The sequence below is a fragment of the Manacus vitellinus genome, unplaced genomic scaffold (genome assembly GCF_001715985.3).
Source record: "Manacus vitellinus isolate BGI_N305 unplaced genomic scaffold, ASM171598v3 scaffold_6_pilon, whole genome shotgun sequence".
Taxonomy (NCBI): domain Eukaryota; kingdom Metazoa; phylum Chordata; class Aves; order Passeriformes; family Pipridae; genus Manacus; species Manacus vitellinus.
Window position 1 is genome coordinate 11,153,777 of NW_021940750.1, and position 288,358 is coordinate 11,442,134.

At 36.0% G+C, this 288,358-nt stretch overlaps 5 protein-coding genes across 7 annotated transcripts in view; 2 read left to right on the forward strand and 3 right to left on the reverse strand.

The window, feature by feature from the left end:
• RYR3 (ryanodine receptor 3) overlaps positions 1 to 29,455 on the reverse strand; it is a 212,879-nt gene extending 183,424 nt beyond the window's left edge. Inside the window, exon 1 of one of the 2 annotated variants that reach the window (XM_018082300.2) lies at positions 29,344 to 29,455. In XM_018082300.2, coding sequence (XP_017937789.1) covers positions 29,344 to 29,394 — 51 coding nt within the window. In that variant the 5' untranslated portion in view covers positions 29,395 to 29,455. The remainder of the gene's footprint in view (positions 1 to 29,343) is intronic. The other variant, XM_018082301.2, reaches the window with a different exon arrangement.
• Positions 29,456 to 56,718: 27,263 nt separating this feature from the next.
• LOC108641288 (formin-1-like) lies at positions 56,719 to 102,367 on the forward strand. Its single transcript, XM_018082120.1, has 4 exons — positions 56,719 to 56,798; positions 72,231 to 74,226; positions 100,603 to 100,778; positions 102,188 to 102,367. The coding sequence occupies exons 2-4, from the start codon at positions 72,333 to 72,335 to the stop codon at positions 102,365 to 102,367; spliced, it is 2,250 nt and encodes a 749-aa protein (XP_017937609.1). The 5' UTR covers positions 56,719 to 56,798; positions 72,231 to 72,332.
• A 6,433-nt stretch (positions 102,368 to 108,800) lies between these two features.
• Positions 108,801 to 235,353, forward strand: LOC103758800 (formin). The gene is made up of 17 exons (XM_008925092.2): positions 108,801 to 110,295; positions 112,365 to 112,482; positions 127,117 to 127,178; positions 148,942 to 149,720; positions 153,384 to 153,534; positions 163,811 to 163,898; positions 173,416 to 173,477; positions 175,962 to 176,050; positions 180,673 to 180,802; positions 182,189 to 182,335; positions 185,689 to 185,748; positions 187,593 to 187,713; positions 200,377 to 200,469; positions 221,186 to 221,237; positions 224,365 to 224,514; positions 233,290 to 233,374; positions 234,449 to 235,353. Exons 1-17 carry the CDS (start codon positions 108,835 to 108,837, stop codon positions 234,491 to 234,493), a joined length of 3,693 nt encoding a protein of 1,230 aa, XP_008923340.2. The 5' UTR covers positions 108,801 to 108,834; the 3' UTR covers positions 234,494 to 235,353.
• Positions 235,354 to 256,402: 21,049 nt separating this feature from the next.
• Positions 256,403 to 264,929, reverse strand: GREM1 (gremlin 1, DAN family BMP antagonist). Its single transcript, XM_018082240.1, has 2 exons — positions 264,652 to 264,929; positions 256,403 to 260,163 (listed from the first exon to the last, which is right to left on the reverse strand). Exon 2 carries the CDS (start codon positions 260,160 to 260,162, stop codon positions 259,608 to 259,610), a length of 555 nt encoding a protein of 184 aa, XP_017937729.1. The 5' UTR covers position 260,163; positions 264,652 to 264,929; the 3' UTR covers positions 256,403 to 259,607.
• Positions 264,930 to 281,500: 16,571 nt separating this feature from the next.
• The window catches only part of SCG5 (secretogranin V), a 31,264-nt gene continuing 24,406 nt past the window's right edge, over positions 281,501 to 288,358 (reverse strand). For both annotated transcript variants that reach the window (XM_029964193.1, XM_008925018.2), the window contains exons 5-6: positions 287,372 to 287,425; positions 281,501 to 283,751 (exon numbers count right to left, since the gene is read on the reverse strand). In XM_029964193.1, coding sequence (XP_029820053.1) covers positions 283,656 to 283,751; positions 287,372 to 287,425 — 150 coding nt within the window. In that variant the 3' untranslated portion in view covers positions 281,501 to 283,655. The remainder of the gene's footprint in view (positions 283,752 to 287,371; positions 287,426 to 288,358) is intronic.

A 288,358-nucleotide genomic window follows, 5' to 3' on the forward strand; every position in this document is an offset into this window, starting at 1 on the left:
TTTGCTTAAATTTTGCAGAGTCCTACAGGATCCTCAAATATTCAGAACCTTCATGTTTCCTGCCTTATCAGTTACAAAACCCAAATGGGTCTTCTCCAAATGCTGCCTGTAGGTTCTTAATGGGCCATCAGTTAACAGGTGAAGAGTTTTGGTCTTTGTCATTGTCTCCATGTTCCCATGTCTACTAGGTTTGTACCTCTGTGTGGTTTTGTTTATCTAGCAATCCCCCCCACTTCATCCCTTCTTCTCCACTTAGTCCTTGTTTTAAGAATAAAAGGAAAAATATTCAGCAACTATTTTAGTGCTGCTTGGGGATGGAAATTACATGGGAAAAACATTGAATGCTTGAAGTTTGTAATTTCAAAATCAGCAACAACAGGTACACTGCTTGATGAGCACTTTGTACAACAGAAAAAGGTAAGGGCTTCACAGCATGTTAGGTTTGCATATTATCAAAATGCATGACCAAGATGGATAGAACATGAGTGTGCTTTTAATACTACACCATAATAAACACCATTGGTTCAACTGATTGCCAATGCAAATACAATGCAGCACACACTTATAAGCGATGAAACAGAAGACATTTTTTGTTTTGATACCCTATTTCAAATGTATACACTCTTCTCTTTCAGAGAGTTACAGATTTTCTTCCTCAAGTTTACGAGTTACTGTGTCTGAACTTTCAAAATTCATGATAATAATTCTTATTTCCACAAAAGCTTAGTTACCAATGGAGAGCTAAATTAGATTTTCTCATCAGGAATACTGAGGTTTATTTAATGCTTGCACATATGCTAAGTTGGATTCATCTCTTTCTCAACATACAAAGAAAAAGAAAATTACAAAATTACAAAATCTATCACCACTTCAAGTTGTCTTGCAGGGAAACTTATATTCCCACTGTGAGTTTCTGCCACAAAAATTACTGCCTGACATCTATGATTTCAAAATGTTCATGTCTACAAAGCTCATCTGGGAAAAGAAAATTACTAGAGATATGAATCTTCAAGTATTTCATTACTTTTTTTTTTTTTTTAAATCTAGATCCACATTTTTCTTTATACAGAACTTCTGTTCCTCTAAACCTGCAGTGGATAACCAGCAAAACTTCTCACTTTATTTTTATTACCAGTAGATCAGTGAGTTGTCACATCAACAATTCCACTCATACTTCAGACAGAAGTATCAGTGAGATAGTCAGAGATTTAGAATGCATATGCTAGACCTCTTCGTAGTGAGTTTCACAAGAAAAATACAGGCTTTAAACCAAAATATAGAAAGATAAATAAATCTTCAGATTTTAACAGAATCATCTTAACAAATCAGACTGAAAACTAATTGAGTGGCAAAAGACATGTCTTATGTCAGACAACAGATGAGAACTAATTTTGTATAGATGAGTCCAGAGAGGACCAAAAACTTGGAAATTACTAGAACAACCGGTGTGACACAGCATTCTGTCATTTCTGAGCCACTCACATTTGCAACACTGAGATATTACCAGATCTAGGATGGGAAATCCCCAAAAATCACAACTGTTATAACCTCAGTGTTTCTATACATACTCAGATAATATATTTTTCTATTTCTATACCTTCTTTTTCATGTAGACACTAGCATGCTTTCAAATATGTCACAGAGCTTATTCAATGGGAGTACACCAATGGCAAAAACTTGAGTACAAACAAATCATCCATTTGTTGACAAGTTATGGAGAAAGAACACAACAGCAATTTCTGAAACATAAACAAGCTAGCAGGAATTCAAGCCACTGACTTAAACAATGAAGGCACAGTTATTCAACATAGCACGGAGAAAAACTCTTCAAACTAACATACCTGGTACTACTCCTGTAAAATCTGATATTTGCTTCCTTCACAGCTTATTCGGGATTAATAAATATTCTATCTCTGCTACAGCCTTCTTATTGTCTCCATATAAATGTCATCTAAAAATTATCACCTTGGATCCATAAAGAAGCCAGGAGGTTGAAGATAATTATAAACTGTATCACAGAATATAGCTGAAAAGAGGAACTTTAATTTCTGTAAAATTCAGTAGGGTTAAGTCCAAAGCATAGATCTTTAAAATTAGGTTATCAGATTTGGTTTTGGGGTTTTTTATGTTTTGTTTTGAGGTTTGTTTTGTTTGTTTCTTTTTCTTTTTTGTTTGGTTTTGTTTGTTGATTTTGTTTGGTTGGTATTTTAAAATAAGATCTGCACATCCACCTTCTGTTATCAGTTCTCCTGATTCAATCCTGACATACACTTTACCATCACGAGTCAACTGGGCTATAGGCAGAAACATGCAATGTCACTCCGAGAGCAAATGCAAAGGGCAACTCCTGTAGTAATCAAATTCACCAGAGGTTACAAAATTTGTTTTATATCATATCCCATTGAAAACAAAAGGTAAACAATTACTGTACCTAACACAAGCACTTCAAAGAACTGCTCTGTATAATTCTTTCTAATAGGGAAAGTTTTGGATGATACCTGAAAAGTTAGTCAGAGAAAAGTTGCTGAAAGTCAACAGTACCTTCAGAAAAGCACAGTTCATTCAAATTGACAAGATTTGCATTAGATTAGTCTACTATTACTTACAATACAGAGAACATTACAGAAGATTTACATTATCACCAGCAATAGGCTGGAAATACTTGGCAAGTGGCAATAACTCTGTCATTCTTGGCAGCCAGAATTATAATGATGACTCAACAATGATTGGATGATTGGGTATTAAAATGCAAAAAACAACCAAAAGAAAACAAAAACCACAACTCACCAAAAAACCCCCAAAACCATACAAAATTATGCAAGAGCATGCAAGAGCATATTCTGCCTATAGTCACAGAAGATACTACAGTGATATTAATAAGGTAGAAATTATTTGATATAATGTCACCAAGCCCTATTATCCTTACATTATTCTTCCTTCTCTGTAGTCAATAGTGCATTCTTACAAATGCCTTACAAAATATTTTTTTAACATCTGCAAGAAACTGTTATAGAGTCACAATGAAAGGATAAAATTGTACCTATTTCTCTTCATGTAAATTCTAGTTAAATTTTACATGTATACCTGTATGCATCGTGGTGAAAATTGGTTGTATATTGGAGACCTTTTGGAACATCTCTTTCTCCTCAGGCAAGATTTTTAGGCAGAAATAAAGAACAGAAGGATGACCAGGCAGAGAAAACCTTCTCACTTTGATTGCTTTGTAATTAGTTGAACATGTAAAGACATGTTCTTGTTAAATGATTACACCAAGATAATTACATGCACCAAGAAAATTGCAAGCATGCATAGGGCTGTTTAGCCCCTATACACACCTTTCATTAAGTTGTTTAAGTAAGTATATAGTGCTTAAGCATGTTTTCAGTGAGCATACTGTAAGAAGGAGTCTTTTTCCTTTTCAGTTATTTACTAAATAACTGAATAAATAACCACTAAATAACTTTTAACATAATTATTTACTAAATAACTAAATGCTGACTGATCATGCTGTCAGCTGGTAGATTTGAAATGAGAAAAATCTACCAATGAAACTGAAATTTCAGACCTCCATAGTAGGCTACATAGTGTCTTTAGTCAACTTCAGCAGCATGAAATCCCTTGAGTGTAGTTGTTATGATAAAAACCTAAGGATAAGCCTGACTTAATTACTAGGAATAACATTTCCTTTACAGAGATAAGAGCCAAATAATTGAATCATAAACACAGATGATAAATGCATAACAAGTATATAGGGCTGAATGTTAAAATCACGAAACCCCAAATTAGAATACAGACACTTTTGACAAGTAAGTGAATGAAACATATTAGAAACATATTTCTGCACTTTCATTCAAAAAGATTACAAATATACTGATCATCCTTAATGATTACTTCTCTGCAGTTTCATAGGAGAACTCAAAAAAAGAGGTTTTACTTAAAGCTTATCTGATAATCATTATTAAATAGTTTCCAAATACTTCTATCTATAAAATCTGAGGTAGATTTCATTCCTCTTATTTTATGGGCATCTACAGTTTATTACTGCAGTCAGACAATATATTATTTTTAGACATAATGTAAATAAATTACATACCCTTATGCTGCAGAAGAGGCAATTGCAAAAAGGCAAAAAGACACCACTCACTATCCTTTTCTTAAATGTTCAGATGAGACTGTTGATAAGATTTTAACTATAGCAAGAGAGAAAAAACTATTTCAAATAACACTGTTCCACAGACAAATATTTCAGACCTCTCTGCAGCTGAATTTAATCTCCTAAAAAGGGGATATGCTAAGGTATGAGAGAGTTATATACTCTGAGAAAGGCAGGCATGAAAATAATGATGTTAACAATCAAGTGTTTTATGCTGCCATCATAGTTTAAAAGGGCCCTCTGCCATGTTCAAGTGTCTCACATGCTCCCCTCCATTTTTAACAGAGCAGGGTTTTTAGTTCAAACTAAAACTGACTAGAATAATAGGAAACTTATACCCTACTACACCCAAAGTTAGCAAAACCTTCAATTCTACAATCTTGCTTCTGTATCTTCTCATTAGTATAGGGCTCAAAGACATCTGAAGCTCCAACACATCTCTTTTGTTCTTGTATTTTTCCACCATGTCCACTAAAGGAAAATATGCTTACGTGAACAGTAACACTCCTGAAATATCCTTCTATTTCTAGAGGAACTTTTCTGTGTTACTACTAACTTCAGCAATTTTTTCCTCTTTCCAAAGGTAGCACCACTAGCTACAAAGTTCACCAAACATCAACTGAAGGCCTACACCAATATTTTTTTCATGGTCTTTGTTTTAATGGGAATTCAAAAGGTGTCTCCAAAGATTCACTGCAACCTACCTGACAGAATTCCTATTCCTATACAGAATCTGCAAAACCTTAATGAATTTAGATGTATTTTTTGCAATTGTGCTTCAACATGAAGATCCTAAAAGAACACTTAAAAGAAGTTGAACCTACCTAGCCCAGCTATCAGTTCCTCTTTTTCAGTTTTGCACATCTCTCATGTCCCTACCCTTGTATCATTTCTCATCTCAGTCTTTGTCATAAATTGATTTCCTTTACTCTTCATTTAGCATATCAATCTTATAACCACTTCTCTCTGTTTGTGTATTCTGTCTGCCTTTTCTACCTCACACCCAATGTTTCTATTTCAGTTGAAGGAGAGTTCTGGCTACCTCTGATGTGCATGGGCATACCAAATGCCCAGCTACTGTTTTTAAAATTGTCTTTTACAATGGAGACACATCTTGCATGATAATTTTATACTCAGCTTAAAAGAAACCAGAAATGTAAACAACTTGTTTTAAAGTACACAATCAAAGAAGCTCCTGTAAACTCTAAATCACTGCTGTAAACTCTAAATCACTGTTAGTTTTGTGATTTGATGGTTGCCAAATCTCCCAGCCAAATCCAGTGCACCACATGAACAAATATGTCCAATTTACTATACAATAGAGCTATAAACAGTTTTCTTAAGCATGAGAAAATGTTGATCTGTGTGTTGCTAAACTGAGTCTCTACTGAAAAGAAATAACTGTGTTCAGTATTGGGTAGTGCTAACAGGGCTGCATTAATTGAATTAATCTGTTTCTTATTTGTAAATAGTCCCAAATGTAAGACAAAAATTCCTTTATCCCTACACTAAGTCTATTCTTTTAGGTATGCCATTATATATATTCCATTCAGAACTCACTTGACATGCTGAAGATGCTTGTTTGATAACTGATCGTCAGGATCAGCAAAATGTAGCAGGTTAGACTTGTCTACCACAAGCTTGTCTCAGCTAGTCTACAAGAGTCTGGGAGCATCTGGTAGACACCAATCAAAAGACCTACATGTGATACAAACATATCCAAACCAAAACAGCCTGTGTCATGGTCACCAGTGACAAAGATCAGTAATGTTGACTTTTACCACCTCTTCTATGCCCACTTCTCCAGCCCAAATGCCAAAATGAAAGAAATGTTCCAATTTTCTCTACTTCTCTGTCACTATGCCTCCTTCCACCTTACTATACAGCCCCTTACTGCTTAGCAAGGTCTTTATTTCCACTTGTCTTAAGTTCTGCATGGGAAGCAGAAAAAATGGTTGAATATGATCAATTTGCAAAATGGCAACGCCCTTTTTTTTTAATCTCAAAACCTACATATCTACCTCCTTCCTCATCAAGTCATTTGTCACACTGACACTTCCTACCCTACCTCTCCTTCTTAACCAAGATCCTCAGATTGAGGTTTCTGCCTCAGTCTTGTGGTTCTAATTTTTTTCCAGCAAAAGAAAATTGAAGAGAAAGGTGAAATTCCATCTCAATTTCTCAGAAATAAAATCAAAGCAGAAAAGCAGATAACGGAACCTGACAGGCAGCAAAGCACAATGAGATCAAACAAAAGTATTCTTAAGCAGTTATTTCACTAAATACATAGGACAAGCCATGGCTTCAATTAAATTTGAAGGGCTTGGATCACTGAGCTTTTCACTCTGTGCCTTTCCAGGACACAGATAATGGAGTCTAAGAAGTACTTCAAAAAAAGAAAGCACTTGCAGCACCTATACAACAAGCCAGATAGCATACTTTGTTTTCTTAGTATGTGAAATCTTAAGCCTGAGAAAGCTTCTAATCTATTTGTGAGACACAGCATATTAATTTCAGAGGTAAGTACTATTCCTTCCTATATCTTCTTGTTCACACAGTTTAAAATGCTTACAGAGTATTGTGTGCAATATTTTCCTGTCTGAAAAGACTAATGAAATATGAAGGAAAACTGTTGCAGTATCAAAGTTCTGCCTCAAAAGCATCAGATCAACTTATTGAATAATCTAAATTAAAACCCCAAAACACAGTCTACTTTTTTCCCCAAATCCCACTGAATATTGAAGAGCAGAGCATACATATAGGGCCGGGCAATGACCAGGTGTATGAAGTTTAACAAGATAAAGTGCTGAATTCTGCACCTGGGATGGGGCAACCCTGGGTGTTCATACAGACTGGGGAATGAGATGCTGAAAAGCAGTGACATGGAAAGACACCTGGGGGTCCTGGTCGATGGCAAGTTGAATATGAGTCAGCAGTGCTCTGACAACCAGGAGGGTCAACCCTGTCCTGGGGGGCATCAGGCAAAGCATCGCCAGCCGGTCAAGGGAGGGGATTGTCCCTCTCTGCTCTGCACTGGGGCGGCCTCACCTTGAATATTGTGTGCAGTTTTGGGCACTGCAATATAAGAAAGATTTTAAGCTATCAGAGAGTGTCCAGAGTAGGGCAGTGAAGATGGTGAAGGACCTTGAGAAGAAGCCATATGAGGAGTGGCTGAGATCACTTGGTCTGTTCAGTCTGGAGAAGAGGAGGCTGAGGGCAGACCTCATTGCAGTCTGCAACTTCCTCATGAGGGGAAGAGGAGGGGCAGGCATTGATCTCTTCTCTATGGTGACCAGTGACAGACCTGAGGGAATGGCCTCAGGTTAGGGGAGTTGTGTTAAGGGAGGTTTACATTAGATATTAGGAAAAGCTTCTCCATCCGAAGTGTAGTTGGAACAGGGAACAGGCTCCCCAGGGAAGCAGTGACAGCACCAAGCCTGCCAGAGTTCAAGAAGTATCTGGTGTGACTCTTAGGGATGGTCCTATGTAGGTCTAGGAGTTGGACTTTGATGATCCTAGTGGGTCCCTTCCAACAGAATATTATGTGATTCTGTTTTCTCTGATATGGTATTAGTGTTTTCTACTTTTTATCAGTAAGCTAATTTAAAAATTAATTTAAATAACAATTGAGGAATTTTGCTATACATAGCATTCTAATACAGTTTTGATTATACACAAGTGTACAAATAGCCTGCACTGACATAATAATAAATAATAAATAAAATAAATTATAAATCCAGCTCTCTAAAAGGGCACACTTGATTTGTAGCCACCAACAGAAACAAGGAATATTTTTAAGAGGTTGTTATATTATAACTTCCTAGTTCTTAATGCTTTCTCCATAGCTGAGTTGAGACATTTGTGAAACACTATGGTATGTCAAGACATAGAATCAAATACCTTCATCATATGATGAAGGTCAGGTATTACTAGCTTCTAATGAAACCAATCACAGGCTCGATGATTATCATTTGGTGCAAAACTGAGCCTTTATTCTGCACTTAGTGGAACTCCTGTACAGCATGTATACACAAAACCTCCAAGCATTTCTGGCTATATGGCAAGAATAGCTGGGATATCCATTAGCCAATAGACTGTTACATCATTTTCATATTAAACTAATTTTATTAGCAATAGTCTTTATAAGACAAATCAAAACAAAGTTGGGAAAGCAGTAGTTCTGTGCATGAAGCTCCACATTATACAGTAATTTATGTAATAAAGCATGAATAAAACGGTTTTTTACTGCAGAAAATTAGAAATGTTATAATAAAATTGGTGGTAAAGTTTTGCAGCCAAATGCAGTTCAGAATGCAGTGTACTTTACTAAGTGAATTAGGGAAACTGGTTTTTATGTGCAAAAAAATTCGAAAAGAGTTAGAGTTACACAGACAGTAAGGATAGGTAAACACTCCTGTAAGTTCCATTAAGGTTGGACATGAATTTATATGTAAAATCAACATAAATAAAGCACAGCTGTGAATGTTGGAAAGATCTGGACTAATCTTCTAATGCAAGCCTGAGATAACTCCCTTACAGAGACTTGTGGAACTTTCCAATTCCATATCATGCTAGTTGGGACATCAAATTTCTTTTAGTATGACTGTTTCATCGCTTGTTTAAAATCAAGTGTGAAAAACCCTCTGGTGGTTCTACTGCATGCTAGAAGAGTTTTGAGAGAATATTTTCTGAATATAATAATTACAGAATTATTCAGTAATTCCAAACAAAACTAATTTTAAACAAATGGAATAACACTCGTCTTTGACAAAAGACAAAATATTTAAGTAACTATAGAGTCATCTGCTACATCTAGCACTATAATCTCATGGCAATTATATGTCATTTATAGAATTAACTGACTCAAATTTCTAAAATAGGTCTTATTTTTAAACGTATTGCGTTAACTGGAGACCATTTATGACATAATGAAAAACTGACATTCGGGTTTGCTAAGCCTGAAATTACTTAACATATCTTACCATATTTTTAGTGTAGCATTCTTCAGGGAGACTACACCATTATTAGAAGTACAATCTACAGTTGCAGTATTTTATATGTATATCTAGTGAACATTATATGATTTTTAAGATAAACATTCACAACTAGTTTGTTCACATAAGCCTATTCTAAACCTCACATCTAGGAAAAATATATATTCCACAAACCTTAACCCATTCGGATTAATCAGTCATTTATGACTTCAGAAGCCTTCATGAGATAACCTTCATATTAATCTTTCTTCATTTAAAAGTATAAAACACTTTGTCCCAAGATAGATTTTACTCTGCACTGGATAACATATGATGAGAACTTAAAATAAAGCCCATCTCCTGAATAAAATGCTTTCCCTAAGAGTTCTTATTAAATATCTCAACTTCAGCATCACACAACTGAACTGGCTGTTCTCAATTTGACCAAATAACTTGGCAATGATAGAGGCCTGTACTGCTTTGCATTCAAAGAGACTCCTTTCCCTCTTGTTCCTACAGTCTTCTGTTCCTCTTTATCTTCTTCCTTGTAGAAAGACTTCACAATACATTTTAAATTTCTTTTATTTGTCTAAGAGCACAAGTTCAGTGACTTGATTGGCAATTTTCTGCTTTTTGTACCAAATGGACATAATTTTGTGTGTTTTCACATTTTAAATGCTAATCTCATATTTTGATGCCAATGCTTTTGTCTAAGTAGCTACATTATTTTAGTCAGTGTTCTTTATTACCAAAGCTCTTTTTTATATTGGAATTGGCCAAGCGTGCTAATGTACTTTTTTTTTCTGCTTCCTATCTTCCATGTAATATACTTCACAGACTTCAGTCTCCACTTGGCTTTCACAGACAACTTTCAAAAACAAACAAACAAATAAACTGATAATAAATATCCAAGATAATTTACTTAATAAATAAGGTAATGGTATTTGCATTATATTAAATTTTATCATATGGTGTATGTTTAATGTCACAAGAGCTATTTACTAGACAGATGTGAAAGACTGACTTTTTGAGTTAAAACTGTGTTTGTGATCTAAGATTCTAGCATACGAAACATAATCAAATGTTTGTCCAACATTTGATAACTCTTTGATATCATTACACATAAAAACAAATAAACAAACCAGTAAATAAACAGCTGACAAGATACATATGGAAAAGTGAACTGAATTTTCTGTTCTAAATTAGGAAATTGAGGTGAATTGAGATTGAGGTAGGAGGCAATGTGACTTGCAAATCTATTGTGGATTATGGGTTGTCTGAGACAGGAGAAGAATCATCTAATTCTACTGCTTTCTGTAGAAATAGTAATGTAGCTAGATAGAATATATACTTCATGCTTCAATTATTTAAAAAAACCCCCAAAATTTATCAAAGCTATCTTACTTAAGCAGAATCTCTTAAAGACATGTTTGGGTTTTTTTAAAGGAAATTCAGAAATTACTAAGGAAACTTCATATTCTACTTTTCTTCCCTCCTCTTCTTTGAGGCTCTAATAATCTTAATTTTAAATAAAATTCTTTGCTCACTGAACTTAAGAAGACACTGCAATAAATCAGATGTTAATTCTAGCATGTAAGAGATACCAAATTTGGGGATACAAAGAACAAGTCAACTTGCTAGTACCTCAAAAAAGGGAGGTAGTAAAAACACTGGTCTCAATTTCCTCCCTGAAAATATTTACAAATGATATTTTGTCTCACTGAAGAGTAGCAGTTCTGTGTTGTCACACACATTAAGATATGAAGAACTCCTCACACTATTAAAAGCCTGGATAAAGACTAATCACAGTGGCACAGAAGCAATTTCTGATTATGTTCATTTTTTAACCATTGAGATCTGCTTAGCAAGAGTTTACATTTAGAATAGAAAGGAAATGAAAAAATCAAATTCAAGTGTGCATATCATCAGCAGAAATAACAGTGTGACTAAAGGAGGCAAGAAAAATTTATAATTTGATTATTCATGTCATACTGAAATTTTAATCCAGAAAACAAGTTTTGGAAAAGGTTTGAAAGGATGGCCTAAAACCAGTTTAACATACCAAAATGTATAAAGGTCATAGCTATGAAACTTACATTGTCATTTGTACAGTGGTTTGAAAACATATTAATCAAATAAGCAATGAGCATTTATCATATAACTGTATATTACAGATAAGGAAAATACTTTCTTGGATCACCTGATGAGACCCTTGTCACTTACTATCAGTCTTTAAAATTGTGCTGTTCCCTGTTTTAGGGAAGAGAGGATACTCTGAGTATTTTGCACAAAAATATTTTAGGTAAGATAACAATGCATGACTTCAAGCACTTTGAGTCTTAAGATTCTGAAGATTTTTTAAAATTTAGAAAAAAAATGCCCCAGATGTATGGCTTGATACTCTGAAGTTATCCTGCATGTTTTGGTCAATGACGGCCACAGAGAGTATAAGCTAGAATCATAGAATCATAGAATCATAGAATCAGCTGGGTTGGAAGGGACCTCTGAGATCATCAAGTCCAACCCTTGATCCACTACCACCGTGGTTACCAGACCATGGCACTAAGTGCCACATCCAGTCTCATCTTAAAAACCTCCAGGGTCAGAGAATCCACCACTTCCCTGGGCAGCCCATTCCAATGCCTGATTACTCTCTCTGTAAAGAATTTCTTCCTAATATATAACCTAAACCTCCCCTGGCACAGCTTAAGACCGTGCCCTCTTGTCTTACTGATAGTTGCCTGGGAGAAGAGACCAACCCCCACCTGGCTACAACCTCCTGGCAGGGAGTTGTAGGGAGTGATGAGGTCTCCCCTGAGCCTCCTCTTCTCCAGGCTGAACAGCCCCAGCTCCCTCAGCCTCTCGTCTTAGGCCTTGTGCTCCAGTCCCTTCACCAGCCTTGTTGCTCTACTCTGGACCTGATCCAGCACCTCAATATCCTTCCTGAACTGAGGGGCCCAGAACTGGACACAGTACTCCAGGTGTGGCCTCACCAGCCCTGAGTACAGGGGAAGAATCACTTCCCTGGTCCTGTTGGCCACGCTGTTCCTGATACAGACCGGGATGTCATTGGCCTTCTTGGCCACCTGGGCACACTGCTGGCTCATGTTCAGCTTCTTGTCAATCCAAACTCCCAGGTCCCTGCATTTACATGTTGTGTTAAATATATATGTGTGTGTGTATATATATATATGTATGTATATATAAAAAATACTAGGACTACAACCACTTCCCTCAAATGTGCTACTCCTGACAAAAAGAAGTGAGTGGAGACTCTTCTTCTGCTCAACAGTTCATTCAGCTTGTGTGGTAGGACTTGATTTTGCTAACAAGATGGTTGGTACAACCATTCTGGGGGCATTGAATCTTGTGTTTTCTTAAGTTAAGAGTTTCAACTAGGAGGGGGATTCATCTCTCTGAATATATTATAAGCAACATGAGACAATGTCGTGGTTTGAATTTTGTGTTCCCCCAGGGGCTAAGAAAAGTGGTAGACCCCAAGGGGTGGAAACCCCTGGAAGTTTTGGAGTTCTGTCCAATGGGCGCTCCTGCAAAAATGTCAACATTCCACAAGCTCACCGGAAGAGATGAGTGGTAGTTGGGTTGTTGCAGGAGAGGTGGCCATGTTGTAGAGCCACGAGGAAGGGGCTCTGAGCCCCTTGGGCCCTCTGGGGCCTCCCAGCCCCTGGCTGGGGGGCTGCAGGGACCTGGAACAGCATAAAGCTGGGCTAGGTGCCTGTAGTTATGCCGGGAGATGTTTTCTCCATGGGCGCAGAGCAGCAGCCGGCACTGACCAGAGAAATGGTGGCAGAGAGCCAGAGATAAGAACTTGAACTGAAGGAGCAGCAGAAGCAACATGCAGCACCAGAGAAAGGACTTCTGGAAGGAGAGCCGGGAAAAAAGAGAGCCAGCAGCTGAGAGACAGAGTTCTGGGGGTAAGACTGTACCAGCCCCCCAAAACTCCTTTGAGACCCTCTTGGAGAAGAGGGAGATGGACTCCTATTAAGGAGAAGAGTTTTAGACATGCAGCACCGGAATGAGAGAGGAGCTGAGAAGCTCAGAGTGTCCCATAGCTGGACCTGGACGGCCAGATAGAATGCGGGGGGAGTTGACCTTGGCTCCCCCCTTGCACTGCTGCCACGGTGGCAGCCTGAGAGACGGGGCACAGAGGCCCTGCAAGGAGCTGAGTCTCCTGGAGATACCAGACCGTCACGAAGACCCCCCTGTGTCTTCGTGATATGACGTGGTGATACGACCTTGTCTGGGGTTACGAAGCCCACGGAAGACCCCTCGGTTGGAGGCGATGGGGCCGAGAGAGGTTGGATACCTCCCTCGTGAGTGCTGGCAGAAATCCAGCTATCAGCTGCTGCATGTGGAGAAGACAGACAGACTGCTGCCTCAGAAGATGCTGCTGCTTAAGGACTGGAAGGGATCTGTCCTTCTTTCCCTCCTGGACTTTTATTTGGAGGGGAGAAGAGATCTGATCATTGTAAATACATACGTCATGGTAGAGATAGTTGTGATCATGTGTATAATGTGATATGGTATTTATTTGTACAGTCATTGTAATATATTCCCTTTCCCCCACTTTGAGTCTGGTGTGTTTTGTCTGGAAAAACCCATCTTACATTAGGTTGAGATGTGGGAGGGGGAATGGAGCTAGGGGATTGGATTTTGGGACTATCTCAAACCATGACAGACAAAGACAACCAATAATTCAAAGAAATAGCTTTTGGTTTTAGTAAGATCCAGGTATATAGAAGTGAGACATATATTAAAAATTATGTATCCAGAGTACTACATATAGTACCATTAAAGGCTCTGGTGATGTAAGCAAATAACGAAACAATTTCAGCTGTAAGAAAATGTGTACAGTTTTCAAGCTATACTCGTATTTTATAGCTATGTTTTTGACTAAGCAGAAAAAACTAATTCTGAATAAAAATTACAAAAAAATTTGTCCATCTATTGTGTCCCCTATGGAAATAGTAGCACAGAGATTCATTTCAGCACAGAACAATGTGAAGGTCTCGGGCAAGTCATCAGGATTTCAGCATGGCTTCATTATAATGACTAAGCAATAGTACAATGACAGTAAAATGGAACTGTAGCCAGAAGAACCAATATGAGATAAATTTAATGTCCTTGTAGAATGCCGACACCTGATTTCCGCTTAAGAGAGAACAGGAATATAGAAAGAAAAACAGTAAAATATACATTTAGTATGCACCAGACATCAGACTTCAAGATGAGGCAAAATTTTCTTCCCCTGGTTATACATGGACAGCTGACTGCAAGTGGCTGAAATCCACAAAAATATATATCATTATATCTTTGGATAAAATAATTTCAGAAGAAAAATCAGTGGTCTAGCTTCTGCTATGTCACTGTGATTTAAAATGAACACTGTTGCTTTGGGGAAAGTAGTAAATATTCACATACAACCTTTCCCCTCCTTATACACTCCACAAATTACCACACAAATCTGATTAAGTCAGTTATCCTAAAATACTGTTCTGGAAACTTCCCCCTAAATCTTCAAATGTACAGAGGTTACTTTATATCTCTTGTACTAGGGTGGGGGGCAGAACTCCTTGCAAAATCCGTGTACATTTCTCATTAGAAAATTAATATTCCCTATTGTATTTATTCTTTCTGAACATGAGACTTTTACTTCATTATAATTTTTTAGAATTTTTCACCTTTCACCTTTAAAATTTATCTTATTATATGAAACAGAATGCAAGGCACTTCTATGTAACTTACAGAGCAACCCTGTCACAGTACTGTTTCTTTTCTAAAGGTCACTGTTATTTCAGCATCATTTCATGCAAGAATATTTCCATACTCATCATACTTTTTTTTCCCATATCCTGAACTTCAAAGGTGGCAATAGTACTGTTCCTGCAAATTGTTAGACTACAGTCTGACTCATTATCTTAGTATTCCTTTGTCCTCTACCCTATATTTCTCTGCTTGTTCAGGAAGAAAACATGAAGAATTATTCTGAAGTGATGATATCCTACACCAGAAGATCAGCTGCATTCACACTTAACAAAACCTTGCTTAGGGGAAGTTAGGAAGGAAAGGCAGACTGTTAAAAGGAGACTGCAGTAGATTTAATCATTAGATAAGAAGATTTCTCTACAGTGACAAGATTCCTTAAGAGTTAAACTGGATATGGTTACCATGGAGCTAAGACTCCCACAGAAAAAAATTACAGCATTTTGAAACACTTGTTGGAAGCACACAGGCAGAAAAATAAATGACACTGCACCACTTTCAGGCTTTATTAGGTCACTTAAATTCTACCTGCAAGTGGAAGCTTGAGGGAGGGATTTTTACAGGCTTTTACTGAATATTTCAGCTGTAGCCTTTTTAATTTAGAAATTTTTGCCTGAGAACTGCAGATAAGTTTCTTGGGCAATGCAAGACTTCACCATGTTAATCTAATTCCTTATTATCAATAATGGTTCTAAGTGAAGTGAGGGGCTTGGTTTAACTATAAATGCAAAAAAAAACCCCAAATCAAAACAACAACAGCCAGACAACAAAAACACAAGACAAAAGAATGCTGACTTCAATCTTTCCCCTCCTTTGTATTTCTACTTTTGAATTTGGTAATATAAAAGGTATTTCATGCCTGAGAGCATTGCAGCTATAAAAATTACCTCTCAGTAGCTGGGCAAAACACTGTTTTTAGCCAATGTGTTTGCATTTTGTCTCAGACCTAATTAATACATAGTCCAAGAAAAGAGAATTTGCCAGCTCTAAAACCATAGTAATAAGGGCAGAGTCAAGTTTTCTGGAATTTTTTTAACATAAACTATTCCATAATCTGCAAGTTAATTAACACACATTCATGGAGAAGGGTAGTACAGCAGTTAGCTCTAGTTCTACCCTAATGGTCAGTGATTCCCTATTCTATCTTAAATATAAGTTTTCACCATGGATGTCATGAGCACAAGTCATTTAACCTTAGGGCTACCACACTGTATTCTTCATAAACACCCAATGGTCAGGAATGCCATTCCTGCTAGTCGAGGGCAGTTCTCCCAGTGACAGAAATTCAGCTAAGACTATAAACCTGATTTAGGGAGTTTTGGTGTATACCACTACAATGCTATTCTTAAATTTTTCCTTCTGACTTGGCACTAAAGACTCTTTTGCCAGCTGATTCTGTCTCATGGCACACTTCTGATAAAGTCCTGTGCCTTATACAATAAAAAGCTGGGTGAGTAAAGATACTTAGATAAACTAAGTCACTCAGTGGTAACACATCTGTTAACAAACTGCTTGGAGAAGAGTGGCTGGAAAGTTGCCTGGTGGAAAAGGACCTGGGGGTGTTGGTGAACACCTGTCTTAACATGATGCAGCAGAGTGCTCAGATAGCCAAAACAGCCAATGGCACCTTGGCTTGTATCAGAAAAAGCGTGGCCAGCAGGATCGTCCCCCTGCACTCCGTGCTGATGAGACTGCACCCAGAATAGTGTTTGGTTTTGAGCCTCTCACTACAAGAAAGCCTAAGGTGCTGGAACATGCCCAAAGAAAACCAAAAAGATGGTGAAAGGACTAGAAGAGCAGCTGAGGGAGTTGGGGTTGTTTAGCTTGGAGAAGAGGAGGTTCAGGGGAAACTTTACTGCTCTCTACAGCTCCTTGAAAGGAGGTTGGTGTGGGGATCAGTCTCTACTCCCAAGTAATAAGCAATAGGACACTTTGTCTCAAGGCTAGAGAATTGATTGTGGCTATTTCATTTCCTAGCACAGTCAGAGACTTTGCAGACTTCAGAAAAGGTTTAGAAACATAGCCTTTTTTATTCAGGTTGGTGCTTAGGTTGAATTTATATTCTTTAATAAATGTCAATACGACCTTGCTTTAATAAATGTCAATATGACTTGCAAATCTTGGCCAAGGAAACAAGAACTTACTATGTCACTGTCCAAGAAGTGGTTGTCATCTATGTTTAAAGGAGAGTCAGGCAGCAGGAGTATAAACAAGAGATAACAAAATTGTAAGGAAACGAAACATCCAGTCATATGAAAGTAAGTTGAACAAACTCAACTTACTTATTCCAGAAAAGACAAACTGAAGAGGGAAATAGAATTCTTCTTTCTAGATATATTGATAAATTAAAGTTGGCACACATGAAAAATGTATATATTTATATATAAATATATATAATATAAATAAAAATATAAAAATATAAAAATATATAAATATATTTAAGCTGAAAAACTGAAGGAGGAGTACTACATCAGTGGATTGGTACCTTGATAAAAGCAGCAGGGGAAAACATATAATTAGCTTTAAAATTGAACTTCAGTTTAAAATGGCTTCAATTACTCAAAAAGTTCTTCCCAGTTTTCTGTTCCCATGATGCATAAATAAATGTTTCCATATTAAGTGAAAGCAAATGCAAGATTAATCTAAGCAAAGATACTTCAGATGGATACAATGTGGCAAAAATAAGGCAAACAAAAAGATTGGACAGTCTCAGTGACTCAACAAGTCTGAAAATGAACCTGTGAAACTGAACTTTGAGGAATAATGACAGAAGAATTTCAGCATTTTCAGCAAAGTATCTTTATTTGCTTTTTGTATTCCTTACATATTCAAGAATATGAGGCCTTGCCCATTTTTGACTGTAGATTCCACTTTGAAGTTTTTATTTTCCAGAAAAAAACCCTAACTATTTGCAATTTTCCATTAAAAACAAGCAAATTCCTTCTAGGACTTACAGTTTTGACAAGCCATGCATGTCAAAATGAATAAAAGGTCTGCCATTTCTTATAATTCCTTGATTTTTTTTGACCTCAAAAAACAAGAGACAGGAGGACAGTTGTTCTCACTCTGTTTTGTATACCCTCAGGTAGAGCTAAAGGGGAAATATGTATGAACTGTGTATTAGTCTCTCTCTTTTTCCAATCTCTCCCTGGGAATATTCACTACTAATGTGTACTCACAGTTGCTGAATATAGAGATTCTTTGTCTCCCTAGTCAAGTCTATCCCCATACTTCTTTTTTTAATGACAATGATATCATTAAACTTCTCATCAAAAAGAAAATCCATCTCTGTGGGATAATTGCACCTTAGTCGCTTCCTTCTTATCCCATTAAATAATTAAGTCTTTTAAAACTCATCCTTCTGTTTTCCACAAAAATTGGATTCATTACCCAGTGTCCAACAAGACAATAGTTACACACTCAAGAGAGAGATTATTTATTTCAGGGTTGCATGAGTCTCTGTGGTCAGTGGCATTCCACAAGTCAAGCCCCCAACTATCAAAATTTTTTACTATTATTATATCTTAGAAAATAAAGGAATTAGTGTTCATTGTCTATGAGTTCCATAATTCTCTTATTAAATATTAGTCTATCATTTATTGGTTAATGATTCTCTCTCTTCTTATGCTAATTAGTCTGCATGCTAAGTCTTTCCCTTATTTTGGGTCAGTGGGCTTCTTGGATCAGTGGCCTGTGAGTCAGTGGTCACAATTTCCACTTGCCAGAATTCCCTTTAACCCAGCTGGAGCTGATTTCAGCACAATTACTGAGTTGGCTTTGTTAGTTTCTTCCTGTCCTTGTTACACAAAATTCTGGTATCCACCTTTTCTTTTCTCTTTTCCCCAAAGGGAACCTGAGATAAGTATGGTACTACACAAGTGTGAAAGACTGGAATGCTGATGACTCAGACAATCCAGGTGCAAGCCAACAGTGTGCAAAGTAATGACCTAGGTGCTGAGGGTGTGCACTCCTGCTACCTCTGGCTACAAAGCTGGGTGTTGTTTCTTTGTCCTTACACAAATGACCAAGCTTCTGTAACTCTCCTCCAAGGAAGCCCTGTGATAATTCACACATGGCCTGAAGATATCCATCTCTGCTGATGAGCCATAATGCAACATAAGGAGTGGTTGTTCTACTTGTTTAATGCTGAATTATTCTTTCACAACCAAATCTTTATATAAACATAGAACTAAATTCGATTGGTTTTTATTGAACTGCAGATGCAGTAGATATCCCTTTTTGAATCTGCAGGCTTTCATATTTAGCATATTTACCTTCCAATTATTACTTAGCAACAGTATACTCTCATAACATATAACTACCAAGGACCGATTTGTACGCATAGCTGTAACATTTTATCAAGTTCTACATATGAATATTACACTAACTTTTAAATAGCTGAAGACAGGATCTGCAGCCAGTGATCCAAGTAGTAGTCACAAGAGCTACACAAACTATGCATGTATTAGACGAAAAGTAACCAGAGTGAATATGCATAGCTGAAATTGTAACAGGAGAAGAAATACTTGGGAAGAAGCAAGTGTTGCCATTGCTTCAGGCCTCTCTTTTAGGACAGCAGCACATTGTCCAACATTGGCTAAGGTAGCAGTTCTGCAAACATAACTCTTCACCTTACATAACCCCCCCCAAATGCTTACATGATCAATGTGCAGTTATCCTGTAATCAAACCACTAACTTAAAAAAAAAAACAAACAATGGTCATGTGTGCCAAGAACCCCAACTACATAAGTCTCTGATTGAATGTAAGGAGATAAAAGTTATTCTTGAGATGCCACTTCAGTCAAAGAAAACTGCACCTGGATGGTGATATAGTATGATGGGTCTAACTCAGCACTGCTAAAAGCTCACTGCTTCTGCCATGTTCATAAAATATTCCTACTTTCCAGAAAACAACAACTGTGTCTTTGCCTCTGTCCTCTGCAGCTGCACTTGAGACGAAGAGCTCAGTGACTTCTGTTGTAAAAACTGCAAGCTCCAGTTTACTGTGAAAACACCTGGCTTTAGAAACGACAGGAAGAGAAAATGGAATACACAGAAGCTGGTTCCGAAACGGCTACATTACACGGCTAGATGGTAGGGTGTTTCCCTACAGCAATGGATGTTGGAGATCTAAGGCATGCACAGAAATAATGGGACTGGATATTGTTAACTGATGATGCCAGAAAGTAGCCTGAGGTCAGGATAATCTTCCATTAGCTCCTGTGTTATCATTGGCTTCTGTTATTACTGTCTCTGTCTGGTTTGTTTTAGAAAAACAAAAAGACACAGATGTGAAAGATAAAAGTAGTAAATTAATTAGGATATAGTTAAGTTGCATGAACACATGATAGAACTATGCATTTACATGATTAATTTTTTAAATAGCACTAGAAACATTCTACTGATGTCACAGACTATAACAGAATATCACTTCTATCATCTTTTGTCCATCTTTTTTTTTACTTGCAAATTTCCCCACCCCTCACCCCTTTTTTTTTATGTTGTGGTGAACGCATTTTACCCTTTAGAATGCTGTGATTTATGATTCTAAATGGTCTTCATATTGGCAAGGATAAGAAAGGTCATATTACCACTCTAATTGGCAAGTTAAGCTTTATAAACAGGCCCTTATTTCGTCAATGATGTTATTTAAGCCTAAGGTCAACCTGGAGAGAAGCTGGCTTGGGAAGATCCCTGGCAGATAAAAACAGGTCTTTCTAACAAAAACAAACTATAAAGTCTATTGATTTTAATCTTTTGAAAAGTGCAACAAAAATGGATATGCACTTTAGAAGAAGGTTATGTTATTAACTTGGAGTTTAATACTGACAGTTGGGGAGGTAATTTTTAACACCAGCATGTTAACTAACTGTATCAATATTTCTACATATTACCAAACAACTTCTGAATTCTACAAACTACTGACATTAGGTATCTTTAGTGTGCATCAGGTGTATAGGTCTTCTGGGAATTTTCCATATATAAAAAAGATGGGGCAGTGCAGTCAATGAACTTGAGAAGTGGAAGTCATTTGGCCTTGAGCATTCTAGTGAATCATCTGTGACATTAGTACTAGTATATATTCTAAGCTTGATGAGCCTTGTACTCCCATTTGTACATGCTACCGCTGATGCAGTTTGAAACCTTATTAAACCTTCAGTGCTGCAAATTAGTTCTGTCTCCTGTTAAACAGGTGTTTTGATTTCCAAGTTGAAATTCTGTTTTTTGTACAAGTAATTTGGAAAGGATTTTATTTAAGTTGCAGTGCTTCTAGATTAAATTGTTATTGAAGAGATTTCAAATTGTTGCAATTGGGTCAAGGGAAGTTGGCTTTCTGGTACAAGGTATTAAGGAACATGGTCGAGTGCTGAAGTATCTGAAATACTCAAGATTGACAGAGATGTTTGTTGTGGACTAAAAACAGTTCAGGTGTGTGCTGACTACTCAGTTTACTGCACTTGCTTATTTGGATAAAAGCCCAGGAGAAGGAACAAACCTGATGTTACTATTGAATCTTTCACCTTATGTTGCTGTTGTCTCTGTCATTACTTCTACTGACAGTAACTGTCACTCCTCATCAGAGATGTGATGTGCCAGAAGAGGGAACTGGAAAAGGGAGGTTACCTGATCAACAGACTGTCCATCAGATCCTACTTACAGCTGAACCACATCTGTTGAGATTGAGAGTTGACTGACAGCAGGTGTGCAATGGCTGGCAAGTATGTATACATCATACTGCAGTGAGACACTGCCAAAGCAGATCCAGGAGGGGAAAAAAAATCAATTTTCCTGTAGGCTTTTACGACTCCCATGCATATCCCAATCTTAAACTACTTTAGACACACCCTGAGGTGTCACGTATTTGCCAATTGTGCTTCAGAACATTACTGTAATTTCCAGTAAATAAGTTTCCAAAAGTTACCCAAGCACAGTAAGTATTTAGGTGGAAAACATCTTCTGAAATTAGAACATAAATTCTTTTAAAGTAACATGTGGTACATAATTTTAAATTTTCCAGCACCAAAACCACTATATCCTACCAGACAGAAGGAATGGTCTGGTGATGTTTTAATGACATTAAAGGCAGAATATAAATTTAAAATTTCTACATTGAGCAAATAAACCAAAATAGTCACTGAGGCATACATTAATACCTCATGTTTTCTTTCTGAATCTTTTAAAGTGTGTATATGTTAGCAATTGTTTCCTTAAATTGAGATGATAATTTTATTGTCTATAGAGGTCTGTGCTTATTATATAGCTGCACTATTATTATGTGCCACTTGGGAAAATATGCATGTCATGTATGAAGTCAAGAAATACACGACTTTTAACTAGTGTCCTGTGTTTGAATTCAATATATTCAAAATAACTGCATGCCAGCTTTATTTTTCTTTTCCTCCATGCCTGCAACTGTTTTAATTTTTGGAATCTGTAGCTAATGCACCTGGCAGCATTTGGCTGTGTGGTCACAGCACTGCCATGGGAACTGAGAAGAGGCAGTATTCACTGCTGGATTTCAATATGAATCATACACAGTTAGCATGCATGGGATTAGAGATCAGACAACTCCCTTGCTGCATTCTATAAAAATGTAGGAACATCACTAACAAACTCACTGTTTATTACTGAAGATACTAATTCTTATTCAAACATCAAAAAGCAGGGTATGAGCAGAGGATAAATCCCTACAACAGCCACCAGTGAGGTTAGGGGAAAATAGGGAAGAATATGCCTGGAGTGTTACTTTAGGATTATTGCATGGTCACAAATCCTACCAAAAGGCTTTTCACTCACTAACATTCTAAGGCAAAATTGAAGAGTTTTGCCTGACTGTAACAAATTTGATGTTATTTCAGCAGAACTGCATCAACATCAATACCCCCAAAAATAAAACTGGGGGAAAAAAAAGGAAAATAAATTAATAAGGAGTTAGTTATATCTATCCTAGACATTAAATCTACTATGAATATGCTCAATCTCACAATTATTCTATAAGAATATACTACATTTATAATATGGTAATATATTTACAGATTTCTCTTTGAAATAGAATTTTTAAAATTTATTCTATAGAAAGAAACACTAGAAAAGCATGATACTGAGTTCATGTAGTGTAATGTTACTCTGATTTTAACTGGTGTAGGCTGGTCAATACGAAGCAGCTTGCAAAAGTGCAACTCATTACATATAATTACATATATCCCATATATACTTATGATATGATATATACATACATATATCATACACACACACATACTATGATTACATATTGTTGTACAACACATCTCTGAACTTTACTGCTCTCCACCCTTGTAGAAAAAAATAGGATTACAGTCTATTCTATAGATCCATGCTAAACAAAATGTAAGAAATACATCAGGGGAACGGACCAAACAGTGTGCCACCTCCAACACCAGCCTGTAATGTCAGGACCTTTGGAAGTGTGTTACTACCTCAACTACCTCTCATTTAATAGAGAGAAAACAGCCTTCACCTCTGACCAATCATGATGCGAGCCCTCATTATCCACCGGTTGTATCTGCAAAAACTGTACTTGCCTTTACTTCTTTCTGGCCCCTTTACTTGATGTAGTGTTTCAACAAATCATCACCCAGCAAATGCATTTTTTCCAGAATATTTATTACAGTTTTTCTTTAATTTACTCATTACACTAGTAAATCTACTTCATAATTGTGTCTGTAACTGGAATGCCAGAAATTACTACCTTATAACATGCTGGACATCATTTCACTGCCTTCTCATATTCTCTTTTTGCCTTCCTCTGTTATCTTTCCTCTTATTTTAATTGTAAACTTTTGACAGCAGAAACATTCCACTCACTCTGTGTTTGCACCACAAGCTGGGAACAGGATCCTAACTCAGAGAAAGACTGAAGTATATCAAGACAAATCATGTGATGTACTATGAAATTATAATGCAGTTGTGGCTATATCACCTTTTTTTTCCTCAACATCAGCTATAAAATTCCAACCATTAAATAAACCTCAAACAACTTTCATTAAATTAAACATAACAAATTGCCGAAGTGTTTCCCTTTCCGTCTAAACGTGGTGCAAAGAATCATTCAATGCCAGGAGCCTAAAATACAAACTTATATTAGATTATGTCACTCTAAAAGAGAAATTATTACAGATTAATTGAATGGCTGATATAGATATCAAGCAACTACTCCAGTACGTTTAGAGGTAGAAAACAAGACACACTATCCAGTCTGAAGGCATGACTGTTGTCTTTATAGTATGGTAGAGCATTTGTTAAAAATTCTGCCTTGAAAAGGGGTTGAAATTAATTGCAGATAGCTTGTTTAAGAAGCTAAAAGAAATCTGCTTGAAAGACATTTTATAAATGGAGAGGAAGAGATATGGTGTAGTTTTGGTTTTGTTTGTTGTACAATTTGTTATACTTCTTAAAAGACTTATAAATATTGTCTATTATACAATTGTTTAAAACTGTGCCAATAGGATCAGAAGGGAGAGATTTAACAGATAGAGATAAGTAGATACACAGACACAGAAATATTTAATTCAAAAAGTATTTAACTCATAATATGCACCAGCTCTCATAAACAATTCAAGTTTTATATAACATTATTCTTCCTTTACTTTTACCCTTTTCCTAGAAGGAATTTACTGACTACTGGACAACTGCTCTATCATGAATTGCAGTACATTTCAGTGACAATAGACAAAATGTTCTAATTAATTTGAAAACAATACCATGGAACACACAGAACTGTTCAAGAAGCACACAGAACCCGTGCCAGCTCCCTTAAAAAGGGCTTCAGGAAAATTCCACTGATTTGATCTAAAGGCATTTCTTATCATTTAGGACTTTTACTATACAGAAAATTCTATATCACTTTTCTATAATTTCATACACAACTCACTGAGGTAAATTTCCATATTTTCCCAGTTTTAAATTAACAACCACTAAAAACTTCTCCCTAGAAATATCTTTCATTATTGTCTGATATTTGGACATTTGTCCAATGTATTTGTTTGCAAGTATTTATCTGGTGAACATTATATAGGAGATATTCATGCTCTACTTAATCAAGCCATGGAGATCTGTGCTACAGAATGTCAGCATGCAGTTAGTACCATAACTATTAGATGTAAAGTTGGATTACTAAGGACAATTTATTTTCATATTTCCACTTCATACATTCTTTGTTATGTCACTAGGGATACACCACTAGAGACACAGATTTGATAAAACAACATGTATTAGATGCACCTAAAGAACTGGTTTTATGCTACACTAATCCTGGGTAAACGAAATAATTCAGTACCAGTCCTAAAATAAATTTTAAAAAAGATGATATAATCACTTTTTATATTTATATCTGGCAACAGTGAACATGATTGAAAAAAAGAAAATCTAATTCATGCTATACCTGTCAGTTCATATTGTAAAACTGAGATTACTTCTCATCTCATATGTAACATCTCAACAGTAGAAGAGCTTGTTTCCAAGCAATATAGATTGGAAAGTGTATCCACCTATATATCTCTGTGTAAGTCACTAAGTTGACTTGTTTCTGAGCAGCAATTTAATATACAAATGATCAAAAAAAATCTAAAAAAACAACTGTACACTCATCATGTAAATCTATGTACATGGACTAGATCCTGAAAAAAAAATTCCAGATATTCTATTCTAGGTCTTCGTAACAACAGTACTTTGCTATTTAACTACAGTCAGACTATAGAAGAAAACAATTTCCCACTTCTATGTGTAAATTTTTAGATAATGATTTGAGAGGTTTATCAGAACACTTAAAGTTAGGTCATTGAGACAAGCTGTTAAAAGAGCAGAAGTCAGAGAAAAATCAGCTGCTAAAGCCTTTGTCACTCAGAAAAATGAAGGACTTGTAACCAGCTGGGGAAATAATCATGGATACACAGAGACATGCACAAAGGCATGCACACACTATACTCATACATGCCAACACACACACACTATTTAGATCTGGAAAACAAGGCAAAACTTTCTTGACTAATGAACTATCTCAAAAAAACCCCAGTATTTCTATTAAAATTAATATGATGAATTTCAAGAAAAATAACAAAGCAATAGACCTATTAACTAATTTACCACCATAATTTGGACCGTAAGATGGCAAACCATTTTGATATGCTTCATTACAAGGACATTTATACTGCACAGGGCAGGGGTGGGACTTCCTCTCACCCCCAACCATGCTCTCTGTTAGCAAGTGACTATATAAATATTTCTGATGGAGAAAGACATAAGGTCTCTGATCCAAGACACCACCTCATATTTGATAAATTCAGCCGCAGTGAGAACTTGTGAATAATTTTGGAAGAGGAGAGGACTTTGGCTATTTATCATAGTACTAAAGTCCCAGTAGCTAGGAAAGTCTTGAAGGAGAATACTTTACAGTCACTCATCTACATTGCCAAGGGCTACAGGGTTCCTTCTGTATCCCTTAGTGCATTATCTCAAAACAACACAGGTTAACGTTTGTGCTCTCACCTAATGCTGCATAATGTCAGCTTCACTGATTTCTCATATATTCATACCTCAGGAAGGGCTAACAAATAAACAATAGGGGGAAATCACCTAAACAAACATTGCATGGCAGTATTGTATGTTACACACATGCAACAAGTGCTCTGCTTCTCTCTTCCATACACATACACTGAATACCCAGAGTGAAATCCAGAAAAAAGCCACCAACTAGAAAACTAGAGAAAAAATTCCAAGTATTATTACAAAAAACAAAACATCAAAGATTTCATAACAAAGACCAAACACTAAGTGCAAGAAAAAACTATCTGTGTTTATATATTTAATTTATATTCATACTGAACAAGTCGGGAAAAATCAGAAAGGAAATTACACTGTATTGGTAATACCTTCCTTGAAATGCTGTCATTGCATATAAAGGCTTCACACAAGCATTGGGGTGTACTTGAAATGAGTACTGAAGACACACTACTACTACTACTACTACTAGGACAATGATAGTGTTGTTATCCTCTCTGGAACTGGCTAAGGTCTTTGTCATTCCCATTGGTGCCAAACTAATCAAATACACCTTGAAACAAAAAGTGATGGTAAAAAACTTTCCATTATATGTTATACATGTGCCCACAAGTTTGCTACTCTCTAGAAACAAATACAGGCATCGTCATTCATTTCCAACCTTCTTAACCTTCTATAGGAGCAGAGAACCTAAAAGTGAGGCACAAAACTATACAACGACTTAGATCTGGAAGGGTAAAAAAGTCATAACCAATGAAAAATGGAGGACAAATGGAAATTTGTCTTTAAGATAGCAAACATTCATTTTAGTGGACTTTCAAGGGTTGATTCTCTTACTCTTTCAAAAAATACTGTATGATATCTTTGAATTAAAAAATATCTAATCTTATTTTATACCTAACCAAGAAAGAGCTATCTCTGAGAGCCTAAAACACCCTAGACCACTTCTCTCTAAAGACTCAAAAATAAGAAAATCGAGATCAACATTTTCAAAGGAAGATTCTGCTGCACAAGCCTGGGAAACATTCGCTAGCAATCCAAATTCCCAGAAAACGTTTTGATCTGGAGAAGATTCTAATTGATCAACAATTTCACTGGAAGAGTTCTAAAGGACTGCTGTAGTTTACGTTTGTATGTACAGTGTTTAGGCAACAATAAAAGCTGTAAGAAATCAGTACTGAAGGTGTACCTCACTGTAGCACCCAGTACCTCAGGAACCAGAAATGGTTCCTTTCTCAGTATATTAAGAAACAACAATTCATCCATTCCCCACGAATGTGAAGGCAGTTATTTATAATGGAGAGGAGACAGCAGTAACTGATATGATCATTGAGAGAAAGAAGTAGCTGGGACTTCTAAGACAGAAATCTAGTCCATTTTTTTTCTCTGTAAAAGATTTCTTAACACTAAGTAGAAGAAACATTTCTGCATAGCCTCACTTTTACTATTTCCATTTTAACCCACACCTCTACTTAGCACTTTATTTTAACCATTGGAAAGAAGTGCAATAGTTATTCTAGCACAAGAGTGGGTCACAGCAGCAGAAACTGCCATCTCATGTAGCACACGCAGGCTACCTATGAAAAGGCAAAGCTTCTGACTTCATCACTGAGGATGAGTGTCCAGCCAAGGCAACAACTTGGAACGTGAAAGGATGAAGGATATTCATTTAAAGCTCCTGTCTTGGATTAAAGCACCTTCTTCTAAAGGCTGAGTTATCTGTTAAACTATGTAATACAGGTACGTCTAGAAAGTGCAGTGGAGGGGAGGGATGTTGGAAAACATTCTTCTTTGTAATTATCCATTCCCCACCCCCTCCATGAAATTCTCCGAGGCTTAAAAAGTGCTAATGACACTTCATCACACCTAAACAGCAGGAGCCATCACCACTCTCCAACCTTTATCTCACATACATAAATTATCCCAGCCTCCCACAAATCAACCTTGTAATTTCTTACTTTGTGAACTTAGCATGTTTTATTTTAGTAACTTATCCTTTAAAGTTCAATCAACTCTAGAGGAGACTGTTTCTAGAACATTATTTGTGACAAATGAAAAGTAAAGATAGTATGGAAAGAGAATACACTTATTAATAGCAGTTTTTTCATGCTAGTTACACAACAACACAATCTTAGTCATGCAGAGTAAAAATAATGAGACACAAGATGACACATGAAAAGGATCTTATACTCTTCCCAAAAATTAATGCATGTACACTACTTGCCTAAAAGTCCAGATTAGTTGTCATACTAGATTTGTGTAAAGCTTTAGGAAAGAATGGTGTGAGGGCTCTCTACAGAAAACTACACTAAGTGAAGGCTATTTCACTAATTAACACCCCTTCCCAAAAAAATGCTTATCTCCTTTTAAGATAAGCTTCTTTTATGTAAAGACCCCAAACATTTCCAGAACCCTGACTTCAACATCTGATGGTATTCCTTACACAGAAGTGTGCTTCTGTGTGCATGTTTATCAGAAGAGGTCGTCAAGGGCTTGCTAGGTTTATTCATCATTTTAAGGCACTCCTATTTGCAAAGCTTCTGTTAATGTCACTGAAATCTAACCCAGACAGAAGTTTCAGAGGTCACATATTTGGCATGCTACATTTAGAAACCCAAGTACAAAGTTGACGAGGACGCTTCAAACACAGGGGATTACAGCGGAAATAGGTCTCCTTATACCAAACTGGCTATTGAGCAAATTCAAGAAAGAACACACCGAGACTGCCTGATGCTATTAAAGCTCATATTCTTGCTTTATTTTTTCCACCGACTAAATCAATTCTCCCATTTGGCAAAGCCCAGCACAGAAATAACACCTTTTTAATACAGCAGAAAAGAAATAGACATGAGACACAAAATCATGTACTACATGACCTATAAAAAGCAGATACTTACAGTTCGTAGGAACTGTATTTCATCTTCCCCTCCTTCACCCCCTTCAGCCATGGCTCTTGAGGAGTCAGCTCTGCTGAGACTGATCGCCTCCACCGTCAACTCACTGCGCTCTGTATCGCTCCTCTCCTATCAGTATTAGCATATAGCTAATCCACAGCCATATAGGGAGCTCAGCTAACTCCACTGCACTGCAGACTGTCAGTCAACCCCCTCACTGCCAGAGCCAACTGCGCTGCTTTTCCAGCTCATAGCAAGCAATTCTTTTCCTTTTCTCTCTAGCTTGGAGGCAAAACCCCCTACTGTTAAGCTATTGCAGGAAGCATTATATGCATCACTAGGTGTTGATTTTTTTTTCCCCTCCAGATGCTGTCTGGTCAAAACAGCAATAATGGTGAAGTGTTAATGAAAACAGAGCTTGTGCTTCCATTTTCACAGATCAGGGTTCCCAATTTTGCACTGATATGTATCAAATTCAGCAACTCTGAACCTACTAATTATGCAGCAGAAGGATGTAACTCTGATGATCACAGGACAAGCTGATTTTGACAGCAGGTATTTTCAGCTTGCTTACAATAATTTCCATTTCTTGCTTCTCTGCATAAGCAGCTGCAAATCTGATTTCCATCTGATCTGAACCAACTGTGTGTAGTTATTTGTGCTATCTTTTACATGGTATTTATAACTATATCCTAAGGACTTGAAGGGTTTTATCTGTACCTTTTCAGGACTGCACCTGAATATGTATAGAGGATGGTACATATTTACTTCACAGCCCATAAAACACAGTTAAAATAAATCTTAAAATAACCTTAAGTTTTAGTTCAATAATGAATAAATTTGTAATTGATGAAAATTGTTATTTATTACTTCAATATGAGCAAATGATCAAGGAAAAAACAGATCAACTCTAGAACAAAATTTAATTAAGTGAAGGGAGGAAAACAGAAAGGACACAAGGAAACAGAAGAAAGCACTGGGGAGGCTTAGCCAGCCAATTTACTATATGATCTTGAATTTTGTGGTAAGGTTGCAACCACAGCCTACCCATACATTCCACCCCTGAGAAGCATAACCCAAACTTTGTGCAATCCATATTTACATTGATACATTCCCTCACAGACTACCATATGTATACATCTTTTTTCTCAATAAGAGCATATTTATGTTTTACAAATGAAAAACATACGCATGAGAGTAAGGAAAGAATAATTTTCTTGGAGTCACAAGGACAAGTGTAGCACACTGAAAACTGAAACTATATACTCTGTGCCCACATGCAAATACATTTATACACAACTGTCCTCTGGACATGGAAGCCAATGCACTATGCCTTTCCACCCCCACCTCCCTACCCTCCACCACCAAAACTAATAGTATTCTGATTTTGCAGTAATTAAAGTAAACGTAGTCACAAGCCAAACTATGAAATGCCCAAGAGTTTCTCTCCTTGATGGGCAAAATGCTTTGAAAAATGTTTTATTTCACTCTCTCTTATTACCCTGAAAAACTCCGTCCAAAAAATAATGACAATGCCATTACTCAGCAACAGGCAACTTCAGGTCAAAAGCAACTCAGAAGCCTCTAGCTGACAAAGTCATACAGGCTCTCCTTCCAGTCTGTCCATCCCCATCCCCCATCCCGTAGTTTTGGTTGGATGTTGTGAGGAAGAAAAAGAGCTTTGTGCAAGACAAAGGCAATCTGATAGAAAATTATTTTTTGAAGTGCCAGAAAACTGATATGGTTGGTATTTGAGCATCCATTTTTGTGTTTGGCTTTTGTGATGTTTATCTTAAACTACAGCCATCTTTAGATGAATGCTTTATCTCTTTCCTCATCAATACAAAGAACATAGCCTAACAGATCTTCCTGACAGAATATTGTTATTCCAGAGGGAAAAATATAATCAGAGGAGTGAGGAAAATTTGCCTAAAGAAAAGGTATGCCACTCAGTGTTTTTACTAAGAAACAGATAAGACAGAGAGGCTTACTGTGATACATGTTTATCCATACCTTTATATTCTTCACTATTCTACATTCTAGTGGAAGATGTCCTTGACCAGGGAAGGGGCAGAGGGGAGAGGGAGAGTGTTGGAACTAGGTGATTTTTAAGGATCTTTCCAACCCAAGTCATTGTATGATTCTATTATATTCACAGTGGATTTGATACAGATATTTCATGACAAAATCTACACATGTAAGGACCATTTTATAAATGTTAGGACAACTTTACTGTAAATGAAACAACCTTTCAATCATACTACTTTACTTTGAAAGATTATAAACAAGAAATACCTGAAAACCTGAGAAAATAAGCACAAGATTCATGGAAACTACGAGTGTTTATTTCCTTCACAAATAGAAATCAACGTCATGCAGTACATTGCTGGTCAAATTTTATTTAAGTTATGCAGTGATATTTCTGGATAGTAACTTCTGAACATGCAAAGTTGAGGTGAATCCACCTGAATCAAATTAAAAGGGGGAAAAAATATAATCTTTCAAATGTTTTCCTCAGATATTGGAGTTTCCATTAAAATGCTCCTTATTAAACTGAGAAAATTCAGAGTAAAATACTAAATTTATATCAGTTAATATAGATAGCTATAGTTATCTATGTCTGCAACTCCTAATAAGGCAGATATAGAGGTTACCAATTTTTTTTTTTAAACAGACATCAACATGCTGAGATCTCACTTTGCATTTTTTAAACAACAGACAAAGCATACAGAAAGAGGAATATTGGGAACACCTCAAGCATTATAGCAGAGATTAAGTAAAATATCTAAAATTCTGATTCATGTCAAACCAGTAGGTATGTTTTTCTGTTTGTAAGTCCCTCTATTGTTTGATACTCAGCTTTACAAAGTAGCCTGTGAATTGTTTTGGGAAACAATTTCCTGTCATAATAGGCAAAATATTTTGTTTAGATTTCCTCTTTTTAAAATTAAGTTTAACGCAAAACCATTTCATAACACTTCTATTCCTTGGAGTATTGTTCTGCTTGGTGTTACACCTGCATATTTAAGGAGAAAAGTATTGAGCTGCTACAGCATAACGAAACGTACGTCTCCTCAAAACTTAGGTTTTTTCCTAGGACTTCCCATTGCTCCAAGACTGAGATTTGGCTGTTTATGGTACCACACTTAATCAGATGTCGCATTTAGATGAAGTATAATGCCTCGTATTTCTGATTTCTTAATACTAACTTGTTTTAAAAAAAATATGGTTCTAAAACCCCAAAATTTACTGAAGCTATGATTGAAAGAATATGACATCAGGTAACAACAGTAAATCAATCCAAAATGATCATATATTACACACACTATATATGTGTATATATATATACACACACATATGCAGTCACTCTCCTTTACTGGAGATGACGGTGGGGTGCAACATTCACAGGTCAAATAATCTGAATTTGGACCACGGTGTGTTTTATGATATCCTATTCATCCCAATCAAATCTGAATCTGTAATTTAGCTCTTTTGCTGCTGGCCACATTCTGGACGGAGTCCATGGTATTTTAGAGCTATCAAAAGAATTTGTCTACAAAACAAACTTAAGGAAAACTTCCTTTCAGTTTTCAGCACAAACATGCTGCCTGCTTATTCTTCAACATAAACTCTTCCTTCTTACTAAGGGATTCAGACTGACTCACTCTTCACAGAAGTTCTTGATTCTACGTTAGCTTTTGGCAGGCCTTCATGGCTGCTGCCACCAAACAATAACTCAGAATTTTTGTAGGGGCAGTAGCCTTGCAATAAAGTAGTAACACGGACTTTACAAAAGAAAATAAACAGTCATCCTGTTGTAATAAATGGATATCTGAAAAGTAAACAACTTTTTGTTGTGTGTATTTTACCTTTCTGAGGTTGACTCAACACCCCTAATCAAAGATGAATCAAATACCTAGTAGAAGATATTTACAAGACCTGCAACAGTAACTACATGCACACTCATATTTTCAAAAGCACAGGTAATACCAGTTACTTAAGTGTATGTTGGGTGAGGAGTCAAAATTGTATTCTCCACTGATAATTACAGGCCTTAGTGCTAAAATTTAGATGCTGCTTAAGACTGACATGTCTCTGCATTCTTTATGTGTCTCTTAAGAACATAAATATGCAAAAATACAGGATTTAAAATGTGATTAAAAGAAACAAATTGTTTTCTTTACAAAAACTTCACAAAAGTATTCAAATTCATTATGTTGGCTGTTTTTAGCAGTGAGCTCCTTGTTCAGTTCACAAACATTAGGCATTTAAAACAGGTGAATATTTCATTCACAGAAGAGAAAACTACTCCTGTGAATATGCAATGATCAAGTTTTTTGTTCACTTTTGGGGGTGGTTTTTTGTTGGTTTTGTTTTGTTTTGCTATTTCGGTTTTTCTGATTTTTTTTTTTTACTTATTTTTTCTAGAGGAATTGCATTACATTTTACTGTGGAAAATGTGGGATCTTGGTCAAATTGAGGAAAACCTTCATCAGAAGACTACCAGTTTGAGAATTTAGAGAGAGAATGATTTTATTAACTTACACATATTTCCAAACTTCATCTACACTTTTTCTGTCCTTTTAAAAATTTCTTTTGTTGGATTTTACGCACATCTTGTGTCACTGCTTTGTTATACATTGCAAAGTTTTATTTTGTTTTTAAAAGTTGAGGCAATCTTTGATGCAATTCTTTATGAATACAGAAAGAATTAAGTGTGTTATATAATATAACACAATCCATAGCACAATATCAGTACTGCTTGTAAGGCCTAATTCAGTGACTTTTCAAGCAAATTCAGCACTATTTAATTCAAAATGAGGAAAGGACAATATCTCAGAACAGATGCTGAAAAACTTGTTCTTCACCAATGATCAAAAGTTTATGTTAGATTGCCATCTGGTGGTATTAGATTAAAAAGAGTCTGTGTCTAGGTAGGCATAATCATTCAACATTATTTTAACTAAAGTCATTGGGAATCTCATTTCCAATTTTATTATAGACTATGCAGCACATTTTTTACTACAGTCTACACTAGGTACTCTGATACTGCACCTTCTTAAGTTTTCTCAAAAAGAAAAGAAAACAAAACAAAACCCACAAAGAAAAGGTATGCTCACATGTTTTTTCCTAAACTTAAAATGTCAGTACCTCAATAAGACAGAGTGATAGAAAGAAATAGGGAAAAGGGGTGTGTGTGGGGGGGATGCGTATAAGAAAGAAAGTGACAGTCAGAGATTAAAATGGAAAAAGTATCACCACTCTGTGTTACCCAGCATCATCCTGTTGGTCCAGTTCTTCTAGTCTTCTTGGTGGTGAGGGTTTCCCAAAAAACATAGTCTAGTGGATTAATACACATTCAGGAGATGCCAGGCACCTCCCTTTGGGGAGGGAAGCTTTGCAGACTCTCGTAACAGGTTTTCAGCCTCACATGCAGTCTTCTCATGGTGGAACAGATTAGGGGGGCGTTTTGGGGATCTTTGGTGGTTTATGACCTCTTCTCAGCTGCATCTCATGTGAATGTCCTGTGGTCTTCGGGGCGGGGGGGAGGGGCAGGGTGGGAGGGTGGTGTAGCAGGGAATTACTCCTTTGGTTTGGTGTGGAGAGATTTCACCATCACACACACAAACTCCTTCTCCCCCACCACCCTCTGAGTCCAGATAGGGCTGATTCTTAACACAGATACATTCTTCTTTCCTGAGCTTTGTTTACTTCTCCTCAGACTTGAGAGGATTAGACAATAGTCTTATTTCAAGTCCCCAGTCCCAGTCCAAATTCCAGTCAGGAGGCACTGACAGGAAGGGGTACTTTGGTGGCCACAGACAGACTATTGCTTCCTTGCAGTTTGACAAAAAGTCTTTCTATGATTTTGACAATGTTTAAGACATTACTGACATTTCAGTCCATCACAATAGTAAAGAAGTTCTTCCTCATATTAAGGTGGAACTTCCTGTGCATCTGTTTCTGCCCATTGCCTCTTGTCCTATTGCTTAGCACCACTTCCCCTTATTACCACAACCTTTCAAAGATGATTGTCAGCAGCCTAGCTATTGTGTCCACCAGCTTTCTCAGCATTTGTGGATGCATCCCATCAGGTGTTAGTTTTCCTTAGTTTTTCTTTTGTTGCTGATATATTTGAAGAAGCCCTTCTTGTTGTCTTTGACATTCTTGGCCAGATTTAATTCCAGATGGGTCTTTTCCATCCTTGTTTCATTTCTATTCACTCTGACAACATCCCTATATTCATTCCGAATTGCCTGACCCTTCTTCCATCTCCTATGTATTTCTTGCTTACACTTGAGTAATGACAGGAGTTCTTGCTCTTTGGGATGCACCATTCTTGAGCCTGGAAGAAGTGATCCTTGAATATCAACCAGTTCTCTTGGATCCCTCTTCCCTGAAGGGCCTGTTCCCATGGGATTCTCCCAAGAAGATCCCTGAAGAGGCTAAAGTTAGCTCTCCTGAAATCTGTAGTTGCAACCTTACTTGCTGCTCTGTTTCCTCCTCATCCGATACTGAACTCCACAATCTCATGGCCACCACAGCCAAGGTTGTCCCCAACCTTCACATCTCCAATGAGGCATTCCCTGTTAGTATAAGGTTGAGTAGCACACCCTGTGGGATCCTTCACTACCTGGGACAGGAAGTTGTCATCAATGTTTTTCACAAACTTCCTGGACTGTTTGTGCTTCAGTGTGGCTTCTCCAGCAGATGTCAGAGTAGTTAAAGTTGCAAGATACAGGGAGATTATCTCTGGGAAAATATAAAACATTCCTGGTCTCAAAATGATACCAATACCGAATTTCACATTTCTGCTCCAAACTATTATATATGATATGGACAAACTTGTATTTCTAAGCTTGCTTTATTCTTGAAATGCCTGTTTGTTCCTGTCATATATTCCCAAATCTTATCCAACTGGCATAGATGAAGCATGACTGTTTCAGCATAATCTATAAGCATATAAGTATAGATTGTTTTGATGAACAACCTGGAGTTACGCAAAAAAAAAAAAAATCAGCCTACCAGTCAACAGAGAACTAAGCTAATTGAGTTTGTTTGCAATAAAAGCATGACTAACCATTCCCAAAGAACTGAGACAGAATACAGTTCTGAACTAGCAATGCTGAGGAGCTGACTGTCTTCATGTGACACAGAATACTGACATAAGTCAAATGATGAATTTTCAAACTATAGCATGTCAGAATTAGGAGCTACCATGTAGTTAGTGTTTCTCTTGCATCTACCATGTAGTTCAAGAATTACCACCATAAAATGTCTAGATCGTATCAGCTAATCAGAGAGCTGCAGCTATAAAAGTAACCTCAATTCTGTCCAAATCTCAATGCTTTGTAATTGTTAACTGCCGGGGTTTGGAAATTGTTAACTCACTTGTCTACCATTGGTTTCTGTGTTGCCATAGTTATTATATTGTCTCCTTCCACTGGCTAGCCAAATGGTCAATCCCCTCTTTGGCCCAGCAGCCCTTATAAGCTGTGGGAAATTTGAATAAAGCTCTTCTTCGCTGCTGGATTCCCTGTGGGCTACGTGGTCTCTGTCTCCTGGCTTAAGTACCACGAGGGCAGGGGGGTGATTCCAGCCCTGAAAACCCTCACAGAGCAGCCAGCGGTGACCCCCCAGAAATCCCTCAAACTGTGACAGTTAACTTCCTGCAAGGCCATTGTAATTGCTGTCAATACAATTACTATAGTTTTTTTATAATCTGAACAGCTGAATTTTAATAGATTGCATATATACAGTGTTTTGTATTCAGCTGTGTTGTTCAGTTGTGATTGGTAAAGTAAGTCTCCCAGTAATGTTTTTGGACTGCCTCTGTGAAAATTGTACAAGAACTCTCCATTGGATTTACTTTAGTTTCTGATTTACCTTTATTTCTCAGAGCTTTTATACATAAATAATTACTGTATATAAAATTATTATAGAAAATTAATCCACATTATTAAACTCCATTATTAAACTATATCAATATTCACTCCTCTTCTAAACAGAATTAACAGAATGTCAATTTTCTCTGACTTAGAGAAAATTGCCTATGGACATTTATTGAAAACACTGAATATCTTTAATCATTTCATATTATCTCTGATGTGACTCCCTATAAAGTGAGATCTCACAGTAGCGCAGAAAGAAATAGAGTCTAAAAAAGGCATAGTTTCTATTGCAAGTACTTTTTAGTGTATCACAAATTAACCCCAGGCAAATACCAATTCCAGAAAAAGTGCTCAGAAGAAAGGATCGGGATAAAAATCAGAGAAACCTGCAATGTAAATTGATAGCATCCTACTCCTCAACAGTAACTTACCTTAGTATTTTGTTTTGTGGCTTGTGTTCTAAGCCCTTATACTTCTGTATCTCCTACTACCTATTTCAGAAACCTCCCTTTTATTAATTGATACTTGTATTTATGGCTGGCTTGCTTTCTTACAAATTGTATACTGTATAAGAGTCATCAGCACTGTAGTTTTGTTTTGCTTTTCCAAGGAGTTTCAGAAAACGTACTTTAAGTTCCACTTACAAATACTGCAACTTAATATCTTCTAACAATCCTGAAGTATTTCTGTTACTGAGAACTGAGTAGCACTGTGCCTCATACTAGGTTTGTTGTTTTTAATGACCAAAATTACAGACCAATTACTTATTATATAAACACTACTAATGGGATAAAATGAGCTTTAGAATGCTCAACATGAATGTCCTCTTTATTCCCTGTCAGTTGGCTTCAGATCTAACCCTTAGTGGTTTCCTGTCTTGCCTGGTTTCAACTTTCTCAGAACACCCTCTCACCAAAACCCAGCCATGAGGTTTGTATGTCATATTATATAATATGTTACCAAAGGGTACAACGTGACAAGCTGTAACCATTGAGAGGGATGTGAATAATTTGTGAAAGCAGATGGGTCTCTACTATTATTTCAACCATCTCTCAATGGTTATTTTTATTAACCTATTGTGTACCATCGACAAATTAGAGAATTTTCCAGGTATTTCAAGGAAAGATAGCATCAGAAAGCTTATTCCTTATACACAATATCTTATTTTACATAAAAATTAAGATATTTTAGGGGAAGAAATATCTTTATTTTATAAACCACAGTGCCTGGAAAAAATACACAATTTTGCATAAAAAGCAAAGCAAAACAAATAAATAAACCTTCAGAAACCCCCAACCTACCTTGTCTTTAAAACAAGAAAAATATGAACTATACAGTTTGTCATCAGGAGCATTCATCAGATTTTTCTTTTTTCGCGTGTGTGTGGTACAGAAAAAACATTCAAGACAACTTTCCTGGGAAGAAGACGGGGTGGGGAGCTGTAAAATAAAAACACACCTACCTACCCACACATAAGATCCTGGAACCATACATGACAGTCAGTGTGTTACTCTAACATGAGCCATGCTAGGTAAATAGTTTTAAATATAGAGAGGTGAGTTCTTACGAGTCAAGTCCACCATAACTGTGATCAACCATGCAACAGATACACAAGCCCAAAATAATATATATACACAAATATATAGATATATAGTTACACTCAGTAAGCACAGCACCTCCTGTAACAAATGACAACCTTGATATTAATAGTTAAATTTAAAAATCAGTAAAAGTGACAATAGAATTCTTACTGTTTAGAGTATATTTCTTCTATGAATTTATAGACTTGGATGATTATGAGCTAGTACTGATGGCCATGACTACTGACCATGGCAACTGATGCATAAAATAATTATTAAAGGAAATTATATGAAAAAAATTGTCAGTAATTAAAAAATTAATAGTTAGCATATTTGAGAAAGCAACCAGATGTAAGAGTGCCTTCTCAGTGTTAATTGTATACAGCAAATAGTAAAATCAATGATTCAAAGGTAGGCAACAGTGACATACCAAACACCCTTATTCCAGAGTCTAATCAATTAACTTTTCTAGTCAGGTCCCAAAATGAATTACAATCACTCACACATAATTTTAAAGTGAAGACTGTCTGCAAATGAAACTTTACCAGCTTGGTTCAATGGTTCTTTAGGAGGGGCACAGGAAGGGATTAAGAGTCAAAACCAATTTTGACTATACTGTATATTGAACTCCATTCTGAGTATTACTATACAAACAAAATTGCCTTATATAACATGCTGACAGTACAGTCTTACGGAGTTTATACACAGCCATTGTTTATTCAAGCCATAACGGTGTTTATCTTATCAGTTCTACTTAGATCTAATTTAAATTGGACAGACATATAAGTTAAAAATTTATATAAACATTTATATTGGACTTGCAAAGAAAACTAGAAAGTTATATAAGGACTGCTAAGTCAAAGGCATTTCAAACTGTTTCTAGTATTGCCCATTTGTGAATACTTCAGGAAAAAAGTAATAGAACTGTGTAAATCTGTTGCAATAGTCTCCTCACAAAATCTTCCACCTTCTGCAAATCTACATATAAAGGATTTCAAAATCCAATTGTATTTGAACAGTTGAATGTGGTAACTGAAAATCAGTTGAAGAAAATGGAACATGGCATAACTTATAAGATGTAAAATCAATAAAAATTCAACAGAATTTGTATTTCATTCAATAAAGAATTCCAACTTCTACTTTTTAAGGCACCAAACTTAAAAACAAAACCATCTTTTTTGACACTTTTTAATTATTAGAAATCAAGAAACCTAAAAAGAAGCTTCTCTCATAAAGTGATTTGTGCTCCACTGAGTGTCTTTTGGTGTAGTACAAACTTATTGGTAAATATTGCTGCATACTTTAGAAAGAAGTAGTTATTCTCACTTCTACTTTATGCACATTCCAATTTATGTCACCTCTTTGTTTACTTCGTATTACTTTCAAGTTTTGTTGTAATTTTGTACAGCTTTAAATAGGTAATTTAATATCCATATGTAAGACTTTTGTTACAACTTGTTAATCAAATGCTTTTTAACAACTGTAGCTTAGACATTTTGAATCTATTCATCTTGCTTGTGTTGCAGGAAACAAAAATGTGCTGGAGATGTTTTAATTAATCTTTGTAACAAGATTCTGAAAGTATTAGATCTGATCTCTTGAGAAAATGTAGAAACCAATTATGCGACTAACTCTTCCAAATATTCCCATGACAGAGGAGTCTAAATCTGAAAAAAAGACCATAAAATGCAATAAAAAAAATAAAATTCTGCTTTGGATTAACTTAGCCTCAAGTGCTCTTCTAGAAATGTGTATTTTAATTATTTGCCTTCATATATTGGATATGAGAAAAAGAATATATTAACTTCAATCAATGAGAATGAGACATTGTTCTCCAGATAAAGCAGTGCCTAGAAGCCTGACCTTAGGTAAGAACAGGTTTTAGCCCTGATAGAGAAGATCATGATCACTCAGACTATGAGGTGATCTAACCAGCTTTAACAAAGAAAACTGTTCAAAATTTATGTTAAGGCATCTAATAAAGAAGCAAAATTAAAAAATGGGACAAAGAAATGTTGTTCAATGCTGTTTCAGTTAGCGTGCTATTCTACCAAGTCCAGTCAATTCCTTTGGTTCAGTGTATCTCAACTTGAGCATAGAATGTTTTGAGATCCACTATACTGGATGTAGTTAAAAACAATGTTAAATTAAGAAGCCATAAAATAAGGCCAAAGATTTTTTTTTTTTGGTACAATTGATTAAACTATACTCAGGTAAAGGAAAGGGAGAGATCTCCAAATCATTTTATTGGCTAATAGCTAGAACAAAATCAGTCTATTTTCTAAGAGGGACATCTATCATTACATCATCCCTGGCAAAATTTGCAGTCTGATCTGCATTTAATTTTAAACCAGGATGTTCTAATACTCTTATGCTGTTTCAGGTCATGCTCCCATTACAGTACAGTTTCACAGAGGGTTCCACAAAATTTATCAGTCTAAGATTAATTTGACCACGCAAAATTCAAAGTATCTCCAAACTTAATTCCTATTTCTTAATTCTTAGTTTAAGTTGATACACAAAAATCTTCAAGGAAGCCACTTTTAAGAAGCTTATATATGCAGCACTTAATTTTTTAAAATGTTTCAAAGTGCAGACCCCAACCTTCCCACACACTACCTACCCCTTGGCTGCCTCAGCTTTGACAGCTGAACCTTGTTCTGCCTTTTTAAGACCCCTCACAGCTTCAGCAGACCCTGTGATGGGTTACAAGCAAACCTAACTGTTTTTGCAGTGGTCGTGAAGAAGGAACACACGTAATCCCATGATCTGAAGAGCAACGGGACTTGGTAGACCCTTCCCTGCTTTCCAAGAAGGCAGAAGAATCACCTCAGTTCCTAGATCAAGCATATAAAGGTCTTGACTACTCCTGCAAGCAGTAAGGGTTCCATGGCTGGGCTCGATGTGAGACAGCAGCCCTTTATCTGGGACAGAGCAGTGGAGGGGCTGAGGGAGCCTAGAGCCACACTCCCTCCTGCTTCCCATGCCATGAGCAGTGCCCAGGGGTGTTGTCTTGGGGGTGACCCCCAGCTGCAGTTAGACAACCCCCCAGTTGCTGAGGGACAGACTTCCAGGCCAGACTGCTCTGGGGCACTGTGGTTTCACAGGTAGTAGCCTGATTGCCATCTACAAATGTTTAAATTTAAAAAAAAAAGGGGAATTGTTTGTTATGTAACTCTTATAAGCATAGTTAAATGCCACCTTCCCCAGTGAATTGCTTAAGGGAACAGAGAAAGCAAATCTGGAGTAGCTGATACTGTGTTGCCTTCAGCAGACAAAAGACCTCAATCTTCTTAAATTTGCTTAGACATGTTCAAAACCACTACAGGCTGAAATGAGAGGTTGGTGGGAAATGATATATAGTCTTCGAAATGTCACAAACTCTTACCTAGACACTAATGAATCAGCTCTGCATCCAAAGAAAGGTTATGGCTTTTGTAGATGAAATAAAGACAGCGGCTGTAATCTGCAAAGATGTTAAAAGACTGTAGAGGTAAAGCTGACCATATGCCATGATTTGCCTCTATCTCCCCTTGGCAATTAATTGTATGTATTCTTTTCTGCTAGCATACAGAACACAACGTAACAATGGAGAGTTACTACACATGAAAGAGATCAGTCCAAATAACTTTAAAAAATTAAAAACCAAATTCAATCAAAATTTAGAATAATTTTCTCACCTCTCAACCTAAATTACAATAAGCCTTAACATATTTTCATACACTATTTGAGTAACTGAGTTATTTGGATTGAGGAATTAATTTTATAGCTCTGTGTTTACCTTTACAGATTCTCACTATTTTAACTAGCAGGTACTGAAGTTTCATGGAGTTCTGAAAAACAATACTGAGTTCATTTTGCGGGTTTTCATTAATTGTGTGTGAGTCATGATGCTGTATAGTGTGGGCAGAATGTTATAATAAATATCTCTTCTTCCCTAGACAGTGTTTCCTACAAATATTTCTAATAAAAATACAAAAAAAAAGTATTCCAAGTGTAAACTAAATATGGTTTCACAAAGGAAGGGAGTTACAATGAAATTCAAGAAACCTTTGATTAATGTTATCAGTGCTAAAACCCTATTGTGTCCAGTTGTCCTTGCAAATTCTAAAAAAAAAGTTAGTAATTTTGTGTTACCATTTAAAGTACAGTGGGTATTTAAACATGCTGTGAAAGAACAATAAAAGTTGAGAAAAGAGAATCAGTAGCAGATTTCTTCACGAGCAAAAATAAAACTAGTAGTAAATAAAGATAATGTTTCACCTAGACATTACACACTAATTGTATTCTTGAGATAATGAAAGTCATGGCTAAATACTGTAAACTGTCATGTTGAATTTACTTCAACTCACAGTCAAAGAAAGCAGTATTGGTCCTAATGTTTCTAATTATTCCCTCTTCAAAAATATATGTTCAGGAGAGTTGTATTTGCAAAAATGTGGACAATATCTAATTGCTTCTTGACCTGAATATGCATATATCTTTAAATTTACAAGCATCTGTGAATTTTTGGCACGTTCTCATAGTTATGTGTGCAGAGTCACGTATACCTGATCATGTGAATTTAGGCATTAAGATCTTTATGATATTTATATTTCTGTTTTGTCTTTGTCTGATATATCCTAATCTTAATATTTGCTGTTTTTCTTGATTACACTCATGCTAGATTTATACCTATTTCAGTTTTAGCATTATCACATCTTTTCATTGAGGGGCTAAGATTGATTTACTTTAATTTCCCCATTTCTAGATCAATATCCCTCTTTCTAGATTTATAATGTAAGAGAATTTCCAATTTATTTTTATAGAAGATTAAAATTTTTAGCCTCTTTTACAGCAGAAATATCCTTCTTCCCAATCTAAAAACAACTCAAAAAATCTCCTGTGGCACCATCAAATTACTTTTTTAGGCTGCAATTTTTTTAATATTTTCAATTACTTAAAAATTCTTAGGGTTGTCATCCTGTTTTTCCCAGGGATACTTGAACAAGTATCATTTGAAAATGTTTCAATTTTAATTGCCATTTTGTCTTTCAGATTTGTGTTAAAAATACATCTCTATTTATATGATTTGTATCTTGGTGGCCAGTTGCACTGAAACATTCATAACTTAGAAGAGAATAAAGAAATACTGAGTAATTATTTTCAAAGATGCATATTATTATTATTTTAACATATCTTCATTCTATGGTTACCTATTAAGAAATTCCTATTACATTAAAAAACGGGAAAAATGTAGGTAGTTGTGTGAGCCGCCACATGTAATCTATCATAGTTGTGTTTCAGTTTCTCTCTTTTGCCTTCTCTTTTATTCTATACCCACTTCATTTTCTAGAATTTGTTAACTTTGACCCCAGAATGCTGCTTTGTAGTAGTAACTGACAAAACATTATTAGAGCAGAATTGCTTCTCTTTGGCTTCCAGACAATGCAGGACATAAAATGAGAGACTGACTGTTATTATTCTGTTCAGATAGTGATAACACCACCTGCCTAGACTGGCTTTTGTCCCTTGTGTAACTTCTTCCAAGGATCATTAGAATATTTAAAGGAACCTCATTTCTACCTACAGCATACAATTTATTAACAAACCTGTTTCACCATGAATGAAAGACTTAAATAACATTTACATCTCTAGTATTACTTATTTTACATATACCCTTCAATAGATCACTTGAGTAAGAGATACCATGGTAGAATATCTGCTTTTTAACAGATACTAACAGGTTTATAGTCTGAGTACCACACCATCTGCACTTGTTTCCTGCTTGGGCTATGGTTGAGCTTATGCAGTCAGTTTTAATTCACAAAATCTTAAATGACTAAGACCTAGGTATTTGTAGTCACCTCTTGTTCAGTAGTACTGGAATGATATTCACCATATTTTATATTTATTTGAAGGCTACTGGAAGGTTCTTTCACTTTCTATACTTCACCTGTGTAACTTTAATAATACCAGACAAGGGTGTAAAAAGGCTAACAACCAGATTTGCATATTCTGCTACATTACAAAGTATTACAAAAAATTGCATATGAAGGTATACTTCCAACATGAGATTAAAAAAATAAAACAATTAAATGTCAATTTGAATGAACATATGCAAATCTTAAACTACATAAAGATTTATATACTATTAAAGCCATTTAAATATCATTTTTGGATACCCTAAATTATCTTAATTTGTTCCATAAATAATTTGATGGCTTTAAATGGAATTGTCATAAAATACGGATGTTTTGCTTTTTTCCCCCAGTCCTTTGTTTTCTGGACACATTTCTCTGTCTCAATACACATAAATATTATCAAAACTACGTTTAAATTATCTTGACAATGTTTTTGTGGGCAAAGTGTCACATTAAAAACACTTCTTTCCCCTTTACCACCACCCCCAGAAATCTATACATACATTATGGATCTTTCAGCAGGTGTCTTTTAAAAGGGTTTGGTAAAATATCAAGCAGGCTGAAAGAAGTTTCTAATGGGAAAGTATGAACACTGGTGTGCATTTATTTAACTTATACATTCATTTTGGCAATGAGATTAAATTTCTTATTAATATTCATAAATCATACTGAATTAGGATGAATATGAAGGAAAACATTGTCAGAAATAAGGTCAGTCTAACACTTGATTTGGAAAAGTGTAAACACATTCTTCGTGGTTTAAACAGAAAAGTGGCTTGGCAATTTATAAAGTTAAAACCTAATAATAATTTGTACTTCAATGAGACTACAAAATAGCTTGATCTGAACCTTCATAACCATGAACAATATCATGTCCTGAAGCTATAAAGTGTATTTTTTTTGTTACCTGTATTTACATACCATTGATAAGCATTATTTTAAGAACCTTGTTTCAATTCAAGCTTCAAATATGCTTCCTTAAGCCACAATTCAGCTTCACATATTCAATCACATTTTCTGCTTCAATTTTTTTTTTTTTTGATCATGAATATTTGTCAGTTTTGCATATATCTCTTTGCAGAAGGTGAATTGTTGTTTGAGTAGTTCTATTACAGGTCTTCCATAGTAAATTTGAAGGCAACACAACCACTTGTTGAGAATTAGTTCTGGGAGGATGAAAACTGCAGGTTTAAATTCTTCTACTTCTTAATTGTCCCAGTTGTACTTCTGATCAAATACATCACACAAGCTGGATTTACCTTACCCTTTTCTGAAAGTGTGTAGGGAAACTGTGTTTTCAAGCTCTTTAGTTTTATAAAGTTGCTAACTCTTTTACAGTGTATGTCTAAAGTTTGAAGTTTTATCTATTTTGTTTTAATAATATTATTGGTACTCCAATTTAAAGGGTTTTTCAACAGTAACTAGAGCAACTGAGCACCACAATTCTAAAAATTTGTTGTCCTCCTTCTCCTAACACTGTCTTTAAACAACTGGCCAGAGTTTTTTGAAAGTCATTCGTAATGGTCTTCTCCAAGTAGTAGCTCACTTTCTAGGCAGTTTGTTAATGTAATGTCCAAAGTCTACAAAATGTAACTCATTGAGAAATACTTGATAGCCAAATCGGTCCCTGCTTTCTTTGGATGATGCCTAACTAACTTTCAGAGAATGCCAAAGTCTCTGTAGAACATGAAAGCAGTGAATAGTATCTCAGTAATCTTCCCTGTATGTCCTTCTGCCTTGTGTCTTTTTCACAGTAAATTGTAAGGACCTTATTTATGCAGCCAGTCTAATGCCATGTACAACTTCCTTTTGAAAGATGCATGCAGAATTTTTTTGTGCAGGCAGCTGAAAAAAAATACATTCAAAATGTCAACGGCTTATTGTATTCTCCTAAAAGCTTCTGGCACATTTTGGAGAGGCATATTCCAATTTGTTTATTAATCTAGGAAGCTTGCCCATAGCTAACCTGGCATTTCCTGCAAAGTAGACTTCAGTGAAAACAAGTTACTAAGTTGTAGTTTTTAACAATAGAAGACATGTGTTGTACCTTTGCAAGTACTATGTGATCTGTCTTTCAGTGATTGTATGACATGCACAGTTTTGACATGTTTCTGCTTTATGCTGGGAAGTGACTTCAGATAACAAGTTAGATTGCTGTTATTACACAGATTGGTTTCAAATTCAATTTTCACGGGCCAAGTTGAATATTATAGCCATTAAGTTGTACATCTTGGCCCAAAATTTTGATATTCTAATATTTTTACATGATTAAACTACTGCTTATTAGATATACCTAATGACTAATCCCTCACTGTGATCTGCTTTTAAGTACATACATATTACACCATGAACTTTGAGGAGTTCATGGCCTGTGGGAGTAAAATACGTTCTTTTTCCCTTTCAGTGTGTGCCTTTTATCCCCGTGATCCATTGTGCTCTTTTAAAATTCTTAATAAAGAGCTACTATGAGGAATGTTTCTGAATGTGAGACCATTTGCTCATGACAATTAATTTCAAGAACTTCCAGTTTATTCTTTCAATTTTACTGCTCATAGATAAAGTATACCCTTACTAACCATCTACAGATTTAGCTTACCTCAAAGCTCAACAGTTAAATCCTGTTGCAGAAGCTAAATTTTACACTCATTATCTTTCCCCAGTCATCAAAGCAAGGCTTCTTAGAGTTTTTCCCACATGCAAACAGCATGTAAATAAACCTTTTAGCTTTTTAATATTTTTTTAAATCTGTTGATCACTGAGCATATTTCAAGATATGTCAGTCTCTTGTTTTTTAAGCAAGAGTTGAAATAGATAGGTGTAATATTGTTTATAAGCCTACATTTGAAATGTAGAAAAACTAGAAGACTGGTGTTTTTTTAATAAAAATGTTACTTAAATCACAAGTATACACTTTCAGTGCTTTCCACATCCAAAGATTAATATTACTTCAAAAAGATACAAAATTTATCAAAGTCTATAGATGGGGAAACGGGTAGTTTTGAATATTAGGAATGGCAACTGGAAGTCACATCAGGACATATAACTTCCATGAAAACTTTTTGGTAACAATTTAAAATAAAGTAAGAAGGTTTCAAGAAAAACATCAAAGAGGCTCTAAAGGAATATATAATAGAATGGAAAATAATACAGAGGAACATTTTCTAGGATTTTCCAGCATCAAAGAGCACAGGGAGTATGATATAATACACTTTGTTAGTTTCCATTGAGGACAAGAAAGCTTTCCAAGGAAGGGAGAGGACAGACCACTATTTCTGCAGAACTTTGTCTTTCATAGGATAAGGATAATATTTTGAAAGTAGTGTTCCAAATACAAGTCAATGCAAAGTCTTTTTGCATCTGCATACAAGTATCTCAAGTGACTGTAGAGTGCAGAGAAAAAATTTAATCTTAAATTCTCATGGTTTTGTCACTGAAGAGTTTGTGACAATGAGTGAAAAGTCAGTCTACTTAAGGAAAATCTGAGGAAGTTTTGGAAGAAGAATAATAATAGATTAGATTATTTACTTTGTGCATCCAATCTTTTAATCTTCATGCAGTTAGTGTGCTTTTGTCAGCTAAGAATCTAGTTTTGCCATTTCCTTTTTAAACTGAAAAGTCCAACACATACGAAGAACTTGTATAAAGAAACTGCTAGTCTGGTCTTGATCAACTTAGTTGACAGTAACATAATGAAATAAAGACATTGCGAAGACATATGTTTGCTGTCTCTTTTTCAACTTATAAAATATCTGGAAAAGATTCCACAGAGATGTATATTAGTCAGATTTAAACGTATTGTAAAATGAGTCTACACTGAAATAATGGAAATTAGAAACTTGATTACTTTTAAAAGCTCTAATTAATGTTATCAAACCTGTTGTATGCTTTCATGTGGTCATCAGAAAAGTACTAATACCACCAAATTCAAATTCCATTAGAAATTCTTTTGAATTGGAATGCTCTGCTGTTGGCATACATCTAGGCATACAGATGAAGGTATTGTAACTGATATAACGGAATGAAATGGGTCATTCAGTTGGAGGGTAGTGTTTTAATAAAATTATAGGAAAAAGAAAAACTCATTAGTAGCTTCAGTGACCAGCTTGTGATCAATTTGTGAAATGTTTGAACTTTGAGATACTTGAAGTCAGTTTTAGATTCTAGAATTTATTGTAGCATGGACTGATGGAAAATTTGTCAAGCAAACAGTATATAATCAAAGGTAGCAGTAGTAGTAGTTAAGAGTTCTTATTTTGTAAAGAATTTACTTGACTTAAAAATTTACAATTTTTCCATTTCTTTATGATAAGAATAATTGATATAAACCTAAAAAGGAAGAAAACCTTACAGGAAAGTATGGAGTGTAATGAATATTTATGTTTAAATTTTGCAGCTAAGACATTATATTCTTCTTTCTTTCTTGTAAACTAATTCATTCAGATATTGGTTTTCTTGCCCAGTGAAAAATTTAGGTAGCTTTTAAATTAATATTACTGAAAACATTCAACATCTTTTTAGGTACCTTGATACATGTTTGGATCATTTATTCACTCAGAATCAACCGTTTTGCAGTCCCCCAGAAAATTGGATATTCTTAGTACTTCACAAAATCATGATGTTTAGAAATCAGGATCAATCCCATTCCTACAGAAGAAAGTTTAGTGAATGTAAATATCACCATGTTTATTCCTGAAAATAGAAATGAAGCTACCTTTTGGGATGTGTAAAATTTTGTGTGCACTCCTGACATAGCTGAGCTGTGTTATGACATAGCTGAGAACAATTTTGAGTCTTGACACCAGGAAGCTTGAAAAGCTTCCCTCAAGGCAATATAAAAACTGAGCTAGTTTCAAATGGTTAAAATGGAACAAAGTTTACCATGATCAGCAGAAAAACATTCCCATGGTATCAGCCTACATGACAGAAAAAGAGCTGTAGTAAAAAGTGTTGAATCGTAGTTCTATATCCAGCCTGCAGTTCTAAAATGCAAACTTTTCTAGAGTTTTCAGTGCTGTTGAATAGGTAATGAACTGTGGATTTGGAGCAGTACAAAGACTTATTTTTAAAAAAAACGGCTTGCCAGTAAGTGTAAACAGATGCAAAGTTATGCACAAGTGACATGTGTGATGCATCTACAGCCATAGCTTTACAAATTGCTGCTTTGCTTCAGTTTGAATGAAGACTTCTTTATGGCAATTTTAAATGAAACTTTTTAACTGTGCAGCTTTCATATGCCAAGTTCACTGAGATTTCTGCTTTGAGACTAGTTCTCTTCAGTCTTGAGAAGTCAGATTCTAGGGCTACTCATATTACTGCTTTATATTTGTTTTTCCCAGCAAAGGAACAAATTTTTTTTTGTTAGTAGTAAGTGTTTTGACACTGCTATCTTATGTTTCCCTTTCTTTTCTCCTTCTGTGCCTCTTTTCTTTTCTACTTTTTCCTCCTTGATGCTGATAATTTCAAGAAGCAAATGAATAACCTTTTCTTCTGCCTTTGTTTGTGCTAGAAATCTAGCAGTAATTGGTGCACCTTTAAATGTTATCTCACTGCTGAAAATATAATGAACTTCCTCCTATGTAACACTTTCAGAAATTTAAAAAAAAATCTCATGACCAAATTATAATTACAGCAGTTTTTCTATTAAGAAGAAAAGCATCAATTAACCTCTGTATATTAAAAAAGAAATGTGCAGTTGGTGATTTTACTAATTACAGAGGATTGGGGCTCACCATATCTCATAAAAGCACTAGCAAGAAAATCAGTCAGTTAGGGCTAAGGGTAATTTCTCTATTTATTCCTATTTTTATATGCAAACAAAAAACAACCAACAAGCTAAGGCTAAATTAATTTTTTTAACAAAGTCAGTCTGATGACTGATCAGCAGATTATCCTATTTAACACTGTAACCGCTGCGTTCACATTTGTTAGGATTACAAAGCTTCCAGCTGCCTAGAATTTGAAGGTAAAATAAGTAGCATCTGAAAGACAAGTACCACTGCTACATGTGAGTCCTCTTCCTGGAATAATTGGGAGTATTAATTGTGTTGCTCTCTGTTGCCTTAGACTTGGCATGCTCTGCTTTTTTGTAGACAGTATGCATGCCAAGTCTGGTCAGCATCAGTCAGTCACAAAAACTTCAAATTAGAGACAAAATTTCAAGAAATACAGTTGTTAAATGTCTGAAGCATTTGAACTGGGATTTTGTTTTGGTGAGATTTCATAAATGGTTGTTGCAAATAAAATATTTCTTGTTAACTTTCAGAAAACAAAGATACTTTTGTTCTAAGCTAAAAATTCTTATGAGAAATGTCAAACTCACATGATCAATTTATGAAGTGATTAAATCACAAAAGGTTATCTGTGTTTTTCTCCTTCCAAATATTTAGAGTGTCTGCAGAGCAGCTGACTGTGACTTCTTTTTTTTTTTTCTGAATAAGTTGAGCAAAAAAGCCCAGAGACATAAAAAGAAATCTGTTTGAAATAAAGGTTTTTCTCATAAAGACTATATCTAGACTTAGTAGCTAATTGTGGTATAAAAGCACTACATTATGATCTACTCCTGTCACTGTTTGGAATAAGGTATTTTCTGCATCATATAGGAAGAAGTAAGAGTCCATCGTTGCAATATATGCAGATACTTGGATTTGTTTATCTCAGTCCCTTACTTGTGGTGACCCTAGACAAGCAACTTTCCCTTAGAATGCTCCTTGATTCATCAAAGTGGGAAACTGAGATTCTCACAAGGTAATGGTATAATCGAATTTTGCAAAGCACTTTCAGATTACCAAAAACAGTTGAAATAAGTTCATTTTTCTTCAGAGAGGTTTCAAGAGCCATTGTGTGGTTCTGAATTTATTTCATAATTATTTTCATACAACATCGCTCAACACATATATTTTATAAAAGGTATGACTGGTTTTTGTGCATATATTGCTTTTCTTCTTCTCCTCCAGCTTTTCTTTTAGACTACTAGCCCTGAGTAATTATAATTTTGCATCTAATTAATTTTACTGTTGCTTAACTGCATCCAGTTTAAATGTGTTTAAAATCTTTGATATAGGTAGAAAAAAATTGGCTGTTTTCCTGTGTTTTTATTTATTATGCAGAACCACTGTTATTTTGTATTAAAAACATTGATTCATTGAGTTTGTTTCTCTCTTTATACTTAAACACTTTAAGGAAACACTGTATCTGTTGAGTAAGGTTTTGTTATTGTTTTAGTCTCCTTATTTTTTCTCCTGACTTTTTAAATATTAAACTGTAGCATATACATCAAGTACAAAAATGCTACAGTGGATAATCGGTACAGAAGTTGAATTGCTTTATAACTGCTTTTATCAGCATATAGTTTAGTGTGCTGAGACTGACACGGAAACCAAGAGACTTTCCATTAGTGCTCTTCACTGTTTTCCATGTAGCCTGTATTTGAATGTTACCTTTCACCATACTGAAATTAGGCTTTTAGTTATAAGTTTTAACATCTCTACACAAACTGAATCCATTTCTGCTTGAGGAAATGCACCTGTGTTGTTGTGTTTGATCCTAGACTCACTTGTGAGTCAAATAGTAGAAGCACCTGGAAGAGAGAGAGAGAGAGAGACAGACAGACAGGGGCGTAGGCAGGGTGAGAGAGAGACAGGAGTGGTGATTTTCTGCTGTCCCAAGACTCTTTTATCCTTAAGACCATTTCTGAGGGCAGTTTGTCTTCACAATCTTTCAACCACATAAATGATATAAACCGTATAAATGATACATATATCTTATCATGATATGCTACACCATTTTTTGTTTTTATTTTTTGGCACAGAATTCTACTACTGGACTCAAATAAATGGCTGTATCTACAGTTGCTGTTAATCTTTCCCTGAAAGTATTTAATACCATACACACACACATACACACACACACTTTTCTCATAATCTGAGTGTTTAGTTTGCCTGAGAAGTCATGCCAACTTTATTGATTTTATAAGGATTTGATGGTGTAACAGCTTCATGTAAATCTGTTGGTATGCAGTATATGCCAAACAGTAAACTCCTCCTCTTTACAATACCATAACAGACAAATTGTCTATATTTATAATCATTAGAGAATACTTGAAATTTCTGTGCATTTGTTTTCAGATTACAGTATGTGAATGAAGCAAGTTTTTTCTTGTTATAATTCCTTTATTTTCAAATTTTAATTGGCACAGTTCCTTTAATTTTTTCTTGCACTCAAGTCCGTCACAGAATACCTCAATATTGATGCACTGATGAAACTGATCCTACTACTTCACCTTTATCAATGTTTTAGTCACTTAAATACATATTCAGATACATTTCCAGAGAGATCTTCTGCATTAAGTTTTCTGTAACATTTTGTCTGCTTTCTGTAACAATCCTGATTATGTTCCTTTCCCATAAATATAAGTCATTTTTCACCCTGCCCTCAGAATTTTGCAAACACACACTAGCCTTTTTTGTAAGATTGGCTTCCCTCCTGTCCAAAATCAGGTCATTTAATAACAAGAGTTGGCAGCATTTCAAAGTCTTATACTTTCAGGACTTTGAAGATTACAAAGATTCTCCTCTGCTGTCTTTTGGAGTTCCATTTTATTAATCAGACAGAAAGCCATTTTGGCCAAAGTTACTTAATCATTTGGATGATATGGTATAATTTGAAATGGGCAAATCCATATTTCTCATTAGGATAAAATCTTTGATATTGATGAATGATTAATGGACTGCCAATGTAAACTATAATATTTCTGTATTAGCTGGTTTTGGGTCAAAAATTCATGAATAAACCAAATGAACACAATGCAGTATATATTACTGAGACAGAAAAATGCAGTGCTCAAAAAACTCCCATCCAGTCCATTTAAAAAATGCATTCCAACATATTTTCATTTTTTGTTCATATAAATAGTACTATTGACTTTTTTCCATATGAAGATACAGATTAATCTAGGTCCTACAAGTCAAATTTTATTAATTTTAATAATTTCTAAGAAAACAGATGGTGTCTTACACTTAACTAGATGATTTATTTTTTTTGTCTATTGATTACTCCAGACAATTATGCCAGAATTGTAATTGGTCCTGTCAAGGATTCAATAAAATTTCACAATTTGTTTTCATTATTATTGAGCAAAGTCTCTACTGAGTTTTAGATATGAGAAAAAAAAAACTGGCAGTGGGGACAGAAGGAATCACAATCTGAAGTTGTAGTGCATGGGATTTCTGGAATGATGGTTCATGCTGCTGTTCCAAGGCACGGAATGTTAAGGATTAAAGAAGATGACACTAGGGAGATTTGACTGGGTGCAGAAGGAGGAACTGAAGAATAAAGAGTACTAGGCATATATGCTATGCCATAAATACATCTAATTCATGTTTCTAAACAAGTCAGGGACAGATTTAACTCTTTTGGGTTCAAAAGTGGCCATTCAAATATGCGTAGACAATGAATTGTTGCATTACAGAGTTGAATTTATTGAGAATTCAAAGTATTCATTTAAAGATGAAAATATTAAATCTTATATCCCTATTTTACTGAAGTAGCAGCTCTGATGTGCAATTTTAAGACAGGAAAATAAACATATCAAAAAATTGAAACACCTGTTCAGGGATGAGAATTTGCTGCGGGCATGGGAAAAAAAAGAAAAATAAAGCTGGCTTATGCATGATGAAAGCTTTTTGCTTTTAGTTCTTCAAGTGCAAATAGACTGGTAACAATTGCTTTGGCAGCAAGCTAAAATATATTTCCTACTCCCCTTTTCATATCAGACAGTTCATGTTTTCCTCATGTACCTCTAGGAGGTTACCCATACATTTTTATGAACATTCTTCTGACAACAGTACAGAAAAATATTCATCCTTTGAGAGAAGAGCAGAAAGAATTATAAATATGCAGCTGGTCAGCCTATATTCTCAGTGTTAGTCCTTAGGACCTATTTTACACTTAGGTTGCCAGGCATCAAAGTAAATCAGACATTGGTTCTGAGAACATTTTTGTTAAAGTGTTTCATCGATGATTGATGATTAGCTATGATTTCTGATGATACTTTTCAAAATAAAGGAGCAGCCTGAACAGGAGGCAGTTACTTATTCCTTTGTTCCATGATGGTCTTCACTTGTATGAGCCTTCCACACTCTGATGAACTAAGTGATAATAACACTAGCTCCACTCAACAGCTTATTTACTGGAAATTAGCAGTTTACAAAAGTTCCTGAAAGGTTTAAGCAAGAACTACCATTTATTACCATCCACAAAGTCATAGATTAAGAAATTAAAGGGTAGCTGAAAGTAAAGTTTCATCTAAAGCAGGGTCAGTTTGCATACTAGAGGCAGTGAATAGCTTTCAGTTCTAATTAGTGTATTAACTTAGCAAATAGATGACTTCCAACCTTTAATTTCCTTTTAAAAATGAATAGTTTCAAGTTCCTTTCCAAATACATTTCCACATAAACTCTTTAACACTTGTTTCATATATATCTATACTGCTGTTCTATATAGGGTAAATGAAGCAGAAGGCAGGTTGCATTTATCCTATGACAAGATGAAAAGCTGATTATGCAGATGAGTGCAGATGAAGTGGAAACCTCTCAGAGATTAGGTTTTGCTCTCAGTGTGCCCTACATTGCAGCCTGACATAATTGTTTCATGTTGGTTGCTTTCTGTGAATTCTGTCTCCATACAAACCACATGCTTGCAGAAAGGGGAGTTACTAACAAAGTAATTGTTAACCTTTGTTTGAAAATAATAAACATCAGAAGAGCAAGATGTACTTTCAGCCAAGGTTTTTTCCATTCTCTAGTCTGCAAACATGTCTCAATATGCAGAGTATGAGCTTGTATAGGTGCCCAATTGATGGTCAGAAAATCTCAGGTAAAAAAGAGAAAACCTCAATTTGCTAAAATTTCAAAAGGAAAGGAAGCTGTGAGAGGTCTAAAGTGATAGGAATCTAATGTTCCCTAATATTTCAAATAGAGGTTGATGTTTTCTGCTTAAGTTCAGCAAAATCATAACTGTTTATGAGAAATCAGCACCGTGAGCTAATAAAGAATAAACTAATTAATGAAGCAGAACCAATGTGACATTTTCAGGAGACTGGAGGTTACAGTGCAATGTCTGAATACTGAGAAGGGTCTTAAACACCAATGGTAATCAGAAGACCATTTCTTTCTCCCAATTGTATTGGTTACTAGAAATATTTTAACCCTAACTCTGTTACTTCTGAATTGTCTCTAATATTTTTACCTAAGTAAGTTGTTCCAAAGACCTTTTGCTTCTTTTATGGTGTCCTCTAGAATGGAAAACTTTCAGAGAACAGTAGAAGGAAGGTTACTTGTAGAAAAGTAACATTCAGACCAATAAACTGTCCTTGTTCCATCTAAAACTCTATTCTTTGAAATAGCTAGGTATTTTACGAGGTGGTTTAGGAATGCGGCTTGTATTTACCTCTCTAAGCAGTGCTAAGAGTAAAGGGAAGGATTCCTTGTCCTCTAATGTCGCAGCTGAGAGTTATGTCTGGCTTGCTTGAGGGCTGTATTGCAATCACTGGGGTGAGCGGCAGGGACAGGATTGGCAGCGATGCTCTTCCAGGAGCAGAACAGATTTGACGGATTATGCAACGGCTGTTAATGACAAAAATAAGCAGGCTGACGCCTTGATGCGTTCGCTCCCCGCAAGCCCCCGCTCTGCCGGAGAGCCCGCCTGGTGCCGCGGTGAGCGGCGCAGGAGCGGGCCCTCCCGCGAGGGCCGGGCCGCAGCGGCACCGCCCGCGCGCCCCGAGGGCCCCGTGCCCGCCGCCGTGGCCCCGCGCGGAGCGTCCGCGCGCCGCGCGCAGCCCCGCCGATTGGTCAGACGGCTGTCAGTCCTGACGCCCCCCGCCGGGAGCGAGCGGCGGGCGCGCGCACAGCGCGGGGCTCCGCGCCGGGAATTAGCCGGGACGCGGCAGCGGTCGGGGGCAGGAGGGGGGGGTGGCCGGGAATAGCGCGGGGCAGCTGCAGTCCTGCAGCTACTCGGCATCTTGTTTCCTCCCCTGCGCCTGAAACAGCAGCAGGAGCATCGCAGCCCGGGGCGCTGCTTCTCGCAAGGTAATACTCCTTCGTTCGCTTGCCCACCGCTCTGCCCGTCTGCTCCGTTCCCCGCAGTGGCTCTGTCGCAATCGAGTGGATTACAAAAGAAACCCACTAACTCAAGACTGCGGGAGGGGGTCTCTTTAGTCCTCCTTAGCATCTCGTCTGCTCTCTCGGTGGTTATTTTTAGATAGCTTCTGCGGGATCACGAGGGCTGGGATCTCTTAGTTTCTCTTGCAGTCCTAAGAAAGTCGGTAGCTTTCCTCCTTCCCTCTTTCCTGCCTGGGCTATTAGTGTAAATTATTACTGAATTACTTCCCCCCGCCACAAAATGACTCTTAAAACTCTTTTTCTTCTAGTCTGATGTGCGAGATACGTACAGATAAGCGGGGAATGCGGATTGTTATAATTCTGTAGCATTTGATGGGTGCAAATGCTATCAAATGCGCTCAGGAGGGCAGATGAGTGGGAAACACGTGATTAATATTTACAGCGTTCAGACAGTCTGTTACTCGATGTCGCAAAGCTTATCGGAGTCACCGCTGCAGATGAGGTTAATGAACTGTTACCCTGCGTTAGAATGCGTTTGTGTACTGACATCTGCTAATATCTTTTACATACAGGAGAAGGACACATACTGACGTTCTGGAGAAACCCTTCTCTTGCTGTTTTGCACACTCTCCTTTCTTCGAATGCAATATTAAATCGCATTATGATACAACAGAGAGTTGGTCTGGGAACTGTATATAATTAGTTCTTCCAGCTGTCCTATAGTCTTGTCTTGTGATACTTGTTTTCTCAAGAGTGTAGCAGGAATCATAATGAGTCCTTACTTTTCTTGTAGCTTCACAGAAAATCAATCGATTTTGAAAAGTAGCTGAGAAATTACGGAGAAGTTTTGGTTATGTTTCTGGTTTTAGTTATTTATTTTCACCCATCCTTTGAATTGTTCATGATGGTTTAATAATCATTTTACTTGTAGAAATGTCTTGTGCAAGTGTTATCATTAAACCATTCTGTACACATTTAAAGATATCTCTACAAGTATACCAGTAGTATTCCTATGAAGTTTAGGTAAATCGCACATAATATTCTGACACTTTCACCTTTCAGGTAGTTTGGACTGTACTTGCAGGTGAATTGGCTTGTTTGGGTTTAACTGTTTCAGCAGAAACAGTTAAACAATTTTGGATTAAATGGAGAGTGGAAGAAAGAATAACTGCTTTTTGCATTACTATGAAAAAGAAACTGTCAGCTCATAACATCATTAAATTAATTTGAAGGACTGTAGTCAGAATGTCTAGAGATAGAAAGTTGCAGTTTGGTATGAATCAAACTAACGTGTGAGCAATGGAAATTAGTTTTGAGTTCAGCCTATCTCACTAAAAGTCAAGTGCCATGAACACGCATGTTCCTGTATGGGTTTTTTAATAGATATATGTGTAAGGTGTACAGCTACATGGGCATGGGTGACTTAATCATGTAGTAAGTAGAGAACAGGACAATGTTTCCCTAACAATTTGCAACTTGTTAAGATTGAAATAGAGGCATGGGGAAAAGATTAGACTCTCTGTAGAGATTTTCTTACCTAGACAACTATTTCCAGAAAATTTGAAATTTTCCTTTCAGTTTCTGTTTACAGATTTTCCTATCTCTAAAGAGGAAGCGATAGGCAAATACCAAATAAAAATTGGGAAATATCTGTTTTTAAAAATAAATGCCAAGTAATGAGTGTCAACTTTATGCCGACATTTGTCAAGGTGTAAAAATATGGTGAAGAGACATTTCTGTCTGGGATATGAGGAACTGCAGGGTGGTTTTTTTTTGATTGGGTTTGGGTTTTTTTGTTTAACTAGGAAAAGGCCTAGGGCCTTTACGATATCGTTTAACAGGTTGATCTTTTCTTAAGCTTTGGTCCTGCTTTAACTTGCACAAATAACATGTTTGAAAATGGAACCAAAAGTCAAAAGCAGCCTATGCAAATAAACACAAATTATACTCTCTAGAGAGTGGTCAAGAGTAGGAAAAGAAAAGCAAGAACAATCATAGAGGTCTTTGTTAAGGCTTGAGGGTTGGATGGCTTTTTGCTTCTTGCTGTAGTATTTAGGAACTGAATGAGTTCAGTTCTTAAAAAAAATTTTCCATATGCCTTTGTGTTGCTGTTTTCAAAAATTAGCATCCCTTTCTCCACCCCATCTTCTTCGAATCTGAGAAAGTTAGTCAGCTTTTAATTTTTTTTTAGCTCTTTTGACATGAAATATATTGTTTTTCTACCTTTGATCTCGTATGACTTGAAAATATATATAATCTGAATGTATATTCCATTAGCTTTTAAGTATCAGGAAGAGTGCCAAAAACGCAAGAAACTGGCCATCTTGGAGTGATAAAATAGATATAACTCAGTGGACTCTGAACCTAAATCAAGTATAAATAGTTTCTAACATTTCAGCATGTTTTATATATTTAGACATTACTCCTTGATGACAGCCTCTCTTTTTATTAACATGTCACTGCTGTAGTTTGTAGTTGTGACTTGCACATATTTGGGTGACAGTAGGAGCAAAGACTGCATTAATATTGTAGTGACCAAGCAGAAGTTTGTTCTTGTCATTTTTTGTTGACTTTTTTAAAAATCTGATTTTATGTCTAATGATCAGAATAGTTCAACCCTCCTCCGTGGCAGTGGAGTCTGTAGAGCCTGAATCTGCCTGCAATCTGAGGGAGGTTTTTTCTTTTTGCCTTGATCACTTAGCAGTCTCATGCCATTTCATTACATCTTTCCAGATTAATGTTTGTGATTTTGCTTGCCTGTAAGTGTTGCCAGACTAGATATATGTGGGGATAATGGAGGGTTTAGTATCTCCACAAGACCATATATGTTTTGTTGATTTGGGCCCTTAGAAAATTACATAGGGCCTTTAAATTCTTATTATTGAATTGCTTCTGTCCTCCGTTTAGAGAGTCATTGAGTCTTACAGATTATTTTAAATGGCACTATTAAAATCTTGAAGTAAAATCAGTATTTATTATGTTAAGATTTAAGTTGACCATTTTCTCAAAGACATTCTTTTTATCCTGCAGTATTGTAAACTTATTACATTGAAATATTGTGTCTTCATGTGTTAATCTTATTGCTTTTTTTCCCCATGAGGGGTTTCATGTTGCTTAAGTTATAACCCCCTTGGGGGATCTATGCAACCTGTTTAATCTTAAAATAATTTGAGTTTTATAAACCCTTTAAAACATTATTATTGGTAAAAGTGCATTTGGTGTTGACAGACTTGATGAATTTAATAAAAATTCTGTGTTCCATGATAGGACACAGACCAAGAAAATTGCTATGACATATAAACAATTAACCATTTTCAAGACTTTTAAAAAGGTTAATTCATTTGCACTTAGGACTAGTAAAGCAGACTAAATGTATATCTAAACCCCAGTACTTAATATTCTTACTTGTTCAACGGGCCTTTGGAAAACCTATAATCTCTCCTAGCAGTTGGATTTACAATTTTTTTGTTAGTTGTAGTCATATGTCAAAACCATTTAACTATGGATGAAATTCTACTAGAAAGAAGTTGTGCTGAAGAAAACAAATGCAACCGTAGTTCTCTGATTTAACACTTTTTTGTTTGAAGTGTTAATATGATCATCTCAATTATATCCCATTTTATTTAGTACAGCCAAGGTTTTCAAAACTTGAATAATAGAATTTTTGAAACAACTCAAGATTCCTTAACAATAAAGTAATTTCAAGGCCAGTAAAATTTTTGAAGGGGGAAAAGTTAAAAATATTTCTGAATTTATTCTCAACCATTGCATTTTTTTTAAAATATGCATAGTTAAAAACAGGTTTGTTAACTTGTCAAATACATTATTCCAGAAAATTGTTCTTGATTCTTAAAAACTTACTAGGGGGCAGTGTTTTTGACCTTTAGTTACAGAAAAATATATTTAAAACCTGCTGGATTTTATGGAGAGGTTCTTTTAAGGGTATAAAATGTTGTTATGAGAAGTTTTTTTAATTGCTGTTATTATTCTTTAAATTCTATTTCTTTTTTGTCTTCAGCACTGAAGCCTCCTTAGCACTTGCACCTCCTTTTGCACCTGGAATTGCTTCCCTTGCTCATGAAATAGCTCAAACATTTGCTGTAACATAGCCTTTTAGTTTTCTTCTTTGCTTTCCTTAAATACTGTATTGACTTTAAACTTCGGAATATATGGGCCATGTATGTCTCTCAAAGTGATGTTTGGTGAAAGATCTTTGATCCGAAAGGCTGTGTACTAAATGCTTCATTTAAATATCATCATGACACTAACAAGCATAGGCATTCAATAATTAAACAAATAAAAATGTACTTTCTTGCTTTAGAGAACTTAAAGATATTAATACAATACAGAACAAGATGCAGTTCTTTTTGAAATGTTGGCTGTCTGGACAGGCAAAATTAAAGCTTTTGGATAAAGATTAACAAGACAACAATTGTTTTATTTAAAAAAGGTTTATTTAATTCATGTTGGTTTTCTGTAGAAATATCCTATACTTGCTACCAGAAGTGGAAACAAATTACTGTGTATCCTGTAAAACTTACTCATTGATAAAAAATGTTTTATTTTAGGGGGTGTATTTATCTAGGTTAAAACTGGAAAAAATCACGTGTGCAGTTTATGACCCAAGTCTAACATGTACAAATATGATATTGCAAGTTCATATCTTTCTTTCACTATTAGTATGATTTGGTTTTTGTTTTACTTTTCCTGATAGTATAGTATGTTTCTGTTGAAAGATTACGTTTTAGACACGTGAATAGAGGTCTGTACAAGCTTGTTTGGTCTAGTATAGTTTTTTGTTTGTTTGTTTATTACTCAAAAAGCAGCTGACTATTAATTAGTGCAACTTTTCATTAAGACCTCTGTAACATGAGACAAAAGATTTTTTCCTTTTGCCTGTAATTAATTTTTACATCACTATGAGAGTTCACCTGAGTATTAGCCACAATCCCCTGTATACATGGTTTTCTATTTTAAGTTACAAAATTTCATTGAGAGTATTCATCTTAGGTACAAAAAAGATGTAGGGAAGGTGTTAGTGATGTTGTAGGGGAGGCTTATTTGTCTGAATAAGGTATATATATTATATTAATGCAACATCAGTAAAGCCCAGAATATCATGTAATTCTGTTATTGAGGAGTGAACTCTGTCTTTATTTTAAGATAGATTAAGTAATTCTAAAATTTATTTTAATTTCCAGATTTGGCAAAATACTCTTTTCACAGAATATTCTGAGTTGGAAGAGACCCTCAAGGATCATTGAGTTCAGCTGTTAAGTGAGTGGCCTGTACAGGGACAGAACCCACATCCTTGGCATTATTAGCACCATGGTCTAACCAACTGAGCTAATCACAGGTTTTCTTAACAGCAAGGAGAGTTTGGGGTATTGTTTGTTTACTTCCTTGTTTATAAGTATCTTTTGAATCCCATTGAATCGTAACAGTTTGAGTACGTATCTTCTGCATAAGGTGAGAGTGTAAGTTCCAGTTGCCATGATAATATTGTACTTGATACCTTCTGAATTTTGGATAGATATGCTCAACAGATTTTCATTTTCTGTATGTGGTAAGAAATGAAGAAGACATGGTCTGGAATATGGTGAAGATGTCTTTGGTCTTCACTGAGGAAGGCAGAAATTAACTGCTGTGCTGGGTTGGACTGAGACCTAGGCCAGGAGGGCAGCCTCATTCTTGGAAGTGCTGTAATATCTGTTAGCTCCAGGAATCTTCTTTAGAAGAGAAGATATGGGAGTCAGTGTTGGTATTTGAAGCAGTCTGGCTTGTATTTCATTTATCATGCAAAATAGAGCTCCTTTCTGTTTAATCTGTCATGTAAAATAATCTTGTTTTTCTGAAGCTCAGTTAAAAAACCCAGCAAGACTGATTACTACCAGCTACATTAAAGTTGTTCAGGCGTTTTTCATTATAAGACTCTCAGTTATAACTTTGTGACACTTTGATTATTTCAGCTTCAATTGTCCATACCAAATACTGCCTCCTGAAATGTTTTTCCTTAGGAAATCTCAGTAAAATATTAAGATGGAGAGGTGGGGTGAGAAATGACAAATATAACTTTGTGCTATAAGCTACTAAACTCATTTAAAATCTTTAAATTCTATAAGAGTTGCTGTTGCTGTCACTTAAGAAAATCTCCCTTACTTATACGGCTGTGAATTTTGGTAATGACATTTTGCTTCAAATTCTATATGCTGGACGTATCTTTCTCTGGAATGTACTGTTTTTAGTGGTACTTTGCATTCCAGAGGCAAACTGAAAAGAATGTTTTTTGTGATATTTTCCTTTTAGTTTGCCTCTTCAGCAGTCAGAAAACTCTATTCTAGTCCAAAAGAACTGAAAGAAGGACAATAGACTCATCTGCTCCCTTGGTTTTTTTCCCTGCCAAATGCCTAGGAATGAGATGGAGAGTGTAAAAACCTGACCGAAGTGTAGAGGGATTTTATTTGTTTGTTTAAAAGCATTATTTCTTGAAATAGTCTGTTTCAAACTGGCTGTTGCTGTGTTGAGAGCTATTTCTTCAGGATATGTGTGCAGATCGCCTTTGCTCTTTCTCTCCTTTAATGTCTGCTGGTTTGCTAGTTAATGTACTTACTACATTAAAGACTTTTCATATTTATAATAGCCATTGCATTTTTTTTTATTAGCAACCTCTTAAACAGTGAAATCATTGAATTTGTGATGGAAATCTCATTTGGTAACTTCTTCTGAGTTAGTCATCTTTGTCAAACAGATTTTGGGCATTTTTGCAGTGTGTGGTTGAATTCTGCCAACACAGTTTCATGAAGACATGTTGTGTGACATCTTTGATTTTTTTTTTTTAACTTACTGACGCAGTTGTGCCAGGAAAAAAATACAGACTGCTTTGCTAAATTGAAGTAGGCTACACTGGATGAGAATTTTCATGTCAGTCTCCTTTGGGGAAGACAGGTCTGTTTGCTTTCTGAAACTAAAATTGCAAAAGGTGTATTAGCACAGATAAAAATTTAAAAGAGAAGAAAAAAATCCACTTGCACAAATTATATTGTATATTTCCAAATAATTGCAGGTTATATTCAGAAAGTACTGTGAGTAAGAAACAAATGTATTACTTGCTATCAGAGTTTCCATTAGCGTCTGCTGGTGCTTCCAGTGCACTTCCATTTCAGTTTCCTTAGTCATAATACTGTTTGCTTCTGCAGGGTTCAACTCATGCCCTGACAAAGCTCTTCAACAGAACAGAATTATGTCTTCCTTGAATCACTAGTTGTTCCAAGCCTTTATTTCCTTCTTTGTACTCAAGTTCAAATGTAGACCTGACAGGAAATTATTTTCTTCTGAAAGAAGAAATGATACATTACATTTCTTACTCAACCTGCAGTGTAGTAGTAAAACTCTTACCTGGATATTTAAAATAAATATTAAAAAAATAGAAACTTTAAGTATTACATGCCCTTTTTTTTTAAATTTCCCCTACTCTTTTTACTGTTCAAGAAAAGTGTTATCCAGAATTTTTTTAAAGATGTATTATTTATTTATTTATTTTCCATCAGTTTAATTTTTTCTAGTGTTGAAAAATTCAATAGCTGTTCCTAATTTTTTCCTTTTTTAAATTTTATACTTAAATATGTCAGAAAATGGGTTTGAGGAATTAGAGGAATAATCCTATAAATTTTTACATATTTCTTAGCAGTTTCTATGTGTGCTCCATGGTTCTCTCTTCTTTTGTTCGTTTTCCTTATTCCTGTTCTGTCTTTTGTAATAATGCATTAACAAGCCAAATTGAGTTTTAAGTCTTTGACCCTCTTAACATTTCTGTGAAATGATAATGTTCTGTTTCAACTGTAATCATAGGCAGAATATAGTGTTTTAAAAGAGCTTTCTCTACGTCATCTTCATTGCAGTCTCATTGTTAAAATGTACATCAGCTTTTAGATAAAATATAGATATTATAAAGCCTGTAATTATCACTCATTTCAACATTATGACTCTGTATAATCTCATGTGTAGCTTCCTCTTTTGTTAATGAACAGCAATGGATTGTTGTTCACAGAATGTGAAGAGAGTGATACAAATGACTTCCTTAACAAAATTATGAAAACTGCAATACATTTTCATGTTTTACAGGTCATGGGCAAAAAGTTGGGATATTATTTGTGTGTTATAAGAGATTTCAGTAAGATGCTTAATCTAGATGAAAGATGTATAAAATATTATGTGAACTCTGAGATGCATTAGGTGACAAAATTTAACAGGAAATCTAAAAGTGCATGTTATCTGGAGATTATAATTGCTTTTCATATGTGTTCCATCTATTCTCATCCAAGGTAGTTTTAATACAGAAAGGGTTCTTTTGTCATATGATTACCCTACATCCATTTCTTTGATTCCTGTTGTATAGACCAGCTCACCAGTTAGAAATTATTTACCAAGGCTGTCTTGTGGCCTCAGAGAGCCTTGAGAGCCTCTGAGAATCCAGAAGCATTTGTTTGTGGTGGTTCTTCACATATGTGGCTTTAATGGGGAAGTACTGGAGTGAAAATGAGACTTTGTGGTTGCAGAATTTAAATGTCCTGGTCTTGTCGTATGTTGATATTGCACTCAATATTGCACTCCAGTGTTGATATTGGAACTCAATAAGAAAGAAGATAGTTTACTTATTTATGCACTCAATTCTGTTGTTTTAAAGGCTATATAAACTACCTGGCCCATCTATACTATGCTAATGGCCATTTAAGTTTACCTTGGAAGGTGCATTTGGCTCTAATGCATCAGAAGTGCTGGGTAACCTGGAGTTTCTATTAGTGTTGCAGGAACACCATTAGTTCAGCTAATTTGCTGAAGCCTGTTAACAGTTTGTGAATCAAGGGATTCTGCCTAATATAATGTCCTACAGGTCTGAAATGTCATCTTATATTTGCATACCTTTTAATCATAAGCAATGGGAAATTTCCTTACAAAATATTAAAATCTGTACTTTCTAGTCAAGGCTGATCTAGCAGAAAGAAGTTCTTCATGCTGGTCCTGCCTAGGCTAACACACGTTACTTCAGAAGTGTTAGTCTGTAAAAGCTGTATTGAGTAATTTTTTTGTGTTGGAAGAAAGATCAAGAATTATTTGGCACAATATTTTGCTGGAAGTAGGTACAAAGAGTGATATGGTAACATATATTCTTTAAAGTTAGTTTCTGTTCTGGGGATTGGAATTTTTCCATTTTTCAGAAAGATGGGCATGCTAGAGGAGCACTTACAGGAAAATATCTTGCATTGTTGAGATGGACTATTGGTTTGTCACTAGAAAATGGGTAATGATTTGACTGCTCAAAGTTTTGTATTTGAGAAGAGAGGTTTCAAGCATGTATTTATGTCTTCAGAAATCTTTGATTAGCTTCTGGCATTTTACAATTAAAGGGGTGTTCTCCACATTCTGCTGGCCACTTTAACATCTTCCCTCCTTGTTTTTCTCTTTTCTATTTTGAGCTTCTATTTCCTGTCATTCTGTCTTTCAGATACAAAATCATATAGAAAAGGGTCAGCATTAAAAGATGGATATTAAGGAGTATAATTTAAATAGGGGTTTTTTAAGTTTGATAGTTGAATTTTAATAGGGATTACAACACAAATATCAGGAGAAACATTTTTACAGGAAGCATAATGCTGGAAATCCTCTTTTATTTTTTGGGGCCATGTATCTCCTGTAAAATGGAAGCTACTAACACAGGAGTATGTCAGCCTTTTCTGGAAGGAATACTGTGGAGAGCTAAGCTGTTTTACAAGCAACCCTTATTAAGAACTGCACTGCACAGGAAGGATCAGTTTCAAGGACACCATTGACATAATACACATCTCATCATAGGAGCAAAAATCTGAATAAAGGGACTTTCTTTGTACAACTGAAAATATTTGTCAGGAATTGTGATCTTTTCTAGAGAAGATCACTGTACTAAAAATATTTTATTACTCAGAAACAACACTCTTATTGACTTCAATAGAAGTCAATAATTTCTGTATAATTCTAGTTTTCCATTCGGGGCATCTTTTAAACATTTTTAAGGCCAGGTGGTGTGAGTAATATGTGTATTTTACGTTTGTTTTCCAACCTGACTAGTCAAACATAACACACATTTTTAATATAAATGGTGAGCATTAGTTCTAAACCCCAGAGTATCATCCCTGCTTTCTTCCGTCTCCTGTGCACTAAAAAGGTAATAAGCATATTTGCAGCTATTTCAAGGCAGACAGTGGTCTATAAAGCTCCAGAAACAAGTTTGGAGCAGTTTAGCTACTGACAATGTATTTGTTTCTAGTGAGGCACCATCATGTTATTCAGTCCACCATAAAATTTTAAACCAAATTTTAATTAACTTTACATGCCTTGTGTAGATTATCTTTTTGTTAAATTATGGCTTCATGTTTCAAGAATTTGGATGTCCTCATCTTCAGATCACAAAGATGATGTATTCGGAGAGCGGGGTTTCAGATTTTTTTGTTTCATGGACTTGGTTCTGAATTTCGTGGTTGTTGGTGTGGAAATAGTTTGAACAGAATGACACAGCCAAAGGTTGCATTTATGGTTAAAAATTGGTTTTGGTATAAAAAGCTCTGCATTGAGAATTAACTTAAAGACTTTCAACCCTGTGTTTTGTGTTACTGCTTTATGTTTCATCTGAATTTGTTGGCAAGGCTGTAATATGCTTTAATACTTCCCCTGTACCATTGCATGAGATCTGAAATTTAATAAAGCAGTTCTCTGTCTGGCATAGACTCTGTTTTGTATTCCTTAACACTCTCTTTGCTACTGTAGATCAGTATTGCAAAGTTGAGAAGAGCAGTATTTGCTATTGCTAACTATGCACACTATCATTCTAACCATTATACAAATACTTAAATGCTCTAATTTTGGTGGGATTTTTGCTTGTGGTGTTTGGGGTGTTTTTTTTGTTGTTGTTGTTTTGTTTTGTTGTTGCAACAATCTGGGAAATACAACGTAGGCTTAGAGTTGGAAACTTCATGTTATGAAATTTTTTTTATTTACGTCTAAACTGCTGCAAAGAGCTGTAATATTTTGTCCTTACGAAGAGATAATAACTTTTTATCTTTCTAATGATAATATTTGTAAGTCAAATGATAATTTGAAAGAACCTTGGAGAAACATGAGATTTTAAGCAGAAGAAGAAAATGATGGAGTTTGTCTCTACTTGTATCTATCAAACAAAAGAAATACTATGGTAGTTTCATTTCGGTTTCTTCGAGCTTGTGATGTAGAACAAGCTCTTCTGTTCAAATTTTTGCTACCTTTCCTGTACCACACTTTTTCTATCGTGATGTGTTAATTAGCTACATAACAGCACAGAAAGTTAGCCATGGTGTGCTCAGAAACAGGTTGTCACTTAATGACAATTAGATACTAGGGAGAGCTGGGAAATTTAGGAGTTTCAATTCTTGCTTAAGTATCAGGGAAAGGAGGAAGACTATCTGTCCTGCAGAGCAGTAAATGATGCATCCTCCTAGAGAAAGAACTGCAGCAGTGGACTCCTGGCTTTCTAAGAGAACATTTTGAACAGCAAAATGAATAGATGTGTTGCTGTTAGACTTTGAGGGCCACTAAATCTGGACATTTTTTGTTGTTACACTAAAAAAAAATCCATCAGCAGAGCAGGTTTGCTTCTCAGCTGCCTATTTAACACTCTCAGCTGTTCTTTCCAGTTTTTAAATATCTCTGAGTAGTTGATTTTCTCCTTGAAGCAGTATTTCTCACAAACCCATTGCTCTGCTACTACTCATTGGAAAGTTGCACGAGAGAAACAATTGGAAATTATGCTGAATATTGCTTTCATTGCTCCACACTGTGTGTTCTGTAGTTAAAATTTTACCTGTGTGTGCTTTGCCTGAATGTGGCTGTAATTTACAACAGTTCACTCCTTGTAGTGAGGTTTGCAATGGAAATAATTTTATAAACGGATTGCAAGGTGAACAGAGAAGTTGGGGGCAGGTATTGTAATTATGTTTGAAAGTCCTTAACCAGTTTTCTTCTTTGACATAATTCTTCTGATAGTTTCTTCTAGTGCTTCTGCTTCTATAGCAGGGAGTTCACTTCTTTGTTTTCTGATGGAAGATTAAAAAAGGTTGAATAAGGTGCTAAAGGCAGTGAAATTAAAAGGTTTTCTTAGTAATGAATGTATCTATTAATAGAAATAAGCTTCAAAATACCAGTAAACAGTGCAGCACATGGTATAACATTATCTTTTAAATCAACGGAAGTTTAGATACAGAATATGTCATTGCCCTAATAGTAAAAAAATCTTCTTTCTGTTATTACTATTGTTACTATTACAGTTTTTTTCTAAAAATTCACTTTTAATGCTTAATTTCATAGTCTATGTAAATCTTCTCATCATAAGGAGGTGAGTTATGTTCTATTCATGGTGATTTTACATTTTAATGTATCCATATGGGTGCACCAAATCCATTGTTTATTTTGGTGTAATTAAGAAGATATCTAATAGGATGTAGCCTTTAGACTAGGTTTAAACTGGCATAACAATTTGTTATCTTTAAAAAAAGAAAGTTCAAAAGATGTATTTATTTCTAACTGAAAAAGAGCTTTTAGTTGCAATATGTTTTAAGAAGAACTGTAGGTCTCATTTCAGTAACGTAATGATTCAGAATTCAGATTAGATTAGGGGAGCTGCTTGTGTTTTGGGAGGGGCATAGCTTAGCAAATCTGTGCAGCAGAGGCAAGGGCTAGCTAGTTCTCTCGTTTACACATACAGTCTTTTGTCCCAAAAATCCCCAAACCAAAAACATGCACTTTACCAAGAGTAATGTACTCTACAGAATGGATCTGACTTGGACCTGATAAAACTATAGATGTCATTTGAGGATATGAAATTTGATCATAATGTCTGGGTCTATAGCTACTGGGTCTGTAGTTTCCATGATGCTATTTCCTCGTAATCACTTAATCATATTTTAGTGAGAAATTACCATGCCAGTTGAGGTGAAAAAGAGGAACAGATAAAATAATTCAGACTACTTTAACGCTAAGGGTTTTCTCCTAGATAAGACTGTGAATACACATAATGCAGACTGTTTTATTCTGCATATTGATGTTCTGTGTATTGCATCTGTTATTTTCTGAATCAAATGCTTTGACAAATACTTTGATGTGATGCATCATCTTTCTTAAGTCAATATGAAACATACAGTTGGTCTCCTTGGGATATGCACCCTCACTTTGTCTAGTTTTTTGCCAGTTACCTATTTTTTCTTCTTCCTAGTTGAACAGCTCTATGTTGCCAGTGAACCAAACAGACTGTGCCATCCGTTTCCTTGCCTAGTAACTCCCTTGATATTCTTCTAAGTAATGTTCTCTAAGTAAAAAGTGACTCAGCATACGTTAGCTGTGACTACTGAGACATTTATGGAAATGTCCACAAGTTAAATAGCTCATATTTCATGGATGTCACCACAGTAGATTACTTAAGTGGCAATTTTGTGCTATGCTGAGCTGATGTACTGGCAACCTGCTGCCATAAAATATGTTCAGTACTTCTTGCCTGAAGAACTAGTAGGTTTAAGACTGCTCCTCTTACTTCTGTGTGTAGAACCACTCTTGGTTGCATCTGCCAGTGGCACACCCCCACTGTGGCTGCATCATCACTGTATCCTAGAAGAGCAGCAGGCCTGCACAGCTGGAGACAAAGAAGACTAGAGGTGAGGCTGCTCTTTTTGGCAGTACTCAGCCTTGTCCATATTCAAACTCCAGGCTCAGACAATGAGTTAAAACAAGAATACAAGACGAAACAAGATGGCATATTTTTCTCAGAAGCTTCTGTGGGTCTATGAAACAGCAATCTGGTCTTCAACAGAAGTGCTGACTAAAGGTTTTGCACCTTTCCTACCCCTTCCTGCAGGACTCTAAGGAATTCTAAGTAATTTTGCCAATGGCACTAAATTGGGAGGAGCTGTCAACTCCCTTTAGGGCAGAGAGGCCCTGAAGAGAGACCTTGACAAATTAGAGGGCTGGGCAATCACCAACGATATGAAGTTCAACAAGGGAAAGTGCCAGAATCTGCACCTGGGGTGGGGCAACCTTGGTTGTGTATATAGACTGGGGAATGAGGAGTTGGAGACCAGCACTGTCTAAAGGCACCTGGGGGGCCTGGTCAATGGCAAGTTGAATATGAGTCAGCAGTGCCCTGGCAGCCAGGAGGGCCAACCCTGTCCTGGGGGGCACCCAGAGCATAGCTGAACATTAGAACAGGCTCCCCAAGAAGTGGTCACAGCATCAAGCCTGAGTTCAAGAAGTATTTGGACAATGCTCTCAGGTACATGCTGTGACTCCTGGGCTGTCCTGTGTAGGGCAGCAGTTGTACTCAGTGATCTCAATGGGTCCCTTCCAACTCAGCATATTATATGATTCTCTGAAATGTGTTACATAGTAATATGGCAGCTTCCTTTTAATTATTGTTGCCTGAGGCTAAGTTTAACTGCTTTAAAATGATGAAAAGTTATGTTGTATTTATGCTTTTTAAGTTGAAAACTGAAATCCCTGCATTTTTCAATGTAGAAAAGCCTTGGAGCAGCTTTCTGTCCCCCTGGGCTTTAGGCCTTTCCCTGATCCTTATGCATTTCTTGGTGAACTTCAAATTTGTCCACTTTAATTGTGGTAGCAGAGTTCCTTCTGGATAAAAAAACAGTTTAGAGCTCAAAAGGAGTAAATGAACTTCTATGATGTATCAAAAGAATGTAAACATATCTCATCTGTAGCAAGAAAATACAATAACAAAGTTAAATAAATCTGCCCATAGTAGTACGATTACAGTATTGCATGTTGAATCAAAATACATTTATGTAGTACCTATATGCTAGAAAGTCAACAGAAACTTTTTTTTCCTTATTCCAAGTTTTCTTGATGTCATGGCACTTTCACAGAAAGAAAATCTTCAGCCTTGTTTATTTTTCACATTTCCCTAGCAAATAAAGCAGCAAGACCTAATTACATTGTGATGGTGTTATGTTGAGTAAAAGGACAACAGATATGCTTGAATGGTTCTTTTTACTAAATGTTCAACAGCAAGTTAACTTTTAACAGAGGGAGAGCAATAGATTCCACTGTTCAAAAGTAAAGTTTGTATGAAATGGGTGTTTAGTGAATATCTTGTGATCTTATTGAAGAACATTGGCTGAGAACCCTGGAGACAGAGGGATGATATATGACAGAAGGATTATGACTCCAACTATGAGTGTTAGCAATGTCATTCTTTTTGTGTCAGATTTTTCAAGGTAAAAGATTTGTATCAGAGGATAGTGAAAGAAGATTATGCTTCTGCAGGCTTGTTATTTGTCATATTAAATTTGCCATAATCAAGTTTGACAGGCTTCTCTCTATTTTTTCCAGCAGACAATATTATTGTTGAAGATTAGTCAGATGCCTTCCGTCCATTCCGGGCCTCACATGCTATGTCATGCAAGCTTTGAAACACTTAGCCCATAATTTAAATGAATGATTAATTTGGCAAGCATAATGGAAGGCACACATACTGTCCTTCAATTGCACAAACCCATTATGGAGCTTTGTTACATCAGCTTCTATCTTCCAGAGGGAAAAGTCAGAGGATTTACTTACAAGGGCTGTGTAACTCTGGATAGAACCAGTAAACGTTTCTGTAGCTGCTATCAAGTAAGGGAGAGGTTAGAGATGGAGCTGAGAGAACAGCCATATGAAAACTTTGGAGATATTATTTTCAAACAAACTACCACGAAAGACATTCTTGTTGAGCTGTACAAACTGACTACTGAAAAGGAAAAACTGTTATCCAGTGTTTTGAGATCACATCATGTTCCGGACCTTAAGACAGGACATCAGGACGGAAAGCGACAGGATGTTTCTGGAGTCACAAAACTTGAAGGTGATAATTACTCTAGTCTTACACATCAGCAGGAATTCTTTCTGGATTCCACAATAAGAGACAATTTGAATCACAAAAAAATGAGGAAATACAGAAGGAAAGAGAGTTTTGAAGAATTCAGACACCGGAAAGGGGGAAAAAAGATACATGAACATCTTTTTTTGCTGAGTGCACAAGACACGCAACAGGAAACTAAGATGCTCTCCACAAGGTTTCCTACCAGGAGTTATCACAGTTCCTTTTCTGCCTCCAATTGGCTAACAGTAAAAGGTAAGGAAAATTTGCCAGTAGACAGTAGAATACAACCAGAAAGGTGTATTCTCGGGAGCAACAAAGCTGTGAAACTGGATGCTGACTTACCAAGTTCTGGCTCCAAAGACAGCAACGATGTGGTCACAGTTGAACCAGTGGATAATGGAGAATGCATTCCTGAAGTTGCAAAGGTGCAACAGAGTAGCACTTCAGTGAAGCCATCTCACTACAGTCTATCTAATAAACTTGAGACATTAAGTAAACCAGCTGCTGCTAAAAGCTTGAAAGGTAGCAAGTATGCTGAGCCAATATGCAAGGAGAAACCAGGAATCACAGCTGTTGGTGAAATACAGGATTTAGATGCTTGTATTAAAAAAGTTACCAAACCCCCTGCAGAGTCTTTACCTGATTTTCACAGAGAGAAAGAAACCATTCCTCCTGTTCTCACAACAGTACATAATAAGTTTATATCAAGAACTGATGTATGCTCTGTAGATGAAGCTGCTGGAGACTGTAATAACACTGTGCTGCAGGAGAAGGAGGAAGACAGCTCTGGTTTGCAGTACAAAGCAGAGAGAGTGCACATTACTGATGAGTCACACAACCTTGTGGGAGCAGTCAATAAAGCTCTTCTGAAAGTTATACGGAGCGACAGTTTAGATGAAGCTGCAGAATGGAAGAGACTGCAACAAATTACAAGAGCAGACAGAAACCTACCGGGCTCTCTATATGAGAAAAGAGCCACGGTATCCCAGGGAAACAGCAAGCATTTATTTTTGAACCTGCCTATAAATGAAAGTCCTGATATTCCTCAGACAAGTAATAATCTTAAACTGGAAGAGAAAAGGCTGCATTCACCCCCTTTAGCAGCAGTGAGTAATGTTTTTAGTAGTTCATATCCACTATCTAATACACACAAACAAATGTCACCTGTTCCTTCTCCGTTATCTTCAAGACTGCCTAGCCCACAGCTGCATCATCGGATTCTCCCGTTACCAACACAGAACACCGAGGACGAATCTACGTTCAGTGACTATGGCTGTGGAAGACATGGTGCTATAAACTTCTCTTTCAGTGATCTGGAGCCACAGTTCTATCTGAAGTTTTCTGAACCTGGAGAATTGGGATTTGCCAACAGACAACAGGGCTCACATCAGAGTGCAACTGCAGAGCGTTTTGAAAAGCGTGCTGTGCAAGAAAAATTAACTACTCAGACACAGCAGAATTTCTGTCCAGGTCAGTCTTATTTCATAAATCTTTAATAGAATCAACCAACCATGAAAGTGTTGTAGTGTTTGGTTTGGGTTTTTTTTTTTTTTTAATACTAGCCTTTAATAATAAATTTGTTTGCAATTAAAGTATTTTTCACTACTTAAGGAGTGAAAATTGTTGACATTTTTAAACAAATGTTACAACTATATAAGAGTTCCTTGGAGATACATTTTTATGTCAGCTTATATTTCAGTCCTGTTGTTACTGAATGACCTCTTAACCAAAGTTAATGAAAGATTTTTCTATATAAAATGAAGAAAGTTTACGTGTTTATTTACCTGATTTTCCTGTGCTGTGTTCTAGTCTGTCAAAATGTTATGGTAACTGATTATCCAAAATGTTCTTTTTAGCTTGTTTAGCTTAACTGATAGAATGTTGTCTGAACAATATTCTAATATTTAACTAATTTACATTGCCTTGAGTATAGGACTCGTACTTTGACCATTTAAATACAAGAGGTTGATGCAAATTCTGTAACAAAAGGCTTGTTTTAAAAATGATTGCATGCAGGAATCATGTTACAATGTATTTGAGTGCAGTGCATGAGTTTATTTATAAATATATCCTGTGAATATAAAAATGCATAAATATATGACATACTGAATACTTTGTTAGCTAGAAAGAACATCAACATCTGTATCCTTTATTTCATCCTCAAGAAAAGAGCTGGATGACCTAATTCTGCAGTGGTGTAGGTGTGGTTCAGATTGGCCCCTGTGTGTTATAGGGAGGGCTGACAGTGCAGAGTGACATGAAAGGGGGATTCCAAAAGAGGAGGTGTGTAGGGATATGAAACCATTACCTTAGCCAGAGGGTGTTGAATACTACCTATGAGGCTTGCATTTATGACTGGTACTTCTAGAAGTAGCTTTAGTCCCATTCAAAACTAAATCAAGTTTAGAGTGTTGTTTGATGAATCGACAAAGCTGATGCAAACACTAATTGGCAGCAGAAAAGATGAGTGCTATGCTCTCGTTCTTCCATTACTTTCTTGGTTCTTGTTGTGCTCTGCTGTCCTAGGCCTCTCATTGCTGCTTGTACTCATCATACCTTTTGGTGAGCTGGTTTATCTGACAAGACTAGCAATTTCACCCTTTTATAAGACTAAAGTAGCACAACCAATCTTTTTCTCCTGTTTTCTGTTAGTATTTTTTAAATTAGAGTATTATTTAGAATTGTTAGATGTGGAACTGTACCTGTTGTGCTGTAATCTAGTAATGTGTTTGCCTGAGACAGCGGTAATTTTCTTTATAGTAGCTTGTATGGTGCTGTTTTTTGGATTTGTGATGAAAACAGTGTTGAAAACACAGGGATGTTCTAGCTTGTGCTGAGCAGTGTTTGCACAGCATCAATCTCTGTTTCCCACTCTGCATCCCCCCAGTGAATAGACTAGGGGCTTCACAATAGGCTGGGAGGGAACACACCCAGACAGATGACCCAGAATAACTAAAGAGAAATTCCCTGCCATATAATGTCATGCTCAGGAAAAAAGCAGAAAGAGGGGGCTTTGGAGGGGTTAGTCTTAGTCATCTTTTGCTTGGGATTTGGCAGGGCATCAGTCTACCTATGGGAGGCGGTGAGTGATTGCTTTAGTATCACTTGTTTCATTTATTTTCTTTCCTCTTCTTCCACTTATCCTTCATTTATTAAACAGTTTTGTTTGTTTTATCTTGACCCCTGAGTTGTTGGGGTTTTTTTCCATGCCTCTTTCCCTTGCCCCACCTAGAATTGGAGTGAGTGAGTGAGCCACTGTGTGGTGCTTATGTGCTCTCTGGGGTTAACCCACAATAGCTTTACAAGAAACAAAATAAGACACATACATACAAATGGCATCTGTTGGCTGAAAATCCTGGCTATTAAACAGAAACATCTTTGTGGAGAGTAGAAAAACAGACAAACCAGATCTTAGTTCTTGTTTACAGTTACCTTACAACATTAATATATATAAAAAAAATCACAGCAACTTTCTGAAAGACGTAATACTATTCTGTTGGGGTTTTTGTTCAGGGTTTTTTTTCATTTTCAAGTATGATTGTATGCCAGCATTATTACTGGTCAGAAAATCTGTAACTTTACGGAAAAATTTCTTACTTTACTGGCATATATAACACTGTAGGTATGTCTCTGGATCTGGGATGACTTTCCATTTTCTTCTGAACCAGGGGTGGAATCATTCATATTGACAGAGCATTTGGAATACTTCTCTTCTGTAAACTGACATGAGTAATAACTAACAAACTATAGTTCAGTGAGACAAATGATGTATCTCCAAATTTAGTCAATGTAAGTGATATTAAGATTTACAGTTATAAACTTGCACTCCAGGTTATGGAGAATTTTGGTTCACTTTTTATCAGTCAGGTTGATTGAAAGATTTGTTTCATGGCAAAAATGCTGATCTTATGAATGGCTTTTCAAAGTTCTATTGCTGTCACAGTATGCACTACTTATTTCTGCAAAACTTCCAGAGTCTTTAGTTACTTATGTAACTTTGTATTTGGAAAATGCCATGAATTAGTTAAATATTCTAATTTATTAGTTTAAATAACAAATTGGACTCATACAGCTCTACACATAGTTTTAATTCTCTTTTCTGATTGTTTTAAAATCATAATTCTTCACACATTTTCTTGATAATTGGAGAATATTCCTGCAGTCAAAATTGAAACATTTAGCTAAGGCAGAGTACCCTTACTTCTGTACTTCCACTTTTTCTGAAGTTCAGTTTCTTTATAGATATATAGATACATATTTATGGCACATATCTAGTAGTTTCATTGCTCAAAGTTCTATCAGGAATTCATTTGAAAGTACAGGTTTTGGGATCTTCCTGTTGAAGTGCAACTGTCGGCCATGGGAAGAGACCACAGCTTTCATCTTAGTGAGTTAATAGTTAACTGAGAATAATTTATAGTTCAACAATAATTATTTAGCAATTTTCTCTGTAGGCAGGACTGGGAATTAACATACTTATATTTACATGTAATAGTTTCATTTGAATTATCAAAATTCTAAGTAAAAGCTTTAGAATAACTTAAGGCTTTCAAGAAATAAATTGCTCTGCAAAACCAGAAGTACAAACACTAAAATTTCTCATAAAAAAGACATTTATTAAATAGTCAGAAACATACTTTCTGCATTTGTGTATGAAGTTCTTCCTACTCTAACATAAAATACATTATACTTTTGTAGCCCTGGAGAAGCCAAGCTTGGTTTTGAAATGATCTTCAATATACCTGAATATCTGCCTCAGGGAAGATTTTTCTGAGACCTTTTAGTTCCTAACAATGCTTCTCTCTCAAGTTGTTCACAGTGGTAGAAAAAAATAGGGAGAAAATTTTCAGAATTGTTAAATTAGTAAAGAATGACACCAATATGCCCTTTTACTAAGTATTATCTGAAAGAGAAGGAAGATTAGTGGTATTTTTAGCAGTTATTGAAGTGCATTTGATTCAGAGCAGGAAACTTAAAAATCTCTGGTTATGACGTAGCCTCTGTGACTTAGGGCAGTTCTAGAACAGTGACTGATGACCATGGTTCAAATCAGAATGAGACTTGGATGGGTCATTTACCCAACTTTCTTTTGTATATATTGGTGCTAATGTGGAAAAAAGAATAAAAATTTGACAAGGGGGAATGAGGGAAGTGAGAACAAATGAGAAAAATGGTGTTACCCACCCCCAGCCAATGAAGAATGCTCCTTTTTTGATATATAGTAGTTGTGAAAAAGACTATACCCTGAAAACACAGAAATCCAAAGTTAGTAGGACTGTAGAGAAGCTTAAACTAACTTGGAATAGAACTGAATGATTAAGGCTTGTGCCAGGTAAAATGGCTGAGCCTATGGGACTGAAAAGGACAGACCCATTCTCTTCTTACTCTCTTCCTTCTTCTAGCAAAGACCTCCTCTCTTCACTGTTCCTCCCTTTCTTTGGAACAACTTTGATGTTTTTTTTGCTTTTTGGTAATTTGTGTCAGATCACTAAGCAAGTTGAAAACTGAGCCAGCAAGGAGAGAGGTGAAGCCAGCAAGGAGAGAGGTGAGTAGCTTTTGCTGGTTTAGTGAGCTGAACAGTTCCCTAGTGGTCTGAAGAAAACCAAAGCTAAGATGAGGGAGGACATGCAAGTGTGCTACCAGGAGACAGAAGGGACAAATGAGCAGGACCACTCCTCGCAGTAGGGAATCACTTGATCTCCAGAATATCAGTTGTATCCCAAAACTGGAAACCAGAAGGTACTGGCTAAAATAGAAGTTATTAGGAGTGGGAAATGAGGTGAAAAAAGTTGGATGAAGATAGGGAGAGACTGTAATATTTGAGTGGATGCTCTTAATAGTGAAGGAAGAATAAGAGAGGGTGGACAATCGAGAAAGGGGAACTCCAAGACTGAGTAGGGAGTGTTACCTTGGCTAGGTTTGCTAACATGTATGAAGTTTTGAATTTGATTGGGTGTATTATGATTAACTACAAAAAAATGAACTTATTGTAGTGCCAGTGCTAGAAGACTTGTAATTGAAAAATGGCATACAGGCAATGTTTTATCCTAGATATTTAATGAAAGTAGCAAAAATAATGAATATAAAGTTACTATTTGAATATTATTTTGTATTTTCCTAACTTAACTGACTCTTTAAGCTGAAAAGGGACACAGTCAGTAACAAGACCTTATGATGTGTTCCTGAAATGAAGTTCATATAAGCAAAACTCTGTTTGAAGGCTCTTATAACAAACAGGAGACAGATTATATTATGTTGTTTGTGATGTTCCTTTTATAAGGAAGGGAAGGGTTTATAAATATATTCTCTAATTGAAGTGGTTCAGAGAATTGCTAATTAGCATTTTAAAAGCACTATAGCGTTCTGTCCACAGCAAGTATGCACTTCATGAGGTAATTTTGCATATGGATCACATGGAGACATGATGCATAGTTTCTCACAGGTAATTCACATGAAAGTAATATACATGAGTGTGTTGCTTCACAAAACCCATCTTATTCAGAATGCATGTTCTTTGAAGATTCTGTAAAGGAGTTAAGAAAAGAATTAAAATAAAAAAGAAGAGAGAATTAATCATAGAATCTCCAAATCATTTAGGTTTAAAGGGACCACTTGAGATAATCTAGTCTAACCCTCTGTTCAGTCAGGGTCACCTAGAGCAGGTTACCTGGGCCCATGTCCAACAGAGTTTTTTAATTTCTTCGAGAATGATGGCTGAACAATCTGTGTTAGTGCTTGGTCACTCTTACACTAAAAGAGTGTTTTCTTATGTTAAGGTGGAAGTATGTAAATTTTAATTTGTGCCCATGTTACTGTTAGCCTTTTTTTGTTCCTATGAAGGTTTATTGCTGGCCACCAGGACCCCAATGTCCATTTCTGCAAAGGTAACTTTCAGCTGATTGGTCCCCCAGCAAGTCCTGGTGCCTGGGGTTGTTCCTCTGTGGGTGCAAGAATTTGCACTTCCCCTTGTTGAACTTCATTAGGTTTCTGTCAGCCCATTGCTACTCCCCATAGAGGTCCATCTGGATGGTAGCACAACCCTCTGGTGTATCAACCACTCATCTCAGTTTTGTCTCAGCAGCAGATTTGTGAAGAGTTCACTCTGTCCAATTATGTGGGTCAGTAGTGAAGGTGTTGAACCACTAGTTTCAACAGCAATTAAAGCCACCAATCACAACCTTCCAGGCCTGGTTGTTCAGCCAGTTTTTAATTCATCTCAGTGCCCACTTGTCTAGCCCATACTTTGTCAGCATGATGATGTTATGGAAGACAGTGTCAAAGGGTTTAATAAAGTAAAGGTAATTGACACAGACTGTTCGTATCTCATCCACCAACCTAGTCACTTCATTGTGGAAGGCAATGAGGTTGATCAAGCATGCTTTCCCCATTGTAAAGGTGATTATTCCTGATCACCTTCTTGGCCTTCATGTGTTTGAAAATGTTTCCCAGGAGTATTTTCTCCATCACCATTACATGGTCTGTAATTCCTTGGAGTTTCTTCTTAAGGTAAGAGGGATCTTCCAGTCTTCAAGAACTTCTGCCAATTGCTCTGACCATTCAAAGAGTGGCCTCATAATGACAATGGTCAGCTCCCATGGCATTTGTGGGTGCAGCCTGTTTGGTTCTGTGGATTTATATACATCCAGGGTGTTTAAATGCCCCCTAACCTAGTCCTTCTCCATCAAGGGTAAGTTTTCCTCGCTCCAGAGTTTCCCTCTGATGTCAGGAGCATGGGATAACTGAAGGCATGTTGGACTTGTAAAGACTGAGGTGAAGAAGGCATTGAGTACTTTGATCTTCTCTATCATTTGTCACCAGTTCTCCTCTTCCATTCATCAGTTATTTAATTGATAATTTTTCATGGTTTTCCAAACCTGAATAGTCTTATCACAGTTTTTCTGAACAAAGAGAGAGCTCATTACCACATAAAATTTATGAGATTAATTATCATAGTGATGTTCAAAAGTTTTAATCCAAACTTGATTCATATAAATCCTATCAATCTATTTTTATTATTTAAAGTTATTGCCTTCCTTTTCTGACTATGAAATGATTCTGTAGATTACAGTCTGGATCAAAAAATAATGAAATTTTATGTTAAATCTGTTAATGTCTTAATAGAACCAATATAATTCAGTACTATACTTGCTTGTGGGGTAGCAGTCATAAGTTCTATTTCCTCTTAGTGTTTTTTCATGTGGATTGTCATCTCTGCAAAATTCAGTTTACCATCTCAGTGTTATAAATACCATTAACTTCTATATTTTTCCCCAATGTAAAACCTTGATGGTTCCATGGGAATTGTGTTACCTAAAGACTCAGTGTGGCTAAAATGGAGGTAATTATTTCTGAAGATCTTTCCAGATACTGGCTTTCTGAATCTTAGTGAGTAACACCACTATCCTGACTGCTACTTTGGTCTTGATGTAAGATACATATCCTCTTTGGTAAGGATTTCTGTTGCTCCTTCTGTAGACAGTTGCAGACTGTATCTAAAATTTTCCAGTTAAGCTTGTGTGTCCTTTCTAGATAGGTAATCTTGCAAAGTTTGCTAATATGTATAATATTTGCTAATAAGTATGTCCAACTAAAATTACAGTCACTGCATAGCTGTTTAATGGATCTTTGTTTTCCTGTTACATTGAATGCAGTTCCTCATCATACAGTATATTATGATTGTCTTTGAGGACATCATTGTGTGTTCTCTATTGAGTCTTATGACACATGTCAATGATAAAAGATCATTAATACTTCATCCCAGTGAAGCCAAAATCTTTTTGTACTAGTGTATACAAAACAGGGCAATGCTGCATTGAAACTATAGATGTATAGCAGTTTGAAATGAATCTAGACAGGACTGGAAGTTCAAGACATGGTCTCTGAGTTAAAAAGACCCTCTGAAGACTGCTCTTGGTAGACGCTGGGAACAAATAGCTCCTGTTTTAGTTGAATGACTTCCCAGCATGACACACTTAAGCAACAGTTATATTTTATTCTCTCTTTGTAACATGTGACTCTTCAGTCAAAGGCAGTCAGTGAGGGGAAACCAAGTGAATTAAATTGGCATGGAAAACCAGAGACAGCTTAATGTTTTATGCTGCTCATAGATTAACAATTTCATGGGGGGAGAAAAGGCCAGAACATTCCCTCTGGTTTACAGTTTGTGCATTCAGTTTAAGAAACTTACTGTAATGAAATGGACTTCTTTTTTCATCAGTATAAAAAGAATTTCTTGAAGTAAAGTACTGGGATATTGTGGAAGTTGCCGTTTTGTAAATCTCTATGTATTCTGTTGGCCATTTAAAACAAGTCAACAGAAATGGCTCAGCTGACATTTTTCTTTTAGGATCAGGATAATATATAAAGTGAGATCAAATTCAAGTATTTACCTCTGTAAGTATGATTTAATAATATATGGGAATTTTTAAAATCTCTAATAGCTACTCTTTGGTATTTTGACATAGCACCAAATCCAACTTGTGAAAGTGGTGAAAAAAAATGCATATTCCCTGCTAAAAATATACTTTAAAATAAATTTACTAAAAATGAATAAAGACACAATTTATGTGTTTGTGGTATCCCATATCAGTAAATAATTTTGAATATTATTTCATGACTCAGATGTGACATTAAATCTACAATAATACATTTAAATAATACCTATAAGTAGTGAATATTATTTATGAGTCATAGCATTAAAATACTGCACCTAGTGGTTTAATGACTTATTTAATTATTTGTGTCAGAATAATTTTTCTTGGGGTTTAGATTATGACTACCCTTACATTTAGATTATGGTGACTTCTCAATCGCTCCAATTGTTTATGATTTTCTAGATCATGTTCAAAGAACTCTTCAGGCTTGTGTGTTTCGTTGTGGGGATCTGCAAGGTAAAAATAGGACAGAGAAAATAGAGGTGAAATGTTGAGAACTGTGGGATGTGTTTTACTTGAGGAATTTTAAAGGCTGAGCAAAATTAGGCTTTACCAGAAAAAGTAAGTAAGGAAGGAAATAGAAATAAGTCACAGTCCCTCATCTGAGCGACATTCGCTATATACTGCCACTAGTAGTGTCATGTGTGATAAAGATTTAGATACTTTGTAATTTTCTAATTTTTTTTTTCATTTACATTTTGGACATGTTAAAAGGAAAAGTGCTATGTTTTTTTCTTGTAAGGTTTGCTGTTACAATGAAGGGGCATATGGGTCATTTCTGTATTCTCGACACAGGGAATCTCTCTGAAATTGTCTTAAGCAATCACTTAGCCTTTCTTTGCTACCACAATATAATATTTTTTTTACTTAGATAATTCAAAACCACAGAGATTAAGGGTATAAGTGATTAATAGTTTAGCGAACATATGACCGTATTTGCTGTCATTTTTTTTGAGTATGTTGGAAAATTAAGCAGGAAAATGTGTGTACTAAAAAAGTCTGACTTTATGGGAAAAGATATTCTGAGTTTCTATTCTATAACTTTTTCAGTGATTTTATATATGTATGTCTATCTTGTGAGTAGAAACTGTTTCCTGATTATCACCCCTGTAAATCTGAACCTCTTTCCTCACCAAAACCACTAAATATTTATGAATAGAAAATAATTCTTATTATGTGTACAAAATGAAGTAAATTGATTCTTGTTCTCTAAGCTTCAGTACTTCTGTTCCAGAAACATCAGTAAAAGTAACTTTAGTACAGGGGAGTTTGGCCATTAACAGGTTATTAGTTCGATGAATACATGAACTTACTAATTATTTTTGAGGGAGAAGTTGCAGAAAGGCTAAAAGTTGTTGTTCCTATTCCTTTTACCCCCTAACACTTCACATTTCTCAGCAGGTAGACTAGTAGCCCTGGGAGGCCCTTCCAGTTGGAAAGGCACACCCTCAGTTCCCAACCTGCTCCCAGCAGCTTTAACTGTTATTATCTGCAAAGTACCAGGTGCTTCTGTGTGACCTAAGATGTTAATCATGCTTACCTCGTATACATAATTTGTATATGGGATCTGGTTCATACTGCCAGTGTATTTATAACAAATAACTTGATTTCCATGTCCAGAGAAACCAAACACTACAGCCACTAAGGCAGACATATCTATAAGCTGCAGAATTTTCTCAAGCATATTGTGATAAATTTGGAGCGTTAGTCAGCAGAAGTCAAGATCTTTGGGGCAATTACTCAAAAACTGGCTTCTTTTATTTTATACGTCACTGAAACTCACTGTTTTTGCAGTCCCTTGACTAACATTTTGTTAACAATACTTGAGTCTGATAGTGTTATAATAGTGAAATTTAAAGCTTTGTTTAGTCACTTGGAGAGATTAAAAGTTTTGGGGTTTTTTTTCTTGAGTTAATTTTGTTTAGGATATGTATATATGACCTGAAAAACTGCTGGCATGGAGCCATTTCATCTCAAAAAGCTAAAATTTAGAGATTATTTTCTCTAAGTTTCTTCTAGAGTATATATATTCTTCTCATTATTGTAGTTGTCAGTATGTTGTAAACCTGAGCGTATGTTCACTAATTTCTGATTTTTCAAAATGAAATTTTTTTGTCTTAAGAAATTAAAATAGTTAAGTAAGTAAAATATATTAAAAATGTGATTAAAAAAAACTACTCAGTTTTGGAGAGTATATGTTTTCAAATAAATGTATATTAAAATGAAGTTACAGTTATATACAAATTTTTCAATAGACATTACAGTTTAAACTTGAGCATGTATTTGATAGCCTATACTAATTCATGTCAGTCAGATTTTTTTTTCTTTTTGGAAAACACCAACTTCCATAGAAATAAAACTAAAGATAGAGAAAACCTCAAACAAACATTTTTTTTCTTAGAAGTAGCAGCCTTCTGAAAATTATTTTCTCGGTGAATAATAAACTCCAACTAATATACCAAGAACAAAAGATGGTAATACATCTTTTTGCATAGGCAGAATAGTCTTGTACAAGATCTAAGTATTTATTTATAATGCTTTTGTACCCTAATTTCCTGTCATATCCTTCTTTCATAGAATATGGACCTAATAATTTTTGTGCTAGTTTACTAAAACAGATGATTCTTTAAATCTGACACACATTGAAACTACAGTTTTAAGTGTTACGAGTAAGATAAATACCACTATATAAATCCCCAGGAATTGTTTACATCTTTCTTTCCTGTGATTAATTTGTATTCTCCTTTTATACTTATTTATGCAAGTTATACTTAATTATGCAAAAATGAAAGACTTCTTCCTAATGTCTAATTATGCAAAAATCCAAAGATAGGAAGAAAAATGTTAGGACATACTTCTTCAGGTTTTCACATTTTTCAATAATCTCTTACTTTTTAGCCTTCAGTTTTCTATCTTGTCCTCTAATTTATAGTATGAAAGACAGTGTTCCATTTCAATATTTTCCTTATATTTTTGCAAGTCATGGGAAAAAAAATATTCCTAATTTCATTGCTTAGTTTGACAGTCTTAATCCATGTTGAGAGTTTTTTCTCCATTCTGTGGATTAGCAAAAGAGGCCAAGCGTAATTAGCCCAAAGAGCTCTATTTTTCATCTCATCAGGCATTGAACATCTGTCAAGTCCTTTTCATCAGGGTGGTTGGATAACATTTAAACCATTTCACCTTGCAATGTAAACAAAAGATTTGTTTCCATTCTATTCAGAATTTGGTTGCCTGTAAGAACTTCGAGTTTAAAGGCTTTATTCAAAGGTTAGCAGAAAATGGGCTGTAGTTGGAAGCTATTTCAGATTTCTAGGGTGACATGAACTTCACAAGAGATATCTCTTTTGTTAAAGATTTTGAGATAGCTAAGTACAGTGAGAACATTTTCTTTTATAACAGGTCCAAAGTGAAATGTTTTTTTATCTAGAACTGGCAGGAGTCTGGGTTTGGTTTTGTCTGTTTGTTTTTATTTTTTTAATTAAATTTAATAGGTGGGGTTTTTTCACCCCTGTCTTCCATGGTATTTCTAACCATACTAATTGACTTTCAGATCCTACTTTTTTACTCTCTGTGTAAGAGTATTTCAGTTACGTAAGGTGTGTTTGCATGGCATGCCTGGTCCGTGCTAGCCACCCACTGCTTTTCCAGTTTGGTGTATGAGACTCTTTGGATGGATACTCATGTAGTTCAAAGAGTAGCCTGAGCTTGAACAAATCTTGCATATAGTTGCTAAGATATGTCTGCACAGACTTCATACACCTCTCAAAATCTTCATGGCAGGGCTGACATTACACAGCTTCTCTCACACCAGTGAGTTACAGTCATTCCAGCCTTGTGGCACAGAGCTCAGACCTGAAACTTTCCTCATGTGGGTTAGGCGTGACTATAGGCTTAAAGGGGATTTCAGGCTACAAGCAAGGCTGTGACATAGCCTAGGCTTGAGGCATTAATAATGTGGATGGTCAATGAGACAGAGCATAAAAGCAGGTTCAATTAACTTTGTAAAGTAAGTTGCAGCTCTGTCATCAACGGGTTGAATTCTCTTATGTGTAACTCATTGACATTGATGTTAAATGTGCAAATTGGGCTGACAGCTGGGTGTTCCAGCAAAACAAATGAAAGGTTTCTTGGAATTCAGGTCTGCTTTAGCAGCTTTGGCTGCTAAAAACAACATCTAATGATACTAATATTTAAATAGTCATAGATTTGAATAGTTGTGGAAATACTTCCACCCATCTTCTCAGTGATGTAGAGTAGCATGCTGCTTTGCTTTCTTACTCAGCAGTCATCCCTACTACACTCCCGCAACCCCTTCATCGTGTCTCCTTTATTTCTACTACTTTTCTCCTTCATCTGACTTACACTTTCCTATCTGTACCCTTTGAAATAAGGAAGCTCGTGCTTTGCTTATTCACATGAAATTATCTCTGCCACCCATTTCAATGCCCTAGGCAATTACCTGTAAGGTCATTTCACAAATGAAAGGAAGGAATGCTGTATTTGTGTTACCTCCTTATTGCACAAGATCTTTGGAAGGGATGTAAAAGCGTACAGAATGGAGAAAGCAGTTTTAGGTGCACTAGGGTGTCTGAGGCACAGGCGTAGAGCTGGCAAATCTATGATAGATAGATCTATAATGATCCACATTTTTGTGGACCAGGATAAATTAATTTTAGTGTCTAACATTCACTTAGGTAACTGAATCCAAATAATTGTATTGTAAATGATGTGTCAGCTTTTTATTGAAGCCATGTTGGTAACTTCATCCAGCCAAATTATTAAAAAATTGATTCACTCCTTCAGAAAAAAAAATCTTTTTAAAAATACGTCTAGACTTTCATCATGCATTTTGGTGCTTTGTAGTCCGTCTTTGTTCGTTGTTCTAGAAATTGAATTCTATTTAATTCTGCATTTTTTTCTCCTAGGAACTACTTGTATTTCTGTATTACAATTCTAGTTAAGTATAATTCAGTCATTGTCTCTGTGTCAGTGCAGTAATGCACTTCATCTGACTTTCAACTATAAAACTTAATAGACTATGTTGGGATTTTCTGGAAAAAGATTTTAGAGTCCTCAGTTCACAGATATAGCATCCTCTTTTTTTAATCCTGGGAGGAAAATCGATGAAGTGAAACTAATTGTACTTCTCGGTGACACAAGTATAGGGCTCAGGAGGACAAACCTTAGAGGTCTTTGGCGAACATGCATAATTTGCATAACAGGTTTACTGTTACAACAGAACTGTGAGAATAAAAATAAAGGGAAGTTATGCTTTTCATTTGGTTCCTTTGGCATCTACATGCTGAAGATGAAAGAATTTTAAAATATAAAGAATATCTTCCGTATGAATCAGAAATATGACCAAGAGCGTTTTGCTCTCACATTCGTATAGTGGTAGGCTTCAGAATGGCGTATGTTATCACTGTGCCTTGAGAGAGAGAGAACCTCCCTTTTCAAGAACAGTACTGAATGCATGCTTAACTCAAAGTAAGACAGACAGCAGGTATGTGCTTATGAATGACTTTAAATAGAAATGCTTTCCAAAACAAAATTATATGCTAGATGGCCAGCACTTGTGAAGTTGTAATTTTATATTTAAAGTAAATGTAATAATACTGGCAGCTATAATACCAGTAGTGACTGGTATTTGTATCTGGTTCATTAGCATGCCAGTGAAAAATTTCATGTGACAAAAATCCATTTGGCTAATGAAGCACCTTTTAATTAGACTCTGAACTTTTAAAAGAATACAGCTTGTTTTTTTCCTCAGTAATGTAATATGACTACATTAAAAAGTTGCAAAAATGAATTGAATGACAGAAACATTTTTCTAGTGAATTAAGCAGACCACTTGTTAGGTACTTAGACATCTAAGGCTTTATTTTGCCAGACCTGACTGAGGCCAATAAAAAGGGCCATGTTACATAATGAAGAGTGTTTTCTTTTGTTTCATAATAGAACCCTTTGGGTTCAAGAAAGCCTTGATAAAGCTGAGATACTTGTGGCTTTTTTACAGTTATTTTCACATGCAAGTGTTATTGAACATGCATGTAGTATCTTGCAGATGTTATGCAATCAGCCATTCACTGAAAAAATGTTTCCAAAAAAAGCACTCTAGAGAAAATAAAAAGCTGTCTCCAAACTTGACTAGTTTTAACATGTCGATGTGTCAGAGCTGAGACTGTGAAATGCTGCTTGTCATTTTGGCAGGTACTTGTTAAAATATGGATAAATACAGACTGTATTAAAAAGAAATTTAGGCAGTAACTACTAAAGTAATGTATTAACACTTTTTTTGCATTGTTTCTGGTCTGCTGTTTTAAGATTGCTATAATTAGCCAGTCCTTTACTGAAGGACTGAAAACAAAAGAAATGAGTGGTGTTGAGAGGTAGCTGTTCTAAAGTAGCTTGTTTCCTCATGTCTTCTGAAGCCTGCTCCATTGTGCTGTTCTCCTTTGATTTCTCTCATTTTCACTATCCCAACAGTTAACCCAGGCATAGTCAGTCTTCATCACTAACTAAAATTGATATTGGTGTGCCTGAGGATGCATATCCTGATATCCAACCTGACCTCTCTGAGGTCTAGCCAATGCATATGATACCATGCTGTTTTGGGAGAAGTGCTGTGAAGAACTGGAGAAAGCATTTACTAAGTAATAGAAAGGCAGGTGAACTTAGAGGAAATAAAGAGGAAGCCATGCACAAAACCCCCACAATTTCACTTCATATATAAAATGAAACTGACTATTTCACAGAATCACAGATTCAACCAGGTTGGAAAAGACCTCCAAGATCATCAAGTCCAACGCTTGATCCACTACCACCATGGTTACTAAGTGCCACATCCAGTCTCTTCTTAAATACCTCCAGGGACAGTGACTCCACCACCTCTCTGGGCAGCCCATTCCAGTGTCTGATCACTCTCTCTGTAAAGAACTTTCTAATGTCTAACCTAAACCTCCCCTGGCACAGCTTAAGACCGTGCCCTCTTGTCCTACTGCTGGTTGTCTGGGAGAAGAGACCAACCCCCACCTGGATACAGCCTCCTTTCAGGTAGTTGTAGAGAGCAATAAGGTCTCCCCTGAGCCTCCTCTTCTCCAGGCTAAACAGCCCCAGCTCCCTCAGCCTCTCCTCATAGGGCCTGTGCCCCAGTCCCTTCACCAGCTCATTGCTCTTCTCTGGACCTGCTCCACCACCTCAATGTCCTTCCTGAACTGAGGGGCCCAGAACTGGACACAGCACTCCAGGTGTGGCCTCACCAGCCCTGAGTACAGGGGAAGAATCACTTCCCTGCTCCTGCTGGCCACACTGTTCCTGATCCAGGCCAGGATGCCATTGGCCTTCTTGGCCACCTGGGCACACTGTTGGCTCATGTTCACCTTCCTGTCAATCCAAACTCCCAGGTCCCTTTCTGCCTGGCTGCTCTCCAGCCACTCTGTCCCCAGCCTGCAGTGCTGCAGGGGTTGTTGTGGCCAAAGTACAGGACCTGGCACAATTTCCTTTCATGTATGAGATCTTTGAGTCTTGACAGAGAGTTCCATGTAAATATTTGTTGAAAACTCAATAGCTTTCCAAAAATCAGATTTGAAATTTTTAGAAAAGAAATAAACTCAAAAAACATTGTTCTACTTTACAAGATTTGGTGTTCCCAAACTTCAAATATCTCACAGTTCTCATTCTTTGTCTCAAAATGTATATGGTAAAACTGGCTTATGTTCAAGGAAGGACAACAGGATATTTTAAAGCACAAAAAAAAATTGTCTTTAACCTGGGAGAAAACCCCTAAAGATAACTGAAGTGCACCAAAATGTTGACAGTAGAATGAATATGATAAACATACACCATCTTGTTTGAATGCAGAATTTTCAGTTGGCAGCAGTTTTTAACAGTTGAAGAGAAGTCACTCATGGATGCCACTGTAAGTTATTCTTGAGCTCATATGTTATTCATGTAGAGTATGTCTCACTACATGTTTACAAAAAAAAATGGAGGTGCCAGGAAAACCATAAATCTAAAGAAATTAGTTCGAACCTTAATTTATTTTCTCAGTTTGAGACAATTTGGAGGGGTGGAGACCTCAGAAGTCTCCTCCCTCGGATTCAATAACCCTGGTTTCTCCAGTAGAGAGAGAGACCAAATACACCCGGATGTAAGTGAAAAAATAACTCTTTACTAAGAAGAAATGCTAATGACAATACTGATAAAACTGGATTAAACAAACTTATGAGGAGAAACTTCCCAAACCCTGTCCACTGGACCAAATTAGGATGGCAGCTGGCCTCCCTCACCTGGAAAAAACACATGTGGCCACAGGACAGAGATAAGATGACCACCCTTCCATGTGGTTTGCCTCCCATACCTGGAAAACCCGTCAGGAATGGTTGGAGAGTCAGCGGTGGTAGGAAATGGCAGATAGCTGGGATTTGTTACCAGCAGATGCTTGGTGCTGGAGTGAGGCTGCCTGTCACTGTCCTTTTGGGTCTTTGATGTACCTGTTTCTGAGGTAGTCAATGCCCAGCACACAGGGGGCATCTGGACCAGTCACAGTGGGATTTTTCTGCCATTCTTTCCTGATTAAGCTCAATTCAGCTTCTAACACTGTCAGCTAGTGGGAACACCCTGTCACCCCAGAAATGGAAATAGACTCTGCCCCCCATGTCCTGATGACATTAAGGTATATTGAGCACCAATGTCAACCAAAGCTTGAATTCTTGTGGTTCTGATGTGCCAGGCCACTGGATCCACGCAGTCCAGTAGACCCTATTGTCCCTTTCCTCCCCTACCTGGAGGCAAGGGCCTCTCTAATCTTGTTCATCCTAGCTGCTTCTACCTCCCTGTGAATACATCCGGAATTCACAGGCATATCCCACGTGACAACTAACAACATTATCATCACCATCATTAAGGTCCAGATAATTGAGACATGCTCTAGAATACAGACCTTCCCCACCACCTCTCCTTCCTTATCTATTTCTTCTGAAGAGTTTATGCAGCACTCCAATTGCGTGTCATCCCACCATGTTTGCACAGTTTTCCTAATGCATGGTGGCCTCCAACTCCTCCTCTTTGTTGTCCATGCTGCTTGCATTGATGTAGATGCACTTGAGTTGGGCTATTGATCCCACCACTTTTTTGAATGAAGAAGCCCTAATTTTTATATAACTGTTCTCAGGCACTTCCATTCTAACACATCAGTATCCGCTGGTTCTTTGCTGCTGCATGAATCTCCATCCCCTACCTCCTCTGAGATGGCAGACTGAAGTACCTCGCTAGGACACCATCTCTCAAACATTGATGTGCTGCCCCCAGGCTTATCTCTAACAAGCCTGATTTTATCCTTTTTCCCCTTCAAATCTAATTTATAGCTCTTTCAGTGAGCCCTGCTAACTCTTGTGCAAGGATCCTTTTCTCCTCTGAGGCAGGTGTATTCCTGCAGCAGGCTTGGTGGTGTGTAAACTGACCTGTGATTACATTTCAAATTGTACTGAGTGATAAGTGATATTCTTGTTGTCTTTGCACTTGCACACATTCAGTATTTACATGGTTAAATGTTTTGATGGTCAAATTCTTAATTTTAGGATTTATCTTTTATTGCTTCTGTCCTAAAGAACTTACCCTCCCAGATAAGTATAGCTGTTTAAGCTGTTTGATTATATTCTTTGCCAAGAAAATCTTTCTGACTGGTACTTGTGGTACTTCCAGTAGAATCTTTTCACAGCCTGTTTCTTCTCCTTAATCTCCATCACCTTTCTCTCTTACTTTTATATCGTAGCTCTCCCTCTCCTCCTTCCTCTCACCTTAATCCTTGACCCTAGGCAACTTTCAGCCTGCTCCTCCATTTATTACTTCCTCTGCTTTGACTCTGTGTTTGGCGTGTTGACTGGCTCAGACACTGCCCCATTTCCTTCTGCCTTAAATATCTCACATCTCTTACTCCTTACACCTCAGATATTTTGGGAAGTTTTGGTGTTGAGAAACAAATAGTACAAGTCCTTCCCCATTAAAAATAGATTATTATTCTCTGTCTCTTTCAGTAAGTAGTTGAGCCTGACCCATGTTATGTTGTTTGAAATATGTTACCTTTTTCTTTTTTAAAACTGTCAATTCTTGTGTGCTATGTTACTTTGTTTCTTTAGCATTAAGCACACTGCTAAGCACAAAATTTTAGTTGATTCTATAGCTTAAATCTGTCCAGTCTAGGAGTCTGACACAGCTGTACGTGCTAAGTTACAGGATTTGGACATATAAAAATAGATCTTTAAAAAAAGAGAAAGAAAATGAGAAAGGGAAAGAAAAAAATAAAAAGAAAAAGGAAAAAAAACCCCAATAATAATGCTTCAATTCAACAGATTTTTTTCTGCTTTGATTTTTTCTTGCCTTTGATTCTGCAGTTTCTATGTCAATATTTATTTTGCTTTTAAATATGTAAATGACCAGAAGAATTTCATAATTATAATTAATTCTGTATCTTCCTTTGGACTGTTACCACTTTCCAGGGAAACAACAAGCTAAAATGCAGTATATTTAGTACCTTTTCATTTATTCTAGATAGCTATTAATTTACCAGATCTGTAACTTAATAGATAACATTCTTGCAGATGTGAATTTGGGACTGTCTGTAGTAGGGAAAGGATAGATTTCACATTGGAATGAAGGCATGTAAGATGATATTTTATTATTTAATAGGTGTTAAGTATTGTTATAGACTACAGTTGAAGCTATTATTGCTGTCTGTCACATGAATTCAGTGCTTATGAATTCATCAAACTTTAATAATTTCAGATAAAAATATACATCTTGTGTGCTTATCTGAAACTGAGGGTTTTAAAATGTCAGCTGAATAGTTTACCTACGTGTGAGAAAAAAAATATTTTTACTACAACAACAACAGAAAATTGTTAGATTAAAAAATATTTGAAGGAAGGTATTAAATTTTTCTGGAGGATCATTTTTGTCAGGATTATATTTCTGCCAAGTGAGGCTAAATAACGGGACTTCAAAAAAAAATTCACATGTAATTGATTCTTATTCTTGATGTTTTTTGCAAAATACTACATCTCCATGGGCTATGCTCCATGCATCTTGCACTGGTTCTTCCCACTACCACAGGCCTAGGCAGTGTACAAGAAGCTGGTGGCTTTTCTTTGAATGAAAGACAAGAGCTGGAATAGAAGTAAGGAGAAGTTGACAAGAAAAGGAGCCAGTTGTTAAGCTCATTCTTGAGTTAACATCTTGATGAATAAGTCCCAGAGGATAGATTGACACCATGTAACAATGCAGAAATACCCCACTGGTGTGGAGTTCAGCTGCTGCACCTGTATGACATAGTCAGAATCAGGAAGAGATACTAATTTATGTCTGAAACTAGTATAGTTAACAGAATACAGGGCTACATCAAAAGCTGTCCTAGCAGTATTACTAAATAGTACTAATATTGATTAGTACTATTAGCTATTGGATTAGTAGTTTTTATGACACCGACTCAGACATCCTTCCAGTTGGATGGAGAAAATTAGTGTTACAAAACTTTTTGTGGGACTTTACAGAAGAAAATTATCTCAACAGATCTCTAGGTAAGTGAATTCTCTAAGTTGATTCTGCCCATTCACAGGATATTATGACTCTCACTCGAGATATTGCATATGTTAAAGCAGTCTGGACAGCATTGCTAATGAGGTTAGAGAGAAAAAGACACTAACTGTCAAATCCTCACTGCATCTCTTGGGTTCTGCTGAATTGGTAATAAAACAAATGATCCTTTTGCTTCAAAGTCTTGTGTATTTTGGTTTTCATGACTGTTAAGCAAGGTTGCTGTCTATTATCTTTGTTTCCTGATTGTCAGTATCTTTTGGGCTGTCATGTGGCTTCCTGTTGGATAAAGGCATAAGAATGTCACATGCAATGTGGTGTTATTCTATGAGGAGGAGGAGGAAGAGCACAGCTCATGTTATCATGTTAAAACAGTGCAGTTTTTCACTGATGAATCATATGCCCCATGGTCTAGATATAAATAACATACTCAGTGTTAATTAGTTTTCTTACTATCGGTAGTGTCCCTGGTTACCTGTACAGGCTGTTCTTTTAATTATTGCTTCTGGTGCTTTGGCACATTTCTATCCATACTTCAGTAAGTCAAATCTTAATATCTGCACTAAAATATTTATAAAATAACATTTATTCAATGTAGAAGTGACCTAAGTGATGTTTGCAAATAGATTCATCAATGTTAAAGCTTATTTTAGGCAGTTTTCAACATTTTGAAGTATAAGGTAAAAGATGTAGATTATTTAAAATCATTTATTGTCATGGATTTTTTATTAATCTATTGCAGAAACCAAATCTTTTTTGTGGTGACTTTTTCTTTCTAATAGGTGAGAGAAGAGTGAGAACCAATGTATAATAGGAAATATTCTAAACAGAATAATGTAAAATATGTGAGAAAAATAATGTAAACACTTAAAGTCATTAAATAGCTTCTTTCGTTTACTGAACCTGCTGACATTGTAGCCTCTATTCTAGCTTATGTTAGCTTTCCACTGTGTAGCTTTTTGTCTGGATTTTCTATATACTTCTTTATTCTCCTTATTGCACTAAACACAGGTTCCTAATCTTTTCAAAGACTATTGCTTGCAAGGACAAATCTTGCTAAACAAAATAACGAATAAAGAACTTAAATATCAGTCTCCTACTCCACATTCTTTTAGTTCACTGGCTAAGGCCACAGATTAGATAGAAAACCAGTTGTAAAAAGACACAGTGAAGCACACCCCATAGTAGACAGCAATTACAGTATTAGGCATGCTTCTGTTTTAAGTAGTTGCTTTGAGGGCAATCTATAAAAAATACGGTATGTGCTAGAAATTACTTCAGGTAATGAAAGAAACAGTTGTAAACTGTTTTTTGGAAAATCATAATTATGTATTTTAGAGCCCCACAAAACATTTAGCATATGCTTAATAACAAAAACGTATGTGAATTGTCAGGTAGTTCAAAAGTGTTCTATAGAATTTAATTTTTGTATGTCCACAAATGGCTAACTTGGGAAATGTTGTATAATTATATGCTGATTGGTTATTTAACTATATTACTCAGGGTGTTATCCCCATCTGGAATTACTGTGAGCAATGAAATTCTTTGGCATTAAAAAGGAACCTTTCAGTAAAAGTTCCTGGTATTGCAGCTCAGAACCTTGGCTTGAACACTGATTGTGGCATTTTGCTGTGGACACATGAAGCTTCTTTGGGAATAGTAAAAGATTCAGAATTTGCACTGAAGTGCCAACTGCTTCCTATGTTATGTCCTCTTGGGATTTTTAGTAATCTTTGTTTCTTTGCTTTTAATGCCAATTCTGAACACTTGGAGGGCATCCTGCTTGCATCTCTAAGCAAGATTGGGCTGGAAAGTGACAAGGCAGGTTTTGCTCATTATTTGCTCAGTGTAACTAAACTATTTAAATTTGAGTATGTGCTAAAATGATAGGCTTGAATGGGGTCAAGCTGCTCAGTACCTTCTGTACTTGTTATGAGAGTTCATGTTCCTCAGCTTTCTTGAGCACGTGTTGGATGATTGCACAGCATTGAAACTTGAATACAGTTCTCTCATCTTTCTGGTGATGATCCTGCTTTTTTTTTGTTGGTTTTGGTTTTGTTTGTTATTTTTTCTTCCTAAGACAAATACTACTAATTTTTTTACACTGAGTTAGTGATAAGTATTTTTAGTTTTGCTATTAGGGTTTGCTCTCTTAGGGATTTGGGATTTTTGTCTAGAATAAATTGACTGAGGTTAAGGAAAAAAGCAGTATAAAGGATATAAGTTACTGTAAATGTAAACCCTTAATACAGAAATTATAAAGCGCATTCAATATCAACATTCTAAATGAAAACTTATTTTAATGCAAAAGCATTAAATTTATAAAAGGAATTTATACTATTTGATAGTATAAATCAAATAGGGGCCCAGAACTGGACACAGTACTCCAGGTGTGGCCTCACCAGCCCTGAGTACAGGGGAAGAATCACTTCCCTGCTCCTGCTGGCCACACTGTTCCTGATCCAGGCCAGGATGCCATTGGCCTTCTTGGCCACCTGGGCACACTGTTGGCTCATGGTCTTCTTCCTGTCAATCCAAACTCCCAGGTCCCTTTCTGCCTGGCTGCTCTCCAGCCACTCTGTCCCCAGCCTGCAGTGCTGCAGGGGGTTGTTGTGGCCAAAGTGCAGGACCCGGCACTTGGCCTTGTTGAACCTCATCCCCTTGGAATCAGCCCAACTCTCCAGCCTGTCCAGGTCCCTCTGCAGAGCCCTCCCACCTGATCGACACTCTCACCAACTTCATGTCATCTGCAAATTTCTTTAACTTTAAAATACAATTTAACTGTAGAAAATCAAATCTTATTGTCCTCTGTGTCAGCTACTTACATGGGAACACTGAGTGCAAAATTTATGTTTATACAGAATTAATGTCTTTCTAGTAACAGATCTGAGATAACCACAGGTGGCATGTGGATGGAACTGCGCAATATCATCTAACTACAGAATTTGAAACTGCTGAGACTACTTCCAATGCTGTTTTTGAGATTTAATAAAATGGTGTGTGTAGTAACAAAGAGATATTTTAAACAGGAAAAATCAGAAAACAGGTTTTCTATAGAGAGAGACTCCCAGAGAAAACATACCATGTCCACAGAAACTGTAGAACTGTGTATTCCACAATGGTGAAATAACAGAAATGTATTACATGTTACCTAATGCACCTGTTTGCTAATTTAAGACTTCGTGTTTAAAAGACTTTGTATGACAAGAATTGTAATTTGTGCCAAGAAATTCAAACATATGAATAATTATGTAATTATGTAAGTTCAGCATAGGACTAGAGGTTTTAGGAAATCCTGGGTGTACTATTATCACAGTCTGATGATGTGACCCTGTCTGTTCCCCTGAGGTTTAAGTGCCTCATTTGTCTTACTTGTAAATGTGACAAGATAAAAAAGTGTTTGCTTATACTCACAAAGTCTGCATGGTAAAAATTGCCAAAGAAGCATTAAGTATTTAATCTTCCTGCATTTAGATTGCTGTCTTCCTTTCCCTAGGGACAATAGATAGCAACAGATCTGTATTTGGGCAGTCTTCTTTGTACATGTAATGCTCATAGGAGGCACTCCTAATTGGTATAAACTGTAAAATCTGGAACACAGTTTGAGTGGCCATTGGACTTGTTTGAAGCCTTATTTTTTCAGAGGAGGGAGAAAAAAGATGTCAAATCAGTTCAGCTGGCTAAAAGATAAGCATATGGATTTTAAAAGTTCCAAAATGTAGTCTATAATTGAATGATATATACATTTCTTTGTATATGCATGCATAAAATATATATGACTTTTTTTAAACACACAGTGCGTTGCCAATTTAAAAAAAAATTCTTTTCTGGGTAAGTGTAAGTAGCAGTAAAATCCTTCTGTTGGAACTGACAGAATGGTGAACTTCAGGAAAAAATATGACCAAGCATTTAAGATTTTGCTTAAAATAGAATACTTAGAGAGAGGGTTAAACTTCTCCTTTCGTATTCCACTGTCTGCTGAGGTGGATGGGTCCCTTACCATAGAAGTGGCTGTATGCTAATGGTGTGTGCAGGTGAGGACTGATTCAGGGCAGAATGGGGTCATCAGCTACCCAGATAAATGCATAGATAACAGAACATTAAGTTATAATTGGAATAGAGTGTGAAGCGTGGAGGCTTGGTAACAGACTTGGGAGCAGTCTGCCAACAGCAAAAAATGCCATAAATTAATATGATGGTGCATAAAATTAAATTTGGACAAAAACTGAATCTCTGCAGCAGAGGGAGGTACTAATCTTTCTAGAGGCCCAGAAAGCATTTGGCAGACTAACTGTTCTTAGCTGGGTCACAGGTAATTATGGGAAATACCAGCTGCTTCAAGAAGGAATTCTGATTGTGGCCTCTTGCTACAGCTCTGTATCACTTAATGAATCAATGAAAATTATTTCAGTGACCATATTATGGGTAAAATTCACTGCCACAAAGAAATTTTCTCTTTAGGTGTAGCTGCTGTAGAACAGATATCTTGAAAAATATAGATAAAAATTGATCCAAACATACTGCCAACTACAAGCTGTAATTAAGCTTTGAAGTATTGAAGGTAATGCTGAGCAAGATGGGGAACCAGTAATGGGGGATTAGAAAATTAAAATGAATTCCCGAAGAGCATTGCATTAAAAATAGTACTATTTCCTGGGTTTTACTATGTATATTTGCATTTTAATACTGTTTTAATACTACATTGTTTTATGAAAGCATGTATGGTTTTTATAGATTATATTACATTATTCCAATTTTTTGTGATGAAAAATCAGTAGATACAAAATTTGTAGCACTGATACATGACAGAAATCAAGAGAAACACCAAAAGCTGGCACGATAGATTTGCTAGCATGATACAAATAATGTTCAATTACCTTAAAAATGGTGATTTTTACTGTTTCTTCTCCACTTACTTGAAACTTTCTATTTTCCATATGTCATAATCACATAAAGTAGGGTGGCCGGAGATAACAGGGCTAATTGTACAGAGCAATAAAAATGAGGTCAAAATTCAACTGATACATTTTGTTCAGCTTATTATACTTCCAAGCATAGTATTTGCATTTCTGATCTTAAAGTTTTCTAAATATCAGAATGACTTATGTAATGACATATGGGCCAACAAGAAAAATATTTTATGAAATGTGTAGAAATATACAGAAAAGCAATGAGTCAGAAAGTCAGAAAGCAAGTCTCTTTTTAGATTCCTGATCTTAAAGATAGCACATCTGGACTTGAGAATGTCATAAAATGTTCTGTCTTGTGTTTGAGTATCTTGATACTCTTGATTCTTGATACTTGAATATCTTCATATTATACATAGTGCATAATTTCAAAATGTGTAAAAGTATGTGTAATACTCTTTACTCTTTTTGCAGAAATATTGTCTTTTGATAGGATCTCACTTTGAGATTTCATGTGAATAAGCAGATGAGTTTATTCACACAATAATAACTGATTTGTATTTTGAAGTGTTGGCCATCTTACCAGGTGTTCTACATTACTATGCTTACTGATACAGTGTGGCACCTGAATTTTTTGGAGCTGTAAGCTAACAGAAGTTTTGAAAATCAGCCTATATTTAAACCAACATTCTTACAGCCCTAGTGCTACTTTTTTAACGTGGTCTTTTAAAATTAGGGAAAAAGAAAAAATCCAACCTTTTAAAAATTACAAAATTGTAAGTGCAGTTCATAGAATCATAGAATGGCCCGAGTTGAAAGGGACCATAAAGATCATATAGTTCCAACCCCCACCCCATGGGCAGGGACACCTTTCACTAGATCAGCTGCTCAGAGCTCCTTCCAATCTGACCTTAAATACTTCCAGGGTTGCTTTTATAATGCTGAGCTACAATATGCAGCAGCCAGGAATTATGCTAGTGTCTGAAGTTTCCAGTGAAATGTTCTAGGATGGATGTGTCTGTGTATATGAAAGAGTGTATATGTCCTAGAGAATATAAAAGGAGGTGTATGTTTCCTATATCATATCCTATATCATATCAGACATTACACTTCAGAGAACACACTGACTTCATGGAATTCATTATTCTTCTCATTGTTAAAGTAGAGGCTATCATGCAGAAAAAGGCTTTTTTGGAGGGCACTAATAAACCAGCAATTCTATGAATGAGGGAGAGTGCTGAGTGGTTCTAGTGCATGACATAGAGGAGTATACTCTTGGCTATCAGGTTTTGTTACCTCTCCCACTAAATTCATGTCTGTTTGTAACTAAACAGTTCCAAAACCAGGTTGATACTATGTTTTAAGGTTAATGGAGCAAGGCAAAGTGTTAAGTATCACTTCAGATTGAAAAACTCTGCTTTTTATGCATTTGGTGTAAGGGACTTACATGGATTGGCACAGTGCCCACTAAGGCTGTGTTTAGCCAACGTCAAAAAGTTTGTCTAATCAGTCTGTGTAGTTTTTATACTTCACACCCACCTCTGAAATGCGTGTGTCTAATTAGCACATTCAGAAGGACGAGTAAGAGTTCCTTCGCAGAGCCGTTGAAAACTCAAGCATCTTACACACAGTCTGTGTCTGTGTATGGGGGAAAGACAAGCAGGCCACTTTTTTTTAATGCTACATCTATCCCACAAAATTAAGAACAAAAAGATTTTTTTTCTGAGTGAAAACAAAGTTTCTACCCCATTTATGCCATTCTGGTTTTTTTTAAACAAATAGGAGAACTGTAAATGCAAGTGTTGGTAGCGTGTACCAGAGTTTCAAAAAGATATATAATTTTCTGTATGCAGGGATTATCTGCAGATGCACAGAATTATTTTATTTAATTTCATTTTACTTGGGCCTTCCAGCAGAGTCTGCTTTAAAGGATGACATCACTGAAGGGCTGACTAATTTGGATGTGGCAAACAGAGATGAAGATACTTGGGTTCTGGATTGCAGATTGGGGCACTCCAACTCATTTACTCATTCAAGTGATAAAGAGAAGATCAACAGAAATGTGTTGCATTTGAGCCTGGAACTGAATGTAAGTACGACTCTATTCATGCTATATTGGGTTTCAACAAGCATTTATTATATATAATTACATTTTTGGTATGCATTTATTTCATGTCTGTCTAAAAATTTTGGATGGGATGCAGTTTTCCAGATGGTCTGTGAGTCCATGTATCTTTGTGCAGCTAAGCCTGAAAGCAATACATAAAGAAAACTTTTGGAACTATATAAGTAGATTAAGATACATGATGTGTCACTTCTAAAATCTCGATAGGTGTTTAGTTTAAATTAGTTGCTTCCTGGAAATGCATTGCAGGAGCTAGCAACTAGGAGACAGCAAGGGTAAGTACCAGGAAGATTCAGGTCAACAAGCTGTGTGTGTCTGTATGTGTGTGTGTGTGCGTGCATGTGCTTCTGTCCATGTGCACAGCCCAATACCCAGTTTTCGTGCAGCTGAACTGGTACTGGAGGCAGACGGCCCATGCGTTTGACAGGAAAAGTTTCTAAACTTCCTGGGATATAAACCTCTGAGGCTTCAGAAGGCAAAATGAGTTAATTACAATATGAGACACTTCAACATGGCCCAGCTTAATGTAGCTGGAAATACTTACATGCTCCCAGGGTGAGCAGTAAGCAGCCTACAGATAGACGTGTTTTGGCAGAAGGTTTCAAATTGGGAAAAGGAACAGAATGTAATAGAAGAGGAAAGAAACGTGGAAGGGATTGAAAAGGTTGAAAGGGTTGAAAGATATTGTTTTAAAGACTAGACTACCTAATACAGTTTGTTCAAAGAAACACTAACAAAATTTATGTAACAGTGACATCTATTGGTAGAAATACCAGAACTTAGAAGTACATTTAAAATGCTTTTAATGGTGTTTAAAATCACCATTGCTATTCTCTTGAGCTTGTTATAAAATTGATTTCTTGTCCTAATCTTCTTTTCCTAAAATAATTATTTAGAATACTGTTGTACTACTGTGAAAGTACAGATTTATTTATCCTTGTAGTAAAATGATGACAGTTAACTGGACTGAGAAGAATTGTGATGTAGCTATTATCACTGCTAGAAATATATACTACAACAGTCCATGAGGATACTTTGTCTGCATTTACAGTCCTTGTATAGAGCAGGAGGAGTTACAAATTAAAAGCCATTTAAGAACAACATTTTGAGTCAAGTAAGAGATATCTAAGATTGGTAAGCAGTTTATTTCAATTTTTCTTACTTTTTCTAAAGAGACATTTTATGTCTAAAAATCTAATTCATTACATTATGAAAAATTTAGTAACTTCAGCTTCTTGTAGTTAACAAGAAAGAATATTTATTCCACTATTTTTAAAAAAATCAGAACAAAAGCCTTAATTTCAGTTTAAAAAAGGGTGCTCAGCATGGCCTGATGGATTGTTAGGGACTCACTGAGACACTTTATCCTGCAGCTCACTCCCTGGGACTTTTCTGAAAATCTTTTAGAACAGAACTCTGGGTTGAATTACAGAACCCTTGTATCTCCAAGACGAGTCCATGGGATTGGAGGAGGAGCTGCCAAAAGAATTGTAATGAGAAGACTGCTGCAGTTGCTGCCATCGGAATCTGTTTGGACTGCAGCATTGCTATAAGCAGCCTGTAAGAAAGATAATGGCCAAAAACAGGCTGCATGAGTTGCTGTGGTGAGAGCAACCCCTGGGCGTTCCCTTCCCCTAAAGGGTGGGATGTCACACCCAGATACTGTCTTCCCTATGCAGTCATCACACTGGACAGCAAGACAACTTGGTAAAAAATGTGCCAATATCTAGAGGGCAAATCAGAAGCAAAAATGATGTTTCCAGGAAATAGCATCTGAAATGGACCTATTTATTTACACACAGTTGCACTACACACAGTTGTGTGATCTATGGCCCTTTCCTGCTGTTGGAAGAAAAACTTTAGTCTGACTGTTCAAAAGTTTGGCACTACCATTTTATAATTCAGTTTTATTCATAATAATGACGATGTGAAAAACAAAGCTATTTATTGAATTGTTCTGCTTTCTCTGGATTATGAGTATCCTAACATTAATGTATAATATACTTGTATATTTTAATATATAGATATACCAGTGTTTGCTTATAGAATCCCTTGGGTTGAAAGGGACCTTAAAGATCACCTAGTGCTAACCCCCCTGCCAATCTTTCACTAGACCAGATTGGTCAGAGCTCCATCCAACCTGGCCTTGAACACCTCCAGGGATGGGGCATCCACAGCTTCTCTGGGCAACTTGTTCCAGTGCCTCACCACCTTGCAGCAAAGAATTTCCTCCTAATATCTGATCTAAACCTACTCTTAGTTTCAGTTTGAATTTATTCTCCCTTGCCCTGTCACTACATGCCCTTGTAAATATTATCTCTCCATCTGTCTTGTAGGTTCCCTTCAGATACTGGAAGGCCACAATTAGATTACCCTAAAGCCTTCTCTTTTCCAGGCTGAACAAACCAAATTGTCTCAGCCTTTCCCCATAGGAGAGGTGCTTCATCGCTCTAATCATCTTGGTGGCTTCCTGTGGACTCACTCCAAAAGGTCCATGTCTTTCTTGTGCTGAGGACCCTAGAGCTGGATGCAGTACTCCAGGTGGGGTGTCACACAGGCAGAGGGGAGGAATTCCCTCCTTCAACTTACTGGCCACTCTGCTTTTGATGCAGCCCAGGACATGACTGGCTTTCTGGAAGTGCACGTTGCCGGCTCATGTCCAGCCTCTCATCCACCAGCACCCCGAAGTCCTTCTTGACAGGGCTGCTCTCAATCTGTTCATCCCCCAGGCTGTACTGATACTGGGGGTTGCCCCAATCCAGGGGCAGCACCTTGCACTTGGTCTTATTAAACTGCATGAGATTCCTACAGGCCCAGTTCTCAAGCTCTTTCATTATATTATTGAAAACATTTTTCTATGTTTCTATTCTACTGGAAAAAGGTAGGTAAAGTAGATGAGGGAGAGAGTGAATGAATTCTGCTCTAACAGGAATTTTAAATGCACAGTCTATAGCAGAAGCATGAAAAAATCCTGCATTAGATTTTAAATCTTACACATGGAGAAGATATAGAAATATGGAAGGTAATGAAGCAAAATGGAAATGCAAGTCCGCCCTATTTTTTATATGGCATTTCATCTCAGATAAAGAAATACATAAGTGAGATGTGAAAATTCAGCTAAAATTACTATTAATAGCTAGTAATTACTTAAAAAATTATGGTAAATTAATGTAACTCTGGATTTTATTTTATAAAGTTTTTTGTTTAATGTTTAAACTATTATATCATACTGTAGATGGGGAGCAAAAGGCCTGTTGAAAGGAGATGAAGACAGAGCAACCTAGAAAAGGAAAAAGATTAAAAATTCATCTCCATTCTTTGTTACACTGAGTACCAGTCTTTGTGCCTTAATGCACAAAGATCTTAATTAGTTTACTTACACAGTTTATAGTGATCTTCTGTTCTCTGTCTTTGTTACTTGTAAGTCTACTTGTATAACTAGATCAGCCAATACATCTTCCTACAAGTTCTGCCTCAGAACTACCACTGATTTTTCATATGATGGGTTTTACAGGCTAAATGTTTCATACATTTATTGATACATTATGCACTCCTTCAAAATAGTAAACTGACTTTCTTAATGTCCTTTCTGATTTTATAAGCATATAGGTATTAGTCTTTTTTCAAATTCTTTTAAGTAGTCCATATCTCAATGTCAAGCAGAATTTAGATGAAGATGTTACAAAAGACTTTGCAGTTATACAGACCTCTACACCAAACGTGTCTGGTGTCCATGCATTCTGTTAACATCATGTAATACAGAATTTTGATAAGAATTATCAATCTCTGTTTCTATTGCTATGTCTAAAATTAATTACTTAAATTTAAAGAAATTATGTCAGTAATACCCAGATCCTCCAAACTCAGGAAAATTGCTCACATGAAACTGAGAATAATGATCAGTCAAGGACTTAGAGGTTTTCTTCCATCTTCCATGCCTTTTCTCTCTTAGAGCATTTAAAGAGATACTAAGTATAAAACAAGATAAACAGCAAGAGAGAAAAACAGGAGAGCAGGAGAATATTAAGACCACTATCAATTCTGCACAGTAAATGTTGGGCTGGGGACAGCGCAGAGGGCAGGACTGTGTCAGCTGAGCTTCAGATTGGTTCAAACCACCCAAGCTACAGCCACAACCTGGTGCTTCATGTGGCTCTCCCAAAGCCTGACACAATTGCTGCATACTTGATTCTATTATTATTTTCAATAAATTATGCAAAATTTTCTTGATGTGAGGTTCTTTGTTCTGAAAAAGCAGTAGAAAGATTGTTTTCTATTCAGTTTAGGCACTTTGCTGTTTTGTAGAATGCGTCTTTTTGTCCTGTTCGTGTTTATCTAGTTTGTTACTACAGTCATCTGAAAAGGAAATATGAATAGATATGGGGTCAGGAAGTCTTGAGCCCTGCCATATGACAGTGATAGGAAATTAGATCACCTTATTCTGGCTTAATATGTGTTTTCTTCAAGGCTGGTTTTAAAACCTACTTCACAAGCTCTTAAACACCTTGAGAACAGAACTGGAGTGAGTTGTAGGTGTGACTTCTGTCTGTGATGAAATGTAGGTCAAAAAGGGTGTGGATTATTAAATGTGCTTTAAACTGTAAGGAATGGTTGTCCTTTTGTATAATTAGTGCACTGACTGCCCTGAAAGTTGCTATGACAGGTTTTAAGGGCTTTTCTGAGGCACCAGAGTGTTGTTGGTTTTATGAAGTAAAGAGGCTTGTAACATTATAATAGCTGATTTCTTCTAGAGATTTTGAAGTTGTTCCCTTAGATGCAGTGTTACAGCCTGTTGAGAGAGACTATCCTTATGAGATCCACCCAGCATTAAAACACTTCTGCCAGCAAACTGGCTGTCTCATTTGCACATCACAATATGATGATCCCTTTTTTGTATAAAAATATTAATGGGCACATATTGATGTATGTATTTTACCTAGAAACACTCTTGGGTAAATAACCAATATGCATTTAATTATCAGCTATCCAGTCCCTCAACAGGGGAATGTCCACTGGGCTGATCATCAGAAAGTAAGAAACAAGTCTTTACAAAAGCCTTATTTGAGACTGGGGGTTTATGGACCGTGTGGTGAATTTGAGAGACTGACTGACTTCCAGTTTTTGATCATTTCTCCAGGGGTAGATATCGAGATGAGTTTCTTTGCTCAAAAAGCTTGAAAGTTTCTTCACACTTCCTAGAGTTTACTACAAATATAGGTACATATAAAGCAGTATCATTTTCTGCAGGCTTGTGAGATTACCTCTGGTTTTATAAAGTATTATTTTTACTTCTGGAGTTTTAATTATTCAGTATTATTCCTAGCATCTCAATACATGGTCTAGCCTGACACCCAATGCACCATCCTTTTCCTATTAATTTGGTCCTTGTCTTCTAAATTTTTTTGGGATGTTGTTTAGAAGTAAAGTATGAGATTCCTGTTTTATGTTCACTTTAAAACTAAACTTTTCATATGTCCTATTAAAATCTTGAGTAATTAAATAGTAGCTATGATCAGTAACCTTATATTCATAGGACTGTTACAGCTTGGTGACCCTTGTTTATTACAGAGAAGTGTAAGTTGCTGTTAATATTAACAAATAAATAATTAGATAAATCTGATTAAGTATGTTTAGTTTAAAAGGTACCATGAAGCTGTTCATAATGGTATATTTTTTGTTAGTGACCAACAAAACTGTTCTTGAAAACATGGTTTCATGTTTATCCACCATATGTAGTTAACCAAATCTCAAATAAATACGCACATAAATAAATAAATAAAGAAGACATAACCATAGAAATTATTAGAACAATGACCAACTAGTCCTGTGATTGAACATAAAAATAGATGTAAATTTAAATGTAGGAAACTTTGGTTCAGTGTGATCACTTTGCCCCAGTTATTTTGTCATGAAATGAAATTTAGAATTGCTGTAGCTTTCAGCTTTCCCTTCGAGAAATTTTGTCTTGCTGGAAATCACCAGTGCTGAGGTAGCTTCCTTCCACCTGTTTTTTAAATCCTAGGATTATAAGAGCAGGTTGGTGTAGAGAGTCCTAAAGACTCCGTGTCTCTTTCCTTACGTAGATCTTCTTTTTATGATATTAATCTATATTAAGCCTAGAAAATCAGGGGAGCCATGACCCATCAGTTGCTTCTGACCTTTGCACCTGATGATTAAGCATAGCGGAGATGCAAGTCCGGAGCTCACTACGGGAAATGTCAGGCAGTAGGGCAGAAGACATTGCTCTGTGTTAAATCACAGATAAAGATGGGAATGATTGCAGTGCCCTTTGTCTACAGGTATGCACACAGCCCTGTAATTGAAAAGGTGTCTGTAAGCTTCATCTAAGCCCTTAGTATTACAATATGATTTTCAGGAAACTTTCTTCCTAGGGGAGATACCAGTGAGTTTGTTGTTGACTTTATGATATTTTATAATATATTGAAAAGATAAACAAATGCTTTTTGCGTGGTCTACATTTTTAAATATCAAACTGAAAGTTAAATGTGTTGGGATACTTTGTTGTTGCTTGTTGTCTGTAATAGTCAGCTTTTCAGTAAATGTTTTTGGAAATACACACAGTGATGTGATCTGCAGCTGATTTCCCTGTGAAGGACAACTTTCCCCATGGTGCTTGTTTAAGATTACTCATCACAGCTAAATGGCCAACTGTAGAATGACCCTTTAACTTGGGTGCAGAAAAAAAAAATGGTATCTTTGTATTTCTAAGGTAATTTGACTAAACAAACTTCTTAAAGGCTTGGGAATAAGAAGAATATAAACTCCTGCAGGTTTGCAGTCTCTGTAATTCCAAAAATAAGAAAAATAACAAAAGTGGGGACTTGTGATGGGAACCTGGCCTAAATGTTACTGACTTTCTGAATATCAAAGATGCTTAGAAGCATTTCATACTTTCTTTATATGTACTAGTAAAAATATATATAGTATTCCTTAACAAGTTAATAATGAGTTAGACAGTCTTGAAAATTTCCTTCAAGTGTTTTTGCCCGTATTACCTAAACAAATCTCACACATATAGCAGTACTGTCGCAATATATAGAGAGATGAAAATTATCCCAGAACACGTTAGCAGAGATTGTTCTGGTTTGGAACGATCCGAGGCTGGTGCGGTGCGAATGGACAGCCCGTCCGATTTCCAAACAGTTAACTCGGCCCTCCTGGGCGCGGGCCGTGCTCCCGCCGCCCAGCGCTCCCGGTCCCTGGGTGCGGCCGGAGTCTCTGATAAGTACCTGTGTGCACCTCACTGCAGTAGCTGTGCAGAGCAAGGACAGTGGTAATATGAAACCAGTCTCGTTGGTTTTTGTTCGTGGCCCTGGAGGCTGAAATCTGCATTCCAGATGAAACCTGCAGCAAATCGGAAGAGAGCCTCTTTTTTTCCTGCTTTCCTCGTCTTCAAGGGCGCTCACCCGAGTTGGCTCTGCCCGGCCGGGCACTGGGGGCTCTGAAGAACTTCAGGAGAAGGCATTGGAAACTTCAGATTCGTCACCTCGGGTTTCCATTTGACATATTTTGGTGGTTATGGATTTACAAAAGAAGTTCTTTTTCCGTATGGAAAGACTATGCAAAAGAATCCGTCAGGAGTTTTCTGCTGAAAGCCACTCGGCGCTGGCGCACCGGGACAAGGAAGTAGCGAGCGGCTGCGCGGCGCGGCCGGGCGGGCGGCTGCTGTAGGCCGACGGGCGCTGCGGGTCGCGCGTCGGGAGCGGGGGCGCGCAGCCCGTCGGGCGAGGAGCCCGCGGGGACCGTTGGCCGAGTTTCAGCTGAGACTGGCGCTGGGACAAACCCCTTTTTGCGAGAGAACAGGTTCCAGGCGCTGCCGAGAACTTTTTTTTTACGGTGGGTCTCTTTGCTGGTCCCGCGTAGAGTTCGGAACACCGACGGCCGCGGCCGGAAGGAGCGCGGGGCGGCGGGGCGGCCCGGCCGCGGGGCGGGCGGCTTGCGCGGGCCGGGCCGGGCCGGGCCGGGCCGCCTGTTGCAGCCGGTCCCACCGGCTGCCTGAATGCGCGTAGTGAGGGTTCAGCAGTCAGCAGCACTGCTAGAAGCGAACCTATTCTGCGCTTCACGCAGCATGGAAGAAGATAATGGCGTGCCCGATTGTAGCGAGCTTTTACACATGAAGAGTACAGCAGAAACTGAACTTGACCCTTTCACCACATTTTCTGTAAAAACACTGTTTGGATTTACAACAAAGTTTGAATCTACAGGTTCCAAAGAAGAAACAGTGCTTAAAGCATTTCAGCCTTTGCACAGCAATATAAACACTCATGCTAACACCTGGCATGAGAGGAATGATAATGGTTGTAATGACGACTCAGAAAATCAGCAGAGCATGAATAGTACCAGTGGCCGAGCTGACCCAATGTCTAGCAGGCAAGCAGGCCTGGAGCTGGAGTTAGCTGACCAAAACGAATTACTTCTTCAGCATTTAAGGTTTGTACAGACTTCTTTGTCTGAATCGGACAATGATGACAAGGATGCTATTCTCGTACAAGGTACTTTGGTTCATACAACAAGTGACACAGAATCGGACACAGAGAGTAAAGACCTAAACACGGATGAAAACAATACAAGCAAATATGGGCGAAATAATGCTGCTTTGTCTGCTGCGGCTTTGGACAGTAGCAGTCAAAATAAGGAAGATTCAGAATCAGAAGAGCACAGCAACAGTGATGACGCTGTGGATGCAGATGACATTGAGTTATATCCACAATTTTCTAAGCAGCTCCCGAACGAGCTGGATAGTATTTTAGAGCATGACTCCAATGGAAAAGACAAAATGTTAATGGATGAGCAATTCAGTTGCTTACTTGCTACAGGGGAATGCCCTCAAGAACTTTCAGATGAAGAACAAAGACCTTCAGTTGATAATATATCACTCCAAAAACCAGCACTGGCTGAAAAGACTTTCCAGCTGCCTGCCTTCTTTAGTGGACTACGTGTGAGGAAAAAGGGACTAACCACGGAAGATGTGGAAACTGTTACAGAAATAAAACCAAGGGAGAATGATTTAGCTCTGCTTAAATTACGACAGCCTGTTAAGAAATCCAGTATTGCATCAGGTTTGACCATTAAAAAAAAATCATCTGAACCTAAAGCAAATCCGACTTTCCTGGAACAGCTCTCGCACTTGTTAAACATAGATGTCTCCAAGAATGAAGGTAGAACTGAGGACTCTGGTGAGGCATCTGGGGAGACCGAGGACAGTGATGAAGCTCAAGAGAACAAAGCCTCCAGCAAAAGAGAACCACGATTTCCCTCTGAGGAGATAAAATCAAGCCCTGCTGAATCTGCACTGGATGTCTTTAAAGCTTTATTCACACGGCCTCCCAAGAAAGAAACAACTGCAGATACTTCAGAGCTGGAAGCCATAAAACGCAAAATGAGAAATGAAAAAGAGTCCTTGAAAGCTGTATTTGAAAGGTCAAAATCAAAACCTGGGGATGGACCGTCAGACAAATCTGTAGGTTGAATTGTTTTTCCTCCTTAGATCTGGAAGTAGAAGTATAAAAAAATAATGTCTTGTTTAAGTATTATTGGTGGAGATGTCAGGATTGCCCTCTTCTTTTGGCAGTCTCAGATTTTGAATTCCCAGCCGAGGAAATCTTGGGGCTAATTTGTCAAAGGTTTTGATGATCTACAGTTGTAGCAGAATTCGGCTGCAGCTGACAGTGACAGTTAAAGCCTTTCAGTTAGAAGTGAGAACTTAAAGATCAGTTTCTGATTTTAAAAAGTCTCTACGTAACAGTTCCCTAGATGTTAAGTATGGCTTTAAATTGGTTTGGTGCTGCAGATATTTACTGTAGTATTATTTAATAGTTTCTCAGTTCACTCAGTTTTCTTTCATTTAGTTTTTTAATTTTAAAAGTAATTCTTCATTTTACCTGTAGAAATAATTTTATGATAAGAGCTGATACAAGAGGTTGTCAGTGATTTGCAGCTCAGTTTGTTCAAGACATAGAATATGAAGTGGTTTTTTTTCTTGTTTACCTGCAAATACCTGGCTTTGCAAATATTGATAAGAATTTAACGTTATCCAAGTTTAATTTAGTGATTTCAATTCAGCAACTCAAGTTATGGATTAATATAAACATTTACAAGGTTAATGTTCTTAGGCATATGGAGATGTAGTTAGTATATTATTAAGAAATGAAAAAAATCTATGCTAAGTTTTCATACAGTCATAAATGAATTTGAATGTGATTTGAACTCTTTAATTAAATGAGTAGCCCTTGGATTGGCATTCCCCTAACCCAAAATTCTTACAGCTACATCTTTGGCAAATGTAATCAGCCGAGTAGACTGTTGTTGGTGAAGCGGGAATTACCTGAATGATTGAATTTGCAGGATTGTACCCTAAACCTGAAGCTCCTTAAGTTTAAATGCGGTGTTGGTTGTACTATCTTTTAAAATTTTTATTCTTACATAAAATTAAAAACATTTAAAAAATCTTGACTGACACTTGAGTAGACTGATAATACCAGTTTGTAGTAAATTACCTATGGGGAGTAGAAAAGAGGTACTCATTGGCTGTGGCATGTACAGCAATTGCAGTCTGAGTGTGCCCTTCCCACTCCTGACTTGCTTCTTCCTGCTTACACCAGTCCCTGTGCTGTGCTGGCGTCAGCGTTTGTGTGGCTCACAGCAAACCTATTTGGGAAGCTGTCATTGCACACACTGAGGGAAGAGGCACAGGAGTCAGCAGGAGTGGCTTTTATAAGTGTCTTCTTAATGTCCAGCCTAGTGCAAATATGTATTTTCTCAGGGCAAAGCCAGAGTCAAAGGATCTTGCCTTTCCTTTTCCTTACTCATGTGGGCCGTTTAAGGGGCCACTTCTGTACAGGGTTTCACTGTTGCTGCAGTTGTGTCTATGCAATTACTCCAAGTAACATGTTGTAAATCTGGTAACAGAAATGTTGGAGATGTAAAAAAACCCCACGAAACGTAAACCTGTAAAAGAACGCTTGTTTAGTGTGTTGTTCCCTTCCCCCCTTCTCCTTCCCCCCAAATTAAGGACTTATTTTAGCATTCCAGTTGACAGTGCAGTTCCATTAACAGCTGCAGGAGCACTTTGATGTGGCAATATTACCTGGTATGTGGACTGAGCACTCTGCTGGGGGTGGGGCAGGAATTTCATAAACTAGCTCTGGTTTCAGAAAATTATATTGTCAGATTACGTCTCAGGTGAATTGCACTAATGTTTGCTTCTAAGAGGAGCACAAATGGGTCTTTTCATTCTGGAATAAAGATACAGGAAAAAACCCTAGTATTCTTCACCACCTGTGTGGTTTGCCAAAGGATAGACAGCTCTCCACAGTGATGCGAACAGTTCCAACGTATCCTTGTATGTCACATGCATTGTTATTTTCCTCCTCAAAATTATCCCTTCCAACCAACTGAGCACTGTTTCAATTAGTAGAATGAGACAAATAACCATTCTGGAGTACGTGTGTAGAGCTGAGCATGGAAGTTGCTGTTTTGGAATCAATTGATATTGCAGACTTTAATTTTTTTCTTGCGTAATTTTAACAGCCTGACCTGAGTCCCTCAGAGCAAGATGACAAGACTCCAGGGAGACTCCAGACTGTCTGGCCACCACCAAAAGCAAAGCACGAAGAAGTAAAAGTAGGATTAAAGTACACAGAAGCAGGTAAAACAAAGAGGTGAAGCATCTGCAGAAATTAGTTTCTGACATTTTTAATCTTGTTTAATACAGAGATGGTGATAAGTCACAGTATTTTCTTATCTGGAAAAACAGACCTTATGTTTTGGATATGTGGCTTGCTGCTAATTTTTAAGCATCTGATTTTTAAATGTAAATGTCTAAATCTCTGTTGAAATCTACATACTTGCCTGTACAAATTCATGAGGAAAGAAGTGGTTTTTTTGATAAATTAGGTTATCCATTTCCTGTGGGATTTTGTTCAAGCACCAACAGATTAGTGCGTGCATGGAAACATGACTGCCTTTTCCAATGCCTTAGAACTGCTGAACTGTGGTCTGGCTGCCATGTTTTCTTCAGGTACTGTCCATAATGAAAACAATAAATACCATTGTTGCAACGTGTGCGTGAACAGATCACTTTTATAGCTAGTCACGTATATTGTCCTATAGAAATGTATGAAAGGGTATGTGTGAAGTGCAATGCTAATTATCAGGTAAGCTTTCCACAGAAAAATATTTACTGGTTTTTATGTTATTTAGATGCTTGCATAACATATTTAGAAGGCAGAAAGTGATTATTTTAGCCACCACAACTGTTTCCAATTTACATTCTTAAATATAAATCAGGAAGTTCTTGTTATTCAGAAATTAGCTGTAAACTGTGGAATTGTCTGAAATATTAAAGTGAAAGACAAGAGACCGTCTGTTCTTCATGTGCCTGGAGACTTTAGAAAATACTACCTAGGAAGGATTAAGTGGGATTAAAAAAAACCCTTTTATATACTACTTTGCTGTGAGAAATTGTACAGGGTAATGTTGTATGATTCTTTCCAATTCCTTCTGACCTTGTGTATGAGAAACTGTACTCCTATTTGCTCTGCTGCCTTGTTTGTTTAGTCTTTCTCCCTCTTCCTTCAGTTTTCTCTGCCTTAATCTTCCTCTTTTTGTAAAGTGGGCATAATACTGGAAATGTAAAAGTTGTTGGAAGATTGAGAAAACTTGGTTTTAACAAGAACAACATGGTTCTAATATAGACAGAATTGAATTTACAGTGCATCTGATTGGTCTGAAGTGTGGGAGTCTATCACTTAGATGACTAGGACAGGTATTCAGCTGTTGACAAGGAGCATTACAGGCTGTTCATGTTACTCTTAGATTCTTATTATAGGCTATATACTTGCTGTATTTAATTTTACCCAAATAAATATTTTTCCTCTTAATTACTGTAATCTTCTGTGGCAAAAACATACACTTAAAGAAAGAAAGAAAAAAACCCTGAATTAACAAAAGCTCCAGATTCTACTAGTAGAGAAATTAGGTCATGCTTTCTTGAAATATAAATAGGAAGGATAGGCTGGCTTAGAGCCCATGTAAATTGTTACTCTTGTTAACTGTGATATTTTGGGTGGCAGTGTCATCAACATGTTGATGGTTTGTTTGCTAAGTCAAATTTTTATAGACCAGATTCTGCAGTTCATTAGTTGCTCCAGCGTCTGGCAGATGGATTTGAATGAAAACAAACCGCTGGTGATTCAGCTGGGAGGAGACATGCTTTTAAAGAAAATAGACAAAGACTATGTTTGCAACGTATGTTAAGAGTGCAGTGAAGTTATAGGTTACCTCAGAGATTAGCAGGTGTGCTTCTTTCAGCTATTCGTGGATTCCCAGAAAGCAGTTGCGGCAGCGAGGACACTGCAAGCAGTTGGAAGTTGCGCGTGAAGGATCAGTTACATTGGCCTTTCTGAGTGGTTAGGTGACTGTTTTAAAGCACTGTAAAAACTGCAAGTAAAGAAAGGTGCTGGTTGTGAGTAGTGAACAGGTTTTGTATTCAATGTTGGTTTTATTGCTGGGGGTTTGTGGCGTTTTTCTGGTGAATATGAAAATGGCAATGCAGCAAAATTTCTGAATTCAGTGTCTTCTTTCTGACAGCAGTTGGTACCTTTGAAGTGCATGTGTATACTGGCATTTCCCTTCATGGCCCTTCCCATCCAGACACCAGTACTTTAGGAACTTCTTGACCCCTGAAGTGGACTTCTTAAAACTATGCAATAACGCAGCATTAAACTGACTGGTCTCAAACAGAAACCTTATTTCTTACCTCAGTGTCTTGTCTGGACAACTAAGATAAAATGAAAAGTTCTTGATCTCAGAAGAGAGTTCAAAAATTGTGTGTGGCAGGGATGTTTGTGATTCTAGTCTTTCTCCACTGATATTTCTGAATAGATGAATATCTGTAACATAAAAAATACCAAATTGGCTTCTTTTAACTTTCAGTCAACTCTGTATGTTACTGTTTTCATTTCTGTGGTTAAGAGTTTAATCTGCTGAAACAATAGGAATTTATATAAAAACAATAATAAGAGGATGAATTATTAGGTAAGTATTCATTTAGCACAGCTTTATTTTAGGCTTAGACAAAATATATGTCACAAATGTGATCACATCCAAGGATAAATCTGTTAATTTGTCTTTGTACTTCTAATAGGGTACAAGAATATGTACATATTTTATGAGGTAGCATAGATTTTTTTTTTCATTTGTCACAATAAAATAGGATTTAAGTAAGACTGAAAACTTGAAAGTTGGAATACTGTAATCTTTTTTGCAATTCTACATTGTGTCTGATTTGCTTCCTTCATCACCATGCACTATGACCACTATGGCAGGAAGGTAGGGATATTGAGGGAAAGGATTCCTGGCTTTTTGATCTTTTCTCACCTCCTTACCGTGTTTTTCCTCACTGTTCTTGTTGCCTAGTGGAAGCAAGAAATTCAGGCTTAATTTGGCCTACGCAGCAGACATAACAATGATTCATAGCAGCTTGGAGGAGTAGCTGACTCCCTCCTGAGGCTCGTAGTCTACCTTGATGTGTGGGAAACAAACTGAAAAGCAAATGGACATAGCAAGGAACAAGTGTGTGGGATAGCAAGGAACAAGTGTGTGGGGCTGACTAGGCCTGTTAGGAATATTAGAAGTGAAAGAAATTCATGAACAAATACAACTCTGCAACAGGTTTTTTCATGCATTTGATAAAACCTTGTGTAGTCATAGTTTTGTCACCTTCAACACCCGAATCCTGGGTTGTAAGTTTTGAATTAAAAGGATGATGTTACAGTATTTTGGTTTATCTTATGTTTTCTTAATCCTTTAATTCCTCTGTTTCCATAGAGCATAGACTGTGTTGTCAGCTGGCTCTCTAATTAAGACAAGCTGCTTACATGGTTCTTTAGAGAAACTGGAACTTGTTTGAAGTATGTCTAAAATAGCTGAAGTCCAGAAAGTCTGTAGTATATTTATATCCTGGAAGACTGAAAAAAAGGTTATTTTAATATATAGTTTTTCCATGAAAATCCATGTAATCCAAGACATCTCTCTGCATATTTTTCTGGTCGTAAAGTTTTGTTCATCCGCCTTCATTAAAAGTTTTTTTTTTTTTTCCTCCATAATTCTTAGAGAGATTTCTCTAATTTTAAAGCATTAAATCTGACAGAAGGGTAGATGTGTCAGTTCTTACATATGGTGAAAATATCAAGCCAGGTAGAGGAGGCAAATTCATGTCTATACTGAGCAAACTCATCTGCAATACTACATCACATGGAATCCATGTATATCTCAGCTGCTGTGTACACCCAGGTCAGCACTTGCTGACTCCCATGTCCAAGGAAAGGAATTTAGACATGGGTTCTGCTGCTCGTAAAACTACTTATGTTTGAAGAACTGTCTCCACATTAAGGTGGTGTACATATACAGATTCTGTGATTCCTATTAAAAATGTGTTTTTAGCCATCAGCATCAAACTAGTCCTCTTATATAAATAGAGAGTTTAGTCCTTTGCTTAGCAAAACAGAAGTGTAAAAAGTAATAAGAGAGAGAAAAGTATTTGACATTCCTCCTGGAGAAAATGTTTTTTTAAAAAGCCACTTGAAACATTAATTCCTTTAGTGTTTTTTTTCTACTACATGTTTTCTTGTTAATTCGTATGTCTGTATTTAACATTTAAAAACCTCTTTCTCTCACAGTCTGTATGTTCATCATCCTTAAATCTGCAGTGAGGTAATGGTGCCACAATGTCTATTACAGTCTGTGATGAAGTAAGCACAATTTTCAATTAATTTAAAAAAAATAAGAAAATCAGGAGGTGACTGAGAAAGCTCTTATTAAACAAAAAATGGCCAGGTAAATGGTGAATGAAATACAAAATAGTGGCAGAAGTTTATAGCTAAGTCTCAAATATATTAAATCCTTGGCTCCCTGTGCTCTTCATTCACAGCAAGAAAATCACTTTATGGTCATGATGTAAATGCAGGGAACAACCAGCTAATGTGAAAGAGAGGCATAATGGTCAGAACAAAGAGATGAAAGATACCAACATGATTTATCTTTCTTAACTAAACTTCCTTTGTGGCCTTGAACAGTTTGTGTTTGTCTCTAAAGATTAAAAAAAAAAATAGTAATTTATTTGATTTCATTGTGGTATTTGGGGTTTAGTTCCGGGATTCTACTATAAATTTTATTGTAATGAATGAGATAAAGTAGGGCTACAGCAAGCAGGGTATTATGCTTTGGTTGAAGATAGTGTTTTTACAATTTAATGGTGAGTGATCAATTTGATGTGATCTCAAAGTGCAGGTGAGCTGCATAAAGGTGTTGTAAATTATTTTACTGCCTATATTGTGTAGCATGACAGGTGTATTTGGCCATGTTATGTCAATGTTTCATATTCTGACAGATGCATCATCATGTTTTTGAGACGTTGAGGTTTTTATGACAAGCCAGACTGTTGTAGTCATACTATATTCCTCTGGAGTAACAATGACATTTGCTCTCCTTCTTTGTGCTAGCTAAAGCTGTAACTTTATGTATTTAGAAGGTATTGGGTATAGTGCTGCTTGGAAATCTCTACAGTCTCACACAAATGAGCTGTACACTGCATTACAGTACCTGTGCTGATCACTGCAGTAGCTGCTGTTCCAGATATCTTGCAGCACTGTCTGCTAAGATGTACTTTGAAAATATATAAAAAAAAACCAACTCAAAACCAAGCAAGCAACAAAAGTTGCCTTTGCTTTTCTTTCCCCACCTCTGCTGACATCGACATTCATACTGTGCCTCTTGAGACAGGAACAAAAAGATAGGCACCTGTTGATGAAGATTGCTGTTAAGATGCTCGTGTTCCATTTTCAGTCCTTTTGCTACTTTCTAGAATGACTTCAGGAAAGTTTTGAGACATTTTTTACAGTATACAAAATCATTCTGGATGCCTATATGTGTGTAGCCATAGGTACCAGCGAGCTTAAGGATTCACATACAGAACAGCTTTGGTCCACTCAAAGTAGCAACTTCATTCTAAGGTTAATTTTTTTCCTTATGAGAAGATTAATCTGTTACCTGAATATGAGGAGGGCAAGTTCTGTGAATTATTTCTTTTACTGTGGTTTTTATTTTGAAATGTAGACCCCACTATGGACGTGACCAATCTGATGTTGAAAAGGCCCAAAACAGTCAGAGGGTTTTACAAGATGATTCCTGTTATATAATTGAAACACAGTGAAAGAGCAATTGTGTACAGCACAAGAAGAATGACTTTGTATTTTATTTCCATGGTTCTATTTCAAAATATATGAGGCCCTTTGTGTAACAGAGATGCCTCTGAGTTTTACTGAATTCCCTTTCCTGTTCTCCAGTCTTGCTGTTCATGTGTTCTGAAGTACTGTTTGGCCCAGCATTTGAACATGAGAGATTTAGATACTATTCTAAATGAAACCCTGGATCTGAACACGCTAATGCTTTCTAAAAATTTGCACCTGCGTTTTTGACTGCCTTTTGGGTTTCTTTTTAGATAAATTCAATATCAGCCCTGCCAAGATTGCCCCCTCTGCTACAGCACAGACGTGTACTCTTATCTGTAAAAAAACAAACTCAATTTATTGTGCATTTCTTAGTTTTACATATGTCTGTGTTTTAAGTGTGATAGCAGTTCTAAACTTGAGAATTGCTGAGACTATATGGGGGAACCGGTGTGTCTCTGTGTGTGGATCTGTATTGTGCTTTCATTCACTCACATGCCCACCCCCATATGACTGAATATGCACGTATACTGTGTGTATGGTATACATGGACTCACAATGTATACTTACTATATATAGTATATAGTGATTGCGAAGGTGTTACAGTTCTAGAATAATAAGTACTTTGTATTTTAAATTTGTGCTTAATTAAGTCAGTAGAGTCTGTAATTCATCAAAGAAATTCTGTAATTAATCTGTTCCTCATGTTTCCTAATAAGGTGTTATTTGTTTACCATATTGCATTGGAGAATGTAATCGTGTAATAGATCAGATTTGTAAATACAAAGTAGGATGTTTATTGAGAAAGAATCAATGTTGACTGTCCGCGGCAGCAGTACCTCTGATGTGGCCTTCCTGGGAGGGTGAAAATGGCAACTGAATCTATTAGTTTCTACTGTCAGGTAAATGAACTGTAACTGTAACCTCTCACAGCTGAGGAATGGTCAAATAGATAAGTTACTCAGGTGATTGCTTCTGAATAGTGCTTCATACTTCTTTGTTGTCAGAAAGAGGAGTAACTGTTTTCTTCATTTCCATAACAGAGAATCAAGGGTGTTGGTTTTTCTGTAGGAAGCTGGTTTTCTGTGCATATAGTTCTGTTATTTTCAGGGAATTCAGTGAGTGTGGTGAAGAAAGTTCATTTCGTTTAGTAAGTTTACTCTAATATCCTCTGTATTATCTTAGCATCCAGACGGTATTTAGATACTGGACTATTGGCTTGTTTAGGGCTGTTTATTCTCCACAAGTCCCTCTCCATCTGTTTCCCTTCCTCACGTCTACCATATTTTCATTGTACCAGAATCTTAAAGGTGCTGAAAATATTTGAAATTTTAGGTTTGGAGGGTTCTTCCTTCTCTTAAAAGTAAAACAAAAACCAAACAAACAAGAACCCCCCCCTCCCCAAAATTGAAGATGTCTGCTCATTTCCCAGTCTACAGAATTGACATCCTTACATATGATGAATTATGGGGCTGTAAAAGAAAAGAGTTCAGGTTCAGTGGGAAGTAAAGAAAGGAGGACAGATAGGAGTAGATGGAGTGGAGTGGGGGAATAAGGATTAGAATCATATATTAAAACTACATGCAGTACTGTTTTAGCCAATCCCCTATCCCTAAAAAGTAGGTAATTCTGTGAATTTCTTCGAGCATAAATAAATTTTATTTTACTACTTATAAAAGGATTTTTAAATGCAGATATGCTTTATAAAGACCATTCCAGGAATGAACAAATTACATGTTTTAAAAGTTGCTCATGTCTATGTTTATTGGAAGAAAATTTGCTGCTGTTTATGACTGCAGCATGAAAAAGCCTGGAAGGTCCAATCAATGCATCTAAATAAAAAGTAATAAAGAAGATGTAGCTGTGGTGAGTAGATTCCTTTCTGACACCTGGTGGTTAAAGATGAGAACGACATGGGGAAATAATGGAGGAGGAAACAAAGACTTACAGGAAAAGAGAATATTGAAAATGATGGGACCAAGGGTTACCATACTGGAAGAAAACATTAAGGAACTCTCACTATTATGAAATTTAATGAATCGGCTCAATTATAAGTTTATGATTTCCTTTATGCTACAGGGTGAGGTACATCTCAAGAGAGGTAGATTGCACTCAAGTTTTCCAGCTTTTGTTCTCTAATTACTTTTAAATTGTCTTAACATTATTTTGCATGTTTCCACATACCGACTTTAATATATAAGGCTTTTTACAAAAATGAGGTCCTGACCAGAAGTGGCTATATAGGTCATTTAACTTCAAAGCTTCTGCTTTCTACTTGAAGTTTTGAGGTCATGGCAGAGAAGGTTACTAAATTGCTTATGTAAAGTTTGAGGAGTAACCCATCTATTTGAAGTGTAAGTTATGGAGATTTCTGTGGGAAAGGTTTTCATATAAGATTTTATTTAAAATTATTCAAGTAGTTAAGTTGTTTTATTACCAGAGAAGAAAAGGAAATTCTTGCACAGCACAGTTTTGAGCACAACTAGAATAATACTGCATAATATTTGAATGTGTATACTTGCTTTTCACAACAGTTTTGAAAATGAAAATTTCCATTCAAAACATTGTGACCCTCTACATTCAGTATTCCCAGGGATGTAGCTTGAATTTTTTCGGGTCACCAGATTTACCAGTGAATGTTTGTACCTTTTCTTTTAGAAAGGGTCATGAACAGTGCAACTTGCTCAATATGACAGCAAAGATTTTCATGAGCATGTATTGTGTCTGTTTATAAACATTGTTGCTGCTCTGTTTTCAGACAAATTCTGTGTGATGATAAAACTGAACATATATTCAGCATTTCCATAAATTACATAGGTTGTCCAAGACATCAGCATTTTGTTTCATGTTTGATTTTCTATGCATTAATGAAAAGCGTGCATGCTGTAGTGTTATTTTGTTTGCAAAATAGCAAAGCATACCTCATACTTTATTTATCATTAAGAATATTTTATATGTTTTATATCTACCACGTGGTGGCATTTGTCATCTGTCATATATGTGAGCAATGTCTTTCACTGTTATTGTACAGTTTGTAACTTTTTTTTAAAAAATGCATGTTTTGGAAACAAAAAGCAAAACAGGGAATTCTTGGAAGTGTTCCTACCCCAAGCTTCTGTCTTCTAATCAGATTGTGTGGAATGAATCTCTCAGAAGAGTCTAAGCTTTCTGATCTGCTTTGGTCTCCTTGCCTTAACAAATAGCATGAGAATACAATAATGAGTAAACATGGTTGTTATTTCCAATTGAAAATCTTGAGGAATGAACAAAATAAATTTTTTCATCATTCTGCAGTGTGTAATATGCAATTCTGTGTATATGTCAAGCTGAGAGCTTTAAAGAAATATTTGCAAGTTTGTTTTCGTAGTATTACTGCATGTGGCCCAAGGAATGTCCATGGGCTTTTTTACATGGTAGGAATTTTTTTAAGTACTTGCTATTTGATTTTGATTTGGTTTGATAGACAGTGCTAATGTCTAGCAGCACTTCAGAAATTAGGCAGTTCACAAGCAGTTGATAATTTTTTGCAAGACAAAATTATGTAAGCAGGAGCTGAAAATAGCGACTGAGTTATATGTTTGTAGTAATGAATAAAAAGCATGCGGTCCGCCAGGCTCCCTCCTAGCATATGTAATTCAGGACTGTAAAATATACATTCCCTATGTGAAGCTTAAATACAATCTTACTTATGCTTTTGTCTCTAGCTCACCTAAACGTTTACAAGGAGGGACCACCAGGTGGGTGGAACAGTGTATGTACAATGTTGTCCATCTGTATCTAGTCTTTGGTCTCTTTTGTTGCCATGAAGGTAGTATTTACTTTTCCTTGGTGGAGTAGAAGTGGTAAGTGCAGAGTCTGCTATACATGTTTAGTTCATTGTTTAGAACTAAAAATTTGATAAAAACTACAGAAGTTCCATAATACATCAGGAACTGTTTTAAGAATTCTAGCTTATGTTACTTCAGTTTCAGTGTCTGCCATCCCACTAAAGTGAGTGGAATTTAGGTTGACTTTCAGATCCATTTCACAGTGCTGAGTGTAAAATTTTACAAAGTTAAGATTTGAAGTCTGATTAGAAGAAGATCACAATTGAGAACTGGTGTATTACTTTCTCTTCCTCTTTTTCCCCCGCTCATTTATCTTGTCTACCTGGAGCAGACTCCAGGTAGATGTAACCAATTTTAGAGCTAATCTAATTTGCCTAATAATTAGACTTGTTATAATCTGGCAGTGTTTATTCTGAAAATCTTTGAAGCAAAGACCATAGTGAAAATTGAGCTAGTGAAGTTCTTTCTGAGTGGGTGGGCTGTGGTCCTTCATTCTGAGGTGTATGCTACATACAACTGAGGTAAATTGCTGAATTTAAGGAAAAAAACAAGGTGAAGCAAATTAATAAATGATGAGAAATATTGTGGCAATATAGTTTTATTGATTTGAATAAACATTGAATATAAATAGCAGGAACAGAAGCTCTTTGTACGAGAAATAAATTTGCACTGTTTAGTAGTGTAATACTAGTCAGTTTGAAAGAATTAAATTGATGATAGCTTTTTACTTTTCCATAACTCTGATGTAGTTGGTCATACACTGATCCTTATTCAAAACAGGAGCACATTTAAGACTGCCAAAAAATACAGTAAAATCTCACTAAAAACCGCGGGAGGGCTAATTAGATAGTAACTGATAATGCCATTAGTAATCATAAAATCACAGAATGTTAAGGGGTTGGAATGGACCTTAAAGATCATCCAGTCCCAATCCCCCCTACCATGGGCAGGGACACCTCCCAGTAATGAATCAGTACAGATGTCTTTTGAAGGAAAAGGAGATTTAATTGAGCTTTAAGAAAAAGCATGAACTGTATTAACCTGATTTTTGAAAGTTTATTTCAGTTATAGCCCCTGCTGCATCTTTCTGTGTTTTTTTGCTCAGTTTTGTATTCACCAAGAACAGGACACACAAAGCCTTGGCTGTTGGTGGATTTCAAGGGAAGCCTAAGAAACATATTTTGAACTGTCATGACTTGGAAGCTCCTTTTAAGCAGCTCTTTTGAATAATGGAATTACAGAATCATAGAATGATTTGGGTTGGAAGGGATCTTGAAGTTCATTTAGTCCCAACTCCCCTGCTGTAGGCAGGGACACCTCCCAGTAGACCAGGTTGCTCAGTGTCCCATCTAACCTGGCCTTGAGTGCTGCCAGGGATGAGGAATTATTGTCAAAATGTGTAATAACTAAATGAGGCTGAGTTGGAACCATTTTTAAAAAGAATTTTTTGATAGAATTCTTGTTTTTTCTAAAATAACTTGTCACTTCTGCAGTTGCTTGCTGAAGTAACTGACATTAGCTGAATAAGGCATGTTTCAAAACATTAGTATTTTTCTGTGTATATTTATTCATTAAGTAGTTTCCTGGTTTTATGCTTTTCATAGAATTACAGAATAGCAATCTGCTGACTTAAAACTTTGTAAGGATTAAGATTTGGTGTTTGGGTTTTTTTTCTTGATCCTTTTTCGTAGTTGAGTTAGTCTTACAAGACTTATAAACAAACCTTATGATCAGAATAAACTCTTGATGCATTATGTCACTGAAGAACAAATTAGTCCTTAATTCTACCATATAATACCATTTAGATAATGATGCAAGTGGACATCATATTAGAAGAAATAAATCCAAAGGAGTTTGAAGCCCTCTTATTTCCTTTGAAGTTTTGTAATGGGAGTCCAGTCATGTTTGTTACAGCTTCATGGATATTTCTTAGAAAGTAAGACAGGAGGGAGCACAAGGAAGTGAGAGGTTATACAGTTCAGTTGGAAACTTGTATCTCATCTGGATCTGAGAGCTGTCCACATATATTCATGTGTCTTTAATAAGGCTGGATGAGTTACAGTGATTATGTATGAATCAGGCTGGCTACACACAGAGCCATATCAGATCTATTAAGCTGTGGTGTTGTTAATTTTTAACCTATACAAATCACTCATCGATATGTTGGTATTTCTGGATTGTGCTATAATCTTCGTGAATCTTTTTTTGTGAGTTAAATGGAATTTGAGAACTCAGTAGTTTATAAAGCCTGACCTATATTTTATTCCAAATACAGACATCTTCTGTTAACATGTCCTTATTGTTTACTTTGCTGCTGTGATTTTACCGGTCTAAGCAGCATCCCAACACCATTGCATAAACTTTATTATTCTGTTGCCAATATATTAACAGACTTTTGGAGTTATTGGAATTCAATTATTCTTTCTAGTCAGATTCTTTACTGTTTTAGTGATTCAAATTGCCATCTCTGTGTGCAGGATATTTTCTTAAGAAGTTAACTATCCATGTAGAATTCTACTAAAGAAAGGTGACTTCACAAAACATAGAAAAGGAGTGGACATGAGTTACTTTATATAATGCAAAACTATAAACCAGAGTGAGATTTCTTTTTCATTATAATGTCTTGCACAGAAAAATAAATGTTTACTTGAGAAGAATTAAAAGGGTACTTTGCTGGGTGTGAGCTTCAATCCAGTAGATACTGTCTTCTAGTTAAAAAGAATATAATGGTAAAAAGAACGAAAAGAAGCTTATGCTCTAGTATGTCAGTTTATATCATAGTAGATAATCTATCAAATATGTTACAGTATGTCAATTTATGATGCACTGTTTTAAGTAGCAGTGTTTTAAGTAATTAATTAGGAGTATTAATTCTTATAATCTAGTACTTTATAAGCATATTTTTAAGGCATAAGTAAACAATAAAAGAATTGCTATTCTGTACCTTACATCTGCTTTAGAACAAAATTTAAACAAAACAATCTCTAGAACTTATTTTCAGAGCTTTCAGCTAGAAGTAATGAAAAACATGTGCTAAATTAAATACCTTTAAATGGTGGTATCTTGCAAAATGCCTGTCACAAAAATGACATACACTTAATATTTAAAAGATTTCTTAACTTTATGCTATGTTAGATTTCATTCGTGGGGGTTCTTCCATCTTTCTCTGACTGCACAAACATTTGTGCCAAAATAAAAGTCAGCAACAGAAGGCTGGGAATGGGTAGACGTGAAAAATCTGCTTCTGGTGCTAGTGCAGCTCTATGTCAGCATATGTGAATTATGAGTCACCCAAATCCCAAAGAATTTTAAGCATGTGGCAATCCTACACAGAAAGTTGACCTTTTGTTAAGATAGAGTTGTATCCTTCTGTTAGCCAAACTAAGAACTGATTGTTAGCAGCATTTTCAAAGCCTGTTGTTTGCTTCAGTTATCATGTGACCTTGAAGAGCTAAACTTCAAGTCAGGATGTTCGTGAGGTTCATGCCCTGCAAACTGAGTGCTTAAGCAGCTGAGGTGACAGAAGGGTCATAACTTTTTCTGGGGACCTGAGGCAACAGTTTGTTAAGTCCTGTTTAGGTGAATGGATATGCAGAGCCCATGTCCAGAGGGAATATCAACCAGTCAAAGGAATTAACAGCAGAAAATTTAAAAGTTTGTAGACCTAACTGGTTGTGATTCCAGCAGAGCGGTCAGGCAATTTTCTCTTGCTGGAAAGGTCTAAGTAGAGGCCTGTTAGAGATGAAGGAGAAGTTTAGATAGATACTGTTACTAACTGGAATCACCCAAGGTTTTTATTTCGTACCTTGTAAAATATCAATCCTTTTTCCTTCTGACTTTGTATATCAATTCAACTGCTTGCACATAGCTTCACCTGTGTTTGAAAAAAGTAGGTTTACATTAAAAGCTTTGATGTCATGCAGATTTCAGGGTGATGATGAGGTTATCTTTTCTTTCCTCTTTCCTTCATGTGCTCTGAAGAGAAAAAAAGGGAAAAAAAATGAAAAAAGAAAAAGCACCTAAGCATTGGAATATTTTACTGCCCTGGTACTTTGGTCCATGCTTTGATACTTTAATGTTCTGCTGCTGAATAAACCGTACAAACTCCTTAGTGTTAGAGAACATTGACAGTAAAATTTAAATTCTTTGGACTATTTTTAATCCTTGTTTAAGTTAGGATTTAATTCCTCTTTTAGTTGAGGAGGCAGAAGCCAAGCCAGGGAACTGGAAATACACTTCTGAATTTTTAATTTGGAAGCAGATAGAAGTGGGACTTTGATCATCTAAGAATGAACTCCAGTTGCTTGTTTAGGAGGGCTGTAGTTTCTGGACCAATGTGTTACAGAAGACAGGCTTCTCTCAAACCATTACACCAGTATATAAAAAGTACGTATTTTTCTTCATCTGGCCAAATGTTTGGATTGAGGGGAGCCATAGCATGAGACCCAGGTTCTAGAGATCCATTTGGTGAATCTACATCTTAACATTACAGCCATCACTAAACCTGCAGAATCAATGCCCAGCCTTCTCATTTTTCCACTGCTGATTTGAATTTTTCTGGCTTTAAGTTTCATGCTTTTAATTATAATACCTTTGGATTTTGTTATATTCTCACTAAATGGAAGAGCTATCCTGTATCCTATTCACAGTATCCTGTGAAGATACTTATACTCTGTAATTAATCTTAATCTGATAGAATTTAGACAAAGAATTCTTTGTATCTCTTGCTGTTGGGTACCTTTTCAGGTCTTCATTTGCATTTGTGATTGCTATTTTATCCAGTTTGACTGTGTATAGTGATTGTATGTTCACAGTTCCATTTAAATTGTTATATTTAATGCATGTTATTTTATCATTTGGGGGGGGTGCATTCATGTGTATGTCATAATATTCTATCAGTTCTACATTTATCTGCAGAACTCAACCAAACTAAAGTTTTTGTTGTTATTCCAGTCTGCCATATCTTCCCACAGTTTTCCCCTCTCAGCATGGAAGACCTCTTTTCTTTATCCTCTTCTCTCAGAAACACCATGGAAAATCTGGTCATGTGGTCATAGAAAAAAATGCTAATTACTGTGTTCAGATTTTCTTTTTCATCACCGCTGTAAAAGGTCATTTATTTGAGAGCCTACATCTGCCTTCTGGACTCAGTAGTGTTGTATGAAATATACTATGCTGAAGATGGCACATTGTTTTCTGACTCGAATGTACTTTTTATTTTTACAGAGTACCAAGCTGCCATTTTGCATTTAAAGAGGGAACACAAAGAAGAAATTGAAACATTAAAGGTATGCTTTTGTAATGATTTTTTTCTTTCCGCAACTCTGGTGCATTTTACAGATTTAAGTAGTGCAAACATACTTTCCATCAAATGTTAAGAATTAATTGTTTCTTTCTAGAAGTTGTTTTCAGTTGACTGCCAACTCAGGTAAAATTGATCTTAATCTATAAAATCTATACAAACACTCATATATGATGGGAAAAAGCAGTTTTACATGTTTTCTGTTTATAGTTTTCCTTATTGCTGTGCTCCTAAATTCTTCCCTCTAACTCAGCCGTGCAGTACTTCTACATTGGTACTGGCATTTAACTACTCGATCTTTCTCAGTGAAACATAGTTCTGTAGAAACAGTTTTCTGTAATTTTAGAATGAAAAATAAGCAATTGTGAGACTCTCTGAGGTTTTGCATTGAGCACTCTGTACTGATGTTTCCTTTTTTAAAGTGTAAACTCGACCAACTAATTGTCAAAATCAGAAATAACACAACTTAGTGTTAAAACTCAGTTTCCTTTGGCATGATTGACTGTGCTAAGCAAAGTGAAATATTAAAAGGAAACGTTTTTATCATAAAAGCAGGAACTTAGATGGCAGTATAAGTGAATTCAATGAACACCCCTGGTTTAAAATATATAGCACCTTCCTTTTCTCACCAGTTATAATATATTCTTGAGCATAGCTGCACAGTGTTCTAATACAGGTCCATATGCTAAATCCTTAGTATACAGGTCATCAGTTACAAAACATTCTGTATTTCCTTTGTCATCATTAAGGCAAATAGAATGGAAAACAAACATTTAAAAACACAGAGATTCTGATAATTGAGCACACTGATACAGTGCCTATGTCAGCAGATCATGTAAAGTAATCATCAGACTAGCACAAGTACAGTATTTGTATTACATAGCGTTTATGTCTTTGTGCCTGCACAAGGGCCAGGACCTAATGGACGTAAAACCTATGAAGTTGAGAAAGCTCAGTGAGGTCTTTGAGTAGGCAGGTGTGGAATAAGATAGCAGCTTGTGGAGTGTGCAGCATCTCTTAAAATTCAGCACAGGGAAATGCAAGCTAGCACTAAATACAGCAGTAACATACAATAAATATTATCAGTAATAACTGTTAAAAAGAAGAGTGTTACTTTCCCACACAAGAACAGTGGATGGATCCAAGGGTGATTTATTAATTTTGAGAGGATATTTCATAGAATACATAGTCTCAGTGAGAGAGTAAACTGCGTGCTTCTCCACCAACCCTGGAAATAGTAGCAGCAGAAGAGACGGGTATTGGTAGGCATCCATGAAAAATCACACATCTCTCCGATGACACCTTTCATGAAAATAATGTTCCTCTTGAGTATTTTGTCTTCCATAAAAGTACATTTGAAAAACACAGGAGGAGAAGTAGGTACTGTGATTTGCTGCTCATACCTTTGAATGACATAAATATTCACTTTATCTGGGTTATTTGATTTTTTTCTCAAATATCATGTCTTATTGATAATTGTGTTTATATATTGTCTTGTTTAGTAGTACAGAAATTGTGACTGGGTTGTTTCCAGAAGTGTGAAATCCCAGTGTAACATTCAACACCATAAAATCTCACCATTCTATATATGTATGTAAATACAATTAGAAAAGAGATAACATGCAAATATCTGCTGTCCATGATTAGTAGAAAATTTATGGAGTTTTAGCAGCTATGTCCTACAGATCATGTTCATCTTCTTATATTTCAGTTATTTGGCAATTATTTTATGTTGGAAACTACACTGTGTAGTTTCAAAGGCAAATTACAAGAGGTGATATAAATGTTTTGTAGGCCTTCAGGTAACGGCAGTGAAGCGAAAGGTCTGCATCATGATGATCAGAAAAATAATTTATTAAGAGAAAGAATACCTGTGTTTATTGTATATGAGACATAATTCTAACAGATTTTTTAATTTACATTTTGGAGTTACTCATAAGTTAATGGAGACTGTGCACTGTGTTTGTAAGTTTGTAAGATTGATCATTCCTGAGATACAAAGTGATCTTTCATTCTACAATACAGATAGACATAAAAACTTCCTGTACCAAAGACCAGTTGAATATCCTGTCCCCAGCAGTGACCAGCAGTGGGTGCTTAGAAAATATATAGAAGAAATGCTGACTGAAAGAGTAATGTCTTCTTCCTGTAGGGCGCTTTTTGTTTTGATTGGGGTTTTCTTTTGGCAGTTCTGAGTGTCTTCATTGTCTCTTCCTTGTTGCTTCTACTTCCACTGCCTTCATGCCCCTTCCTCATCACTGTATCCAGGAGGAAAACTATTATTTTCCATAATCTTGCCAGGCACAGATGTGAGACTGATTGGCCTGTAGTTCCCTGGGTCTTTTTTTTTTTCCTTTTTAAAAATGTGTTATGTTTCCCTTTTTCCAGTCCGTGGAAACTTCACCGGACTGTTGTGACTACTTAAATATAGCCACTTCCTCTGCCAGTTCCCTCAGGATCTGCAGATGCATCTCATCAGGTCCCATGGACTTGTGCACTGTCAGGTTGCTTAGATGGCCTCAAACCTGATCTTCTCCTACAGCAGGCGGTTCTTCATTCTCCCAGTTCCTGCCTTTGCCTTCTGCAATTTTGGGCATTGTGGCTGGAACACTTGCTGGTGTTCCAAAGCAAGAGTTGTTGAGGACTTCAGCCTTCTCCATATCCCAGGTAACCAAGTCTCCTGTTTCTTCCCAGAGAGGGCCCACATTTTCCCTAGTCTTCTTTCTTTTATCACCGATGTACCTATAGAAGCTTTTCTTGTTGCCTCTGATGACTGTGGCCAGATTTAATTCTATCAGGGCTTTATCTTTCCTTACCAGATCCCTGTTGGCTTGGACAGTTCCTTTACAGGAATTGTCCAAGTAAGCTCTGTAGGAGCCACCCTTGGTAGGCTTCCAATTTGTATTTGAGTTTGTCCAGGAGCTCCTTGTTCATTCACACAAGACTCCTGACATTTTTGCTCGACTTTGTTGGGATGCATCACTTCTGAGGTTGAAGGAGGAGATCCTTGAATATTGACCCACTTTCCTCTGCCCCACTTCCCTCCAGAGCTTTATCCCATGGTACTCTACCAGGCAGGTTTCTGAAGAGGTCAAAGTCTGCTCTCCTGAAATCCTTCCTGTTCTTCCTAAGAGCCTGTATCCTTCCATTCCCAACACTGCAGTCATAGGGGTCATCCTAGCACATATCCAAGATGCTGATAAGATGCAATGCCCTGCAGATGTGCACATGTCTCTGAACTCTTGTTCATTTCCCATGCTACCTGTAGAGTCATTTAAGTTGGGCCTCCAGTGAAGCTGACTTGCTGGCTGGAGTGGCTGGAATTCCTTTGTGCTGCTCTTAAGGTGCTCTTCTGCTGAACTGTGACCCCTCTCCAAGCTCTGGACATCAAACTGGTACATGTGGGATGATTTGAGGTTCCCCTCTCCCAACAACTTCAGTCTAAAGCCCTGTTCACCAGCTTGGCAAGGCTATAACAGCAAAGTTCATTCTTTATGTCACCAGCATTTGCACTGGAATGGAATGCATTAGAGAAGACTAAACTTTTTCTGTATACTGTCTTTCTTGTAGCTTTTCATTATTTGAAGGAAGGGAAGGAATTATTTCAATATAAAAAAATATTCATTACCATATACTGGTGTACAATATTGTATAATGTGAAGTATGGAACTTTACATTATAAAATTTCGTATGGGAACATATAATAGAGAAGGAGAATTGTGTTGTGATTTCATGTAAAAACTTGTTGCATTTTATTCTTTAGGGTATAACAGAAAAATGGTAGATACCCCAGTTATTGGAAATGCTTGGGTTAAATATATGTAGTGGCTTTTAAGTGAGAGATAATTCACTAACTAAAGTTTAGTAATAAGAAGTGTCCTATATCTTTGTACTGTTTCTTTTTGTAGTTATTTTCTTTCTTGAGTGTGTGAATGATAATTCCTAATGGATTTTATTTTTTAGGATTTGTTATCACTGTGTTCATTTCTTATAAACTTCATATGGAATATCCAGAGTGCAACTAGAGCTTTACCCATATCACTAGTTTGTAGAGGCTCATGCTGAATCTTTAAGACAGTGAAATTGCAGTGAATGTAGAAGTCCTGAAGGATGTACAATCACTGGATAGGGAGGATTTTGCCATCTTTGTGTTATCACCAAAACTTGGAAGTGTTCTTCCTTTTTTTGATGTCACTTGAAATCAATTTTAGTCATGTAATATGCATACTAATTAAGTTTACAACATGTATTACACCAAGTCAATTATTGATGAATCTCTACCGTCTCATATTGCATTAAGAATCTGCATAACTCATAACTTAAAGGTTTAGTTAATGTATATAATTCAACTGAATCATCCACATGAGATAATGTTTAGAAAGGGTAATGTAGTTGCTGCATTCAAAGGATTTCTTGAATTTTTCTTTAAAAATTTACAAAAAAATAAATAATATATTTTTAAGATATGAAACTACTTCTGTTCTCCAATGTTAAATGTTTTGCTTTTCCTGCTTGTGCCGCTAGATGTCAGCTAAGTGTTTCAGAAGCAGTTCCCAAAAGATGTCACAGTTTCTCTGTACATGTGCAAATTTCATACTTCTAAACTGTGAGAGTATGTGTGTTGGTGACATCCTGCCCACTGTTTGTGTATCTGACACAGTCTTAGTTTTAGGTCAGAAATTAACTTGCACGTTATGGAGCTAGAATTGAAGTTGCTCAATAGATAAGTAATCACCTTCATAGTATTTTCCCTACAGAACCAAGTCTTTAGTGTCTAATAACCAACTCAGAAAATGAGAACGATTTAACATTAAATCAAAATAATGTAAATAGACTACTGACTTCTGAAAGAAGGGAATGTAGTTGAAGGCAATATTCTGATTGCAGTGCTTAATATTTAACCCAACACATAGCTGCACAGGGGTGCAGCATACTTTTTTTTCTCTAAGTTTATTTCATAAAGTGAGTAAAAATTTAAGTTTTTTCCCTAGTATCTCCTTGTTCCCTTTAGCACAAGGGTACCAAATGTCCCTTCATCTTCAGTTCCATGGAAGTTTAACACTGCTTTTGGAAGATGGAATCAAAGTCCTAAGCTATTCTATAACCCTGTACGCTGTGCATGAGTCTTTTTCTCCGATACAGGTTGTTAGGCTTCCACCAACTCACTATATCTTTTACATATTTCCTAACTGAGAATAATAGCATCTTTAGCTATTAATCACAGGTTTTTATAATAATAATATTACATGATGCATGTCATATAATATACTGTAAGAAATAATAACTATAGATAACTTAAAAATGATGGGATAAACATTATATAATAAAATAATATTTCTATGTATCTCAAAGTATCTTATGACAAATTTTAGAAAGAAATACCTTTATGGTTACATCTAACACAGTTATGAACATACTTAAGAAATAGTGAATGGTAATGCAGCTGGTGTAAAACTGCCCATGACATTATGAAAAAACAAGCTGGCCTCATTTAGAGAAGAATGTATCATGAGGTGTTCATAGTGACCTCTGTGGCCTCCTTGGTAATGTTTGCATTTTTGCTTTTTTGTGAAGGTTCCAAGAGCTGAAATGTAGAAGTGGCTAGAAAGTAATTTCCTTTTCACAGAAGAACTTGTTAACTTTGAAAACAATTTCATATCATAAATTGAAATTAAAGACCAGTGCCTCAAAGAGACCCAGAAAATGTTGAAAAATGTGGAAGAAAAAGGAATGTGAAAGGGAAAGTCACAGACCAGTCAAAATGATCTGATAATTTAAAAATTATTTATTTTTGTACTGAGACCAAAAAGACATAAAAACATTTATGTTTTTATAAAGTAATAAACCTTTACCTTTGTGATGACCTTTTCATCCTTTTACAAAGCTGTTTTTCTGTGTCTTGTGTTTCATGAGTCCATTCCTGGCTCTGTGTCTTTTCACTTTCCCATTCATTTTTCCTCATGGTCAGTGTGCTTACATTTATGAATGCTTCCATTGCTCTTTAATTATAACATGAGTATAACAAAAGGTGTTGCATTTTGAAATTTGTAATTCAGCTGTGGGAGGCAATGGTGAATAGTGTTGAAAGCTGTTGTATGTCAGAATGCTTATGAAAATATCTGTTTTATAGAAGTGGGTGATTGCAGTTTTATTTTGACAATTTAAAATATCTTTTGCTTACATGTAAATGTAAAATTTCATTTCAGCTTCAGAAATTACATCAGAAACTAGATGTTTTAACACCAAATCAAAAAGTTTTACAGTATTTTAATTTGTCTAAATCTTCTCTTTTGTAGATAGTCTATTATGGCAAGTTCTCTTTGAGCAGATTGAATTGAAAAAAAGTCTGACCTTGGTACTCTCAGGGATCTTTAGTATTCCTTTGTGGAAAAAAGAAATTTTTAGAGGTTTTTTCCCCCCTTCTGGTTTGTGTGTACAAATTTGAATTCTTGCATGGGATAGGGATGTCATGATTTGTCAGCAGTCACTATGTTTAGAAATCTACTATTAAAATATGGGGGTCAGTGACAAATAGTGTTGAAAGCTTTATATGCCACAGTACCTAAAACATCTAACTAATGGATATATGCTGACTTTTGGTGATAAAATTTTGCTTTAGGATGCTGAGATTGTTGCTTTTAACTTCTGAAAGATGAAATGCATCCATAAGGTGGCTTGCTGCTTTTAGTGTTCTCTGCTGGATTTTCATATCCCAGTTTGCATGTGTAGAAGAAAACCTGTATCATGTATGCTGCTTGGTCTGGTGGAGTTGCAGCTCAAAGGAGCAGCCAAGGTCAGCAAGGGTTTATTAGTCTTTCCTAATGAGCTGTTCAGGCTTTTCAGCATTTCCATGTGGTGAACTGATGAAGGTCTCCCAGCTTGTGGTTAATTATTGATACTAATCTCGCCTAACTTGAAATGTTTCAGTCTTCTGTGTTTAGCTGCTAAATGTATGGTTTCACCACTGTGTGTGTACTGTGTGCCTTTATGAATCTTCTTCTTGGTTACTTTGTCCTGAAGGAATTTTCCCTGTTTGCTGCAGAGCCTTTCTGCAGTGCAAGAAAGGAAAACATAAAGATTGGAAAAAAACATAACATTTTTGAGAAAGAAGAGACTGAAGTCCTATTAAATTGTTGAGCTCCTAAGGCTCCCAGACAATGGCAGCAACATTATCTTTAAAGTATGTATTTCCTAAAATACTAAAATCCCAGCAGGAGAAAAATTTCCCTATAATGGAAAATCTGCATAGCCAGTGCTAGAGAAGGTGGAATTGCAGACTAGGAAATGATGGTAAAGGACAGGAGCAATAAAACAATAATTTTCTACAGAGTGCATAGCAGCATGCAAAGAACACTTAATCTCTTTGAAACTGCCTGTTGACAATTGCATCTTCATTCAGAAAGGAAGCTTGGAGCGATTTTTCTTGGTGTATGAAGATATTCCCCGGTTCAGTGCTTAATTTTGTTTTAAAAACTTGCACATTTTAATAGCTGTATTAATTTCATATTCTATAATCAATTTCTTGATGAAGTTTTAAGCATTTCTTCTGTGCTCAAATAGTTATATTAAGCAAAATTCTCCCGCTTCTCCTCCATTGACTTCCTATTTTTCGTATTTTTGATGAAGTGTGTGCTTTTCATCCTTATTTTCCTTTAATCATGTGTTTACATTATGATTACTTTTTTATCAGATAGCTTGAATATCGAGGAAGATTCTTCTTTTGTTATGTTGTGGGCTTTTTCACTGCTACTTGCCATACTGCCATTCTCATATTTTCAATGCAATTTCACTATGACAACTTCAAATGTTTAAACCTCATGTTAGCTGCAGAACGTTGTTAATTCCACATGTTGATCCGAGGATTCCCCTGATTATTTAAGAAGTTACCGCAGACCATATTCCCTGTATTGAAAACAGTGAAAGTCTCTGTAACTCTGTTTCAGCACATAGATATTGTATTATATAGTCAAAATGTGCATAGAGCAAGATAATTTATAGCCTTAAAACTTCAGAAAGACTGAGTTCCTGCTCAAATTTAGACACTTTGCAAAACACTCTGCTTAATTAGGGCTAAAATGAAACTTAAAAAAATTTCATTATAACTCGCTACATTTTTCATCATTTTTGAAACTTAATTTTTCTCGTCAACTTGAATAAATATGTTACACACACAGGAGAAGAAGTAGAACACATATTTTGAACTTTATGACATTATTTTGACAGACTTGGAAGACTTCTGTAACAAAGGAAAAATTGTCTGTAAGAGAAATTAAGTGAAATGATCATGGGATTATAAATGCCTATAAAAATTAAGTAGTATCAAAGTTACCATTTTGATTTCGAAAATATGTACCCCATACCTCTTTGCCAGAATTATCTGTGCTTTGAAGTTTACTACACCAGATATTTGTTTAAATCTAATAGTTTTAAACCATTTGTCTGAATGAAATATGTAATTGCATCTATTACATCATCATCTGGTGTTGAACAAACTGTTAATTGCCATTTCCACGGAGCCACCAAAGATGTTATAAAATAACACTGGAGCAAAACTAAGTTTCACTGATTAATGGGTGCCACAAGTTACTCTTAGTTGGGTGGGGATCACCCTTCCAACTATGCTTTCGAAAAGAAAACCTGTCTCCTGACCCTTCTATTGATAGTTAGGCAATGTGAAAGAAAACCCACTGGAAATCAAAGCAGACATTAAGAGCTGGACGTGTGTATGGAGATGTGAGAGCTAGAATTTTAGGAAAAATGGTGAGTAAGAATACTAGGACTGGCAGTCCTAGAGATCTGAGACAAGCAAACTAAAGGGCAAAAGAAGTAGCCTGGAAATTAAGATAGAAAACAGTAGGAGGTAGATTGCAGAGACTTGAGCCTGGGCATCACGATAAAGGTTTTACTTATATGTAAGCAATTTTCCCCAGAGTATTATCCTAGAATGAATACCTTCCATTCAGTATTTGATTTTATTTTTGTTGGTCAGTTAGTAATACCCTCTCTTGTTTATTAATCAAAATCTAATCTGAATATAGATAGTTTCACTGTGGTTTTTTCTAGTGTCCTAAGTTTTAATTTGTCAGGATGTTTTCTAAGTATAAACTGGACTTTATAATATGTGTCAAGGTAACCATGTTTTCCTGTTATTCATATTTTATGCACAGAGACCTAAGATGTAACAGATTTATTGGGATGCTTACAGTTGCATATATGTTCAATCACAGTTCATTTTTAATGTACATTGCAACTATAAATTGGATCCCAGAATCTCAAGATAGTTGCTTATTAAAGAAGGTGACCACTCGAGGACAACTGACTAAAGTGACTTGTGACTCTTATTGCATTTTGCAGTTTGAGAAAGTATAGAATCTACTTTTCCAGGTCAGCACTATCATGGCTTTACTACAATACTACTCACTCTCCCTGTGAGTCTGTGCATTGTTCTTATGTCTTTCAGCTTCAGCACACATAATGCAGAAGTCTTAAAATCTTGCTGCTATTTCCTTATACAGTTTTTAATTTTTGTCTGGAATAACTCCCATCTGAATGAGATACCGGCTCTGTCGAAGAGAAAGTTTCTGTGTGGCTGCATTACTTGGAAACTTGATGGAGAGGGATAAAATTATGGTTGTTCTGGTTGTTCCCGTTTGAGGAATGGACCAAAGTTGGGTTTTTTTAAGACATTTCTGTGTGTGCAATATTTTCCTCAAAGCCATGATGAGAAAGTCTAGAATAGTGTGATGATGCATAATTAGCACGTAGTATAAGTTAGTTTAAAGTAGGTATATTTTTTACACAGAGTCATTTCCGTAATTAATGTTATACTTCTCTTTATCCATGTAGAATCTCTGGAGTTCATAAGCTGTATCTTAGATAAGTGTACTAGTATCTTTATCTGCTAAGTGTAGCATAAACATTTCTACAAAGTTAAAAAGATTAGTAGTAAACACAGTGTTGGGTTTTCTTCTACCCGTTACCTGCTTGGTGAGTATTTAAAGACCATCTTCTGGTTTTACCACTGAAGTTCATGGTAGTATCTGCAGAACTGGAAGCTTCCTGGTCAAAGTAAGATAGAAGTCATGAAACATAAGCTTGTGTGGTGGGTATCTACTCATAGACTTTGCCTTTACAAGGATATTTGCAGTTTGCATTTTCTCTTTAATCATTGTAATTGAGGTGAGTATTGTCAATATGGAAAAAATCTTTTCTATAATGAACTTGCGAGGAAAGAAATGGTTTGTTTGGGTTATGTTACATTGTATGTTACACATTTTCCTTTCATAGAAAATGTGTAATGTAATGAAAACTGTTGGGTTTTGAATGTGAAGCCGAATGTGAAATTAACCTCTGCCTTAATTTCCTTTGCTATAGAAAAAGAGCTGGTAGTTTTTGTAGTATAGTATGTTTTAGGTTGAAGGAAGGACTGATTCACCAAGCAATCAAGTTTTTTTGACATGCAGAATTTGCTCTCTGTAACACGTGAGGAGTGTGATGATTGTAAGCATCAGAGAATTCATCTTTTAGGTATTTCTTAAAGTAAAATTGAATCTCTGTTGTTTTTTTGATATCTGGTTTCAAAAAGGCCCCAGAAAATAATTTCCCTCCATAGCTAGGAAGTGAATGGCTTGCTACACCTCAAAATCTTTTTGTTGTTTTGATTGCACATGTGAACTCTATATATCAGTGGAAAGGCTAGTCATCTCTAAAAATTCTTAGAACCTTTAGACAAAAATGATGTTCATTATGAAGAATAAAAATTATCTGTTTCTAAAAGTGTAGAGCTACTTTTTTATTATTCTCATAGCACTATTTGGCTGAATATTTCCCACTGAGAAGTATTCATTGCTGTCTGTTATCCTTCTATAAATATGTAAGTTTAACTTTGGTTACTGTTTTCCATGTGCTGTACTGATAATGCTTTTTGCTTCAACTTTTACTTAAACAAAATAATTGGTTGAAACTTAGCAAAATGTGATCTATATCATTGCTCTCCTATGTAGTTACAAGGCTTTGTTATAATGGCTTAATCTTGTAGTTTGGTTGCCAAAGAAATTAATTATTTATACTGTGAAGCAATGTTGACAGTAAACTCTCCTTTCCACCCCCTCTCAAAAAGAAAAGGAAGAAAAGAGAAGAAAAACAAGGTTGCATTACAATTCTGGCAACATCAGCCACACTAATAAAATCAAATTCAATGTTGGTTTACGACTTTGAATTTATGTGACTGCACAGGATCAAAGGATTTGTATCCCACTGGACTGCAAGGTCTGTAGTTCATGGCAAAAAAACTCATCAAAAAGAACATTTTAGTAGTAGGGCTTTTCATTTTAATCAGCCACAGTAATAAAAAAGCTGTTAGGTGTCCAAAAACATTCTCACAAGATCAGAGACAACTTGCTCTCTATTACAATCAGTTCTCTTATTGGATCCATACTGCCTCTGTAGTTTTTGTCACTGAAACTTCATCTTCAGCTTGTTTTCAGCCATTTTTTTACGTTGTTTTCACATTTTATATGCCAAAGCATTCTATGTGTTGGTAAAAATAATGATTCATGTAATTTCCCTGGCAATTGAGAAATACTATAACTTATTTAAAGTAAATTACCATCAAAACATATGATTAAATAATATATAATTTTAATAAGAGCTCTATATTTCTATGTATTGTATTTAAAAATATTCTAGTAGCAATATTAGGGGGTTTTTTCTCCTTGCATATAGTCTTCTGAACACCACCACAAAGAATTGGTATTAGTATTTTTGTATTTATACAGACGTGGTAACTGAGTGTGTCCTAAGACTAAGGTAGCAGCTGCAAGTGAGAAGCAGAGTAGGGAAGTAACTACAAAGTTTGTGATAGGAAATGAATGTTTGGATTTTGCATATTAATTGTTCGTGGTCCTAGTTCAACAAAAGTTTGAAATAAATTTTTAGCTGATGGCAAGGTTTCCTTCTTTTGTTAGCTTTGCCTCAGAGAAATTATATCCAATATATCATTTACATTTATTAGTGTGTTGCATACTGAGTTGCCTCATTCTATTCTGCAGAATTTAAATATTTAACAGAGCTTAACAATATTTAGAGATTTTACCAATTAAATTGTCCACAAAAATACCAGTTTTCATAGAAATTTATGGGTAGGTCTCAATTTAGCTGGATACCCCATTTTTACATATTAGGTAGGATTTATTTTTCCTAGCATAAGCTAGCTTACATTTAGAAAGAATCAACACAATCACTTTCTGCAAGGATCACTCCCTTTTGCATGGCACGACAGGTAGCTGCTGTACACTAATTTTTTGCAAATTCAAGTGGGTATAGTATTACTTTCTCTATTCTAATTCACTACAGCCTGAGATACATGCAGGCTTAAACTGGGTTTTGTCAGCTGAATATATTCATGGGCTTATTATTTTAAAAACAGTCGTTCAAATGAACAGAAACTTTAGTATTAGTGGGAATTTTATAAGTTACCTACCAAACATTTTAAATCTACATAGAATTCCAAATTATCTACTGTTAATATTTATTTATTAATAACCTGAAATTTGCCCCTTTAAACACATGTTAACAGTTGGCTTTATTAAGTCCTATTTAGTCTAGTTTTTAAGAGTTTTTTGATCATTTATCTCAAGGGAAGACATTGCTTTGCAAGTGTGTCTATGGTAAGAAGTTAGTGAATCCAAGCCATTAATAATTTTCGGTTTGATATATATCATAGAATCAACTGGGTTAGAAAAGACCTCCGAGACCATGAAGTCCAACCCTTGATCCAACATTGCCGTGGTTGCTAGACCATGGCACTAAGTGCCACATCCAGTCTGTTCTTAAAAACCTCCAGGGACAGAGACTCTACCGCTTCCCTGGGCAGCCCATTCCAATACCTGATTACTCTCTCTGTAAAGAATTTCTTCCTGATATCCAACCTAAAGCTCCCCTGGCACAGCTTAAGACCGTGCCCTCTTGTCCTACTGCTGGTTGTCTGGGAGAAGAGACCAACCCCCACCTGGCTACAACCTCCTGGCAGGGAGTTGTAGAGAATGATGAGGTCTACCCTGAGCCTCCTCCAGGCTAAACAACCCCAGCTCCCTCAGCCTCTCCTCATAGGGCCTGTGCCCCAGTCCCTTCACCAGCTCATTGCTCTTCTCTGGACCTGCTCCAGAACCTCAATATCCTTCCTGAACTGAGGGGCCCAGAATCTGACACAGTACTCCAGGTGTGGCCTCACCAACCCTGAGTACAGGGGAAGAATCACCTCCCTGGTTCTGTTGGCCACACTGTTCCTGATCCAGACCAGGATGCCCTTGGCTTTTTTGGCCGCCTGGGCACACTGCTGGATCATGTTCTGCTTCCTGTCAATCCAAACTCCCAGGTCCCTTTCTGCCTGGCTGCTCTCCAGCCACTCTGTCCCCAGCCTGTAGCGCTGCTTGGGGTTGTTGTGACCAAAGTGCAGGACCCGGCACTTGGCCTTGTTGAACCTCATCCCGTTGGAATCAGACCATCTATCCATGTCAGATACAATAATTTAGATTCCAGTGAGATTTCTCTGTGGACACTGAGGTTCCACAGTAAAGTACATAATGTAGCAGGTGCTGAAGTGGACACAGTCGGATCCATAACTGTGGAGTATGCTGTGGAGTACAATGGACATTATTAGAGATAGTTTTCCCTATATTTGGATTCATAATGTTTGCAGGATCTTGAGAGATTACCAAGAAATTTCAAGGGCACATCTAATTGTTTTGTTAGAAGTTATGGAGAGGAGGAGGGATGTACCCTTATTAAGGGGGTTGATCTGAATAAAGTGACGTGTATGTAGGACGGCTGTAGGAAAAGAACTGGAGATGAGCTGTTGTGAGCTATGCATTGTATAACAGAATTCTCCAAGTAAGTTAATTTGTGTAATCTAAAATGATTGGATGGTAGTTCTTAACAGGGAATGGACTGAAGGGAAGATAAGTATATGTGCAGGAAAGAAAACCTAGATTATTGTAAATTGATGAAAACATTTACAGGGCAGACACAAAGCAATTAGGATGAGGAAAGCAAACTTTAGGCAATCTGGGAATCACTCTGTGAGGAGAGAGGAAAAGACTGCAGAACACTGAGAGAATCGAAGGCCCACAAAGAGCTGGAGGAGGAAATGCTGGAACTTAGAAGAATATAGGACTTTGTGCAGTCTGTAATGTAAGGGGTGGTTTGTGTCTCATACAGAATAGTCTCTTGAAATGTGTAGTCCTGGTCAGAAAACATCTACAGTGTCCTTGTGCCATAGATCTGCTTTGCAGGGCTATTCATACTCCTCCAATAGTGATAAAAATGAAGGTATGTTTGTTACCTTTTGCTTACATGGTCACTGAAAGCTTAGCAGTAATGAGAAGGAATCGTAGAATATGCTGAATTGGAAGGGAACCATCAGGGTCATCGAGTCCAATTCGTGACCCTGAACAGGACACCCCAAGAATCACAGCGTGTGCCTGATTTAGTTCCCACTCCCACTGTATTCCACTGTCAGCAGACTTAATAAGTTCCAGTTGTGGATTTATTTGGGGTTTTTTTATACGCTCATGGAACATATATTAAAAAAAGCCAAACAAACAAACAAAACCCCCAGCTATTTCTTATTCATTGTCTTCATAGACCCACTAGACTCAATAAGTACAAATGCACTGGCCAAAAGCTTGCAAATCTTCTGAAAGGCACTTCATGTTGGAGACAGGCACACAGGCTTTGCAACTGAAAGGATGTTATGGCTATTGTAGATTCTGGGTCTTGAAAAATGGTAAAGAGGAGGAAGACAGATAAAGAATCAAACTGTTGAGAATGGCATTTAATTTAGGAGAAGAACAAATTTATAGTAATACAAAAAAGCAAAGGATGTCAACAAACCTCTAATGAATATGGTAATTTCAGTGACATTTTCTATGTAGTATACAGCTGAATATGCGTAGAAGATGAAATGGGAAAGACAGAGAAAAAAACAGCACTGGGGAAGAAGTTAAGGGAACAAAGCAAAGGGGTAATACAACTGACATACTAGGAGGAAGGAGACACACTAGGAGGGAGGAGAGTGAAGAATAGCTGAAAGTGTTAATAAATGTATTTTAAGATTGCAGGACCAAGTCTATATAAAAGAAGTATTCAAAATGTGTTATAAATGCAAACTAATTCGGAAATGGCATGAACGTGTTACTGGCTATATCCAGAATAGTTTTGACTGAAACTGGAACAGTGAATTGAAAGAATATTAGAAACATGTAATGAATTAGAAAATGTAAGGATATGTTAATTTAAACATTCACCATAAAAATGACGTGCTTGATTTGAATGTTCTTGCAGTAGAGAAAGCAGGAACTGTTAATACCTTCAGTTTCTCATTGATTTTTTGTATTCAGAGAAGGGCAGTTTGCTGGTTTTGAAGTTTTTCTAACAAAGGATAAGAGAACACTGGAAGTAAGAGCAGATGGAGTACGAAACAGGGCATTTCTCAAAAGTTATTTTTCCTTAGACTGCCTTTAAATGTCTACTTGTATTGAATGTATTTCTTTCTCGCACACTCATTCAGTTATTCATTTACCTGTTTTTTTTTTCTAAACATGATATGCATTTTCAGAGTAAATATTTAAATTATCAAGTGAATTAGTACTTAAAATGTTATGTGAATTTTAAGTCATTTGTAGGCCTATATATAAGAAATAAATCACATGATATTTAAAAAAACATGTCTATGTTGCAGTGCAATTAGGTATATTTTAATTACGTGCTATGCCAATAATTTTGTATTTCAAAATTGTTAACTACAATACTTTATTTCTTTTTCAACTGCATAAATGCCAATAGTTGTTAAATAACTAAATATTCAGAAATATATAGCAAAACAGTGTAGTGTATACCTGCCATGGTCAAATTTCCCACAACTACTTTTGCTACATTTCCTCTATATGTATTTAATATTTTTAAATTAGAGGACTGGACTCTGTATACATTGCCTACACAAATATTTACAGTTCTGTGAATGTTTGAGAATGGTCAGTTATTACTTTTTTACTGTGAGGTGTGAGAACAATCCTTACTGCATACCCTTGAAAATGGTAATATACCATATTTAACTGTTATGTTTGGTGAAGTATTTGTCAGAGAGGAATTTTGAATTTAAATATAAATTGGCATGGGCTTAACTTTTTTTTTTCCTGTGGAGAAATCCTTTGCTAAATCTCTGATTGTTGTTAAAATTTAAAACAAATGTATGTTTTTTCAAGGACAGAGATTTAACAAAAAAAGGACTTCTTTTCCTTTGTCAACACAATACAAGAATAAAAAGTGTGAGTTCTTCCAAAAACTGAAGATGAAATTACTTAGAGTGAACAAAACCAGAAAGTCAGAGGCTGTCTGTAAAAAATTTGGTTTTCCTCTCTTTTCTATGGACACTTCCTTGATTGCCAAAATACTATTAAGACAAAAAAACTGTGAACTCTATAAAAATACTTTTCATCGGCAACTCCATAATTCTTATCTTTTTTTTTTTCCTTTTTTTCTTTCTCCTTTTTTTAATATCCCTCCTCCCCCAAACATTTCCACTTCTGTAAAATATATCCTTAGATACTTCATGTCTTCTTTGTTCCCATTTTTTTCATTTTCTTGGCTTGGCATAAGTAACTAATTAGATGTAACAATCAGTGTATAAAAGTCAGAGAAGGGAATAAAATCAAGCTCGCTTTCTTCCTAATATGTTGTTTTTCCACACTAATTAGAGTAAAAACCTGTAAAAGTGTGTGTTTCTCAGTTAAAGAAGAGGTCTGTCTCTGATATACCTAGAATAGCTTTGTTCATTAAATATGTGTCATTTTTACACACTCACTTTTCAGAGTAGAATTACACTGTAAACACTAGTGAAAAAGTATTAGGCTTTGGCAGTGGAGCATTAACTTGCTAGTTTCAAAGTGAAGTTCTGCATATTGCTTGCTCTAGACAGTGTTTTAGAGATTTTTTTTTTTTTATGTTTTACTGTTAAACTGCTCAGGATTTTTTTAACATTTATGGTGAAAATAAGTCGTGACTAATTACAAGCCAGCAACTGATTTTTGAATGTAGATTGCTGTAGAGATTTATACTTTCCTCATATTCATACATACAAATTGTTTCGCAGCTTTTCATATCAGAACAATTCTGTGTTATGGTTGAAAAGTTTTTGTCGACGTAAAATCACATTATATAAATCAGTAACAAAACAAATATATTTGAGTGGATTGCATTTAATTGACTGTAATTGACTATATTGACTGTATTAAATGAGACTGTAATCTTTCTGTCACCTATCAGAGCACAGAGAAAAGCTGTCACATTGGTATTGAGATTTATCTGTGTCAATCCACATTATCATTTCAAAGACATTTAAACAACCTCTAGGTTACATTCTGAATGAGAGGATTTAGTCTTTTGCTTTTGTGATTAATTACATAATTTTTCGTCTCATACTGTAATGGTGCAGTGATTCAAATTTTGTACTTTATCTTCCTTTGAAGAAATTCTTAATTTCCTGGCTTTCGTAGAACCAAGGCTGAGCTGTTGACATTGTCTCAGAAAATATATCTTACATTTTTTTCTCTGTATTGTGTCAAGTTACGTAGTAGGTGCCAAAAGGAGGGCACTGGAATCATCGCAGAGAATGGGTGTAAGACAGGAAAACACTGGAAAGCCATTCCAAATGCTTTTCTTGTTTTCCAGGTTACAGTGTTTCAGTTTTTTTGAATATTTGCATAATCATCTTTGTACCATGACAGTATCATGTATTTTAGTAAGAGGGGTCTTTTTTTATTGTTGTTGATGGGGGGTTTTTCGTTGTTGATTGTTTTTTTCTTTTTGTTTAGGGGTGGCTTTTCTTTTACCCATTATTTTTTAGGAAGAGGATAATAGAGGCCTTCTGAGCTTATATATAAATGTTTGTGTCTAAGGGATCTGAGAAGTCCACTGGGATTATTTGCTCTCGTGAGTTGATTTTACTCAAGTAAAATGGATCATGCCTGTTTCAGTCGCAGATACCAGACAAACCTCGAGAAGTTAAACTGATTTTTGAGTGCAGCTGCACTGATGAGGCTTGAATAGCAAATAAAGCACAAAGATTACTTTTTTGTGTATGACAATTCTTTTAACATATTCTGATACAGAGTTGTTGACTCACGATCAGTCTGTGATATGCTGTCCTTTGCAGATCCTTTTCCCCTAGAATTGCCATACTACTGATCAATCCCTTCAGTACCTATGTGTGCTGCAGTTCTCTTTCTTGAATTGTAGCGTGTATTTTCAGACTGCTTCCTTGTCCGATAAAATTTTTATGAATTCTGAGTTTTAACAGTGTTCTTCAGCTTCCTAGCACAGTATTGTTTGCATATTTAATATTGGCAATGAATGCAAGAAAGATTGTACCAAAGTAAGGCAACTTTTTTCAGTAGTATACTGCTATGTGAATCAGGCTTAAGATGTTCAGGATGTACTTTCAAATATATGATTGAAAACTTATTCCAGCACATTAAGGCCTTAACAGTACGTTGGTTTACATACTTATATTTTCTTTTAAGCTAGCAATACGAAAATAGTAATAAGCTTTTATTGAAACATACCTACCTTTAATATGGTATTTGTAAAAGTAATCTGGAGAAAATACATCTCCGCTGTCATGGAAATTTAGGTGGCTGTATCAATCTTGTGTGCGTGAGTGTGTGCGCGCGCACGCGTGTGTGTACAGAAGAGGGAGTCATATCTAAAAAAAACTCGATAATGTTACTGGTGAGAGTCATTGATACAAAGAAAAGCCAGAGAAACTCAACAGGCCAAGTCTTGAGGGCTTAATTTGGTACATTCTCTGAAAGAGCAGATTCATGGTGCAAGGAAGTGAAATGGTCAGGGAGTAGAAATGTGTTCCTTGCACTAGTTTATTTGATGATGAATCTGGCCATACAATCCCAATTTTTTTTATGAGTGTTGCTGAGAAGCAAGCAACTAGGCATCTGTACAAGTCAGCAAAGTGGCAAATGCAGCTTTCATATGAAAACAACTGCTATCTTCTATGTCTAAAACATGCTGATGAACATCTCCCACATTGTTTTTTGTAATGTCTTCATTTCACACAGAAATTTATACAGACATTTTACTCTAATAGGTTTCAAAATCCTCTACCCTTCTTCAGAAATAAATCATTTTCATTCGTGCATAGGGTGGCTTTATAAGGTCTAGTTTTCAGCTGCCCTCTCATATCTTCTGTCCCTCCAGCCTTCTTCCCACACCTTACCTCCCTCAGACATCTTGTTATGTGCTGAAATTTTTTTCAATTTCATTCTGCTTAAAGTACCTGTGACCAAACTATTATATTCTAATCATGTTTGATCTCCATTTGATTCATTATATGATAATAGAGCATTTCCTCTCATTTTAAGAAATATTTGCCAGGAAGCAGACCTTTAGTAAGAATATATATGCATTATTTATGTGTATATATAAAAATAGTACATATTAATATACATATTCTAGAATTTTTGTCAAAAGTATTAGATATGCAAGCTGAAAAGGTGTCAATATTACTTAATCTTATCGTGAATAAGATAATTATTTTGAGATAAAAAGTAATTAAAAACTTGGTTTATTACTTATTGCTCTTTTTATTGCACTCAGTTGGATATGACTGATCTTTTACGTTGATGAGATGTTCAACACACATTTCCAATGTTTCATTTTTGCTAAACTTACATTTCTTTTTTGTGCTTGATAACTTTAGCTTTAATTCTTGTTAATATAAATTTTCTGTATTAACAGAAAATAATTTTGAAAATATGAAAGAATGAAAAGAAAAAGCATAAAACAATCACCTCAAATATAATTTTGAGTTTAAACCACCAATTTTATATTGTATTATAAAGACTGAAGATCTGTATTTGAAAAGGCTTATAATACTAATACAGTTGCTTTCATGCCCATTTAAATGTAATAAATAGTTTTGTTAGATACTGTGCTTGTTTTACAGTGTGTTTTTAAGGTGGCCTCAGATTTACTGCTGGGAAAATCTCTAATGTTCAAAGTAAATTGTTCTATTGGGGAGTTTTTGATGTCCAATAGGAGCAAAATACTATGATAAAAAAACAGTTAAATTCCCTAAGGCAAACTTACTTCATTACCTCATTTATGGGTCAGTATGCCAAGTTTAAAGAGACAGGTGATTTCTTTGGAACAATTCAAATGGCCAAAAATCTTGTGATAGTTGAACTGAACTAATAATAAAGCTGAGTGACAACAAACTTTGATAGAGTAACAGCAGGAAAATAAAAACCTAAGCAAATCTATTCTGTTGTACGTGTTCTTCCTAATTCTTCTATAAAACTAAAAGAAATTGGGTTGTTTCCAAAGCAAATCTCTGTTACATTATCTTTGCAAGACTTTAAACCTGATTTCTGACCTTTACACTTGCCAGTTGAGAAAAGGAGCATTTTGTACCCAGTATTTTCAGTGTGTTTACCTTGGATTTTATCTTAAGAAATTGATTAGAATACAAGCTGATCATACTGCTCTAAGAAATAATGTATATTGTTTGCATATCTAATCAAGCATTGTTGTACAATATAAAGTCCAATATATTACATTATACATGTATTACTTGAATGTATATTAATGCCATAAACTATGAACTCCGACCTAATAGCCAAGTTGGAATGGTAAGTAGGAAGTGCTGTGTTACCACTTCTGACAAGCACTGTGTGGGAATTTCAGAAGTGTAAATTGTTGTGCCTGCAGGAATTTGGGAAAATCGAAGCTCATTATGGCTTCTGTTGAAATGTTGGCTTCCCTTGGTAGAGGGATCCTGAAAGAACCATGCAAAGAAACAAGATAGCATCAGCCAGCTGCCTGATAGTAGTATCATGGCATAACAGAAAATAACTTGTAGAGATATAGTCATCTGGAATAGCAGGATTGGATTGAATTGTATTATTTAAAAGAGATCTTTCTATACCAAATGTTTTATATTTTTCTTATATGTGGTAACATAAATGGGGTTTTTTTTCTTCCTTCCTTAATTATTCAGTGAAATTATCGTGATCCTCTTAGTTCTAAGATTTATTTTCTTGAATTGTAGATTAAAGTATATCTGGTAGAAATGAAGTTTTAATCTAATAGTAAAGATAAACTTGAAGAATGTATGTATATCCCTGTGAATTTAATTGATGATAGCACTTAATAGATTAAGAAATTATTTTAATTTGTTATTTATTGTATTCTGGATAAATTTTTACTTCTGTTGTTTTTAATCTACTTTTTACTTCCTAAAATGGTAACTCTACATATGTATATGGCATATTTATGAAACGAAATAGTCAATAAAATCATGTCATTAAATATGATAACATTTGAAAAAGATACCTTTTTCCATAATATACCATTAATTGTTGCATTCAATTAAAAAAGAGTAAGTCTACTTAAAGACAGTGTACAACTTAGAATTTGCCCAAATTGATGTTCTGGATATGTACTTATAAAATATGGGTTTTTTGAAACACACCCTACTTACATTTCTTTAACAAGTAGTAATTGTCAAATTATGTAGTAGCTTGCAATAAAGGCATTTAGAACTAGGAAAGTGAAGTATTTCTCTCTTTGCTTTTAATATAAGAACACAGTCTAAATTTGAAGATTTTTAATTGCTACCAAATTAGCACTTCAGAAGAATATTTGCACTAAGGGATTTTTTTCTTGTTGCTCTGCAGTCTCAGTTTGAACTCAGGGTATTCCATATTCGTGGAGAACATGCTGTATCAACTGCTCAGCTTGAGGAAACCATTGCACATCTGAAAAATGAACTTGATAATAAGTTAAACAGAAGAAATGAAAAAGCAAAGGATATTGGTGTTTCTACTGAAGATGATAACCCACCAAAGGCATACCGAAATGTATGTATACAGACTGACAGAGAAACTTTCATAAAGCCTAGTGAAGAAGATAACAGAGCTGTGAAAAATAACCAAATAGTACCCAAAAAGCTTAATATTTCTTCTTTGTCACACAGTATTTCTGCCCAAAGTGAAAATAAGGACAATTACAATGTACAGTCTTCAGAAAGTGTCTTATCTTGTCAACCAAAACAAATGCTGCCTCCTCCACCACCACCACCTCCTCCTCCTCCTCCACCCCTTCCTGAATCTTCACTGTCAGGTTTAGTTCCTCCACCACCACCTTTGCCAATGGGTCCATCTTCACTGACATCTCAGTTTGGATCTGGTGCACCACTGTCACCTCCACTTTCTGAAGGCTGTAGGAATTTGCAAGCACCGCCACCACCGCCACCACCACCACTTCCAGGGCTGGGACCTCCTGTTCCACCTCCACTGCCTGGATCTGGGTTACCTCCACCTCTTCCACCTCCTGGGCCTGGGTTCTTTTTTAATAGCACTTTATCTTCAAACCAAGGTCCTCGAAAACCTGCCATTGAACCTAGCCGTCCCATGAAGCCTTTGTACTGGACACGGATACAATTGCAAGATAGCAGGTAAAATATATTTACTTGGACTTAGAATCACTACTTAGAATTGTCATGGTAGGTATGATATTTAAGGTATACTATTTAAGACCTAATAACAAAATGTAACAGTCTAGGAATGTGTAACAAAATCAGTGTAGAGGCATGGAATTGATATGCTTTAAGAAAAAAATTGAATCTAGAAAAAAAATCTAGAAAAAAATTGAAGTCTAGAAATAGATCATAGGAAGTTATTTTAAAATCTTATAGTTCAATTAAAATTGTATGCATTGTAAATGGAAATTTTGTGCATCATAACAAAACCATATTTTTTTGTGGTTTTTTTCACCCAGTCATCCAAGTACTCCATGGATAACGATAGTGACAGGGTCCTTCCTAGATTTTGCACTAAAAAGCAAAATGGTTCCCAAGAGATTAGAAAGATTTTAATTTTTTTAAATTAAATCTGAATTAGAATTAGAACCGAAGTTAAAGTTTGGTCACGTAAGAACTTAGTTTCATTTTTGCTTTCCAGTCACTTCATGTGATACTATCTTCAGAGAACTATGTTGTGTCATCCTCTATGATTTCAGTTCTAGAAAGAGTTAAACTGGAACCTAACGTCTCTGTATAATTCTGTCTGAGCAGGAAGAGTAAAGCATATATGTAAATATAGGCAGCTCAGGAACCTATAATATGAAGCATCTATTATGGACAAATCTCAGAACTGTAGTTTAAAAAAAAATAGATATAAAAAATAAAAAAATTACCCATCTTACTGTGATTTAGTGCGGGGATAAAATCTTACATATGCTTGAGGGAAGGGATGCCATCCAGAGTGGGCCCTCACAGGCTTGAGTAGTGGGTCTGTGTAAAGCTCAGGAAGTTCAAGGCCAAGTACAAGGTCTTGCACCTGAGGTGGGGCAACCTCCAATATCAGTAAAATCTAGGGGATAGAGGAGGTAGATTTAGATGGCATGTAAGAAAGAAATTCTTTACTATGAGGGTGGTGAGGCACTGAAACAGGTTGCCCAGAGGAGCTGCTGATGTCTCATTCCTGGAGTGTTCAAGGCCAGGTTGAATGGGGCTCTGAGTAGCCTGGTCTAGTGGAAGGTATCCCTGTCCATGGCAGGGGCATTGGAACTAGATGATCTTTAAGGTCCGTTCAACCCTGGCCATTCTATGATTCTATAATGACAGTCTAATAGTGTATTCTATTGTACCAAATCCAAAGTTACTGTGAAACATCTGTTTTATTGATTTGTTTATAAGTGATAATTTGGTGAACAGGCATAAGTAAACAATTTTTGGACAGGCTTTTTGAAATGATCCCACAATCTTTTGTTTATGCTACCCATTCATTTAGCTGACAGGAGAAAAGAAGTTCTCCCATTTACGCTTTCTGGGCCAGCATGCATACCTTACTGCCACAGTGGTATGTGGCTTCACATGCTGCTCAGCTGCTCTTTTGGATTTTGACTGATTCTAATTTTGGTTCTTGTGTTTATTAATGTAATACAGAGCTCCATTAGGAGAGATGACTCAAAAAGTGGTTTTGGGGGATGCTTAAATGACATCTACTATTTCTAGTTTAACAAGGACGTACTCGTTAATTCAGGTCCTGCATTGTGCAAGTAATGAAATTACATGATTTTTTGGATCTTTAAGTTCAAATAATTATCTGTGTTCAAAATTATTTTTAACATAACTGCAGTTGAAAGATGCTAAATTTAAACATTCTAATAAATGAAATTTTATTGTTATGTATGACTTACAGCCATAACGTCACAATATTATATACGCTGTAATATATATACACACAGTATATTGTATACTGTATTATACACTGACTATATTATATATTGTATTATGAATTATTAGAAATTATTTATTATAGTTTATGTATCATAGTAACAATTCTATGTAAATTAATAAAATTATTATCAATGATATTTTATTTTATTGTTCCATTACATTTAAACATCGTTAAAGTAAGTAATTGCAGTTAAGTGTAATTAAATATGAGTTTTATTTTACTTTACAGCTCTGAATTTATTTTGATGAGAAAGTGCCATTATTCTGGTATAATAAAGCATTGTAAGGTGTTAATATTTTATATAAAATAGTTGACAGGAACAAAATATTAATAAAATGTTAGTCGTATTTATTCAGTTTTTTAGAATTAAAAACATTGAAATACTTCGGAGCAGGAAGCTTGAACATTTTGGTTTTACTTTCCCAAAATTACTAGTGCATAATATTTTCACAGTGAATAAATAGTTGGTCCATAAATAAACCTTACTGTAATTCTTCCTATTGATTCCCTGAAATCAAATTGTTTTTTTCTGAAATATTTTTAGTTCATCAAGCTTTTGCAAGATAAGGTCTAAGCATTCTGATGAACTACTGGTCACCAGATGTAATGATTCAGCATTTTCATGATCTGTACTAGAAGTGGAAAATTCTTCAAGGGTTTGCTGCTCAGATCAGCAGCTCTTCAGGACTTCTTGTTACAGAAAGAATCCTTCATTCTTCTAGTGTCATAGCTGACACTATGGCTAATATCAGGGAGAGTGAAGCTGTGGAGCTCTAAGTGTCTCCTGTGACACAGAATATGCTGCATCAGCGGATGCTAATGGAAAAAAATAGGCATTCCTTAAAATTCACCATAGTAGACATACAGTTGAGTGTTAAAAAAATCTTAAATTTGAAACAAAAAAAAGGTACCTTTTGAATTCATAGGTATTCCATTTTGTTGCATATTACATCTGTTTAGTGACATCAACCATTTGTATTTTATAGTGGTTTTCATCACCTTTTTTAATTGCAAATAATTTCACTGCCTTTTAGTGACATCTGCTGGAAGAACTTGTTCCACCTTCTATTGATAAACAGGCAAGAGGAGCCCTCAGCAGTTTTGTTCCACATATTTTCCTGAAGCATTGAAATTTTGATACAAAACCCTTTCAGAATTGAAGTACGATGTTTGTAGCACTACACAGTATTTCCCCCAAATCCAGATAAAACTAGAGGATTGTTTAAACAAGCTTCAGACTGATCCAAAGCTAAATCTGGTCTTGGAAGGCAAAAAAAGAAGGAAAGATAATCCACATTTAAAATTTACAGTTGATTGTATGGAGAAGAATACTGGCCAGGCTCCCAAAATATAAGCCACGTAATTATTCAAGTTTGTCAGAGCTGCAACAAAGATAAATATGAGCATACAACATCTGCAGCTAACATGGAGTAAATCAAGTCCTATACAGATTACTCCAAATGCTCTTAAAATATGCTTGGATAAAGTTTGTTCACTATTTGTTGATTTTGTTTATTTTTGTAGATCTAAGTAGATTACTGGGAATTTCTCAAAAAAACTGCTGTTGAAATACTCCTAATCCTAGCTGAAGTGGCAGAAATCTCTTGAGATGTATTTGCACAAACTGCAGTTGTTGTACAACGAACTGTACAATTCAAATAATGCATTTCGTTAGTCTAGCAGGCATGGACTAAGTAGCTAAAACTAATAGCTAAAACAAATAGCAAAATATTTTGACTCCTTACAAGAGCAAGTTGTAGGGGTGGAATGCCCTTTGTGTTCCTTTGAGTTTAAATCTATCATGGATTTTCATCTATTATGGTTATATCTATTATCATAAATGTTTGGAAATTTTATTATTACTTTTCACTTTACAGGAAAACTGCTGTGCCAACTTTATGGGAATCACTAGAAGAACCTGATATACTTGATACTACTGAGTTTGAATATTTATTCTCCAAAGACACCACTCAGGAAAAAAGAAAACCATTATCAGAGACTTACGAAAAAAAAACTAAGGCCAAAAAGGTATTTACTGAGGGGGAGTTGTTTGTTGGGGGTTTTCTCTGTGTGTTATTGTTTAGTTTTTCATTTTGAGAAAACTACCTTTTAATTCTTTGGGGTCTTTTGGAGGATGAACAGACAAGCAAAATGGGTGGATGCTGATTCAACTCTTGCTTGAGAATGCGAGGTTATTCTTTACTTTGGAAGGTTTCTTGCCTTTGATAATGAAAGTTTCGTATTCCAGTGAGGTAGAAAAAGTACTGTGTAGGAGAACTGAATGGAAGTTCCAGTTCATATTGGAAAGTTCCGATATTTCAGGCCACTAGTCTGTCCTTGAACTGATTTATAATTAACACCTGTCATTAAGTTACTCTAGCAAACCTCTCTTTCACTGAGATTAATGTTATTGGAAAAATAAAGTATAAAGAGACATTTTGAATAAGGAATGCCAAATATTTTTTTTCTGGTATAGCTGAAGAGTTGTGTCAGGAAGGGACAGGACAATCATGTCTTTAATGGCCAAAGCTACATGCAGGAAGTATGTCATTGCTGTAGGGCAGGTATTGTCTGCCTCAGACATGATCCACTACAGAGAGAACGTGCAGATAGGAAAAAGAAATGGCATTACTAGTATTTGCTTCCAGAAAAATTCTAGGGTGAATAATAATCAATACAGTTTTCCTGAAACAGCATGGTTACATGTCAGAAACTATTTAAACATATCGTGTATCATAAATCTCTGAGTTTATCTGCTTGGAACCACAAGAGGGCACTTTGCATGTGAGCTGTGCTAGCTACCTTCGATTTTATAATACAGAGAATGTGAAACACGCACACACACACACACACATATATATATATATACACACACACAGGTTGGTGCAATCAGATCTGTCAAGACATCTTGATCATAAACTTCCTGTATTGCGTCTTAACACAATAGCTAATGAGAAGTGTAAGTAAGGCTATAGAACTTATAAAATTCAAACTCATGCGATGCAAGAAGTAAAAAATGAAAAATGGGGCCATGCTGGCATTTGTAAATACAGCCCAAAGAAATAATTGCTACAGTCCTTCAAATATTAGCTTGAAGTTGGACGGAAATATCTCTGTGAGAAATGTTTCAACATATTTTACTTGACAGACGCTTCAAGTGTATGTGATATTTTAGTAGCAGCTATATCCATAAATCCCATTAGTTCCCATCCCATTTCTGATGCTCTATTTCTAGTATTTATTTCATAAATTTACCTATTTTAGAAAGAAGTATTTAATAGAAAATACAGGTTTCTAAATAACTTAGAAGAATATAACCACTGTGAAGAATGTAACCAATGTAACTTTAATGGAGAATTAATATGTACAGATAAGTGCTTTTGTATTTTAAAATCTCAGCAATTAAGGAAGTAGACTCATTTCTCCAGATGAGCGGCAGCAAAGCAGGTACAGGATTAGGCCTGTATCCTGAAAGATCAAATTGCATTTTTCCTTGCTGCTTTGTAAACCAACCTACCTGTTACAGCAGCGTGATTTTTTAATGATCTCTCTTAGCTTTATTTAAAATTGAATTGGATACTAGTTACAGAAAATAATGATATAATAATAAATACCAATTTTTCGAGCAACCAGTGTATTGTATTGCAAAGATATCTTCATTATTCATGTCACTGTTTGAATGATTCTGCTTTTGTATTAAAGGTAAACTTACTGTTTTAAGACAAGGGATATATTTCCTGAAATTAATGAAATGAAAGAGATTCCTTTAAAGTACTGTGTGAAAATACAAAAACAAATTTTGTAAGAGATAAATTAAGATTAATATCTATTGCTGTGTCATATGGGATTATGATCATGGCGTTAACAAACTGTGGGCTTTCCGTGAGAGTTTAAAAACTTGGGGTTAGCAGTATTCAACTTTCCATCATTTGGTCAATTGAAAATTTAGAATTGGAACAAAATTTTAATTTTCTGAGTACAGAAGCATTTTCTTTTTGTATATCATGCCTCACAATCAAGTTCCTTATGCAACTGGAAGTAAAATTTTATCTTTTGAATTAGAGGAGAAGTTAAATTTCTCATTTAACTAGGCTTTATAAAATTAAGGAGACTAACAGTAGCCTGTTGAATTATTACATCTTTACCATTTATTTACATTTCTCTTGCAGTTCCACATAAAACAGTATTATTCAATTTATTCTCAGAATCATTGGTTTTGTGAAACTACTTGGAATGATCACGCTTAGGCCATGAAATGAATGCTTCTGTGAAAAACCTATAGAAATTTCACTTTGTTCCATTCTTACCCATATGTCGACATTGTAGGCACCTTATGGTGAAACAGATTAAAAAAATCATTGTAAACTGTGCTTTTTTTGCTTACGACTGATAGACATCTGCCATTTTCCTCCAGAAATATCTAAATGTTGTCCTGTATAAGCTGCAGCAGAGGAGGCTTAGTGTGGACATTAGGAGGAATTTCTGCACAGAAGGGGTGATTAGACGTTGGAATGGACTGCCCAGGGAGGTGGTAGAGTCACAGTCCCTGGAGATGTTTAAGAGAAGACTGGACATGGCACTCAGTGCCATGTGCTAGTTGACTGGGTGGTGTTCAGTCATAGGTTGGACTTGATGGTCTTAGAGGTCTTTTCCAACCTAATTGATTTTGTGATTCTGTTTAAATAGAACGGATGGTCTGTTTTCCATTACCATTTGGCAGGTTATGCTCAGAAGGGAAACTTCTGAGTATATATTCATGTTATATACACTCTTACATATATAATGTAATTACAATATAATATATAATTTCTAAAATAAATATTTATAATATAGACTATATTTATATTCGTACATATACGTGCAGTGTCAAAATGGGAGAAGATGTGAGGACTTGGTGTGCTTCTGTGCTGCTTGTTGTTACTTTGGTATTTTCACTTATTACTTCGATAATGAAATACTAACTCTGCAGCCACCACCTATTTGCAAAAGGCTTCAAATGTACTGAAGTACAAAAGCTTTCATGTATCTGAGATATGGTCTGAAAGACAAGGATAAGCACTAAGCTGATGCAGTTAACCACCAGGTTAATACAGTTAAGGATACTCAGCTACCTAAAAATAAGATGGGGTACAACCAGCTAACCGACTGGGTAATTATTTAGGAGAAAGGGTCTTGCCATTATAATGGCTCACAGGAGGAACACGAATTGTCAAATTGGGGTACTACCAAAAGGAAAAACAGAACTCGGATAGATCAGTAGAAGTATTGCTTGCAAGACAAAACACTCAGCCATGTCTCAGTTAGGAACTGCATCTAGATTTAGGCACTACAGTCCTTCATTTAGAAAGTTTGCTAACTGTAGAGAGTCAATAAGAGTGGTGAAAAGTGTAAAAGTAGTCCCTGAGAAAAGAATTGAATTATTATGATTATTTGGTCTAGAAAGGAGAAGGTTGATTGGGGCGCAGAGTAAGTGTAACCAAGTGCATGCAGCTGCTGCAAAGAAAAATTATGAAAAGGTTTCTTAACAGTAAGGATACCAATGGAATGCAGAAGAGTTTTGGCTAGGGAAATTGGGCTTCTGTATTGGGAGATCTTTAGGAAAGTTTGTTTAGAATGATACACATATAGTTTATACTGTCCTGAAGTGCAGAAATGCTATGGATGACATTTTGAGTGCCTTTTCAACATCTTGACACTGTTAATCAATTAAAAGGCATGAAGCCCACTTTCTGTCCATTGTCATATGGATGGAAACAGCTGGCTATCCTTTTTTCAAGAGAAGAAGCACTTTCATAATTCCCAAATTTGTTGCTTTTATGCCTGACAAAAAAATGACTCACTGAGTTACACAGTTTCTAGAGGCTTCTAAGTGGGGGAAAAAAGGAAGGGAAATTAAGAACCTTCCAGCAGCAATGGTGATATAAGTTCTTAAAGGACTGCATAGAGGGTTATTTAATTTATTTTTAGAAACATAATAACTTCTTTTGGAAAAATATAGCACATTCAAATGATAGTGATACAATGTAAACATAATACAGGTTAAATGGAAGTCAGATACTTTCTAGTACTTTCTAGTACTTTCTAGTAAACATATATACTTGTAGTTAGTTATGGTAATGCTTATTTGGATTTAGAAGCTCTGATAAGTGTGTCGCTGCTCATGCTTCTTTGATTATCCATCCATTTGGAAAATTTAGCAGCTTTGGAAGAACTTATTTTTTTCCAACTCTACATCCTCTGAAATAATTCATGAAACTCTTGTTTCTTGTGAATTTATCTTCTCTGCAAATATGCAATCTTTTATTCAAAGGTCTACAGCATTATGTAGATAATGATAAAAATTAATATTCTGGGTGTTTACATATGTCTTGAGAGCAGAATTTGTCTTTTCTGGCTTGAGCAAAATAATATGCAGTATATTTAAATATTAAAATTATAATTCTTCTCTCACAAAAATTTTTTGAATGGAAAGATTAAATTCATTATAATCTTATATGACGTAATGCAATGCAGTGATTTTTTGGAGGTGATGTGCATGAAATGGAAAAGAGATGATTGCTGACTTTCCCAGAGACTCTAGGTAGATAAATAATATATAGAAGGAGTGGGATTTATTTCACAGTTAGTTCTGAAGTGATTGAATCTATAGCAGGCAAATTTGCAATTTTTGGAAAAAGCAAAAGTTCATTAGCACCTAAATATGAATCAAATAAATTTCTTTCTGATTTTGGCTAATTCAGTTAGCTTAATATAAATGTGTAAGTTACTGGTATGGTTCATCTCGATAATATCCATTGGATTTAAAACTGTTTATGCCATGTAAAGTGTTGGAGTCTTTAGTTAACCTTTTTCAAATGCTTGTAGGTGGTCCCATTTTCAGTATTACTGAGAAGTTACAGCTTCTTGGAAATCAAGAAAAAGAAGGGCTAGATCCGCCAGTTTATTTTAGTTCATAACTTCAGTTTAGGTATTGATTCTGTTGGACATTTAGACTTTAATTGTCTTTTGAATATGACTCATATTTTGAACTCCTTTTTTTAAAGCATCGCTGACATGCTTGTGAAAGTGCATCTGTTAATCTAGACTGTGTTCATCGTAATTTCTTTATTTTCTTACGCTTTGATTTCAGATGGAGCATTCTGGGCATATGATTTCTGCATCTATTCTATTTTCCATTAACACTCAATTAAAAATATTTGTCTAGGAATGTATGATCTCTTTAGAAAATCAAATTTTAAGTTATATTTGCTAAAATGTAAATGGACTTAAACTATGAAGTTTTATGTACCAAAAATGTTCAACTGTAAGTAGATTCAGTACAGTACCATTAAGGTCCATAGCTGCTTATGAAAACAATGGAAAAAAAAAACAATTAGCATTAAACTGTAACCTATTTTTCTGGAAGATAAAACCAACCAAAAAACCAAACCTCATCGTTGTTTCTGGAAGAACTCTGCTTTTATAGATTTGAATATAATCTGAGTGATCTAACCTCTTTCTCAACCTCTGAAAGTCTTCTATAGATATTTTCATGTCAGATGAAGGACTGAAGTATTATATGCAGACAGTTTTGCTTTCACTCATTCCATGTTAATTTATCTTGTCCGTACATATCCATGCAAATTTTTAAGCTGATAGGCACGTTATTGTTTTCAAGCCATAGTTTCTCCCTTTCCTGTTAAATTTGCAGGACCAAAATTCTTATATTACCAAATAGAAGAAAGGCAGAATTAGGACATATATTTTGGGACTAAATAAAAGACACGATTCATTATGTATTAATTCTCTCTAATTCTGAAAAAGGGATTATTTAGAAAAGAACATTCCTTTGCTGCGATTTATTCCATATGCATTCTGTAGCTCCTTTGCTAAACTTAACACATATTTTGAGGTTGCGTTAGTTTTTCCAATATATTTGAGCACTTGTTAGTAATTTATCCTCAAAAACTCAAGATATTTTCTACATCTTTTCAAGAAACAGGATAGTTGGATGTTTGTGATGCCACTCTGTCTTCATCTTACAAAACAAAGAGTAAATGTCAAGTAATTTGTGTCAGGTGTATACTCCAAATGAAAGTCCATCAATCATTTTTGGCCCTTTAGTGCAACGATTATCATTTCAAAGACGCAGGAGGACATTAAAGATAATGGCTTTTCTGTTGTCTATTATCTCTAACAGACTTCACGTAATTATTAACATGTGTTCTCATTTAAGAAGAGTGTCAATATTTTGAGTGAATTGCATTTTTTCAACTGAAAGGGATATGTCTGTCAGCAAGTTTTTTGTCCATCTAACTAAATGAGGAATTACAATTAATGAATTTTGTGTTTCTGCAAGAAGGGCAGATATTGCAGAAAATGTTGGAAGCTTTGCAGCATTGAAACACAATGACTGTCTTCAGCTGTCTGCATAAGATAATAAACAGTGTTCAAACTAAAGCAGAAGTAGTAAAATGCTAGTGCATGCTTTTCCGATGCACTCTCACTTTCTTTTTATATTTTGTGGTGTGCTGAAAAAAATCACTGACATTTCCTTTTTATCACAAAGCTCTGCAGTCAAGTAGAATATAGAAAGTATCCATAAGGAGTAAATATCTATTTTGTGGTCTAATTTTCACAGTTTTGATAGGAATAAAGATACTGAAATTAGTTTCTTACTAGCTTATTTCATACCTCCTGTTTTAGCCTGAGGAATTGCCATCTGTGTGTCCTTTAGCAAAAGGCTAAAGATAGTGGGGTTTTTTTAAGCTAATAAAATTGTAAATAGAATTCTGTCTCCTAAAATATTTTAAAAATGGTTCATCCATGTGAAATAAGAAACAGTTAAACTTGGCACTCCTCTGAGTAGGAATAGAAAGATAATGTCTAGTCTTAAGCTTCTGAAATTTCATTGGTAACTCTTGGAGTATTTATGTAGAATGGCTTGAGGGGCATGATCTTTGGCTTCTTGTGCGTGATCTTCTGTTTGAACAGGGTTTCAGCAGTCTACTTATGGGCCCAGGCGGTTGACTCACTGTAAAAGTTAATGAGTGGGAATAGAGGGAAACACTGTGATATGCAGGACAGCTCTTTAGCTTATGGCTTCTCTCAGTAAATTTAAATATTGTGGAAAGAATCCATGCACCACCAGGAGGAAGGATTTAGCTTTTAATCACTAAAGTAAACTGAGTCTCTTCAGATTTCAGCACCAGTAAGTGTCCTGGACAGAATGTAGACATTGCAGTTAGACAAAACAGTGAAGTCTGGTTTATAGTATTCAATGAAATACATTTCTGCCTATGTTAGAGAAACACCTTTTAATGAAAATGACAGAATAATTTACGAATGTATTCAAGCTTCAGTATATCTTCACTTTTAAATTAGATGATAAATATTTGAAATATGTAGATGAGACACTTGTGTACAGCAAATCAACTAACTTAATAACATTAAAAAACAGGGAAAAACCACATAGAGCAAATAATGTTATGGATTACCGACGTAAATGAATTATCACCAGCAGTCACAATTTTGTCACTAAGCCAGAATGATACATTCATAGTCTGGAGAAGCAGCAGGCAGTTGGCAAACCCCACCTGCTGACATAGCAGCATCAGCTGGCATCAGCTGGATTTTAGCTGCTTACCTGTCACTGCCAGCTACAAACAACTCCCAATATGCTGAGGAGTGATCAGTGATTTGTCTTTTAAAAGCATAGACTAAATAGTTCAGTGCAGTCTTTACAAACTTTCCTTTTGATTGCTTTATGTTTTTATTGGACTAAAAAAGTGCTGATTTTTTTGTGTCTCCTTTCTATTTGGAATTCACGCACATATTTAATTCCCTCTCAGTGACTTTCCCAGAATAGCTGTAATTTGGGACAAAATTAGTATCTCTGAAAATTTGTTCTCTGTTTTACTACTGATTATATCTTTAGATGCAATATCTTACAAGGTACACATTGTTTCTAAAAATCTATGATAGAAGTCCTGTATAATACTTAACGTTATAACTATCGGTTTGGAATAGTTTTATGCCCAGTTTAAACTGTTCTGTTGTCTTTCTCCTCCATTTTTGCTCCCTAATGAATAAAGTATTAACCTTCAGTTACTTGGTTGAAGTTGTTTTAGGTAGTCTGTGTCTAGTTTGATGCCTGGTAATTGTGACCATGTGTACATTTGTCTAAAATGCATGTGAACATACAGTCAGTTGCCATTTTAAAACATGAATCTCTGGTTTAGTTTTAAAACATACATAGGGTCTTCTTTCATTTCTTTTTTCACTTTTTCTTTCCTTTTTTTCTTTTAAGGAGGAAGTCTTGCTTAGCAATGTGAGCTGGTTTGATTGTATTTGGAGAATATATTAACACTAAAAAAATACTTCAATAGAATGATTTCAAATGTCATATTATCTGCAATAGCTATAGTCTGGAAAGGTTTTGCCTCAAACTAGGCATGTCTAATGGGGTTTATGACAACCTATGAATTTCCCCTGAACAAGGTCAACTTGGAGGTCAGTGAATGCTATACAAATTGCATACTACACAACCCTGTAATTATCCCTGTAAGAAGTTAATGTGCTTCAGAGTTCAGCAAATTCATGTAAGCTTCAGAAATGACCATGATAAACCATGCGGTTAGTTACATTTGCTCAGTCAACAGGATGCGATGCTTCTGCAGTGTTCATTAAAGGTAACTTGTAGCCAAATCATCTTGTGTACTTGTGTACTCAGGAGATAAAGAACCTGAATTCTTTGTCATTGGAAGAAAACAATTTTAATAATATTACTTTCTTAATATCCAGCTTACGTGCCATACATATAGGCAGAGAAATCTCTCAGGATAGATTTTTCTTCAAATTTTGGCAGAAAATATACAATATCTATGTTAACATAAGTTTATTAAATTTTGATTCCCTACAAGAGGGGCATAAAATATCAGTCAAATCTTTGTTGAAATCAGCATGTGCTCCAACTTGTTATAAATAAGAACTATCATTTCTCTTTTTCCTGTATTTGTCAACAAATCTATTTTTGTATAGGTGAATGACTAAATAGTTGCACAGTTAAATATTCCTAAATCACATAAAACATGGGAAATGTTTGTATGAGTTAGTATAATTTTTTTTAATTAACCGTCTCTAATGTGAGCATCTATAAAAATATTACAGGAATAAGAGATAACTTATTTATACTTAAAGTTTTTAACATTATTAAATATCAAAATATTAGTGTCACACAAAAATTAAAATTAAATTTAGAAATAGATTAAATATTGTTCAGATACTAAGAATCTGAATTTTTGGAAAACATAGCTATTAGTTTTAATCTTTCATATGAGTTAGTATTTTTAATAGTTCTTGTTCATCAGCACTAGGAAGTAAGACGACTGCTTGGATCTGAACACTTCTAAGAACTTGTGTCTGTATTGCATTTTGTGATGTGCTGCTGTCATATCTTCCTTATGACAGAAATCAGAATCACAAATAACAACAGTCCAAACATTGTGGGAAATTTGTTTTTGACATTTCCAATATCGGAACTACACTTCCAAAAGTCTGATGGTTTATTTTACTTTATTTATGGACTGATCCACATCATTGTCACTAATTTCAACCAGCCAAAATAACTTCCTTAAGGTTTCCCTTTCTCCTTTTATTTCTTCTCCCCCAACTGACATCTGAAAATATTACAATCTGAATGTCAGTATATTATACTATCAAGTGTTGGTACCCAAACAAAATCCTCAAATCCCTGTGAAGTGTCAACAATGTGGGATAAGCACATTCAGACAAGAGTGAAAGAAATACTTTCAGTAGTGCCTAGTGTTCCAGAAAGAGTGTTGAGAGGGCACAAAAAGACAATTCTTCAATTCCTCTTGGTCAGGAGTTGATCCTTTGTTCAAAAAGAAGACATAAACGTGTTCACATTGAAATGTAAACTAGCAGACAAGCTAAGGAACTTGGGATGTAGAGTGTCTTAAATAATTCTTAAATTTCACCTTAAGAAGAAGGGGGAAAAACTATATTCCAGAATAAATATCCTATGTGCCTTTTTTTTCCCACCTGTTTAATAGCATCCTACAAGTAAGAAGTGATGTTCTTTACTAGACCTGGTGTTAATTCAGTCTTGTGTTTATAAGCTGTTTGTTAAGGTGCAGAGCATGAAGATAAGATGAAGGTCTTACTACCACATTTAGTTAATAAAATGGTTTGATGTTTGGAGAAACATTGAATTCAATTCACAAATTAGCTTCTGTTGTTAAAGTGAATGAATCCTTTGTAGGGTGTTCATTTGATCTCAGATCATTTTGCTTCATCTTTCTAGATTACCAAATTGTTGGATGGAAAACGGTCTCAAACCGTAGGAATTTTAATATCAAGTTTGCATCTGGAGATGAAGGATATTCAACAAGGTAGGTGTTTCTTACACTTAGTATATTGTACTTCCTTGGATATTTTCTCATAGCCCTCAGAGAATGTCTTACATTACAGATTGTGCTTTGAATATAGTCCTCTAAGCTATCAGAATAATAATTTTTCCAGTATATTCCACTGTATGTAAAAGTTCCACCTAATAATCAAAATTGAATTTAGGTACAGCTCCTTCTGTAGCATTCCAGTTAGCATATAATTTTCAGTTCAGTATTTTCATATTTCTCCCCTGCAGTTCCCTGCTTTTTCTAAAGCAAGTCCTCCACCAAAAAAATTAAATGGATGACTTATACATAAATCTTTAGGTCTTCAAACATGCAGTCATTATTTGTTTAATGTTTAAATTTTGCTTCATTAGCATCCCAAAATTATGTTACCACATAACAAGCAGAAAGAAAATTACTGGATGGCATTTTTCAAAGAGTAGAGCTACTCAGTGTGTAAATTCCATTACTGGTAGACATTATTTGAGTTTACTAGTACAACTGTAGAGAAATACAGATTTTTCAGAACACTGGGGTAGTTGAGAGTCTGCTTATGTTCTGGATTTAAAAAGATATTGTTTAAGGATATTGTTTATTTCTTTTTCACATTAAGAAAAGGAAAATATTCACCATTTAAAACAACTGCTGGAAGAACTCAAGTTGATGTCTCCTTTTTTGCTATTGTTTTCCCTCCATCACATGCAAATACTGGGTAGGGTGTTGAGATGCTGCTGGCATTGATTATTATTAATTTCAAAAGAGCCTTTGAGCATCTAGCACTTTAAAAGCAAAAGGGCTTACAGATGTCTCTTGGGATGCAAGGGAATAAGGAAAAGAAGGAATAACTTTATGCCTGCCAGTATTGTGTGAAAGGTATCAGAATGAGATGGAAAAAAACTGCTGTTACTAAAGGTCTGAATAATTTGCTGGCAGAAGTTACAGCAGCATAGGGATACGATAGAAGCTTCATTATAAAAACTGGGTGGTATTCTTTAGTATCTTCAGAGATGGTTTTTATTACTTTTTTTTTTCCATGCCATGATGTTCTACTAAAATAGAACATCTCTATCTCTCTCTTAGTTGTTTGCTATACTCCTATAGCTTTTGAAAACCTCTGACCAATTTATGCCAAATTTAAGAGAACATAATGACTCAAATATTTGGGTATGTATACATTAGCATTTTTAGCTTGAATCAGCAGTGCACTTTTGAATCATATTTACCAGTTATCCCCTTTGCTGTATTTGCATTGCAAAGCAATGCAGAGCAGTTTCAGAGTGCACAAACATCCTTCAGAATTAAATTGAGATTTGCTTTAGGAGAGTGCCAGTAGTGTCCACCTATAGCAGGCTCTAAATACCCCAGGATCAAATCAGAGATAGTTAAAACTCCCTGAAATGTGTATAGTGTGAACACTGAATCCTCAGCATCAGCTGTTGCTGTCTACAAATCTAAAAACTACACTACTTGCAGGTGCAGACATAGCTAATGTAGTCCTACAAGTTTAATGAAAATTAGGGTGTTGGGACGAGAAAGACAACAAAACAAGTGCTGTCACTGAAGAAAAGTTTATAACTCATCACCCTCTCTAGTCTGAGGTAGCAAATGACTGGCCTGTCACCACATGTGTTGCTCAAGGAGGCAATAGGATATGCTGTCTCTTGCTTATGGAAAGAGCTAGGAGTTACAAACACAATTTGGGAATACTGTTAGTGGAACTTTAAAAAAAAAATTACAAAGCAGGATGAGTGATTCTAATAAAAATCTGTGTTCAGTGACTACCTAGGGAAAAAACCCCAGTTCACAAGACTGAGGGAAAACATTGTTATATAGAGGGGACCTTTAGAAATGCATACGAATATGAAGACAAAAGTGGAATGATCTTGTTTCTCTTTTAGTGTCTGTTTTTCCCATAGCATTTTATGTAAATTAAATCTGTGTGCAGTCCTGCCTGTCAGCAGAAAAATTATTTGAAGCCTACTGTAGTCAATGCACTGGATGAAAAAAATTCGTAATAGGCTAAATGGCTCATGATAACACCTAACCAAAAAAGCATGTGATCATAGGGTCATGACTGTCAAGGATTGTGGGTTTTTTCATTACAAAGTGAAGTTACTAAGAGCTACCTCTAAGAAACATGCAAATTAAGCACTCATCTCTTTTTTCAAGCCAATTTTCATGGCCTAATTCAGTAGATGAAAAACAGGGAAAAGTTAGTGGTCTTTGACCACTTGCAATGGAGAATGGAGAAACTTGAGGCAAACGAAAGTAAAAAATTAAAAAAGTATATTTCAAGTTTTTCTGACAGTGTTTGTTGAAAAGTTATGTACAAATGAATTTACTGTCTATGTATAGTATACTGTTTGCTCTACTGTATGTAGCAGTTACAGAAATAAAGAGGAAAAACTCAAATAAACTGCCCTGTGCATACAGATGCATGCAAAGTTGTAGAGAAGACAAAACGAGAAATCACGAGAAAAATTACACGGTCCTTTAAAATAGTGAGAGATTTCTGCATCTATAGGATTATGCTCTCATATTAAAGCACATAACTTCACAGCATATTCTGTAGATAACTTGGCAGTGCAAAACAAGCAAGTGACCATATCTGGCACTCAGATGCTTCAGTTTGCATCTGATGATGAGCCAGCTGCCACACTTCAGGAAGGGAATCTTCCACACGTTTGGTTTGAGAGAGTGAAATGCATCCTTTGCAGATAAGTTTAAATTCATTCTGTGTCTGAGTACAGTCTAGGGAGAAGACAATGTAAAACTGAATTATTATTTTGAGTAGTGTTGGTATTATATGATGCAGAGGAAAAGTTGACACTGTCATGCTGCACCTGTCCTAATATCTTCTAGATAGGTGGGAGAGAAGAACAAATCCTAGGTCCTGCAATGTTCTGAGAACACTGGTGAATCTGGTACTTGTGAAAATAGTATAGTTTTTAGTTAGACCACTATTAATACTATTCATTTCCTGAGCAGAAGAAGCAGGCAGAAAACCTGTCTGACTCAGTATGCTATATTGGATCTTTATATTGAAAAGACAAATAGCAATAATCAGATTGTGCATAGGTTTGAGATTATTTTTAAGGCTCTTTCTCCATATTTTTTTAAAACCTCTAAAAAGAAGAGGTGAGGAATAGTGGAGATCATTTGTTAGGTAAGGGACATGCTTTAACAGTACACACTTAGAGAAGTAATCTCCATTTTGTATTAATCCACTTGTATCTTTTCCTGTCATTGTTCAGCTGAAATCTCACAGCTTGAGAGACAAACTTGTGGCTCAAGACTATTTGTGTGGCTTTGCTGTTGAAATATTATAACTCGCTCCACAGTGAGGTGATTCAGTTCTGTTTGTAATGGGAAATGCTGATTATAACTGTATATGAAAACCCTCTGTGGGCCCTTGGTCCAACTTTTTACAAGGCAATGTTCCACTTGCTGAGACAGTTCCAATATAGTAGCTACCAATAGTAGTGCACTGGAAAAACATAATAATGCTCTTTTCTGCAGTGTATGTCATCTGTGCTGGCTTTGCATGAGCTACTGAGATCTTTGTTCAAGACTTAACTGGCAAAATTGTGGGGAGGCCCACAAACTTTCAGTTTCAGAATATGGGATGTTAATAAAATGTAGATGCCTATGTTCAAAGGAGTAATTCCCCCAAATCCCTCCCTACCTCCACAGCACCTGCATTGTGCCACTAAAATTGTAGGGCATCAGAAGTTCCGCTTCTCTGTATTGCTGGAAATGTTTTAGTAATAACCCTGATTTCCATCAGGACACATTAACTAGGTGGTCTGCTGGTATACATGGTGGTATATTTTCCATGGGATTAATCTGTAAGATGCAGTAGATCACACCAGCTGCACACCTTATAGCTTATTGTACTCTTTGTGGTAGTAAAGTGCCATATTACTCCCCACAGAACAACTACAGGCTTTGCTGGTACCTTTGCCAAAGCAAGAGTAGCTGCGCTGTAGCACTACAATACTGACAGAATGTAGTCTATATAACAAAGAGGAAAATAACATTGATCCTTAGCATTGAGACTAATGCTAATTTAGTATTTTTTTTCCTAGATTTTAAACAATTAAATATATTGTCCAAGACTCCATTTATTACATCAGAGTAGCACTGGCCAAACTGTAATACCACATATGGGGACCTGGTATGTTTATTGGACATTTGGAACATTCCTGTGTTCACCAGCTCTGTAAATTATCTATGCAGAAGCACATTAAGATTTGAAAATGTTAGAGAAATGTATTTGATCACACTTAGATGGGATGGATTAGAGTGGAATTTGTTAAAAAGCCTAGATCATACCATCTGCTTTTGTAGATTCACCTTCATTGTTTTTTGTGGTGTTTTTGTCTCTCCCCAATAGCAGAATATATTTTTATTACAGTGTCACAGTAATAATATTCTGATGGTGAGCAATGCAAAGAACTATCATGCCACAGAAGGGGACAAACTGTCGAGAAAAAACATAGTTATGATAGTATTGTACAATGTCAGTCAACCAATTGAAAAATGTCTGACTGGTTTTCTTCAGCTTAATGATTTACCTTCCATTGTCAACATACTGAAGTAAATAATTGGAGGAATGTGAACTTCAGATTAACTCAGTCAGACTGATGATCAGTCTAATAATCATTTTAATTCAGTATTACATTTCTAATCATCCCATGATTGCTGTGTGATCTTCCTCTGATGAGAGATCATAGCAGTTATGCAAATAGGTTGCATTTTCTTAGTGCAGTTTATAGTTTACAGCACATCTGAACTTTAGAGACCAGTATCATTGTTAACCAGGCACTTTCTTAGCATCCTAAAGACTATGTGTTATATGCTAAAGCCAAACTCTTCCAAGACAGCTCCAATTTGTGTATTAGCCATACCATGCAGCAGTTTCTCTGCTATATTTTGGAAATACTTCTGGGTAAAGAGAATTGCTTTGGAATATTTCTTACTTGCACTATGTGCAAAGAGTTTTATGGGGTTTCAGCTGAAAGTGAAAGTGGAAGTATGGATTATAAGGGTTTAAAAACTGTTGTTCTAAAGTTGAGTGACTTTCCCACCTACACAGAACATGACATGTATGCATTCTATGTATACTGTATACTATGCATGAAGTATAGAGATAGCTGCATACCCACCTCAGAAGTTGGGAAACGGTTTTCTTTAAAATTAAATTTTCTTTAAAATTAAATTCTCTTTTTCGGGAAAATTCACAACATACATTTTTATGAATCTGCCTTGGGCATCCAACATGATGTGAGTAGGTTAACATTAGTGCTAGAATCTTTTACTCATGACTTCTTTCAGGAGTTGAGCTTTCTTAGTTTTCTAAACCCACACTGTGCCCATGGTGCTTCTTTGTTATGTGTATTTTTTTGTGTTGAATGACAGTTAAATAGTGGAGAAAACCTTTAAATAAGTTTATAACGTATCAATTTGTCAGAAGTAAACAAAAGTGATTTGGATATTTTAGGCAGTTTTGCCATGTAGGGATTTGTATTTAACAGTTGTTGTCATTGTCTAATTGACCAGATTGGTCACAATTTAATTTCAGTTTCCCAGTGATGGGCTGCATATTCCCATGAAATCAAGCCTTACTCAACAGAATGTAGAATATAAAACAATTAAATACTTCCAGGTCAAATACATGTACCTTTGGCAAGCTCTTTTTATTTAAATAATGTATTTTTGTTTTATCATTAGAGAACAGTTAAGGTGATTTCTTCATATTTCACAGTCTAATTGCCATATTAAGTGGTTTGATATTGCTGAGTATATGTAAGCTCTGTCAGCAGGACTTAAATCCTGATTTAACCAAAATGTGTTTAGTAGGAGTGAGGCTGTATATCAAAGTCAGACTTAAGACTGTTGGTATTTAAGCTTGTTAAGAGGAGATAAGTATATTTTTCATTTTAACTTCTAAGTTCTAAAGTTGTCTGTAGACTGCACACAGTATGCTTTAAATTCTCAGCTTTTCTTTGGTTTACATTTTTGAAGTGATCAGAGTATGAGAAATCTGTGCAGCAGGGAATCTGTTAGATTCATTTTTTAAAAGTGAATTATGTTAAATACCTTTGGTATAAGTTTATATTCAAAGCAATGCTTTGTATGGGAAATGTAGTTGGCAAGTATTTTTATGTGTGCCTGTTAGTTTGAATGCATGATGCTGATCTGTTTTTTGTCCTACTGACGGTTATTATAGCCTAATGGGTGCAACCCTGCACTAATGATCCTTGTGTATATAAATTCTTCTTCTTGTGAGCAGACACCATAGGCCACATAAAAATGTTTGCCTCAATTTCCCTGCAAAAAAGGATCTCAGAAACCAGACTTGGCCAAGTAACAGATTTTTTAAAGGTAGAGGAACCCAATAAAATTACCAGCTTTTCACAGCATGAGTCTACTTCCTTTTGACATATTGTGAGGTGTAGGTGAAATATTCTAACTAAACTGACAGTGTAAGGAAGACAGCTAACTAGAAAGCAAGATGAAAGTAAAAATCACCAATGATGATTGATATTGTAATAGCTATTAATTGTTTTGGAGCCTCTTTTGTAGATTTATGATACTTCACCTATATTACTTACACTTACGTAAGTCTCAATATAATGAGATTTAATGCAGTAACGTATTATGGTTAAGTTCACTGTATCAGGAAGAGCATTTTGAAAAACTTACCAAGGTTCATATTAATTTTGATAATATTAATATACATATCATTAAAAGTGGGGTTTGTTTTTCACAGAAAAATTAAGAAGCTTTTGTTCCTTTAAGTAGAAATCAAAATAATTAGTTTCTTTGATCTAGTGTAATGGGGTTTTATTCAGCTGTTGAAATTCAAGTTAATTTATTCAACATACCTTGAATGTATTGTTCATGCCATATTTTTAGAGTAAGAATACTAAGACACCTGTGAATTTGGAGGTTTCTTCCAGCTTTTCAAAATCAATGCTTCTTTTCAAAAAAATGGGCTAGTCTTCATAAAATTTACATGTTTTTGTCTTCTGCTCCAAATGTGTATGGCATAAAGTTCAATCAGTTTGAGTGAAAAAAATAGAGAAGGATGAAGATATTAAAATACATAAAGATGAAATAAAGGAGGCTATGTAGATTTTGGCAGTACTTCTGACTTCTTGGGAATGTGTCTCTACATACATTGGCATCCTAAGATGTCCAGCTATCATTAAATTGAGTAATATGGCCAGATTTTTAACTGCAGGTTGTCTGCATGGACATTGCCAATTTTAGCAGTGCAAGTTGTAAATCAGAAAATATTTTCCTGGAACTTTTATACAATCACATACTTGTTCAAAGAGAGAAAATAACTCAATATATGTTTCTTAACACTGATTATTATTAATTCTGTGATTTATGAGGTTGTATTTTGTTAGTTTAATCTCAGACGCTTTTTGTTTTATCATGTCACTTCAAAATGATGATTTGTTAGAACTGATGTTGAGTACAGAAACATGGATAAGATAATAGAGCATTAAAAACTGCTTTGTGATTCTGGGGCCTTTTTGGTGACAAATCTCTGGCTAAAAATTTCAGTTAGGTGTAAAACTCTTAATATTCTTATTAAAGTGCTCTTTTTGTTAAACTACTTCCTGTCATCATAATAGTTTTGTACCTAAAAAATTGACTATTAGTTACATGCTTTGCATTTCTAATAAAGGTTCAGTTTGTCTCCAATAAGTTACCTTTTCTACATAACTCTAGACAAATAAATTTCTCCTTGTAAGCAGATTTGAGAATATTCTAAAATAGGATGAATGTTGAACCACAAAGGAAGCTTCTGAACTCAATTAAATATTTTAAAATCTTCACAATTAAATATATTGAGCCGTGAAACCAATTTTCCAAGAGATTTTCCAATCTCTTAAGTTCTTTTGAAATTACATTGGATAATACAGAAGATAGTGCAACTCTTGAAACTGTCTTACAGGAGACATCTCTTAAATTCAATCCCTAATGACTTTTCTTTAAACAAAGATTTTTGTCAGTCTCAGTTGTTCAGGCTTTACATTTGGTTACACGCTTGAGCTTTTTTGAATCTTTGCAGTGGGACAAAAATAGTTGGAGATACTGCTTTTTTTCACTGATACTGTTTTCTCTATAATTCTTTACTTCTAACCAAGGTGTAATGTCAACAGACAGAATCATAATTGACAAGCAGAATTTTAAAGCATTCTAAATGTCACTGGACCTTTTAATAAAATTAATTAGCCTGCCACAGGGAAAATTTACTAGCCTGCTGGTAAATTTCACAATGTAAAATCATGGGGTAGGTGGTAGAGCAGGCGAAAGCTTATTACTTTTAAATAATTATTTAAAGATGTGTGCCTTGCCCCTTTCAAACATGGATTGCAAATGCAGCAAGAGCTTTTAAAATCTTCTAAATTCAGAAGCAGTCAAATTTCCTTTGAAGAAATGTAATAAAATTAAAATCAAAAGTTATCAGGTAGTAGCTAATGATGAGTCAGTGGTTACATGGAAAATTGGTAGAGGCCTTAAGCTTGATTTTTTTGGGATTAATGTTCTCAGTAATATTTAAACATAAGTCATGAGTTCAAAAATTGTGCCCAGTCCCATTATGGATCTCAAGGAAAAGCTGATTTCAAAAGATTTAAACATCCACAGTTATTTCCATTCCATTGTGCATCTCTTAGCTTCCTGGAATTTAACATTAGAGTGCATTAGAAAGCACAGTGAAATAATCCCATTTAGTTTTCAGAAGAGTACCAACACTTGCCTAAGAAATGGGATTTTCAAATGTTGGAAGCACCTAGTGTCATATTCCACATTTAGTAAAATCTGAAACTAAGATAGGAGAGATTTTGAGACTTCTCATTTTTGGTAATGAGGCATAATTAATCATCAGAGTGTACTTCATGTGTTTCTGTGTGATATTGAAAAGTATTTATCCAGAAATTGTCATGTAGGTAGTTTTCTAGTGGGTAAAGCTAACTTAAACATGAGACTGCTGAAGGTAATTTAAAAACTCTAGCACAGTCTTTTATACTTGCAAATTTGCAAGTTGCAAGTTTTGCAAGTTTGTTGACTTGTCTACTTCCCAAGATGGCTAACTCCAAGACAAGCATATCTCCCTGATCTCCTGTACACCTAGAGAGACCTAAATACCCTAACTCTCAATTCCTTCCTATCCAGCCTTCTAAGCTAACAGGAAATCTGTGCTGTTCATTTCACTGTACGCAATCAACTGAGTACTTGACTGGTCATATCTTTGACTGCTGAGTGTATTAGAGGGGGACAGTAGAACTCTATTCTCCTAAGACAGACTTTATAGAATGTTCTTCCATGAGTACTGTGATTTGAAGTTAGAACAAAAATAAAACACTGAAAATAGTAAAATACAAACTGGATACATATGTCCTTTAACTAGGTTAGTACATTTCTCAGGAAAAAGAATTGAACTCTTTAAGTATGTTTTCTAGCATCTAATTTGTGTTTGTATTCTATACAGCTATACTGTGCGTTGATGACTCTGTAGTAGATCTAGAAACACTGGAAGCACTATATGAAAATGTAAGTAAAGACGGGGCAACGATGTGGTTAATCACCATAGTATTTCAGACACAGAATAAATAAAGTTCTATTTTATGTTGTAATTTTAGACTACAGACCTTATGTAGAAAAATTCTGTAGGGAATTTACCACTAATAAAATAGGTAACATAGGGTGACATATGGAATGGAGGGACTGGAATATATGGAGCTTACAATTGGCAGTAGCAGAGATGAGAGCCTCTGGGTAAGAATTAAGGGACAAATTAAGCAGATGTCATCGTGGGAGTCTACTATGGACCTCTTGTCCAGGACAATGATGGTGACGAATTATTCTGTGAGGAACTTAGGGACATCTCCAAATCAACTGCCCTTGTTCTTGTGGGAGACTTCAACTTGCCAGATGTTAACTGAGAGCATCACACAGCTGGGACAAACAGGTCCAGAAGATTGCTGAAACACCTGTATAATAACTTCATGGTACAGGTAGTAAGGGAGCTGACCAGGAAAGATGCCCTCCTTGATTTGTTTCTTATTAACAGAGAAGGTTTTGTGAGTGAAGTGGTGATTGGTCTTGACCATGGCATGGCCACAGTGGCCACAAAGCAATTGAGTGAATTTAGGTTAATCAGTTGAATGAATTTAAAATCTCTGTTGACAGAAGGATAAGTGCCAACAAAACCTCAGCCCTGGGCAATGAGAACTGACTTCAGGGTGCTCAGGGAAGTAGTGAATAAGTCGACTGGGAAAACGCTTTTGAAGGTGCTCTGGTCCATCAGTGCTGATCACTTTTTAAATATCACCTCTTTAAGGGCACAGGAGCAGGCAGTTTCCAAAATGTCAGATATCAAGCAGACCAGGCAGAAGACTGGCTTGGCTGAACAGGGATCTTCTTTTGGAGCTAAGTCAAAAAAAAAAAAGGTGTATGCCCAGTAGAGGCAAACTCATGTGGGAGGAATATAGAGATGCTATTCACTGTTGTAGGGAGAAAATTTATGCAGCCAAAACTCAGCTGGAGTTGAAGCTGGCCAGAAATGTGGGGGACAATAAAAAAGAGTTTTTTAGAATATGTTAAAAGCAAAGGGCAGTGCATAAATAACATCAGGATGAGGATGGTCACCTCACAAACACGGACAGAGACAAGGCAGAGGTATTTGACACTTTCTTTGCCTCTGTTTTCAACACTGATGAATGACAGGCCAGGGGAGTTCCCATGCCCTGAGCTAGAGGACCATGACTGTGAGAATGATCAACTCCCAGTTGACCCTGAAATTGTGTGAGATCTGCTTCTGCAACTGGATCCCTACAAATCTGGGGCCTGATAGGATTCATCCCAGAATCCTCAAAGAGCTGGCTGATATCATCACGAGGCCTCTCTTGATGATTTTTGAATAGTCTTGGGAATCTGGAGATGTCTCAGTTGACTGGAAGCTGGCTAACGCTCTCCCAGTTTTCAAGAAGAGCAAGAAGCATGACCCTGGAAACTACAGGCCTGTCAGTCCCACTTCAGTGCATGGTAAAACTATAAAGACTATCATGGGAGGTGTTGAAAAACACCTGAAGGATAGTGCAGTTATCGGTCACGGCCAGCATGGCTTCGGGAGAGGACAGTCCTACTTGTCAAACATAATTTCCTTTTATGACCAGGGAACCCACCTGGTTGACCAACTACAGCTGAGTCGGGGGACATTTAGATTAGACGTAAAGGAAAAGATTTTTCACCCACAGGGTAGCACTGGAACAGGCTCTTTATGGAGGTGCTCACAGCACCAAGCCTGCCAGAGTTCCAGAAGTGTTTGGCATGTGCTCTCAGGCACATGGTGTGATTCTTGAGGCTGTCCTGTGCAGGGCCAGGAGTTGGATTTCAACAATCCTTGTAGGTCCCTTCCAACTCAGGATATTGTATAAACATAAAAAAAGGCACATTGAGATGTTTATTTCTCTTGATGACTTAGTTTTTAAATGTCAGAAATTTTAAACAGTGGAGTGCCTTTGGAATCAGATTAAAATGTAGAAAAAGGTGTAACACCTATCAGTGTTCTCTCCTGAGCTGCCTGAAAAATACTGTCCTCACTTTAGGCCTGTTTTGTGCTATCATGCTGAATTTATCTCATCAGACTCCTGGATTGTTGTAGTTACCCCAGCTTGCTGTATAGATTAAGGATATAGCATTCATGAACTGTGTGACTCTGAAGTTGCTTGAAAGCAAACTTGAAATCTCCACATTTACACTGGACTGTGGAGATGTCACAGATACCTTCCTGACCTAAACTTTGTGAAGCATCCTGTAGCAATATTTGCACAAGGATGCTGTACTCCATGGCCATTGGTAGTAAATGGCATGCAGGGAACTGAAGGAATTTTTCATGGATCTTTGTGCTTCACTCTTTTGCATAGACTAAATGTTTCCTAATAAAAAAATACAGTTGTTGCTTGCAAGCAAACAGGTAAAATTTATTAATTTCTTATTAATTAGTAACTAATTACTTTGTATTAATTCACTCAGAGAGCACAAAAGGATGAACTGGAGAAAATCAAGCAATATTATCAGACTTCAAAAGAGGAGGAACTGAAGCTTCTGGATAAACCAGAGCAGTAAGATTTGTTTCATAATATTTTATCATTATATAATGCAGTCCTTCGATGATATATTGAAAGCAATTTTGATACATAATTTTTGGTAAGTAATTATAAATTTTTTTGTGTATTTCAAGGCATGAGGTAAACTTTGCCTTTATTACGTAACTTTTTTCAGAAATGACATTTTATTACATGAACTTGGACCACAAGAACTGATAAAATATGTAGCCTTGAATCAATAAGAATTTCTGTTCCCATTCTCATGTTTGTAAAAGGGTTATCGTTCCATTAGGGCGTTTAGTGCTAAATTAACATGTCATAAAGCAGGGCCGGACTGATTTTTGTTGTTAATTATTTGAAAGAGCTGCATGAACAGAGGGTTTTGGTGAGTCTTGTGACAAAGACACAGTGTATGCTTACTAGTTCCACCATTCCTCTCCTGGGACCGTTGTGGCCAGTGACAACTGTTGGGATGAAAAACTTCTTAAGTGTTGCTCCTTCTGTTGTAATACACCTTAGACCACTGTGAGAGAATCCTCAAGATTCCACGGACTATTTAATTCGTCATATAATCCTGAATTTTATTTTAGAGTATACATTTGATTTTAGATTTTGGCCTACCAGTAGTATTTGCCTTCTGCTACTTCACTACTTTTCCCTTTTGTACTCTTACTCTCTTCTTCTGATCTTCCTGCACTGAGGCCTCTTTGTCATCTTGTTTCCTTTTCCATCTTGTCTTGTTTTATCTTTTCTGCTGTCTTTGATGTAAGAAAGGGTAGGGAGGGGAATAACTGAAATAGCAGAGATAGTATATGATTGTTTGATGTCAGAAGTATTACATTTTCATACCTTTTTCCCATTAAAATGTTAGTGCTGAAGAACAGATAATTTTTTCTATTTCTCCTACCATAAGCAGTTAAGTACTCAATTTGTGACAGCCCACTAGGGAATAGGCTAGTGTTAGGAGATAAGGCTATTATCTTACTCGAGTAAGAGTAACTGTTGTTCTTTAGTAAGACTTAATAGAACAAATATTTGTAAAGTTTATATACTGGCTTGTTTTTGCATCCCATTTCCATGGCTTTCATTGCATTGGCTTGGGGCATAAGAATACATTGTTTGACTAGCTGATGTTTTCCAGAGCTTGAATCTTTGGCAGTCTGTTTGCTGTATATCCGAGTTAAATAAATATGAATACATTTTGTCTTCTGAAGAATATGAATCTTGTAGACCTCTAGAGCTATCAGAGGTTGTCTTTTTTTGTAATTTATAGTGGAGAGAGGTTAATCTTCATTAAATACAAAGTTGAATTTATGCTATCATTGTTCCATAAGTAAAAATAAACTGTAAATAAAGCAGTAACCTCTGGTGGTTCAGAGTGAAATAGTAGTGTCAAAGAAAAAAGCTATTTTTTGTCAATTATTACTCTCTGTGTTCTCTCTGAAACTGTTAATTATCCCCTTTTTACCCTATTATTAAACTACATGGGTTAAGAGAATTAGCCTTTTTAAGTGTAACTTGAGGGGAAACAATTTACTTTATGCGCTTATGTAAATTTTGTTGGACCTTCAAAATAATGTCCTTTCTGAAAACTCAGTAGATCAGATGCCACTGGTTTTGTTGTCGAAGTCAACCTCTAAGTCAACCTAAATGCAGAACTGGAAATTTTTTGGAACTCTACTGTGCATATTAGTTCCATAAAAGGTTAAAGACAGAAGAATGTTAAATTTGCATGTGTGATTAAAAAATATATACAGGGCATAAGCCTCGTGTATTTTTTTTATGAGGATCAGAGCAAAAGTGTAAACTGAACCATTTATCAAATGGTTGCAAATACTAACAGTAGGCATTCATATAATGAAACCATTGATGTGAATTCACTGAAGTCTAAAGGAAACCATTACATGCATGGATTACCAGACAAATAAAAAGCTTTAGTGGTATCATTGATGTTCTCCTGCACGTGTGATTTTGATTTATCTTGCTGTCATGTTAAATTTGGCACAAACTGTAAGTATGACAGCAACATAACAATACCCTCCTAAATTATGCTTCATGATAATAGTTGTTAAATGCTAATATTCATTACCATGATAAAGATTTATATGCAAAATTGGCCACAATTTGGAGCTTTACTAACAGGATACAGATGCTTTAGCTAGTTTCCAAGACCCTTTTTAGTTGTAGAATATTCTCTGTAAAGTCCTTTCTACTGTGAAATAAGTACTAATGAAGGAAGTAGTAGCCAAATATGGTACTGAGCTTTCCTGTTTTGTATGTAGTTTGATTCAGGAAGTAGAGAGCAATTTATAATTGCTGTCCAAGCAATGCCCTTAGCTTCTCTTTGAAGACAGCTTTCCTTGGACTTCAGTTTAAATCCTTCTGGCTTACTTAGAAGCACATTTTTCTCAAAAAATTGTTTCTAAATTTTATATTCTTCAAATGTGGATAAATGTGATCTGAAAATTAGTTTACCTCTGTAGAACCAGGTTGCTTTGTCTATATTTGCAAGAATGTTCTCTTACACTAACAACATAGCAGTATGCCTGGCTTGAAAGTTCTCTCAAGGCCTTTACTACAAAATTCTGGTAGGATAAGTGTTCTCAAGTGAATGCATTTTTTATTTACTGTTTCTGAAAGAGAGGAGTACAATGGACCTCACAGAGATGAACAACATATTCTCTGTGTTTATTTTAGGCCATAAGAAGTGTGGTAATGAGAAACCCATCCAAAAACTGTCACACTCACATCATCATTACTTTAAGTCTTAATCATACTTCCCTCAGACTAATATTGCAAAAATGCCTGAACTAAGAATATTCTTTTCTCTCCTAAAGTTTTGTCCACCTGAATTGTGGTTTATCTGTGATAACCCTAGATTCAGGTTATGACTTTTTGTTTAGTAAGTACATTTGTAGTCACTAAGATTTTTGTGATGGATTTCAGTTATAAGTGTTCTGTCTGGATTTAACTTTGGATACTTTGAATTCCAAAATCTGGAGATATCTTCTTTTTACGCTGATGCTCTTTTAACTCTCAGCACAATTACACTGTATTCTGATGGGCAACCATGTGGGAGATAGTTCTCTTTTCAAGGAAAGGCAAGAATATGTGTCATTTGACTTTTCAAATTTAAGTTTTTTAATTGTGTGTATGTTAGAACTTTAATGGAGCAGTTTGGTTTTTCTTTCTTTTGTTTCTCTCACACAAAGTGCAAAATACCCTCTTTTTTTTTTCCTGGCAATACCGTTCATCCCCAATAGGAAGCATTTTTATTAATACCAGCTTGACATTTCTTTTTTCCCACTGCTTAAGTATAAGAGTCAAGCCAGGCCTCCCTGATCTTCTCTCACAATAGATTTTTTCATCAGGCAAGAAAGAAAAAAGAAGGAAAAAAATGTTATTCCAATTAAAACATAGTAGTTCACACCAGCCACAGGTGGATTGTGCTGATTTTTTTAGACAGTCACTATGTATTTGGCAAAGCCTTGCATACATGAGAAATCTGTAAAGCAGATTTAAATGCACTGATATTATTTATTATAGAAAAGAAATAATTTGGAGAAATCAGATGCATTGGCTTAAATAATTAAAGTAAATTTAAGGAGAATTCAAGCTAATAAATTGAATACTGAATTTCCCATAATTTGGTGAGATAGAAAAATCTTTATGGCACTGCATTAAGGGGATCTAAGGATATCTGTTGACAGGAGACTAGAAGAATATTTCCAAAGTGATACTGGAGCAAAAGACAGCTTGTTTTTGGATTTCAAGAAAGCATATGTGTCACTGAAATCCTCGACTGAAAACCCAAAAGCAAATCATTGTTTTTGTAAGAAATGCTAAAACTTCTTGTGTTATTTAGCCAAACTCTTACATTTTAAATTGATGAAGAGAAAAGGGAGGAATTACTCATGCTTTTGGGATGCTTTCGTTTTGTGAGATCCGAATTAGAGTTGTTGAATATGCCTCTATTTCTTTTTATTTACCAAAGAGTTAAAAGAAGAAAAGCTAGAATAGACTCATGAGAAAAATGTTTATATGAGGACAGGTATAGAGAAGGTAAAGACTTAGTAACTTTGCTGAACAGTGACCCAAGCCAGATACTCTCACAGCTAAATACACAGCTAGGTACATTTCCCATAAAACATGCTGCTCTATGATTGAAAATGTGGTGGAAATTAGTAAAATAGAATTGATGCTGAGAATCAGAATAAATTTTTTGGCAGACATTGTAGAAATAAACTTGTAGAAATATATTGAGTTCTGTATTTCTGGACGCATTTTTAAGGGAAGCAAAATCATATAAGTTGAAAGAGTACACAGATAGTGTTTGTCTGGCTTTTCCTTTTTTTTTTTTTAACCAATGATTTAGGTTTGACATTCTTCTGTTTATTACTATGCAGCTATGATAGTTAATGGATTGATGTGATAATGATTAATGTTGTGTGTTTTTAGTGATATTAATAGGATTTTTAGCATGTTCTTAATAGAAATAACAATTATAAATTCTGACAGACTTGATTCAAAGTAGGAAAGATTGCATATATATTTCATGATACTGCAGCTTGTCATTCATTATGTACCCCACAGATAAGAATTATAAAGATTCATGAATAGTCCTTTCTTCTCCACAGATTTTTATACGAGTTATCTCAGATCCCCAACTTTGCAGAACGAGCTCAGTGTATTATCTTTCAGTCAGTTTTCTCTGAAGGGATAACATCAGTGCGCCGGAAAGTAGATATCATAACTCGTGCTTCCAAGGTGAGTCCTAATGAAAGCTAAATTAAAACTTAAATATATATTAGAGTATTTATGCCTCTTTTTTACTGTAAGAGATGAACCTTGTTGCCTTTCCAGGAAAATAAAAATATATTAAATGTATAACTGCTTATAAGAACAAAAGGAAGAGGGAAAAGGGAAGGGAATTGCGTGTGATGCCCTGTGCAATACATAGAAATTTATTTTTATTTGAATGGTAGATTTTTATTACTTTCCATATTAAGTATGTAATAGATAATCTCCATAAACAAGAAATTAAATATCAGACAAGCTTAATACAGGGCCTTGCAAACTTTCTTTTTTTTGCATACCACTGTTGATACCAATAGATACTTGTCATCTATTAATTTCTGTTAACCCTGGTACAGCAGATTTTTTTAAGTGTCTGACAAAGCTCTGCCAAATATTTTTATGCTATGAAAGACTAAAGACAAGATTGTCAAATTATAACCAAATATGAGAAGTAGAATGAGAATTGAGAGAAACTGAAAGTGATCTGAAGGTCTAACATCTTAGGCAGAACGGTTAATTTTATTTTTTTCCAATTTGAAGATTAGCTTTTGATTAGCTTTGCTTCCACAAAGTACACATGGTCTACCGCTTTGGATTTGCTGTCAATAAAAATAGTTACTTGATGTTTCCTTTCCAAAGGAGACATAAAAAAGTGTTGTATGAGATAGGGAAAGTTGTATTGCCCTCAGTTTACTTCTCAGGAGTTTACACTGCAATTGATTTATCCAGTGTATAAGGCTACATAGTTAAAGATTAGTCCTATGGCCTTAGATTCTCAATTGACAAGACAGGTGTCCTTATATGTAACTGAAAATAATTTACTAGTTCTACACTTTGTTGCTAGAATTGTTTTCTGTTTTGAGACATAGTAATTAGTTAGCCCTGTTATATCTGCATTAAGTGTGGATCCAGGAGCCTGAATTTTAGAGTACCACAACCAGTGAGAAGCAGACTGAATGACAGTCTGAGTCTAAGCTAGTGACAGCAAAAATAGTACATTTGACTGTGCCTTATGCAAACAGATGATAAACTACCTCATCTGAAAGATTTTTAAAGGCTACTAAGGATGTTTAGTAATCTTCTTCCATTAATCTTTTTGTCATCAACATAGTATACGATGCCGTAGAATTTGTTTCATATAGATTAATTAACATAGTATCTTAGGGAGATACAGTCTAATAAATGTTTCTCTCAGTCTTGATTACTGTACTAGCTTCAGCTTCCCTTACCTACCAAGGTAAAAGCAGATAAGAAACAAAACCCTTAGCAAAAATAAAATTTTTAAAAAGGCTATCTTATATTAGCAATTAGAATTTTTTTCCCAGTGGAAGTTACAGACCAGTGTCCATTTTCCAGGCTTTGCTGAACATGACAAGCGTAAAGGAAATTTTGGGGTTGATTCTGGCTTTTGGAAATTATATGAATGGCGGGAATAGGACTCGAGGTCAAGCTGATGGATTTGGTTTGGAAATACTCCCCAAACTAAAGGACGTCAAAAGCAGAGTAAGTAGTAATTTTTAATTAAAGATAATTTTTCGCAAGTGATCTTTTTTCGTTTCGTCATCTGTTCAAAAGTTAATCTTTTATTTCCTATCATTCTTGTTGGAAAAAGCAAGGCACTTTGTACAGTTTTCATGTTTTTTTCTCCCAGCTTTTCACCTCCTTCTGCATATGTACATGTTTCCACAATCTCTTAGTTTCTCCTATTCAGTAATACTAGCATAATTATCTTATGTGAGAAAGAACATCTGTGTGTCTCTTTTACTAGCAGGGACTTAATTACAGTAGAGCAGAGAGAAATCAGAGAGCATAAACTGCTGAAATCTTCTGCAGTAAATGTCCCCATTGGTTTTTTGTGCTCTTAATTTAGGGTGAGTAAAAGTGTTTAAAAAATCATGTTCAAAATCAAAATATCAGTAAAGGTTCAGTGTAGCTTATACACTAACAAATTGTATATAAGGGATATAAATTCAAAACATGCAGGATTTTATTCTTCTTCAAAGAGGTGTCAGACCCAGCAAGATATTTTCAGTCTTTTTTTTAATTGTCTGTTAAATGGATGTAGGACACGAATTTTGAATGGCATGCATGAGAAAATGCTTATAAATGGCAGTATATTATTTTGTCAAAAATTGAGAACCACTAGCTGGTCTTTGATTAGTCATGCTAGGATCAAAGTCAGGATCAAACTCTAGACACCTTTTAAGATGAGGTTACTTTGTTTCTTACTAGTTCAGTAACGCTGAGGAGGAGGTGTTAAATAATGTAGGCAATGGAAACACTGGTCAAAGTAGTTCTTTTACCAAAACATTCTTAGACTCCACATGGATATAGAAAGCAGCAAAGAATAGGAGATATTTTCTGCTGTTGTTGTTACATATTTGTAGGATGAGAAAAAAACCTCTTCTTTCATGTTCTTCCTCCTTTCTTACATGAAGTGCTTTCTTTACTATAAGAAAGATAGATTTGAAGCATTTGTTCCTAGTTATGCTTCATGTACAGAAGAATGCATTTGGGAGACAAGCAACATCAGGAAAGTGGTATGTCTAGGGATCTTTTTGTTTTACTTGTGAATATCATCATTAATGAAGTGTAAAAACGTATTTAATGAATTGTTCAGTGAGCAACTGTATTAATGAAAGCTTTTCCAATGGATTTGAGTCCTTTATCTTCTAAAAACATTGAGGTGCTGGAGCATGCCCAAAGAGCAATGAAGCTGGTGTCAGTTCTGGAGCACAAGTCTTATGTAATAAAGAGCAGCTGAGGGAGCTGGGGTTGTTTATCCTGGAGGAAAGGCTCAGGGGAGACCTTATTGCTCTCTACAATTAACTGAAAGGAGGTTGTAGCTGAGGGGAGGTTGGTCTCTTCTCCCAAGTAACAAGTGATAGAATGAGAGGAAACAGTCTCAAATTGAGTCAGAGAAGATTTACATTGGATATTAGGAAAAATTTCTTTACCAAAAGGGCTATCGGGCATTGGAACAGGCTTCCCAGGGAAGTGGTGGAATGATCATCCCTGGAGGAATTTAAAAGATGTGTAAATGTGGCACTTAGGAACATGGTCTAGTGGTGGACTTGGCAGTGCTGAGTTTACGGTTGGACTCAACAATCGTAAAGGTGCTTTCCGACCCAAATGACTCTGTTTCTAATTCTTATTTTACTCTTCATTGTGGTGGTTCAGCTGTTCCATATGACCACTTTCATTCCAGTCTTGCTCTATGGACAAGACACAGTACAAGCTGCAGTTAAACTAGAACCAGTTTACCATTACTCAGGTGTTTGTTGTTTGGCTAGCTAACTTGAAGGAGAAAGTAAAACAATGGGGCTTTACCTGACTTTTCTCAGTACAAGTAATGGTTTTAGTCTAACTCTTCCATCTACTCGTAAACTTCTTAGAACTTAGTTATCTCTGGGACTTTCTGTGTGGCTGAATTTAGCCAGCTTGTTCCAAAATTGTGCATTATGAAAAGTAGTCAGTGATATACAGTGTAATTGAATAAAACTTGTTCCTTGGCAAAAAAATCTAAAAAAAAAAAAAAAAGATATAGTATTTACAGTTTCCTGATAGCAAAAAAAAATATATTATTAGTTTAGATTAGTCTCCAAAATGCAAAAAAACTCAAAGGGTCCAGCTGCTACGGGCAGACATGAAACCTCAGAGATAATTGGTAGACCATATTTGCGAGGAGAAAAAATGCATATTTGAACATTAAGATATTCTTCCTATGTCCCATTACTCCCTTCTTGTGAATTGCCAGCAAACAATATTATGTCTAAGTAAGCTGAATTCCATGAGCTAAGCTAAAGACTCAATTTTAAATCTCTTATTTTACATAAAAGTAATTTGTTTTCACATGATCTTAGAAAGTTACTTTTTATAGAGATTTTTTTGACCTACCAGCAGTGTCTTCTAAAACCATTATACATGCAGAGTGGCTCTGTCTGCATGACAGCACTGACTCAGTTAAAAGAATTTTGCTGGTGTATGATATTAATAAAATATAATGTGCTGCAGGCTCTAATATAAACGAGGCAGGCCTGTACAGGAAACCAGACATTGTTCATATAGAAATGTTTGTCCTGATAGCTGTCAATGTAGAATATGAAAACACATCCAAAAAATTTCAAAGACATTTCAGATATAATTCCATATAGGATGATTCTTTTATGTTGCTGAATGGTACTCTGTAATGTATAATTTTTCCTTTATTCATCTGGCCTATGCTGACCCAATGACATGTAGCAAAATAAAATATTGTGTACTGTTGTGTGGAGGAACATGGAAATGGTGATTCCATAAAGTGAGAATTAAAATTCGTATGGTAACAGGGCATGAAATATATTTCTTAGTATATTTTGTATCTGGAATAAAATATGAAAAGTATCTATGCCTCTTTCAGATCTACATTATAGATGATTGAGAGTAGAGGGAGTGAGAAATTCAGTCACCTTAATATATCTGAGATGACTTTAATATTTAGTTGATATTAAGTTCAAGAGTAATATTATTAAATAATATTATTATTTAAGTTAATATTATTATTCAAGTTAATATTATTATTCAGTAATGCCCTGTATTATTAAATAAAATATGGGGACAGTTTCTTCCAGTGCATGTATTTTTACCTGGTATCTAGAACCAAAAGAAACTCTAGATCCAGTGGTGGTGTGATCAAGCCAATATTGTAAAAGATCGATTTTTTTTTGGTCAGTAATGCTAAGGCTGAAAATACTGGGAGTCCTATTTCTTATAGCAATATAAAATAATACTACATTTATTTTGAAATAGAGTACATTTTTGCTTACTTGAATCAGTGTAAATCACACATTTTTAATATTTTTTTTATTTTTTCCCAGGATAGCGGTATTAATCTTGTGGATTATGTCGTCATATATTTCCTACGCCATTGTGATAAGGTAAAAGATTCATTTGCTGTATCAGCCTCTCCAAAAGTAGTTTTCTTTAACAAATTGTACAAGGGGTCATATTAGCTTTTTTGAAATCTGAACACAGTACCTCTAAGGAAAAACAAAATCCATTTCTTTTGCTTTCTTATAATAGTTGTGTACCTCAGTAGGTGTGAAATTTGCTTTGGAAAATTTTACACTGCAGGCCTGTGACTGTTGTAGATGGGACAGGTGGTCACTCCAACCCTGTCTTATTACATTCGGGTCACTGAAATGTTGTAAAATTTCCCATGATGTCATTACGTTGGAAGACAGAAGCATGATTTCACTCTTATGACAGAATACAAGGACAGCTTGGTATTTTAAGATAGGTCAGTCAGCTGATGGGGATGAAGTTAGGGATGGAAATGTAGGAGGTGAGTGAACTAATGGGGATGAAGTTAGGGATGGAAATGTAGGAGGAGATGTGGCTGCTGCTTTTGAGTGAGTTACATTTTTTGATATTAGCAGTGGCCAAACTTATTGAGTGGAAAATTTGAACTACTGTATTTTAAATAAAAGTGTTACTAATAATTGATTTTAAGTATGTGATGCCTTATTTTTTCTTCCTTTTTTTTTTTTTTAATTCTTACCTGAGGTGGTTGGATTGATGAGTTAGTAATCATGAGATATGTAGCTCTGTACTAGTGTTCTTTGTTTGTTTGGGTTTCTTTCTTTTTTGTTGTCTTTTGATTTTGTTTTTGTTGTTTTGGGTTTGGTGTTTGGGGGTTTTTTGGGGTTGGTTTGTGGGTTTTTTTGCTTTCTAACCAGTTTACTTAAATATATGGTTTTTAATATTTCTGCAGATTTTCTATTATATTGTAATTTTACTCCAAGGAATTCTGTAAAACAAAACAGTTTATCATCCTTGGGAGAAAATTAACACAGTGTAATTGTCATCCATTGCACTTCTCCCCCAAAAATGCTCATTTATAAAAATAAAATTATTTTTTCCCTGTTCAAAAAACAATTAGTTCTCCAACCTGGGAGTTTTCTTTTTTTACAGACTTGAAATCTATGCACAGGTATATGCATGTTTTAAACTCACTAGTGTATGCTTATACACAGCAATATCATATTAATACCATTTATATATATTTTACTTGTTAAACTTCCACTGGAGATACTGCTTTGAACCTTTTCAGAGGTTTGTGGGGTTTTTTATTTGGTTGGGATTTTTTGTTTGGTTTTGGGGTTTTATTTGTTTCTTTTTTGTATTTGTTTGTTTTGTTTTACTTCCAAATTTTTTTATTACTTTGCTAAAAATAAGGTATATACTTAGCAGTTCCATACAGACATTAACGCATGTGGTTTATTTAGCCACATAAATCTTCAACTGTATATTTTTATCTGTGTATAGTACTTCAGGCAATATATAAATATGGTTTTCAATTTATGCTTATAAAGCATTTGTATATTTAATGAATTGAGAGAGTGAAACCACAAACTTTTGGCATAAGAACACTTCTTAAAATAGGCATTCCTGTTATCTGTTTTTAAGAAACTTCTAATCCCTTATCTAAACCTGTATTGACATAAAATGAATTGAAATGTTGTCAGTTCAGTTTCGTTTCAAAGTTTGAATTGAGCACAGTTTGCTTTACAACATCTAAAAGGAGGTTTCAATACTCAGAATGGTCGGTATTTAATCTTGAATGAGATATATGTTGTTTTAACAAGAATGCTTTAAAATATGCTATTTCTATAGTTTTATAATACAGTTTCATAGATGAGAATTTTTAAAAAAAGTAATTTATTTCACTGCAAATGCTTTCAATTTTCATAGTGGCCTGTTTGTTTGTTTGTTTGTTTAGGAAGCAGGAACAGACAAGAGCATTTTTCCTTTACCAGAACCACAAGATTTTTTCCAGGCCTCCCAAGTTAAATTTGAAGACCTAATAAAAGACTTAAGGAAACTGAAGAGAGATCTAGAAGGTAGCTGGGAACTTTCACATTTGTTCTGCTAACAACAAAGTGCCATTTAAAATGTGATCTTTATGAGGTTTTCTTATTGCTAATTAGATTTATAGTGTTGATTCATTTAGAGTTTTTACACTGTGGCACAAATTACTCACATAAATTAGAAAGAAAAAAAAATTAAACTCCTGACTTAATAAAAATGAAAGTAGAGATCCTGAGAAGTAATTTTCCTTTTTACAATTGAAAGGCCCCTAAAAAATCTTTCTGAATATTTCTTCAGTTATCTGTGAATTTTCCTCTGACTTCTCCAGAACTATGTGTTTAACTGTAGATATCCATTAGTTCCATAACATAAATACTTTCTTCAGTACTTGTATAACAGCAATTTAAAAGCTACAAGAAAGAGTTGAATACTATTAATGTAGAAATAAAATACAGCTTGCCAAGGCACAGCAAAGGGAAATGGAAATCTCCAGTTCAAAATATTTTTACCCTGGGACATAAAATAAACATTTAAAAATGTTTATTAAAAAGAGAGGCTCAGAAACCCAAGTCATCTATCAATCAAGGTACTGACTGGAAATAAACTAGGAAGGGTTGTTCTCTTAACTATTCCAAGCAGTTTCCTTTTTATTTTGTGCTACACATGACTTTCTAAAATAAATTCAGCAAATGATGACTGAATATTTTAAGCCTGTCTTTCTTTGTTACAAAGAAGTTGCTCCTTCTAGTTACAATAGTTTTGTGTAGAAAATGGAGTTTAGGGAGAGAATTTGTGTAAAAGCCTACAAAAACTTTTACATTTAGATCTCTGCATCAGAATGAGAGAGTCCTTTTAGAATCAGAGTTGAACACAATGATTATTTTTTCAATGTAAGGTGATGAAAACCATTACAAAATAGTTTATCCTTACAGTTAGAAATTGCTGGATTAGGTCACTGCCATCTTTAAGATAGTTTCAAAGGTTAACAGTGGTAGGAAAGTATCAGTTGTTGTTTGTTCGACCCGGGCATAAGTGAGTGCTCTATCTCCTCTCATCGCTTGGCCCTGTAAGCCCCATGGCCTGCCCTCTTTTGGGCTAGTTTTTGCAGAAACATGATCTGTGTTTGATCTTGTACTTTTTTAGCATGTAGTCCTGCTGTCATGCATCTTAGTCGTGCAGGATCTGCATTGAGGCTGTGACATTCATATCATATTTGTTCCACATTGCAAAGACACAAGCAGCTAGGCACTTTAACTCTTAAAATAAAAACTCAAGCTTTCTTCTAATCACTGATTTATGTTTTCTAGAACAAATTTTTGTAGGTATTTATAGCAAATCTAGAAAAATTGTTATATTGTGGTTGTTTTCATAATTCTTCTTTGTAAAGATGTATTTGAAACCCAGCCAAAGCAATTAACTTATAAAGTTAATGACAGCACAGATTTGAAATGAAGAAGGTTGTGGAAGTGTTTTCAGATGTTGGTATTTTATCACTCAGAAATATGCAACAGAATTCTAACAAACATTCCTGTGATTAGTTTCTCTTACATTTAAACAAATCACACATATAAAAATTTATCTCTTTCAAACATTCCCTTTCAAATCTTTTTCTTCAGTTAATGCTCTAGTTAATTTTTAAATCAAAATTTTAATTGAAGAGGTTATAATTTTAACACGTACAACAAAGATTTGATGAGTCTCTGTAGTTTATTGTAGCCATTAAAAAGTTGTGGCTGCTGGCAGAATACCAGTGAAAGTCTAAAGCTGAAACAGATGTGAAAAGCAGAAACCAAGTCCGGAGAAGCGTCGGGCCCAGCTATCCAGACAGGCGCGGCCCTTCAGATGTGAATAATTTGAACAATATTAACTGGGGCTGCCTGTGTTATAGGGTACATTGGATTTATTTCACACTTTGTTGGCTGAGGTAGACTTAAACAGATTATCCTGTAAGTGAGATGAGACAAAGGTAGTAAATGAAAGAGGGGTTTTCTTGTGTGTCACTAGGGAATGAACTGATGTTCCTGTTAGTGACTTACTTTTTTTTCTGAAACTTGTATAGAGTGATTAAAAAAAAGGTAAATATCACCTCTTGCAACTGAAATGACAGTTTTGATAGACACTTTTCATAGTAGTTGTCATTTAGTATTTAAAAATATATTTTACTAGTTTATCAAGACACAGATTTGTCTTTTTAACGTGGATGTTAACATAGAAAAGATAAGAGTTATCGTGAGTGGTATCTCTTAGCGGTGTAAACTTCTAGTTTGAAATACCTAGACACTGTGGAACCAAAAGTTCAAATCAAGATGAAGCACAAATGCTTTCATCCGTTTCTGATAAACAGATTGAGTTCCATACAATTGTCTATTTTTATGTCTTCAGATTAGACTTTAAAGGGACAGACTAACTTTAGTTTAAAGGGATTAGACTAAAGTTCGACTCAAGAAGTCAAACAAATTTTTGGAGAACCTTAATCCAGCGGGGTTTTAACATGTATTCCAGAGCAAGCTTTGTAATCACAAGCATTTTAGGTTAAAAAGAATGAGAAACAAAAATATGCATTTAATATAGGCTTTTAAGGGGAAAGAAGTAAAAGAGAATTCAATATTAAACACTGAAATGAAAATTTTAGAGTGAAATCTGGTTCCACTTTAATGTCACAGAAAAAAGAAATGTTTTCTGTAAGTTCAGGCTTTCACTCCAGGTCTGGATAGCTGGTGTATTTCCAGGGTTTTAAAATACTACACAGTATCATTAGCAGATACATTTATTCATTTAACAGGTGTTAGCTTTCCAGTTAATCTGTATAGTTATGGAAAAAAAGGTTTTACTTTGCTTAAGATTGTAAGATATCTTATTCCTTGTCTAGGACAATGATTTTCACTCTTTCTTTTCCCTGGGACCAAACATGATTCCTCTTCTAATTTGCACAATGCCACTTGATGTTCTTGGTGTTGATATTCTTCTGGAATAAGCACAGAATATTTGAATTCTATAATCATAAGATTTTCAGAAAGAAAGCCACTTTGCTAAAGTTTGATAGACTTGTATAAGTTTTACCATGAACCTTTTACTATCTCTTTCCAAAGTTGAACAATTTTAATTATTCAAAATTAGTTGCACGGTAGATTGTTCCCATCTGTCATACTCATTCCTCTTCTTTGCAGTACAGTTCATAAATTTTTAAATGCTGCTCTATTACTCGAAGCAGTATTAGATGTCTTGTATCATTTAGTGCAATGTTGATTATAACTTCTTAGTATTCTTGACCTTAACAACCAAAAGAGCAAAGATATTTATTGAATGGTTAAAAATGGAAAGTAAGATAGGTCCACTCTGGGTACTTTCAAGAGTCACACTTTCATGTCTCACAGTTAGTAAATTCCTCTGAGATTGCTGCATTCAAATCCCATTGTAATACCACATACCTTTTACTTTCCCTTCCTTTCATGGCCACCAATAGAAATAGAAGCAAGACTTCATGGATCAGCTATATAAAAGTCAGTTGGATTTCAGTACTCCAGGAGATATGGTTTCACATTGGGTGCCTCTTTACCTAGCTGTTCACAGGTCTATGTCTTGCTTAAGTATGTTAGTCCCAACTTTTCCCCATTTAAATAGCAGAATTTCACCAAAACTTCAAGTTATGGACACCCCATTTTTTAAAATTGTACAAAAAGATTAAAAGTGAAGCAAATTTAAATCTGTGCATGAAAAGATGAGAAATTAAAATGTTCTGTTGGCTGTTTTCACATTGGTTTTTTATACAGAAGCATTACAAGTATCTTAAAATCATAGAGAAATGCAGGTTGGTGCGTTGCCATGTACCTCTGGAGGTCCCGTGGTCCAGAGTCTTTGAGCAGGAATAACTTCGTATTTAGATCAGGCTGTATAGGGCCTTAGCCAGCTCAGGTTTGAATCTAAGGATTGAAATCCCAGCACGTTTCTGGGCACCTGTTCCAGTGCTGAATCACTGTCTTGAGTATTTTTCCTTATCCCATGTGAGAATTTCCTGTGCTGAAACTTGTGACAATTGCTCCTGTTTCTTCAGATGTGCATTTCTAAGAAAAGTCTGGCTCTGTCTTCTCTGTAGTTATTTGTTAGATAGCTGAAGTGAAAAACTAAATCTCCAGTCAGCTGAACATATCTCTCCTCCCCTGCCTCTTCTTCAAGTGCTTCATTTTATTTTCATTCCTAAATGGCATGACAATCTATGTAGTTTTTGCAGTTATGAATATATATATGTATTTATATATAAATAAATATATTCTCGTTCATAGAAACAGATCCAGTGCACTGGATGTGACTAGCAAACACCGTGCTACTTACATCCATATCTCTTAACCCTGTCTCTTAGCATAGCTGATTAGACCAGACTAAACTTGCATCTACAGTGCTCTCATTCAGTGCCTCTTCTGGGAGCTATGTATCACAGTCTTTTGCAAAGCAGGGAAGAGAATTTAGAAATAAGAAAAGGATGGAAATTGAAAAGGGTCACTCATTCTCTATTCTTTCAGCCACTGTTACTATAAAAAGAGTCAAAGAGGAAACTGCTAAAAGAAAAAATAATCAGTTCATGCTCATTTAACTAAAACTCTGATTTTCCAGATTTAAAATACTGAACAATATCTGGATTTATGAAGGATTATAAGGGAATATATTTACCAATAGGAAAATGTACTAAGGCAGAAAAACTTAGTCATTATTATTCATAAGAAGTTAATTTAAAATTCTTAAATATGTGACTTGCCGTTATAGTCCTGAAACATAATGGAAGGTTTTTGCAACAAAATGTCCACTAGTTAACTATAGACTGATTGTGTTCTAGAGAATAATTGATGTTTTCAATTAATAAATCGAGACAATTTTAGCCTGTTTTGGATTTCTATGTATGCACGGATGGAAAAATTAATTTAATGTTACAATTTATTTAGATGGAATTATATATTTACGTCATTGATACCTCATACATAATACAGCCTTAGATAAAGTCTGTTTTATGGACTAGAGTTTTAGTATAATCATGATACAGTAATAATCAATAGGACAAGGATTACAATGTTGAGAGGTTTTATCTAATGTTTGATTTGCTTGATAGAAAGTAAGATTATGGGATTCCATGAAAATTCTAAATATTATATCAGTTTGAGTGTTAACTTCCTAAATAATTTGTTGGATCAATACATATTTCTTAATAAAAGGTGATTGTTTATTCATTACAGAAGACTAGTATTCAAAAAAGTTCCGAAGACCCTTTTCTAAAATATTTTCAACCAATTGAAGCCTTATTCTAATTTAAATGAAATGTTTTAAGTCAATTTAAAAGAGGAACTTAGATGTCTGACTAACATATATGTCTTCAAAAAATTTTCCCAGTAGGAGCAGAGAAGTTTACAGGAACAGTAATTTACAGGATCAGCTTACGTTAATTTTCATGTTAATTAGATGTTCTTTAAAATTTTGGAGGTGCAGGCAAGAAGAAATTTGAAGTTGGGGAACATGAGGAGCCAAATACATGCATGTGTTATTTCTTTAGGTAATAGCATAAAAGAAGCATAGTTTTTCGTATGTGGTTTCACTGTATTTTTGCACAGTACAACATTTATCTATTTTGAGGCAATGTAGAACGGTAAAAGAAAAAAAACAAAGGATGTCTTTGTAAAGGAGAAGTTATTTTGTTTGCAAGAGTTGACACTCTTTTACTTCTCAGAGTTTTCTGACTGCTTTTTGCCTCAGCAGTATGAGATGTATTTCAGTTTGTTTTGATTTAGAAAGATCCAACACAGGCATTAAAGACGTATTTTCTGTATGTGCATTAGATTCTATTTTACAATAAAACTTTTTGACAGTGTTCCACTGGTAATGTTCATATATGAATACATTTAGGAAATTTTCCTAAGTGGATCATTTCTTAAAATTTCATTAGATTTTCTAGTTTTTGATAATAAAGGATAGTATGGAATGGTTTTAATAACATTCAGAAATATAATAGAGGAGCAAAGCAATGATGTTTTAGAAGAGTTTATTCCCTGAAAGCAGATGTCTGCATGTGTGCACAAAGGCACAGGGAGAAAGCTTTCTGTTGGGTAAACAATGGCATGCTGTTCATTTTTTCTTTTATATTTTTTTCCTTTGGCTAAAGAATTCTCGGAAATTTCTTGTTAAAAAACATTCTGCAAATGTTAAGATTCTAAAATGAATCTAGCAAGTAGCACAGTTAAAATTTTCTGTGCACTTTTCTATGTGCCCTTTTAAACAAACAAATAAATAAATAAATAAAATATTTGTGTGTATGTTAAGCATTAGTTACATAACTATGTAGTATACATCTGGTGGCAGGTAGTGTACATCTGGGAACAGGAGGAGTATTGTCCCTATCAATGTGCATAATGGATAATGAATTATGTTGTTTGGAGAGTGTATAATACTAGCGTTGGGAGGAATGGCGACTTCATATTTATGGACCTCATCAGCTTTTCCTTTTTTAGAAGTATTCAGTAAAAGAAAAGGCAGATTTCTGCTAGGACTGAGACAGTCACTTACATATCAATGATTGAAAGTGCGTTAGTTTAGACAGTGTGATAAAAATTAGTAATAGTGAGGCTACTTAGCACTTTAAGAAGTGTTCCTGCTAATATTGCAGACAGTTTATGAATTTACATGATTTTAAATCTAAGGAGAATTCTCCAGCTGAACCAAAGCCTTGGTAGAAGAATTAATTAGGTGGAAGTTTATGATCTGTCTTGCACAGAAAATCAGAGGTCCAGCACTACAGAGGAAAACAAGAGATCACTTTTCTGACTTCTACAGTTTCAGCTCATAAACATACTGTTTCAGCCATTGCCCAGCAACTCCATCTGATCCCTTGTCCAGTACACTAAGTAATAAAATGTTTGTGTGTTTGAAAATTTGGGGGTTTTTTCTAAACAATGTAAAAATCCTAGCTCATCTGATAAAAATATTATTCTTCCTTCTTTAAAAATGTTGTCTCCCTCTCAATTAGCCAGACAAGACCCTTCAGTTTTAAAATACTCATTTTTTGTAGTGCTCAGACAGAAGGGAAATTTCTCAGCAGAATCTGCTAGTGCATGGTTCTACACTCCTGACAGAGCTTAATGATGTGTGGAGGTCTGTATGTTTGGATCTTGACACTTAACAAAAATTTTTTACTAATCATGTGTGCTGGAAGCACTTAAAGGAATCTTACAAAGACTCGACTGGAAAATTATGAGGCTTTAGTCATTATAATAATTTATATGTGCAGTATGCTGCACCACTGAAGGGTGCACTGAATGTAAACTACTATTTCAGAGGGAATACATTAACCAGAGGCTCAGATATGTTGCTATGGTGTGAAAAATATTTAGTTTTACTAGCAGTCTTCGTTCATTTTGCTAAATTTATTCTTGGAAAACAGTTTTAGCAGAAAGGTTTTTTAATTATTTATATATAATGTTGATGACCTTTGACAAAACAAGGAGCAAAAAAAATTTTTTTTAGGTTAGTTGAAACTAATATAGGCCTAAAAGCTCCTGTGCATGCCATCACCAACTGTAAAAGTTCAAAATGTTGTTAAACTTAAAATAAACAAACAAAGCCCCCTCAAAAGACAAAGCCAGAATATCTGATCAAACATTTAAGAATTGTGAAGATGTCTGACTCTTGACTTCAGAACAGGTGAACTTTACAGGATGTTTTGTGTGCCACTCATTCAATTATTTCACTTTCCACAGCTTAGGACTTGTCACTGAAATGTTTTTTTCTTTCTCATTGTGCATGAAATCTTGAGCACCTAAACAAATATTTGTTTCTATGTGTCACAAGGAAAATGTAGCTCAGACAAAGATTGGACTTTTAAAAGTTTTACATACTAACCTGTATCCTCTGAAATTGGTTTCTTTTAAGAAAACTGAATTCTAAATGTGTGAAGAAAATAATCTTATATAGAAACATGTTTCTTCTTCTAAATTAGCTGAAAATATCTTCAAAGAACTGTAACTATACAAGCGATTATTAGGTTAGAATGGTGTTTTTTGTTTCATGTGTGCTAACACTTTTTTGCATTAAATTGTTGACCTTTATTTAAGACAATAAAAATGAAGCTTCAGAATAGAGTACTACCAGAGTCTGATCTTCTTTTACATTGTTCTCAGATATTTTTTTCTCAGAAAATCTCCCACCCTGCTTCATGGCATTTCCCTGTCTCTCTACTTAGTCCAAAGGGTTCTGTATTAGTCAGCCCGGCTCTGGCTCTGGGATGTTAGTGCTTGAACCTTTGTATGTTGCCATCACTGAGATGTGTACTGATTATAAATGTGTTCAAAGAGCAAATAAAATACTTTCTCTGAAACTTTTCTGAGTTGGTAGCAGCATAACCTCTCGGAGTTAGAAGTTGTCAAAATTCTTACCATGTGCTTCTAAGGAATCAAGATAAATCTCTTCCCTTCTGCACATTTATTTAAAATTGTATCTGAAAAGAAACAGTTACATTCAAGTTTATAAATAAGTTGATAAATAAGTGCAAGAGCAGAAGATAGCAGAAATATAATGGATCATATGACGCTAAAATCTCATGTGCATAGCTCCACTAAATAAGTATCTAAGTGTATGTAATAAAAAGAGAATATAGCCAGATCCTGCAGCACTGTACAATGGGGAAACATGCATCTCCTGTAACTTTTTGTTTACCTTGCAAAGTTGTTTGCAAGTAAGACAATCTAATAAAACAAGTCCAAAGAAACTAAATCACAAGAAAGTTAGATAGCACTTGCTGAATAATTTAAATTTATGCATTTCATCTAAAATTTATTAGGTTTTTATTTGGGGGTGTAAGCCCAAGTAGTATAACAGACTTCTGAACTGTAAAAAATCAGGGATTCTCTCATACAGAAATTTGGGGTTGTTTAGCACTACGTTGAATTCATTTGAGCTCTTTGGAAGAGAAAAGGTAAGGGTTCTAAAAAAGAATTATCAAATAGTAAACCTTCTGTCAAAGACACGCCTGCATTATAACAAAATAAAATAGCGAGCTTGGCCATATAACCTGCCAGGCTCTGAACAAACAAAACCAGGGGGAGATTTAGCAGCTTTCACAGAGACATAACTCATAGGGGATAGCGTCAGTGACAGGTTTATAGGAATTCATGGTGTTGATACTTGGTTTTACTGTCAGGATGATTCCTGTAAATGCTACTGGTGGGTTCTGGTGATTAAATAGTTAGTAATTTACTGTTATCAACATTCAACTATTTTGGGTTTTGCATTTACTTTAAAAGTGGTGCTTAAAAAATTCCAAATCCTATCTGATTGACACTGAAATGCTCTTTACATGAAAGTTTGTTTATGGGCCATGATTCTTTTGACAGATTTACAAGTGTCTGTGGAGTTTTAAAAGACTATTGCCCAATAGGCATTAAGTGAGAGACATTCTATTTTGTAAATATTTTCACTTATATTTGGGATTTTTAAAGAACTTTTTGAGCCAACTACTGCATTAAATCTGAAGACAGTGGCAAACTGATAATCAGCAGTTTCCAGCTTTGTTTTAGTGTTTTGCTAATGCTTTCCATTTCTGTGGCCAAAATTTGTAGTGGGTGAAGCATGATGTACATCCAGTAATTTGTAAGGGCTTTCAAATACTGTTGCACATTTGTATTTTCTTTTTTTTTTTTTTTTGCAATGGCTCATTTAAAAATGAACAGTTTTCAAAGTAGCATATTACATTCAATTTCACTGACATACAGCGCATACCAAGAAAAAGAACCAGAAGTTTATTACATTAATGGAGAATTTGCATCTGTTTGAACTCAGTAATGCTGAAACAGGTTGTTTATTTTCCCAAATGATTATTTTGGAATGAGATGGTGAGAGGAGATGTGTACATGTGGTGTGCTAGCAGTCAGCTTCCTCAGAATTCCTTCAGACATTTTCCAGAAAGCGGCTTCTTAATATTTATTTCAAAGGGGGAATGCATAATAGGATCCTTTAGCTCAGAATCAGTCTAATAAAAACTTTGCTGACATAATTTTCTTTTGCGGTCCTAGCCACCATTTGCTTATAGATACTGGATAAGGAATCATTATTTGACATAGAACATTTCATCATTGAAGGGAATATTGAAACTGGAGAGATTTCAGTAGGAATATGACATTTTGGAGCCTGCAATTCCAGCTGAAGTTCATGACTGCCATCAGTTATTGCCTCTGTACCTATGGGATATGTCTTATTTTTAACATTAGCAAGTAAATAAATTCAGGTTTTAGTTAAATTTTTCAGTGCAGTTGACTTCAAACAGAATTAGTTGACCTTCAGTTGCCCAGATAAGTTTTTGTTTGTAGACCAAAAGTCTAGGTTATTGAGGGAAGTATAACCTAAATTCAGTCAGTTAAAGGAGGAATAAGCAGTGTAGGGCAAATACAATGCTTTTGTGATTGACAAATTTTCACTTCATCACCCTTGTCCTTGATTCCTGAGATAAAACATTCTCAGAGCCCTTCATTCTGTTTTGGAAATTATCTGCAAGAACTTCAGGAAGTAAATGGATTTTTAGATAGATATCATCTAGCTAAATATTGTCATCAGAGAATCATCCAAAGATCTCTTTTTAAGGCTTTCCAGTAATGTAAATTATTAGAGTCTGCCAGCCGTTACTTAACTTCTTCTGTCTCTTTCAGTTTCACTCTTTCAAGGTAACTTAAGCATTTGAAACTTGTATCTGCCCTCATTCCACTTCATTTCAAAATTTTAGAGTTTTAATCAGCACCCTAATTTCTTTATTCTACGTCACCCTAATTTCCTTATTCTACGTCATTTGTCTCATTTTCTCTTCATTTTTGTTCCTACCTTCTTACTCTCCCCTCATACCAAATGTTGATCTCCTTGTTAAGGATGTTAGGATTCTTCTTCAGAATTCACTACCCAAATCAGCTTTTTTTCTATATGCTCTATATGTTGGTACTTCTTGTCCATATTTTTGTCGTCTGATTAAGGTTAATGTTCATCATCTCAATTTAAAAAGAAATATTGAAGGTGGTTTATATGTGCTATCTTTTTAATTTAAAAACAATTCATTCTAGTCGTGGTCACTTCAATATTTAAATGGGGTATGTCTGAGTAACTTTTCTAAATCTTGGGTTATTAAAGCTTGTAGGAAACATCCAGGAAGCTTTCAATACTTCAGACAATACCATATGTTTGGGAAAATGCCTTTCTAGTGTATATTAGAGTATGTGTAGATACTACTGTTGCTACAAGCTTATTATTATAATATATATTCATATATATCTAATTCTGTATAGATTTATACAATTTAATTAGGTAAGAATATTGTAAAATAATTATTCTTATGCAATCATTGCAACCTTACATGACTGTAATAATCATGTACATTTACTGTTTCAAATGCCTGAACACATTATGTGTACTGTTACTTTTACAGTTGTCATTTTATATTCAAAATAATTTCCAAATATTGCCTCATATGATTTTCTGTAGATTTGTTTAAACAAAAAGGGAAAACACAAACCTGTAGCTGCTACTCTGTTCAGACTTAGTCAGAAATTTACAGTGCTGTCTCAGTTACTTTGCTAGATTTTTCCTACCTATAAAACTCTAATGTCTGTTGTCTTCCAAAGCAGTAACACAATTTGCTTGAACAAAATCCTATTTCAATAAGTGCATTGTAATAGTCACAGAAAGTTCAAATTTTTAATGGTAAGCATCATGTATCGTAAGGAAACAATCTTTAGATGTCATATAAACTCCCCTGATTTCTAATTTTTTTTTTGTTTAATTTAAATTATTAACTGAGCAGCTAATAAAAGACTTTCCCAATCCAGTATGTTTAACTTAATGCTCTGTTCTGCCTACTGTCTGGCATACAACAAATATCCGTTAATTTTACTCTGAACAGTTTGAAAGATTTGTCATATACTGCAGGTTGCAAGACTAAATTTAGGTTCTTGGGAATGAAGAGTTGTGGGGAAAAAATCTTGTAGTAATTCATAAAATCAGTTGCTAAATGGAAGGTAATTGTATTTTGATTTCTGTCTCCACCTTTAGTGTGGAATGCTGGAATCTACAAAGCTTACTAGAAGTTCTAGGCATGTTAAAATTCATTGGCAAAAACTGGAGTTTTTTTAGAAATTATCATGGCATCAGTTCTTAAAATAACAGATAGATTAAATAGTAAACAAGTTGTACTTCGATGTAAGTTAACTTTCTTACAGACTTCCACTATTTCATATCATGGTCTGGAGTTTGAATACTGAAGTAAAGCTGAATTCCTGCATCTGTTTTAGGAAAAATGGTTGAGTGTAGGCTGCCTGACACTGATTGGTTAAAATCAGCCCAGATACAAGGCATCCTCCACTCACCACAGAAACAAAGTTTGGAGCTTTAAGTATACCACCTAGAATTAGTGTTGAGTCTGGCTGTGTTAGTAGCAAACCTTAGCACATTGCAGGAGTTTTAGGACAAAATCATTACAAAAGACAAATTAAAAACATACAGAATTTTCTCTTTGGTATGCTAGACTAGTATTAGTATTTTTATTTTAATGTAGTTGCTGTATTCCTTAGTACTTATTTATTTCCTCTAAGTTCAGGTGACTAATTTAGATGTAGGCTTCTACAGTGCTGGATTCTACTTCTAGTAGATAACTTATGCCACAAATGTGTCTCAACTTCTTTTTGTAGCCTCTGAGAAGCAGATGAAGTTAGTTTGCAGAGAGTCTTCTGAAGAGCATCTCCAGCCATTCAAGGGGAAATTAGAGGAATTCTTCCAGAAAGGTAACCACATCAAAAAAAAAAAAAAACCATTGGCAAATAGTGTAGTGGTTTACAAAGTTATTCATAATGTAAGCTGCATTAAGTATCTGTTGCCTCTGAAAATTCCTGTGGATTATATTCCTAATGTACCTATTGTATTTTAATATATGTTATACAGATCTTGGACATCACTGGTCAAAGATAGTTGTTCCCTTGATCTCACACATTTCCCATTGATTATTTTGTGCTTTTAAAAAATTTATTATTTGTATGCAAAATGAAAAATATATTCATCATATATTCATTAATTTATCAGAGGGAATATAAAGCTTCAAGTTTATAAAAGACTAGAATGAAAGATACTCTTTTAGAGAAAGTTCACATATATACAGGATGTAATGGCATCTTTTATCAATAATGTGAGCTTATGAACTGATTTATTCAGATTTAAAGATTTTGTATTATGTGAGATAGAAACAAGTGATAAAAAGTTATAAAGTGATAAAAAAAAGTGATAAAAAAAGTTATTAAAAAAAAGTGATTTATCGGGGTAGAGTCTGGAGACAATGGCTGAAATCCAAGGTACAATTTGATCATCAATTCAAGACAATGTAAACTCAGGTTGCTGTTGAAAACAACAGTCCTGTTCCTTCCTGCTTCCCATCTATGTGTTTCCCATCACCTGCTTCTGCCAGCACCATTGCCTCTGTGGTTGTTCAAAATATGTAAAGGAATACATTTTCCCCCATCCCCTTGTAAGAGTACAGACTTTTTGGGTAAACAGTAGAAGTTCTGTATTTCTGACAACTGTATTAAGAATTGTTAAGAATTTAATTGTATTTCTCATAGAAATGGTGAACAGTTTAACAGTTTACTGTTTGAGAAGTCTTAATATCTTTTTAATAACTTTATTTCATAAGACTATTTTATGTAAATAATTTGACAAGTGAAAACAGAATGTTTCAAAAGTAGCCGTTCCTCTTAAATTGTACTGTTAAGTAAGCTAATATTCTCCTTTACTGTTCTCCCAGGCCATGAAGCTCACTGGATATATTTATTTGATATAATTTTTCTCTTAATTGCAAGTGTATTTGGATAGTGTTAAAGCAGGATATTTCTTGCCACAGAACTTCTGAAACAAAAAAATGTAATGGAAATATTTTTGTCACTGCAGGACAATTGTATTGTCTTTTTAACTTATTTGATTGGAAATTTTCACTTTACAGTTTAATAATAACATCAAGATTGAGATAGTGCTATATATATATATGTATATATATATATGTATATGTTTATATATATGTATTTCTACAGAGCCATTATGATCTCCAGCATGCTTCTTGATCTAACTTGCCAAATATTGTAATAATTCAATTTTACCCAAGTCTTGCCAAGACCCTAACCAAATAGTGTCTTTCACAATCATTTCACAGATTCTGTAATTTTTACTACATCCTGGTTCTCATGAGGACTGTTGTAGTTGGTCCAGTTTGGCAGCTAAGTACCACACAGCTGTTTGCTTGTTCCCCCTCCATGAGGAGGGAGAGAGGACTGGAAGGATAAATGAAAGAAAACTAATGGGTTGAGATAGAGACAGTTTAATAGGGAAAGCAAAAACTGTGTGCGCAAGCAGTGCAAAATAAGGAATTCATTCACTACTTCCCATCAGAAGGCAGGTGTTCAGCCATTTCATAGAATCATTAAGGTTGGAAAAGACCTCTAGGATCATCGAGTCCAACCACTAACCTAACGTTGCCAGTTCCACCACTAAACCTAAGCACAACATCTGCAAATTTTTTGAACTCTTGCAGGGCCATCCCTGTGGTGCTTCTGCCACTTCCCTGGGTAGCCTATTTCAATGCTTGATAACCCTTTCAGTGAAGAAATTTTACCTCATTCCCAACCTAAACCTCCCCTGGCACACTTGTCCTATCACTTGTTACCTGGAAGAAGAAGCCAACCGCCACCTCGCCATAACCCCCTTTCAGGTAATTGTAGTGAGCCATAACGTCCCTCCTGAGCCTCCTTTTCTCCAGGCTAAACAACCCCAGTTCCTCCAGCTGCTCCTCATCAGACTTATTCTCCAGACCTTTACCAGCTTCACTGCCCTTCTCTGGACATGCTCCAGCACCACAATGTCTTTGGGAGGAGCCCAGAACTGAACACAGGATTTGAGGTGTGGCTTCACCAGTGCCAAGTACAGGTGACAAGCACAAGTTTCATTTAGAAAAACGCATTTCTGAATTTCACATTTCCAGGGAAGCAGGACTTCATTACATGTAACCACTACTTGGGAAGACAAACACTGTAACTCTGAACTTCTCCCCTGCTTCCACCTTTTTTTTCCCAGTTTATTGCTGAGCATGTGATGTCATATGGTGTGAGTTATCCCTATGTTTGATTCAGCCAGCTGTCATAGTTTTGGCCGCTCCCAACTACTGTGCACCCCCAGCCTACTTTCTGGGGGTCAGCATTAGAAATAGAGAAGGCCTGGATGTTATGCAAGCCTGTTCAGCAATAGCTAAAACATAGATGTGTTATATAGTTATGTCACAAATCCAACCCACAGCACCATAGGAGCTGCTATGAAGAAAGTTAGCTCCATGTTAGCTAAAACTAGCAGAAGGAATAGCAAATCGTTTCACCACAGTCTCAAAAAATAAAGGCAACCCAGTACCTGGTTTCTTCTGCAGTGCTGAGCTACCCTACTTTCTGACGAGTGGAATATGACAAAAATACCCAGTTGATCTAGGAAGAAGATTAATTCTGCTTTAGATAAAATTGCATTTTGATTGTGCATTATCATTTCAAATAGAAAAACATTCTTCCAGATATTTGCCCTGTTTATGGCTATTGATGTGGAAATTGAGATCTATTTATCTTTAATGGTGTAATAGATAATTTTATCATTATGTGTGTGAATAATGTAAAAAAAAAAAAAAAAAAAAAAAAAAAAAAAAAAAAAAAAAAAAAAAAAAAAAAAAAAAAAAAAGGATACCTTCCTGTATGGTGGCCTGGGACAAGAAGTTCTTTATGTTAAATTTATTGGACACTTTTTAGTGTTTCAAGTCTTTTGCATTCTAGAAGAAGCAAAACCACTTGGATTACTTACTTGACCACTTTTTTCTTATGTTCTGTTGTTCTCCTTTTGCTTTATAATGTTATGCTTTATGGTATCTAATCATACACATTTAGTTTTGTATCATTTAACTTCTCATCTTTTGGTATCTTTGTTTCATCTACCTTATTCTGAGATGAGTTTTCAGTAGGTTGTCAGATTCCATAACTATTGATCCTATTTCTTCATCAATCACCTGATTGATTTGAATCTTTATAATGGTGGGTGATACTTTCTGTGGCATTAGAATGGAAATCCTATAAAATCCTGCAATGAAGACAGATAAAAATAACACAGAAACACATCTTGATTTGTGACACTAGAATAGGCATTGGACAAATGTCAGGCTCAGAGGCAAGTGTCTGTAAACTCCTGCTTCTCTGAAATTAGGAGTTAGCTGATAATACTGAGCATCCGATAAGCATCTGCTTTCAGTTTTGTTTGTTTAAAAAAGAGTTGCGGCTGGTTTGAGCAAATGTAAGAAAAAATTGTCTGTTATCTTTTTGCCAGCTGACAGCAAGTATCCAAAACTCAGATGATTTTCTGAAACTTCTGGATTGAAAATAAGGCTGGAAGTCATACACGCTAAAGTTTTTCTTACGCGCACAATTCCCATCATTTCTAGTCAATGCTAAATTGAAAATACTGTAAGGAAAAAAAATACTGATTTGCTTGAACTGAAATGTTTACATTTCCTAATGATAATTAATACCAATTAAATCTAATGCTTGCTCTGTTGTAACAAAAAACACTGTGAGTGTTATGGAGACTGACATTCTAAAATGCTAGAGGGGATAAACTGTACTTCTGCTGATGTCAGTGCTGTTTTGTATAGCTGGATGTAATGTAGCCCAGTGCCTTTGACAGGGAATTACGTGCCAGAAGCTTTAGATTCTATTCCCAGTTTAGGTACTTTGTGATTCTAGCAGAGTTGGTTAATATCCTTTTCAGAGAGCGTCTCACTTTTCTGTTACACAGAATGTTTAATAATGGTTCTTGCTGGTTTTTGTAGTGAAAGATAATCTTTGTCAAGTACTTTTTGAATCCCACATGAAAGATGTCTTGTGTAAACTGTCTTAATGCTTCATCAGATATATTTGATATGCACATGGTTTTTGAAAAAGGCTTAGATTATTCTCAAATTGGAAGTAATCTTTAGTAGATTTAAGTATATGCAATAAATTACACTAGTTTTACTATAATACGAAAAACTACTAATTAGTATAAATTAATATACACTTACTGTATTCCCACGGAATTACTGGGGGGGTGAGAAATGTGTTGGTAAGTATTTTCCATTTAAATTGCCATGATATGCAAGAAGACCTTTGAAATCATGAAATTAATGGGTGGTTTAAAATGCTCTTTAGGTCATGAAATTCTTGCTCAGAATTGCTTAGAATAAAACTCGTTTGATACCAAACTATCTCATTCAAAAAAAATCAGAAGGGTTAGATGACTATGACAAAGATGCAAAATACTCTCTTTTGAAAAGTAGAAAAGAAAAAGTTTGGTTACTGCAACTATGCAGCTCACTGGAAGGGATACTGGCCGGTGGCCATTGGCGTTAATTTTTCATAGTGTTTTTTATTTTCCTTGTGCATTCTCTCAAGAATAATAACAAACCAGAAAGTGAATGGCATAAAGGAGTAGGTGAATAACCTTAATTAAATTTATTTCTTATTTTGCCACTTAGCTACTTTTATTTTTTGTCTATTTTAATAAACGTGGAAATGCATAATACAGATTCATGCAGGATCTTGCAAAATGTGGTCCCAAATTCTTCTTCATTGGATCCAGGTCAGAAAGCATGTAAAAACTTTAATCTGGGTGTGGTTTCCTCCCTCATATTCTGGAATGTGCCCATCAAAAAGTCTTTATCATTCATAGCAATTAGCATAGGAAGAGCATAGCTGCTTCTCTTCATTTCTCTAAGAATAAAGCATCTTGATGATGAAGACTGTGCTATTAGAGGAATTAATTTATTTTACAGCAGCATCTGGGAAGCAAGTAGTCTGATGTCAAGACAGAACAGTTTTTGAAATTTATTAACAATGGAAAGCAAAGCTATTTGGGAAAGGCACATGATACACTGAAGCATCTAAGGTAACAAGCAAGATGGAGAGGGAGGGATTTGGCAAATAGATTAATCTGTTGAGATTAATCCTGAAGTGAAAGAAATTGTCCTATGTTTAGAATTCTAGCCTAGCACTTAGGAAACATTGGTTAAATTAATTGCTTTGCTACAGCTTTGCTACAACTGCTGTACTAGTAGTTTTATGTATACTACATGAAAGGTCAACACTATGCAGTCTTTGGGACTATACAATAGAAAAATAGAGTCATAGACCAAGCTAGTCACTGTAGCGTTATTTCAGGAGCTAGTGCATTCTTCAGACAAGTTTAACAATTAGATGGAAAAAGTCTGTAAATCAGATTTTAACTGCTGAGTAATTTCTTCTTAGTAATATCTTCTTAGGAGTAGTTTCTTCTTAGGCTGCAGTAGCTACCTTGGCATGCATCCAGTCTAACGCACTTTTTAATGTATTTCTGGTACAGAAGGGGACTTTTGATCCACGTTTCCTCATTTACCTTTTAGAGTGCACGACACAGGATTGTTGAGGTAGTCTATTGGGAAAGAAAATAAAAAATAAATTCTATTAGAAAGGCTATCAAGATGATCAGAGGGCTGGAGCTGAGCGTTGGGGCTGTTCAGCCTGGGGAAGAGAAGGCTCTCAGGAGACCTTACAGCAGCCTTCCAGTAACTAAATGGGGCTACAAGAGAGCTACATAGTGATCTACGCCCCCAGGGAAAGTAACCTTTTGTTAGTTATTAGCCTCGTACATATTTTGATGGTAGGAGGATGATAATTTATTCTATTACAGGAAAAAAAACATTTCCACTCAAACTTGCTGCTTTTCTATCAAAGCAGTCCATGCAGTAGAAAGCAGAATGTTAATATTATTTAGTAGTAGTGAATCAGAAGTCAACAATACTCCCAAGACACCATTTTCACAATACAATAACATTTCTTATTTCTCTCTTACTGTTAATGGGACATACCTTTATACATTTTAATACAGTCAAAGATTAGGAAGAAAATTACATTGGTACTCATTTCCTTTAATAGTGTGACAGTATTATAGTTGTTTTTAAGACAGATATAAAGATTATGTTTAAAGTCCTTACTCAAAGCAGTTTGGTAGAGCTTTTCTATAATGACTTCCCAAAATACCAGAAACCTCTGAGAACTATTTAAAATTCTTGCTTCTACGCAATAAATTTACATCTTTTTTCCCCAAGAAGAATATTAACAGAAAGAAAGAAAAATATTGTAAAACTGTATATGAAATTAAGTCACATACGTGTCTTCCCACTAGGGTTGTACTCCTCTGCTTTAATCTACATATTGGGTTATGGTACTTGTGTTCCCTTTTATTTGTAAAGCTCTTGAACATTTTAATGCTGAACAAATGAATAAGAAAATCAAGGATAATTTTTTAAAGCACTGAATTTCAGTACCAGCTGCCTGTTAAAATATTGCATGTAAACAACAGAAGAGCTATAGCACTTTTAAGGATCTTAGAGTTGTCCTGATTTTCTTACCTGCAGTTATGAAGCTGCTTCTGTCAACTGGAAAATATATCTCTGTACATATAACCAGTTCTACAAGGCATGAGACGCTCTTGTAGATTCCGTGACTATTCGGTCTGAATATCAAATACTGATTCTTCCTTTTGTGAATAAAATGTACAGATATGATGACTTTTAACTTCAAAGCTTTATTTTCTGTTCTACTTACCATAACTTTTTTTCTCCTCATTTGTTTTCACTGAGATGTTTTATTATCTCTGCCACGCATATGCAGTTCTCACATTAAACAGTGTGGGAGGATATTTATGTCCAGTGTCAAACATGAAAAATATGTCATACTTCCTTGCAGTGATAATGTTTGCTTAAAACTTTTTATCCTTCCCAGCAATGACATTACAGACCAGGCAAAGTTTGTGTTTAGATGTGGAACGCTGTTTTATAAGCCAGCAGCAGAATTACTTTTATCTTTCAAACTGTTTGTGACAGTCATAACTGTTTTCATCGCTCAAAGATCGTTGTATTTAAACAGATGAAAGAGTGATTTACATAAATTGGCATGAGTCTGCAAAGTACCAAACCTTATTGCTGTGTTACTCAGAGATTGTATAGTTAGACACTAGCCTCAGTCCATAAGACACCAAATAAGTTGTCCTGGAATGTGATTGCATCCATATGCCTCTTAACTAATGCAATATTGACACTGAACTGATTCAAAGAACAAGAATTTGCTCTGAAATTAATATTTCCTTCTACACTACCAGAAGAATTACCAGAATCAAAGTCTTTAAAATTGATGTTAATTACAGATATGACTTCTCAGGAAACTTTCAGTTTATTATTTTTGAAAAAGGTATACATCAAATTGCTATAATCAGTTCCACTATATCATGACTTACTATAAAAATTGGAAGTTTACACTCCATCAGAATGTGTAATATGAATGTAATTTAGAAGAACTGTTAATTAAAAAATGGAATGTCATCCTTTCTTGGAAGACAAGGAGAGAATCTCTTAGAGACAACAGTTCCTTCCAGCTTCTTTTCAATTTGATTGTTTTATACTGAATTACCATGGCTGCTACAAAGTCACTGGCATTCCATGATAGAGTAGGATTTCCTATTAATAGCAGCTGAGTGACATAATGAATATTACTGTTGATACCCTTGATTTAATACAAAAATATGATGTATATGATAGTTATAAAATTTATACCTAGAATTACTGATACCTTTACTATAACCACAATCTGGACTCTAGCTTTCACTTTGAATTCTCATTGTAACCTCTATTTTCTGTTCAATTCTACTGAATTTCTTCCAGTTTCTGTATCATAGACTTAGAGATAAACAGAACTGTAGGTTATGTGTGTTGGTTTTTCACAGGGATCCTATTAGGCTTTTCTTTTAATCCAGCTGCTTTCTTCTTTACTGTATTCTTATGAATTTCCTGCATGATTTCTTATTTATCTACTTTTTGTGTCATTATTCTCTCCAGCCAACTCCGCTAGCACACAGTTTATCTGGATTTGCTTTGCTGTGAACATCCTCGTCTTGCCCTATTTGTGCTGATATTCAAAGTCAGGGAACTAATAGCATTTAAATCCACGTCAAAGCTTTCCTTGCAGGAAGTCAGGATGCTCCCTGATTCATTACTTTAGCAAGCATTTACATATATGAAAGATACTACTGCAAGGAAAGAGCAGAGTCAAGAATTGGAAAGGATTGGATAGAAGAGGTTCATGCATTTAAATAATGAAAGGACCAAACACACTTTCTCTCAAAAGGCTCTAGTACCTACCATCACACTGGTCACTCTCAGTTTATGTTTGTCCCCTGTTCTCTATAATTTCACACCATAGTCTTTGTATTAAGCTTGGAAATACCCATCACTGCTACCATATAATACAAACTGATTATGACAATAACATGCTTAATCTGATATGCATTTGTGTGGAATTTCTCTGTGGACATTTGTAATTTTGGTATGTTAATACTTTTTCTCAATTACTTTTCGTACCTGTGCAAACATATGAATATCCTGTTTTAATGCTTTTGAGCATGATTGATAAAAATACTAGATGCTGAAAATTTCATCAAGAAATTGGAGCTCTCTGGATTAGATTCTCTTATGGTGTAAATTCTGATTTCCTTTTTAAGCAATGAGAACAGGTAAAATCTGCAGTGTTGTTGAAAAAGATGTAGCGGGACCCTTGTTTTGAGAACAAAAATAACAATCACAATGTTCCTAGGGCAGTTATCAGAAGCTTGAAGCTAGTTAAAAGTTAAAGTACCAGCTTGATACTAAGCTCTCAAAATTGAGGAATGACAGAGTAAAACCATATGGATAATACAGTGTTGTGAGATTACACCTGTGATTAAAGACAGACTTCTCCTAAATATAAAAAAAAAAAATCTAATTTCAGGTCATCATTCAACCTCTCCTGCAACTTCTGTGATATCTTTGAGCCTAAATACTTCAGATGCCAGGGCAAGATATTTAAAAATGTACCTTTGTCCTGCAAAGAGCCTTTACAGTGCTGCTTTTGAGCACCCTGACAGAGGTGGAGAAATCAGTAGTTTTATATCTCTTAAGAGATGTATGTATGAAATTTATTGCAACGGTACTTCTTTCATAGCATGTAAATCAATTGAAACTTTTTAGCATCAAGATTTTTCAACCATCTAAACCTTGTCCCAAGTCAGCTGTTTTGAAAGTGTCTAAAAAATATTTCTTGAAGGACTTCTTTTAAGCTTCTGCACAGCATATTTTAGGATATAACTGTTGGTACAAAGCATGTGTATGAAGTCTTTCATCTTGGGAATGTCTTACAGTCTGGAAGTTCCCTCCACAAAGTGTTGCCATCTCTGGAACAGAATGAGGAGGTATTATAGAGGATTGTGGTGCCCTAGGACAGGCAGGGATACCTGACTAAACACAACATTGTAGCTCTGTGGCCAAGCAGAAATCTTCAAACTGAAAGAGTATAATGCTAAGAGGAAAAAAATGCTCTATAAAATGTGTTTGGTTTGAATATCTATGGAGTTATCAGTACAGTTTTCAGTAACTGTTTACAATGCGATTCCTTAATTTCTGTTTTACACAAAGGGCCTGATCCAGCATTGAGTTACATGGGAGCTGGATAAAGCATATATATGTTAAAGATTATTAAGCTTTACACATCAGGGATTCTTTCCTTAAATGTAATCGAGCAGTTTGTAGGACAGAGAATCCTCAGGTTTAGTTAGGAGAGCTGATTCTGTGAATTCTATGTGAAATAATGGTAGGGGAACTTTGACTTTCCTGCCTTTTTAATTCCAGTCATTTTTCACTTGCCATAATTTGATATTGGTTTGGGTTTTGTGAGAATGAAGTAAATTTTCTCAGTATTTAAAATTTCTTTTCAAATTTAAAAATATTTTCAATAATTTTATGTATTTCCAAACATTTTTTAAAGTAAGTTGTTCTAATAAATATTTGATGTAAAGAATATTCTTCAGTTATAGTTGCAGATGAACCAAATTCCAAAGTATATTATTACTTTCACCTGCATATGATTTTTAAAGTTGATTCAAGACTTTCCTGTTCTAATAGAGAAAAACAATAAGAGGAATCAAGCTCATTATGACTATTTTATTACAGCATAATGAATTGAAATACAAATGATTTGTGTTAATTATATTTCTCAGAAATAGGTTTTGTGGTTTTTAAGGGATAATATCGATTCAAAATGGTAGTCGAATAAAACTTCAGCTATGACTGAATTATATTTAACTCTTCTACTAATGGGAAAATTGAAATTGCCTTTTGCACAGATCCACTAATATTATTCAGTAAAAACCATTTCCAAGACATAGGAGGTACCTCATAAACAATAAGGTAATAATAAAGCCCTAGAGGTTCAGTGAGCAGAAAGTCTGCAGTAACGGGCTTAGCTGCTGCAGTCACATTCCCTGGTCCTATTATCTAATACTCATATCCTCTTCTCTCCTTTTGTATGATGATAAATGTGAACATTATAAATGTTTAAATCTACTGTGGGAAGAAAATTCCAGATCCTCCCAGCATAGCATTAAACAGAAAATAAGCAAGCGGTAGAACACTAAAATAGATCAGGTAGATGCAATAATAACTCTTGTTATTTTCCTAGTCTTAAATCAAGCTAATGTGAATTTTTTTTCTTTTGTGTACACTCTCATTTCTCTCGTCATGATAGTATCTGAGTGCTTTCAATGACTGAATTAAATGGCCTGAATAATGTGTCACACATGCTTCATTTTTCCTGTCATCCTTCCCCCATAAGGAGAATAGTAGGATTCTTATTTAGAAATTGAGGGATCCTTTTTTTCCAATATATTCTTCTATGTGTTTATCACAAAGAAGGCAAGCTCAGGAAAAAAATCCTTGCTTTGTATTTGTATGCATTTTGGTGTTTCTTGTAAAAACATCAATTAAAAGAATCTGAACAAAATACTCTTTAATGTTAGTATCCTGTGTTTTATTTGTGGCAAGATGGAGAAATATTGCAGGTCAAAGTTTGCATCTATTTTTCCACATTTTTTTTTCATTTTATTTCAGATTACAGGCCTTCCAAACTAGTAGGTAGATAAATTTTCCTGCTTAAGTCAAGGTTGTAGAAAAACTTTGAGTTAAAAACAAAAATTAATTACATTGGAAGTATGAAATAATTAGACAAATACTTATGATTTTGTAGAGGAAATTACAATGTTTTTGTTTGGGAAAGTATTGAACCTATATTATAAGTATTTTTAACTATTTATCTTAACTATTTGTGTAGAATGTATGTAGTCCAACAGAAGTGATTTTTCTATTGTTGTATTCTCTAAGTAGAAGCTAAGTCATGCATGCTTTTTCACAGAGGCATTCGTGATTTTTGAGCAATATGTTTATTTTTGTAGTTGTTTCTTGTTTAATTCCAGCTATTTGAATTTCATATTTCTTAGGCTCAATCTTAGGGTTTCTTACTAAATATTAATCTTTATAAATAGTAATTTTATTGGTTAAAAATATAGAGTTTTATTGGAAGATTTTTTCTTTCTTATTTAAGGCATACAACTTTTTTCTTAAACAAGATCCTGCTAGGTGTTCTTCAAATTCAGTTTTGATTCAGGTTTGAAGAAGACTAAATCAATGAACTTCAGAGACCCAATTGTATCAGGTTCAGTGATATTAATAGACAAATATGGAAAAGTTTGCTGTAGATCTGCAGTTTTGTAAGAAATTTCTCATCACTAAAATGCAGTTATGGATGCTAAAAAAAGATAGGCAAAGTCTACCTTAATATTTCACCTTACTTTTATATGTGAATATCCGATATCAATACTTAGATTTGATTTTTCTTTTGATTTTCTTTACCCTTAAATATGGGTATTCCGCTTGAAGTTCTCCTCCCCCATCCTGTCTATATGGATGAACAAAAAGGGGAAGGTGACTGTCATAGTTCCAAGCAGCACCTTTTTAGAAGGTCAGAATTATTAAATTCATTCTAAATAATGTAGTTTTTCTGTTCATGCTTTTTATTGACAGTCTTTGTTTCTTAAAGAACCTTCATTGCTTTTTTTTTTATTTAAACAGAAAAGTAGCAAAGAAACAGATGTGTCCCATATAAAATATGCAATAAATCTTGTCTCACAAATTCTTTGCTCTGAACTTTCTGACAGAAACTGTCAAATATCCACTTTAATTCTAGTATAAAATGTTCACTTTGTGTCATGGCGCCAACCACCATATGCTGAAATAAAGTCAGTAACCAGCAATAAAAAAAGGCAACATACACACCTTTGAAACAGTACAAGCAATCAACAGTGAGAAAGGTCTATATAAATCTATGGAGAATTAATCTCAGCTTTGCCACTATCCTGCTGGGCATTTACAATGAGACTTTGCTCCCGACCACCAGAATTGGCTTACTTTGCAGGAGGAGCGTATCCTAATGAGGGAAAATGTAGGTAAAACAAAGCAGCAGCTTTTAAGCCCCCACCCCCATGCTTTCGATCACCTAGAAGAGCATATCCTAGTGAGTTCAACCTTTGGGGCCACTACACATCGAGCATTGCTGTACTTTAGCTGATCATGTGAAACCAATCTTGACTGAGCTCAATCAGCAGAAATTACTTTTGAGCTTCATAAATCACTGTTATCATTCCACAGGAGGAGGTATTGCTGTGGATTTTTTCTCCTAAAAGTTTTCAGGCCACAGATTTCACAAGCTTTTCTGAAATTATTTTAATTATATTTGTATAATTATTCTTTATCTGCCAGCTTGTCTGTTGGTTCACCATCAAATTAATTTTTTTAAATAATATTCTTTTGGTTTTGAGACCTCCTGCTTCTTATTGGTTTTTAATAATTATTCAACTATTTAAAAATATTGTCCTTGGTATAAAAGCATGTCAATCCTTAAAGTTTCTACTTCTGCTTACAAAAGGAGATTTTAGTTACAGATAATCTAGTTTTCCCGGACACAGAACAGATTTAACCTTATTATGTTTGAAAGGAGTAGAATTAATTTTTCAGTTCCATAAACTGTTTAGATACATTTAGTCAAAGATTAATCTTGGAATTAGACCACAACGTTATAGGAGTTTATTAGTAAGAAAGTAGAATTAGAATATATTTCTGTAGTGTTGAAGTACTAGTAGGCTTTAAAAAATATTTATTATGTGGAACACTGAGTGTGGGAGAATGAGGGATTAATGGCTTGATTACGTTTTAACAGAATGCAGTTTCAAATAATTTAATTGGAATAAATTGAAAAATGTAATGCTAAATCTTGTTTTGTAATTAGTACCTCCAGAACACAGGAAAGTAAGCCTAATGGTAGTCCTAATTCTGATGAAAAAATTAACATTTTATATGGAAGCCAATTGAAAAATAGCTTTAATTTAAAAATCTGCTCTCACAAAATACAATAAAATCGTACTAAGAAAAATATATTTTAAGAAATTTAGGACTTTATGAAAAATAACTTTTTTTTCTTCATAGTTAGTTTTAATGTTCTCTAAAATAACCTTCAACACTTTTTCTGGCACATTTATAGACAGCATTATCACTTCTAAAAGAAAACATGATTTCCTAGGTTGTTTTATTACCTCTGATAATAAACACTTTCTTGAATGTGTTGCTTGAGCATGTTCTGCTGGTGTTGTGTCTCTGTGTGTGTGTACAAATGTCTACAATTTGTTGTGGTTTTGTAACGTTAAAAATACTAAATCAGATATTTCACAATTTCTGTGTGGTAAATGTTAATTAATTAGTCCTTGACCCATACCTAAGGTATAGGTTGACAACTTACATTCCTTGTAACTTGTGGGAAGCTTGCTTGATGAGCAGCTTTCCAAGACTGCACAAACACTCTTTGTCCTATAGAATCATTTGTACATTTTCATCATTGGATTGGTAGTTTAAAAAAAAAATTTGCACCACTGCAGAGGAAAGTAAACTGTTTCAGGGAAGGATGATTAAGACCTCATGGCAGCAAGTGTTCTGAAGACTATTTTGAAAGGATTTAAGATGTCTATACCAGTATTTAAACCATCTAAAAAAAAGTTGTGTAGCCAAATTCCATGTTAAAATGTGCTGTTTTCTAATTTAATGACTAGGTGAAAGAAATAAGGCTTATGTGATTACACAGTCTGTTGATTGTTCCCCTGCTAATAATTTTTAATGCATTGGCCAATTTTAACCAAATGTGACAGGGTTAGAGATCCTAAGATATTAAGCTCTTAAAATCTCAATAAAAATATGTGGCTAGAAAGACAAGAGTGACCCTACTAGCCTTCCAGGGAGAGAAAGGCTGTATCAGGAACTCAACCCTTAATTAAACATTAATTAATCCATCTGGGAACCAACACTGAAATACAGATCTACAGTAGACCAAGTTTCATTGATTCGATTGCTCCCAGACCTTCTTTTTTATCTGATAGCGTAGAAGAAAGATCTCTTCATGGGCATGGGATTATGTGTTTTGGGGATTTTTTGCCTTCTAATATACTGTAATAGAAAACTGTGTTAGTCATACAATCAGATATTTACATATAATTTCCAGAGTGTCTGTTGAATTCCCTGAGTTCATAAAGCCTACCAATTAGAAGTTAGTAACTAGCTAAAAACAGTTTATCAAGTAATACATATTATAAAGTTACTAGGAAGCTGTATATAGAACACTTAAGCTTTCTAATGTTTCTGAAATATAAAACATTTATAAGACAAAAAAGCTCCTGCATGAGAATAATGGACTGTAGCCAAGTGAAGTAATTTGCAGTCATATGTTTTTTTCAGATTTGAAATTTAATACAGTACAACAAAACCCAAAATGAAACAGAAAATGTTTTCTACTATATGTATTCTCTCGCTTGTTATGTTTCTATAGGAAGTCTTCTAAGTAATAAGAATTCCTTTGTTCAAAACAAAATTAAAAGTAATATTATGTCTCAAAATATAGGGTTGTATTAAAAGTAACTCATATAAGAATGTAGAAATAGGAGAAAATTAAGCTTTTATGTACAGTTCTAGACAGATAGATGTTTCTTGAATATACCTCTTCTTAGATCAGGATACACAACTCCTCTAGGATTTTTGAAACATCATAATTGGCAAAAAACTTCAGACTATTCATTTTGTGATTTTACATTCTTTCGCATTCATATGAGTATTTTCATGAGTACTTGTTTATTTGCACTTGAAATTTGTTAATTTGTTTAAAAGATGCTATTAATTTTATTTCCATTCCTTTAAAATTCACATTTCAAGAAAGCAGATTCTGACAGTGTCAGGTATTGAAATGTATTTCATGTATTATATCATACAGATTATTCATTTATAACATTTACAATGTATTCTCTTCGTGGCCTTTTATGCAGAGCCCTGTGTTTTTCTAGACAGTCAGATAACAGTAAGAATAAAGAAATTAAATGGATGTTGGTGATTATTATGAACACTTCGTATGAATTGCTAGTTACATGCTGTTGGCATTGCTATCATCAACGAAACAATAAAGCCTCAATGCATTGAAAACTACAGATTGTTTCTTCTACTTTTCATAGTGCCCGATTAAACAGAGTTATTAAAAAGTTTCCCTTGCATGAAAATTGTACTTGAGAGTGGAGATGCATTTAGTGTACTTTTAGCCATAAAGTGTTCTGGGTTCAGCTTCTGATACCCAAATATAGCATCAGTGATAATATCCAAGAGATTTGGATCTCTGTTATCAAATGGTGGTATGTCTTCATGCTTTAAAAAGAGTGAGAAAATAAGGTCTATTGTTGTTTTGTTCTCCTTACTTGGCAAAGTCATAGAATGTGACTTTTGTCACTTTGGAAAATGATAACCCAGCTGAACCTCTCTGTAGATATACTCTTCTTCCTCAGCCCTTGATTGGGGGTTAGTGTGTTTCTAGGATGAGTTTCATGTTTTGACTACCTTTCAGCACGCCTACCTAAGAGGTTTTAGTCTTGACTAGTAAGGAATGTGGGCTCTCTAGAAATGTCCTAATAACCTTTTGTCACTGTTTTAGCAGTCTCTGTCCAAGCTTTAAAAAGATACAAAAGGAATGTCATTAGGGGTTTTCTTTTGGTTCGTTGTTGGTTGGTTTTGTCTATGTTTTATCCTAGATTCTATCTTAACTGGTCGGTTGGAAGACATGAGTCAGAAAAGACATATTTCCTTCCTCGAGGCAAAAACAAAAAAATCAAATACCTCGTTTTAGGGTTTTTCCCATGCAGAAAACTCTGTAATTTACCTGTCTCTAAAAGTTCATGAAGCATGTACTCAACCTTGGAATATAAGCTAAGAGTTCCAATGTCTCCATCCTGACTGCTACTTGTCTAGGTTTTCTTGTAATTTTGAAGATTATCATTGCTCCAAAATGCTTAGAAAATTTATAAAACTTTATGCATCAGATCTTTCAATTCTGAAGATAATAAGATACTGAAAAATAAAAAAAAAAAGCTGTGCCTTGGACACGCCTCCCACAAAAAGCTGCAATGGATACAACTAGATCAGTACACTTGTGTGAATTATCCTTCTTATATGTATTCCTATATTTAAGGTCAGAGAGAAATACCAGAAAGTTTATCCATCAGAATCAATGAGTATTCTCACTAGAGGGACAGAAGTAGCAGATTTTTGTGCAGTTGGGAGTACCCAAGAAAGAGTTTTTCTTTCTTCGTTTTCCCCTCAGTGCATCATCATTCTGTGCTTGCCTCTGTTAGTTACCGACCTTCTCCAGTTTTCAGTCTATGCTGGTATCCACTTTTTTCTTTCCTTCATTCTTTAGGGAACTATTTCATAGTAGCCTGATGCATGAAGAGGTATTCATTTTGTTGTAACTGGAAGCTGCTGTGCATATATTAGACCTATTAAAAATAAATATTTTCTGGTAATGTCTCATTTTCAATATAGTGTTTCACATGCTGTTCCATCCTCAGCAAGTAGAATATGTAGAAGAAATAAGCTGGGGGATTTTTTTACCATTTTACCATTTCACTTTTAAAACTGTTACAGGGTCATGAATCTTCAAATGCTCGCTTCTGCTTTTCAGTAGAAGGAAGTCTTAGAAACATCTTAGATTCATAAGGCAAATTCATAAGATCATAGTCCTTTTTTTGCTTATTCTCTGAGCTAGATACAGACAGCAAGATGAGTAAGACTCGTGGCTGGTCTTCAGAGTCTGCAGCTGTATTACAAATTACTTCTTACAGCAAATTAGAACTGTATATTTTATAAATACCTGTTTTCCTTTCAAAGCTCTTTTCTGTAGAAAGACACAGCAGTTCTTAGTTGATCCTGACTTTCATATCTGTATTCAGAGATGTTATATTGACTAAGATTGTCTGCTTCTTGTAGGACAGGATCTGATACTTCATTCAGGATATGGACTAATCCAACAGTAGAACTTATTAAGAACTTGCATTTAGATGCAAGACTAGACAGCAAACTTTACATTTGACAGTTTCCTTTCATCTTCAAAACTGGTCAAGACTAATGACTTGAAGACCAGACAGGAGGGTATCTCCATACCAAATGCAGCTTTGGGGAAGTAATTTTGAAGGACCCCTATATAATCTGTATACATGTAAGGTAGAACATCTGTGGTTACATCATGAGATGTGTTGGTGCAGTAGGATTGGCTCAGCAGTGTGTTTGCAGTACAGATTTAAACTCTGAACTAGATTTACTGTGAGGTGATCATCTCCACCTCTTGTTTCAAAGCTGTCTGAAGGCTCAAATGTTACTTCGGTCCCTTTGTCCCTATTAAGTACTGGAGTGTGTTTACTGTTGAGCTTCCTGTTTAGTTTCCTCGTAATGGAAATCAGTTTACAAGCACCAGAACTTATCTGCAAACCAAATCAATGCTCAATAAATGGGGACAGTGAGGATATTTGCTTTGAAAGCATCCTAATTAAAAACCTTATGCCAGTCATCACTGTATTTCAGTGTTCACTGCAGTCATGCTTTTCTCTAATACAAGAAATAGAATGTGATAGGAAATGTCCATTTCAAAACAAACAATATTTGCTGCACATAGTTAGGCTATAGTACTCCTGCCACAGCAAGTTTTTGGAAGCTAAAAAGCTTCTAAAAGCTTAGGCAGAGAATGAGCAAGTTCTTAGGAGGGAATCCATTGAGATTACACTAAAATGGCATCCAGTGCAGGAAACATTTTGTATGACCTACAGAATCTCAGAGGCAGAGAACACTCAGGGGAAGGATTGTGTGTTTGTCCTAGCCCATAAATCTAACTGAGCACCTGCTTCAGTGCCTGCCAGGGTCAGGATATTAGGTTGGATAAATCCCTGTGCCAGTCTGATATGGCTGTTAATATATTCTTAACTTTAGGAAAGTGAGGAAACTGAAATCAACCATGTGGCCTAATGGTGAAAGAATTACGTGATCCCACTTCTGCAAAAAGCAAATTCTGTGCAAGCAAGTGTGGTGTTGCCAGAGAAATAAAAAGAAATAAGTTTTTTCATTTATGTAATTCATTTTAATTGCCTTCAGTAATTCCACAAATTTAGATAAGGACTGATATCTTGATTATGGGTCTTTGAGGACTCCTGAAGAAAATACAGTGTTTCATGGAAACATTTGCTGACAGCATGGATTGTGTTAGTTATTGCAGTTGTGGAGAGGGAGGAAAAAAGCAGGATATTACAAATTCTGAGCGGAAAATCAGTTATAAATTTTATGGAAGATTAATGAATTGCTCTGGTTTCTTGTCCTACACATTATGTAATATTTATAACACCTATTTACATATAATTTGTTATATAGAGTTGCCAATTCATTTTCTTAACAAATCTCAACATCTGAATTTCCAATAAATGCTTTTAAACAATTCCTAAGTGGACATTTTTACAGTTAAAAATATGAAAAATACTGTTTGTCAGATAATAAAGTATTTTCTTCCTTCCTCTTTTCCCTCTTATTGGTACATAAACACATACACTGTTATATTAATGTAAACGTTGTGTGTTCCTTCCTAAAAGCCACATAGTTTTTTTTTACTTTCTCTAACAACTTAAAATTTCTTTCCACTATCTTTCCTTATTCTGTTCTTGCAAGATCAAAAGACAGTAGGTCAGGTCTTGCCACCTAACTATATTTGTATGAGCACGTTGTCCTTGTTAGTTACTGTGTTTTGTGTGCAGGGACCTGAAGATATTCAATTTCTGTTGTAGCTGAGAATGTAGTTATGTTGATAAATTTGCCCTACTGAATTTTTCATCTCCTTGACAAGCAGAAAGAAATTATTAATGTAATAATGAAGTGTAGAATTTTATACACAGTTCAGTTTATGCAGTTATTTTGTATCATTATGAATCATCAGAATTCCAACCTATGTTTTCTGCTTTTAATGATATAAAATGAAAGACCTGTCAGATAATGAATTAAGTTTAGTAGGTTTACTTTAGCTGAATTTTCAGGAGATTGAGATGAATGCAAACAAATCGAAACTGCCCTATCTATTTCAATTGCAACTGTCTTGCCACCAAGGTTTGAGGTGGAAAATCTAATGTTATAGAATTAATTGCTTTCCTTGCAAAGGTCACACAACATTGTTTCTGGCTATTGCCATACCGAAATAATCTGAGTATCTCCAACAGATTTGCCCAACATAGGGAAGCATATGAATTGAAATCAATTTGTTTTGTTAACAGCAAATGTGCTGAAATAATCCATTTTTTATTTTTATTTTTTTTTGACTGTCATAGTACAAACCTCTTTGTCAGTAGCCTTATAATGAAGTAGAGTCATTCGGGACCAATTTCTCGATGTCCTTGTCTGTGAACTCCAGTTTGTAGCTGTATTTCAACCAGCCACTCCTATAGACTGAGCAATAAAAAGATACACTTCTTTATCTTTGTATATGGAAGTGTCTGAATTCTGTTTATATTGACATTAGCACTTACAGAATTATTCTAATGTGGATTAGTAACAACTTTTCCACGATAGTATTGTGTTATATATGTAGTATTCTACTGCAGCTGAAGTTGCTCCATTGTATTAAGAAGACTTGATCAACAAAAACTAGTGCTTTTGCTTTGAGTATCCAGCTCAGGAAACATTTTCAACAGTAGAGAATGCCTGTCTTCTGAAAATCAAATCCTTTTAAGTAGTTCTTTTGAGCATTCTGTAGCAGAGAGACTCAGATTCACTAACCGTATTTCATACTCTTGACTGCTTTTTCAAAAAAAGTCATGTGCGTACCATACATTTAAAGTATTTTCACTTTACACCTTCCAGAATAAAATGTGGTAGCTATATGGATCTGTAACTATGTTCAGTACCTGTTCAACTCCAAATGAACTTCCAATTATTTGTCCATTAGAAGCATTCATTAGGTACAGGAAATAATTAAAAATTGAAAATTAGCAAGTGTTTATCACTTTTATTATATCTAGTATAGAAACTATCCAATTTTAAATGTAAGGGATGTTTAATCTCTGGGATCTCTAAAATGGTAAGGCAGTAATTTATATCTTTAAAATGTTTTTCATTGGCAGCTAAAGAAGAACGTAAAAAAGAAGAGAGCAATTTGGAAAATGCTCAGAAATGGTAAGTTTCTTGCTAGTGTTTTCTTACAGTTTATTTTGGTCAAAGATATTATTTAACTTGGGAATTGTATTAAATAGGAAAAAGGATCTGTACTTCAAAGAAGTAATATGTTTTCTGAAGAACTCTTATGTAGTCTTCCAGGAAAAAGTTCAGTTGAGTTTTTCTTCAAACAGTGTGCTGTGTTTGAGGTTTTATTTATTATCAGCATTGAACTGAATCAGTTTTACAGAATATTGAAATAACTGATTAGCTACTTAATGAGGTAAAATGTATTTCATCATCACTGAACACTTTCATTACTTAGTATACAGCATTCAGTTGCCTAAGAAACCAGTGAAATCCTAATGTTTTCATTGTGTGAATATCTGTGCCTTACACACTTGCCAAAGGAGGCAAAATATGGACAAAAGTGAGATAAATTGATTTGTAGATGGAGGGTAAAATATCCAATAAGTTAATATTTCTAATAAATTTTGTTTACCAAATTACAGTTTTGTGAGAGTGAAGGATCTACCTTTGCTATGGACCTGCTATAAATAAACTGGGGTAAATTAATTTTTAACTTCTTATCAATATTTTTTTCTTCATAGTCACTAAAGACAGATTTGTGGTAATCTGGATTTTAATTTTACTTTTGTCAGCCCAAAGTCACTCCACCTGAGACACCTAGGTTAGTTTTCCTAGGAAGACAGGAAAAGGAAGATAGGCACCTCCCAAATGCAGTTCAAGTCTTAGGTGGACTATTTCCATTTGCTTGCAGAAGGTGCCTAAATTGGCTGAAGGAGTAGCTGACATCAGCTGGGGCTTTACCTCCTAATTTCAAGGGTGGCTGACAGGCTCTACTTAGCTACAAACCTACCTTTTTTGGCACAGGGCTCTTTCATATTCTACCTGCTTTGAGTATCCAGCTCAGGAAACATTTTCATTCTGAGCATTGCCTTTCTTGAGTAGAGTAGACTCTCCAAGGTATGGAGCTGCACTTAATTTGCAGTGGACTTAGGGAATTAGTTGTCTGACACAGAGTTTCTATTTTTTAATTGCTAACTGAATACTCAATATTTTAAATTACTGCTTTTGAAAGGTAGAAAGCAGCCCAGGAAGCCAGGTTAAGCTGAGTGAAAACAAAGCAGTACTGCTGGGGGAAGGGCTGAAGAAGAAACACGAAGGGAGGATGAGAAGTGTCAGCATGAAGGCAGAGTGAGAGACAACGTGCAGGAATTCAGAATCCCACCTCTGTGTGCACCAACTGGGGTGGAGAGGGGTTCTATTAGGAAGAAGAGAATGATGTTACTGGGGCTGCTGTTAAATGAAGCAAACCTGAGAAGAGTTTATGGTCTTGCTGTTCCTAGCTCAGCTATCCCAGTTGAGGGCTATGAACATCTGAGCAGTATTTGACACAAGTGAATGCAGTGAAAATTAGATTGTCCAGTAGACATAAATGTTTTTAACCATGTAATTATGACTAAGGTGTTTTAGTATTTTTAGGGTTTGAAATACCAAAATGGTTTACACAGATATTTAAAGCTGTATTAGTTTTATTTATTTATTTTTCTCCTCACAATGTCACTATGAGACTCTTCAACTCTGAATATTATGTCTCATACATACTTATGTCACTGTGATTCTTTTACCATGCATCATCGATTAACTTGAATTATAATTACATCTCATATAAAACCTGTGTAAGAAATGTAAAAGGTTAAGGTTATATGGGGATTAAAAAAACTATTATATTAATAGCTCACCTGGAACAATATGAGATACTCTTCAACATGGTCTAGAATCTCTTTCTATCTTTAAAGAATAAAAAAACCCTAAACAAACCAGAGCATATTGGCTCATGTGGCTAAAATAAAAGTTTCTTTACTTTGTGAAGCAACTGGAGTATATATTCTTTTATTTTGGGGGGATAACTTCTCTATTTTTTGATCCTTACTTTATATTCTTCAAGCCTAGCTAAAAAACTTTAACATCAATCTAAGTCAAAAAACCTTGGCCCTAACCTTTACAATTTCATTTGAAAACATATGCAGACTATGCAAATATAAATTAAAAAAGAAATATTTGCTGAAGCTCTATCTGTTGTTCAGGTAGCATCTGTTGAATAGTTGGGGACTCATTACAGGTCTTTAAAGTGCCTCTTATTTATTTTACTTTCAAGGTTTACACTTCCCATGTTCTAGATTTAGGACCTATTGTCAACTCTAAAGAAGAATTTTACTTTCTTTTGATTAAATAAAGTTATTACTTCAAGAAAAACTAGTAGTTTTTAAATATGTTGCTAACTTTATAGCATTTTTAATAAGTATCACCAAATCTTTCAGGATTCTTATGCCTACTTTGCATAGAAAAGTGGTTCAACTTTTACAGTAGTGAACATACTTCTATTTATATCAGTACCTAGCCACGTGGATCATTCTATTTTATCTATACAAAGCAGTACCATAAAGGTTAAAAATGCACAGTCAGATAAAATGCTCTTGGAAATGCCATCTGTAATAAGAGACTACTTTGGAAATATCCAGCTGTATAGCAATTCAATAGCCACATTGTAAAAGAAATAAAAAACCATTAAAATATTGACAGTGTCTTTTTTTGTAAAATTAATCATTTGTTTATTGACACATGTGGAAGGAGATGATTTATTTTCAGTAAAAGCTTTGCAAACTGACCGTTGACACTGTCTGGGGCTTGTTTGTTGCTACTCACAGTTCTCCCTAAACACTAGATTATTTTTAACCAAGCCTGGAGATTTTTTCCTGACTTGGCATGTGAGTCTTCCATAGTCCTTTAATAAACATAAATGGGAGAATAATATCTTCGTGGAGTGTTGCAGAATAAAATTAAATAAATAGGTATAACATAGCATTTCCTGAAATGCAAGAAGTTAAATTTTTTGCATTATATGCCCATGATTTGCCAGTGTGACATATATCTATGATGGCTTGTGCATCTGTAAGTTATCCTCCTGGAAATGAGGTGGGTATTGGAAGATTAGTTATACTTAGCGTAAATTGCTGCTAAAATTTCCAAGGTTATGGGAAGTTACAGTAATTACCAGCTTTGACTACTGTTTCCCCAGTGGACTTACGTGTTGATAGTTTTTTTTCTTCCCCCTCCCTTGTAGCTTTGAAGAAACAGTGCAATACTTTGGGATAAAGCCAAAGCCTGGCGAGAAGGAGATCACACCAAACTACGTTTTCACGGTGTGGTACGAATTCTGCAGTGACTTCAAGACCATTTGGAAACGAGAGAGCAAAAGCATTTCCAAGGAACGGTAAGGTTCTAATAAAGTCATTAATACCATTTTAGATGTCTGGGAAACTGCTGCTTCTCAAACCCAACAAATTATCCTCCTATATTTCACAGGCGTCATTGTTTTCTTTCTGATCTAATGGACATCAAGGAAAGATTATTCCCTCAGGGTGCATAGGAAAATTCACCAAAGGCATGCTGTCCCCACAAAAAGATAAACACATATAATCTGATAAATTACACTTTTGTAACCCCTTCCAATTACTAGCTAGTAAAATGAAAGGGGAGCTGTGCTAATTTATAACAGATTGCTTCTCTGTGCATTTTCATGTTGAACTAGCCTAAATGAGGCGATATTGCTGTCGCAGACAGTACAGACAAATAAAAGCGAATGCTTTTCCAGTTAATATACTGCACTTGCATCAAAGGGAAGCCCCAGAGATTCAGGCCACACTTAGCACAGTGTCGAAGCCCCACACTGAATTTACAGCACTACTTCTGACTTTCGGTGTCCTGCTGAGGACATCAAACTACTTGCCATTAGATCTCACAACAGTCTCCTGATTTTATTAGTTAAAGAATGCAAAAACCTAAAACCTTCAATTATTTTCTTGATTTTCTTAAGAAGCTTAAAATCTTTTACACAAAAAAGCAACTCTACTACAAACTCAACATGCTCACCATATCATTTAAAAAGTCCTAGAGTGGTAATGTAGTCATACTTTGGAAAAAAAATGGAGCAATCACTTTCAGCATGAAATTTAAATTCAAGTGCTTGTTGCAAATTAACAGAGATTTAGATAAAAATGTCTCTAAAAGTATCAGCAAAAGTTGATTTACACTTGCATTTTCCATTTTGCTCCAAATCAGTGGGGGTTTTAGGTCCGTGTAAAGTATATTTTTTGAAGGGCAAGATGTAGAAATTATAAATTCCTGAATATCAATCTTATGAACATTGTTTTAAAGATATTGCAGTTTTAAACACATGAAAGTTGTAGCTTTTTCTGTTGTTTATTATTAGATTGATTTTGGAACCTGAAAACTATCAACATTTACAAAAAATCTTTTATTTCCTTGTGTCTAGATCAATATGCAAGTTTGGTTTACATGTTAAAAACTGTGTAAAATAAACAGTCCCTAGCACATTGCTATAGTCATGATAAAGATCATCTCAGGCATATGTTTTCTGCTGAATCATGACTTATTTTTATTCCAAAAGCAGTTAAGAGGAATAGAAATTAACTCCCCAAGGAAAAAGAAATCCAGACCATACATCCTTTCCTTTTTATGTAATTAGCATCTTGCCGATGGCATACAATGATCCCTTCAAAGAAATCTTTGTAAGTAGCCTGCTATATTTTGTGCTTTCCTGCTCAGGTGAGCTGAGAATGTCTCATGCTTTAATAGTTACATAAATACAATTTACAAATAAAAATACAGATCAAATATTTCATCAGTTTCTCTGATGGATGCCTTTATTCCTATTCAGTGTAAAGCAGTATCAGTTGAATGCAGATCAGCATTTACTGTAATACTTCAAAGTGCTGACACTTTCTGGATCACATAGACTTTTTCAGAGTTTACTTCAAAGTTTCATTAATCTCAAAAGGACAATTCATTGCCCTTTACATTCAAACTTTGCGTGATTCATCAAGACAATGAGCTGCTAAAATGAGGAACTTTGTGTAATAAGTAAATTAGAATGGCAGAACTGTTTTCATCATCCTAAATTGTTTTGTTGTGTGCTACTGAAAAGAAGAACATCAGTAAATTAGATGATATCAGTAGATTAGCATGATGGAAAATTTATTTTCATCACCTGAAAATGCCTTGTGAAGTCATGAACCATTTAAGGGTTCTGTTTTAAAAAATATGAAAATAACAGTTGATGAGCTGATGTCCAAAAAAATTTGAAAGCAAGCTAAGAGTCATTATGCACACTGGTAACTAAAAACCTTAGAATGACAGGAATGGACAGCTGTCTTCCTTAACTGGCTAATTAATTGGATGCACTATTCGTTGTGCATTTTTAAAGATTGCAATTTAATTTTAAAAAAGTACTGTTTATCATGAACCAATTATTTTGTTTTGAAGGAAATTTTATAGAGAAAGAATTGACAATGTAAGTCAGTATTGGTAGTTACTGTACTGGACTGAGTAATCTCTTTCAGATTGAACATACATACAAATTTTATAGGTCAGAATTCAGAAAACAAAACCAGATGTAATCGTTATTTAACAAATAGAATTACATACTTCATCTTCTATTTTAGAAGACCAAATTTATTTTATAGTTTGATTTTAAAAGTGAATTTCTCTTTCATCTATTGTATGTCATGTATATGTTACCTAAGAAAAAGAGTGAGTGAGAATCTAGGTTTCCAACTATGTTGAGCAGTTTGTGCTATTGTAAAACACTCTTTCCTGAGGATCCAGAAAGGGCATCATCCAGCTATCATACAATCTACCTGTATGATAAAAGCTAAAAGATGAATTTAACAGATTTATTTCATTTGATATTAAACTAATGGTCTAATAAGGCAAGTTGACATCACAACACAAATGACTTTTAAGAAAATATTTGAAATATGATCATTAGGATCATTGGTGACATTATCGATTTCTGCTGGGAGTTTCTTGTACACATAGTTGCAGCATCAGGAAAAGGCAAAATGTTTGTGAGAAAATTTGATCAATGAGCCCTAGAGCATTACCAGGCTGAAGGCTAATGGTTCGTGCCATACAGAAGCATTTGATGTGAGTTTAATTAAAAAAAAATAAATGGGAAGATTTTTGCATGTTTCTGAGGTTAAGGTATAGCTATGGAGCAAATTGAGGAGATAATTACAACTTACAGGCCTGTGCTGCAAAACAGAAATGGCTATTTCCCATAGAGCATACAACAGATCTGGCAAAGTGCTGTGTCAAGGTTCTTGCTCTTGGAAAGAAGAACAGTGTTTCTTTTTAGGTGTTATTAGGAAAGCACTATACAACAAAACAGAAAACATCACCGAATCATTACATGAATCTACAGTTACCCATATGTAGTTCTTTTCCCTTCCTCTCCAGAAGGATGTGGTAGAGCTAGGAGATGTAAGAATAAAAAAATTAGGTAGAGAATAGCTTCTGCATACAGAACCATTTAAATAAAGGGGAATTCTTTGTCTTGGAAAGGACTCTACTGAACAGGATATGATAGGGATCTGTACAAGCACAAAGGATTAATGGAAAATAGTCATTACATACCGCATCTAATACAACAGAATCAATTCAAATTAGGAAGTGTCTGGTACAAGCCAAATGCAGTGATGTCTCTTTGCAGTAGACATACTTAATCTGTTGAACACTTTACCACAAAATGTCACAGGTGGCAAAAGCTTGCATTGCTTCCAAATGGTGACAATACAAAATCATATTAGAAAAATCTATGAAGGTCTTACACAAGAAGAGAGTTTCCAGCTGCAAAACTGTTCTGGGCATTATCACTGTAGGGTAGGCTGTCTTTATATAGTCCTAGGTGTGCCAGTGGCCATCTCAGATGGTCTGAAGCATATTTTTGATCTGAACTGGTGTAGCCTTATATCGTTTTTAATTAGGCACTAGCTTTCCTAAAAACATAAAAACGGATTTTTGTTTCTTGTGACTACAGAGATAAAATTTCTCACTTGCTTTGTACAGATAAATGCTGTCAGTAGATCCAGAAAAAATGGAAGCATATCAAACATATTAGCAATTTGAGATTTGACAACAAAATCCACTGACAACATATATTTTACTGTATTTGTACTGGTTTAGTTAGTGAACATTTATTAAAACTGCAGTTTAAAGATTTGATCAGTAATGACCAAGTTCTTTCCAGAAGTTTTAAGCCTGAAAGCAATTGTATTGTACAACACAGTATTAGAATTGGACAGTGTTCAAACTTCATAGTCTGGTATAAAGTTCCTAATTTTGAAGCTAACCAAGAGCTCTCTAAAATCATCTGCCAGGCATCTGTCTTCTAAAATTTTAAGACTGAAATCTAATCTGTTATATTGCATGGGCTAACTGTTTTCAGGAAACAGTGCTGTTACTTAATGTTTATGGGCTGCATACAGAAATCACTATAGGACTTAGAGCAGAAAGGCGTGTAATGCATGAAAGGAATTTGAGCTATGGGGATATTTCTTAGTCTTTCAAGGGGAGTCACTGTTCAGCTGTGTTAAGGATCTGGGCTGGGTATACAGCTTGGCTCTAGATTGAACAGTTGATGCTCACTGTAGCTACCTCTGCTTGTTCATCTCGACCCATAGCTTTGTTTGCACAACAATTCCTTATGCCAAAACAGTCTCATGGGAGAAGTTTGAACTTCTAGTCACGGAACACTCAGGTGGCACAGAATTGTCATGTGGCTATTTCATAACCCACAGCTATCCACATAACCCACCAGCTGCATGGAAGGAGCTGTAGAAGCAAAAAGAATGGATTATTCCAGAGTATCAAGAAGCCGAGAGACAATCCAGATAATTTGGTCTCTGGCATCATACAATAGCAGAACCAGAACATTACATGAGTAGCAATTGGCTCATTTAGAAGAGATTCTAGTTTTTCTAACTGAGGGCTTCAGAGCATGGAGCATGCCAGTTCACTCCTCCTTCTGTCTGAATTGATTGGGAAGCAGGCGTGAAAATGATAATCAGTTTATCTGGTTAATCCCTGGCTTGATATCTTTTCCTGTAAGGAGAAAAAGTATTTTCATAAGCTTATGAAGGAAACTTTTAAAAAATACAGGCTTATGTTTAGATTTAGTTTCTGTGTCCCTAGTTACAAAATAAAAATAATTTTGAATAAAAATAATGTCTTTATTTTTCACTAATAACTTCTAATTTAAGAGGCCTGACTTGCATACAGGGTAAGACAACATCTGCCACATAAAGGCAGGAAAAAGCCAGTTATATTCCCGTTGCTTTTAGTAAGGATACATATGCAGTATTGGAGTCACGTGTCCTATTTAAAAATACATTGTTTTGATTATGTAATTCAATTTTTTCCTGTATCGTGTGCTAATGGGCAGTACTGCTCAGTTTGACACCACATTATCTTTATTCATTAAGGTATATTAATCTCTTTTGATCACTGTTGAAGGAGAATAACTTTTCTTTTGAACACGTCAGTGTTGCAGCTCATCAGATTTAAAGGCTTAACCGACCTGCATTCCACAATGTTGTGGCCTCATGTTGCTGCTTGCTAAGTTAGCACATCGGTCAGGTTGGAAGGACCCACAGTCGATCATCTGGTGCAACCTCCCTGCTCAACAGGGTCATCCTAGAGCACATTGCACAGAATTGTGTCCAGATGGTTCTTGATTATCGTCTGTGAGGGAGACTCCACAACCTCTCTGGGCAGTCTGTTCCAATGTGCAGTCACTGTTGTCTCTTGTGTTGTGATTCAGCTATTCTGCCATACTTTCTGGTCTCTTTGTCCTTTCCAGAACTCTCTGTCTGAAAGTGTCCTTGTCACTATTTTTCTATCATGTTTAACTGCACACTTTTATCCTTTCTTGCTTTTCTGCTTTAGATATACTTCCGTTGACTTTTCTATTCCCTTTCTTCCTCCTTGATTTCACATCTATTAGATTAAGTCCCAATTTCTCTTCAGTGCACTCTCTAAAACATAGCTAGACTATTGTATCCATCCACACTCTTTTATACTGGTATAGGAAGAAAATGAAATCTCTTCATTGAATCCATTTCTTTGCACATCTCTAAACTCTCCCTCATGGCCATGCCTCTTAAAATGTCCAGTTAGTGTGAACTGCTCACACAACAAAAAATCAGAAGAAAGAGGTGTAGAATGGTTGGTGGGATTCTTATTTAAATTGTGCTTTAAATGGCGAAGCTCCATCTCAGGGCTTGATTCTCTTTCAGCACCCTCATTGTAAAAAACTTCTTCCTCATACCTCATCTAAATTGACCTTCTTTTATTTTAAAAACATGACCCTTTTGTAACAGGCCCTGCTAAAAGTTCCTCCCCATCTTTCTTGTAAACCTTTAAATATTGGAAGACCACAGTAAGTTCTCCCTGGAGCCTTCTCTTCTCTGGGCTGAACAACCCCAGCTCTCTCAGCCTTTCCTCATAGAAGAGGTGTTTCAGCCCTCTGATCATTTTTGTGGCCCTCCTCAGGATGTGCTCCAACAGATTCATGTCTATCCTTTGCTAAGGATGTGGGTAAAGAACAGTGTGTGTGTAAGTTTTGTTGGAAGGCTGTCACAGCTTTTAATGGATGATATATCCGTTCGTATCTAGGGGGCTTTTTAATGACAATAAATTTTTAAAAAATTAAAGTTAGGCACTTTTATGATTTTGAATTTGATAGTTTTCATACCATTTCATTTTTGCATTTCAAGTATAGTGCTTCCAAACACATTAGCCAGTTCTAGTATTCTATCCATGTTTGACAAAAAGTTATTTTTATTTATAAGGCACCTTTACAGCATAGGCACCTTTACATCAGCTTTACTGAAGTAAATACTGCTAACAACTTTCTTAAAATTGAGCCACCTGATTTTTTAAAAATCCAAATAACTATCTTCCTTTTAAATTATGCAGTTACGTTTCTGATAGTGCCTGCTAATCTTATCAGTCATTTGTTAGCAAAGTGGTGGCTTTTTTCCCTAGGAGACCAAAGTGTAATACACATAATGTTTCTCATTGTTGTGAGCCAAATATTACATGATTCAAATCATGTTAGTGAGTTGGTTTAATTTTATTTTGTATTCCAGAATATTAATTCTCTTTTTTAAAATCCAGGTTTCCCAGAAATGGTGCAAATATGGTATAAAATGCACAGAGCTAGGCCTAAATCAGTAAGAGGCATAATTTTCTTTTTAAGTTCGAAAGTTTATAATCCCTGTAATTCTCCCTTCAGGTGAAAATATGGACTCCAGACATTTAAACTCTATTTGAAAACACTTCTAGCACCAAAGAGAGTGGGATAAGATAGAAAATGTGCTCAGAATAGGGAAGAGTTTAGAAGCTGATCACTTGGTGTGATTCTGCTGAATCTGAAGACTGTCTTGAAATATATTATTATCTTTGCATAAACTTTGTAGCTGTGAGAAATAGCATGCTGTCCAGTGGGTGCTTTCATTCATCATTAAGAAGTAAACTGTGCTGATTAACAAAGTTGTGAAAAGATGGAATGGTGTGTTTACTTGTAGGAACAGGGAACACGAATTAAGTTTTAAAAATAGGCCATCTGTATTTAAAAAATGTGCAGAATAATAATTTTATATTTGTGTATTTGAGGGTGTAGTTACAGCTTGAATCAATGCTGTAGCTAAATAGTGTTGAAAATTATTTTACTTTAAAGTAGTGCTAACTGTTTGCTCTTGTTCTTAAGCACTGGAAAGTGAGACCACCAATAACTACCAAGCAGATGGTTCTAAATACATAAAGAAGAAATTGTAATTTCCAGCACTGATAATATTTCCAAATTGATAAACACAGTAATTAAACTTATCACTGTGTTCTGTATTTTAAAAAGAATCTAGTTTGCTGCTACTGTTACAGCGAGGAAATACACATCAGTAATTGCAACTATAATCCACTTTCCTTTTTGCTTTTCTTCCAAAATTCCTCAAAAACTGAGTGTGTCGAAAGTGGTTTGAACTGGACATGGTATTTTAAATACTTTTTGACTGGCCATAACAATTATTTCTGCCAGTGAGAAAAGTTAAATAGTAGGACGAAGTAGAATTTTTCAGTTTCAAGAGTGCCAGGAAATTTGTTGCTTCTAGTAAAAGACTGACTTGGTGTGCATTACTAGTTTCCTATTTTGCTAGTTCTCCTTGCTAGTAAAAATTCATTCCGTACTTTTTTCCCTCTGCATTTTGCATATGAATTATAAGGTAGGTGTATGTAGCATCAGTATTACAAAGGCACTGGGCACTGGACAGATCCTGTATTAGGAATGCCAAGGATTTTCTTTCCTTTTTATCACTGTTTAGCACATAATTTCCCATGTGCTTTCCAGTCTGTAAGAGGAGAGTCCAGTCCCTTTTTTTTAATTCTGTGTTTCTCCTTTCTCTCCTGCTTAAATTTCTCATTGGGTTCTTCTTGTTAAATCCCCATAGAAACAAGGGATCTGTAGGCAAGACCATAAGAGCAAAAAGAAAGAAACAGAGGAATCAGATCTGTGTTCTTCTTTCCCCTTATCTCTGTAGTACTGTCAGTAGACTGGTCTGTAGCTGAACATAAGACAGCTTTAACTACCCCAAGACAAGAATACCTTCTGATTTGCTTCTCCAGTTACCCCATCAATGAGATTAGTCAGTCACTTCCATGTAAAGCAACACAGAAAACACAGAAAAAATGGCAGATGCTTTCATTTCAACATTTTCACGGGAAATATAATGTGTAGCCTGGCAAATGGCCTACTAAAATAGCATATTCTATACGTGCAACGGATTGAACTGGATAGTTTTTGTTTTTTTCAGAGGAGGATATTTTGCCCTTGATACTGCAGCTTTTTAGTGGGAAAGGTATTCCATAAAACCCAGCTATTGCAAGAACAGAAAAATCATTTGCCAGGTTACATTTTCAGTGAGCAATACAGACAGGCTGTCCCTTTGCAAATGTACTGTGATCTACTTTTGGTACTTTATTAAGTGCCTTTGAATAGAAATAGTAGTTTGTTGGGCTAACGTGCCAAAAAGAAAAGTTAGTGGTGAGGGTTCTTACAGATAAAGTAGATGCAAAGCAGAGCCAGAATACCTTTAATTTCTTTGAATCTAATGATGTCTTTTTTGTGTTTCAGAATTAAAGTGGCTCAGCAGTCAGTGAGCAAGTTAACTGCAGAGAAGAAAGTTGAAACGAAGAAGATCAATCCTACAGCTAGCCTGGTATGATCTGGTTTCCAGTATGACATTGCAAACGGGTTTTGTGACACTATCCTTGTCATTCAGAATGATGGTTGGTTTCTGTGTTATTGAAGGGTGATGTGGTATGCTTAGTTTGAACGTAGCAGAGTGATTTTCTTCCCAAGGAGAAACGTTAAAGCTTATGCCCTATGGTAGTCCAACAGTTATATTTAAAACTTAGTTGAGTTGTGTGAAAGCATGGCCCTGCTGTTTTAGATAACAAAATATGAGAAGAGCTGCTTTTGTGGTTTCTTCTTCCCTTCCACTGAAGTCTCTTGTATTTTTTTCCATGCTTCATAGTGCATTGAAACTCACTGCATACATTTGTCCAGTGGCTGTTTTTTTCAAAACCTTAAAAATCTTATTTGCTCTGTCAAATAACTGTAGAAGAGATCAAACCCATATTTTGTTCCTTGCTGTATACCAGTGTTTTCAATACAACACAAAAAGAGGACTAATAATTTGCACTGTAAAGAAAACCTTTTTTGTCTTTGTGAAAGACAGATAGGTTAGACTGGCATTTCTCAAACTCTAGTAAGAAAGAGACTAAGGGAAGGAAATGCACATGAAGGAGTGAGTATATTACTTCCATTCCCAGCAGAGCATATCAGTTGCAGTATCAGGCGTCAGAGATAAGAATGACTACACTCACCTGGGAAGAAGTCATTAAGCAAGATAACCTAGCTGATGCTAAATTAGAGCCTTTATGTCAGCAGAAACCATTCCAGACAAGAGGAGGTATTAAGAGTCACATGAATTTGAAATGTATCTGATTTTCTCTGGCTGCACTGTTCTTCACGGAGATGTGTATTTTTACTGTACACAGTATTTGACAAGTGTGTAGCTAAAGCAAACTCAGCTTTTCCACAGTGAGTAAGAACTGGTTCTGGGCCTTCTTTGAGTGCTCTAGGCATTTTTAAATTAAAGAAAACTTTAATCTACTGTGACTTGTTTAGTACTTCTCCATCTTCAAGACCAAGTGCTCGTGGCAACTTGAGAAGAGGTGGAAAATTATAGACAAGAATGATAATAAAACTCTTTCTTTTTCTTTTACAGAAAGAAAGACTGCGTCAGAAGGAAGCCAATGTGACTGCCAACTGAAAGAAGAAAGATGAAAATGATGGAGTTATTTCATATCTCGCATGATGCTTTATTACACCCATGGCCCAGAGAGCACCTTATGTTAAATACTGAATTCTGCTTTGCTAATCTGTTCCCAGACAATCCACTAAAGACTTTTGAGTTCCTTCAGAGGGGTTTGTATGTTTAATGGAGGGAATTCTAAGAAGGTTTTTATATGGGAAGTCGAAACTATTTTCTGTAACTCTTCCTTACATTGCTTAAAATGCATCTTGTTGTTAATCGTTATTTAAAATACTCTGTGCATAATGCATTAATACAGAACAACTAAAATGAGCACTTTGGATGCTGAGTTAAGTAATGACTAACAACATGTAGGTTATATTTACAGGGTTTTGTGTAGATGAGAGCAAATATGCCACTCCATTCACAAAAGACGATTGCATCATAGCTTTTGTTACTTCAGCAGTAACTGAGGTAAAATTGACTGATTCTAAATAATTTTACAATGTCTAAGTATTGGATGCATCTTTCTAAAACTGATTAAATGTAACTATAGATTTATGCTGTATTTTACTATATTTTTAAAAAAGCTTCAGCTTATGCCATACATTGAAATGGAAATAATATTTTGCACATGGAAAGGAATAGTTTCAAATTCTTTAGTTTTATGATTGATGGCATAACTGATTCGTTATTTTTATGGCTTTAACCTAACATTTCCTAAATTTTAAGCTTCAAAAGAAAAAAGGATAAATTGTATATTTTTATTTCAGTATATATTTAAAATATCAATTCCACAAAGTGATGATCTTATTAGTCGTTATTCATTGAGATAAAGTACAGTAATATGTCTCTATGAAGTTACGCATTTGCCATTAAATCTCACTCTAGAATATATAATGCAGCCTGCTCTTCTCCACCTATGTTTGTATGAAGAATGTGTCCAGCATACATTATGTGTGTGCGTATATATATATATTTATATATTTATATATATATATATATATAACTGAATATCCACTTCCTTGAAGATTTTTTAAGGATTTTGATTCTTAGGAGGAGAAATCTTGAAGCAGAAGTTAATTTAAGGTAAAATAGAAAAGTGACTCTGCTTGCTGTCCACAAGAGAGAAACCTTCTTTATGATAATGGTGTATGAAGTTGGTTACAAAGAGAAATTAGGTGAAGCAAAAAGGTGCAAAAAGGTAACAGGGGAAAGGTGTTAGTCCTTTGCTTAGAAACTGGAAGGAATATACATGAAACAGGGATCAGTTATCATACACCAAATTTAGTAGAGAAACTGTGATGAAACCTAAGGCAAAGTCATCCCTAGAGGTGATATTAAGGAAATATTAAGGGAAACAGCAGTTGTAGAGACCCCATCCATAAATTAACTTGAGGATTTCACTGCAGGTTTCTTAAATAGTCTCTCTCTCATTCCTGCATAAATAAAAATAAAGGACTTAAGATTCTCTTGTATGTTTTTGAGTTTCTAGCTGCTACAGATATACTCAAGATGTGTGAGCATAATTCTTATGAAAGCAGTCAACAATAGGCCAGCAAAAATAATCTGATTTGTAGGTTGACTAGTCCCATTGCAGAGAAAAAAATTCCAAAGTTTTAAGTTTTCTATCTTCCACTAAATAGGCAAAGTACATTTGTTTCCAATACTGTTAGTGATAAGCAAGAGGAGCAATAACGCTTATAAAAGCCAAAGAACAATAGCAAGCAAGGCAATTCTGCTGAGTGTTTAAGCAAATGAGTGTTGATTTTGGTATAGTTTTCTATCTGTAATGAAGATAGTGTATATTGTCATTTGACTTGATCGAGAATTTTTCAATGAAATGTTTTACTTGAAATATTATTCAGCAAGAATAGCACTGTTTATGAACAACGATTTGTCTTGCAAATTCTCATTAGAAGTGTATTGTGGAAAAAAGGTTTTAAATTATTGAAATATCCTGTTGCAAAATTTATAAATGTGAATTTTCATTTTTCAGTTCAGATTCACTCTTAATTTTGAAATGTTTAAAAATGTATATAAAAAGGGATTAAAATTAAAATTATTAATGTAATGCATTCCTTGATCATATTTATAATTCTTTTTTCAGATTATCAATTTGCCAAAATTTTGAGAATTAAGGCTATTTTTTCCGAAGATCAAAAACTTACATAGCACAGGGACCTCGTTTCTTCCTAACTTTCATTTGTACTGATTTTCCTCTCAGGCTTCACCCATGAACTTCACCCATGACCCATGACTACTAATTAAACTATTTTTAAATGAAAAGAAGAATTTACCCAGATTATTTGATTCATTTTTTTAATCAAGACTTTAAGACCGTTGGATGGAATTCGTCATCTAAATATCACATTTACAACCCTAGTGATAACCAGAAGTGTCTTCAGACAGTAATTATAGTCACAATGGTACACCTGCTGGCTTTAACTAAAATGTTGCATTGGAGAGGAGATATTAAGAGATATATCTGTGTAAGGTGTTTTATTTATGAAATGTTTAGACACTACAGACATAAAAAATAGGCATCAGCCAGCATTCATCTTGGGATCACCAAGTGTCACCAAAAAGTTATGATTTAAGCTTACAGTTAGTTTTGATGCCTCACTTAACCCTGAGCTTTCTAGTTTGGGGAGAATAAAAGGAGAAAAGAAAGAATATATAAATATGGAATGGAACAGAAGTCTGTGGTATGTCTACATTACTGTCAAGGAAGTAAAAGTAAAGAGTGGACTCAATTAATTCAAGCAGCAATAGATAGACAGTTAAAACTTTCGGGTCTATGTAATTTAAAATACCTCAACAATTTGTAGAAGTTGCTTCTGTGACGATGAAGTAGAGGTGGCTTCAGAAGGGGGGTTTGTGTTTTGTTTTGATTTCATCTCTTCTGTTATTGCCAAGCTTCTCAAAGTCTGTAAAGCAAGGGCCATGTTACTCAGTAGGTGCTTATGACCCAGAAAAATTATATGCATTACTGATTTATAAATTGAATTATTAGCAAGAATTTAGTATAGATAAGTAGATATGAATAATTTTTGAAGTGCTCTTTACCTTACTTACAACATTATCACTTGCAGATTTTAAAATGGAAGACCTTTTAGTGTTTTTGAGATCTGACGATATAGATTATATTTTCATTATGTTTTTATTAACCTATGAAAACTACCCAGGAGTTTTGCCATGACTAACCCATGCAAATGTTTTATCATATATTTTATCACAGGGTTGTAAATGTATAGATTGAATGTTACACTTTTGTATTTAACTTAGAATTTTTTGCATCAAAACAGAAACTGTATGATCCTCAGTCTCTGTATATGTAGAAAATTAAAGTAGAATGGATGGAATATGCAGTAAGCAGAGAGAAAAATAATTGAACATCTTAAGCAGTTCTAGGAAGGATAATGTTTTCATAAGATTTCAAACTTTCTGAATTGTTGAGTGTGTCTTCTCCAACCAGATATAAACAGCCAGAGTATCTGACCAGTCTAATTTTTTTTCTACATGAAACATGAATTAAATATTTTGTTTTCCATATGGTATAGAGGTTTCTTATTGCCCGTATTTTCCAGTAAATTGATACCATTTACTTTCTTAGATTTAAACATCTTTCCTGGCTGAACATGGGGTAGCGGAAGACTGTGTAGTTACTTTTTTAATAATACTGTTTCTTCATTGCTTCAGGTCAGTATGTTAAAAATGTATGCCTTAATCTTGTCTGGGTGTGGAATTTCAGAAACACCCAACAAGTTAGAAATATTCATCTCTTCAATCTGTGTTTAGGCACCCATCTAGGCTTATAGTTTCAGAAAATCATGTCCACTTAGTTTTTTCTAATTCTTGGCCTTCTCTCTGTCTCATTCAGTATTTTTATGCACCTTGCTCTTTCTTTTTTTTTTCTTTTTTTTTTTCCTTTTACGCCTTTGGAATTTCTTAATGCCAGTTAGTGAATTTCAGAATTTGCAATCTGGAGAGTTCTCTTTGTCATTCTTCTTTTGAAGATAAACCTGTGTATTTGCATATAACTGTAAAGAAAATAAAAAAGAAAGTTAAGCAGTAACTTGATTACAGTCAATAAGTTGCTTCAAAGAGAGAAAAATACCAGGAGCAACATGGTTCCTTGAGCCAGCAAGGAAAAATGTAACAAAACAGTATAAAAATTAAGTCAGATAAACTAGAATTACCAATAAATTACAGACTATTAGTAGTGAGGCTAGTTAACCACTGGAAGAAGTTACCAAAGAACAATATAAGGCAGGAAAACATTGTCGAATTATAAATATTTATATTTCAAAAAATTAATTCATATCTGTTGGATGCGTCTTGTGGTATTTACAAGGTAGCAAATTTATATGCTATGAAATTCAATTCTGATTTGGAGATTCCCAAGCTAGATCTGAGAAAACTGGCATTTTGGATTGCATAGTGAGAAATCCCAAAATCACAGAAGCCCTAGTTCCTTAGTCAAAGGTTTTATCATATACAAGGGCCTTTACCTTGGGTACAACTCGCGTGGTGCCAAATTTAAATAATTGTCTCTCCTTTTAGTGAATTATTAGATATAACCTGTTAGTATCATTAGCAAACATTTCCACTGCTCAGTACGGTTTAAACCGTATGAATTTTATACAATTTTTTTAGCTATCTAAAGTTCAGAAGTTGTGCAAGCAAAATTGCTAGAACTCTTCAAAAATACTTGGGTTTGCAGATTTTCTTCAAAATACCTGCAAGACCTTTTCTTGGGTTTTTTTTTAACAATTTTCTCAATCTAAAAAATATTCTTGAGGACATTACTAAAATGGATGTTTTTTCCACTTGTTGAAGATTTACTACACCTAAACTGTACTATTTTATGAAATTTGGCAAGCTTCAACTGACTTTAAATGATTTTGCTTTGATACCTCATAGAATTCAAGATTTTAAATTAGGACCTGTTTGTAAATTGCAAGCACAGGACATAAGAGACTATATATTTTAAGAAACATTGAAGTAAAAATGCTGAACTGATAAATAGCTGAGGCAGAATGCTCCACCTATGCAGGGGCATTATTAAGTATAAGCTTTTGCATAATGTAGAACAGCATTGCATTTCCTGTGATTTCTTTCTACCAGGTGTCAGAGTAAATTAAAGGCTGCACTTTTTTTTTCCCCTTAGATATTTCTGGTTAATTTCATTTCATACATTTTCACCTCAATTTCCCCTTCAACAGTTTACTATTGAGTTAATAAGAAGCCTTTTTCTAGAGGCTGATAGTGCCTATAGATGCATGTACTTTTACTTATGTATGTATTCCTCTGGCCCACACAGTAAAAAACATCCATAGAGAACAGTATGGGGTTGTGAAACTGAATAAAATCTCTTTTAGAATCCTGTTATTAACTATGCCAGTATGGGACCTTTCCTTGCCTTCCTTTGCCTTGCCTTTGCCTTTGCCTTTGCCTTGCCTCGCCTTGCCTTTGCCTTCCCAAGCCTTCCCAAACCTTCCCTTCCCAAACCTTCCCTTCCCAAACCTTACCTTCCCTTCCCAAACCTTCCCTTCCCAAACCTTCCCAAACCTTCCAAAACCTTCCCTTCCCTAACCTTCCCAAACCTTCCCTTCCCTTTTCCTTCCTTTTCCCTTCCCTTTCCCTTCCCTTTCCCTTTTCCCTTTCCCTTTTCCCTTTCCCTTTTCCCTTTCCCTTTTCCCTTTCCCCTTTCCTTTTTCTTTCTTCTTCCTCAAAAGTTTTTGGAGTTCTGGGAACTTTTGGAGGATGGAAAACAATGCTGTTGGCATGGCATCTTTGCTTTGGCCATCAGTTTCTAGAAGTACCTTTCTCAGGAGGTACACTGCAGTTGAATTCCCTGAGCCAAGATTGCCCCAGGGACTCCTGGAAGGGAGACTGGAAAATAATGTCAATTGCCATAGATTTTCAAGAGGGAAAGAGATCATAGCCGTATTTCCAGATTAAGATAAAAGCTAGCACACTCTTCCAAAATAGCAATTTTGTACAGTTGTCTGTGTCTTTCATTTAGGTTCCACAGATTTCAGAAATGCTGCAGTCATATATATGAGCATCATTCTGTGCCTGTGTTCTGGTATTTATTGCTTGTATGATTGTTTAATATGAACAGAATCGCTTATATATTCTTACTCTTCTATTGTACTGTGACTACCAAAGTGTTGACTGCAAAAACTGTTGAAAGAGTGATCCATCATCAGAGTCTGGACAGACAGATTTTCCAGTGTTGTCCTGACAGGAACATTCTTATTTTGCTAGAGGTAAGGTGAGTTTAGCTGTCATGCCATCTGCATTCTCAACCATTCCTAATCATAAACAAATACTTGTAGCATAGGGCCAAATGACAGGGCCAAATTCAATCGTCATTGATAACTATTGTCTTCACTACAATTAAAAGTTAACTGGGGCACAGATAAAGATATCAGGTGGGATGTTTTTGTGATAGCCATTAAACTGTTATATATTTGGTAAGCTCAAAGATCTGAAGAGTTTGAGTCTGTGATTCATGTATTATATTGATACTGACACACAGCATCCTTATAGGTTAAGCTCAAGTGACTTTAGAAAGAGGAGCTGTAATATCTCCTCACTGGTTGATAGTGTTTCTTTGGTTTTTTTTCTAACTTCCACCAGATGATTTCGTCAATCTCTGAATTATGCATTTGAATACTTTAAATGGTACATTTTCTCCCTGACTTCTCCCAGAGAGATCAAACTTGTAGTTCAGTACTTTTACCTTTTCATTTTACATGCTGTAAATATATTCCAGTGTAATTGAACGAATGGTCATCCTGAGTAACTATTCACAAACCATATTATAGAAACTGCAGAAACGGAGTAGTGATCAAAGACCATAGCACTGTTTCCTACAGCTTGGAGCATCAATAGTCAGCAAATAACATATATATTGTATAATGCCTGATACTTACTTCTTAGTTGTAAAGTAGTTTTAGGGATGTATTGCCATTAGCAGCTAATCACTATAAACTGGATAAAAGCCATGTTCTCCTTCTTATAATTCTTTTTTTCTATCTACTGGAATTATTTTTTGTGGTGTGGGTATCTTCTAGGTTTTATGAGGGAGGATACCATTTTGTAATGAATCAAAACAGAACAAGCTCTGAGTTCGATTCCAGACTTCTTTCTTATCTGCAGGAAGATGAACAAATAAAATTGATTTCATTCCACATAAAAATAATACTTTTTTCTCATTTCTTTTTATTCAGTTGTACTACTACAGCCCATTGTGTTTAGAAGGGCTGTAAAGAAACAAGAAGGTCTATGTGTGAATCTCATTGCTTCAAGATTCCCTGTAATATTCAAATTCAGCCAACTGGCAGGAATTTGCTTCTCACCATTTTTACTCAGCAATTCATCTAATTTCCCTCTGTTTCTTTTAATAAAAGCAAAGTCACATGGCTCCTAAACATCCAAGAAAAAAAATCAACTATTGGATGAGGTCAGTTAAATTCCAAACCAAAATAAAGACTTGAATGCTTTACTGCGCAGGAGTTAAACCTTCATAATTCACCTAGGTTGAACACAACTCCATCTAATGGAGTTAGACAATCAATACAGTGTTTTCCTGCATTTCTGTAGCTTACCATTTTACATCAAGAAAACCCATCTCTCTGAGTTGGGGACAGAACTTATTTAGTAACATAATCAACTTCTGCTTGATTCAAGCCCAGATGTGTTATGTGGGAGATGTATCTGAGTGTTTAAGCATTAAGTTTCACACATACTTTCCATCACTTATGCAGGGGCCAAGTAAAGAGACTCAGAAACATACCTAGAATGAAAATGTTGGTAAAAAGTACCACTGCAACAATATAAAGCTCACTATATCTTCCTCGTGGGTTTTCTTTTGGGGAAGTCCATCCTCATGTAACTTCCTATTGAAGTCTTTGATTGGGTTTGTTTGAGGTTTTTTAATAAAAAGATGATACTATATTAGACAAGCCAGCTTGATCTTGGACAAGTTTCTGTGGAGGCCTGAGTGCTATGCTAGTCAAGCAAAATAATCTGTGTGCATGCTTGTCAGGCATGTAGCCTGAACAACACACTTTCATTTCCATATAGCTCAGAAAAGGGAAATACTTGAGAGGGAAATTTCACAGATTTTTAGGTGTCAAGTTCAGAAAAGCTGTGTCAAATTAAATGCATTCTTGTCACGTTGCACTGGTTTTGAAATGCCAGTGATAACTGATGCAAAGGAAAACTCATGCTCCATGTCAGATGGGACTGGATAAGGACTTTTGACAGTTGATAAAAGCACTGTTTCTTGTAGGTGCTTTCTGCAAAGCTGTGAATGCCCAGCTGATGACTGACATGCTGCTCAGGAATAATGGAATTATTTTTATATTTTTTGAAAACATAGTTGTATTATAGCGACACTGTATTTTTGGGGGGTATATCTGCCTCAAGAAGAAAAGCTGTGCTCAGCTATTCTTCTCTGTACTAAAAGCTTCGCCATATTCAGAAGTTATAGGAAGCAAAAATTGAGAAATATTTTTTTGTGGTGAATCAGACTTGACCACTAGACAGTGTTTTTAGTAAGATTATAGTATGATTTTCAACCTTCATTTAGTGATTTTAATTTTTTCTTCCATTTCAGTCATTTTTATTTGAATAGTTGCACTTTTGAACATTATTTTTTTTGGTACTCTTTCCTCTCTTCTCTCCATATGACTCAAAATCATCAAAATAAAGCCCTCTTTGGCTGGTTAACTTCTCTTTGAAGATGTAGCAAAATGGTAAATTCTCTCACAATGCTATTAATGTTCTCTGTGTACCGAGCAAGTTTCAGAGACATAATAGTATTTAAGACTTTCATGTCCATATGGTATTTGCTTTGGTAAATTCATAGCTTTACTTGAATGTTCGCACATACACTCAACAGTTATATATTTGCTGCCCTTTGAATTGAAAAATTGCATTTTTCATCCTACAATATATAAAGCAGAACTAATGGAATATTAGTATGGTTTAGGGTTTTTTGCTTTTCAGGAATTAAACTCATTTGGGTAGTTCTTGACTAAATATGTTATAAATGTCTTAAAAGAATAAGCTCAATAGATTCAGGTACTTTTTTCCCCCTTCACATTGTAACTGTGTGTGTGTGTTTACGTCTGTATGTGTTTCTACTATGTATGTGAAAGTTTAATTTTCTCAAAAACCAAGATGTGCATATGATTAATTTTGTAAAAGTTACTGTTGTGGAATGGAGTATTTATTTTTAAACTAAATTCTTAAGGAGACATTGACTGTAAATAAAAGACTATATTTTCCTCCTCAGTACTTTTGATCATTGTATCAGTTGTCTTTTTTGTATGCGAAATACATTGTTGAGATACTGTAGGTTTCTCTGTTTGAAAAATTTTGTCTAAATAACTTTTTATTTCCACTGTTTTACTGATACGTGTAATATGCCAGGTTCAGTGTGCTTGTTAAAAAGACACACAATATTTCACAGATCTGCAAGGAATTCAAATACCTGGCTTACTGATGTCAATGTCTTGAAGGTGTTTTTTGGTGGGTGCATCTGAAATGATTTGCACAGCTATGAAGATGTAGATTTCCTTTAGTTCTCATCCCTCTTTTTGCAACTTGTCACATTTCCAGATGCATAATATGGAAAAACTTTTCAGTAACTTGGAGCATGCTGCCCACAAAATTATAATAAAATGGCATCTCAGAGGTATGTGTTATCTGTGTGTCCAGACATTTGGGCTCTATTTTCTAAGGGGGGGAAAAAGATCTATAAATTGAATTATAATTTTATATGTATTTTACCATTACTTATATATTGATAGTGTAAGAAACCTTAATGTCATGAGTGTATTTTTTTCCTGTTTTCCTATAGTCAGAATAGAAAACAATTACAATTTAAGTATAAAATTGTGTTGTGATTTCATCTAGCAGCTGACCATTTTGGGGAGTACAGAAACTGGAAGCATCTTCACCAGGATGCTCAACAACGCTCCGAAGATAGCTGGCTATATTTTAACCAGTTTTGAGGGGGATTTTAGCATCACACATCACAAATTTAAAACTGAAAGACTGTGATTTGGTTTTAGATGTTTCTGAGAACATTATTAGTGTGTTTGCTTGAAAAATCATTATCCTTAGCCAAGAGAAGCTGGAGTGATCATGTCAACAGAGAGTAAGAGCAAATGCATACTATGAAGGACCTTGAATATCATAACTACTCAGGTTAAAAGAGGGAGAAACCCAACAAATCTACAGAAGCATGATCAAGCCAATGGATTTTGGTTTGAAAGGCTGCATTTCTCCTCACAGAAGAGACTAATGCATTGAGGCTGGAGAAAACAAGAACCTGAGCAAGATTTCAGCTACGTAAATTAATTGGAGATATATTGTCACATAGAAATAATCACCAAGATGTAAACATTAACCAAATATGAAGTGTTTGCAATCAATTTTCTGTAGAAGGGAGGGAGACACAGATATTGGGACCAGCCTGGTCTAATGGAAGGTGTCTGCACCCATGGCAGGGGGGTTGGAATGAGATGGTCTTCACAGGGTCCCTTCCAACCCAAACCATTATAAGATTCCATAAAGACATACTACATGCTTAAGTACCACAATGCTGAGCATGTTAGAAATATCTAGATAGACACTGAACAGCTACACAAGGATGTAATTAGTTACATCATCCTAATTAAAAATACTTGAGCAAATCAATCCAACTTGCAGACATTTGCTCTCTGTTCCTCATATTTACTGTCTAGTTTCTTGATACTCTGACACAAAAAAATGGTGTGCTTCTGAAAAGATGGACATTATAAACTTTTTTCTTGGAATTCTATTGATATGCCAAGACATCAGATGACAGATTGTTTATCCACATTAACAATTGATTTACTGTTCATTAAGAACCTAAATTTGACCCTTCTGTCCAAAAGGAGTGCTGGACTCCTGTAGTTCATGAACTGTCCTTATGCTTCTTGGAATGCAACACACAGGATCTAGCCAAAGAGCAGTATTTGCTATAGTGCTGTGCCTCTGTTATTCTGAGAGAGAAATGCCACATGCAGGGAAGCAAGTACAACAGATAAAATTATTTTACTTTCTAGAATAAGGCTACATGATAACATCATGTTGAAAAGAAATCCAAAATTGAGAGACCAATTCTGAAGGTGAAAAATAAATCCTACTCTTCTGAACATACAAAACACTCATCAGACACAAAGCCTGTTTTCTGTAACGTGGAATTCTTTATTATTTCTTAATGTATTTCAGCTCTGGGGTTATTGAAAAGTGTTATTTCATAAATACAGAGCGAATTTACGATATACTGATTTTAAATACTATAATACAACTGTCTGCTTCTAATTAATAGGCATATTAGATCTATACAATTAAATAATTTCAGAGATGCATTGGTTCATTTCTGTAAATATCACAACTATTTATTCAGGGGTTAAAGCTGGAGATAAAAGCAGGCAGTTGTTAAGTTACTTTATTTATAAATATGCAGATACATATGTATGCATACATATATTTTTAAAAATATGTGTGCCTACATCTGTAATACAAGCTATGCTATTGATATGGCAAAAGAAATTGATCCATTCATAGATCTGTTATCTATTTCAGTAATATATATAATGAAATTTTCATATATTCATTAGTTCAGGAAATGATAGTTCGTGCAAAATCAGTAGTAAAAGCTGGAATACTGTACTTACTGAAATAATTTAAAAGCAAATGAGCATTTGAGACGCATTTGTCAGAAAACTTTATTCAAAGCAGACTGGGGATTTCTATGTGTAACCTCTTTCATGAGACAAATCCCAAGGTCCTTTACAAAATAATGAAATTAGCAATACAAATATTGATAAATACACTAGGTCAAACAAAGCAGTCTTGAAAGGGCTACTACCGTGAGTCAATAAACCAAGGGATTCCAGTGCAAAAAAAATAGAAGCCCCTAAGACAGCCTAACTGGGAGATCTGCCTTTCAAGGCATGCTGGGTTCTTGGGAGGGATGAAAAAAAAAAGTGCAGAACAGTTTGTACGTCCTGTCCTGTTTTTGTTTTCTACATAATTGTTACGTTTCATTGTGTCTAGTTGCTCTGGGTTTCTTGCATCTTACAAGCAATCTTTGATGCATTCATGAATATGCCAGATCTTTTCTGTAGGATGGTGGATGAACAGATATATGGGCTTCAGAAGTTCCTAGTTTGCATATAGGTCATCTACTGTATGGACTGGGGCTGGAAGAAATACTGTTCTTATATATGTTCTTATATTTCCCAGACACTTCGGAAAAGTTAAGGGTTTTCAAGTTTGGTCTTATAGTACTGTTTTATCTACCCTTGACAAGAGAAGCTAAAGCTCCACAGATCACAGCTGAAGACAGGCTCAAAAGAAATGAGTGGTGATTTAACTTTTACAACTTATTCTTTCTGAGTGAAACTTGTTTAGGCATGCTGAGCCTTCATGAAAACCCTCTGCAGCTTTGTAAAAAGAATGTGAGGGGTGAGTGAGGAATAATATTTTCAGTCACAGTGTGTTATAAGACTTCTAAGACTTCTTTCGTTTTTTTTCCTTTTGCATTGTTTCCTCTTTGTAAATTTTTCTGTCTTCCTCTTTCTCCTCCCTGTTTAAGAAACCATTGCTAGCTTCATGTGCATTTATCCAGCTCCAGCATTTGTTCATTGCTAATAATGAAATTTATTCCAACTGCAAATTCCAGGACTGCAATGATTAAGCTATTTGAAATAGCTCCAGTAATTGATCCCTAAATTTCTCAGCCAAATTGTTGGACATACTTGTAAGTATTTGTATTAATATTTACAAGTTTTCATTTCAGATTCAATTAGTCACAGAGTCAGGCCCAAAAACCTACCATACCATTTATAACTAATCAAGATAGTGTCAATAAACACTTTGATTCAATTGAGAATTCTCCAATTATGTAATTAGCTGAGCAGTAATATTTGAAATTAACTTGTTATGAAAAGCTTAACCCACAAATGGCCATATAAAATGAGCTGCAAGGGACCATGCATGTGAGTTAAGAGGAAAATTTTAAATTTTGATGTCTATGTTTTTTATCTTTTGCTTCTCTTATTAACCTCAAAAATGGAAACATGATGATGTTTTGAAGCTTTCTTTGCTAATCTCACTTGCAGCGTCTATAGCAGTATTTTGGGCTGTTGACTGGCTGTGAATATGACAGAAGTGTGTTATGCCCTTTTTTTTTTCACTTTGAGCATCTTTGATTTCTATTAAAGTGTTGATGAAGGCTGACAATGCTAGTTTTATATGTGATAATGCTGGTTTTATATATGATTCAGAGTAGCCATAACAATCCTGTCTTTCAGAGGTGCAATGGTACAGGGCAAATGTTCTCAGGAGGCTATGCGTTCATGATAGGGTTTTAATTACAGATCGCATTGCTACCGTTAGGTTCTGAATTTCAGTGATATTAAAGATTTGAAAGAATTTTAATGACCTCAGAATTTTAAAGGAAAGCACAATGTGAGATGGATTCTCTGATTACAGGAATTATTTTCTATAGGATGAATAAGAGACAAGGCTGGGGCAGGGGGAGGAGAAGGTGTTCCACCATTTAAATTTTGCCCTCTCTTCCAAATTTGAAATCATCATCAGAAACTCTCATATAATGATTTTTCCTACCATACCCCTTGAATGATACATTCCAACACTCCAAAATGGTGATGCAGATCCAAGATGGTTTTCTGCTTCATGCACACACTATTGAAATTGTCATCTTAATTGCTTACATACAGTAGTATCTTTTTGGAAGTTTTCACAATATCACAAGAATACTTCTTTCTACTCATTACTCTCTAGTGGCACTGACACAGAAAGCAAGTTGTGGGACCCAACACTATGTCCCAGCAAAAAGAACACCTTGAGATTTTAAAAGAAGTTTCCCATCTCTTCTGGTCTTAAGTGTCTTCTAAAATATCAAACCAAATTGACCTGCAAGCCTATTGTGAAACTAATATATTAAGAAAAAACGTGAAGGGAATACAGTTTCCAGAAGCTGAGAAAAGAGTTTAGATTCTTAAAAAGAGAGCAACTTACATATGAATCTAAAGATCCTATTCGCAGTCAGGCAGATAATCAGGATATTTTCCAAAAGCAAGAGTCTATGTAAACTTGCATCACACTGATGCTAGTGTGTCCTTTCCTTAAAGCAGCATTGAACAGCTAAGAAGTATTCACCTTACTTTAGCAGATTTTTTTAGAGAACAGAGGCAAAGTATATTAATTTTAAGTAGTGTGAGCACAAGAAACCTGATGCCAAACTGCCCTTTTTGCTCCTGGGATTTTGTAGAGCTAATTCCCAAGGCATCTTTCTGAAAATGTATCCTTTGGACTGAAAAAACAAAAAGGGAAAACCCACCCTCTTGGACCCTAGTATTTTAGTTCCCTGTATGAGTCTTCTGGTTTGATTTAGGAATGTGCTGCTTGGTTCCCATGTGCATTGTTGTTGTAGTATTTACTTTGGAAGGAAAAGTGAGCATACGGTTCACGCCTTAACCTTGTCAAGCATTCCCCTTACCAGCTTGAACTGACACCATACAAATTCTGAAAGGAAAGGCCACAGCCAAAATTAATCATAAACATTATCCATAAAATATTACTCTTGACCCTACCAAGGGGCAGACCTCTAGGAATAACATCCTGCTCCTTAAGAAAATAACATCCCTCTCCAACCGAGAGGTGCAGACGGTCTCATCTATGCATGACGGACATGCTGACCTGTGCCTCAGGGTGTAACATCCGATTCCAACTCAGAGGGAATGTGCACTCCAGGTCTTACATTGTGAAAGTCAAACACAGCCCTAGGTATAAGCTTTGGCAGCTTGCATCCTCTGCATAAAACTAGTCCTGTCTGAGGTTGCGCTGTAAGGTTAGGGTTTTGTGCAAAGCCAAACAGACTAAGGCTGAAGCTGGAACATTTAGAGCTGCCACCCCAGCTTCCAGGCTATTTTGACCTGAATGAATACTGTAGATATAGTTCACATCATTGTACCAACAATGAGTCCTGAGGAAAGGCTGCAGTCTTTAGCTGCTATGTAGCATTTCACTTGAATGGACTCTATGATTAGTTTATTCTTAGAGGCACAATCCACAGACTGGAGATCCTATTTCCATAGCTATCAGGCAGTATGTTGTTCAGCAGTAAATTGAATTAATTAAACCTTTGAAATCTGAAAAATCCAGAACTGAAACTAATCAGTATTGCTCAATACTAGTTTCATTTGGAAAAGAAATAATAAATCAAAGAAAAACGTACTTACTGCAAATCACTGATGAAACATAGGAGTTTAAATCAAGCAAGACCTGCAACATCAAATGAAGCATTCCTTAAGCATCACAAAAAAATCTTGCATGTAGCAATAAACCAGATTGCTTCCCAGGAGACGTTGGTTGTACTGGCATTGATAGTGAGACATTTCACCAGCAAGCTGTTGACCGTGTGTCAAGGGTGCCCTGCAGACATATCTCTGATATTGCATGCCTCTCTGAATCCATTCTCTTGCAAGCAAGATGCAAGTAGCACCAAACCTCACTTTGCAGGGGTTCCCCTGAGCATAAACTCTCTCCTCAGTGTCACCTCACCAAGTAATTTTGGTCTTCCTTTCCCCAATGTACCAGCCCCAGATGGAAGCTAAGCTGCTGTTGGGACTGACAGGTTAAGTGGAAGAGAACCGGGGAAAGAATAGGACATCATCCTCAGTGTTGGTGTGCTTAGCAATGATGTGGTATAATTGTTACAGAAGATTGAAAGATTTCCCTGGTAACTGTTTTTCCCTGTGGGAGAAAGCAGAGTTTGTTTCACCCATCGACTGATGCTAATTAAAGGATAAACTTCCAGCTTTTGAAATTAAATTATTACTTGTAAAAAAGTTCATGAGGTTAAAACTTCTCTGGGATTTCTATGTCATGCTGATGTACAGCTATGCCCCCCTGTAAGTGAATGTAACAGATTTGATAATGATAGTAGAGATTACTGCAGTGTCATCTGCTGGATAAATGCCTTGAAGTAAGTGAATATTTTTACAAGAATTGATCTGTGCTGGATTTCTACTGATGTAGTCTATTTATATCTAACAAATATAAACTGTACTCTACCCAGATGGCTTACTTCTGACAATGCAATACAAACTGACTACACTCCTTTCACACTAATGCCAATACATCTCTCCTGTTATTAATAAGCTATTTATATACATTCTGACAGCAGACTAGACCTCATCTTTGAGATCAGTACTTGATGCTCATATTTCTTTCCCCTTGCCCTCTATTTCTTTCCACCATCCATCACACTGACTGTTACTTCCTATCCTCTCCTGTGAAATAGACACTACCTTCTTTTTTCACCAACAGTAAAACAGATCAAGGGGGTTCCGTGTGTTGGTAAAGATAAATGTTGAGGCTAAAATCTTTCCTTGTATGGCTTCCATTAAATTTCATTGGGTAGCATTTGTACACTTTTCAACTATGATGCACAAAAGCTAGTGTTGCAAAAGATTTTCAGTCCCAAAACATCACACCTTTTTAGGAAACCAGTGCCTTTTTAGGAAATCACTGCTTCTGCAATGATTTGAAATCAAATCAAATTTGGAATTATGCAAACAGTATTCCAATGTAATAGTGATAAACAAAGATGTTTTTACTCTGGAGATATAGCAAAGATAAGGAAGAAAAGATGTGAAGATGCATTTGAACAATTCTCATGGGAAGAGTCTTTTGCTTTACCCAGCTTCTCTCTTGAGGTGAAGTGATTGCAAGTCTTCTCACTTATCATGCTTATGTGATAGAAAGAGAATATTTACTTCTATGCATGTGTGCATAATATTTTGTCCCTGGTAATAAACTAAAATATTTGGCTCTGAAGGAAGGAATTTTTCTTTTGGTTTGCAAAGGAGTTTGTTGAAAGAACTAAACTTGGTGGTACAGGAGTAAGGAGGCTGCCAACTTCTGATAGTCCATCAATGCTGACTGTTTAAGAAGACCTGTCAGAGTAGCTCTTCTCTCAGTTGGCTGAGTGATGGGAGTTTCATCACCAGATAAAATTCAGAGTTTCCTTCAGAGGAAAACTGACTCTGACTTTTTGAACTTTCAGACTACTGGGCTGAGCAGAATAAAAGCAATTGTTCAGACATCATGCATGGATCTAAGGGACAGATGGCTCCGAACTGTGCCAGAGAATCATGATAAGACATTCAGGGTGTACACCAGGATTTTTTTATTTGTTTCTTTTTAATCATTGTTCTTGCTCTACTGTTTGTTCTGTCTCACTTGCTTTTCATCATTTCTCAGTAATAGTGAATATACAAGATACTCTGCTAGAAACCTGACACCACTTAAAAAACAGCTGTAAGATGAGTTCAGTACACATTCACAGAGCAATGGCCTCCTTGAATGTGAAGATGCAAACTGAAGGCAAGTTGAACACCTCTTGGATGTTATGATTTCTCAGAGGCTTTTACTAGTGTCTTCAGCAGCAGCTCTCCTTTTAAAAAGCATATTCTGTACAATAGAATCCTAAAAGCAACTCAATGGTGAAATTAGAGATCCACACAGATTATACTCCCAGTGCAAAGGAATGGATTAGCTTAACTTTCAACTCCTGCTGCTTAATGTTGATTTAATATATTGTCTTGACTTTTAATAAGGTTATTGAAAGATAAAAGCATAAGGAGCTGTGGCACAGATGCGACAGTCAGAACATCATATGCAAAATAAAAAGAGACATTATAATAAAATGAAAATTGAATGTTGCTTGTATAAAATCTGGCTTTGTTTTGATGCATAAAACAGCAAACACTGTTCCATACTGAGGTTTTCAAGAATGTCTTAAGTATACAGTGCTTCTGATGCCACCCGAGTTGCCTATATATAGATCTGTCTTGTGTAAAGAATTTAAAAAGCATTAGAATGAAGAAATCAAAGAGACAATAAATTTTAAACCAATCTTATTGTCTGCAGCCTAAAGTGTTATTAAGATCAAAGTGGAGCAAACATCTGGCATTTGCCTTTCTGCAAAAATTAGATCAAATTACCTACCATAGGATTTAGATCCATTCAATAAGTCCGTTCCATTGTACACATAGTTTTCTTTCTCCTTTTTATTTGCTAAATCTAATTTAACACCCGAATTCTAGCCGCTTCATTCATTTGAAGTTGAAACAAATTAACAACAAAAATAGAAATCATGTTCCTCTTGAACATCTGTTTCCGAAGGAACATTCAAGGTCCTTCAGGTCTTAAAGAAAGAAGTTCAGCAAGACTTTATCTTTGCCATTAAGTGTAATTCTCTAGAAATAAACTTTACCAAGTACACACAACTCTGTCTCCATCCTTGAAAAATAAATTCTTCTTGACTACTATTGTAACTAGTGTCATTGTTGGCTTTATTCCATATTAATCACTCTTAAAGTGTGTAGTTAAGAAGCTTGGCTCAGTGGCCAATACTTTTATGTATAATCTTATCCAATATACATTTTTCAGACTTTTAAATATATCTAATGTGAACCTAGGGTTTTGATACCTTTGTTTAAAGAGATAAATACATTTATGTTACATCTATTTAGCACAATTTTTTAATTGTCTCTATATAAGTATACATTAATACAGAGCTAAGATTGAGAATATGTCTTTTTTCTTAAATACAGAAAATACAAAAGTTGAATTTAAAGAAAAACAATATTAAGGTCTGCAAATTCGTCATTATATGAATCAAACAATCTCAACAGTGCTCAGTAGTGATGCCCTGCAATAACTATAAAATTATGATTAATGAATTGGGGTGTTCTGTCCCAGATGAGCTGTAACCGACACATTAATTTTTCCAATTGCTTTATTGCTGGAAACTTTATGGATATTACTAGGCAGAAGGATAAGATATAGCTCTCAAATATTCTAGAGAGAGATATTTTTTAACCATTTTTCTTTTGCTCTCTTGTAATATGAATTAGAATATGACTTTTTCCACGAGGCATTCTTTAAAAAAGAAATGCAAACATAGGAATTCAAATTTTCTTTGCAGAACATTAATTGTGAGTCAGTGTAATTTCTCTATTTGATCCATCCCCAAGCTATGTGATTTACTTTTGTATCACAGCAAGAAGTTATTACTTATCACAACCTAGAAGTTTGGGGGGTTTTAATGTGATCTCAAACAAGCATATTTTATGTCAGTATAGAATTTAATCCTTGTATCTTTCTCTTTGATCATTCAAAAAAAGCCAATTATAAATTTTATTTTCAAGACTCTTAGAAAATATTAAGAAAGGGAGCAAGTGACAGTTAAAATTTCTGTACTCCTCCATCCAGACCCACGAAAGCTAGAGAAGGAATTCAGGCAGCCAGAAGTCACACATTGTCAAAGAGCACCTTAGAGTCATCAGCTACATTTTCAGGCAGGCAGTGAAGACAGGCTTCAGATGTTTTTCTGAAGCTACATTACAAGGTAGTATCAAAAATCTGCGCTGGGATGCCTTGTGATATCTGTGCATTGCTGTGAAGTTCTGGTTTCGGTCTCAGCTGATTAAAAAAATAAAACAAGGTGTCTGAATCTTATTATGATTAATATTTTTGATACCTTAAGGCCAAGAGCTGATGGGTATTAAAAATATCTTAATTGTTTTGCCTAAATCCAAATACACATTAATTTTTCACTCCATGAAATTTTAAATGATGCAACTATCACCTTCAGAAGTATTCAGAACTTTAGTTAGTGCAACCATCCAAGCAAGCAGCATGACTCAGAAAAAATATTGGGCCTTCTTCTGCCGATATTGACTGTTGTATCTCAGTAATTAATGAAGTAATTTCTAAGGCAGGTTTGAGTTATTTGGAGTGAATAGGATCTAAGTGTTTTAAAATGCAAAGGAAGAGTGTGCAAAGGCATAATTTTGTTAAGCAAACAGGACTTCTCAGTCTTCTGCCACTGACTTGGTTGTTCTCCTTCAGGAAACCTTTTGAAACTAAAAACTCTGTTTACTCCTGTACGCTGGAAAAGGAACATCAGTCCCCAAGGGTGCAATTCTAATTGCTCTCATTTTTTTATTTTTTTCCTCTACTCAGAAGAAGGTAAATTACAAGGTGAAGTTACCACGTTGTTTTTGCAAATGCAATGTCCCTCTTCCCAGCCAGGAACCACTGCTGACAGGCAGCTGGAGCAGAGCCACGATGCCATCTGTCCCACTGACCCATCCAGGCCACACTATACCTACTGTGTGCATCTGCTGCTCAGATGTGCACACGTGCTTAGCAAATCTAACATTCTCCTGATGCCTCAGTCCTACAACGCATGTGTGAATCAACTGCATGGCACACACAGAAATCTAGCCTATCTCACTGGGGAGAGAGAGAAGAATAGTCATTTCTATCTGCATCCCTAGAAGCAGATTAAGGTGTGTGAATTCTCTCTCTGTTATCTTCTTTGGATCAGCGTAATTATCTGTAAAGCCCATGGGACTTCACAGTGGAAGTATCATTAATTCAAAGCTGGTATGTAGGACAAATATGAAATTTAATGAATGTCTGAGCTTGTTAGCGTGTAAATAATAAGACCATGGTACTACAGAGTACTACAAAGGTAAGGCCACAAGGTTTTTCTCTGTTTAAAATATTCAGATAAAGATATATATGCACATCTTTTCAAGGAAACATTCTACTCAGCTGTGCCTATATCTCAACCAGAAAAAGTCAATCACCTTCTAAAAATAATGAGTATTAGCTAATGTTATTATCTTTTCAGTAAGTTTTAGAAGCACAAAAATACTAGAAGAGAAGGAAGACTAAACTAAAAAACCTTTAGAAGTCCCCAGACAAGCAGTACTACTGGACTGTTCAGCTCCTTTGTTGTGTCAGGGAAGAACACACTGGATCTTACCAGCACCCAGCTTTTCAGAGCTGGAAATGGGGCATCTGACCTTTTTTCTCTAGTTGTTGCTTTTTGTGTCACAGGAAAACACTGCATGTTGTTCCCCCATATAACTGTGTATCTGACTATGTCACTCATTTTTTTGAACTAAAAGGTGTAAGTCTGAAAATTACTAGGCCTGTATCACTGCTCAGAGGTTCACATGAAATCAGAGGAGGTTCTCAGCCTGGTTCAACAGGATGGCAGTCCCTAGCAAAGCAGCTGGCATCACAAGGGCAGCCAATGCCACCGCTACTGGAGATGGCAGCACTGCATCGAGCTCTGCCCTGCCCCAACCCAGTCCATCACAGGTCTGGCAAGGTGGCAGGCTGGAGAGTTAAAATTTATATCACTACTGCCTGTTTCCCACCGGTGATATAGAAAGTTTGAAGAAACCTGTTCTCTCTAGTTGCAGTCCTTCCTCAACCCTGGCCTTGTGCCAATGCTGCCAGCAGGGGCAAATCTTCCTGTTCTCTTTTATAATTGTTTTTCATCTCCTCTGTCCCTATTTGCAACTTGTAACGTGCTGTATTGTAAAGGTGTTCCTTACTCTTTTTCCTAAAGGTAGGACTAAACTGCTAGCTAGACATAAAACTGAGATGTGGTGTAAGGCAGGCATGCCGACTCCAACTTACACTCCAACAATTCAAGACTGATTTATATTTTGAACTGTCACTATATGGTTTACAAGGGGGAAAGTGTGAGTTAAGATTGAGATTTTCCTTCTATAAACTGTGGAAGGGTGAGGGGGAAGTGACAGATCTCATTTAAAAACCTCATTGAAGTAGCCATATTGAATGATGGTGCCATTGCTTGTCTCTGTGTCTCGCTGTCATAATGTAAACCCCTTTATAATTAGAAGAAACCACAGAAGTCAGAGTAAAGTACAACAGATCCAGAAAGAGCTGGAAACTTAAGGAAGAAAGAAAAAAAAAAAAACAACAATAGACACGGGCTAGAGAAGATATTTTATTTATTTGTTACTAGTAGTTAAAATGACGTACAAAATGCTGGGAAAAAAAACCTCCAATTCTATTCAGTTACAAAATAATTAAAACTTCATTTAAACCAAGTTTTGCTTTGTGAGACTGAGCATGAAAATACTCCAGCCTTAGGTTATATAGTCCATTGTTTTTAGAATAAAGCAGACATTTAAATACATATTGTGGTTGATATTAAATATCTAGTATAATTGTAAGTTAGCAGAACTTTCTTACTCTCAGGCAATAACTAGCAATTCATAAAAGTTCTTTGTATAAAATTTACATGGGGGAGGGAAGGATCTGCCTCAAGGGGAGTTCTGTCATGATCTATGCACAGGCGGTTTTGGAGCATAAGGATTTTGAATACTTTTATCAATTTTCCTTCAGAATGCTAGCCTAATCTTAAATAAAGGAGACAATAATGTTTGAAGCTTTGCTTAACAGCTAAGAGTATAGGGACATAGCCGTCCCTGTCAAAGACAATGGGAATTCTGCTGTCAAATTTACATGAAGAAAAAATTCATTCTTAAGGTGTTCCCATTTCTTGGACAGAAACCTAAGCTACTCCAAAACTTTCAGCCATGACTGAGGTTGGCCCTTTCCTCTGAAAAAAAATAAAAATCAAACAAGTAATTTAAAGGAAAACAATCCCTGCCTATTATCAGTGAAAGAGAATTTGTATTAATAATAACATTAAATATCTGTATCTTTCTGTTTAACTATTCACATTCCACACAGTGGAAATCTACCTCCTATAATTCCAGATTTTAAAATTGGATTCTAAAATCCATGAAGAAATGTGTCAAACCTGCTGAGTGAGAGTACACCGAATGAAATGCATTTTTATAATATCAATCAGTGAGTTGCAATCTCTTCATCTTACAAACGCAGCCTACACAGCAGTGGATTTTAAAGTAAAAATAGATTAATTCTAGAGATGCAGGATATCACCTGATGCACTGTATAACAGGTGGGACAACTAATATAATGAGTCCAAACAGGATGAATCTGTGACTTGTGACTCATTGTATATTTTTCCCTTTGGACATGTTACTAAGGGTGGAATTGTCTTCCTCAGCATTCAATGGCAAGAAATGGTGTCAAAATAATCACCTTGTGGCTGAGAGAGAGGCATCTGATGTGAGAGAGAACAGTTATGCAGATAGTGGATACTGGAAAATGTTGCTACTGGGTGGGGAAACCTAGTTCTGAACTATCAATGACTCTTCATACAGTAAGTGAGGACCTAACTCCCATTTCACTCATATCAGTGAGGTCAGGGTTGCTTTCAGGCCCGGTGCTGACTCTCACACAGGAACACTCCTTTACTTCGGCACCCACTGGACAGGATCAGCTGCCGAGGCCCTGCAGGCACAGGCACAGGGACAGGCACAGCACAGGCAGGGAGGTTGCAGCACCCTGTAAGCTCTTCAGCACCTGGCCTGAAAGTGCCCTTGCAAAGGCAGCACCCAGGACAGCAGGAGCAGTCTGCACACCATGTGGTGTGAGATGCTGCCAGGGAGACAACTGCCAGGCTTCCCATTAAGCACATGGGAAAGCAAGGGCTACATGCATGGAAGGGCTGCCTTTCTGGTCCAATGGCCCAGAACACACCCCGCTAAACCAACTTCTTTTGCAGGGCCTTCTGTGCTCTTACAAAACCCCCTGATCAAGTTTAAGCTTCTAATCCTGAAGGAAAGAAAAGGCAGGATAACCTCACAGGTGAGAGTCATCGAGCTGTCGGAAGCAGTGCATCCCCTTCTATGTTTTCTTTCCCCCAAATGAGAGGGTCAGTTAGCCCTCAATTTTCAGGAAATTTTCTGTACTTACTCCAAATCCAGTTTAAATGCAAGTCTGTGGCAAAAGATATAAAAAGAAAATTATTGCTGGCAAAGTTCTGCATCTCTGTTTCAACAAACTGCATGCCTGTGGCAAAGCTAAAATAACAATAACAATGCAATGTTTACTAGTCATGAATGTCGTGTCTTTTGTCTCTTGTGTGGTTATTGCATTTGAAGTCACATGATGCTTGTTTTAATTTTTGCTTTGCTCTTTATGTATTAAATTACTGCCATTCTGTACTTGATCTGGGTTAGCAAGATTTTTGTGCTGTGGTTATGTGTTTTTTATGTCTGTGTGTGAAAAAGAGAAGGAGTTTGGATACACACACTGAAGTATGCATACTCATTGCATGTATGTATAGATATCACTGACTAAAAGATACTGCATATACATATATATGTAGATATGAAGAATAACTGATATCAGAAATACAAGACATCAAATGAATCTAGTAGCATAAGAGTGGGGTTTGATTGGTTTAGAGAACCATTAGAATTCAGAAGTATATTTATAGCCTTGTATATAGTTTCTTTTTAATTTATGTAATATATGACTAGGTATATAAATTAAAGCAAAACATAAACAGAAGACAATATCTCTTCCTCTGTGTCTTCCTATTTGTGTATCTTTCCTTTTTCTACTCCCTTTTGTACTCTCCCTGACTACTTGCTTTGGCCTTTTTCTTTCTAAGCTGATGTAGCTCTGTTTTCCATCCACCTATAGTGACTTTTCAACACTACCACATCCCCCCATTGTTCCCCAGACATGGCTTTTGGATTACAGCTATTTTTCTGAAGAAGCATGTTACAAACTCTTGACATGGCTGCTATTTTCAGTGATGGCTTTGCTACACTTTAAACTGCATTTTGTCTATTTTGTATATAAGAATAGATTCATGCTTTCAAACGTATTGTCCTCTCACTTTGATGTTTCATGTAATACAGTAAAAGCAAATAGCACAAAAGGTGAACATTCACAAAACCCACAGCTCCACTTTCCCAGCAAGCCACAAAAATGTGGATATACGCTAGGAACCCTAATTCATGATTGTGAGTAAATAGCATTTTTTCAATATTTCATACCCCTGTTAATTTTTTTTTTTTTTAGTGAACATTGAGATATTTGCTTATACATATCCATTTTCTCCCTTACACACACACACATGCATGCCCTTTCCTTACATCAATTTTTTCTTTCTCTTTGGAGGGTTTTTGCTGGTTTTAGGTAATTCACTAGGTCCCTTTCAGTTTTGTCCAGCCTTGAAGGTATGCTAGTTCATGCCACTCACTCTCACGCTGGCAATGATTGAGTACAGTTAGAGTGCAATTGCAACTTTTGTCTCAGTTTAGTCCAGGTCAATAGATATACACCGGCATTCCTTGACTCGGGTGATTCTTTTCTTCTTTCTTGGGGGCTGAAGCTCAGGGCAATTGAGTGTAACAGTCATGGTGGTGAATTTCTTGGGCTTACAGAAGGAACAAGACTGGAAGGAACCTTCTTCTTTACGGACATGCCTGGGGATGTAGAAGGAATTGCACTGGCCATAGCAGAACCTGTTGATAATGGTACGACTGTTGCAGCCTTCCTCGTGGATAGTTTGTTTGAGGGGTTGAGTTTTACACCAATCCCGCTTTAAGTATTTGCGCTCAGTGATGTGCAAAGCCTCCTGACTGGATTCCAGCACCTCTTCAGCAGGCATTGAGGTGCCTTTTCCTCGTTCTCGATGCCTGGAACCTGACTGCTGTTGTGTCTGCATTTGCTCTGAATCATTGGGCTGATCTTTGTCAGGAGGAGGGATAGCACCTTGAGATCCACGATTCCTCTTTCTCCCTTCCACTGCTGGAAGCAGAAATCCCATCAAAAGAAACAAGGCACCGATGGCATACAGTGTGCGGACCATCCTGTATGAAGGAAGTTGAGGAAATAAAGCACAGTTGTGGATTTCATATATCAACAGAAGCCAGATATGCAGTAAATTTTCAGTTCCATAAAAGAACTGTGTGTACACACACACTTATAAAAAGATAAGCATTCAGACTCAACCAGCTGGACAGATGTTTCCAAATTACCAAGTGATAAAAGCTTTCAAATAGTGATTAAAAGTCAGAGGCTAAAGTAAGTCCAAACATAATTTTATTTTGTGTACCCTCCATCTTTTTCCAGATCTTTTCCCCATGTATATTACCCTAGTTCTCTTTCCCTTCTTATAGCTCACTGACATTAGGAAGATTGCTCCTGACTTATAATGGTGGAAGAATAAATTTTACATTACACAAGGATTTATTATTATGACACAGCTATCTACTATATCAGAGGACTAAAGTTTTTGACTCAGCAGACCTAGTCTAGCTATGTGTTCCTTAGTTGGACTTGCTTTGTACAGCTTCTTGCATAGTATACATCCAGTATATAATGTGTATGCTGTATCCACATGTTGCCTGAATTACACCATCCCAAGATCTGTCACTCTGCACCTCTAAAGGGGACCGATGCACCTGCGTGTAATAATGCTTAAGCTGAGATATGCAATAAGTGAGGTAACTAAAATGAAAGAATATTTAGGTATAGTTTAAAACAGATGCATCAATAATTTCAAACTACACCTTCTCGCACATTACCCTGAATCCTTGACAGAAGTAATACAGATGCAATCCAAGTGTTAAGAATTTTTAAGACCTCTGAGTTTTATTCATTATATGCAGGATGATATTGAAAGGACATAGGATGACAGAGTTTCATATATGAGCTTAAATATCATAGAGTTTGTGCACACAATAAAAAGACCACTTCAAGAAGTGCTGTTAAGTGGAGATGATCAGATCCTTCAAAGCTGCATGCCTGCTCCAACCTAATTAATAGCATAGCAACAACCTTTTTTACCTCCCTTATTCCACTTTTGTCCTCTTCCCAAAGCTCTGAGTTCTTTAGGCTGTTCAGTCAGCTCAAGACAGCAGTCAGCCCAGCAGTCAGCTGTTACACTTCCCCCTTCAAAATGTATTGTGGTCTCTGAGTTTTTCTGAAAGCCAGGGATATGGTAGCAAGACAGACAGATGAAGGAATCTCTGAGGGACCCTCCCCATGGGAGCTTGGAAAAAGCCACTAGAAAAGAGCAACTACTTACAAAAACACCCCAACCTGTAAAACTCTAAAACTGTGAAGGAGTACAGGCATTAAAAAGGCGAAGAACTGTGGAAAAAACCCTGAGGGAGTCAGTGTCTTCTACCTGCTTGGAATGCTGCAGTTGTATCCCTTATTAGACTCATTTTATCTGTATGGAAAAAATTAGTTTTTGAGCTGAAGAATCCTGCTTGTGTTACTACCCAGGAAACATACAAAACCAAGGGCACTGTCCTGGACGGCTTTATCCGCTCTGCCTGAGACCACACAACTAGGCAGGAAAGCAGCCAAATGCCAGTGCTGTGAGGGCCACCTAGAGACTCAGCAGAGGCTCAGGGTCAGTACCATTTGCTATAAAAGATAACCGCTAATTTCTCATTTACTAGATCTTTCCAGTCGCATGGAGAAAATAAATGTTATGCTGTTCGAAAAGCATTTCTCATCAAATGGATTGGGAAAGGAATTTCTGAAGTGGAAATGTATCATAGGGGTGTTCCATTATACTCAGGGAGTTGCTTTTAAGTCTTTGTCTACAGATTTTTAGAGCTCCTAGAGCTCACAATATGTATCATAAATATATGCATTCATTTTATTCATTTATATTTATGTACCAGCATGTCCTATGCTTGTCAGAAGCTTCAGGCTTCAAGCAAGGGGTGTAAGAATGACACTATTGCTGACTCCAACAGACAATTTGGAAGGGTTGCTTTTAATATCTAAATGAAATATGATATGGAACACACAATTTTAATAACCAGACTTCACAAATATCTGCCCAGACTTCACATTTGCTGCTTTTTCCTCATTTCTATTACAGCCTGAATGTTATTTAAACATGTTTCATTTTAATTTTGCTTTAAAAATATTTTTTAAAAAGGCTTATAAACCAGTGCTTATTTTCTCAGGAGACTAGAATGATTTCTTTCAAAACTATTCCTACTTCTCTGGTGACTGTATACCCATGCTCTATTATACGGTATTATAATATGTACTTATTTGCTCAACATGGTGCCAGAGCCATAAAAGAAAAAAAGAAAGTAATTGCATGCAAATGAAAATAAATTGCTAGTTAATAAGCAGTGCCAGAAAACTTCAGGTGTTTGTTTAGTGTCCCACAACTTAGTTGAGGTTTCATGAGCATGCATATTCCTGGACTACTTTTACTTTTAAAACTGATGAGGTGCACGATGCTTCACCTTTTTTTCCCCCATAGATGTGCAATTGATGGCACAAGTAAGGTCTAGTCATATGAAAATGAAGTGTACTTTGGGATGGGAATTTGGGGAGAATTTCATGATAATATTTACAACTGAAAGGTCTGTATCCCAGATTCATGCATCTTTATTAACCACGTGCTTAACCCTAAGGAAACACAAGCATGTGTTTCAATGTAATCCTAAACTGGGGGGGGTGAAAGTAATTTTTCACTGATTTGATTTCCAGCCTGAAAGGAAGCTACATTACATTCTCATAAAAGAAGTTGTGATTCAAATGAAAATTAGCCACTCAGCAGAAACATTTGTTATGGTCACTTCCAAAAAACACTTCTAAAAGTAAAATTAATCCAGTCATTTAGGGATAAATACAGGTTAAATACAGAAGAGGCTGTGTGAACTTCAAGATCCCCACAGCAGTTCAAGCTTTTCTAATAATAAGCTATTAAACATTTATTAAAAGCTTAAAGGATAGGGTTTTAAATGCAAAATACAAAGGAACATGAGGTGGTATGCCTCAGGAAGGAAAGCAGTCAAAATGCAATGCAAGCACCCTACATCACCTTTGGTCCCAGGGCAATGCATTCGCTTATGAGAGAAGATGACACCTTTGCTTACATTAGGAAGTGAAGTGGTTCATCTATCTATGAGTTAGAAGTTGTGAATGTTTCTTAAACAAGGTCTTTTTATTACTGAAAAAAAAAAAGGAGCACAGAAGAGGACAGTAGAAGTAACTAAAATCAACGTCACCATACACGAAGTTTTACTGAAGAGAAATCTCTCTGAAGTAAATGTTTTTTCTCCTCACTACTGTCATAATTCTGCAGAAATAATAGCCCTAGAGCTTGGGTAGAAGCTGTGAGAATCAGGCTGTAAAAGCTTATATTCCAAATTTCTGCAAAATTTTTATTACTTGACACTGTACTGGATGTTACACTGGCATAACCAGAAATCCTTTTGACAATTCATTTGAGAATCCTTTGAACAAACAGATGACCACAACCAACATAGTCAATTCCCACTTATTTCATTCAGTTCCAGAGAGATACAATAGAATTAATATTTTTTTTAATAGTAACTCAATACTCAAAAAATCTATTCTTTCCATATTTCACTGCTGAGTTCCACTTTTCATCATCTGTAAAGTCTTAATCACAAAGCCAAAAGAAATTTTATTTTTGACTTCAAATAGGAGCAGAATTGTGCCCTAACATTGATATCACTTCATATGGGGATTATCTAGAGCTGAGATCTCATCATCTAAAACAGATTAAGAAATTTGTGGATCAGTATTAGCAACCATTGATAGGGAAATGTATATGCTTTCAAGTTTATTATTTCATACAAATAAGATGTAATTTTTAATTTATACATTTTCTGCTGCAAATTAAGGACCTCCACATGTCAGTTCATAGACAGAATTTCCCTGTGAGTTCCCAGACAGAGTCAGAAAGTTACTACTGAAATTTTTAGCACAAAGCAACTTGTTTAAAACAACTAGATGGAAACCTGGTTCTGTTGAAATATACAGCAAAATTCTCACAGACCTCAGCAGGCCTATAATTTCATCTGTGAACCATATTTACTAGGATAATATCATGATGAGCCATGGGCTCCTGTGCTTCACAGAAAACATGAAAGATAATCTGATGAAGACCTAAAAGAAAAATGTATTTGGCGGGTTTCAAATACTAGCCAAAGAAAGAGGAAAAACACAATCCCTCTGACTATTTAGAAAATTGAAGTGGTTTATGTCCCAAAGGATCAGAATAATTTTATGGCTCACTTATTGCATATGAATTACAGAAATAGTCTTATGTAATGTTTTTATAGTTCATAGATCTGTATTTTTAAATATAAAAAAAGGCATGGCAACTGCAGTTCCCAGAGAACTGCAATTTTTTTTTCTGAGATCAAGACAGTTTGGTAGAATTTGGATACATTTACATTTCAGATAATTTCTTCTTGAGGGTCATAGAGATGGCCCTTTTTGAGACATGTAATGAGTATAGGCAGCAATTTAAAAACAAAGAAACCAAAATAAACAAAAAAAAAAACCTTGAAACTTTGAGAATTCCCCCTTTAAGTGAGCATTTTTCTGCAGGACGTCCTACAAGACTCCAGGGAAGCTGAAGATCATGGTGGGCATGGCTGGCACCAAACCCGAATTAGCCTTGCCTGAAGACGTCCACGCAGCCCGACAGCTCCATTTCCCAGCACAAAACTCCCTTCCGACAGATTTGCTCACGGAGCCCTAAAACAACCGGAATAGCCTTGCTCCCGTGCACAGCCACGCGTGCTGAAAAGGAGAGAGTATTCAGCAGAGGTTACGCACTTCTGGGTGGCATTGGCAACAGAAAAAGAAAATGCTTTAGGACAGCTTGGCATTGGATGCTAAATAGAAGCAGAGAGCTACGGGCATCAGTGCTCCTTATAATTCATATACAGCCTCACCGCACGCTGCTTGGTTACTGTGGGGCCTGTCGGGGCAGCGAGAGTGGGGCAGGAGCGGAGCGCTTCTCCAGCTCCCGGCTCACCGGGCTGGGCTCAGGGGCAGCTGGGGTTGGGGGCCAACTGGCGCTGCACCCGAAAGTCGCCGCTCACAAAACAGATGACCAAACCCTGTGTCCTGTCAGCAGCAGGGAGAGCCAAACGCACACTGGTGTTTCAGAACCTCCGTCTATGGAAAAGGAAGTTTTCCCAACGCTGGAATCTCAGCCCTGATGACCGAAACGGGCTTCGCTTGCGATCCTGTCACCGAAAGGAGCCACAAGCGGGACACTAGGAGCGAGGCCGTAGCTGATGGCCGGAGAGGGACGCTGCGGCTCAGAACAGCGGGCCGGGGGCCGCACACCTTCCCGGGACGCGGGGACAGCACACCCTCCCAGCCCACTGCCGCCGCGGCACTCCCCGCGTCGGACAGAACGGCCCCGGCCGGGGCAGGACAGCCCCGCCGCACCGCCCAAGCCGACGAGGTAAGACGTAGCTGTGGCTGAGCACAGCCTGGCTGCGGCGCCGGGACTGTCGGCGGCCTTCAGAGGGGAGAGGCCGCAGGCTTGGTTGGCTTGGCTTGTCCGGGAGCGGCTCGGCCCGATACCCCGCGGGTGCGGGCGCTCCTCACGGCGGCTGGGAACACCGCCCCGCTCGTTCCCCGGGCCGCCGTCTAGGTTTACCTCACGGAGGACGAACTCCCTAAGGTGACTGCTGACCCCCCGGGGGCGGTCGCAGTGGAAAGGACAGGGCAAGTAAGAAGCCTCCTCCGGGAGGGAAAAGCCCTGCTCCAAGTCGCGCCACTAGCCCGGGGCCGAGAGGGGAGCGGCACGTCCGCGTCGGCGGGGCCGGCTGCGGTCACTCTGGCCTGGCTGAGAGGCCTGTCAGGGCAGGGAAGGGGAGCGGTGGTCGACAGATACATAGAACCGTCGGGCGATAAAAAGCCCTTGGCTCCGACTCAGGTGGGAGGGCAGGGCGAGGAGGCAGCGGGAGGCGCCGAGCGCAGCGGTGAGCCGCGTCCCGTCCCGCCCGACGGCGCCCGAGGCCGCGCGATGACGAACGCGCGGCGCTGCCCACGGTCACTGCCGGTGCAGACCCTTCCCTTCAAGGCCCCCGATCCCGCTGACACACACCGAGTCTCCCGGACGGTACGGTCCCCTGCACCCGGGAGCTCCTGGGGCACCAGGGGGACTCTTCTCCGAGGAGCAGAGGTTTGCAAAGGCGGGTCAGGGGCTGAGCGACCTCGTAGTGGGCCGCTCGACGGGACGAGACGGGGCTGGCACCTGGGGATCTGCCCCCGCCCCACTCCGTACAGAGGCCGGGCCGGGATTTTTCCGTGTCTCGGGTGGGCGCCGAATCCAATTTGTCGGGAGTGATGCTGTAGGCGGAGATGAGAGGCAGAGCTAACGGGGCTTTTGCAGTCCCTGTGCTTGTCAGGGGAAAGAGATGTAACAGCACCCTAACCCCCAGCACTGCAGCAGAAGGGTCGGGCCGCCTCACTCTCGCTGACGGGAGGGACGGGTGTCACCCCCTGCAAAACTGAGTCGCCCTGGAGTTTTGCTAGAAACCAGTGAACGACTCCTCCCCTTCCCTCTCCCTGAAGGTAGGATAAAGAACTTAAAATTTTGCCTCCTACAGAGACTGACCGACCTCCACAGCTGCCGGACCCATCTGCGCCCCCGCTGTGCGCGCAGCGCGCCCCGTCCCGTCCCGGCTCACCTGCGCGGCGGCGGCTCCTCGGCGGGACCCGCTGTCGGCGGCGCTCCTCGGCGGGGGGCTTTGGGTTCTGCGGGGCTCGCCCGGCGGGTGGTGGAGAGGGTGGCGTGGGAGCCCGGAGCTGCCCGGGAGTCCATAGAGAGAGAGAGTCTCGAATCCTGACTACAAATTGCAGCAGCGCCGAGCTGTCTCCCATTTAAATGTCTGCCAGCTGAGATCTGCTCTCCAAGCCCCTCCAGATCATTGGACAAGCGCCTCCAAAGCCCGTGTTATCCGCCCCTTTTAACACTTCCATAAACTTCCACCAGGGAAAGCTTTCAGTCATCCAGATAAACACTCTACTACTTTCCTCTCATAAGAGAATCGGTGCTAAAGGTCACTACCCCAAGGAATTGTTCCTGGAATGCACAGAAAATTCACATTTTCCATCCCCATTAAAGTATGACATTTAAGAAGAGTTAAATCCTACTCCGCCCCGCCTCCACTGCCCTTCCGTGCACGCTGCTCTGGCCGCAGGCTGGGCTGCCGGGGCGCTGCGCTGCCCATGAGCCGGACGAGTGAGGCCGCCGCGGGGAGCCGCTGACCAGCCTACCTTTGCAGTCCTCCTTCTTACAAGTTGGATTTGCTGAGGTTCTGCAATATGCCGGGAGTAACGCAGCTTTGGCAAAAAAAAACAAACAACAACACAACAAACACAAACAACAAACCACCACAAACCCTGCGGTTATGTCTGCGTGCAGAGGGTATTCAACCGTGGCTCCCATCCGCAGACCCGCGCTCATAGCTCTGTATCACAGAGGGTTGGTTGTTTGGCTGTTTTGACTTTTTTTCTTCCTTTTTTTTTTTTTTTTTTTTTTTTTTGTCCCGCAAGAGGCGGGACACCTCGAGTGTCCCGTCACTGCGTCTCTTGGACAGCTACGGGATCCTCAGGCATCCCGCGGGGGGCAGGGACGGCGGAGGAGCGCCGCGTCCTGCCGAGGCTGAGCGCGGAGGTGGCCGGAGCCGCCCGATCGTCGGGGCGGCCGTGGGGGCAGCGCGGAGGCCTAAGGCAGGGCGGCGGCGATGCCCGAGCCAGCCCCACGGAGTCCCAGGTGTCCCTCGAAATTAGGCAAAAAACAGCGGGAGCTTAGCGTTTTACGGACCGAACCCTTCGCAGCCGTAACCCTGCGGCTGCCCGAAGCATATCCCGAATCTGAAGCCAGCGTGGGACTAGGGGCATCGAGGGACAGAGCCTTGGAGAGGGGAGGAACTCCACTGCTCCGCAGTGAAACCTGCACTTCCTGCGGTGCCAGCCGGCTAACCCGTCCTCCAGGCGCTGCAGCACCGGCACTCGTCTACTGCGGACTTTTTACCACGGAGAGATGCAATGCAGCTGATGGTCACTACGGACAGGAGCAGCCTCTGAAACAGGGACTGACTTTTGGGCTTCCTAATTAAACGGAGATGTTTGTCAGCTGCTGCTTCAAGCTGTGGGCATCACCCAGGTGAAAGCAAAGCTGAGAGAAGCTCTGCAAGGGACTTCGGCGCTGCAGGTGGTGCTGCAACGGTCTGTGCTTTCCTTACTGTCAGGCACAAGTTACTGCCCGTGAACCAAACCAGCCCTGCTCCTCAGTCACCCAACGGTCAGCATCCACCTTGAGCCACAGAGAGGCCCGGATCTCACCTGACAAAGAGATAGTTTTATTGTGCCTGGTTTTGCAGAGGGGGAAGACAAATTAAAATGAAAGAATCTGCTTTATTAGGGATGCCAGGGCAAGTTTTCCACAGTAGTTTTCATAGGACTTAGCAATAGCTTGTTCTTTGCTAAGGCCAAAGCATGGTTCCCCGTAGTACTAGTTTCGTAGATGAGTGCTTAGCAACAGCTTGTTAAAAAAGAATCACTTCAGTCACCGAGCAAGTGGACGTAGTGCAGTGGTAGGTGGCAGCATCAGAGAGAAAATGATCTGATGTGCAGGAGCCATTGAAAGTCAAACACATTTATTGGGGGAAGGATTACTTGCAAAGAACTACAGCAAATGGTACCTAGATGGATAGAAGGAGAGGCCCAGGGAATTTTTAGGATTTTTTGTTATTTTACTCATAGAAGTGCTATAAAATTAATACATGTTTTTAATTAATTGGGGTACTTTCTTTGTGAATTCAAAGAAAAAGTCACAGTTCCCTCCTCTCTGTATGTTGACAGACTATATGTTCCTTTTTTCTTTCTCTTCTCTTAAGTAGTTGTACTGAAAGGGAAGGGTCTATTCACCTCTCATCTGCTCTTTCTCACTCTGATTACCAGCCCTGGAGACAGGCTGGGGAGCTGCTCTGTGCTGCACCTTCCCCAGGGCCATGGTCTGACCACTTGACTGGTGCTGGAGGAAGTGTTTTCTGCAGTTGCCCTGAGCTCCTTGTGGTGCCTGATGATGGTCCTGGCTCTGCATGTGCTTCCAGGCAGGCAACCTGCCTCTCTGCTGTATTTTTCTGGGATGTCATTTACATGCCACTCTGGTATTGACTTTCCTAGATGATACTTCTGGGCATCTATTGCAGAGCAGGTATGTCCACTTAATGCCTTACTGTCATCTAGCCAGAGCTGGTGATCTGGAGTAGATGTCACTCTGAATTAAAGCAAACTAAGAAACACTAAGAAGCAGCTCCTGGTGTAAAGTTGTGACCCCTCCTCAAGAACCATCTCATCTTTCTCTCAGTTTAATCCACACAGTGTTTCAAGTAAACACGAGCTGCTTGGATCCAGCAAGACAAGTGTTCAAATTTCTTTGACAGTTGGAAAGTAGAATTATTCCTGCAAGCACTTCTCTGCTCATTCACAAAAATAAACCATTTGGGTACCAACAAGGTAAACAATTGCAGCTGCAGCTGCTTTCTTGGATTGAATGAAGGTATAAATAAATAAATAAATAAATAAATAGACTTGTCAAAAAAGAAGAAACATTTGTGTCTATTTTTATTTTTTTGTGATTGAGGGAGGCAGGGAAAAGACATCATTTTCTTCATTGTTCTTTCTTTAACATCAGGTATCCAGATAATTTCCAGCTTGGAAGATTGTATTCTTTATTTCTGCTGAAGTCTTTAAAAAAACATTCCCTGTGGTTACTCCGAAAGTTCAGCTGTGCTGGTCAGATCCCAACCAAAGACTGGTTAAAAAAGGACCAGGGCTTAAAGGGAAATACTTCTTCCTTATTCACACTTGAAATTCTTTTGAAGCTCACCAGTGCTGCTAATTGGAGCTGCAATACTGATGAAGAAATGTTGTGTAATTATTTAGTATTAAAGAGGCCTATGGGAATCTGCATGTTTTTGTGAGAAAGATTTAGATGAAGAGCTTCCATGTCATGGAGTAGTAGCAGTGTGTACTGTACTGTGAACCTGACTGATTTCAACCACCCGCTTGCTATTGTTTTATTGGGCTTTTTTTTTAATTTCCTCTCCCATTTCTTGCTGGTATTCACTGTGTGAGTTGTTCTTTGTTTTAGTGGAACAGTAAGAATTGTGTAAGCTTAAAAGAAGTGCTGTACTTAATTCTTGCAGAGAAAAATATTGTTGGGCTGAGCTCCTGTCTGCTACTGCTAACTTCGAGTGCTACTCAATATATCCTCACTGCCAGGACAGCTGGCACATCATTAAAAGCCTTTGCCGAGAAGTCAAAGACTCACAGGGGCCAGATCCTCTTCTTTAGTAAATTGAAATAGTTTATAATGACTTCAGGGAGATGTAACTGCTCTGTGACAGCTGAGAGCTGGCCCTAATATACCTAGAAAGCCAATATCTCTCACTTCTAGATGTGTCCTCCAGGTCAGAAATAAGGCAAGCTGTCCGATAGAGACAGGGCACATCTGAACTGCCTTACTTGTTATTTTGAACTGTACTGCTAAAGAGAAAAAGGACCTTGGTATTCAGGGCTATGAATCTGGCACTAATTTACAGAGAAAAACCTAAGGGTGTACATAATACTCAACCATTGATGAAAAAATCTCTAATGTTTTAAGTGCTTTTTCTATGGCAGTCACTTGAGATGTTTCCTTTCTATTGGTAACATTCAAGAAGAGTATTGCCAAGCCACTCTATTCATGCACTTTAAAGGAGAAAATATGAATGTATGCACCTACATACCAACCTACCAGCATGCCTCAGTTTCTTTTTAATACAGAGATAGTGATGTTTTGCTGTGCTTTTTGCCCTTTAAAATTCCAGTGGTGCCTGTGAAAAACATGTGAAAATAAAGGAATGAAATGTTAAGGAAGAATTTATCTCACCAACACAACAGTAACTTTTCTGATTGAGCTAGTAACAAGGCTAGAAGCAAACACTGACTTCCACTACAGTCTGCTGCTTGCCACTTGCCATCCTCGGGGTGTTTGAAGCTGTCCAATGGAGGTGTGAGGCTATAAAGTTTGTTATCTGATGTGACAAAAGATGTGTGCAGAGATGTCTGGTTTCAGAAACAAATTTTGTGGTACATTTTCTTTCTCAGAGATGAAGGATATCTTTACATTGTGGGATATTGTTGAGCTTCTGGTGGTGTACACTGCTATCCTCCTGACTTGATGGGAAAGAGGAGCAGCGTCTCAGAAGTTATTCATGACTTGGGGTATAAGCAAGATAATACGTAGTGTGTGTTGGATGGGCCATGCATGGAATTCTTGCCAGGTGTTTGAGCTTCTTTGCTATCCAGGGGAAGAAGACTACATACTTTGTCATACAAAAGAATTGATACTCGAAGAATCCAGTTCCCTGTGGCTCATTTAAGTAGCACTGAACTTCATATCAAGCCACATGAGATAGTACCAGAAAAAAAGACTGAGGCTAGTCTGAATTGAGTTACATTTCTCATAAAATCTACTAGAGAATCAAGCTTGAGATTGTGCTTAACTTTGGCAAAATTCTGTTTAATTAAGGATTTTTAATCTTATTTTTGTTTTAGAATTAATGTCTGAGTGATGGAGGCTCCACCATACAGGCTGACAAGAAAGATTTTGATAATATTGTACTTACTGAAAAAAACAATATTTTAGATTTATATTGACAGAACATCAACATTGTAATGTATAGATTTCCATAAACTGAATGAGAGAAAATTAAGTATGGAAAAATGCTTATTTTAGGGCTGGGGGGTTTTTTTGAGAATGAAATATTTTCATTTTTTTATTTTCAAAATATTGCTTGCTCTAGAAGTAATTTGCAAATCTTCAGGAATAAGATACTGGACATCAAAAGGTTAAATGAGTTAGAGAGAAAAGCTTGATGTCTGGGATTCTGCTCTGAAAAGTATGATATCCTGGTATGCTTGAAAAGCTTTCTTGTTTAGCATATAATGCGTGTAGAGTCAGGTTGTAGGCTTGTAGTCATCTCCACACCTAGGAGACATGGTCACCCACCAGCATTCCACTCTGCTGTGTGCTGCAGACATAGAACAAAAATTATGTTTTGTGGCCTCAAAATACCTACTGACATAATCGAATCCATATGTGACTATTTTTTCAGAAGTGATTTACAAAAGCTTATTTTATTAGGATGAAGTTTGACTGCTGGATAAATATAAACTTTCATGCCAAATGAAGAAATATCATTTGTCAAGCTAACCTTTTTATAACTCTTCTCACAATTTTTTTTTTTGGTGCATCTTATGTATTTGATGACTATAAAAGAATTTACCAAGAAAATGAAAGCCATAAAATACCCATGAAAAATTCCTCTACCCTCATACCTTTGTTTTTCTTTTTCTTCTCTCTCCTGAAGCTGTAGGAGGTGTTTGCTGACACTTTGCTTTCATGGCACCTCTGGAGCAAAATGATACAAGTGACTTAGCTAAGCAAACTGAGGTTGTATGAACATAAGAAGCCTGTACAGTCTGAAGTTATAACTGGGAATTATGAAAAGAGGCATCTAAAGAGCTCAATGTATTATTTACATAAATATTTCCCTCCAAGGATATGACAACTATGAAATACAGTTTCCAGTTTTGCTGCAAAAGTAAAAGACTACCTTCTCACACCTTACTGCATCCCAACATCTTAGACAAATTACACTTTCTGACATACTTAGATGTCTTGTACACAGTTCTGGCAAGGTAGGCCCTTTTACTCCTTTCTTGCTGTGATGGAAGGCAGTTTGTTGCTGTGTGACCACCTGTACCTCGGAGTGTTACCTGTGGGGGCTTCTGTGCAACACCTACAGAGCATACAATGACAGTCTAGCAGGTAAGGTAAATAGCAGGTACTCAAGAGGTTGAGGCTTTTCTCCTGACTGTGCCACTTATGTCTGTAGTGAAACAAAAAAAGAGTTAGAGAGGCAAGAGAGCTATTTTATTATGTAAGAAGATTTGCAAGGCTTTTATTTTTGTTTGTTTTGTTGAGGGTTGGGGGTTTTTTGGGGGTTGTTTTGTTTTTTGGTTTTTTTTTGTTTTTTTTTAATATCCCATTGTCCTCCTTTCAAAATGGAAATCTTATCTGTTCTTTTCGCTTTTCCTGGCAATATCCATGTAAAACAGAATACCAGATAAAAAAGTAGCTTTGCAGGAATGAAAGAGCTGAAGCCCTTTTTTTTGTCTGAGACAACAACTTCCTTAGACTGTGTAGAATTTTATACTTGAAATGCAGTGTCACCAAAAATGACTGCTGTGTTACAGGAAGGAAGGAATTCTGTTAAACAGTTGTACTGCTTCAGCATCAGTTACTTCACTTCTCAGAATAAATACTAATGCAGGTGGGAAGAAAACAAAGTCTTCTCACTGACATTTTTTATTTAGGTGGTCTCTACAGCAAAAAGAAGAGGTATAAGAGGCACAAGTGCATTCTCCCTTCATCCTTTACCTTGTTTCACTCCTGCTGATTTTCTCTTGACTCCATTTTCCCACCTATAAAACTGCTGTAAGGAACAGAGTTTTCAATGGAGACAGAATAATTTTGGCCTAAATCCTTAAAGCTAATTGGGTACCTAACTTTCCATGAAATAAGCAATTTATAAGAGAAATTGAGAGTTCCACTTAATCTGGGAAGATGAAACATACTTTTTTTTAACTTTCATCTCTTTTCTGTCTACATGCTTAAATGCATCCATTTTGAAATTTCTAAATGCTTTTAATAAGGAAGAAGGCCTTTTAACTTCTGTAATTCTCCCCAATTAAAAAAAAAAGGATATTTCCAGTGAATAAGCCAAGTTTTCACTGTTCTGGACAAAAAAAAAATCTAAAGGCAGACAAAGAAGTGTTTAACCAGTTGTCATTACCTAAAAAGAACTGCTGGTTGTCTTATATACCATTTTAACTATATACATAAGTGCAAACAGATAGTTAAGTGCCTTGGTAAGAAAGGTGGATTTGTGCACATACTTCATTTTTCTGCTAAACTTAGATTTGGACCCGAATCCTGCAGGGACTTTGTTTGGCCAGATGCTTGACTTTGTTTTCAGTGGGACTATTCAGAGTGTATAAAGCACACACAACAATCCAAGAGCCTTTCTAAAAGACCTAAAAATAATTTATATATACTTCTTTCCCCTGTTAAAGGACTTTCTAGTTGACGTGCATATTAGAATGCTAAACTTTACGAACTCAAGAATTAAAAATACAATAATAATAAAATACAAAAATAGTCTACTTTTTATCTGTATTGTTACCAAAAATTTACTCTTTTAAAAATTGCCAAAAAAAAATCACTTCTGGGAAACCACACAGGCAAGCCTGGGGCCAAACCTCTTTTCTTGATGCTTCCAACAACTGCTCTGTTTTACTTCTTCTGTTTCCTTGTCAAAAGTATCCTGTTTAGCCTATTTGGCTAAGGACAGTTAGATATTATTCATTGATCTTTCCCTTTCTTTCATTATCTTGAATTCTAATTAGGATTTTTCAAGTCCTTTTACTTTACTCTCCAAACAAGCTACAACAGATGTCAGTCTTCCCTTTCTGTAGAGATGTTCAGAGCTGTCATCTTAAATTCTGGGACTAACCACACTGCCCAGCAATTCTGCACTAGCTGCTTTCATTGGCAGTTTGATTAAATGATTTCCCCCCCCAAAGAACATACGATTCAAAGTGCCTGGGAAAGTGTTAAGTCACTTGATGTTAGGAGGGATTCTGTAAATAGGACTGCAAGCAGTCCTTTAGGTGTTTGTAATTAATCAGGCACCAAACACTTGGAGCTTTTGGATGCACTTGTAAAAAGTCTAAAAATGTAAACAGTTTTCCTTCCCCTCCCCAGGAAGTCTTAATGCACTAAAGACGTAAGTGAAGAAGTTAAATTGCAAGTGATCAAATCAATTACACTCCAGATCAGACTGTGGCAAGGCTGTTTGGTTCTCAACCAGATGGAACTAGACTCCTTGTGAAGGAGGTATTATTATTTCTTACCAGGGTTTCAAAATGAGCATATGAATTCATACTAAAAAAATAACAATTTTTTCTTTTGAAAAATATACTAGAACACTTAAGAGGAAAGAGTCTTTGGAAGCTGGCATCACCAAAAGTTATCAGACACATTTTTAGAAAAAAAAAAGAAAAAAATCATCGTAGCCATTTCTTGTTCTTCTGAACTGACCAAAGAGAAAATAGAAATGAACGGGATATTCTCTTGCACTGCAAGGCAAAGAAGGAACCCTCCTTTTTAATATAGTAAATTCTTGGATTCAGAATTTATGAGTTCTTTTGACTATGCCTTTACTTTAGGCTGAAGGTTTTACATTGAGAAAGCTATTATGAAGTAAAAGCATAGAAGAAACAAAATGCAGTGAGTTTTATCTTGATGTAATTAGTTGAAATTAATCCAGCTGAGGGCACAGGCTATCTGGAGGCAAAAAGCATTTTTTTATCCAGTGGAGATAGGACAATTTGTTTCAAAAGCCTCTGTGCATTAGAGGGGAGTGTCTACTGCAGTCAGGTCTAACAAAACCTTCTTCCCAAGTAGAAAAAAAGCCACCATGGTGAAATGTGATTTCTTTGTTTCTAATTTGGAGAAGTACTTTTATGTTTTAGTCTTTCTAGTCAAATTGTTTGTTTGATTTGGGGTCCAGATCCCTCTTAGCTTTGACTGTACTGCCACCAGCTTCTGGAAAAGCTTTGGAAACCCCTTCAGTATTTGGCCCTGTGTGTTTTAATAGGGCAAATTCCATTTGAAAGCACATTGAACAGATTTATTTGTGATGGAGTGGAGAAAAAGATTATATCTTAGCTTTGGTGCTGAAAATACTTACAATAAGACACGTCTTGCTATAAGGAGCTGTGTTAGCAACGCTAACAGGATCCCTTAGGCTCACTGGAGCTCTTTGTCAGCAAATCCCATATATGACAATGATAGCAAGATCAAATTTGTCACTGGAACACTAATAGTGAGTAAGGAAGTGGGGTTTTTAAGTGCTTCCTTTTCAATGGATGCAAAATGATCTATAAGATATTTTTAAAGTTACTAGAATAAAGAATGCACAGTCAAGCAAATTAACTCTTGCTAGTTTCCAAGTCTTGCTAAATGTAACATTCTTCCAATAATTTGGATAGCAACTAAATACATCTAACTTTCCTGGAAAAAACAATACATTAAAAGTGAGTGAAAGAAAGCTGGTGTTGTTTCAGGAATCAGAAAAGAAATGGTTGTGGTGTCTATCTATTCATTGGAGGTGTGCAAACCTGCACCTCCAGAGGTGCAGCCTCTTAGCCCTGAGTCTGGAGCCTATTTGTATGAGAGGGCTCTGTACCTTCCCTGCTGAGGCTGTTCAACAATTCAGGAAACAATTAAGACAGGGAGCCAAAATTAGCCATCTACTGGGAAGGATAGGGGTGCGTGGTTGGCTTGTTTTTGCCATGCTCTCAGACTACTTTTGTGTTTTCATCAAGTGTCTGCCCAAAACACTCTTTGAGGAGTAGCTAGAGCCCAGGTGTTACTCTGTCCTTCCTTGTGTTCAGCCTGCCGTCTGAACCACTAGATGACAAATTTGTGTTTATTCTTGATCTCCCTCTCTGGTGTCATTAGAGCTTTGATTCTTTTGCCATAACCCTTACAGACACCATTTTTTTAATTAAATTGTCTATGTCTGCTGCAGTATTTTGTTCAATGCCTGCTCCTATAGACATGTGTGAGGTGACTCATTGCCAGGCTGGTTCCCCAGGGAATATAGGGCAGGAATTGCCAAGTTTGTGGGTTCAGGCTGGGTTTAGGACTGAGAGAGATGTAGAGCTATGCAGGTTCACCAAGTTTCAAACAGTCCTAGGCATGCACAGAAGTTCAGGCCCCTGAGGTACATGATTACAAGAAAACATAGTGTGTATAGCCTATAGCTATAGGAAAGGGAGTCACAGTTTGAGGAGCATGTGCTTGGACTTTGATATTTGCATTGGACACAAGTCCAACTGTGGGTACTCTGGCCTTTAGTGGAGTCAGCCCTCAACCTCTTTGCAACTGTTCACCCATCTTTTAATTGGAAATAATTCCCAGTTTTGTAAACTTCCAGATCAAGAAACTCCAGATACACAACTAAATAGACACAAAGTGTTTTTTAACAAGCAACTGGTATTTTATGGGAGGTCTATGAAGGTCTTATCTTGAAGTTTGTGGATAATTCTTGTTCTTTTAAAGGCTTATAGGTTGCTGTTGAGAATGTAAAAACACAGCAGAAAATGGCCAATACGGTTAGAAATCAGAAAATAACCTCAACTACTAAAGCAGAAAATAATTAACGTATTTTAAACCAAAAGAAATGTGTAACATTCTGGCACCTACTGCTTGCATGCTGGAAGACTTTGCATTCGTCAAAGTCCCTGAAAACAAATATTCCAAGACACCATAGCTTCAGACCAGTAACCACCAGAAAGGCTGAAGCAAAGCTGGAGACACTGTGGGAGTAGCAAGAGAAAGCTATAAGGAATCAGAAGCAGGACATACTTTTCTGCTTTTTTAACTGTGCACACGTACATTACCCACACATGCAGACTCCTGTGGCAGCTGAGTAGTAGAGTTGTTTGGGAATTTAACCAATAGCCAGAGTCTGTGCACAAACTATGACAGCCATGCTTATCATAACACTGACTTTTACTTACTTAAATCAGTTATGACTATTTTTTAATTTGATCATTTGAGCATTAAAAACAGGTTTCTTACTTCAACTGTAATAATGCAACTTTCAAGCCCATAAATCTTACAGCCATTGCACCACCTGTTGGAATCAAAGTTTTGCAATTGAGTTAGTGACTGTTTGCAATGTTGTTCAAAGAAAGGGAAAAAACTAACAAATGGTGAAGTACGAGTGTTTCTCTGGATGGCCTGACGTGTTCTTTCATAAGTCTGTTTTGTCCATTTAGAAATACAAAATGTCACTGTGTGGTATTTTATTTCCCAGTGTAGAAAGGTGTTCTCTACTGTGTTGAGGAATCAGGACCATATTTCCCCATATGAAATCCCACTTGAATTTCAGCCACTTTTAGAGGACTTTGGGGCATTAGAATGCATATATTGCACTGAAGAACTTCTAGGATTTTGGTGGGTTTTTTTCGTTTTACAGAATAAAGAACTAATTAAAAGAGGCTAAGATTCAATTCAGCATTGAAGTCGTATGCACCTTCTGTGATCTAACAAATATGCCCAGACCTAAAAACACTTACCATCTCTAATGGAGATCTTTGGTGGCTCCCAGGAAAGCGGCCCCCACTATACATTTAATGGTCTCTAAATAAATGACGCTGGTTAGGGAATGAGGGAGAGTTTAAGACTAGTAGCACATTATTTTTCTCTGTGCTTTCTTTCTCCTTTGCCTCACTCAGTTTACAGTGAAATTTAGCCACTGACTCCCACCACTGTTTTTCTTGGAGAGAAGAGTAGGATGAAGAAACATAGTGATTAAATGTAAAAGACCATACATTGCATTAGGAGCTGCATTCCATGTGTTTTGGTAACAGGAACCACAGGAAAGAATAAAAAGAGGTGATTAGAGCTACCTAAAGTCTGAAGCCATTCTCAATTCCTACCATCTCTACCTCTGCTGCACATAAAAATACAGACCTTGATAGTCAAACAGGATTTTTTTTAAGCTCTTTTAGTTCCAACTGGTAACACTACTGCCATGACACTCGTATTTAACATTTGTTATGCTCCCATGTGTTGAACACATGGCTAGAGGCTCTTCCAACCATCAGAATTCATGTAATTGCAGCAAAGCAGTTGGCATCCTAAATAAAGCGAACATAAGAACTGAAAGTACATGCTTCCTTCTCATGGCAAATTAGGACGATGAACTGGAGTTCAGTGCCACTCTTCACCTAACAGCAAAAGGCTCGAGTGGGGTAGATGTGGACCATGAGCGTACTTGGAAAATGGTTCATTTGAGCATTTCGCTCTCTTGTATATGAAAATCTTGGCTTAGGACCCAATCCTGTGCTAGTCAGCTACATTTGTGATTCATGAGGCCCTTCATGATGGCAATTCCACTTCCTTCACCTACATTTCCTTATAGTTTTTATGTAGTCTGCATGTAAGCCACTCACTGTCAGTGGCTGAACCCTTCAAGAGAACTTGTCTTTGCTCATGCTTGGAATCTGTCATTGACTCTAGGCACCACAAACAGGCAGACCTTTTAAGGGACACAATAATTCTTTATTTAAAAAGAAGACTTCTGATTTGAGATAATTCCTGAATATGATTATTTTTTAACTGTATTGAAGGTAATTGCATGTCTTCAAACAAAACTAAATTTTTAAGTGTATGCATATGTATCCATGTGGCAATGGAGTCAATATGTTCTTTTTGGTTTTTATTGTTGATGTCTTTCATTTAGGGCATATTAGATTGCCCTCTTATTTTTATCAAGTATGGCAGAAATATAGTTCAATCTAATTGTCAATTCCATTAGCCTGAAACCTTGGATTTAGGTGTCTCAAAATGGGAGATAATGTCCTCTCTTTCCCTGATGGCCCTGATAGTTCCTGACTTGGATGGAGAGGTACCTTAAATCTTACCTCTAGCACACTTAGCTAATAAAATAGTGAACATACTCATTCCCCCTGTGGATCATGTGAAATTGTACTTTCCTTAGACATTTCCAATTTTTATGGGGTTGTGGTATCATCTGAATTCTCCTACCTTCCCCTTCTTCTTCCATAAATCTGTGTGACTTTGACTGAGAAGTTATCTTTGAACTCTTTGTCCTACAGATCCAGACATTGCTGATTTGTGTATATATAAAAAAGAAGCAATTGCATAAAACTTCTATCACATTGTAAGTGTTAACAGCATTACAAATAAGGTTAGAGTTAGTTTAGTGAGCTTACCAGCAAACAGGCCAGAAGATTTGTTTTGGGATGATGTTATTACTGGCTTTTTCCAACAAATGTAAATGTTCAAAAATTAGTTTTTGTACAGCATGAAAATGAAAACAAAGTTTTTCAACACTTCCACAAAGCTACTGGTTAGAGAGCTGGTTTGAGGGCATGGACTCAAGTCTCCTCTTCATCATCAAAAAATACCTGTCTTCATCCTCAGCTATTGACATTTTGAAACAAAGGGGCTTGAGTGATACTATTTCCACAACAAAGCCAAAAACTTAATTGACTTAGTAGTCATCTTTCTGCCTGTGCCTTTCTTCAGTTTAACGGATGAAGAACTTTTCATCATATTTTCATAAAATAAGCTTCAGATCAGCTTTACTTGCAACCCTGTGACTCTTGGGACTCTGACATCAGATTCCTGGAACTATTTCCAAGTTTCTTTGGATTGCTCATGAGTTGCTGAATAGATCAGTAACACAGTTTTGTTAGGTGAATGCAAATGTGCCAATATATAGAAGCATATCACTATTTCCCCTCCTTAGTAATTCACTAAGCATTTTTATATTACTTTCTTCTGTGAGTTAACATATTTATATTCTTCACTACTGAGTTTATTATCAGACTATATTATCTTTTTAAAAGTGCATGTTAGTGTGTGTGTGTGTGTGTGTGTGTGCATACACACATTGCACTCCCAGAGTAAATTTTGTGTCACAAATCAAATACTATAATATGATCAGTTACATGGTGCTTTTTTAAAGCCAGAGTAATAAATATTTCTTTACTAGACAAAATCAATGTTGCATGGCAATACACTTTATTTTGTATAGCTTCTTTCAAGGACATTGTGTCTCAAATACGTCAGAGGTAATTAACACAGTTGCGAGTTTTAAAATACTCTAAAAAGGTTTTAATTTAATGAAAATTCTAAACAACAGTATCAACAGACATGCTTCTTAATTCACATGCATCGTAAATGTAAAAGGGCAATGACACCTGCAAGAGCTGTGCAGCTATTTAGATTCTTTTATCTATTGGTTTGGTGAAGTGAGTTCTTAGTGAGGGGGATAGTTGGTATTTTTACTCAGTGACTCTGAAAGATGATTCTAATAAAAACTCCATATACATGTTAGGACTCTTGTTGGAGAAGCAGAAGGGACAAGGGTTTTTTTTTTCTTGTTTTTTCTTTTTTTTTTTTAAATCAACATGGGACTACCAATCCCAGTACAGTAAGACAGCTCTAGTATGAAACTGAAATTAGAATAATGAATCTCATTATCACGGTGTAAGAGCTATATTTTATTAAAATTTCATAATAGTGCTATTGAGTCTTCTTGGCGAAACACTCAAGCTGCCCAATGGACTCAGCAGACAGCTGCTCACCACCATGCATTTGACTTCTTCCAGCACACAATTCCTATAAGACACATTGTTTTGTGCAGTCTAAAGGTTTTTGCATTTTTTTTGTTTGCATTTAAAGACAAAAATCACCTCTGAATTGTGATATTTTTCCTTTGCCTGTGCTGTGCAGACCTATCATACACAGGAGGACAGCTCCTCTGGCCCCACCCAGGTCACAGGCAGAATCCAAAGACTCCTGTTCTGGCCAGTTTGCTGTTCTGGATTATCACATCATCCCCAGAAATGGTGTAGTGGCCTAAAGTACTTCAAGAAATTAGATGTGAGATCACTGATACTATTAAGCAAACAATGTTTCTTTGCCCCTCTGTTTTTAAGCCCCCTATTTACCATAAATACCTTCTTTTACTATATACTGGTCCTTACTAAGAGCTTAAAAAATGGAATTAATTGCCATTATGGTTGCTTCACTTTTGTGATTAAAATGGATTTTATTGGAGCTAATAAGGATAGATATATATATATAGTTATATATACAGCTATATATATATATAGTTATATATTTATATATATATACAGCATATATATACTTTTTGCTGATTTTGGAGACAACCTTTGCAAGTTTGCAACTCTCAAAACCTGGGTGAAGACTAAGCAGGAGTGCAGATAAAAACAGTAGGCTTAAGGAGCAGAGATTTCAAGTTCTGTCACATGAATTGCTCCCATCGTATTCCAGCCAGTAGGAGGCAGCTCTGTGATTCATAGAAATTCCTCAATTTTGTGTCATGTGCGAGTATAAACCCCACTGCATTACATACTATTTAGTCTTCTCTTCCAGATTTTTTTAAAAAATGATCTATGATGAAAGACATGATAGTTCATCCTAAAATATCACACAGTTTTACAATCTACCCATAGATGACATGAGAGGGCCAACTCTCTACATACATAATTTATTACCAAGTGGTGGGACAAAAAAAGCAAATGCTATTGACAGTCATATATGTGCCATCCTGTTAACTTTAATCTTGTGTAGCTAGGAACTTTAGTTCCTTATCTGTTTGTTTTCTAAGGTGTCATCATTATTTTACTGTGTTTTTCTGTAGGATGGGAAAGGAAACTACTTCTTTTTCCACAGATTTCAAGTTCAAAGCTGTAAATTAAGGTTCTTTTCCGTAATTCCAATGCTTCGTGCACATGGCTTTAAATATTCAGATGTATTCTAAAAATAAAAAATTTTAGGTAATTTTATATTCTCCTCTTTCAGAAAGGGAAAACTCTGGAATACAAAGTTCTTCAACCTCCTAGGGGCAAAAGGGCAATTTAAGCTTCCTGGAACAACTTTAAGAGCAATGATAGCTACCAGTGTTATTAGAGTAGCATAATTTTTCAGAAGATCAACTGTAATGACCTTCATAGCCTGGATTTAGATTCAGAGGTTGTTGATACAACCTTATTAACACAGACAAATGTCTCCATCTTCATTTATAATATCCCCTGGAAGCATAATTTAAGAACACTATAATGCACAAATGCTGCTGTTACTCAGACAAAGAACTGTGGGGGAGATTCAACATAACAGTTTCATTGATAAAGAAGAAAGATGTGCAAGTGTTCAGGAAAGTTAAGGAATGATTAAAACTAACAGAAAAATATTCCAGTGAATAGAGTCAAAAAGCAGTTCTTTAATTTTTAAATTTGCACAGAAATAACAGAGACAAATGAGCCTCTGAAATATTTTGGAAACGTCACTTTGCAAACCTTGTAGATTGCTTAAATGTTTATTAAAATGACCAAAAGCCAAAATTCTCTGGTAAAATAAATACTTTGTCTTTGCTAAGTAACAATATTTGCGAACAAAACATAAAACTAAAATTTTCATGTGTCAAACATAGTAACATTTAAGATTAAATGCTGGAGTCAGATTGGGCATTTTTTCATCTTTCTATTTACAAGCTGCTCATTAGGACCATTTACCTCACGTTAGCTATTAAAATGACTAACATTTTTAAAGTTTGCTCCATGACTAAAATAAAAACAACAGAAATGTCCTTTTACCGTAACTTAACAAAAAGCAGAACCATATTTTTCTTATCTAGAACATACTGTTATAAATACAGCTGTTTTTCATCTACAGTCGTATAAATAATAAGCATGCTGCCATTCACAAGGATTTTCATAGATGATTATATATAAGCAATATTACAGTCTAGCAGGGGATGGCATGAGTTTTTATCTTTCATTTTTACTGTACTTATTCAGGACCTTTGTCTTCATCCGAAAACTGTGGAACAGACTTCTTTGCTACAACATTATCCAGTCGCTGTCCTTGCAGATAGGGGTTCACACTCTGAAAAAGTTTAAAATTATTTAAACTTATTAGAAACAGGGAAACACATAAAAGGTAACTAGGATTAGTAAATGTATTTATGCATTTCTTATCTGTCAAACACTTGCAGATTGGAAAAAAAATTGCTTCCAGAGATTAAATCTAAAAGTCAATCACTGTTTTGTTTCTACAATTTTTTTTTTGTGAAAGAATTTAATTCAATCCACTGAAAGGAATATAAGTGGAGGAGGACTTGCAAGAATACAGGACAATCTGAATTAAACACTGCCTTTTTGCTCCATTCCCCCTTTCCCCAGCTCAGCAGAGAAACCACAGCAGACCTACCTCCCTGATTCTTGAGGCAGGACAGAACTTGCTAGAGAAGTACAGGTAAGCTTTAGATTAAATTACTAGACGCTGATGGACATTATGCTGAGAGACAAGTTAGAGACCACCAAATCATTTTGACCACAGTCTCTTCTTCAGCCCATGTCCTCTCCAGGAAACCCCTCCTTGCTTCCTCTCTTGATGCTGAGATAAAATAACTGCTGGCACAGAAGCAGAGCCAAGCAAGGTTTTGGCATACAAAATGGCTCTCATACCACTGCCAGAACAAGGGAATGCTGGAAAGAAGATCCCTAGAGAGGGTTTAACTTCACTTTGCACTATGCAAGCAGCACAATGTGAGGCTGAAGATGAACAGATCCTGTCTCAAAACTGTTTGGAGATTGCAGATGAAGTAACATAGAAAGCCTATGCTCAAATTTTATCTATATCAATGTAATAAAATGTATTTACTCTATTTACAAATAGCAAGCAGTTTAGTGGCACTTCAGTATTAAATATCATTTACACCTGCTTTCTGGCATGTTACAGTGTCTGTATAAACAAAATTCAAGTATGTACTTTCTCGTTCACAGATATAGACAAAATTTCTAGTGTGCAGGTTTTTGATGCCATAAAAATTGTTTGCTTAAGTGGAGGAATGCAAATTTTCCAGTATCTCCTGATTCTTGTCAGGCTGACTATGTTACAGAAATTACTTTTCTTGAGATATTTCTGTGGTTCTTTCACCAAAAATGAGGAATCAAAAAAAAAAAAAAGCATTCAAAATGGGCACGAAATATTTATTTTCAAATATCCCAAGTATTTCTTGAATCCCTGGAAAAGACTTGGGGTTTGTCTGCCTTCAAGTTTAACCCCTTGGGTTTCTCCAGATTTGTGGATGCTATCATTAATACTTAATCATAGCACAGAGCAGCCCTTTTGCCTACTTCCACTGGTTTTTGAGTGTTTTGCCTGCTGCAAGTAAAAACATAAAAATATTAAGAATCAGAAATGAATGTGGAAAAACCCTTGAAAATAAACTAACTCTAATTTAATGCTTTAAATTGTTAGAAATAAGACATATGTAAATGATTTGTTTGTGTTTGTTTAAAGAAGTTCTGTTTAATGTTAATTTAGTGAAATTCAACTGTTGCATAAACTTCTAGGAATTATTTTAGATTCTTAGGAAGATTAATTGGTCTTCTTTTTGGAATGGTACTTGCTTGCTACTTTTTGAAATAAAGTAGAAGGGAATGAAACTACATAAAAATGTAAATCCTTCTTAACAGACAAAAGAAATCAAAATATAATGTAAAATATTTTGGTTGATTTGTTAAAAAATGTTTAATCCTATGCAGCTGTGCAGAATTCAAAGCAATGCAAGTTCCCAAGCACCTTTGTGCACAGCTCTGAGCCCACAGTAACATGACTCAGTGATTACAGAAGAGCTCCTGACACTTCGGGATATTATATTATTTTCTGGACAGGACTATGCTCATGCATAGAAATGCAAAAAAATGGAGGATGGCTAATTAAAATTAGATGTCATGTAGGCTTCCTTGTCTGGCACTACAAGTGCTACAAAAAAAATTACACAGTAGCACATGGTAAATACACACCTTTGCTGTATGTACTGATTATGTATATATGTGCTTGCATGTGTGTTTATAAATATATGAATATGCAACATATACTTAGAATTTGTGGTATTCCAGACCTCAGTAGTGCCTCTGTGACTGTTACACATTGTATAGGTACAACAGAGTTACTACCTACACCATTCCATAAGACTTGTTTTAAGCTAGAATTGGGACAATCAGACCCAAAAGACCAATTTGTTGCAAGATTCGGAAACTCTATGTCTGTGCAGAAGGGCCTGGAAGAGTAACAGGGAGCACAGAAGGCAGCAGTGGAATCCAGTGGACATTTTGCTTTCTGGAGACATACACTCTGCTGGTGACATCTCTAGGTTACCCTTCTGCTGATGAAGTGAAAATTCTGAATTGTTCATTAAAGCATTAGTAATCATTACAGTATTACTCTAAAACACCTTAAATTCTAATGAATTTACCATTAGGTGACATGCCTGTGCTAGGAGAATAAATCTGCTGCAAAGCAAGACACTGAAGCTTCATCTTCAAAATTCTGGGTGACCCCTGGCCATGCAGCTGTCATGTCTCCAGCAATTGCTTCTTTTGTATTCAATTACACCAGTCATTTCAGAGACAGAAAGTCTTTTTCTTTTTTTCATTTTTTTCCTCTCATGTATATATTGCATGAATTCCACTTTAACATGTTGTTCTAGCTATTAATAAACATTCCACGAAACTTAAAAATTAAAATCAGATGCCTACCCTTTTTCCTTTTCCACTAACAAACTCAAAAATCAAATGTAAGCAGGAGGCAGATACTAAGTTCAGGTCAGATCATTACTCATGGTTGCACAGTGTTGATTGCCAGTGATGTGTGAACTGGTAAGAAATCAACTTATCTTCTCCCTTTCTAGCGAAGACTAGAAGTTTGAGAGCTAAATAAATAAATAATCTTCACTTATGCTTGTTATTTTAAATTAAATTTACTTCATTTGCAGTATAAACTGTGCTGTCATATTTTGAAAAGCTACTTTCTGGCAGAGAGCTAGACTTTTTAGAAAAACAGTATGCCAGCAGTAAAGCTAAAGACTCTGACTCTGCCTGAAAATGATTTTTTTTTAATAAAAGAAAGGCCGACGCTACCAAAAAAGAGACGGTAGTGAGGCAGACTGTGCAGAGGTTCTCTGTGATACATGGATTGCCTTCCTTGTTCCAGGGGCAGAACAATGAGAGCCCAGTCATCTTTGTCTTTCAAGCAAGTGGGACATAGAGATAGGAGTTTCATCCAAGATAAACTCTGCTAAAGAACTACCTCTAGTGTCATTTACACCCAAAGAACATATGCACATGCATGGACAGTGGTAATTAAATTTACTAATATTTTTAGGAGGGAACTTTTAAATTCTCTTTTAGACACATTTAAATAATTTTAAATGGTTTTATTCAGATAGGATCAATTTTAAAACACAGGTAATATGAAGTTTTATAATTAATGTTCTGCCTTGAAGTGCATCTTCTGAAAGTAGTAGGCTATTTAGAGAAATAAATCTTGTAGCCAGTGTACAGTTCTGAAGCTGGCTATAGTAGTTTATCACAGAGATTCCCTGACTTTACACATTATCTAAGGTATAATACAAATGCATTAGATTAACTCTTCATTTTAACAATATGATTTTAATTCTCTCTAGATTACACAAGGCTAAAAAGTATTCCAATAGTTACCCTCTTTCTTCTTTTTGGACCACGACTGATCTTTTCAAAGAGTAAATTCTTGCTCTGGAAGGAAAAAAAAAAGAAACCAGCCATCAAATTCATTACACTCTTCTTTTAAAATACTATTTTTGATGTTAAATATTAGCAAGTTTAGAAGGGTGTGCAGTTTTATGGGAAAGATAAAGCACAAATAAATATTTGGATATTCCTGCTAACATGTGAAGTTCTTCAGGAGCAGTCACAGCCTTATTAACAATTTAAAAGCCAGTAACAGTAATTTTCCACTATGTTGCACTATATTATCACCGTGTTAAGGCAATAAGTGATTTAAGTACATGCTGGTATAATGATATGGTCTGAATGTTCCCCATCACATGATACATGGTATAAATACACGTAGACTTTTTTTTAAAAAAAAAGGCAGAAGGTAAAAGATAAAAAAAAGTAGGAGGGAGAGAAAGCACGATTCCTGCCTCTGGTATATCTTTTTATGCATTTGAGGTGACAGAAGAACAGGAGTAAAAAAATATTTGCTTTATGAGGGATTTTCTAATGTCTTTTAAAAACAGCAATAGGCGTCATTCCTACTGTTTTGTTGTCTTTGCTTATTCCCTTCCAGATATCAACACTCCCCAGTGCAAAGCTCTGTTGAAAGGAGTTCAGCGCCAACTCTTCCTTTGTTTAAGTAGTGCCCTCAATAAAGTTTCTAAAACCCATTTGGTCTATAACGTTTTTAATGGCAAACCTTTTAAAAACTGCCAGAAACATCTTGGCAGAAAAGAAAGTTATGATGATGAGAAAAGAAAAAAGAAAAAAACCCAACACAAAAATCCCCTCTGACCATAGTTTACATAAGTGCATCCACATATTGTTGTATTTCTTACAAGTAGTGAATTCTAATAAAGTCTAGAATAACACACACATGTTCACCACATTTTGTTTCAATTGTACATTATGAAGAAAACCAAAACCAAACCCTAACCTGAACATGGAAGA

What these genes read in the sequence shown, in the direction of transcription:
- LOC103758800 (XM_008925092.2), top strand. Translation starts at nt 108,835, where the DNA reads ATGCGCGTAGTGAGGGTTCAGCAGTCAGCAGCACTGCTAGAAGCGAAC. An exon ending in AAGAAATTGAAACATTAAAG is followed by an intron (nt 127,179 to 148,941) that starts GTATGCTTTTGT and finishes GTTGCTCTGCAG; the next exon opens with TCTCAGTTTGAACTCAGGGT. An exon ending in TTGGAAAATGCTCAGAAATG is followed by an intron (nt 221,238 to 224,364) that starts GTAAGTTTCTTG and finishes CCTCCCTTGTAG; the next exon opens with CTTTGAAGAAACAGTGCAAT.
- LOC108641288 (XM_018082120.1), top strand. Translation starts at nt 72,333, where the DNA reads ATGATTAATTTGGCAAGCATAATGGAAGGCACACATACTGTCCTTCAA. An exon ending in ACAGCAGAATTTCTGTCCAG is followed by an intron (nt 74,227 to 100,602) that starts GTCAGTCTTATT and finishes TGGGCCTTCCAG; the next exon opens with CAGAGTCTGCTTTAAAGGAT. An exon ending in ATTTGAGCCTGGAACTGAAT is followed by an intron (nt 100,779 to 102,187) that starts GTAAGTACGACT and finishes TTTATCCTGCAG; the next exon opens with CTCACTCCCTGGGACTTTTC.
- GREM1 (XM_018082240.1), bottom strand. Translation starts at nt 260,162, where the DNA reads ATGGTCCGCACACTGTATGCCATCGGTGCCTTGTTTCTTTTGATGGGA.